The 256095-nt window shown below is 41.6% G+C and overlaps 6 protein-coding genes and 2 long non-coding RNA genes across 15 annotated transcripts; 4 read left to right on the plus strand and 4 right to left on the minus strand.

Moving 5' to 3' along the window:
• Window positions 1–578: 578 nt before the first annotated feature.
• On the minus strand, window positions 579–17698 carry LOC106834652 (uncharacterized). Its single transcript, XR_011505820.1, has 5 exons — window positions 17564–17698; window positions 13858–13970; window positions 11361–11406; window positions 1491–1645; window positions 579–1369 (listed from the first exon to the last, which is right to left on the minus strand). It is a non-coding gene; the product is annotated as an uncharacterized lncRNA (long non-coding RNA).
• CDKN2AIPNL (CDKN2A interacting protein N-terminal like) lies at window positions 17341–27086 on the plus strand. The gene is made up of 3 exons (XM_014846416.3): window positions 17341–18046; window positions 19596–19695; window positions 26693–27086. The coding sequence occupies exons 1-3, from the start codon at window positions 17808–17810 to the stop codon at window positions 26702–26704; spliced, it is 351 nt and encodes a 116-aa protein (XP_014701902.1). The 5' UTR covers window positions 17341–17807; the 3' UTR covers window positions 26705–27086.
• Window positions 20522–24847, minus strand: LOC139046178 (uncharacterized). Its single transcript, XR_011505821.1, has 3 exons — window positions 24721–24847; window positions 22823–22974; window positions 20522–22346 (listed from the first exon to the last, which is right to left on the minus strand). It is a non-coding gene; the product is annotated as an uncharacterized lncRNA (long non-coding RNA).
• A 4559-nt stretch (window positions 27087–31645) lies between the features above and the next one.
• Window positions 31646–47066, minus strand: UBE2B (ubiquitin conjugating enzyme E2 B). Its single transcript, XM_014846414.3, has 6 exons — window positions 45860–47066; window positions 43660–43740; window positions 42106–42131; window positions 38254–38343; window positions 34354–34442; window positions 31646–32969 (listed from the first exon to the last, which is right to left on the minus strand). The coding sequence occupies exons 1-6, from the start codon at window positions 45901–45903 to the stop codon at window positions 32841–32843; spliced, it is 459 nt and encodes a 152-aa protein (XP_014701900.1). The 5' UTR covers window positions 45904–47066; the 3' UTR covers window positions 31646–32840.
• A 2124-nt stretch (window positions 47067–49190) lies between these two features.
• Window positions 49191–149982, plus strand: CDKL3 (cyclin dependent kinase like 3). Of its 4 annotated transcripts, none has more exons than XM_070517367.1 (12): window positions 49191–49409; window positions 49811–49993; window positions 62633–62811; window positions 77314–77426; window positions 78792–78931; window positions 84050–84138; window positions 86053–86206; window positions 86314–86642; window positions 87774–87867; window positions 89153–89315; window positions 90097–90194; window positions 149287–149982. In XM_070517367.1, the coding sequence occupies exons 2-12, from the start codon at window positions 49829–49831 to the stop codon at window positions 149317–149319; spliced, it is 1557 nt and encodes a 518-aa protein (XP_070373468.1). In that variant the 5' UTR covers window positions 49191–49409; window positions 49811–49828; the 3' UTR covers window positions 149320–149982. The 4 variants fall into 4 exon arrangements, with proteins under 4 accessions (XP_070373468.1, XP_014701904.3, XP_044636402.2 ...); XM_014846418.3 differs by lacking the exon at window positions 49191–49409 and adding an exon at window positions 53678–53872 and having other exon boundaries at window positions 49673–49993; XM_044780467.2 differs by lacking the exons at window positions 49191–49409; window positions 149287–149982 and adding exons at window positions 53678–53872; window positions 142827–143564 and having other exon boundaries at window positions 49673–49993.
• Window positions 149983–156116: 6134 nt separating this feature from the next.
• Window positions 156117–178700, plus strand: PPP2CA (protein phosphatase 2 catalytic subunit alpha). The gene is made up of 7 exons (XM_014846422.3): window positions 156117–157009; window positions 170814–171023; window positions 173914–174087; window positions 174865–174954; window positions 175484–175645; window positions 177252–177370; window positions 177953–178700. The coding sequence occupies exons 1-7, from the start codon at window positions 156908–156910 to the stop codon at window positions 178023–178025; spliced, it is 930 nt and encodes a 309-aa protein (XP_014701908.1). The 5' UTR covers window positions 156117–156907; the 3' UTR covers window positions 178026–178700.
• Window positions 178701–194116: 15416 nt separating this feature from the next.
• On the plus strand, window positions 194117–210714 carry SKP1 (S-phase kinase associated protein 1). Of its 2 annotated transcripts, none has more exons than XM_014846423.3 (6): window positions 194117–194692; window positions 197729–197825; window positions 203321–203394; window positions 207512–207655; window positions 209456–209596; window positions 210284–210714. In XM_014846423.3, the coding sequence occupies exons 2-6, from the start codon at window positions 197729–197731 to the stop codon at window positions 210317–210319; spliced, it is 492 nt and encodes a 163-aa protein (XP_014701909.1). In that variant the 5' UTR covers window positions 194117–194692; the 3' UTR covers window positions 210320–210714. The 2 variants fall into 2 exon arrangements, with proteins under 2 accessions (XP_014701909.1, XP_044636518.1); XM_044780583.2 differs by having other exon boundaries at window positions 194569–194743.
• Window positions 210715–217321: 6607 nt separating this feature from the next.
• Window positions 217322–251703, minus strand: TCF7 (transcription factor 7). Of its 4 annotated transcripts, none has more exons than XM_044780457.2 (11): window positions 251222–251703; window positions 251011–251077; window positions 250379–250503; window positions 228056–228167; window positions 227123–227213; window positions 225545–225637; window positions 224176–224295; window positions 223545–223707; window positions 223326–223433; window positions 222745–222793; window positions 217322–220181 (listed from the first exon to the last, which is right to left on the minus strand). In XM_044780457.2, the coding sequence occupies exons 1-11, from the start codon at window positions 251471–251473 to the stop codon at window positions 220102–220104; spliced, it is 1260 nt and encodes a 419-aa protein (XP_044636392.1). In that variant the 5' UTR covers window positions 251474–251703; the 3' UTR covers window positions 217322–220101. The 4 variants fall into 4 exon arrangements, with proteins under 4 accessions (XP_044636392.1, XP_044636395.1, XP_044636394.1 ...); XM_044780459.2 differs by having other exon boundaries at window positions 217582–220204; window positions 251222–251686; XM_044780460.2 differs by lacking the exon at window positions 225545–225637 and having other exon boundaries at window positions 251222–251608.
• Between the last annotated feature and the right edge of the window lie 4392 nt (window positions 251704–256095).

Genomic DNA, 256095 nt, shown 5'->3' on the forward strand with positions numbered 1-256095 from the left:
CAGATGCTCACCAATTCACTTTCCCCCATGTCCCAGGCCCACCTGGCACCCTGAGTGTCCCCTGCCACTATCTTCTCTCAAATCTGATCTTCTAGTTTCTCCTGCAGGGAGGGTACCAGCCTCCACTTGGTTCTCCAGGCCCCGCTCAACGGTTTTCCTCATGCCTCCTTCCTCTAGGTCTTGAAACAGGCAGAGATCTGGTGGGACTACCCCCTACCCCTGGCAGCGTCTCTCCAATCTGTTTCTTCCTCTAACCTCCCAGAATGACAGCCCCATCTTTGAGGTCTAGTTCCCTTTGTTGGCTTGTCATGATAGCCTCCTGGCTCAGTGCTGTACCTGGGGAATGTCTTAAGAACACATTCATGGTCCCCTCCCCAGACCACTTGAAACAAAATCTCACAGGATAGAGGCCAGGGTCTGGATTTTTAAAAAGCTCCCCCAGTGATCTATGTAGCCAGAGTTAAGAACCACTTTACCTAACTGGCCTCCTAGACTCCAGCCTCTCCCTGCCCTGAACCCTCCCACCCAAGCTATCAGCTTAATTTTCTTTTTCTTTTCTTTTCTTTTCTTTTTTTTTTGGTGAGGAAGATTGGCCCTGAGCTAACATCTGTGCCAATCTACCTCTATTTTGTACGTGGGTTGCCACCACAGCATGGCTTGATGAGTGGTGTGTAGGTCTGCGCCTGGGATCCAAATCCATGAACCTTGGGCTGTTGAAGCGGAGTCCACGAACTTAACCACCATGCCACTGGGCCAGCCCCAGATTAATTTTCTTAAAGCATAGTTTACCTCATGTCACTCTCCTGCTCAAGATCTTTGGGTGGTTCCCCACTGCCTGCAGGAAAGTGCAAAGTCCTTAGTGTGGCATTCAAGGCCCTCTCTATCCTGGTCCACTCACTCTCCAGCTAACCCCTTGCCCCACCCCACAGAGCTACCTTTCCCTGTGACAGCCTCCTGGCCTTGCTCTCTCTCCTTAGCTTGTCTGGACTTTAGATGTCAGCTGGGCACAGTGGAGCACACTGAAACAGCAGCGAGCCTTCCCTAAGACTTTGAGCCCTTCAATAAGAGGAATGAGGAACTATTGCTAAAATGCCCCCTCTTAACTCAGGAGCCACATGTGCAGCTTTAAATGAAGAGGGTTTTGTGTGGCCTGTAGATGAAAGGAGATCCGCCAGCAGATAGAACACAATAGCAGCAATGTGTAAACACAGGATAGCAGGAGAGGTGGGGCTCATGATTAATTCAAAGGCGATGGTATTTCAGCATTCTCCTGGCTTTTTTTCAAGCCCAGAAGACAGAGCAGGTCTGGGAAGAATTGGGGCCGGGGCCACATTTCAAAGCAACTTTCATGATTTTCTGTCCCCCGTTCCTAGACAAAAGCAGAGAAACACATTTGGATCTTGCTCCAAAGGTCAAAGACTGTTTTGCTAATATGATTAAACAATGTGTGTGTTTGGACTTTGGTCCATTTCTGATCAAGAAACACCTACCCCATAATAAAAAAAAAAGTGACTGTTGGGGCCGGCTGGTGACGCAGTGGTTAAGTTCGCACGTTCCGCTTCTCGGCGGCCCCGGGTTCGAGAGTTCGGATCCCGCGTGTGCACATGGCACTGCTTGGCACACCATGCTGTGGTAGGCATCCCACCTATAAAGTAGAGGAAGATGGGCACGATGTTAGCTCAGGGCCAGGCTTCTTCAGCAAAAAGAGGACGATTGGCAATAGTTAGCTCAGGGCTAATCTTCCTCAAAAAAAAAAAAAAGTGACTGTGTTGACTGACAGCAGGAGTTATTTCAGAATGGGGCCTGGAAATTGTTCCCCTCAAGTGTTTCAGAGTGAAAATGGACCCTAAAGAACTCCTAGTTAAATGTGGTAGAAGAGCCTCTCATGAGTCTCCATCTGCTTCCTCCCAAAACCCTACTAAAAACAACTACAAAAGAGTAAAAAGAATTACAAATCCACCAGGTCTATGAGGATAGGGGAGGAGATGGCAGCAGACGAAGGATGTCTGTACATTTTTGGAAGGTGGGAAGCAGAGGAAGGAACGGCGAGTCACACGGCAGTGCGGGGGAGGCTGAAGGCCTGATGCCTGCAGAGGGTGCCGGGGAGAGGCAGGCCAAGCTGCCGGGACAGGGAGGGCAGCGCTGCAACTGGGACAACTGGTGGAATCTGGGAGAGAGCACAGTCCCAGCTGGGCAGTGGGGTTGCCACACCTCTCCCACCCTGCAGGAGACGTGAAGTGGGAATTTGGATCAGCACATCAGGCACTGTGGGGGGTAAGTATGAAGTGCAGCACTGAAAGTATGGAGAATAAATGGAAATCTAGACACTAAAAGGTTAACTCCCAGCCCCTCTTCCTCACCCTGCTTCTAGACAACCTGGCAGCCAGGCACACCCCTTACCCCCAGGATGGAGACTAAACAACCCTTTTCTGTAGCAACTGAGCAGGTTCAAGGGAAAGACCTACTGATACAGACATTTGGGATCCCCACTGGGAGAATCAGCTCATGACCAACCTCCCCCTACAGGGAAGGCCACCCACCGTTAGACAAGCTCCACCCCAGCATGCTGACCATGCAATCATCTCTTCAGCACATAATTCTTAAATATGATCAGAGAGCCGAGATTCCCCAGACTTTTAAGGCAAGCCTCAGACATGAGAGACAGGTGTGGGGGAGAGAGGAGGAGTGACAAGGGAGGAAGAATGCATAAGCTCAGGGAGGAGAAGAAAAGAAAGCTTTAAAAATGCTATAAAATCCTCAGGAAGGGAAAATAAGATTTATATCTCAAGGTTCATTATCATGAAATGTCAGAACACCAGGGATAAAGAAAAGACCCTAAAAAGACCCAGAAAGCAAAAACAGGTCCATTGAAAGGATCAGGGATCAGAATGGCACCAGACTTCCCAACAGCAACACTGGAAGCTGGAAGATAAAGGAGTGAGGCCCTCAGTGAGAGTGATTTATAGCTTAGAAATCTAAACTCAAACCATTAGTTAAGAGAAATGGTACAATAAAAGATTCTTTCAGACACAAGAGATCACAAATAATTTGCCTCTCATGCTCCCTTCCTCAGGAAGCTCTTCGCCTGAACAAGAAAATAATCCAAGAATGAGGACCACATGTCCAGGAAAGGGCAAAGGGATGCCCAGGATGCTGGCAAAGGAGACCTTGGCTGACAGTGGGGCAGTGGGCCTAGGTATGGAGCCCACCTCTGAGTCAGAGAATAGAGGACTTCAAGACAGAGACAGGCCATATGGGTTACCTGACAGAGTGACTAGGTGGAAAATTATGTTGAGGGGTTATTAGAAGGTTTTGAGAATTAGTAATAAGTTTATGAAAAACTTAGTAAACAAAAAATACGTGGCAATTGCTACCTACAAATCCCACAACACATAAACTGTAAAAGAAAACAGACGCAACACAAAAAAAATGTAAATAGCCATAATAATGTAAACACAGATTACTGATTTAACCAAAGACTGTAATGAACAGTGTTGGGAAGCTGGGAGAAAGGGAAGGAGGAGGCAGGTGGCGGTGGGTAAAAGAATCAAATCTTCATCTTCTCATCATTTGCAAGAAAGTGGGTAATGTCTAAAACTGACAAATCAACAAAACAACACTATAAACATACTATTTAGAAAAATGGGAGAGGAGGTTAAAACTGGGAGAAATAGCTGAAAGAGTCCCACTGGGTGCCTCTGGGCATCAGATTGGGGGTGGGGTTGGGTATAGGGGACTGCTATTTTTCACCATATGCCTTAATACTATTTGACTTTTTAATTTTTATGTGTGTATACATTATTTTCATAAAAATAAAAAATAATTTTTAAAAGGAAAATTAATAGAAAATATTTTAAATTAACAAAATTTAAAAAGCATTATATATTCACTAATTGCATCTCTGTGACCTGTTTCTGTTCTGTTGATCTTCCTCTCCATTCATTCATTCATTCATTCATTCATTTTCTTTTAAAGTATCAAATATTGATCAGAAAATGTGGTAGGGTTGCCAGAGAAAACACATTTGGAATATGCTTACAGTAAAAAAAGTATTCCTTGTTTATCTGAAATTCAAATTTAACCAGGCGCTCAGTATTTTTATTTGCAAAATCTGGCACCTTAAAACGTGGGCTCTCCTTTCACTAGCCCCCTATGCTAGGCCTGTGGCTAAAGTGAGAGTGGGACCAGAAAGTGCATCTGCAATTCCATTCACGGCGTGGGAAACATGTATGGAAACTGAGAACTTCCTGGTCAGATGCTGCACAGTGATTTGGGGTCTGCGGAGACGTGCATGGCGCGGTGCCCGCCAGTCCGCGGCCAGTCTCTGTGAGCCCAGAGCATTAACAGAGTGCACTCCTTTTCTGTGACTGGCAGCAGGGTCCCTCAGGGCTCAGGAGCTGGCCCAGGGCTCCTGCGGGTCATCACCGTCCCTTTGCTGCATTTTCTTTCCTGAGAGGGGGCAGGGCAGGATGAGACGTGACCTCAGTTTAGCTAAATTCAGAAGTGGGACCACACCTATGTCACCCCTTCTTGCTTTTTATTGAAAAACGATCTCTTTAAGCAAATTTCTTACACAGACGCCTAATCTTGTCTACAGCTGCTTTCTTAAGAGTTTCACTCTCAAAAGAGGACTTTGTTCTTGGACTGTAGGGAGATCCTCTTCCACCACTGACTATCGCTGTCTCCCTTTTGTGCTGGGGACGCTGTTCTTTGGGGTTAACAGAATTAATACTAAGGACATGTGGGTCCTCCCGAAAGCTAAAATCATCTCTGGAATATATAAATATATAATTTGGAAATACACAAACATAAAAGTATATAGAGAAAGAGAAACAGCTGAAATCTGGATATTTAAAAAGGAGGAAGAACACGAATATAAAGCATTTTTGTTGTTTTGCTATTAATTATTCCTTATGTGAGTAGATGTCAACAGCAGCCAGGCAGGCAACAGGATTCCGGAACCCAAGTGGGATGAAGATGATTAGCCCCAGGGTCCTATTCTACAAAACTAGTGGTCATAATAACAAAAGTGTTTGCTTTGCTTAAACAATTTCAAGGCTTTCTAAAAACAAATAGCTGTGGCCATATTTTTTTTAATTATAAAATATTTATTTATGTATCTAGTGCAATCATGCATTCATTATAGATGTGAGATGACTGGGAGGTCAGTTCAACCGAAGGAAGTATTTTGTATTTTTCAGAAAGCTCTAATTGTTTAAAGTTCTTCTATTTAAAGATGAAATCTAACTTTCTGTAGCTCTCTCTTTGGCCTTATGCCTGCCTTGAAAAGCGACGACAAATGAGCCATCTTCTACCAAGCAGCCCTTCAATGATCTGAAGTCAGTTATAGGGCCTCTCCAACTATGTCCTCTGCTCCCATGCAAACTGGTCTCCGGCTCCTCTCCTCCATCTGCTTCCTGGTGAGCACTTTAGTTCATCAATGCTGTGCTTAAAATAAGGCACTCAGACTGAACTCCTGGTATGGCCCGAGGCGTACAGGACAGCAAAGGACTATAACTTCCTGTGATCTGAACACTGAACATCCATGCAGTTAGGTAAAAGCCACTCGACTGCTGTTATAAGAACTTCAATTTTAAGGTTTCTGGCAGAGAGAAGACTTGTCTGATACAATAGAAAAAAACTTTTTCATTTACAACAGGTTAAAATTCATGCATTTTGATACAGAAATGCCTTTTTATAGGAATATAAATAATGGATTAACAGACAAACTTTTGCAAGACAGAAGCTAACCTGATTTTAATCGTTACTACCTTTGCAGTAAGGAGCAGGATAACTTCCTGCAGTAGGAAGCCTTTGGGGAATGTAATTTCCACTGCCTTGTGATGTTAATTTGAGGCAATTATCATAAGCAGACTGAAAAAAGTTTTGCATATCATTTGCCCCTGTGAGAGCTGTGTGCTGTTGGTGAGTCCCAATCTTGGAAAAGCCCTAGAAGAGGAATATTCAGAATTCAGATGCTTCTTTAATAGCTGTGGGTCCCAAGGTTTCATAGCTTTTAACGTCTCCCAGCCTTTGGCTGGGAAAACTTTCCTCTGCAAATGCTAGAAAGCCAGCTGGAAGAGCTCTCTCCACTTGATACTTTTAATGCATCTGCATTTTCAGCTTTTCCAAGGCAGGATGGGCAAGAATAAAACCGCTTCTCCAGTCCATTTGGCTATTTTAGAACAGTTTTGTAGTGTATGAAGGGAAAATAGGTATTTTTTCCCCTTGGTACTTCCATGACCACTATGAATTTAGGTTACTTGCTGAGCTTGTTTGTGGTGGGAAGAAAAGAAACCCTACAGTCTACGTTCAGTGCTCTCACCTGACTGCCCACCAGGAGGCCTCCTTGAGCCATTTCCAGGGACGTGTTCACCTGTCAGATTGGCCCCCCTTTTCAAGACCAAAATCAGAACAGAAGAGCTGAAAGTGCTGAGGAGTGATAAGGACTAGCTGCTTTTCCAGCTTGATGTCTCTGTACCAGGCCCTCTGGGCCCGGAGCTTCTACAGAGCATCAGGCACAAAGTGGGAGGCTGCACAAAGAGAAGGAAGGTTTTGCTCAAGAGATTCCAGAAATTCAAGAATATGAGAGCAGTGATTGCAGTAACTATTCACTATCTTTAAGAGGAAGCCTGGGGGGCCAGCCTGGGCAGCTCACTGGTTAAGTTCACATGATCCTGTAGGGGACTGGTCTTGGCCACGCCAAGATATGTCTCTTTGGCATGAGAATTACTGGGCTGGTTGCTTTTGATAAACTGGGACAGGGAAGGAGGCTCTGAGGAGTGGAACTTGCTTGCCCTTTGTTAGGAGACATTTACATTGTAAAGGAAATCTCCATCTGTAAAGTTATCTCCCTCTCTGTACCAGGAAGAATGGGGATGACTTTATCTCTAGAAACTCTTAATCAATACCAAAGGCAAGGACTTAAATCTGCATAATGATCTCATTCCTGTTTCTGGTAACCTCCTGTAACTGACTCCCCCACCCCCAACATCCTCCTTTGTCGTTAGCTGGATATGATATTTAAGGTGGTGGCTTCAGCCATTTTGGCGAGTTGCTGAGCTTGCCTGACCTCTCCCATGTATACGTGTTATAAAGCTTTGTTTAATTTTTTCCTGCTATTCTGTCTCATGTGAATTTAATTTGTTCTCTGGCCAGACGAACCCAGAGAGGGTAGAGGAAATGTCTTCCTTCCCTACAATCCACCTTGGCAGGCTGGGTTCATATGTTCAGATCCCAGGTGCAGACCTACACTACTCATCAAGCCATGCTGTGGTGGCAACCCACACACACAAAATAGAGGAAGATGGGCACAGATGTTAGCTCAGGGCCACTCTTCCTCACAAATAAATAAATAAAAAATAAAGAGGAAGCCTGCAGTTAGTAGGTATGGAAACTTAGGTACAAACTTTCCAGGGGGTACTTTGGCAAAACACAGTAAAAGCTTTAAAAGTGGCCATGCTCTTTTGAACCAGGAATTCTACTTCTAGGAGTTTATCAGAAGGGAAAAAAACCTGGATGTTCATGGAAATTTAGTTGAAAGGATAAGTCATAGTGGCATTGATTAAAATTTTTTATTATAATTTAAAAGTAGGAGAATGTTCCTTTTCAGAAGGAACACATGGCAGCGGTTTAATTCTGAATTGTCTCACACTCAACAAAGACAACAACAAACCTGCCAACTGCATATTTGGTGAAACAGGAGAAAAATGTACCCTCCAAAGTGTTGTTAAGAGCTGCCAAAGGTGAAAGAGAGCAGGAAACCTGGTGAAAAACTTTGAGTCAGGTGGGAATAGATTCAGAAATCTCTAGCAAGTGTTCCCTTCCAGAGGGGATCCTACTCTGAAAGGCGACTATGAGAACAAAGCAAGATTGCTGAGGACAATGGAAAGTCTTGGAAAGCACTGAAAAAAATAAAACTTCCAAAAGTGAGTACATTTTCTTAGTAAAAGGCTGTAAAGAGATCTGGGAAACAGAGATGGACAGAGAAGCTCTCCTCAAGCAAGCTCTGAAATCCAGAGAAGAGATGACTTCTCAGAAGGGTCATGTTTGAGGTCCGTCTCTGTGGCCACAGAGAACGCTCCCCTGGTCCCACCTCTCCACCGCTTCCCCAGGGCAGCAATCTCTACCCAAACAGGGGAGCAACACCTACAAGACACTCAAAGGAAGAAAAGTATGGGCCAAGAATTCCATCCAGCCAAACTAACTGTCAAGACCTATAGACCGTGAAAACTGACTTAAGTGGAGCCATTTTTTTCATCTTTTTTTCTTTTTTTTTGAGGAAGATTAGCCCTGAGCTAACTGCTGCCAATCCTCCAATTTTTGCTGAGGAAGACTGGCCCTGAGCTAACATCCATGCCCATCTTTCTCTACTTTATATGTGGGGCGCCTCCACAGCATGGCATGCCAAGTGGTGCCATGTCCGCACCTGGAATCCAAACCAGCGAACCCCGGGCCACTGAGAAGCAGAATGTGCGCACTTAACCACTGCACCACCGGGCCGGCCCCAAGGAACCATTTTAAAAGAGAGCTGGAGCAGCCATTCCAGGGGAACTGGCTTGCTTGTTTTGTGCCTTAAACCTTGGACTGGACCAAACCTTTGGACTGGGCCAAAATGGCAATTGTTTTACAAGCAATTGTTTGAGAAGTCAGCAGGAAAACAGACCTCCTCATCACAAAGACTGATGATTGTAGACTTTCTGAAGATAGAATCAATAGCTGATCAATGTATAACCAAGAGTAGCCTAGCTTGTTAACACCAATAGAAAAACTCTTTTTTCTTCCTCTTCCAACTCATGTAATTATCCCTTTCCTTTTCTTATAAAAACTCTTTGCTTTCACCCTGTAATCAGGACACTATTTGGGTTTCTACCTGAATCTGTACTTTCTCGAATTGCAACTCTTTGATCTCAGATAAACGCTTTGCCTCTTAAACTAGTCTCTGTTTTTTAAGGTTGACAAAACAAACATTTAAAAATCTGTAAGAAATCAAGGAATGTTATTGTCATGAACCCTTTCTGAGGAATTTATAAGAACCATGGAACAGTACCAACTGTCTCAGCACCACTGAGCAAACCTGAGGAAATCAGGGTAAAAGGGCCTTCCCTGAGCACTGAATGCATTTAACTGTAGAAATAAGAGTAAAACGAATATAGACATTAGAGTGACAGATTGGAATGCAGATGTTACATCCCTTATACTGTAGAATTTTCTCACTAGTAAAAAACTGAAGAAGAGAGAGAGAAGATAGAAATAAAAAAAGCTCACTGAGTGCCTCAAAGTAATTGAGTCAAAGGATAGTATTTAAAGTTTCCAAATCAAGTAGAAGCTTAGGCACATTTAACACAAACACTGAGATTGATATTCTTTTGACTGGATAATGGAGGAGGGGTGAGGGAGAGAGGATGAGATTACGAGATAATTTTATTGCTGCTCATAGTAGGAACCAAAAGACACAGTCCTCAAAGAGAATGGATCAAAGGTATTTTACAAAGGTAACTTATAGAGTGAAAATATAAACCTCCTAAATATCAAAAGTACATTAAGAAAAAGGACAAATACAAAAATACATATTGAAAACACAACACAAAAAATGAGAGAAAATTGTGACCAAATATATCTGTAATCTCAATAAATATAAATGGGTTTAACTCATTTATTTTTAAAATGACTTTTAAAATAGATCACAAAGTCCAATCCAAACCTAAGCTGTATAGATCTAAAACAAAATGATTCAGAAAGGTTGACGAAAGGATGGGCAAAGAAACACATACCAGAAAATACAAACACTAAAAATCTGAATATCTGACAACATAGAAATCAGGACAAAAAGCTTTAAACAGATAAAGAGAAGTACTTTTCAATGCTAAAAGCTACAATTCACCATGAAAATTTAAGTTATGAATATCTATGAACCAAATAATACAGTAGGGATTTTCATATAATAGAAAATATAAAGATGTAAGGAGATTTAGACAAAGACAAATAATAGGAGACTTTGATTCTCCTTTCCCAATCCAAAACAGATCAAGTGGTCAAAATTAAAACAGTATCTAGAAGCTCAAACAACATAATCAAAAAGGTAGATGTTATTGATATGCATCAAATATTGCTCCCTGAGAACAGAGAATATATTTTCTTTGCAAGTGATCTGGAATATTTGTACACAAATGTGCATGTGCACACACACACACATAAGGTTATATGTCAGGCCACTAACCAAACCTCATTAAATTCCCACAGTAAAAATAAATAGATAGCATTGTACAATAACAACACAATTACCATTGACCTTTATAACATATTCAGAATACAGAAAAAGTGCCCTTCTATTTGGGTGTGTATTTGGGGTCTATATTAAATAACTCCATAATCAAAGCGAAAACACAAATTCAGAACTGCAGAATTTCTAGAAAACAATACTAATGAACATACTATATAGAAGGATCTCCAAGTACAGCTAAAGTAGTACTTAATGGAAAATTCATAGCCTTAAAAAATTATGGCCACATAAATGAAAGAAAAATAAATGAACTAAACAGCTGGCTCAAAAAGCGAGAAAGAGAATTTAAAAATAAACCAAACGAAAGCAAAAGGAAAAATTAATAAAGATAAATACAGAAATTAACCAGTTAATAAAAATAGAGAACTTATAAATAAATCAGCTTGTTCTTAGAAAAAAATTCAATAAATTAGGTAATCCACAAACAAAGTTAATCACAAAGGAGAAGAAATGTGCAAATACTGAAAATAAGAAATTACAAGTGGCAAATAGTCACACAAACATTAGAGGTAAAAAATATAACAAAGCAAAACAAAAAAACCATAAGAGAATATCTTATATAATTTTATGCAAATAAAATTGAAAACCCATATGAAATGTACAATTTTACCAAGAAACAAAAATAGATGAATTTGCATAAAACAATTTTTCAAAATAATTTTAATTAAATAATATTATACATAAATAGAATATATACAGATATGACATATAAATTATAACAAATAATATTTTTTAATACTTTTTATTTTTTTAATTTTTCTTTTTTTCTCCCCAAAGCCCCCCAGTACATACTTGTGTATTTTTAGTTGTGGGTCCTTCCTTCTAGTCACGGCATGTGGGACACATGGCCTGACAAGTGGTGCCATGTCCGTGCCCAGGATCCGAACCAGTGAAACCCTGGGCCACCGAAGCAGAGCATGTGAACTTAACCACTTGACCACAGGACCGGCCCCATGAATAATAATTTTAATAAATAATTTTGTCAAAAAAATTTGCCAAATTCTTATCCCTTCCTCCCCCAAAAAACAAGAAACACCAGGCCCATTGTTTTACAGGGGACTTCTATAAATCTACTAACCTTTAAAGAACAGATGATTCCAGTGATTTTTAAAATGTTTCATAGCCTAGAAAAAGAAGAAAAACTTACAAATTCTTTTCATAAAGCAAATAGCAGGACACTGATGCAAAAAAAAAAATGACTGCAAGAATAAAGAAAAAAATAGGTCAATATCATGTATAACCATCTATGCAAAAATCCTAAATAAAATTTTAGCAAACAGAATCCAAAAGCACACTGAAAGAATAACATATTGTGACCAAATGGAGTTTATTCTAGGAATAGAAATAAGGTTCAATATTAGAAAATCTGCTAATATAAATCATCATAATAATAGTTCTAAATAGAAAATCATATGATTATCTTTATAAATGTTGAAAATTCATTTGATAAAATTAAATACTTATTCTTGATGAAAAACAAGACATTGAGTAAAATGGGAATCAATGGATACTCCCCCAAATTGGAAAAATGATTTTTTTTCAGCAGAAAAGCAACAGTTTACTTAAAAGGGAAATACTAGAGACACTAATATTTAGGATATGTTAGACTTAGTAACCAATTCAACGTAGACATGAGAAATAAATTAGCGGTAAAAGAATTGAAAGGAAATATTCTAGATTCTAGAGTATCTTCTGGAATTTCTCTTAAGGTTTTCAGGCCCATGATCAAAAGAATTTGTGAGGAATGTTCTAGAAGATAATCTTAGGAGGAGGAGGAAGAGGAAAAAAGGAGAAGAAAAGGAAAAAAGAAGAGAAGAGAAAAGAAAAAAAAAAAGAAAATAAAGTGTGGTGGTTTAAAATAACATTCACAAATTCTTTGACAGTCCATTCAAAAGGTGGAGCCTAATTCTCTTGCCCTTGAATGTGTACTGGTCTTAGAGACTTCTAACGAACAGAGTACGTCGGAAGTGATGGCATGTGACTTATGAGTCCATATCATAAAAGACATTGTGGCTTCTGCCTTGCTCTTTCTTGGTTCACTTACTCTGAAGGACGGCTGCTGTCATGTGAGGACACTGAAGCAGCCCCGTGGAGCGGTCCATGTGGTGAGAAACTGAGACCTGCGGCAGACAGCCATGCGAATGAGCCATCTTGGAGGCGGCTCCTCTAGCCCTACGCAGCCTTCACGTAATGAAGCACCAGCCAACAGAGGAGCCGACAGCTCATGAGAGACCCTGAGCCAGAACCACCCAGCCAAGTCATCCCTGAATTCCTAATTCACAGAAACTGTAAGATAATAAATGTTTATTGTTTAAGTCACCAAGTTTTGCAGTAATTTTTTACGCAGCCATGCAACGAATACGGAAGGCAAAATAAAGTCTTTTCAAAGTGACAAAAAGTGAGCTTGCCACCAGCAGACCAGTACCAAAGGAAACGCTAACAAATTTTTCAGGTAGAAGAAAAATAAAACAGATGGAAGGTAAGAAACAGAGAAGGAATGAAGAACAAATAAAGCGGTAAATACGTGTATCAATTGTTTCCCTGGATTTTAAAATATACCACAACAATAAGACCTAAACAAACGGAGAGATATACCACGTTTATGGATTGGAAGATTGGATATTGTTAACATATTAATTCTCTTCCAATTGATCTAAAGATTCAAAACAATCTCAATTAAAATCTAAGCAGCCTGTTTTTCTATAAATTGACACACTAATGCTAAAATTTGCATTGAAAAGCAATAGACTACAAGTAGCCAAAACAATTTTGTGAAAGAATAGTTGGAGGACTCAAATGATCTGATCTTAAGACTTACTCTAATGCTACAGCAGGGGCTGGTAAACTATGGCCCCAGGGGCAAATCAAGCCTGTAGCCTGTTTTTGTAAGGCCCACAAGCTAAAAATGCTTTTTACATTTTTAAAAAGTTGAGAAAAGAAACAAAGAAAAGGATGCAACAGGAATTATAGGTAGCCCACCCTTTACAGAAAAAGTTTGCTAACTCCTGAGCTACAGTGATCAAGACAGTAGGGCATTGGTAAAAAGATGACATAGATCAATGGACCAGAATAGAGAGTCCAGAAATAGACTCACACGAATATGGTCAATTGATTTTTGACAAAGGTATCAAGGTGACTCAATGGAAAAAGGATAGTCTTTTCAACAAATTGTACTGGACCAATTAGACAACCATATGCAAAAAGGAATCTCATCCTATGTTGGGAGACAGTTCTCCACTGGTCCCTCATGTATCTTACGAGTTCAACACTAACAGCCCTTTTGTTCCAGACTGTCTTTTCAAGGATGTTTGCCCAAGTAATAGCCTAGAGATCACGTCTACCTTCAGCGCAAAAGACAAATTTGTTTACTGTCCAGATAAAAAAGATAATGTATTGCTCTGGGGCAAAGGTTGGGCAGGTTTGCTTGCAGTCCTTTATAAAAGATTAATGTTCCCTAAGCTTGGGGCTCCTCAGCTGTGATACAAACCCACTGTGTGGACCTGTTTATGCTTCATCCTCCTGGGCCCTTTGGCATAGCTCCTGTGGGACTCAGGACAAGGGAAACCAATGCAAACCTGAGGCTCCTGCTGCTTGCTGTGCTGTGAGTCATGAGGTTCTCTGTTTCGTCTCAGGAGTCTTCTGTCTTTTGCCAGCATGCATTGAAACTGTGGCAGGGTAACTTGTTAGCCTGCAAGTACAGTAAAATCTTATATCCTTTATCACTCTTGACAATCCATACTTTGCATCATATACAAAAATTAACTTGACATGAATCATAGACCTAAACGTAAAACCTAAAACTATAAAACTTCCAGAAGAAAACAGAAAATCTTTATGTCATTGGGTTAGACAAAGATTTCTAAGATAGGACCAAAAAGCATCACTCACAAAAGAAAAAATTAATTGGATTTCATCAAAATTACAAACTGTTGCTCTTCAAAACACACTATTATGATTTTTAGGGCAGTAAAACTATACTGTATGTTACTCTAATGGTGAGTATACGTCTTACATTTGTCAAAAATCCATAGACTGTGCAACACCAAGAGTGAACTATAAGGTAAACTATGAACTTTGGATGATAATGATGTGTCAGTGTAACAAATGTACCACTCTAGTGCGAGATATTGATAGTGCAGGAGGCTGTGTATGTGTGTGGGGGGTGGTAAATGGAAACTCTGTACTTTCTGCTCAATTTTGCTGTCAACCTAAAACTGCTCTAAAAAATGAAGCTTATTTTTTTTAAAAAGGGTAAAGAATCTGAATAGACATTTCTTCAAAGAAGATATACAAATGGCCACTAAGCACATGAAAGATGCTCAGCATCATTAGGCCTTACGAAAATACAAAACAAAACCACAGTGAGATACAACTTTATGCCTACTAAGATGGCTATAATGAAGAAAAGGGAAAATAATAAGTGTTGGCAAGGATGTGGAGAAATTGGAACACTCATACATTGCTGATGGGAATGCAGAATGCAGACACTGTGGAAAATAATCGTCAGTTCTTCAAAAAGTTAAACATAGACCCAGCAATCCACTATATACCCAAGAAAACTGAAAATGTATGTCCACACAAAAACTTGTACGTGAATGTTCAGAGCAGCATTATTCATAATAGCCAAAAGGTAGAGACAACCCAAATGTCCAGCAACTGATGAATGGGTAACAAAATGAGGTATATCCATACAATGGCATGCTATTCAAGGTAAAAAGGAGTGAAGTACTGACACATGCTACTATAGGGATGAACCCTGAAAACTTTATATAAGTGAGTTAGTCACAAAAGACCACATATTGTACAATTCCATTTATGTTAAATGTCCAAAAGAGGAAATTCATAGAGATAAAAAGTAGATTAGTTGTTGCTAGGGGTTGGAGGGGATGGGGAACAATTGCTAATGGGTACGGGGTTTCTTTTTCTGGCGACAAAAATGTTCTATATTTAATTTGTGTTGATGGTTGCACAAATCTGTGAATATACCAAAACCATTGAATTATATACTTTATGGGTTTTTTGTTGTGTTTTTTTTTTTTTTTTTGAGTAAGATTAGCCCTGAGCTAACATCTGCCACCAATCCTCCTCTTTTTGCTGAGGAAGACTGGCCTTGAGCTAACATCCATGCCCAGCTTCCTCTACTTTGCAAGTGGGATGCTACCACGCATAGTGTGCCAAGTGGTGCCAAGTCCATACCCAGGATCTGAACCGGCGAACCCTGGGCCGCCAAAGTGGGATGTGCGCACTTAACTGCTGCACCACTGGGCCAGCCCCGAATTATATACTTTAAATGGGTGAATTTTATGGTATGTGAATTATATCTCAATAAAGATGTTTAAAAAAAAAGATGAGGTAGGAGAAATGATCCTTGTCTATATAAGTAAGTACTCTACTCTAAGAAGACCTGAATTATAAAAACAAGTTAGAAACAATAAACTGGGCAGTAACTGGACTTACCTCAAGATCCTGTAAAATGTTAATACTAACATTTTTAGACTACTTCTGTACTTTTGAAAGTATAATGTTAGCAACATCATATTGTAAAACAGGAATACTTGTTTGTGCACTTTCAGGTTTTTATAACCTGCTTGTAAGTCTGAAGACCTTTGTATGTAGGTACATATATGCATATGTCCCACATTATCAAAGATGACTAAATAGGCTAGTTGCTGCATGACCCTTAGCTTTTTCACACCCCAGTGGCAGAGTTAGCTGTGTAGCTGCAGCTGCTGGTCACAAAGTCCAGGTTCCTACTTCTGGGCCAGACTCTCCACCATATAATCAGGTGACCAAGAATTTGGTTCAGAGAACCTTCATCAATATTTTTCAATGTTTGGTCAGCCGCAGGTAGAATCAATTACCTGGAGCCCTGACTCTAAGCATCCACTGATGGGCCTGGGAATCTGCTCTGTTAACAAGCCCCTCAGGAGATATGATCTGCACTCAGTTTTGGGAGCCCCAGCTCTGGGCACCTAATCCTGATTGCTGTGGAGAAGCTGAATCTGTCTTTGGTCTCACAGCCCTGTTCACATTCTCCTTGCTCACCAGGGTGACAGAAGTATGCCTCCCTATTGTTAACCATAATTGGATGTCACTGAGCCTGGTGCTGGGTCTGCAGGCACAGTTTACTCAAAAGTCTGCCTGGTATTTCCATTCTGTATGGGGTTTCTGCCTACTGGCAGCCCTGACCTCCCATCAGAAGCTGTAGAAGCAGCAGACAGCACATACTTGGCTCTCCCCATGGATCCCACTCACAGTACAGGACCTACACTGGAGCCCTGGATTTGGATTCTAGGCCCAGCTCTGTACTCCACCCCACATCTGATGGAGGACGAATGGGAAACCTATTGGGTCAGTAATCTCTCAAGGCTGATGGAAGCTCAAGTGACTTTCCAGTTACTGTACTTGAATGCTTCCAGGGATAGGAAATTCACCACTTATAGAGAAGCTCTTCTGCCTCTCAGTGGGTCTGCTACCCAACCCTAGAACAGACAGCAGAGTCATGCCAGCTCACCTGCTCAACTCCTCTGGACACATCTACTCTGGCTCCTTCCAGTATCTTTTGGAAACACAAGTGTCACTGCTCTGGTTACAATCCTTCAGTGGCTCCCCATTCCTCTTACGATCTAGACCACAATCCCTACCATGGCCTACTCTCCTTGCTGATCTTTGCAGCCTCATCTCCTCCACTGTCCTCCACTCTAGGACTCTCGTCACACACATCTTTCAGCTCTCTTTCCAAGCCAAGCTCTCTCCTGCCCATGGCCTACGCCTCTTTAGGTAGTTAACTCTTGTTCATCCCTCAGCTCTCCAGCGTCATTTTCCTGACCCCAAGTCTGGATCAGGTCTCTTGGTTATTCATGCTCCTAGCACTCCAGACCTCTTTATTAAAATTCGTCAACGTTGAAATTTTTCATTTGAGCAATTATTTCACTAACTTCTGTCTCCCCCAGTAGACGGTAAAGTTCATTAGAGCAGGGCTCTGAGTTTGCTCTCATTGCATCCCCAGCACCTAGCAAAGGGCCTGGCAAGTATTCAATTGGATAGATGACTCGCTCGAGGAGGGCGGGCCACAACCTGAGCCGGGTGTCGAGACCTCTGGGAATCAAAGATGCACTCGGAGCAGCTACACGTGTAAGGTGCTCAGAACTGAGGGCATCCGTTTGCAGGCTGGGGGTCCGGGGGGTCTAGGCAAGGACACAGCACAGCTCTGGCTGGCATCCAGCTGCCGAATGGAGAGGGACGCCCCGACTCGGTGCTTGCGGGCCTCAGTTTCCCTACCGGTTTCCCGCGGGGTCAACCGAGAACCGCCCCTGCCGCCCCTGGGTAGACCCAAGCCAGACGCCGTCCGCTGCGGAGGTTCGTGAGGGCGGGTTGGGCCGGGCCGCCGCTCCAGGCGAGGGCGCTCCGGGCCGGTCTTCCGGAGCAGTCGCGCGCCGCCCGCGCCCCTCTAGCCGCCGGGAGATGGCGCAGTGCGAGTCGGGAAGGCGGCGGGCAGGTGCGGCCCTCGGCGGCTGAGGGCGCTATGGTAGGTGGCGAGGCGGCCGCTGCGGTGGAGGAGCTGGTTTCGGGAGTGCGGCGGGCGACCGACTTTGCGGAGCAGTTCCGCTCCTACTCGGAGAGCGAGAAGCAATGGAAGGCCCGCATGGAATTCATTCTGCGCCACCTGCCTGACTACCGCGACCCGCCAGATGGCGGCGGCCGCCTGGACCAGCTGCTGTCCCTCTCCATGGTCTGGGCCAACCACCTCTTCCTGGGTTGCAGGTGCGGACCCCTGCCGGCTGGCTGACCCTGTCCCCTGCCTTACGATCCGCAGCTCCTGCCCAGGGCTGACCCCGCCCCCAACCGCGCTGGCCAGGCCCACGGCCGATTCCCGCCCTAGCCAGCCTCTTGGAAAGATATTTAATCTCTCAGAGCCTCAGTTTCCTCATTTGGAAAATGAGTTGTTGTGATGACTACAGTATTAAAGGGTGAAAAGCACTTAGCACAGGCAGCCATGTAGCAAGAGCTCAGTACACCGTGGGCACTATAGTTGCCACTGTTATTTGTAGTATTATTATTAGCTCAGACCATCACCTTTCAGTCCGATAGCTCCTTTCGCCCACGTGGTAACAACGTGCAGAGACAGAAACTGAGATTCCCTAGTTTACACGTGAAGAACTGAGAGAGGGGAAGTGATTCATGTAGGGCCATGCAGCTTCTGGCAGGATTGGTAGATTTTACCATCTACCACAGGATGTAATCTGTGCCCTTGGCTTTTTCTTCCCACGCCCCAGTCTGTGGACCCTGAGCAAGAGCCAGCCTTTGCTTTTCTGCCTTTCTTTTTATGAAATAAGGGATGCCTTCAAGGGACTGTATTTGAAGTGCTTGATAAGGCATCCCCATACGCCACCATGAAGAAGGTGGCAAATCTTGAGGCTTCCACATCCTTTTATTTTAGCATTTCCTGAAATTTTGTTAGGATAATGAGATGACTGAGCTTGAGTCCTGGTTTCTGTGCCCCTTATGGCTGTCTGACTTTGGTCATATGGCCCCTCCAGCCCTAAGGCACCTGGTTTTGCTTCCAGGTGTTGGGGGTTATTAGAACAGGATTTGGGGAAACAGTGCCAGAAGTATCCATCTCTTTTCTCTGCCTTCCAGGTGCCCCTGGCAAATCCTGGTTAACAGGATCCAAGATTAGGCAAATGTCAGAAAATTGGACAAGTGAACAAATAACGTTATTTTAATTAGACTAACATTCCATGTGTTTAAAAAATAAATTTTTTTTGGTGAGGAAGATTGTCCCTGAGCTGACATCTGTTGCCAATCTTCCTCTTTTTTTTTTTTTCCTCCTCAAAGCCCCTCAGTACATAGGTGTATATCCTAGTTGTAGATTCTTCTAGTTCTATGTGGGATGCCACTTCAGTATGGCCTGATGAGCGGTGCATAGGTCCACGCCTGGGATCCGAACCAGGGAACCCCAGGCCATAGAAGTGGAGCGTGTGAACTTAACCACTTGGCCCCATAAAAAAAGTAAAAATGTTTTGATCCATGAATATATACTGCCAGATGTACAGTGCCTCTATTTTTGTCAATCTATTTTTTTTGTTTTGTAAATCTTGAAACACCTGCTCTATTGGCATTCCTAGAACCACCTGTGCATCCACAAGCAGGAAGAACTGTTTCCTGACCTGCTAGTGCACATGGACCGGTTTCCCCTGTAGTATCAAATCAGTCCTCTGAGAGTTGAGTTTACAGTCTGGCTACGTGCAGTTTATTAGCCCGCAGTGACAATTCTTCCCAGGTTTTTATCTTACTACTTTTTGTTATGCAGTTACAACAAAGACCTTTTAGACAAGGTGATGGAAATGGCTGATGGAATTGAAGTGGAAGACCTGCCACAGTTTACTACCAGAAGTGAATTAATGAAAAAGGTAAATAAGATTTCCAAATGCATGTGAAATGTTATAGAGTTAATGGCCCATGCCTTTATGATGAGGTATTAGAGTACACGTATATTGTTTTCTGAATGCTCTTGTTTACTACCCCAAAGATCTAAGCCCTTTCACTTTTATTTCTGTAATTGGTATAAGCCTTTTCATGACTAGATAACAACTCAGTATGATAAATTATGCGTTGTTGGAGTAACACATAAACTCAACCTCTTCAGTTGCTCTAGGAACATTCTGTTTTGAGCCTTTTGCTTGATTTTTAAGAAAATGTTGGCTACAGTGCTACAGTTTCTCACTTATTAAAAAATCTTGTTGGTAACTTTAACTCATCCTTACCAGACTTGTTTGGCCCTTCCAACTTGTTGATGGAAATGTAGATGGAGTAATGTCCACATATCATAGCTGTTCTCTATTCTGCAGGGCTTAGTCTGATCTGAGGCTGTGGACTTTTTACACAGTGAGCTATTGCCAGTAGAGTCTTGTATCTGGATCTTGGGGCTGGTGCCATGGAGAGTGTGGCAGAAAGAGACTCAGAAGGTGGGGCTGGGCATTCCAGCTGCTTTTCAGAATTGCCCAAGACATGCTTTTTCTCATTTGCCCGGGTCTCTTCAGGCAGTGCAATTAATTGCTCCCTTATCTCCCAAAGTTTATTTCTTCGGCACTTTACTCAGGCCTCTTTTAGAGCAGATTGTAAACTTCTTGAGGGAAGAGATGGTGCCTAAAGTTTTAGTCCCTCTAACTCAAAACCTAGTATAGGCATACCCCAGAGAAGCTGCTCGGAAAATACGTACAAAATTGACCAAAGCAATCTAGGCACACCTTGTTTTATTGCACTTCCCTTTATTGCGCTTGGCAGATAGTGTTTTCTACAAATTGAAGGTTTGTGGTAACCTGCATTGAGCAAATCTATTGGCGCCATTTTTCCAACAGCATTTGCTTACATCATCTCTGGGTGTCACATTTTGGTAATTCTCGCAACATTTCAAACTTTTTCATTATTATATTTGTTATGGTGGTCTGTGATCAGTGATCTTTGATGTTACTATTGTAATTGTTTTGGAGCGCCACAAACTGTACCTATATAGGATGGTGAACTTAAGTGATAAATGCTGTTTATGTTCTGACTGCTCCACTGACCAGCCGTTCCGCATTTCTCTCCCTCTCCTGGAGCCTCCCTATTCCCTGAGACACAATAATATTGAAATTAGGCCAGTTAATAACCCTACAATGACCTCTAGGTGATGAAGTGAAAGGAAGAGTTGCTCTTTAAATCAGAAGCTAGAAATGATTAAGCTTAGTGAGGAAGGCAGGTCAAAAGCTGAGACAGGCTGAAAGCTAGGTCTCTTACAAAAGCTAGCCAAGTTGTGAATGCAAAGGAAAAGTTCTGGAAGCAATTTAAAAGTGCTATTCCAGTGAACACACAAATGATGAGAAAGCAAAACAGCCTTATTGCTGGTGTGGAGAAAGTTTTAGTGGTCTGGACGGAAGATCAGACCACCTACAACATTCCCTTAGGCCAAAGCTTAATCCGGAGCAAGGCCCTCACTCTCCTCAATTCTGTGAAGGCTGAGAGAGGTGAGGAATCTGCAGAAGAAAAGTTTGAAGCTAGCAGAGGTTGGTTCATGAGGTTTAAGGAAAGCAGCCATCTCCATAACATAAAGGTGCAGTGGGAAGCAGCAAGTGCTCGTGTAGAAGCTGCAGCAGGTTATCCAGAAGGTCTAGCTAAGATCATTCATGCAGGCAGCTACACTGAACAGCACATTTTCAGTGTAGATGAAACAGCCTTATATTGGAAGAAGATGCCATCTAGGACTTTAATAGCTAAAGAAGAGAAGTCACTGCCTGGCTTCCAAGCTTCAAAAGACAGACTCTCTTGTTAGGGGCTAATGCAGCTGGTGACTTTAAGTTGAAGCCAATGCTCATTTACCATTCTGAAATCCTAGAGCCCTTAAGAATTAGTTAAATCTACTCTGCCTGTGCTCTATATATGGAACAACAAAGCCTGGATGACAGCACATCTGTTTACAACATGGCTTACTGAATATTTTAAGCCCACTGTTGAGACCTACAGTTCAGAAAAAAAGATCTCTTTCAAAATATTACTGCTTATTGACAGTGCACCTGGTAACCCGAGAGCTCTCATGGAGATGTACAACGAGATCAATGTTGTTTTCATGTCTGCTAACACAGCGTCCATTCAGCAGCCCATGGATTGAGAATTTTGACTTTCAAGTCTTATTATTTAAGAAATACATTTCATAAGGCTATAGCTGCCATAGATTCCTCTGATGGATCTGGGCAAAGTCAATTGAAAACCTTCTGGAAAGGATTCACTATGCTAGATGCCATTAAGAACATTCATGATTCATGGAAAGAGGTAAAAAAAATCAACATTAACAGGAGTTTGGAAGAAGTTGATTCCAGTCCTTATGGATGACTTTGAGAGGTTCAAGCCTTCAGTGGAGGAAGTAAATGCAGATGTGGTGGAAATAGAAAGAGAACTAGAAGTCTGGAGCCCGAAGGTGTGACTGAATTACTGCAATCTCATAAAACTTTAATGGATGAGGAGTTGCTTCTTAGGGATGAGCAAAGAAAGTGGTTTCTTGAGATGGCATCTGCTCCTGGTGAAGATGCTGTGAAGATTGTTGAAATGACAACAAAGAATTTAGAATATGACATAAACTTAGTTGATAAAGCAGCGGCAGGGTTTTGAGAGGACTGACTCCAATTATGAAAGAAGTTCTACTGTGGGTAAAATGAACTATTGCATGCTACAGAGAAATCATTTGTGAAAGGAAGAGTCAATTGACATGGCAAACTTCACTGTTGTCTTATTTTAAGAAGTTGCCGCAGCCACCCCAGCCTTTAGCAACCACCACGCTGATCAGTCAGCAGCCATCAACACTGAGGCAAGACCCTCCACCAGCAAAAAGATGACTCACTGAAGGCTCAGATAATGGTTAGCATTTTTAGCAATAAAGTATTTTTCAATTAAGGTGTGTACATTGCTATTATTTTTAGAGATGCTGTTGCATGCTTAATAGACTTCAGTGTAGTGTAAACATAACTTTTATATGCACTGAGAAACCAAAACATGAGTGTGACTTGCCTCACTTTATTGCGATGCTTGCTTTCTTGTGATGGTCTGGAATGGAACCCGCAGTATCTCCGAGGTATGCCTGTAGAGTAGAAGGCTGCTGGCCTCTTTCATTTCTATCTTCAGACACATAGGTAAAGCCCGTGCCTTACCCCAGTTGGGTCCTGTTTTGGGAGGCATGGCATATAAATAGGTTCCCTTCTGTGTGGGTATCAAGGAACTAATCAAATGTTCAGCTGCCCAGAAAGTACTTCAGTCCTAAATAGCACATCCCACTTGGTTTTAGTTAGTTTTCCTAAAAAAAAGTATTTTTTTTTAAAGATTTTATTTTTCCTTTTTCTCCCAAAGCCCCTTAGTACAAAGTTGTGTATTTTTTTTTTTTTTTAAGTTGTGGGTCCTTCTAGTTGTGGCATGTGGGACGCCACCTCAGCATGGCTTGATGAGAGTGCCATGTCTGTGCCCAGGATTTGAACCGGTGAAGCCCTGGGCCGCTGAAGCAGAGCGTGTGAACTTAACCACTCGGCCACAGGGCCAAAAAAAGTATTCTTTATTTTTATAATCTGAACATTGAATCAGAAGCTTCAGGTTGCTGGTCAAGGGGCGATTTTGTTTTTAAAATCAGCTGTTAATGGAGCTATTGTTTTTAGCCAGGGAGCCGTGTGAATTGGGAGTTTGTGACTTTCTGGATCCCCTCATGTAATACTTAAAAAAAGATCTCTGGGCAGACCTTCAGTGTCCCAGAGTGGTGAGGTTCCTGGGGCCCAGGCAGGGATGGCTAGATAGTTGCCAGCTGCCTGACACCTCATGGGGCAGGGGCCAGGAAGGGAATAGGGTAAGCCTTTGCTCCCTCTTTCTGGCAGATTGTTTCCTTGCTTTTTGCTCCTGAGAGGTATTCTGTCCCCCCTAAGATCGGTTTTTCACATCAATTTTCTACTATACTTCTCTGTCACATATGTAGCTGTACTCTTTCCAGTCATGCTGAGCTATTAGAGATCAGAACACTTCATGATATTTGAGCTACAGACCCCAGGAGAGACTGAGGTTTTGTAATTGATAGACATCCCTAACATCATTCATAGACCAGTGTGAAGAAGTGTATGTGTGTGTGTTGAGGGAGAAGGGTCTCTCTGTTAAACATTGCAAAGGGATCTTGAACCTCGAAAATGTAGGGAGTCCCTGCCCTGGGGTGTTTATTTTTGACACACATTGCAGTGTCAGCCTCCAGAGAAGAGTCCTCAGGTACGACCCTGGCATCCTTGAAAACAGCCCTGTCGTCAGACTAGTCATTAGCACCTGGCTACCTGGAAGAAGACTGCAGGGAGCCTTTCCTTCTGTAGCACTTTTGTATTACCTATATTTCATCTTCCTTCAAATACAACATGTTTTCTTAGTAACCCAGTTTAATTTTAGACTCTTGATGCCACTGAAAATGAATCTCAGGTGATCCTGAAAAGTGAGATACTTAGAGTTTTGCCAGTTGTTAAGACTCTTCTAGATAAGCCCATCCTGAGAACAAGTCATCTGATCTGTGTGCCATGACAGACTTGTGTGGTGTTGCAGGCTGTCCCCTCTCCATTGGAAGCCACTCTGAGAGCCCACTGGAAAGAGAGCCATGGGGACTTTGCAGCAGTTCTTCTCTCTCTTGCCTGAGGTTTTCACATTAACAGAGGCAGGAAACTTTAAGCAATATTGCCAGCCCAGAGACAAAAAGAAACCTTGATGTTGAGCCATGCACCTGAAAACGTCTGTTGTAGTTCTGCCCAGAACTGACCATTAGCTCTAAAATTAGAGTCTAGTTGGCTTTTAAAGCAGTTAGCAAGTGGAAATGAATTGCCTGGCATTGTTTGGTATCTCGAGACTGGACAGTGAACATGACTTAGGAACGTTCACTCGTAAGATTTTAAAAATACCTTACGGCTCTTCTGCAGTTTTGAGGCAAGTACATCTCTGCAGTCTGTCCAACTCATTTTTTTGGTCTGAGGAAAGAAATGAGCATTGGTCTCACAGGTGGTATTTGTCAAACAGTTGCGGTGTATAATTTTTCTTTTGAAAGAGGGGGATTCAAATACAAATATATTAGCAAACAATCTCAACTTTCTAAGTCATCTCTAGGCACCTACTGGCAGCCTTTGTGGTTGAGCAGCTTACCCATTAATGAACAATAATTAACAAGGAGCAGCAGCTCACTCAGGAAGGGCGTCATTACTGTGACTGTCGAAGTTAATATTTTCAAGGCACTGTCTTAAGGAGAAAGTGGAGTGATTGACCAGGAAGCTATCATTATTGGCTCAAAGAAAGAACTTGTCAACTTAATTACTTGGTCCTTTTTTCCCAAGAACATTTTTATCCACGAAGTATGGAGTGACTATATCTAAATTCTGACACAGAAGTTAGAAAAACAAGTGTGCCTGCATTTCAAGAGGTTCTTTTTTGTGCATCGTGTCCAGTCTTGGCAAGCTCTAAGGTAATGAAGCAGCCACTCCCTTGCTGGAAGGAGATGTGATCCTAAGGTGGCAAGTATTTAAAACAAAACAAAAACCAACCTGTCAGATTAGTTAAATTAGGTTTTGTCTTGTAACCCAAGATAAATGCTCAGTGGAGCTAACTTTCTTTTCCCGTTTATCACTAGAAATGGAAGCGGCCAGAAAAGCTCTCTAACCCCACAGGCCAGTCTGTTGCCTGGTCCCCAGAATGTGTGAATTGCCTGCCAACACCTTGTGTCAAAGACCATAGTTGCAGCAGCCAAAGCCAGTGGCAGCCATTGTGCTGCTGTAGTCTTGGTTTATCCTATTGGAAATTTGAGAGATGGCTTAGAGGAGTCTCTTCCCCTTTGGACTAAAGATGGTTTCTTCAGGTGATACTGCACTCTTCTGAAAGGAGAAAGACTTTTTTTTAAGACTGGCACCCGAGGTGACAACTCTTGCCAGTCCCCCCCCCCACTTTTTCTCCCCAAGTCCCCCCAGTACATACTTGTATATTTTAGTTGTGGGTCCTTCTAATTGTGGTATGTGAGACGCCATCTCATCATGGCCTAATGAGCAGTGCCATGTCCATGTCCAGGATCTGAACTGGCAAAACCCTGGGCCACCAAAGCGGAGCGTGCAAACTTACCCACTCAGCCATGGAGCCGGCCCGGAGAAAGACTTCTTATATTCTGCTTTTGCTTAGGAATTTTGCTTTTTCATTTCTCAAAAAGACTGGAGTGACAGGCTTAGCTAGAAAATAGGTCATACCTTGAAAACTCTGATTACTAAAAAGATTTCAGATTAATTCACTTCTACTGCTAAATGTTAAGGAAATCCATTCACGTATAAGGTGACAGCCAAAATGATCTCTTTACACCCTATTTAAAAATTGTCTAAAGCCAAATTTAAATTTACCAAAGGTGCTAGAGAGTACCCAGAAAGAATATATCTGCTTCAGTTTGCCACTATTTGAAGCCATGCATTTGCAGTTTCTAATACTGTGAAATCCAGAAATACATAACCTTCACATCTCCTAAATCTCCTGACTCAATGTGAAATGTTTTGAGTTACTACCTGGATTCAGCTGATTTTAATTTAGAACAGTAAGTGTGTGATTCTGCTTTTAGAACCCTTCATTGCACAGCATGCCAGGAAAAAGTTATATTTTAAGTATTTGTTATCACTTTAAATTGTGAACATTTATAGATCACAGGTGACAAGACAAAAAAATTAGGTCTGGCTTCCAAATGGGTGGTATGGTTAGTGTTTTGCTGAATTTTCTGTATGTAGTAAAATATTAATAATTTCTGAGTCTACTTACCATCTGGGTGGTATATAAATATTGTATCACTGCTGTATTTTATGAATTTGATTCACTAGACTACGTGGCTACATAACCTTTTCTTTTTTTCCCCAGCATCAAAGCTAAAAGAGAAGATTCATCACATTTTCATCATCAGCTACAGGCTTAGAAAGGAGGCTGGGATGAATGTGACACTGACCACAGCAGCTTTCTTTAAGACTCCTGATATTAACGTGTAGGAAAAGAGGAATCTTTTTGGAATCAAAAGGAATCTTGTCTAGATTGGCATTTTAAAAGGTCTCATTCTTCCAGTAGGTATCATTGTAAAAGTAAGCATGGATATTTATGTATTTATAAATCATGGCTTTTTAAAATTATTTTCAGTTTTTGAATGTCATTCAAACTTTCTGTTAAAAATGCCTATGCCTGTTTTTTTTATGTTGATGTAATAATGGCAGGTAATGAATTTTACAACTTGGATTTTTCAACAATGTACGCTTATGTGTAATTCTGTTTTATGGTCTTTTTTTCCCCCCCTCCACTGAGGCAAACCAGATTTCTTTATTCCTTCCTGAAGTTTATGCTATCCATACATACCTCACTGCCACACACACTCTTCTTTTTTTAAGAGATGAGTGAGAATCAAATCATAGGCAGCAGGTACCCTCCAGCTCATGGGAAGAGGCAGCCTTCCCCCAAAAAATCTGGCCTTATTTTAAAACTGACACCAGATACCACAGCTTGGTCCAGGCAGCCAGTTGATTTGTAGATTCTGTCTTCCAGGCTGCTAAGCGCACATTCTGTTTTTCTGGAGGGAGCATGAGGATTCGGTGTTCTAGACTTGAGGAACTGCCTTGCATATACCCCTCGAGAAATCTCATTAAATGATCAGGGATCCAGGTGAATCCCTGAACCACCTGGATCTATGAATCTCGGGTGTGCACAGGCCGTGGGTATGCTCCTTTCTCCATGAACATAGCCTTTGCACTAGCACTGGCTGTGTGGCAGAAGGCTTGCCCTGGAGTCTCACCCTGTAAGCTGACTAGATTCCTTATTACTCTGAGTGTGAATTGTGGGCCCCTGCTGACTGGGAACAGTAGGCTTTGGCCTATCACCTACAGTCCTCACTTCCCCTTAAACCAGCTGTTTTCAGCTTCTCAGGTGGTTAGACAATGACTCATGCTTTCTTCTACTTTTGTGTTTACCAAATTATGACTATGTTCTACTTTTATAACAGAAAAACAGAAAACTGCTAATTAAAAAGTGTCCCCAGAGGACTGAGAGCTGGGACCCTGGAGGTCCTCTGCTGTCCTACTGGCCTCCTGCCCAGGTCTGTGCGTGTACTGCCAGAGGCTGTCTAGAGAGCAGTTCCCAGTGTTTAAGTTCTAATCTTTGGTACTTATATTATTGCTCTTAACAGCCTGATCCCTCAGACCTGGTCTTCAGCGGGTGCTATGGTGACTGTGGTCTGTTCTCAAGCTGCTCTGTGCAAAAGAATACCCAGCCCCGGTCAAGGAACCAACACTTAAGGGTTAACAAAAGCCAGGGAGAGGAACTTTCTCCCTAACAGATGGGTTCATCAGCCTCACCAGCACCAGGCCCCAGTAGTGCCCTTGCTGATCTTTCTGGCTTGCAAAAGATCCCTTGTACCCACCCCTGTGACTGACACTGTCTTCACTCTAAGGGCAACCTTCCAGCTGATGTTCCAGGGTGTCATCATCTGAAACCACAGCCTCATGTGCTCATGCAGGTACAGTCCTATAAGCAAAGCTCACTACCACACAGCAAGATTACTAATCTGTTTCTTCCTTGGAGGTGATATTCCAGGCTTTTAGCTGTAGGTGATGACATGGACTGCAGTCTCTGGAATTTTTCCTGTTCTCTGCCCAGGATAGTTATCAGGCCAAGAAGCTTCCTGTCCCTTGTAGTCTTTGAACTAACACCAACCCAAAAACATCAGTCTCCCAACTCAGTTTTGTAAAAACGACTTTATCCAGAGGCTAGCCAAAGAACTGCAAGCCTCTCTGCATTGACACTTTCCTGTTCAGCAGTGCTACTAGACCAATTCAGCTGGTGGGCTGCAGTGTTCTTGGCAAAAAAGCCTTGTTTGGAAAGGGGGAAGGGAAGAGGGTAACTGTATCCTTTGGGCTTCAGAAAGGAAGCAGTATTAAGAGGTCTGCCTTAAGTGCTCTTACGCTTGCATTTTGGCTGCCTTCAAGTCACCACAGAACTTCTTCCACATTTCAGAAAGAATGACAACTAAATGGTTCAGGTTGATGGAGCCTCAGAAGATTCTTTCAGAGACAGGCTCTGGTCCCCTCTAGACAAGCTCCCAACCCACTGGCACGTTAAGTTCCAGGTAAGACTTTAGATCAGCTAACTTCCCCCCAAAAGACTACAGAAACATCATACTTGTAACCAAGACCATCACCAATGCAAGGACCTCTCTAACCAGCTAAAAGATTAGTTGCTTTCTCTCAGCAGAGTACATTCTCTATATATTATTCTTCCCAAACATATTCCAAAAGTCATTGATGAATAAAAGCACCATGTGACCAAGCTTTAGTGCTCAGTCAATGGCAGAGTTCCTGAAAGCCGGTCCACACAGGCTTCTCCCCCAAGTCTGAATCCTCCATATGCCAGAGAGGAAGCTTGGAGCACTTCCTTCCAAGGTTCTTTATTTCAACCAGCAAGGAGCGAACACTGCTGAGCTGAGAGAGTCATGTACCCAACAAGGTTTGTAATGACACATCTTGTGCATCTTTTTGGCCCAACTGAAGAAAAGCCCTAGCCCATGCTATGAACAAGAAATTTACAAACCTCAAGACATTACTGACAAAACTGTAGTGATGTGGGGAGACATTACTGAAAGAAGAATGGCACACACATTTAACTATGTATTCTTTTTCAAAGGATAGAGAAAAAAATTTGTCATATGCTAGAATAACTGAAGATGATTAGTCTGATCTTTCCCCTTATCTGACAACAGCTCAGTTTTTTCCTAACTAGGTGGGAACTGAAGTGACAAGGAATACCATCTTGGCACAAGGCCCCTGTCCTGAGGACAATTTCATTGTCCTTTAATAGCTTTCCAAATATTGACTTTCTATTTACATATGTAATCCCCACACAACTGAGATTCCTTTGAGACTTTGCATTGCTGAATGCATTAGAAAGGTATTGTAATAAATACCAAGACCTAAAACTTTGATCCCTATCTTTTAAAACTTGAGAGAATTGACAGATCAAAATACCTTATACATAACTCCAAACTGTGCTATGAGCCCCATAGTTCTCTCTTGAGAGTATTAAATGAGTAAGTAGACAAGTACCTTATTTACTGAGCACAAAACAGACTGTTACTAAATAAGGCACTTTTTAATAGATTGCTTTTCCACTACCTTCCACCTACATGAACAAGAATTTTTATATCAGTTCCAGAAGTTATTCATATTCATGGAACTTTTAACTTTTTTCCTGGGGGTATGTGTACAGACTGAAAGTTATTTCCAGGAAGGGAAAAAAATGTGGTAAGTAATAATCCTTTATATCAGAGACCAGAAAGTATTCCTACATCCAGACTTTACTTATTTACATAAAAAAAAAAGGTGGAAAGTGGTGGTCAAGAAAACCTCTTCATTGGATAGATAAGTCTATATATAACTCTAAAGCAACTAAAGTATTTTCACAAATTGGATGAATACTTAAATTCAGTGGAATTTCTAAAACTGAACTCAATCCATTAATCTCTCTTAAGGGTTAGTAAAGTTACTGGCTGAAAGACCAGACTGCCTAGGTTCAAATCCCAGGTCTATCACTTACTAGCTGGTCAACCTTGAGCAAGTCACTTAATCTCTCTATACCTAGTTTCTTTATCTGTAATAGAATAGTACCTACCCTCATAGCATTACTGTGAGTTTGAAATGTGATAATATATGTTAAAGTGCTTAGAATAGTGCCTTGTACAGTGTTGCATGTTAGAAGTAGTGTTACAGAGGAAGTGCATCACAAATGTATTTAAACTTTAACATGAATCCAAAATAAATAAATAATTAACTTAGTTCTATAGCCTCTTGCCATACCATACATTTATAAATTTACCCAGAGTTTGAAAGTAAACATTTTTTTGGTATGACATAACCTTGTAAATCGAGGGTTTACAGCTGCTACTCAACCAAAAAATAGGAATCTGTTCCAAGGCTGAAAAAAAACTGTCCAGAGTGAGAGATGGAATGTTCCTAAGAATTTTCTCCAATGGGAATGTGGACTAGGTATGAGTTTTATACATGTGTTGAATTTAGGAGTTAGAACTCACTGACTCCCTGCCCTTATAACTATCTATCAATACTTGAAATGTTTCAGTTTTAAATAGGGAAAGGAAAAGAGATTAAGGATAAAAATAGATTTTGAAGCAGTATCTAAACAGCATTTAATGAAATATAAGAGAAGACTCTCATAGCTACTGTGTTTTTAAGAGTCAGTCACTGGAGTAAATAAACGTCTATAGAAACTAATTTGTTTTAGAGCTAAATATAAAAGCATCACACATTTAATATGACCAAAAAGTACCTTTAAATAAAGTATCTTTTTTGGGGGCCATAATTCCAGTGAGTGAACTCTTATTTGTCTCACCCCAAAATCTGCCAAGTAATTTTTTGTTTTTTGCTTTGAGGAAGATTAACCCTGGGCTAACATCTGTGCCAATCCTCCTCTATTTCATATGTGGGCTGCTGCCACAGCATGGCTGACGGGTAGTGTAGGTCTGCACCAGGGATCTGAACCCGTGAATCTGGGCCGCCCAAGTGGAGCATGCAAACTTAACCACCAGGCCACTGGGCCGGCCCCCAAGTAATAACTTTTAAAGGGAAATATCAGCACTTATCTTTCCAGTGTTAAACTTTGCTTATTAATAAATAGAAACTGTAGATATGGCTATCCTACAGTCTTCCAACAGAGAAGAAATCAGTCTTCCAATGGAGAAGCTTATTAAACTAGTATGAAAATGACAAGAAACTCCTAGAGTTACTGAAATAACTGTTTTAACTATTAGAAAGACTACACAGGTGGTTCAACAGAATTTACTTGTATATTTTCCATTTTCTATACTATTTGAAGGCATAGGATAGCTTTGTATTAGCTTTCTACAATACTGTATTTTAAATTTATCCAGTAAACTAAGATGCAATACAACTTTTATACAACTTAGGAGATAAAAAAAAATCTCCACAAGAGAAAGCAACTCAGCAGGCCCTAGTATTAAAACATTTTTCCAGAATAAACAGATAGGCAATTGCATTAAAAGGCAGTTTTCAAATATTTAAATTACACCAAGACCCCTTTCAAGTATCTGCCTTGCTCAAAACAATGCAATCATTTCTTATTCATTGTTAATAGTGGGGCATGGATTTTTGGTAAATGTTTATGGTTTTACTTTCTTCATTATAATGAAAGTCTTTTAAGGTGCTATCAAGCAGCAAAGTAAGTTGCATCAGCTCTCTGCTCAAGGTAGAGGTGCCAATTCCTCATGATAGAGGTGCAAATTGTGAATCGCAAAAGGTACAGTTTAACAGTAAGTAGTGCATGAAGAAACAGTAACAAGTAGCCTAAATACAGAGTTGGACAGACTCAAACCAGTTATGTCTATAATTGCTCAACTGTAACTGATAGAGGTACATTCAAATTAAAGTTTGAGATTATAACTGGTGTTTAGAATCAAATTTGAAGAATTTCTTGATAAAATATAAATCTGTTCTTTTGATATTGAAAATGAAGCTATCAATTGATGGAGAGCTAGAGACTTATTAACCCCTCCTACACAGATATGGAAATAAGTGACAAAGTCTCTTGCACTGAAGTTATGTATTTTAACAGCTTTACATGTAATATTCATATATAAAAAACTTTAAGTGCTTTTCTCCAATTTAAAAATCTAAAGAATTCAAAAATAAGGCATTCAATATTTGAAAAAAGTACAGATTTACAAAATGTGTATATTCTGTCATGAAAACTTCACACCAACATTATACACTTGGAAAAAAATACAAACAGGATATATTACAAATTTATGTAAGCAATAACTTAGTTCACACCATGCAATAAAAAGTACATTAATCAAGATACACAAGCTGTTGTAGGTTCTAAACTGAAGGACTTTTTTCTGCAGAATCCTTAAAACCTGTGGCACTTAAAATTTGTTAGCCTTTCTACTGAGAGGTAAATTATACACAACAATGATGAAAAAGATTAACAGACCAGTTGTCTATTATGAATCATTCCAGCTTTGTTCAACAATGGCTGAAACTCTTTTCTCATATTCTCGTTTGTTTTCCTGATAAAGCTGTGCTGCCTGGCTATTGGCTGGACTGTTTGGATTTGGTTCATCCAGCAGAGACTAGAAGGAAAGAGGGGAAAAAAACAGATTTGGAGTTATTTTTTTATATCAACATGGCTCAGATATGGAGCACAGAAATTATACAGAACAACAGAAATTATTCAATGAAGAAATGGCAGAAATTAGTATGTTACATATATTTTGATCTAAATATTTTCAGAAATGGCTTGATAAATACAGTAAGAAGTTTCCTGCTGCTAGAGAACTTAAGCTTCCAAAACAGCTCTCAATTGCCTTAAGACTTCTTTGTTTTTCAAAGAAATTGGAAAAGAACAACATTCTTCAGCATATTGACACATTAACGAGGAAATAAACAGCTTGATTTAGTTAATAAACAATACCTATACATAGATTAGCAACTAACATTTTACGCTTTAAATTCTTTAAACCAAAATTAAACTCTTTATTACTGTGGTTACTTTGCAAATGTCTGACAGTAAGTTGGGTAGTAAATCTCGTTTCCTTTAATCAACAAAACATATACATCTGGCAGGAAGGGAATGGAATAGAAAGGTTGAAAACAATGTTTAAAAGATGACCTGAATAAAAGTGGAAGTGTAATGGAAGAAAGCTTTAAAAAGGTCACAAACCAAAATGTTTCTTCTGCTTCTCTCAAATCCACAAAACTAAAACATGCCTCATTCTACCCCTCCCCAAACTGTCATTCAAGGTCAATTCTGAAAATTCTGCCAGAGTGCTTTAGCACATAGTAACACTACTTTCTTCTTAAAAAATTTTTCCTTCTTCTCCCAAAGCTCCCCCCAGTACATACTTGTGCATTTTAGTTGTGGGTCCTTCTAGTTGTGGCATGTGGGATGCTGCCTGAGCATGGCTTGATGAGCTGTGCTAGGTCCATGCCCAGGATCCAAACTGGCAAAACCCTGGGCTGCCAAAGCACAGCGTGCAAACAAAGCAGAGCACCACTCAGCCACGGGGCTGGCCCCACCACATTCTTTTTTAAAACAGCATTTCCTGGATGGGGCAGCACACTCAATGCTTCTCCACACTCGGCAGTTTCTTGAGGTCCCTATGGTTTTCTAAGCAATTATCTTTCTCTCCCTATAAGAAAATTTTTCATTCTTCTCTACAACCTCTGGCTATGCCTCCTGGGCATGACTAATACTTGACCTTGTGAGAACACTTAACTTACACATGATCAGAAAAATGACTGTGGATTTGATCCAATGTGGTCAGTAACAAAAAGGCAAACTAGCTGTCTGAAAATCATGGGTTTTTTCAGACAAAGCTCTGTCTGAGCTCTGGCATTTGTTAACTGGGTGCTAGGAAGGTTAGTTTGCTGACTTGGTCCTTCAGATTGCTCCTAAAGGAGCTGACTATCCCACAGAATCTTGAAAAATTATGATGCATCCTAACACACACTTACCTGAATTGATGTTAAAATAGAAGATACATCATATGTTGGACTCCATCGATTCTGAAGGATATCTAAACATATGCTACCATCAGCATACACTGCAAAGACAACACTAAAATTGGTTACATATTAACTTTGTCATATCTAACAGTTACAAGAAATCTTTACCACAAAAAGAATGCTTGGCCCAGTCAGAAGTTTTGAACATTAGTCACTAAACCCTTCTATCCCACAGGAAAACCAGTCTTAAAAACTTAGGTCTCTTATTTTGCAACTTTTCATCAGGAAGCTGAGAGTTAAAGTTTTTCAACACATGCCATATGGCAAATCTATTTAAATTCCATATTTCTAAATATTTTTACATAAAACTTAAAAAAAAAGCTTATTTTTAAAGTTTTTTTGCTGAGGAAGATTAGCCCTGAGCTAACATCTGTGCCAATCCTCCCCTGCCTTATATGTGGGTCGCTGCCACAGAATAGCTGACAAGTGCTGTAGGTCCATGCCCAGGATCCAAACCCATGAACCTGGGCCGCTGAAGCAGAGCATGCCAAACTTAACCACTAGACCACTGGGCCCTCCCAAAAAAGCTTATGTTTTGACATAGCAATTCCACACCCAGAAATTACTCTAAAAGAAATAATTATGGATATGCACTTTTATTTACAGGATGTTCACTATAGTACTATTTATAAGAGAGAAAAATTAGAAACTACCTTGTGGTCCATAAAGAGGGGACTGACTAAATAACGGTACATTCATGTAACCATGAGAAATGATACACATCTACCTTATGTTGATTAATGTAGCAAGACATCCACAATGTCTTGCCTTAATAAGTTTCAAACTATTTATATAGGATAATTCTATTTTTGTAAAGAATTACATATAAATATTTTCATTGAAAGTATATGCAGTCACAAAAACATCTGTAAGACTAAATGCCAAAATTTAAGTAGTGGATATCTGTAGGTAGTGGAATTATAAAGGATCTTATTTGCTTTATCTTTTCTTATACTTTATATTTGCTCTTGCAATAAGTATGCATTCTTTTCACAGTCAAAAATAAAAATCAAGTGATTAATATGTTTTACAAGTTTTTAACATTTGGGAGGCTTTTTTTCTCTTTTGAACTGATTATGTGAAAACATAAACAACAAACATAAATTTTTATCCACTTGCAAGACTATGTATCTGTACAATAAATTTCCAAAGGTAGAACTGCTGTGTTGACAAAGGGCAAATGCATTTAAATGTTACAGATACTGCCCAATTGTGGAAAGCTTCATGGATCAAGCCAGATCACTCTACATAAAATCAGGAATAAGTGAGGCTTTTGGGGGGAGAACAAGCAAACCACACTTAAACGCCGTCATTCCTCAGGGTTCTATCCTTGGTCCTCTTCCTTCTTACTTTTTAGACACCCTCTGGGCAATGTTATTCACTCCCATGGCCTCTGTTACTATCCCTGTGCTAGGTACTTCCAATTGTTAGCTTTAGACCAGATTTAACCCTCAGTTTTAAAGCAGCATGGTCAACCGCTTACCATCTATCCCACAGGAACATCAAACTTAGCAAGCCCAAAGCAAAAATCATCACCTCTATAAAACTCATAAAAGTATAAAATGATTTTAAAGCTGTGACCTAGTAACTATTATTGAGAAATAATTCAAAAGTAAAGTAGAAACTAAACATCCATCAACTGATAAATGGATAAACAAAATACAGTATATCCATACAATGGAATATCATTTAGCAATAAAAGGAAATGAGGTACAGATATGTATTAAAACATGGATGAACCCTGAAAACTATGCTAGTTGAAAGAAGTTAGTTACAGGGGCTGGTCCCTTGGCCAAGTGGTTAGAGTTCTAGCGTTCTGCTTCGGTGGGCCAGGGTTTGTGGGCTCGGATCGTGGGTGCGGACCTATTCCACTCATCAGCCATGCTGTGGAGGCATCCCACGTACAGAGTGGGGGAGGACTGGCACAGATGTTGGCTCAAGGCTAATCTTCCTCAAGCAAAAAAAAGGAGGAGGATTGGCAATGGATGTTAGCTCAGGGCAAATCTTCCTCACAAAAAAAAAAAAAGTTAGTTACAAAGGACCACATATATTATTGATTTCATTTATATGAAATGTCCAACAGGCAAATCTATAGAGACAGAAAATAAGTCAGTGGTTGTCTAGGTTGGGGGGTGGGAGGTGGGCTGGGAAAATGAGCAGAGCTGCTGATAGACATGGGACTTTTTGGGAACGGTGATAAAAGGTTCTAAAATTGGGGCTGGCCCCGTGGCCAAGTGGTTAAGTTCTTGCACTCTGCTTCGGCGGCCCAGGGTTTCGTCGGTTCGGATGGCACTGCTCATCGCCATGCTGAGGGGGCATCCCACATGCCACAACTAGAAGGACCCACAACTAAAAATATACAACTATGTACCTGGAGGGCTTTGGGGAGAAAAAGGAAAAAATCTCCAAAACAAAAAAAAGGGTTCTAAAATCGACTATGGTGATGGCTGCACAACTCAGTGAATATACTAAAAGCCACTGAATTATACAATTTAAATGAGTGTATAGTATGGTATGTGAATTGTATTTCAATAAAGATGTTTTAAAAAAAGTAAACCAGAAAGTTCCCTATGAATTCATTAAAGTTGAAAATCCTACACCTGTACAACACATATATCCTCCTGCACATTCTACAGTCCTTCTCACCTTTACACCTTTACAGAGTCCCCTTAGTACAATCTGGGTTGATTCAATTCCAAGTCTAAGCCAGACAAAGCTACAGTGGAATAAATGGTAAGTGACTTGGAAATTTCCTCAAAACAGAAACAGAAAATAAGATTGAACCTGTCTTGGTTTAGAAAAAAAAGAAAAAGGCAGCTAAAAGGAAAAAGCAACTTCACAACAATAAGGCACCACAGGTTAAATCTATTATTGGGAAGTCACCTTGATTCCACATACACAAACACACCTCCCCTCTGAGTAGGGAGCTCTATCTGCCTGTAGCCCACTTCTGTAGTCTGCAGTGCTAGTCAATAGGACCTCTGAAAACGCGCCTCCTGAAAGTGAGTTAACTGACAGGGAAGACCACATTTAAATGAGCAAAGGTTACACAAAGGAGAGCGAGCTTAAATATTTCGGAAAATAAGTCCTTCATATAGTAATTTATATCCAGGCATGTAAATGTAGTAGAAGTAAAGAGCAAGAAGTCAGGGAAGAGCAAATTTAATTACAAAAGAGTCACTCAGCAATCATTTATGGAAAATAGTAATGAAAAACTTCTAAAAGTGAAAATAGGAACAAGAGAGGAAAAAACGGAAAAATGTATTAAAAAAAGCCTTCAAAATATACAAACCTTTGACCCAGATCCTACTTCTAAAAACTTATTCTAAAGAAATATTCATGAGTATTTGAGATCTATTTTCAAGAATCTTCAAAGTGCTGCTTAAAATTGTAAACAACTGAAAATCACTAACAATTGGACACTGATTAAATTAGGTTAATCTCATACAACAGAACATTTTGCAGCCACTGAGAATGAGGCAAAAGAATATTAAATAAGGGAAAAAGGTTCATAGTAAATAAAAAAATTACTTTAGATACAACACCATCTCAATTTTGTATGAGCATTTATTTGTATTTTTTAAAAGCTAAATTTTAAGTGACAAATTCTTTTTGGCATCTTTCACATTTCTACAAATAGACATTAAAATCAGAACTTACTACAACAACTTTACCTCCAATTTGGAACCTTGATAAGATTTCAGACTACAAAAATGTGGCAAATACTGATGTGGAAGCAACAAGTAGAAGTGGGCCCTAATAGTTAGAAGTATAGAGCAAGACCTAAAAGGAAGGAAACAACTCTTTTCTCCCCCTATCATTTGCAAAGTCTAATAAATTGCTACTTACCATTTGGATGAAACATTTTGGATAAAAACCTAACAGTTGGTGGTTTATTTGGATATTCTTCAGAAAATTCTATTACTAGTTTAAAAGTACCTAGATAGAAAACAAACCAAAATAACTGTAAAGACAAGCGTAACTTTTAAATCTCTTCATCAATAAATTCCCAACCCCATACTGGTTTTTTGTGTAACCACACAAAAACTAATGTCAATTTTGGTTTAGCACATAAAACATAGTGAATATACTTCTATTTATGTTAGACTGACAACACACAGCATCGGCAAGCACTTAGGGAACAAACACTTTCATATGCTATTGGTGGGAATGTTGACTGTCATATTTTTGGAAGAGAATTTGGCCCTAGCTATCAAAATTTAAAATGCACATTTGGGGAACTACAGATAGTTTATTACCGCTTAGAAGGGGTGCCAAAGGATTCTGAGAGAGAATGACTACCATATGACAAAGGACTCAGATTAGTGCATGGGCACTGATGTGAAAGGTCTGTTCTGTGCCCATACCAATCCCTTCAATATGCCAAGAATCAGTAAATATTAGTGAAATTGCCTACTGTTGGTTATAGACCAACATACTACATTTTGGTCAGTCTAAATCAGTATTTTATGGTCAACCGAGACACAGGCATTTTTAAAAATTATGCATTTGTACCAAAGTCAATCTGTTTATAGTGTACAAAGAAGTTAAGAACTCTCAACTCCCATTCCAAACCTATTACGCAGAAATAACCACTATTAATGGTTTTGTGTTTGTGTTTCTAGACAACTTCTGTGTTCACTCACTATCCAGAGTCCTTTTATTTTGAGGAAACCCACCTAAAGGTTGGAGAGGTTCTCTAACTACAACCCCTTGGACATACTCAAAAAATTGAGACATTCCTAATCAAGTCAGTAGAAGTTTAAATCATTGCAGATGTCTCTACAAGGTTCTGTCCTTATTTCATCAAAGCAGTTAAAAACACAAAGCAAAATCCTTTCTCAGTCTAAATTCTAAGCTCCCGGCTTCAGTCTACCAAGATTAGAGGTATGTATCTAGTAAAATATTTTATCTTCACTAATCATACAATCTGGTACACAAACTCTACCTCTTTATATTTTTTTTGTTGTTTGGAAATTTGAGATTAGGGAGGCCAAGGATACAAGCAAAATCAAAGATGATATCTATTTCACATTTTTATATATTAACAGATACTACGAAAAGTACAATTAGTGAAGATAGCCTTATACCTAATTATGTATTTTTAAAGTCTACCTTTTAATGTTCTTTAATTACAAAAATATGCAAAGTAAAAATTTTTGCAAATGCAAATATGAACCAGCTATTTTTAAGGCTTTTTTTTTTCCTATTATGGGGTCTCAGGACCCTTTTACACTCTTACTTCCAACGACAGCCAAGTTTCCAATTCTGAATGTGAAGCTGGGAAGAGATGCATGCAATAGCGTACCATTTTATGGTATTTCCACCAAAACTGAAAAAGAATTTCATTTTAAAATATTGGGTCTTTAATGACCAGCTTGCAAAAATTCCCCAAATTTTTAACAATCTGTTCTCATGAATCAGTACAAGCTGCCTCTAGCACACCATTGACTAGAACTATCGCTATCTGTTGTATTAGAAATTATAACTCAGAAAACCTTAAAATATTTATTCATTAATAACTATATACTCATTACCTATTAACCTAAGTAACGTTTAATGAAAAATAACTATACTCCTCCCTAAAGTTAGTGACAAGTATAGCACTGTTTTACATTTTTACAAATCTCTTTAATGACTGGCTTAATAGAAGAGACAGGTGGATTCTCTTAGCTGCTTCTGCAATCAATCTGTTACAATATGCTGTTCTGACTGAGGTACATCAAGAAAACCAGGCCTCATGCAAATATGTAAATGAAAAAGGATGGATTATTTTCATAGCCTTTTCAGATAATCATAGATATTCTTTTTTGATATTACACCAAAGAAATGGCAGGTTTTTAAAGGTTAGCTTCAATGTAGAATCTGAAACTATATAAATAAACTTTTTGCATCAGTTACATTAAAATCTGTTGCACACTGCATATATTTTTTATCTATCCATAATTTTCTAATATTATACATTGGTCATTTGGAAAATATTGGTTCACTGAGCTACGTAAATCTTCTCAATTTCCCATAGTTCATTATATACCACCAAAAAAAGAAATCACAATAGGAAATACCACCTACTGATCTCATCAGAGAAGTCTTACAGTATTGGGAAGCCATCATTTTATCAGTACGTGATAAACATTGTCACTTTCCTTGACCTAATAGCTCACTTAGGTCACTTTTGAGAATATGGCTGCCAAATACTCAAATCTAAATAACCACAGTTTGTCTGTCAGTCATTCTTTCAAGTAAAAATGTCCCATGAAAAAAGCAATAATTCAAGTTGCAACTCAAACAACTGCAGAAGTGCTTTTCCCTCCAGACAATCATCATACTTTAGTATGCAAGAGAAGTGCTTTATTCATATTTCCCAATTCATCACATACAATATTAAAAAGACATATACTCAAAGGTCAGAATTTAATAATATTAATAATTTCTACCTTTTCATCAAGACATTTTTAAAGGAAACTGGCCTCTTTTAAAATGCAAATAATACGGTGAATATTAGTACAGTTTGGTGCCACTGTCTAGGCTTGTGCCAAGATGCTAAACTGTTTAGATCCAGCTTTAGCCACTAGTGCTTTTGTACCATCAGCGTAAATGTTAATACAGTCAAAAAGGCAAATAATGTCTTACTATTAGTATGAAGACAGTTTTGATCACCTGGAACCCTTGAAAGGGTCTCAGGGATCTTAAAGGGTTTAAGACCCCCTTAAAAACCCTCTCGTATATGGTGAAAAAGCTGAAGCCCTTAAGTACTCCTCCCTTCAATTCCTCACCCCCACCTAGATATGTGGTACATAACCCTTTAACACACAAATACACATACTTGCATGTATGTATTTAGTAAAAGTGAAATACTACAACATACATTATTCTGCAACTTTTTTGTATCCTCAGACATGTCCACAACTACCTTATTCTTTAACAGGTACATAATATTCCAGAGTCTAGATATATCATAATTTGCTCAACCATTTATTTCCCTTACTGGACATTCACGTTACCTCTTTAAAAATAGTGCTGCAATCAATATCTCTGTACAAATATCCTTGATGGGTTAATTCTGGAGCCATTTTGATAATTAAAACAAACTTATTTAATAATTTTTAAAAAATCCATGCCGTGGTTAGGGAAAATCTCGGTACCTGGTTAAAATCAACCTGAGAAGCTCAATTATAAATACATATTAGAACTAGCTTCCCATTTTCCTGGCTTTTGGTGAAAATACTTAATTTAAGATGCAAAAGATTATGCAGAATGCTGACTATTTATGGCTGTTAAATGCTAGCTATATATGAAGCTACTGGCAGCTTAGTATGTTTAAGAACAATTTCAGCTCAATACTCTATCAATATAGATAAAGTTAAAAACGCATGATTACCATGCTAGTGTTTACCTCAGGGACATCTTTAGCATGCTACAAGGCCTTCTAAATTTAAACTATTCTCAACACAGACTCTAGCCTCTAAGCTTACAGTTCTACAGCCAAATATCAAAGTAACAGAGGGCACTGGCAAGGGAAGTGATTAAGCTGATGTGGGAAGAAAGTCCTCTGTAAACTACAAATTCTCAGTGGCATTATTTAGTTTTAATTTGACTTATTCACAATAGAAAACAGCTTTAAGTAGATACATTGGTGTTACAATTTCCTACTTAAAAGCAGTCTCTTAATACTGTAAAAACAAAATGAAAATCACTTACCATCTTCAAAGGGTGTCCCTTCTGGTCTGAAAACAAGAAGATTTCTGATTAAAAGAAGTTTTTCATTCTGCTTTTCCCTGATTTTCAAGAGTGGAAAGGATAAACTCAAACAGAGAAAGAGGGGCTCATTCTAATGATGTGTGGAGTTTTTAAGATATTGTTAGTTTAATATCATCTTAGCCCTGGATTTTATAGATGTAGGCAATAAAGGGAACTTTCATTTTCTAAGTTTTCCTTTTAGGGTGGTTTCACAAAAAAACCTGTCATAATTTTAGCACAAAAAGAATTCAATTCAGTTCATAATTACCAACCAGTCATTTTGTAAATATGTTTACTCTTAAAAACTCATATTTTCAATTTATATCAATAAGATGGAAATCAATATCCTTTAGTTTAAGATAATCATGACATCAAACTGAAGTGTCCTGCTTTTCAACAGAGCAGTATCTCTTGTTCAAATTGGCTGGACTTAACTAATGTCACCAAGAAAGCCAGTTTCTTTTGCGCGAATCTTTTCCTTGCCTCCATATTCCAATTTCATCTTTCCTAAGCAGCAGCTTGAAGTTTAATTACTTGCAAGGCACATTCAAGATCTCAAAGAAGCACTCTAACAGTTTGAATCTAACATGATTGCTTTACTTTTAGAAGGGTGAAAACAATGCTCGTTTTTCTGAGTCTTTAATATAGATGTTTATTAACCGATTCAGTGGCAACTCAAAATTCTATTAAGGAAAATATTCCTTTAAAGTTTTAGTGCAAAAACTAGTTTTAAAAGAGTGAAAGAGGGGCTGGCCCCGTGGCCGAGTGGTTAAGTTCTCGTGCTCTGCTGCAGGCAGCCCAGTGTTTCGTTGGTTCGAATCCTGGGCGCGGACATGGCACTGCTCGTCAGACCACGCTGAGGCAGCATCCCACATGCCACAACTAGAAGAACCCACAACGAAGAATACACAACTATGTACCGGGGGGCTTTGGGGAGAAAAAGGAAAAAATAAAATCTTTAAAAAAAAAAAAGAGTGAAAGAAAAAAAGATCAAGTCCAGGGAAACCAAAGAAAAGACATAAGGAAATTTTGAATTAACAAGTATACATACAATATATTTAACATGTAAAACACAGCTGCTTCTCAAAAGGCTTCATTCAGTTATTTCATGCTGGGCTGTGAAACATTTTTATTTAAATTCTTGCCACAGTGCAAGTTTTCAGTATTTCTGGTTCCTAGCCTTTTTACAGCTCCAACAGAATGCAAGCAAAAACATCTGCTTGGTACATTTTGTACAAAATAATCTATCGTTTCTCCTTTAGTTTCAAATGGTATTTTTATCAAGTAAAACCCAAAGTGATTATAAAATCATACACAATTACATCAAAACGCAAATAAATTAAAAAAAAATTTTTTTGTAACTGCCAAAACACTTACCAGAATGTTTTTTTCTAACTTATCCTTGACGTTTCTGTAAGATCCCTAATTCCACCTCAGCCTCTTTTCCTAATTGTTATACATCCACTTTTCTTGAAGAATCACCACACCTATCACTTGTTTTATCTTTCAACTCACCCAAATATAACTGCATTCCACTGCATGATGTTGTTTTCAGACGGTGCGCCACTGACACCGACAGGTGGGTCCTCTTGCAATCTAGAAATCCAGAGTAGTAATTTTAAAAGTTGAACATTAAGGCCACAAAGGCAGCCAAAAAGAACACCTACGGACTCTATACTATCTACTTTGAGAGAGAAACTAAATCCACTTTCTTGTTCTTGTGCTGAGCTGGAACAAACCAAATGCCTTATTTAGAAAAAAAATCGACCAGGTATATACTTATTAAATACCTCTCCAAATTATCTAAAATTGCAACAGGCTTGAGAATCATCCCTCTTCAAATAGCACTGAGTTTAAGATATGTCTTCAAGAACTGATGTATATAGACTGCCCTCAACAAAAAAAAACCCCTCAAGGTGCAAAAATATTTTTACAGAACAATCAACTGTACTGCTGTAATCAGCAAAGATTGTGAGAGTCCTGACCACAGCTACTTGTACAACATGGCCACCAGAAACAACACCCCAGAACAAAAAAACTCTCAGTATAAATACTAAACGACTGAAAACACTTATATTCAATTTAATTAAGGAAACTAGTTTTAGGCAGGAGAGTGACTTTACCCCACCAGCCTCAATTAGCAATGGCTTTTCAAGTAATCAAAGCTTCAGTTAGGTTTTCCATTAGCCCCTATTGTAAAGGCTCTACACTAACACTAAATTTACCTTTGCGATCAGAAGACAATACAAAGCTACCTTCAGACATTTGCCACAGTCAAATTCTTGTAACCCGAAGACCCTTGGAAAACTACCAGAGGTGCCATGTGTCCAACTCAGAATTAAACAGAGAAACCAAGTAAGAAACCAGGGTAAAAACAGACACAAACTGGATGTTTTAGTAGTTGAATTTCACTCATGGAAGCTGATCTGAAGTCTACTGATTTTAAGCTTTAGAACACGAGGTTTGCACCAAAAACCCATCTCCTTTAAAAGACTGTCATCTCAGGGAAAAATAAACACTACATTTTACATAGGGATATACACGTAGTGACTATCATGAAATCAGTCCACATAAAAATTGTTCTTGTAGTCAACCTCAACCAGATTAGGCCACGACGAACAGAGCCTTAAAGGAATCATGCTGCCTGATGCCCACCAAAGGCAAACGGCTAAGAGAAGTTACAAATATATTTAACGATAAATCGGCCAAAGCCCAAAACAGTGGCTTCCAAACGCCTCACCTTCGGCTTTATAATGGCGAAGTTGAGAGGTTACTTCCTGAGCGGCTGATAGTAAGTTTTTACACCAGACATTTTGTCTCAATCAGGGCAGATCTCCCCAGAAACACACTTAAAATGTGCAAAGGATAGCACTGCTAAGTTTTCTCACTTTCTTCCGTACTTCCAAGTATTCAATCAAGGGTAAACAACCTAAAAAAACTCACTTCCTCCTCACTAACCCCACCACCTCCTAACAAAACCCTGTTTTACAAAAGCAGGCCCAGGGAGTATCAGTTAGCGCCGGTCTCAAGGAAGGCATTTTTCCAGACCGTGGAGGCTATAGTTAGGGCTTTATACAGCAGGCCACCGAGCTAAATTCCAGAAGGTACTGGCAGCCGGGTTGCCAGCCTGAGGCCCAGGTCTCCAAGCCAGTTCTCAAGGTCCTTTCCGGCGGGCGGGGGAGAGTCGGGTTTCGGAGGATGGGTTAACCACCTCCGGACCTAGCGCTGCAGACCCCACCCTCACTGCAGCGGGGGGCGGGGGGGTCGTCCCAATCCTGCCCCTCAGAAGAGACCGCAAAGCCATCGAACAAAGCTGACTGGTGCGGCAAGCGGGCAAAACGCTTCTGCAAGAACTCGCTCCTACGGGACCGGGAGGGGGCACCGCAGGCGCACAGGCGGGGGATGAGGTTTGCGCTCTAGGGCGAGACGTCGAGCAGCTGGTCCAAATGAGCAGCAGGGAATCCTAGGACAGCCCAAAACCACCTTTGTACTTTCGGGGGGGCGGGGGAAATGGGGTCTCGAAATTTTTTACGTCGAAAGAGTGACCAAGTAAGGATGAGGGAGTGCGGCCAGGGGCCAGGACTGGGCTTCCGTCCATCCCGCTGGGCCCACAGCCGGCGCTCTTAGGGTCAAGGGACGGTGTCCCGGATCCCCGCCCTGCTGTCCCGCAGCTTTGGGGAGGAGCCGTCATCCAGGCGAAGAAGAGGGCCCTTACCGCTTGAAATCCCGCATGAGCCTCCTCCGGGCCGGGGTCGACATGCTCCGTAGCTGCCCCGCGGTCAGTCTGAAAGAAAAGAGTCCCGCGCAGCCCCCCCACCCCCCGGCGCGGCGGCCGAATCACTGTGGGTCACCGCCGCCGCCGAGGTTGCACAAACAACCCTGCAATGACGTCTCCCTCCGCCGCCTCCAGATCCCTCCGCCCTCCGCCGGTACCACAGAGTGAGGGGTGGAGGAAGAGGGGGTGGGCCGTATGAGAGCTCGTTATGGGAGCCTTTCAGCAGGACCCTATTCATATTGTCTTCCTGAACTAATCAACAAATTAGTGTTCTCCGTGATCAGACTGGAGATTGTGGATTAAGAGACAGCGAAACCGAAATACCACTCTGTCTCTCCCCCTTTCAGTAGTTTAGGCTCGACCGGGTGGAGAGAGAGGGACACATCCGGGGCCAGAGATTTCAGCGAAAGGAGGTGGGATGACGTAAGATCACGTGACCGACGGCGACGTTGTCAACAATCCACCCCTGAGGGGGAGGGGACGAAGTATCTAGAACCACGTGTCCCTATGACGCCATTAGAACGGATCACGTGAGAGCGTCGCTTGGGTCTGAGTCTCAGCCAGGTCTATGAAATGGGCAGTTAATTTTACTGGGCTGAGGGTGGGGATAAATCTTTATTAGTTTTCCCTCCAGTTTGTCCCATGAACATGGACGGCAATTGAAGAGGTGTGGCGGAAGCAAAAGCTTGTTTTGCTTGTCTTTAAAAGGAGCCCCAAATAATTTGGATTTAAAATCCTCTGATTGGTTCAATGGCTTATCAACCCTGGTACGTGGGAAAGGTAGCAGGAAGGGACCTCAACTTTTTCTAAGTGCAGTATTGAATGCTGAGGCCCACACAAAGTAAAATCTGAAATTCTTCCTTAGGGCCACCAAATAACCTGTATGTGCATTACCCTGGGGTTTCCAGGGTTGGAAATTCTGGGCAAAGATAGAACAACAGTGTACAAATTGTCCAAGGTTTGTTCACAATCCCTACTGATTCACGGAATTTTGTTTTTCCTTTATGGGTCTGCTCTCATTTGACGGTTTGTGGAACAGGTCATGGATTTGGCTAGGATGATGTATCGCTGTATTTATCAAGAAATGTCGGGATGAGATCTCAAGAGAGCAAGTGGATGGGTGGGTGGTTGTCAAAGAAACCTAAAAATGCGATTCAAATCTGTGGGGGAGATCAGGCAGACGGGTAGAGTTTATTTATCTAGCCTGGATAACTCATTTCAGGATTTCTACACTAGTAAGTAAGGTGCAAATGGGCATGAAATGCTCCCCACCAGGGGTCTCAGAGGTATTGACCCCTGGGGATTCTGACATTTCCTTCCCTCTGTTGCCTCCAATTCCTGGCTTCAGGTCTTGGTTGGTCAGTAGGACTCTGAGCTCTTTCATATCCCTTTGGGTAATTCTTCAGCCCAAGGTCGAATAGGAGGATGAAATAAGGACCTTAGCATTGCCCCAAGTTGCCCATAGTCCCATGGAACCAGAAAGGGCTAACTTTCCTCACACCTCCATTTCTTCAAACCCTGAGTTCTGTCTCTTGCTTTTAGTAGCTGCCTTGGTGATCAAGTTAGGCCTAACTCTTGATAAGTCTTGCTCTGCATTCACAAATGTGATTCTCTAAGGCAAAAGCTGAATGTTATTTTTTTGCCTTCCCGCCGTAGAAATCCTAATCCTCCCCATAGCTAAGGATGAAGACACACCAGTAGGGGTTACATGCAGTGAAATCCTAAAGAGAAACTTTTTTTCTTTAAATCTCTGTTATGTCATTTGACTAGCAATTTATACTTGTTTTGGAAACCCACAGTTTATGGTTTTCCAAAATGAAGTAACACTTTCAACAAAATCAGTGAAGGTGTTTCATTAAAGTCTTAGAGCAGTGTATAAGCAGAAATCATTGACTGTCCAGGTTAGCAGCCCTGCCGTAACCTATTTGTAGAAAGAATAGTTTTAAAGCTATAATTTTATACTCTAGTGATGCTGTAGCTCTGGATTGTGAGCTCACTGATGGCAGAGGCTGATTCATGCTTTGTCTCTTGCAAACATTTAGCCCACAAAAAATAATTAGTATGCTTATAGCAAGTCTGGGCCCACTATAAGATTTACCACGACATTCTTATTCACAGAAAGTATTTTGTAAGATGGTTGAATAACTTTTCAAAAGAAATGGCAATTTGGAATATTTTAGTGGTGATAAAAACCATGACCACCTCTCCTTTCTCTCCCAGTTCTTTCTCAGTATAAACCTTAGCAGCATAGAAACACTTGGGAAGCTTTTAAAATACCAATTCCTTTACCCTACCTCATTTAAATTAGGATCTTTGAAGGTGGGGCCTTTTTAAAAGTTCTCCAGGTGTGATCTTAATGTGAATGGTGGGGTGTGACCAACTGGACTAGAATTTATTGGATAATAATGATGCTTTCTCTTATTTAGGGGAATGAGAGTGAGATTTGGCCTTTTACATTTAACTTATTTTATAGGAAAGAGAAATGAAACCCCTAAGAAAGACAGCACTCTTGGGCACTTGCTCCATTGATATCCTTGTTATTCATTAGAGGCTGTCAGCCAGCAGAACCCCATGTCTAGTTCTTATGCAATTAGGTAACGGCCTTTTTTCTTTTTTTGGCCTTCTATGCCCTTGTATGTCAATCCGTGTGGTAGAACCCTTTGAATTATTTGCTTTCCCAAAGAGGGAGTTTTAGAGTTTTGACAGGTAATAAGGGAGTTTTTAAAAAGAAGGATTACCATAAATTTGAAAAAATTTAAAAGGACATAGCTCGTATTCAAGGAATGTTCTTGATTTAAGAACCATCTTCTCCCCGTTTTAAGGATGAATGTCGAAAGCTGAGGTCGAACTCTATGGTCTATGGAATATTAACATAACTAGGTAGCTTAGAAAACTATAATTACACAAGACTTCCTCGGAAATCTCTTTTTTACAACTCTGCTTAATGACACCAGCCGTCCTTTTGGGATTTCCCCCTCCCCCCTCCCCAAGCGGCAGGTGTTCTCTGGCCTGGAAGCGTCCGCGACGCAGCTGGGACAAGCCGCTGCTCGGTTCCCCTACCCTAGAGAATAAGCAGTCACTCACGTTGCCGTCAAAACGCGGATCCTCCCCTATCTCGGCTCAAGGCCAACCTTGTGAGGAGGCCTTAAGTTGATCGACAGCGCCCCGTACTCCTCCCCCCCCCCCCCATGCCAGTTTCCCCCTAGCGCCCGCCGGGAACTCATTGTCGCAGCTTCTCATTTTCCCTTCCGGGTCGCCCGGCCGCGTCCATGTTCCGGTCTTGCGCTCTAGGCCCCAAGCGCAAGGCCCGCGGCCCCGTTGCCATGGTAGCGGGCTGCCGGCCGATAGCCGGGACCACGGGCTAAATAGGATCTGCGTCCTGTTACCGGACTGGGACTGCGCGGAGCCGGGCCGCAGTGACTACAGCATGGGCTGAGGCGGCGGCGTCTGCCTAGACGAGGCCGACTGCGGGGCAAGGGGCGCGCCACTGGTCCGGGACACTAAGACGTCTGGTTTGAGGAGGGGGGGACCGAGGTTTTCTTTGGTCCTGGGGCGTGGTCTGTGGGCAACCGCAGCATTGCGGGAACAGCATATTTGATGGGGACGTGACGGGAAGTGTGGGGACCCCACCCGTGAAGGATTGGTGACATGTAGTGAGGGAATCGTAAATCTTAGTGGTGATGGAATGACCGAGACAGCAGGGGGCTCCCCAAGTTTTGGTGCGGGCTGGACTCCACAAGAATTCCCAAAGACAATCAGGGTCTGTGAAAAGATTCCTATTTTTTCTATGTGTCTATATTTTAAAGAAGGAATTTATTGTGGAAATGCATTATCCAGCTTGAATAAATAAGAGTATAAAATTTAACATTTTCTTTCTTTATTTCTATGAAGAAGAAGCCGGGCTTGAAAATGGAGATGTATGAAAGCCTTGGAAAAGTGGGAGAGGGAAGTTATGGAACAGTTATGAAGTGTAAACATAAGGAAACTGGGCAGATAGTGGCCATTAAGATATTTTATGAGAAACCGGAAAAATCTGTCAACAAAATTGCAACAAGAGAAATAAAGTTTCTGAAGGTTTGCTTCTTTTGCCTTAATTGCTCTCTGTAAGTCAAAAGAGAAATTGTTATGGAATAAAAGAATTACATAGGGAATATTTCAGTTAACACATGTATTAAGGCGTGTAATTGAAAAACAAATGTGATATTCTACCTTACTGTCTACGTTTTGTAATTTTATAGTGAATAGAAGATATATGTGCTTATGGATAATGTAACAAGAGCTATGCTAAATACTGCAAAATAATTATTCAGAAATACCCACCTACGTATAATACTTAATATAAATGTCTGCTTTCTGCAAGGCATTATGCCCAATGCTGAGACTGTAATGGGGTAAAACACAGTACTTGCTCTTCATGACATTTATTATTTAATCAGAAAGACAGGAGGGCATATAAAAATAATAATGAAAAGTGGCTCATAATCAATGCCAAGTGATTAACACAAAGTCCTGTTGGGTAGGGAAGGTTTCTTGGAGGAAATGGGACATGAATTTGGCCTTAAAGGATGTGTAGAATTTAGATAAGAGGGAAAAACTGTTGTGTTCTAGGTTAGGGGAACAGCATAAGCTCAGAGAGGCTAAAGCAGGACAAAGGACAGAGCAGAGACATTTGCCTGTAGAGTTTCTTTTCTTTTCTTTTTTTTTTGAGGAAGATTAGCCCTGAGCTAACATCTGCCACCAACGTTCCTCTTTTTGCTGAGGAAGACTGGCCCTGAGCTAACATCTATGCCTATCTTCCTCTATTTTATGTGGGACGCCTGCCACAGCATGGCTTGACCAGTGGTGCGTAGGTCCACACCCAGGATCCAAACCAGTAAACCCCGGGCTGCCAAAGTGAAACGTGCAAACTTAACCGCTGCACCACTGCCAGCCCTGCCTGTAGAGTTTCCTATACAGAAATAGAAAGAAGTCTGATTAGAGGAGTAAATTGTAGCTAGGTTTTAAAGTCTTGTCTTTTAGGCTAAGGAGTCAAAACTTGATTTTGTAAAGGGTGGAAGGTTTTGAATTCAGAGTGCAGAAACTCTATAAATATTAATCTGGCTCTATTTTTTAGAATAGATTGGAGGACTGAGAGAATAAAAAGATGTCTGTTATGAGTTTAATTCAAGAATCCTGGTAAATGTCATGAGGGCCCTTGCTGGAATGCAGCAATTTGAATGGAAAATAAGGTTAGAACATAATGTATTGCAAAACAAGACATGAAAGAGTGTAGAAAGAAATAGAAAGGGAGGAATCAAAGGGATCTTTGAGGTTCAGAGACTGCTCTCATTGATGGAAACATGAGAGACCCAAAAGAGACGTGGTTTGGGAACCAGTTCAGTTTTAGAAATGTTGAACTTGAGGTGACAGGAGTACAGTTAAGTAAAGATGACCAGTAGGCTTTTAGAGATGGGGAACAATATCAGGAGAGATAGAATTTTGAGAAGGTATGACAGGTCAACCCAGGGGAAAGAACTCACAAGTGTGAAGAAAAGAGTGTTAACATTCCTTGAGGATTGGGTACAAAACAAGTGATTTAAAAAATACTTAAGTACCTATATGTCTTTTATTGGAATTTATCTAGATGCGTTAAGGTTTATGACTTTGACAGGGTAGTCTAGATGTTTTATGTGGTGAAGAAAGATACTCTTCTTGTTCATTTTTATCTGATACAAAAGTAATATTCTTTCTTTATAAGTCTATATTAGACATGATGGATCAATCTGCTTTCTAAATAGAGGAAGTAGTAGGCATCTGTGGATTGTTGGAAATACTCTGTATCTACACAAAAGGAAAGTTGAAGGCAGTAAAGATGTTATGATTTTGTGAGAGATACCAGTCCTTATTCTGATCACCTAAAACATAATAATACTGTAAGGCAACTGTTGTGCACCGTAAGTGAAAATCTGATTAGAAGGAGACCTTTTCCCAGGCACTATCTTTTGCATTTTCTTCAACTATGTTGTGTTTAAGCTGATTATTTTTTTCTACATAATCATTTTGTAAAAATAAGCAATATGTGGCAAGAACACAGAAATGAATTTGAAAATGTACTTTACTATTACAACTATTATGCAGACTATTTTGAGACACCTTAACTATTTATTCTCATTGATTTATTTCTTATAGTATTTTTAGTTTGATCTAATCTGATTTCACAAGAGGCATTTCTTGGATTAGTTGATTCTTAGTCTAAAAAGATTGCCATAATGACTTGATTTGAACTAAATTTTTATCTGGTAGAATTTCATTAAATAAATTACAGTTAGAGTAATTAGTGAGAATATCTGTATAAAAATTGTCTAGTAATGAAGGAAAACAAAAGTAAACAACTTGAAAAGGAGTAATGAAGCATTTCTAGGGATTTCATGGTTTATCTGAGGAAGTACCTGGTTCCTTGCCCCTGCGTGGATCTTCCCTAATGCTTAGTAACTAATATAACTCTTCTCTGCTTTTGCCTTTAAAATAAAGATTGAACAGGAAACCAGTAATTTTCCTTAGTTGAAGGATTAATCTTGTAGTTTCCAAAAGCAATCAGTTCTTTGTACTACTGCCAGCATGTTGTCACTGCAGCACTCTGGCATCTTGCCAACCAGGGAAATTGGGAGCAAAAATAGGAAAGGAATCTGGCATTGTATTTTGGCATGTTTTTCTATTAGTCGTGTTTTAAGGATTTTGGTCTATGTATTAGTACAGATAAGTAGAAAAATTGATATTGTACCGTTGGAATAAAGGCAAATGTTTTTTCATAAAAGTATAGTTTTCTAATGAATCCAACATTGAAAATATACTCCTTAATTTTTAGCCAAATGAATAAGTATTTTTGATAATTTGAAAAAGTTAAATATTTGAGACTCAGTTGTAATTAAGTCACTGCGTTCAAAAATAGAATAAACAGCATAAAATTTTCAACCTCATTTATTTTCTAAGCTGATACATGCCATTTGTGACATTTTGAAAGTATTTTAACAGTGATTGTTACCACTCTAAAAATGTGTTTTGCTGCTTAATACAATATTACAGACAATGAAGAAAAAAGTACCCACAAATAATTGTATATTTATGTAAAGTTCCTATAGCTATAAACTGATATTTCACATATCTGAAAAGTTTCTAGATATTTTTATACTCTTTTGTTACAATGTAATGAATTTATAATGTCTGCCTGGAACTTATGTTTTACTCTCTAGAGTTTAGGACCAAACTCAGAGAATAAGTAATTTCTATAAATTCAGATCACATACTCAGTGGCGTTGAAATCCAGGCTCATTTGAAAATATAAGGACCTTTCAAATTTAGCCACAAACCAAGTTAAAGGATAGGAAGATATCTCTTAGCGGCATACCAAATTGTGTTATAGTACATTAATTCTAAATTATTTTAATAAGCAAACACATGCCAATTTGAAGTAAAGCAGTACATCTCCCTTTGTTCTATAAATATTAATTGTGAAAGAGATTAATATTTTATTAAAATAGAAATGTAAGCAAATTAGTTGAGAAATAATCTCCCTTTGTTCTATAAATATTAATTATGAAAGAGAGTAACATTTTATTAAAATAGGAATGTAAGCAAATTAGTTGAGAAATTTCTTTTGAAATGTATGGAGGAAAAGAAGCTGAGAATATTTCTGCTTTTTAAAAAAAATTATGTAGGTGTTACATGTACAAATATTGTGCATGAAATAATTTGTTAAAAATCCATTTCTTTTGTCAATAGCAATTTCGTCATGAAAATCTGGTCAATCTGATTGAAGTTTTTAGACAGAAAAAGAAAATTCATTTGGTGTTTGAATTTATTGACCACACAGTATTAGATGAGTTACAACATTATTGTCATGGACTAGAGAGTAAACGACTTAGAAAATACCTCTTCCAGATCCTCCGAGCGATTGAATATCTTCACGATAATAATGTAAGTGCTTCAGAGTAAGCCAAACTATAGGATGTATGTGATTTGTAAGTGCTACTTAAACAGTATTCTAAAATTATTTTTCTGTACAGTATTAATTGACATCCTGAAAATAGTGTCACTACCTTACAATTTAGTTGCAGAACCAAAAAACATATTGAGCACACAATAATTATAACTATAGGGCAGACCAAGTATGGGATGCTAAAGAAGAGATCAGAGATGTCAGTAATTTGGTATGTAGGAATCAACAGTCAACTGGGGCAGCTTTTATTAGAGACAGTACATTAAAATATTGACAGTCAGGCTAGCTGAAACGAAAGGAGATTTGGAGGTAGGAACTGGAAACTAGGCCAGGGGAATGGCAAGAGAATGTGGATGCCTTTAGGGAAAGAAAGGAGAAATAAAATGGCTGAGAGGTGTAGCGTCTTGTCATTTAACTTATGAAAAATCAAGAAAAGAAAGAAGATCAACTGTTCTGACACTAAACACTAAAAAGTGTTGCCTTCAGCATTGCTTAGGAAGTGTTTAGCTCAGCAGGTTTTTATGGAGATATTTTGTTCCCAGCATGAGCTCTACTTTCTAGAAAGTTAGGTATATATTCAGGAAATAACAGTAAAAGCCTCGAAAATAGTTTTATTAGTAATTTATATAGGCATAACGTCTATATATCCCAGGCTTTATCAGATATCTTAATTTCTAATCTTCTGTCTTGCTAATGGTGCATCTTATTTTGCAGCTTTGAAAAATGTGGTTGTAATAGCAACTGGAATTCAGATTGTGATTTCCTTGCCAGCTGGACCCATGGGGAGGCAGCATAATGTAACAGTTGAGAGCACACAGTCTTTGAAATCAGACTATCCTGGGTTTTCACCCACCAGCTTATTTATGTATAACCACACAATTTGTGTAGTTTATAACTTGCACAATGAGAGATGGTAGCCCCATTACTCTGTGGCCCCAGGAAAGTTATCTAACCTCTCTGAGCCTTGTTTTTCTCATCTGTAAAGTGATACTATAGTACCTCACAGGTATTTTGTAAAGATCAAATTAGGAGTAGGTATAAAATGTTTAGCACTGTGTCACACACATTTTAAGTGCTCAATAAATAGTCCTGGTAGGGAGTCAGGAATAGTTGTGTTAACTGTATCCTTATTGTGCCTTGTCTATAGTAGACTTTAAAAATGTTTTTGGAATAAAGAGAGACACTAGTATGGGCTAGACTGAGAGTAGAAGACTTCAAAGAGGAGGTGAAACTAAAGTAGAATTTTGAACTGTAGCTGGGATTTCATGGGAAGAGGAAATACATCCAGATGGGGTACCACTGTGAGAATAGAGGGAGCCCTGAGTAGGGGAGTTGAGAGTGGTGATAGTCATTTTACAGAGACCAGGCAAAGGGAGATCAGACTGCACAGGTGCCCCTGGGGAGAGGTTTTCCAGAGCCTTGAAATTCATCCTGAGGAGGTTGGACTTTTTCCTGAGGATGCTGGGAAACCATGGGAGGTTTTTGAGCTTTGCTATAACAGGATAAAAACAAAACCTAAGCTTAATTTTGGCAAGAGTAGCGAACAAGTATGGATAGAGACAGAGACATCAGGTGAGAGGCTGCTGTGACAGTCCAGATATGAAGTGGTAAGGGCTTGCACTAGGATAGTGGCAATGGTGAGGAGGGAAGGATGGCAAGGGGAGAGGATGGAAAGACTGCAAAAGAGAAATGACAGGATTTGAGAAACAAGTAGATATGTGATGGATGCAAACAAGGAGAAATCAAAGATAATTACAAGATTTTAAATTTGAGAGCAGGATAATTATGGTGTCAGCAGTAACTTGAGTTTAGAAGAGGGAATTGCTTTTAGATATATTGATATATTTTAAGGGACAGTGGAAATTTTTAAGTAAAAATAGTGGTTAACCAATTACCTAACATGGTCTTAGGCAGTTGTCAGAACTGGATATACGGATTTTGAAACCTTCCTGGTAGAGACCATGGTTGAAGAGGTAAGGATGGATCACTCTCCAGGGGACAGAGAGAAAAGTAAAAGGTAGTTTGCAGCACCAAGTCTGGAAGAATATCCGTGGGGCTGTCGGGGCAGCAGAGAAAGAGGCCTAGACAGGAGCACCTGCATTCTTTTATTCTCTTGGTCTTATCTGGGACCTGGAGTAAAATTATCCCCATCCCTCACCCCAAAGAGTGTTTTAAAGTTAGTTACCTTGGAGAATTAAAGCAACTGTGAATGAAGTGGCTCATTAGAATCTTATTATACTTATTATCTGGGTATCTGGGTTCTGGCCTTGATGATTTAAGGTTATCTTCATGTTGCCAAAAATCAAGAAAGGAGAACTTTATTTTCCTAATATCTCCAAATTTCAGATGACTGGGTTTTTATACAACTGAAATGTCTGCGATACGGTCTACCGTGATATCCCATGTTCCTTTTAATAAGAATTCATGAAGTCAAATACAGTTCAGTACCATAAAAAGCTTTTTATCTCCAGAAGTATTTGTTTACCTTCTTTTGTTTAATAATGAAAATATATTTACTTTTTTATATTGGCTTCTAGGCAGCTCAGATAAAAATTTAATGTTCACTAGCAGTAACTAATTATAGGAATCTAGTTTATCTTTTCTTTCTGTTTTTTTTTTTTAATTTTAAAATTTTGATCTGGTTAATATTATAAGCCTCTTCAAAACCATTTTGGAAGCAGTCAGAGTCTAAATGCAAATATTTGGCCACTTATGGGGGAGAAATGGTTATTCCCTCATTCATTTATTCAACAAATGTTTATTGAGCATCCTCCAGTAGCAAATATTGATTCTAGTAGGTGCTGAGGGTGCAGCCTTGAATAAAAGACTTGGTTCCTACCGTTATGGAGCTTGTTAAATTTTATCCAGTTTTTGGTAAACTTTATGAATTCTGAGTAATTCTGATTAATACCTAAGGACTGTCAATCTTCCTAGGCCCCAACCCCACCTCCTACTCCACAAAGCCTTGCTTCCCTAAATTTAGGCCACTTCTGCGTATTTTTTGCATATTTTGCATAACTCTACTTTTGGCTTTTAAATTCATAGTTTTCCAAACAAGGAATTATTTGAAATTCCTTGAATAATATTATTGTTAACATTTTAATGTTACTTAATATATTGTTAATTTTTTGCTATATGTGCTTCATCTGTTTTGTTTTCTGAAGTATTTTAAAGTAAATTATAAACCTGACATTTTATCTCTAAATACTATGTATGTCTTTAAGAAAGCACATTTTCCTATTTAACTTCAGAATCATTTCTACATCTGCACGATTAACAATTCCTTAATAACATCCAATACCAAATTTATATTAAAATTTACCCAGTTGTTCCTAATGTGTCTTTTCCAGTGATTTATTAAAATCAGAAAACAGTCAAGGACTGCACTTTCCATTTGGCTTCTAGGGCATATAGGAAATTCCCAATCTTGCAGTCTACCTCAGACATTCTTATTCAGTCTCCTTCTGGAAGCTTTTGGCTCATTTTTTATATGCATTAGCAATTAATTGTATAAAATTTGACTGGAAAATTAATTAAACTGAAGCTCTGGTTGATTTAGAACTAAGCTCCCTGAGGCTGTTATAGAGGGTATGGAAATCGAACTGTCTTAGATGGGTGTTTAAATTCAAGCAAATAGGGCTATATAGAGCAGAGGTATTGTAAATCAGATTGTAATATGGAGTTTTACGTAGTTCTGAAGCATTCCACTATAAAGTAAAGGAGAATCAAACTCATTGTTTGAATCCAAAGTCTGATAGTTTACACTATATATAAAAATTATCTCAAAATGGATCAAAGACCTATATGTAAGAGCGAAAACTGTAAAACTCTTAGAAAAAAGCATAGGTGAAAATCTGTGTGACCATGTATTAGGCAATAGTTCTTTAGGTATGGCACTACAAGCAAAACCAATCAAAGAAAATATAGACAAATTGGACTTCATCAAAATTAAAAAACTTTTGTGCATCAAAGGACACTAAAAGTAAAAAGACAATTCACAGAATGGGAGAAAATATTTGCAAATCATATCTGATAAGCATCAAGTATCTGGGATCTATAAAATACAAGCCAACAATAAAAAGACAATCCCATTTAAAAATGGGCAAAGGGCTTGAGTAGACATTTCTCCAAAGAAGATATACAATGGCTGATAGTACATGAAATGATGCTCAATATCATCAGTCATTATGGAAATGTAAATCAAAATCACGATGAGATGCTGCTTCACACCCACTAGGCTGGCTGTAATTTTAAAAACAGACAATAATGAATGTTGGCGAGAAAATAGAGAAATGGAAAACCTCTCTGCTGGTGGTAATGTAAAATGGTGCAGCTGCTATGGAAAGCAGTTTGGCAGTTCCTCAAAAAGTTAAACATAGAATTACCATATGACCCAGCAATTCTACTCCTACATATCTATCCAAGAGAATTGGAAGTGTATGTTCACTTAAAAACCTGCACAGGAATGTTCATAGCAGCATTATTCATGATAGCCAAAAAGTGGAAACAACTCAAATGGTATATCAGCTGATGAATGGATAAACAAAATGAGGTATATCCATATAATGGCATTTATTTAGCCACAAAATGAAGTCCTGATACATGCTACAACATGGATGAACCTTGAAAACGTTAAGTGAAAAAAGACGCAAAAGACCACTTAGTATAAGTTTCATTTAAATGAAATGTCCAGAACAGGCAAATTCATGTTTGTATATCTTATTAATATTTGTGTATCTTATTAAATATTTGCAAAAAAGTGTTTCTTTAGTTCTTTAGACATGGTTTCTATGGCTTTGAACATATTTAAAATAGCTGATTATAGTCTTTGTCTAGCAAGTTCAATGTTTCTCGTTGACTGCTTTTCTTTCCTGTGTATGAGCCATACTTGTTTGTTCACATATCTTTTTGTTTTGGAAATTTTTTGGAATTTGTAATTTTTTTGTTGAAAACTGCACATTTAAAATAACATAATTGGGCGACTCTGGAAATCAGAGTTTCCCATCTCTCAGGGTTTGTTGTTGTTGCTGTTTGTTGTTGTGCCCGTTTGTTTAGTTACTTTTCTCAACTAATTCTGTGAAGTCTGTATTCTTCATCATGTGTGACCACTGAAATCTCTGCTCAGTTAGTTTAGGGGTTCGCTAATGACTGGACAGAGATTTCCTTAAATGCCTGAAACTAATAAATCTCTCAGCCGTATTTACCGAGGAGCTCTCTCTGTGTGTTGGGACATGCCTTTGACGCTCAAGCAGGCAGTTTACAACTCTGCCTTAGCCTTACCTTCCTGCTTGTGCAGAGCCTCAAAGTCAGCCAGAAGTGAGAGCTTAGGATCATCTCAGGTCTTTCCTGGGCGTGTGCACAGCTCTGCATGTGGCCTTCTTGATTCTTAGGAATATGTTGGAGCTTTTCACACCCTTCATGGACATCTCACTCCCAGCCTTTCTTTTTAAGTATTTTGGTCAGCTTGTTGTTTGTGCAGTTATAGCTGCCTCAGGTGGCTATAATGTTATCCAGTAGCTGCTAATTATTTCTGACAAAGGCCCCAGGAGAAGGGCTGTTTGCATTAGGCCAGCTCTGAGTTAGGTCAAATAAAGACAAGCCTTCTAGTAGGATTTTCCAGTGACCTGCTGGACAGGTCAAATGATGACAGTTGTCTGGGAATGAGGCTTTGGAGAAGAAACAGCCCTGTTCTACTCCCTGCCTAGGCTGCTAGGCCACTGGTTTTCACCAAGATTTGGGGGGCTCTTGGTTTACAAAGCTACCAGGAGTGTGCCAAACTGTTTTACAAAGTGGCTATATCATTTTATTTACATTCCCACCAACAGTGTATTCCAGTTTTTCCACATCCTCCCCTGTTATTGTCTTTTTGATTATAGCTATTCTAGTGAGTGTGAAGTGGATTTTTTTTTCGGTGAGGAGGATTGGCCCTGAGCTAACATCTGTTGCCAATCTTCCCCTTTGTTGCTTGAGGAAGATTGTCCCTGAGCTAACAACTGTGCCAGTCCTCCTCCATTTTGTATATATGGGATGCCACCACAGCCTGGTTTGATGAGCAGTATATAAGTCCATGCCAGGGATCGAACCTGCGAACCCTGGGCAGCCAAAGCAGAGCGCACAAACTCAACCACTATGCCACCGGGACAGCCCCAGATTTTTTTTTTTCGGAGAAGTAAAACTGTTTTTATTGACAAATGGCAGGTCATCTATGTAGAAAATCTATGGAATCTATCACAAAGTGTGCAGAACTAATTTGCAAGTTTATCAGAGTTGCAGGATACAAGATCAACATACCAAAATTAACTGTATTTCTATATATTAGCAACAGGTAATCAGAAATTAAAATTAACAATAGCATTACAACAGCATCAAAAATTCTTAGGGAAAATCTGACAAAACATGTACAAGACCTATACACCAAAAACTACTAAACATTGATGAGAGATATTAAAGAAGGCCTAAACAAATAGAAATACTGTGTTTTTGGAGGTCTCAGTGTTATAGTAGAAGACCAAGGAGGGTGTTGTCAAAACAGAATTTTAAAAGGTGGGATTCAGAGAGTACTTTGTTCTCAAGGATAACAAAATTCCACATGTAGTCATGGGGTTATTCGTTGAAAAGAGTGAGAATATTAAGGTATCAACTGGGTGATCTTTCTGCCACGTGTTTAGAACACTGAGGAGGAGGGCAATAGATGTGTGGTGGGCAGAATGTGTGAAGTGGTACCTTAATGTGCTTTTCCATGTCTATTTTTGCTCATGTTAAATCCTCAGATCTAGGCATAATGTCTGGCATATACTAGTCACTCAATAAAAGTTGTGGAAGTAAAAAAAGAACTAATACAGCTTTCTAGATGGTATCTTCAAGGTGGCTCATTACCCTAGGTTAATTTTTTGGCGATTTATGGAGAGAGACTGAGGCAAGAGCCAATCCCAAAGACTTATAACAGTAAGTTGTATAAACAAGGAAAGATCCCAGGTTTCTGTCACTGAGATATTTTCGCTGTACTATGATAATTTGCTGGGGATGAGAATATGCTTCATTCATTTGATAAAGTTTTTATATGCCTTCTTTGTTTTAGGCACTGTAGTGGGCACTGGGGGATGTAGCTTGAACAGGACAGACATACATCTTGCCCTCATGGAGCTTACAGTCTGGTGGGAGTTACAGACTGTAACAGGCAATTAATAATATAGCATGACAAAAACTGAGGGGGGAAGTGCAGAATGATGTGAGAACATATAGAAGGAACATCTAATGCAAACATCTAAGCTGAGGACTGAGGAAATAGTTGGCCAGGCAAAGTGTTCTAAGCAGTTGGAACAGCATCAGCAAATGCAGAGATGAGAAAAATCCCGAAAAATTGAAAGGAAGGGAGGTTGAGAAGGTGAGCAGGGGCCAAATCTTTCAAGGCCTTACAAGCCATTTTAAGGAGTTTCAAATTTGTCCTATGGGATGGGGAATCCTTGAAGGATATTAAGCAGAGAAGTGACATGATCACACATGTAATTTTAAAATAGTACTGTGACTTCATTGCGGACAGTGGATTGGAGGGGATCAGAGTGAATTTAGGGAGACCAGTTGGTAGTATAGTAATTTAGTGGTGAACTGAGGGGACTTAAAGTAGAGAGAGAAGTAGATACGTTAAGAGAGTAGGGGACTAACGGAGAAAAATGCCTTGGTTTCTGGCTTAAGCCATGGGGTCAATGTTAGTTCCACTCACTGAGCTAAAAGACTGTTGACAACAAATACGTTTGGGGGAGAAGATGATGCATTTAATTTTGGATATACTGGGTTTGAAGGGTGTGTGGGTCAGCCTTGTGGGAATTCTTCTGGGCTTCCACTCCTTCTGGAAACCAGGAGAGATATCTTGGTTAGATACAGAAATTTGGAAATCATCAGAATATGGATAGTTACTAAAGCTATTAGGATAGATGAGGTTGAGATGGAGCAGCCAATAGGTGGGAAGAAGCCCAAGAGAGTATGGTGTCCCCATAACTAAGTGAAGAACGTGGTCAAAAGGAAAAAAAAAGAGTAGATGAGATTGCCCAGGAAACATGATGTAGGAGAAGAGAAAGCATAAAACCAGAACCCTACATTTAAGGGACAGATAAAGAAGAACTGCCACAGAGATAGAAGGAGACTGGGAGAATTTTAGGTCCCAGAAGTCAGGAACGGGGCAGTGGTTGGCAACATTTTTATGCTAAGATATCAAGTAAGATATGTATTGAGGAGTGTCTATTGGATACAGCAACAACAAAGTTGTTGATGACCTTGGCTAGAGCAGTTTAATGGAACATGGAAAGAGAGGACAGATTACATTACCTTGATGGATGGTTGAGTGACCAGAACCTAAAGACTGCAAAAAGATAATGTCGTCAAGAGGTTTACCTGTGAAGGAAAGAGAGAAAAGGCAGAACCTGGCACGTGACAGGGAATTAGAGGAACGTTAAACGTTTTTCATTAAGTTCTTTTGATTACTTTTCCTTTTAGGAATGTGATCTACCTTTTTAGTTTTAAGTCTGTTTTCTTGACTTCATTTCATTTTGAGATGACGGATGGCGTAAGAATTGAACATATATAACTATTTAGCTTTTGCACTGTGTAGTTAATCCTTTGCATGTAGTCAGAAAATAGCTTTATTGTCTTAATTAGCTAGATTTTCTCTGTATAATTTTTGAGACATTCTCTAGATAACAAAACCTTATTTTAATGTATTGCATCTTCTGTTTGTTTTTTAGATCATTCATCGAGATATAAAACCTGAGAATATTTTAGTATCCCAGTCAGGAATTACTAAACTCTGTGATTTTGGTTTTGCACGAACGCTAGCAGCTCCTGGAGACATTTATACAGACTATGTAGCCACACGCTGGTATAGAGCTCCAGAATTAGTATTAAAAGATACCTCTTACGGAAAGTATGTATATTTTGGGATCCTGCCTGGCCTTTCCTAGCTATTTCTTTTTCTCTTGGTGTGTCTGTTACCCGTACTACTGACACCCTCTGTCTTTTGTATCTGGGTTGGGGCTAAGAAAGGGACACCTCTAAATAGAACTGAGAGACCCTATAGGCACCTGCCCTGCTGGCTATTGATGTTGCCCTAGCCCCAGGAGACCTGTGCAGACATCCCTCAGGCTGTATCCATGCTCACTTTAAGCTGTGCCCCACCCTTGGTAGAGTTGCCTCCTCTGCTTATCTTTAGCCTCTACATTTTGCAAAGATTTTAAAATCATTTACCTCACTGTGCCAGTCTTATCATAGGAACTGCCAAGTTTCCTAATTCCTGGAATATGGCACCCTCTTTGCAAAGATGGGCAATAATAATTTTTAAACTGTACTGTTCTAGATGCCTCAAAACATAGCATGATCTCGTTCTATTGTGGAATAGTAGAAACACTGTATGAAACAGCAATCTAATATATAAATAACAAACCCTGAAGAACACAAAGGGACCAAGTTGTACAACTTAATACAAGAAATGAGAGTTATTATCATCCCCATTTTAAATAAGTGGACACTCAGACACAGAAAGGTAAACTAGTTTGCCCAGAGTCAATCCAGACTACCTTTTCCACTGTGCTTCCCACTGATGCCCTACGCAGACTGTCTGTGCCTCAGTTACTTTATCTGTATGATGGAAATAATAATAGGACCAGCTTTATAGGTTTGTTGTGAGGGTTAAATGATTTAATGAATGAAAAAGACGAAAATATATTAAGTGCTCAATGAATATAGCCTGCATAAGCTCTCTCTATGTCCCAGTTTTACTCTTTTCAGAGTGTAGCTTAAATTCCTTTTCTGATGCACCACCTAATCCCTGTCCTTTGCCCCCAAATCCCATATCCCCTTCTAAACCCTCTTGTACACTGTCTGTAAATTTTGTGCCAGTAAATATTTAATATGGCCTAGTCTACTCTAGCTCTTTTTTTATCCTTCTTGCTGAAAGATGAGTTCCTTGAGGACAGGTATAATCTCTTGTACTCCACAGAGCCAAAGTTGGTACTTTGTACATGCTAAGTTTGGATTCTATGAGGCTTTACATTGTGTTTGAAATATATTTGCTGGTGAGTCTTTTAGAAAAATCTTTTGATTATAAAACAGATACAAGAAAAGCTCACACAACAAATGTACAGCTCCACCACCAGATCAAAAAATAGAAGTTTGCCGGCCACTCTAGAAGACTGTCTGTGTGTCCTATTCCAATACAACACCTCCTTTCCCCCCAAAGTAACCATGATATTCATTTTTATTATACTAACCAGTTCCTTGCGTTTCTTTATAGTTTTATCACCCAAAAATACATCTACTTAATCTTGCCTTTTTTCATGACAGATTTTTTTGAGAGATGATTCACGTACCGTACAATTCACTCAAAGTATACAATTCAGTGGTTTTTAGTATATTCACAGAGTTGTGCAGCCATCACGATAATCAACTTTAGAACATTTTTATCATCCCAAAAAGAAACCCTAATGCCCATTTGCCGTCACTCCCCATTTCCTCCCAACCCCTCTAGGCCTAGGTAACTACCAGTTTACTTTCATTCTCTATGAGTTTGCCTATTCTGGACTTTTCATATAATAGACTTATGAAATATCTTGTCCTTTGGGACTGACTTCTCTCACTTAACATGTTATTTTCAAGGTTCATCCATGTTGTAGCATATGTCAGTACTTCCTTTCTTTTTATGGCTTAGTAATTCCCATTTTATGCACATACCACATTTTCTTTACCCATTCAGTAGTTGATGGACATTTTGATTGTTTCCACATTTTGGCTATTGTGAATAATACTGCTGGGAACATTTGTGTGCACGTTTTAGCGTGGACATGTGTCTTCATTTGTTTGGGGTGTATACCTAGGAATTGGAATTGTAGGCCATATGGCAACTCTATGTTTAATCTTATGAGGAACTGCCAGACCATTTTCCAAGGTGTCTGCATCATTTTACATTCCCACTAGCAGAATATGAGGGATACAATTTCTCCACGTCCTTGCCAACAATCATTATTACCATTTTTTATAGCATTCCTAGCCTTTCTTTTTTAAATAAATTTTTTATTTTAAAGTAATTTTAGAATTATAGAAAATTTGCAAAGATAGTACAGGATTCCCATATAGCCCTCACCCAATTTCTGCTTTCTTTAATGTTATAATCTTACGCTACTGGTATAGTTGTCAAAACTAGTCTTGCCTTTTTTGTTTAAATAAGGTTTGATATGTTTTTAAATTCTCTTTTAAACTACAGGAATTTCCTCTGTTCCTTTCTTTTTCTCACAACTTGCCTGTTGAAGAACTCAGACCCTTGCTAACAGCCTGAATTTTGTTGATTGCATACTCACAGTGGAGTTCAACATGTTTCTCTGTCCTTTATATTTTGTACAAATTGGCAGCTGGATCCAGAGGCTGGATTAGTCTGAGGTTCAATCCCTTTGGCAAAACTATAGGCAGTATTGTCTTCTTTCATCAGAAGACACATAAGTCTGAATGTCTCTCTTTTTGTGACGTTAGTAGCCATTGATGATTAATGACTAGATCTATCACTTCATTGGGGTTTGCAAAATGGTGGTATTTTAATTTTATCATCTCTGTTTTATTTATTACTTATAATACATTTATAAAAGGACATTTCCCCTTATCTACTATTTGGTTACCTGGGGATATAGTTCATATAGAGAACGTAGGATAAATGCTTGATTTATCAATTTTCAAGATGAATTGTCTCCCAAAGGTGACCCTCAAATGTGATCAATTAATTTTATTAAAATATCATTAGGAACGCATGGACTTAAACATATTTAGTGGGTTTCAATGCACTGCAATTATTATTTAAGTTCAGATTTTTCCATCTATGGCTATTGGGAGCCTTTTAAGTTGGCTCTTGAGTCCTTTTAACATGACCTAGTATATACACTTTGATAGTTTCCTTGTTACCTAACTGACAGGATGTTCCAGGCTCATCTTTCACATTTTTTTGCCCCAGACCTGGAGTCAGCCATTTAACCAAGAAGCCCTGGTATCTTTATGTGGAAAATGGTATTTTAAGACCACAATATGTGATGGATGGCTATGGCTGTGCATATGAATATGTGTGTATATATATCATGGGACTATACTGATACTTCCAATTCAAATTTAGGGCTATAGGACTTTTACTTAACTTATGCATTACTTGTGTACAGTAGTCTCCCCTTATCTGTGGAGGATGTGTTCCAAGATCCCTAGTGGAAGCCTGAAACCTTGGAGTGTAGTGAACCTTATGCAGTTGTTTCTAGATATCGAAAGGGGATTGGTTCCAGGACTCCTCTCCTCCTTGGTTCTAAGACACCAAAATCTGTGGATGCTCAGGTCCCTTAGTCGGACTTCTGTATGTCACAGAGTATGACGGTTACAATCTCTCTGCATCCTCACCGACACTTATTATCTGAATTTTGGATTCTAGTCATCCTAATGGATGTGAAGTGTCATCTCGTTGTGGACTTGGTTTGCATTTCCTAGATGACTAATGATTTTGAGCATCTTTTCATGTGTTTATTGGCCATTCATATATCTTCCTTGCAGAAATGTCTGTTCAGATCCTTTGCTCATTTTTAAATTGGATTGGGTTTTTATTATTGAGTTGGAAGAATTCTCTGTATACTCAGATACAAATTCCTTATCAGATATACGTTTGCAAATATTTTCTCTCATTCTGTAGGTTGTCTCTTCATTTTCTTGATGGTGTGCTTTGAGACACAAAAGTTTTAAATTTTGATGAAGTCCAATTTATTTTTTTTCATTTGTTGCTTATGCTTTTGGTGTTATATTTAAGAATCCTTTGCCAAATCTAAGGTGATGAGGATTTATCCCTATGTTTTCTTCTAAGAGTTTTATAGGTTTAGTTCTTACATTTAAGTCTTTGATACATTTTGAGTTAATTTTTGTATGTGATGTGAGGTAAGGGTCTAACTTCATTTTTTTGCATGTAGTTATCCAGTTGTCCGAGTACCATTTGTTAAAGAGAATATTTTTCCCCACTGAATGATCTTGGCACCCTTGTTGAAAATCAGTTGACCGTAGTGTAAGGATTTATTTCTGGACTTTAGGTCTGCTCCATTGATCTATGTGTTTATCCTTGTTCCAGGACCACAGTCTTGATTACCATTGCTTTGTAGTAAGTTTGAAATCCGGAAGTGTGAGTCCTCCAACTTTGTTCTTTTTCAAGATTGTTTTGGCTATTCTGGGTCCCTTGCAATTCCATATGAATTTTAGGATCAGCTTGAAAATTTTTTTGCAAAATAGAGAGCTAGGATTCTGATAGGGATTGCATTGAATCTGTAGATCAGTTTGGAGAGTATTGGCATCTTAACAATGTTAAATCTGCTAATCTATGAACATAGGATGTTTTTCCATTTATTTACATCTTTAATTTCTTTCCACAATGTTTTGTAGTTTTCAGAGCATACATTTTGCACCTCTTTTGTTACATTTATTCCTAGGTATTTTATTCTTTTTGATCTTATTGTGAATGGAATTTTTTTAAATATCATTTTCATATTGTTTCAATATTTCATATTGAATTCTGCAACCTTTCAGAACTTATTAGTTCTAATAATTGTTTAGTGGATTCCTTAGGACTTATATACAAGATCATGTCATCTGTGAATAGGGATAATTTTACTTTTTCTTTTCTGGTCTGGATGCCTTCTATTTCCTTTATACCTCATTTCTCTGGCCAGAACCTACAGCATAATGTTGAACAGAGGTGGTGAGAGCAGATATCCTTGCCGTGTTCCTAATCTTAGGGGAAAAGCATCCAATCTTTTACCATTAAGTATATGTTAGCTGTGGGTTTTTCATAGATGCTCTTTATCAGGTTGACAAAGTTTCCTTTTATTCCTAGTTTGTTGAGAGTTTTTATCATGAAGGGTTGTTGATCAAAGGCTTTTCCTGCAACTATTTAAATGATCATGTGAAGTTTGTTTTTTAATCTATTGATGTAATTTTTACATTAATTGATTTTTGCATGTTGAAGCAACCTGTGTTCCTGGGACAAGTCCCACTTTTGATGTTGGTGTATGTGTCTTTTTATATGTCCCTGGATTCAGTTTGCTAGTATTTTGTTGAGAATTTGTGTGTCCATTTTCGTAAGAGATCTTAGGAAGAGATATTGGTCTTTAGTTTTCTTTTCTAGTGATATTTTTGTCTGATTTTGGTATCAGGGTCATACTTGTCTCTAAAAGTGAGTTACAAAGGATTCCTTTCTCTTCTGTTTTTTGAAAGAGTTTATGAAGAATTGGTATTCTTTAAATGTTTGGTAGAATTCAGCAGTGATGCCGTCTGGGCCTGGGCTTTCTTATGTGTCTAGTTTTTTGATTACTAATTCAATTTTTTCACTTGATATAGGTTTATTTAGATCGTCTATTTCCTCTTTTTCCTTCTTCTTTTTTTTTTTTTTTGAGGAAGATTAGCCCTTGGCTAACATCTGCTGCCAATCCTCCTCTTTTTTCTCAGGAAGACTGGCCCTGAGCTAACATCCGTGTCCATCTTCCTCTGCTTTATATGTGGGACGCCTGCTACAGCATGGTTTGACAAGTGGCACGTAGGTCCACACCCGGCATCCGAACTGGTGAACCCTGGGCCACCGATGTGAAATGTGCGAACTTAACCGCTGTGCCACCCGGCCAGATCCCTATTTCCTCTTGAGCCAATTTCAGCAGTTTGTATTTTTCTAGGAAACTGTCCATTTAATCTAAGTTATCAGATTTGTTGGTGTACAATTGTTCATTGTATTCCTTTATAATTCTTTTTATTTTTGTAAGGTTGGTAGTGATGCTACCTCTTTCATTTCTGATTCTAATAATTTGAGTCTTCTCTCCTTTTTTCTTAATAATTCTAGCTAAATGTCAAATTTATTGATCTTTACAAAGAACCAGCTTTTGTTTTCATTGATTTTCTCTATTTTAAAAAATTCTCTATTTTGTTAATTTTCACTCTAATCTTTATTATTTTCTTTTTTCTGCTTGCTGTGGTTTTAGTGTCTTCTTTCTTTTTTCCATTGTCTTAAGGTAGAAGGTTAGGTTATAGGCTTGATATCTTTCTTCTTTTTAAGTCTTCTTTCTTAATATAGGCATTTACAGTTATAAATTTTGCTCTAAGCACTGCTTTAGCTGTGTCCCATAAATTTTGTTATGTGTCTTTATTTTCATTTACCTCAAAGGATTTTCTATTTTCTCTTATGATTTCTTCTTTGTCACAGTAGTTATTTAGTAGTGTGCTGTTTAATGTCCAGATATTTGTGAATTTCCCACAATTTTCCTGTTATTTATGTCTAATTTTATTCCATTGTGATAGGAGAATACATCTTGTAGCATTTCTATTCTTTTAAATTTATTGAGGTTTGTTTGTGGCCTAACATATGGTCTATCCTGGAGAACGTTCTATGTGACTTGACGGAATGTATATTCTGTTATTGGATGGAATATTCTATAGATGTCTATTAGGTCTAATTGGCTTATAGTGTTGTTTATGTCTTCTATTTCCTTGTTGATCTTCTGTCTAGTTGTTCTAGAATGTTTATAATTGTTACCGCTTTCTGATGAATTGTTCTTTTATCATTATAAAATGACCCTCTTCATGTCTATAACATTTTTTGCTTGAAGTCTATTTTGTCTGATATTGTTGTAGCCACTCCAGCTTTCTTTTAATTGTTGTTTGCATGATATATCTTTTTCATTCCTTCTACTTTCAATCTGTTTGTATCTTTGAATATAAAGTGTGTCTCCTGTAAACAGCATATAGTTGAATCATGTTTTATTTTTTTTTTTTAAATTCCGGCTGACAATCTCTGCTTTTTGATTGGATTTTCAATCTATTCACATTTAATGTTATTATTGACGTAGCTGGATTTATGTCTACCATTTTACTTTATTTGTGTTTTCATGTATTTTTCCCCTCTGTTCCTACTTTACTGCTTTCTTTTTTCATTTCATGAATATTTTGTAATGTATCAATTTAATTTCTTTAATGACTTTTTTACTATAGTTTTTCAGGGGTTTTTTTAGTGGTTGCTCTCATGTTTAGTGTCTACACCTTAAATTATCAGAATCAGCTTCAGATTTATGCTAGCTTAATTCCAGTGATATATACATAGAAAAGTTATTCCTATATAGCTATATTCCCTTTTCTCTCTTTTTGTGGTATTTTTGCTGTACATATTACATCTATTAATTTTATAAACCCAACAATACAATGTTATAATTATTACTTTACAATCTGTAGTCATTTCCATAACCAAATACAATTTTGCTCCCTCCTACCTTCTTTTGCTGTTATTGGCAAATATGTTACACGTGTATTACATTTCTATATGTTATAGGCCTGACAATATATTATATGCACTTATTTTATCCAATTGCTTTTAAAATCAGTCAAAAAAAAAAAGAAGAAAGATATGAATTTATACTGTCTTTTATAATAACAAAAGTACCTTTACCTGTGCTCGTTTTTCATGTGGATTTTAATTACTGTATGGCGTCACTTGTTTTCAGCCTGAAAAATTTCCTTTAGTATTTCCTGTTAGGTGGGAGTGCTAGCAACAAATTCTCTCAGTTTTTGTTTATCTGGGGAAGTCTTTATTTCTCCTTCATTTTTGAAAGATAACTGCTGGATATAGGATTTTGGGTTAATTTTTTCTTTGAGCATATTGATTATCACTGTCATTGTATCACTGTCTTCTGGCCTACATTGTTTCTATTGAGAAGTCAGCTGTTAATCTTATGGAGGTTTCTCTGTAACTGATGAGTTATTTTTCCTTTGTTTTTTTTTTTTAAGATTTTCTCCTTGTCTTTGACTTTTGGCATTTTCTCTATGATGTGTCTGTGGATCTCTTTGCATTTATCTTACTTGAAGTTTGTTGAGCTTTTTGGTTATTGTCTTTCAATAAATTTGGGCCATTTTCATCCATTATTTCTTCTAATATTTTTTCTTCTCCTTTCTGTCTCTCCTTTACTTTTGGTAGTCCCATTTATGTGTGTTGGTGTGCTTAATGGTGTCCTTTGTTTCTCTGAGGCTCTGTTAAGATTTTTTTCATTCTTTTTTTCTCTTTATTCTTCGAGTTGAATAAATCTCTACTGATCTATCTTTAAGTTCACAAATTCTTTCTTCTTCCTGTTCAAATATTTTGAGCCTCTCTAATGAATTTTTAAATTTCAGTTACTGTACTTTTCAACTCCAGAATTTCCACTTGGGTCTTTTTAAAAAATAACTTCTACTTCTTTGTTGATGTTCTCTATTCCATGTGACATTGTCATCCTACCTTCCTTTATTATTTTAATCATGCTTTCCTTTAGTTCTGTGAATATATTTATAATGGTTATTTTGAAGTATTTTTCTGCTAAATCCAACATCTGTTTAGTCTCACAGGTGGTTTGTGCTGCCTACTTTTTTTCTGGTGCATGGGTCATACCTCATAGGTTTCTTGATGTGTCTCATAATTTTCTGTTGGAACCTGAACATTTTAGATAAAATATTTTAGCAACTCCTGATACAGGACCCCCTTCTCCCCAGACTTATTATTGTTATTTGTTTATATTATAGTGACTTGGATGGATTATTTTATGAAGTCTGTCATCCCCACCCCCCCCTCCCCTGCCACACACAGAGTTAAGCCTCTGTAGTTGCTCTTCAGAGAGGCACAGCTATGAGTAGGCCCATAGTTACTCTGGGATGACAGTATTATTAGTAGGTGTATCTTTCTGTCTTTCTCTGACCATGATGGCTGATTGCTCTATTGTTTTCAACATTGCCTTAGGGCTTAAATCAAATTAAAGTTCTTTGAAGGAATAGTTTCTGTGGTCAGTATTTAATATTTGTTCTGACCCCAGAAGGGCTCCTCCCAATTGTTTTGTTCTCTGGTTCTTGCCTGCAAACTAGCTGGCCTATAGTCTAGGCTGTGTCCATGACTCTCTTCCCAATTGTCTTTTACCACATCCTCCACTGTTCTGGAGAGCACCCTTAAGTTTGAACTTCTCCACAGCCTATTGCAAATGAAGTCAATTGCTTTGGAAGAGATTAGGAGCTATCTGTTTTATGGTTTGCTTCTTCTCCCAGGCAAAATCTCTGAGCCAGGGTTCTGGACTTGGGGTGGAGTTAATGGCAATCTTCTCTCTAAGTGACATTCCTGCTCTAGGAGCTGAGTGCTTAGTTGGCTGTGAGGAGGCAGAAGCCTGAAGTCTTCTCAGCTAAACTTTCCTGGTGTGGAACTACCACCGGGACAGGGCAGGGGTAGTTAGGGCCCCAGTATTCTCACTGTGATACTCCCAAGGTAGAGCCATTGTTCTGTGAGTAGGGGCTGGTCAGAAGAAAGGACCTCACCTCTTGACTATGCTCATCCAGTACTTAGCCTCAGCAAAATGTAGCTGGGGCAGTATGAGAAATGCTGGAGTTCTGCTCCTCCTGGGAATAAAGCCCTTTGACTGGGAGCTAGGGGAAAAGGAAGCCCTGTTTTCTTGGCTGGAACTGTGTAAGGTAGAGTCTTTGCCTTACTGAGATGGAATGAAGGAGGGGGAGTAGTCTTGATTCATATACCACAGACTCACCTTTCTTAAAAAATTTTTATAGATTTTCTTGAATAGATATTTCTTTGCTTGCTGTTTGCCCTTAGGACTATTTCCAGAGGCTTTAATTGTTGTGGATTTTCTTTTCATAATTTTCACCTGTTTCACTGGAGAGTGGGTCAGCAGATCTCATTGCTCTATTGTGATAAAAGTTCATTCCCCTGTGCTTGTTTTTTTTGGGGGGGCATTTTTTTTTGCTGAGGAAGATTCTCCCTGAGCTACTCCCTGAGCTAACATCTGTTGCCTATCTTCTTCTTTTTGCTTGAGGAAGATTAACCCTGAGCTAACATTGGTGTCAATCTTCCTCTGTTTTGTACGTGGATGGCTGCTACAGCACGGCTGCTGACAAGCGGTGTAGGTTCACGCCTGAGGACTGAACCCATAAACCCAGGCTGCCAAAGCAGACCATGCCAAACTTAACAACTAGGCCATGGGGCTGGCCCCTAGGTTTCACCTTTTTTTGTAGATGAGTAGTATTCCATTGTGTGTATATACCACATCTTTGTCCATTCGTCCGTTGATGGGCACTTAAGTTGTTTCCAAGTCTTGGATATTGTGACTAATGCCACAGTAAATATAGGGGTGCATATATCTTTACACATTCGTGTTTTCATGTTCTTTGAATCAATACCCAGCAGTGGAATACCTGGATCATATGGTAATTCTATTTTTAATTTTTTGAGGAATCTCCATACTGTCTTCCATAGTGGCAGCACCAGTCTGCATTCCTACCAGCAGTGTGTAAGAGTTCCCTTTTCTCCACGTCCTCTCCAATGTTTATTTCTTGTCTTGTTAATTATAGCCATTCTGACAGGCATGAGGTGATATCTCATTGTAGTTTTGGTTTGTATTTCCCTAATAATGAGTGATGTTGAACATCTTTTCATGTGTCTGTTGGCCATCTGTATATCTTCTTTGGAAAAACATTTGTTCAGATCCTTTGCCCATTTTTTAATTGGGTTGTTTGTTTTTTGTTGTTGAGTTGTCTGAATTCTTTATATATTTTGGATATTAATCTCTTATCAGATATATGATTTGCAAATATCTTTTCCCAATTATTAGGCTGTCTTTTTGTTTTGTTGGTGGTTTCCTTTGCTGTGCAGAAGGTTTTTAGTTTAGTGTAGTCCTGTTTGTTTATTTTTTCTTTTGTTTCTCTTGCCTGGGGAGACGTGGTAGTCAAAAAGATACTGCTAAGACTATTGTCAAAGAGCTCACTGCCTATGTTTTCTTCTAGGAGTTTTATGGTTTTAAGTCTTACGTACAAGTCTTTGATCCATTTTGAGTTAATTTTTGTGTATGGTGTAAGATAGTGTTCTACTTTCATTCTTTTGCTCGTGGCTGTCCAATTTTCCCAACCACCATTTATTGAAGTGACTTTCCTTTCTCCATTGTATGTTCTTGGCTCCCTTGTTGAAAATTAGCTGTCCATAGATGTGTGGGTTTGTTTCTAGGCTCTCGATTCTGTTCCATTGATCTATGTGTCTGTTTTTGTGCCAGTACCATGCTGTTTTGATTACTATAGCTTAGTAGTATATTTTGAAATCAGAGAGTGTGATACCTCCAGCTTTGTTCTTTTTTCTCAGGATTCCTTTGGCTATTTGGGGTCTTTTGTTGTGTCACATAAGTTTTAGTATTCTTTGTTCTATTTCTGTGAGAAATGTCATTGGAACTTTGCTAGGGATTGCATTGAATCTGTAGATTGCTTTAGGAAATATGGATGTTTCCATTTATTTGCTTTGTCTTTGATTTCTTTCAACAATGTTTTATAGTTTTCAGTATACAGGTCTTTCACCTCTTTAGTTAAATTTTTTTTGTTTTTTTGTTTGTTTGTTTGTTTTAGGAAGATTAGCCCTGAGCTAACTACTGCCAATCCTCCTCTTTTTGCTGAGGAAGACTGGCCCTGAGCTCACATCCATGCCCATCTTCTTCTATTTATATGTGGGACGTCTACCACAGCATGGCGTGCCAAGCAGTGCCATGTCCGTACCCGGGATCCGAACCAGCGAACCCCAGGCTGCCGAGAAGCAGAAAGTGCAAACTTAACCTCTGCGCCACCAGGCTGGCCCCTCTTTAGTTAAATTTATTAGTTAAATTTAGTTAAATTTATTCCTAGCTATTTTATTCTTTTTGTTGCAATTGTAAATGGGATTATATTTTTGATTTCTCTTTCTTCTATTTTGTTGTTAGTGTATAGAAATGCAACTGATTTTCGTATGTTGATTTTGTGCCCTGCAACTTTACCATATTCGTTTATTATTTCTAAGTTTTTTGTTGGGTTCTTTAGGGTTTTCTGTATATAAATCATGTCATCTGCAAATAGTGACAGTTTTACTTCTTCCTGTCCAATTTTTACCCCTTTAACTTCTTTTTCTTGCCTAATTACTCTGGCTAGGACTTCCAATACTGTGTTAAATAAGAGTGACAAAAGTGGGCATGCTTGTCTGGTTCCTGTTCTTAGAGGGATAGCTTTCAGGTTTTCACTGTTGAGTATCACATTGATTGAGTTGTGGATGTTGAACCATCCCTGCATCTTTGGAATAAACTCCACTTGATCATAGTGTATGATCTTTTTAGTGTATTGTTGTATTCAATTTGCTAATATTTTTTTGAGGCTTTTTCCATCTCTGTTCAGTAGTGATATTGGCCTATAATGTTCTTTTTCTGTGTTCTCCTCGTCTGGTTTTGATATCAGGGTAATATTGGCCTCATATAATGATTTAGGAAGCATCCCCTTCTCTTCAGTTTTTTGGAAGAGTTTGAGAAGGATAGGTGTTAATTCTTCTTTGAATGTTTGGTAGAATTCACCAGGGAAGCTGTCTGATCCTGGACTTTTAGTTTTTTGGGAGGTTTTTGATGATTGTTTTGATCTCTTTACTAATGATTGGATTATTGAGTTTCTCTGTTTCTTCTTGATTCAGTTTTGGGAGATTGTATGAGTCTAAGAATTTATCCATTTCTTCTAGATTATCCAATTTGTTGGCATATAGCTTCTCATAGTATTCTCTTAAAATCCTTTGTATTTCTTTTTTAAGATTGGCCCTGAGCTAACATATGTTGCCAATCTTCCTCTTTTTTTTTTCCTTCTTCCCAAAGACCCTCAGTACATAGTTGTATATTCTAGTTGTAGGTCCTTCTAGTTCTGCTATGTGGGATGCTGCCTCAGCATGGCTTGATGAGTGGTGATAGGTCCTGTGCTGAGAATCCAAACTGATGAAACCCTGGGCCGCTGAAGTAGAGTGCACAAACTTAACCACTCAGCCATGGGCCTGACCCCTATCCTTTGTATTTCTGTGGTGTCTGTTGTAATTTCTCCTCCTTCATTTCTGATTTTATCTATTTCTCTCTACTTCTTGTGCCACCCAAACCCCAGGTGAACTCAAGCCTTCTCTCTTATTTTCTTGATCAGTCTGGCTAAGGGTTTGTCAATTTTTTTTGTCTTTTGAAAGAACCAGTTCTTAGTGTCATTGATCTTTTCTAGTGTCTTTTTCATCTCTATTTCATTTCTTTCTGCTCTGAGTTTTCTTCTTTTTTTTCATTGGAGTAACATTGGTTTATAACATTATATAAATTTCGGTGTACATCATTACATATTGATTTCTCTATAGATCACATCATGTTACCCAAAGGAGTGAAAGACCTGTACACTGAAAACTATAAAACATTGTTGAAAGAAATAGAAGAAGACACAAAATGGAAAGATATTCCATGCTCTTGGATTGGAAGAATTAACATAGTTAAAATGTCCATACTTCCTAAAGTAATCTACAGATTCAATGCAATCCCTAGCAAAGTTCCAAGGACATTTCTCACAGAAATAGAACAAAGAATCTTAAAATTTATGTGGAACAACAAAAGACCCCAAATAGCCAAAGGAATCCTGAGAAAAAAGAACAAGCTGGAAGTATCATACTCCCTGATTTCAAAATATACTACTAAGCTATAGTAATCAAAACAGCATGGTACTGGCACAAAAACAGACACATAGATCAATGGAACAGAATCGAGAGCCTAGAAACAAACCCACACATCTATGGACAGCTAATTTTCAACAAGGGAGCCAAGAACATACAATGGAGAAAGGAAAGTCTCTTCAATAAACGGTGTTGGGAAAATTGGACAGCCACGAGCAAAAGAATGAAAGTAGAACACTATCTTACACCATACACAAAATTTAACTCAAAATGGATTAACAACTTGAATGTAAGACCTGAAACCATGAAACTTCTAGAAGGAAACATAGGCAGTATGCTCTTCAACGTTCTTCTTAGCAGCATATTTTCAATTACCATGTCTGACAGGGCAAGGGAAACAATCAAAAAAATAAACAAATGGGACTACATCTGCTCTGATTTTTATTATTTCCTTCCTTCTGCTAATTTTGGGCTTCATTTGTTCTTCTTTTTATAGTTCCTTTGGGTGTATTGTTTGATTGTTTATTTGAGATTTTTCTTGTTTTTTGAGGTTGGCCTGTATCGCTATAAACTTCCCTCTTAGTACTGCCTATGCTGTATTCCATAAATTTTGGTATGTCATATTTTCATTTTCATTTGTCTCCAGGTATTTTTTGATTTCTCCTTTTATTTATTCATTGACCCAATAGTTCTCATATAATTTAAGTATAAACTATTTAATGTTATTAATAAAATGTGGTAATATTTAATATATATCCTAAAGTTGGTATATGATATTATAGTGAAAATTTGTAAGTAATACCACTTAACCATTCTTTTTTCTTTGCCGTTAACTTTATTTTGAAAGTTTTTTTAGAAAAGGTATTTTATGTATTTCCCCATGAAAAAGTGATTTATTCCTGTCTGTTTCAGACCTGTGGATATCTGGGCTTTGGGCTGTATGATCATTGAGATGGCCACTGGAAATCCCTATCTTCCTAGCAGCTCTGATTTGGATTTACTTCATAAAATTGTTTTAAAAGTAGGTAGGTATTACTGAAATATATTGTTAAATGCCTAAAATAAATATTGCCAGATCGATTCTGCTTGATTTTCAAATTTAGTTTTTTCTTTATAAGAACAAGGAAGCATATTGTTTTGGTAGATGGCAGCAGATGGATGCCTTGGGCTGATAAAGAAGGTAGAAAATTCTCCTCTGTTTTTGCAAATAATATTTTCTCTGCCAGGATGCAAATAGCTAAGCCATATGTTGGTGGTTGATAGTAAGAAAAATAATACAATAGGAACGTACTTCAATTTGTTTGAAAGTTATCTTAAAATTTTGGTTTCTACAAATATTTGCATGTCTCAAAGAGGACTTTTAAACAGTAGAGTTGATTTAAATGCTTTTTTAAAGCACTTGGAGATAGAAAATCAATTACCTACTGAGAAGACTTTTTTTTTAAAACCACAGTAGATAATCAGATAGCTAAATAACATATTCAGAAACTATGTGATGAGAGCTGAATTATTTGATATCTGCTTTGACTAAAACATTTTTATGGCTAGCCTTGTTCATGGAGTTTTAATGATTTGTTTTTTTAAAAAATGTATTTCTGAATGTGGAGCTTGAGGAGCCCGTTTTATGGTGGGGAAGCTATACATAAACATGTAATTACAGGATCATGAGGAAGGTACTGTGAATAGCTATAAAAACCGTGAAATCTGGATAAGTATTCATTATAGATGCAGTTCAGAACCTTAAAGCATCACATTTTTTTGTGTGTCATCTTTAAAGTTCTGGTTATAAGATTAATGTTAGAAGGAACCTTAGAGATGACGGCATCAATTCTGTCATTTTACAGATGAAGGAACAAAGGCATAGAAAAGGAAGAGATTTGCTCAAGGTCACGGAACTAGTTATAGCAAAACTGGCACTAGAACTTAGCTCTCTCCTCTCCTATTTATAGTTCTTTCCATTCTGCTAATACTCTAGAGCCTTTTTCTTCTTTGCAAATTTCTACTTCTAAAGTAATTTAATATTTTCGCTGTTTTGAGTAAGGCTTTGCTGATGAACGCTTGATAGTTAAACCATTTAGTTACCCATATGGAAATATGTAAAAGTTTGAATGTGCTTTTCCTGGTAGCATTAAATATGATGTCTTATATTTGGAGAAAAGAAAATGAATCTGATGGTTTTATATTCTCTACTGACTATGTGCTATCATTACTGGGGAAACTTCAATTTTTTATGCTATATTCGGAAAGTTTCTTGTTCAATTTAAAAAAATTAAAAGAAAATAATTATTTTCTCTTTTTACTAATTTAAGGCAGACCACATAGCAATTTGACTAGTTTGATTTTAGACTAATTTCCCTGCTTTCTTATATACACATTTTTTCTCTTTTCAGGCAATTTGACACCTCATTTGCAGAATATCTTTTCCAATAATCCCATTTTTGCTGGAGTGGTCCTTCCTCAAGTTCAACACCCCAAAAATGCAAGGAAAAAATATCCAAAGCTAAATGGATTGTTGGCAGATATAGTTCATGTATGTTAAGAGATTAAGGACTTATTTATGGGAAATTCACATAAATTACAATACAATTTTAGGATATTACTTGAATGAAATTCCAGAAGGATTTGTAAAGTAAAGTTATCAGTTGATAGTTACTATATTTCTCTGTCTTTATGTCTTTAGTTCAGAAAAATTAAAATTCATAGACTGTAAGAACTGAAAATCCCCCAGGATAATCTTGTTCATTATTTTTAGTTTGTCCCAATTTTAATGATAATTAGGGTTAAACTGGAAAAATTTTAAGGACTTACCATGTTTATCACCACCTTTTAATAGCCAGTCTACCCAAGTCAGGGATCTGTTCCTTGCACAGTGGATCCTAAGGTATCTACAGGGCATTGGCAGCTGCAGTTTTATTGTTGTTTGAAGATACACCAGTGCCACAATTCACCTTGAATTGGAGAAAATAAAAACATTATATGGTGCTTTTTAATTATTTTAAAATTTAAATTTCATTTCAAACTAGGTAATAAATATACCAACATACTTAGTACAAAATTCAAAACTTAAGAGAGTTTACTGTGAAAAGTAAATCTGCTTCTATTTATTTTCTCTATTCAGCCAATTTCCTTTCCCAGGGTTAACTAAGTTATCTAATTTCTAATGAGCAGCCCTTAAAGAAAAAAAAATGCCTACCTAAATTTCAAAGCAAGTATAGTGTTTATAAGAATGGGCTCTGGAATCACATAGGCTATGTTTAAAACCCAGCTCTGTCACTAATTACCTCTGTAACCTTGAGCAAGTCACATATTCTCTGTGCCTCAGTTTACTGGGCTAAGACGACATTAACAGTCTTTATTTTCTGGGGCTGCAGAATTAAATGAGGCAGTGGTAGAAATGTTCTTAGCACAGGGCCTTGAGTAAGCTGTCAGCAAATGTTGTTAATGTTAATTATTGTTGCTGTTATTTAGATAAACCTAATCATATGATATTTAACATCTATAGACTATTCTTGAAGGAAAAAAATTATTTCATTGGTACCTGGAGAGAACTAGAATTTATTAAGAATCAGATTTGTTTACTACATTTTCAGTTTAATTTCTTTTTTTATTTCATAGTTTTAATTATACAAAGAATACATAATGATTATAGAAAAAGTAGAAAATACATGATAAACAAAAAGGAGAAGTTAAGATTTTCCCAACTCCCACAATCCAGAAAAAAATTACTATTAACATTTTGGTTTATCCTTCTAGACTTTTCCTAACCAAATATGTGCATAAAAATTTATGTTGTTTAAAAAGTGTCATACTTTACACACTGTTGTGTAACCTGTTTATTTTCACTTAGTGCTATATTATACACATACTACCGTGTCAATAAATATGAAACTACATCACTATTTTCAGTAGTTGCATAGTATTTCACTGTATGATTATACTATAGTTTATTTAACTAATTTTGCAATTTTAGACATTTGCTTTCAGGTTTTTTCCCTCACTATTGTTAATGATGCTACAGTGAAGATCTTTTATATATGTCTTTATGAACTTGTTTTAGTATTTGCTTAGGATAAATTCATAGAAGTGTGATTAGTGGGCCAAAATGTTTACACTTTTTACAAATTTCAATGTATTCTGCAATTTTTCCTCCAGAAAATTTTCACAGATTTATACTCAAGAACTCTCAAGTAGCATAGCATTTAAATTCTCAATCTCAATCTAGCATTGAATATTATAATTTTAAAAATATTTGCCAATGTAATAAGCTAGAAATAGTATCTCTTTTTCTTTTTTCTTTTTTTTTAGTGCGGAAGATTGGCCTTGAGCTAACACCCATTGCCAATCTTCCTCTTTTTGCTTGAGGAAGAATGGCCCTGAGCTAACATCTGTACCAATCCTCCTCTATTTTGTATGAGGGACACCTCCACAGCATGGCTTGATGAGTAGGAGTAGGTCCGCACCCAACATCTGAACCTGTGAACCTGTGAACCCTGGGCCACCAAAGCAGAGTATGCAAACTTAACCACTACGCCACTGGGTTGGCCCCAATAGTATCTTTTTTAAAATTACACTTACATCATTACAGGAAAGGTTGTAAATTTTACTAATATTAATTGGTCATTTGTATTTTTTGAGTCCTTAACCTATTTGTCAGTTAAGTATTTTTTCATGTTGATTTGTAAAATAATAAGCATATTAGCCTTTTGTCTTATATGTTATAAATACTTTTTTTCAACTTGAATAATCCAATGGTTTGTAAAGCCACATTAATCATAAACAAAATCCTTTACTTGCTTGAGTCTGTTTATATTTCGTTGATTTCTCTCTTTATTCTAGTATAAGTACCATTTTGATTGATTATTGTAACTTTAAAATACATCTTAATATCTAGGGTAGAGCATGTATTTTTTCCCTAGATTTAAATTTTCTAGGGGCTGGCCCCATGGCATAGTGGTTGAGTTCAGCACATTCCACTTTGGCATCCTGGGATGGCGGGTTAGGATTCCAGATGGGGACCTCCAGCATTGTCAGCCATGCTGTGGTGGCAACCCATGTACAAAATAGAGGAAGATTGGTGCAGATGTTAGCTCAGGGTGAATCTTCCTCAGTAAAAAAAAAAAGTTCTTAGCAACTTTATCATGATTTATGTATAATAAACTACACATACTTAAAATGTACAATTTGATGAGTTTTGATAGATGTATTCACCTGTGAAACCACCACCACAATCAGGATACCTAACATTTCCATCACTCCCCTGAATGTTCTCATGTCCTTTTGCAATCCCTCTTTCCTTCAGTCCTGTCCCCAAACAACCACTGATTTGCTTTCTGTCACTGTAGATTAGTCTACATTTTCTAGAATTGTGTATAAGTGGAATCACACAGTATGTACTCTTTTATGTCTGGCTTCTTTAACTCAGCTTTATGGTTTAGAAATTGATTCATGTTTTTGCTGGTATCAGTAGTTTGTTCCTTTTTATTGCTGAGTATCCATTATATGGATATATCACAATTTTTTAAATCTATTCCCCTGTTTTGAGTTGTTTCCCTTTTATGGCTATTACATATAAATTGCTATGAACATTCATGTGCAAGTCTTTATATAGATGTATATTTTCATTTCTCTTGAGTAAAAATCTAAGAGTGGAATGGCGGGTTTAAGATGTGTGTATGTTTAATTTTTAAAGAAACTACCAGTCTCTTTCTCAAATATCATATTTTACATTTTCCAAACCAGGGCATGTATTTAAAGTTTCTGAATTATATTATTCACAGAAGGACTAATTTGTCTGCTTTGAATAGGCTATGACTTGTGCGGAACTTTTATCACTTTTCTTATTAAGTTTTATTGATGGATTACTATTATGTTCTAAGATAAGCACATATTTTTGGCTAGTTGCAGTTTTAAGGATCTGGGTATTCTTACATCATAAAGTAGATAATGGACTCAATTTCACTTTGTGAGTCATTTTATTTTTATTGTGGTAAAAAACGCATAACATGAAATCTATCCTCTTACCAAATTTTAAAATGTATAGTACAGTATTGTTAACTATATTCATATTGCTGTAAAGCAGAGCTCTACATCTTTTTCTGTGAATCAGTTTAAACATCTACATTTTGAAATAAACAAAAGTGTAATATTATATGCAATTACCTTGGATTTTCTGGACTTAAATTTTAGCTCTTCTATTTATGAGATCTTAGACAAATTATTTGACCTCTCTGGGCCTCAGTCTTCTCATCTGTACAATGGGGATAATAATAATACCTACCTTATAGGGTTGTTCTTGGGATCCAATAATAGGAAAAGGCTAGGGGCTGGCCCCATGGCTGAGTCGTTAAGTTCATGCGCTCCGCTTTGGCAGCCCAGGGTTTCCCCAATTCAGATCCTGGGCACGGACATGGCACCACTCATCAGGCCAGGCTGATGCAGCATCCCACATGCCACAACCAGAAGGACCTACAACTAGAATGTACGTCTGTGTACTTGGGGGGGTTTGCGGAGAGGAAGAAGATTGGCAACAGATGTAGCTCAGGTGCCAATCTTTAAAAAAAAATAAATAAATAAATAGGAAAAGGCTAGAATAGAGTGTTGTGTGGCACACAGTAAGCGTCAATAAAAGTTACCTTTTATTACTATGTTTTGCCTTCTTTTTAGAGAAAGAAAGAGAGTTATATAGTAAATGGCTTTTATTCAGATTCTATCTTTCATATTTTGATTAAAGAAATGTTTTCTATTTATAATTGTAGTTATTTAATTACATATAGATTCATTATGTGCAACTTATTATCCAAAACTCTTTCTTCCATTGACTGTTTTTATTTTGTGGGTTTTTTTGTGTTGCTTCTCTACTCAGTTGAAGTACTCCTAAGGTAGGGAAACAGAAAAGAGGCATTCTTTTTTTTTTTTTTGAGGAAAATTAGCCCTGAGCTAACATCTTCTGCCAATCCTCCTCTTTTTGCTGGGGAAGACTGGCCCTGAGCTAACATCCATGCCCATCTTTCTCCACTTTATATGTGGGACGCCTACCACAGCATTACTTGACAAGCCCTACCAGTCTGCACCCGGGATCCGAACCAGCAAACCCTGGGCTGCCAAAGGGGAACGTGCAAACTTAACCACTGCGCTACCAGGCCAGCCCTGAAAGAGGCATTCTAATAATGGATTATTGAAAGATTTGGGGGCTTGAATATTTGTGAAATTGTATTATGCCATAGAAAGAGTGTTAGATTAGGAATCAGAAGATGAGTTAAAATTCTATTTTGGCAAATCACTAATCATGCTTCTAGCTCTGTAAAATGGAAATGATAATCTATGAACTTTCTGCCCTACAGTGCTGATAAGAGGATCAAAATGAGCTAATTAATTTTTGCTAATTCCATCAGAAACAAATTGACTTCTGTTTTGGCTAGAATCATAGGACATTTAACCTGTCATAATGCTTTACAAGTACAAATTTCTTAGGGAAATAATTGCTCAGAATTCATTGTCAGAAATGCCTGAGGTCTAATTTAATCTTTTCAAGAAGTTTTTTAGTTCTGGGTACTTAATTACTTCTACATTTGTCGGATTGCTTTAATTTTTACTTTATGGAGCCCTGTTAAGAGCTTACTTAACATTAGAATCTTTTTTCATTGTCTAGGCTTGTTTACAAATTGATCCTGCTGAGAGGATATCGTCTACTGAACTTTTGCATCATGAGTATTTTACAAGAGATGGATTTGTTGAAAAGTAAGCATTTTTAGTGAGTGTGGAATTTCTAGTGTTTTGTATTAGGAAATTTTACTAGCATGAGAATTGCTACATAGGTTAATGTTACACAATAGAAAAATTCAATTTAACAAAAACATACTGATTTCCTGTATTGAGTAAGTATATGGTAGACTTACAGGTGTCATGATGAAAATTCTAATAATAAAAATAATTACTGTTAACATTTAGTACACAGTTACTATGTCCTAGGCAGTGTGCCAAGTTCTTTACACACATTTTCAATGGTCATTCTAGGTCAGAGATAACATTAAATAAATAATCATTACTTTTTAGCTTTATTCCTATTTGGACCTCTAACTAATAATAGTCTGGTTTTTCCTTTTCTGATGGTATCTCAGATTTATATATTAAAATTAGCATTCATTTCCCAAATGATTTTTTCTCCGCTTTACTTATTCTCTGTTGCAATGCCTATTGTCTTGTTCTCCCCACAAAATTGGAAGTTCCCTGAAGACAGGGACCATGCCTCTTAAAGCCTTTCTATGTTCCATATTGTATATATAATAAATAATGACAGTGTAGATTCATAAATCAGCCATACTTCTAAAAAAGCTACCATTTTCTATTTGGGCTTTGAAAGAAACAGGAAAAGTTTCTTATTAATGACAAAACCATTCACTTGGCCTTTGGATGTGAGGTCAGAAAGATGCACGTCAATTAAAAATGTGATGGAGTAAACTCAGTCATGGAAAAGTCCAGGAATACCATTGAAGATAGATAGACTAAAACAGAAAAAGGCAAAGAAAAGAGAATCCTTGTGAGTAACTAGAACTTCAGGCATTTGAGGAATTCTAATCTATAACAAAGAATGAGGAGAAGATGTATTGAGAGTGCCAATGATGAAAAGTGCCAGTTGTTGAATAAAAAAAGTTGCTTCCTATCATTTCTACATAGACCAAGTTGATTTCTATTGGGTATTTAGATATTAGAATTTTACTATTGTGGGGTGAAAGTTCTTGAGTTCCAATTATCATACCTTCAGAAAATGTTTGGGCAAGACCTTTTCCTTTGATAAGAGGCCTCTTCCTTGCATGGACCTTCTGCAATGCAAGGGAGTTTTAGCACAAGTGTGACATGTTCTCATTCAGCCAAACTAACAGTTTGCCTGTATCTAAACAGCACTGGTTATTTTCTTCATCTCGTTGCACTACCCTTTACTAGACATGTACCCTACACAGCACTGGCAAGACTGGGCTGAACTAGGGAAGAATTTGTTCATGGACTGATACTTTAAAACTTCCCCAAACTGATAGCAGCGGTTGCTTCAAGAAGGGGAGCTGTGCAACTCAGGATCAGGGGTGGGAAGTAGACTTTTAAGTATAGCCTTTTGAATTTTGAGCCATGTGAATGGCTTTTCTATTCAAAAATAATTAGCGTTAAAAAAAAGTCAAACTAAAATCAGAACAATCTCCCTTTAATATTTGTGTTTTCCATTACATTTTGTACTGAAAATATTTCTCTAGAGAAAGATTAGAGAAACTAGTTAGTTCATCTTTTAAGTATCGTTACTTTAAAGAACCACAAAAAGGACAAAGTAGCCCGAGTCTTCCTTGGAAAGAATAGTATAGTCATCAAAATTAAAAGCAATTACTTTTATTGAGTAAAGTTTGCATCACACAAGGAAACTAATTCATGTTTGTCTGTTTTGTAAAAGTTTTATGTAGTAAATTCCCTTGGCAAAATTTTTGAAAGATGTATCTTTACCAGGAAGCAATCGATATTAGGTAAATATTGTGCTGTCTCTTGGTGTGCATCATTGATGACTTATTTATGGTGTAGCTGAAATGTAAAATAATTGATTAAATGGTCAGTTAGAGATAAAATACTCTACATAAATAAAAGATCATTGGTTGATATTGCTTGTTTTATCAGATTCATACCGGAACTGAGAGCTAAATTACTACAAGAAGCAAAAGTCAATTCATTCATAAAGCCAAAAGAGAATTCTAAAGCAAATGAACTTATGAAAAATGAACGAAAAACAATTTATACCAATACATTGCTAAGTACTTCAGTTTTGGGAAAGGTAAAAACTGGTTTTCTTTTCAACCAGTATAACTATGTTGTAGTTAGCACTCTAATGATAAAAAATAACTGTTCTCCTGACTCAGATTTTGGGTATATCTATTCCAGGAAATGGAAAAAGAGAAAAAGCCCAAGGAGATCAAAGTCAGAGTTATTAAAGTCAAAGGAGGAAAAGGAGATATCTTAGAATCGAAAAAGATGGAGTGTGAAGGTAGACATTGTCAGCAGGAGGCAACTGAAAATGCTCATACCATGTCTCAAGATGCAAACCCTATAATCAATGAATCACCAAACCCTGTCAATCCCAGCACTAACTCTAACGGCATGAAAGACAGTCCACATGCTGGAGGTAGTATGATGATGCCACCCATCAATTTAACTAGCAGTAATTTGATGGCTTTAAATACCAATTCAAAACTTTCCCACTCCAATTCAAGGTGAGTTCTAGCAGAAAAGAGACTTAAGGAAATGGACCTAAGTAATACAAGGTTACTATATAATGGTGTTTCAAAGAATCAAGTTCATAGTGTCTGTATATAAACTGAATTTGAAGATATATTAAAATTATAACATATAATGGGCCATTACTGAGCGCTTCTTATGAATGCTACAGAAGAAATGAACTTTTCTTAGCTATATATATATGCTTAATTTTTCACTAATACCTTTTGGAAAAACCTCATTAAAAAAAAAAGATCCTCAGAAAAATTTCTTCCCATTTGAAGAGAAGAAAGGTGATATGACTTAAGTTCTGGTAATGATGTGCCTTGGTATAACAAAATAAGCTTTATTTCTGTATTGTAGCGAATTTTCTACGTGGAGAAAGGATAGTTGAAAATAATCTTTTATAATCAAATAGCCTTTCAAGGTCAAATATTTGGGGAGAAAAACAGTATATTGGGTCACTTTTAGATTTAGCTACTGATACAGATTGAGAGATTGGTACTATGAGTCTTGTTAATCAAGGGCAGTGTGATGGATGCCAAGGGTCTGTCTAGCAAGGCATCAGGACCAGTTCTAAATTTAGGGAAACCAGGAATGTAGATGAGGAGGGAGACTAGTTTCAATATCCCAAATTGATCCTAGCAGACTGGCTTGGGCTATAAGTTGTAAAGCTTGTGGTCTGCAGAGCTGGGCACATGGACATGTCTGTGTCAGTCCAAAGGTACAACAGGCTACAGACAGAAAGAGCCCAATAGTTCTTGAGGTGGCCCCAAAACCATAGTTACAATAACTGTGATTGTAAACCAGCCTTGGACAGCAAACTCAGAAATTCAGAAACCCAGTAGTTAAGAGATCCAGGATCAGAACAGAGAAAAGGGACCAAGTAGGTCAGCTGGAGTAATCCCAAACATGGTTGTCACCACTGATGTTAGCCATAAGTGTGTTGTTCTCTGCTCTGTTTTTACCTTTCTTCTTAGAGCAGTTGGCACGTAAGGACTGACAATTGCATTTTGGCACTCAGTGTTGGAACAGTAGGCTCCCCTGGTATAATGTAGTCATTACTAAAGCTAAAAGAAGCACTTCTGGGGAGTTCTAATAACTTCTCATTCATTTTTAAATAATAGGTCAACTGAAAGAGCGAAAAAGAGACGCACGTCTTTACAGTCTATTGGACAAGTTGTGTCTAATAGCAGGCAAGAGGATACAGGTTCCACTCAAGTAAGGCAAGAAGCTAGTCATTAAAATATGCCCTCCTTCAACCTTATCCCCCCAAACCCTGGTCCTTTTCTCCATCTTTGGGCCTTGAACATTTTAAAAAGATGTGCTTTGGGGCCAGCCCGGTGGCACAGCCGTTAAGTGCGCACGTTCCACTTCCGTGGCCTGGGATTCGCTGGTTCGGATCCCGGGTGTGGACATGGCACTGCTTGGCAAGCCATGCTGTGGTAAGCATCCCACACATATAATAGAGGAAGATGGTCACAGACTTTAGCTCAGGGCCAGTCTTTCTCAGCAAAAAGAGGAGGATTGGCAGCAGATGTTAGCTCAGGGCTAGTCTTCCTAAAAAAAAAAAACGAATGCTTTTAGTTTCCTTTTTTTTTGCTGAGATGAAAACAGGCCATCATTTCCTTAGTGCTTTCACAATTTTAGTTAACTTCTTGTGACTGGATTTGAATATTTAATAAGTTTGACTTAGGGGGGAAAAAGTCAAGATTTTCACCTTTAAAAGTTACATGACTTTTTGGTTTTTCACTTCCAAAAAATGTTTTTAGTATCTTACTTTATAGATTAAAAGCAGTTGCCAAATAGATACATCTTCCTTTTCACTAGAAAAAATGATCAGTATAGTTCATTCTCTCATTTTTTACATAGGAAAGTAGCTTATTCAAAATTGAAGCACAGTGTTATTTATAATGAAAAATGAAAAACAACACAAATCCATCCAAGAGCAAGTGGCTGATTAAGTACATTAGAGTACATCCACACAGTGGGATCCCACACTGTGGGATTACACTGTGGAAAAGTGTTCATTAACCTAGGAAAGTTTTTATCATCTGTTATCAAATGAGCAAACAGGTACCACAAAAGGTTTTCCAGAATGCTGGACTCACAAATAATTTTTTTCCTTTAGGTTTTCCCAGTGTCCAGACCACATCATTTTGTAAATAAGAAAGTAAATTATTATTAAGATGAACTGAAGCAATTTGCCCAAAGCCAGAGCACAAGGAATAGGATTAAAATGAAAAGTTAAGGTTGTGGTTCTCATGATCAAGACGGTTATTCTCAGAATATTCAATATGCTAAAAAAAGTTTGCTTAATGAAACTTTTATCGGAGTTTGATCTGTTTACATGTTTAATGGTATTGTATTCTGCTTAATTATTAAAGTAATCTTGCAAAGATATGCATTGTGATACCATCCAAATGGCTAGCAGTTCTAGGCTTGTCATTTAATAAATAGATATACTTCTTTCTTTAAATTAACTCTTGTTTATTTGTTTGCTTAGAGCCAAATGGAGAAGGGCGTATTTAATGAGCAAATGGGTCAAAGTGACCAAATGGCAAATAGAAACAAAAGGAAGCTTAATTTTTCCAGATCTGACAGGAAAGAGTTCCATTTCCCAGAACTGCCTTTCACAATACATTCAAAGGAGATGAAAAGAATGGAAGGTACACATTTGTTGCATAGCTTCACAATCTCCAGATGTATGCTTTACAAGACCTTTTTTGGTAATTTAACATTTTATAATGTAATTTAGGTAGAAATAGTAAATTGCTGCAAAAAATATTTTCAGCTGATGAGAATTTTTTCCATAGCCAAATAAGGGTTGAAACTTGAAGGAGATAATTTTAAAGAAGGGTTAAGAAAACTTTAAAAGGTAAATTTTCATTAACTCAATATTGTTGAAATGTTAGAGCAGTATTTGGGAAATTTGGTTTGAGTTCAGTATATGACCTGGAGTAAATCAATTTCCTATGATTTCTCCATGATTCTTTGCCTGTATAGTACTTCAGGCATCCACGGAGTTAGTAGATTAAGATTTAGAACATGTATTGAGCTCTTAAAATGACTTTTCTTTTTTTTAACAGAGTAAATGTTATGTTACTTTGAAGAACAGCGACACCTTGTGAAAAGTTAATATAATAGCAAGATTATAGTACTTGCACAGCTCAAGAGGAATTATCTGATCCACTTAACAGTTATACTCAGAATTAAAAAAATAAATGTCTTCTTTTAATACCTGGTAGACTATTTATAAATTTATAAAACAAATCATTTATGATTGGCACATTTTACCGTTACAACTCAGGATTTGTTCAGTTCCGTTATGATAAACTGAGGAACTGACTTTAATGCATTTCAGAATTTCCATTTGAAACTCTTGAAAAGGAAAGTAAAGCTTCAAGGCAGGAATAACAAGTTGTCATTATTGTATATATTTTTGAAAAGTTAAACAGATAAAAGTGCTGAAGAGGGAATCGAAGAAAACAGATTCATCTAAAATACCAACTTTACTTAATGTGGATCAAAATCAAGAGAAACAAGAGGTAAAACTTTTTTTGTTTATAGCTGTTACTAAGGAATGCTGTTTAGAACTCTTGACTTGGTATGTAAATTTAGTTATTACTATTAGAAAGTTATATAAAAATTCTGTAGTGTTCAAACTTGAGAAACAGATCTATATTTTCCTAGGATAATCAATTACTGAAAGTTTTTAAATGTTATTTTTTTGGGGTGGTGAATACCAGCCCTCATTTGAATGTTGAGTGATTAGAATATACGGTGCCCAAGGAAAATAGTATGTATGTTATGTGTATTGTCTGCTATCATGCAGGTAAACTATGCCAGAGGAAATGAACGATGGTATAAACATACGGTTATACTGGCCACAAGAACATATGTGTTTGTCTTTAGACTCTTCCTTCCTGTTTTTTCTCCAATTCTGCCATCTCTACTGTCCACCTATACTGTCCTATTTTCACGAGGATTTGCTCTCAACTAGCTATCAGATGATCTTGTTGAAATGTCCCAGTCCCTACCCACCAGGGAGTCTTGAATTTTCTTTGGAAATCTTGAAGCCCTCAATACCCGAATGAAGGTTCTCTAAAGGTACTCTTTTAAGGGAAGGGGATTGTGCTGAGCACCCCCTGAGTTAAATCACATAGATGGCCTTCTATTCTGCACTCTTGTGAGGTCATCGACTTTATCATCTGTTTCTTGTTTTTAAAATAAAATTGATTACATTTTAATTCATGATAAAATTAGCACATGTGAAGAAATTAGAAAAATAGAGAAATTTTTATCTGAAACTGTGTAAGAAGACGTTTTAACTAATTCTATTCAATCTCTGCAACATTCAGATAAAAGAGTTATCAGACACTGTTAGATATATTTCACAGTGACATTTATGCTTTATTCTCGGTCTAGAACTTGTTAAGAACTCCACAATCCACTTGGCAGAAAAGAGATATTTTCTAGATAGAAAAAGAAAGCCATTATTAGTCATCTTCTAGTTCATTATAAAAACTAATAAGGTGGCTTTAAACTTTTAAACTTGGGTAACTTACTGATGTCACAATATGTTGCACAGCATACCATTTGCACATTTTTTGAGTGATTGGGTGAGTTAGGGCTCGAGTTTGGGAGACTGGTGATGTGCTATATGTGTTTATCCTAGTGTCCTATGAAAGCCCCCAGAACTAAAATTACATCCAATGCAGGAAGAAAGGAACTCTTGGACTGTCTGTCTTAAGGAAAAGAGGAACTCTTTAAGGAAATTTTACTTTCTGTCATTTTTAAAATACATAAGTAAATAGGAAGGGAAAAATCACTTCTTGCTCATATGGTGTAGAACTCCTGAAAAGATGACCTTTTCAAGAGTGACCTTGAAACATTTGTAGTTATTAGAAATAACAAGTGGTCATCAATAATGGTTATAGTTTATTTGTACTGCCCATTCAAATGCAGTTCTGACAAGTGACTGAAATTGCATATAAGGCTAGTCTAAACACTTTTAATAAATTCATGTCAGAAGTAAGAAAATTTCCTAAATTTTGAGTTGGTAGTTTATTTTAGAACACAAGAGAATATGACATGTTTTTAAAAACATAAGAGAGAGACTACAAACTTATTTGGCTCTGCCATTGACTTGTTTTTGAATTGCCTAATCAGATCCAGGTGTTTCCCAGTTGCACATTAAAATTTCAGGCATCTTAAATGCATAGTGAAATAGTGTGCATTTAGTGTTCATGATAAGCATGAAACATGGGTTGGGTTCCACACTGAACAATGTGGAACACCATTTAAACATATCATGAAGATCGTTTATAAAAGGATGGAAATAGTGTGTACGTGCATTGAATAGACTCTGTAACCTAGAAACTCTAAATTACTCTAATGAATGAGTTAGGAAAGAGAGAAGAGAATCTATACAGAAGCCACCTTCAATTCTACTTCATGATGATAATGAGGAAAACCTTGCTAAATACTATCCCTGTACCTTATAAACAACCCCCAGGTACAGAGTGCAAGGACTTGCCTGTGGGTCTGTGTCCTTACCAAAGACTCATTATTTCCTCAGTGAAGGTCCTGTTTCTATTTACTTTTTAGAATATAGGAAATGTACAAACTGAAAGGAAGAAGAACCTGACAGATGTAGGGTAGAAAATGCAGCAACTGAAAATTCAGGGAATCCCAGAATTACTGGATGGTTAAGAAAAATATCCTTTTTATTAGTATTACGTATGCAAAAATGCTGACTAAAGAATTCTACAGATATATTGTAAATTCTGTGTAGTTATGTGTATATTCACCTAAGTTTATTTTTAAATTTACTATTCTTTAAGTTATTCATTTTTTCTTAATTTGAACATTTAATTTATAAAAACTGCCTGACTGGTACATCCTAATAAAATTGCAGCTTACGTTAAGTCATATAATTTTATTTGATGATCTGTTGTCTCAGTTATGTTTGATTAGTGGTTATTTGTAGCTTTGGTTCAGAACTTTATAATTGTAGAAGGAAAAGTTTCTAAATGTGTAATAAAGTGAGATCCCAGTGTCTGGGAGCACCAAACATTTCTGAACAAATATATTTGATAAGCATGAAACATGGGTTTGGTTCCACACTGAACATTCTGGAACAGCATTTAAACATATCATGAAGGTTGTTTATAAAAGGATGGAAACTGAGCAAAGCATTGAAGCAGAACTTTTGGCTTGACCAGCATGTTTATCATTTAGTAGTTTACACAGAATGTATTGTTGCATGTAATTTAACGTTAGTGACAGTCAAGGTTTTGGCAGCATGTATTTACAGTCTTATCCCTGGTTCTTACTGGCTTGGTTTCTAACTTAAGGGTGGAGATGGCTACTGTGAGGGGAAAAGTTTGAAGAGGAACAGATTTTTGACTTGTGGTGTCTTTTCTTTTAAATATTAAAAATACAAATCGGCATGTCTTCCCTTTTTATTTTATATACAGTAGAAATGTACTATGAACTGTTAAGACAGCCATTTGTCTGCATTAGCATCATCCAACTTTTTTTGTTAGCAAGCCATTCACTGTTTTCTTCTTTCTTTCTTCTAAAAATTCTGTTGACGTGATGCTTTGATTTGGAATTATAAAGTGATTTCCTTTCTGCCTGCTTCTTTACTTTCCATGATTACTGAGTAGGTAGCCCATCCTGTCATAGGACGCCCATTGTACTTATACTGATCTCTGCCCTCTGCTAGTGACGTAATCTTAAGTGTCAATTATTTCCTAGAATGCTCAGGCTTCCTGCAGTGAGTTCTTAATGAAACATCTGACCCATTGTTTTAAAAGCTGTTCGTTACATGGGGCTGGCCCCGTGGCCGAGCGGTTAACTTCGTGCGCTCCGCGGCAGGAGGCCCAGTGTTTCGTTGGTTCGAATCCTGGGTGTGGACATGGCACTGCTCATCAAACCACGCTGAGGCAGCATCCCACACGCCACAACTAGAAGGACCCACAACGAAGAATATACAACTATGTACTGGGGGGCTTTGGGGAGAAAAAGGAAAAAAATAAAATCTTAAAAAAAATAATCTGTTCATTACCGTTACATGATTAAAAACATGTTCTGTTAGTCAGCTGTAAAAGCATTTATAATATTTATAAAATATCTTAAAATTATATGGTATTCAAATGTTAATTCTTTTATCCTTTTAAACAACTATCAGCATTTTTCCAGTTCCTAGTTCCATCTAATAGTGCCTTTTATGTGGTACAGACTTTGCGATTTCATAAAATAAATTATGTACAACCCAGAAGAGATTATACTACCAAAATTCCTCATTGTCCTATTCTTCAAAAAACAGTAAAATGGGATTATCTGGTGTTTTACCAGGATTCTACCTGATTTTGTGTTTTCTAAATAGACATAGAAAGCAAAGGAAAACATAGTTTCTTTATTACAATGTTATAGTCTCTTTTCATCTCATTAAAAAGTTGATTAGAATTAATAGCTGAGGTTATTATATATGATGTACCTTTCTAACAGACTCCTTGTTAGCTTTAGCAACTAATCTCCTGCAAGGAAGTCAAGAGTTGTTCCCTCTGGTGGGTTTCACAGGTATAAGTCTGCCCACTGCTTGTTGCATTTATATATTTGTTGATCCTTACATCAATATCAAAGGATTGTCAATTCCTTTTCAATTTCTATAAAAATACCTACTGGGATTTTGATTGGGGTTGTGTTAAATTTATACATCAATTGGAGGAGAATGGATATCCTAATATTTTTATTTATTTTTATTTTTTATTTTTCCTTTTTCTCCCCAAAGCCCCCCAGTACATAGTTGTGTATTTCAGTTGTGGGTCCTTCTAGTGGTGGCGTGTGGGATGCCGCTTCAGCATGGCCTGATGAGTGGTGCCATGTCCACGCCCAGGATCCGAACCAGCAAAACCCTGGGCCACTGAAACAAAGCTGGAGAGCTTAACCACTCGGCCATGGGGCAGGCCCCCTGGCTATCCTAATACTGAGTGTTGCGATCTACAAGCGTGGATAAACTCTCCATTTATTTAGATCTTCTTTAATTTCTTTCTGTAATATTTTATAGGAATCATATATCTTTTATTAAAATTATTCCTATGTGTTTTGTTTTATGATGCTGTTATAAATGGTATTGTTTTTCAGTATTATCTTCTAGTTGGTTGTTGCTAGTATACATAGGTACAATTTGGTTTTCTATATTGATCTTGTATTCTGAGACCTTGCTAAATTCACTTGTTAGTTCCAATAGGTTTCCTTCCTTCATTCCTTCGTTTATTCGTTCATTCATTTGTTCCTTACTCCCTTCTTCTTTTTTTGTATATTCCTTGGGATTTCATATTAGGCAATCATAACATCTACACATAAAGGTAGTTTTACTACTTCTTTTCCAATGTTTATGTCTTTTATTACTTTTTCTTGCCTTTTTGTACTGACTGGGGTATGTGATAATGTTGAACAGAAGCAGTGAGAGGACATCCTCAACTTTTTTCCTATACCAGAGGGAAAACATTCAGCCTTTTCCCATTAAGTATGATGTTAGTTGTAGGATTTATGTAGATAACCTTTATTAAATTGAAGAAAATTCCTTCTGTTTTTCTTCCTGAGTGTCCTTACCATGAACAGGTGTTAAATTTTATTAAATGCTTTTCCTGCATCTACTGAGATGTTCTTATTATTTTCCTCCTTTATTCTGTTAATGTGAATTAGATGAAGTGATATTTGATTGTTAAATCAACCCTGTATTCCTAGAATTAAACTCCACTTGATCTTTTTTACATATTGTATTATGTTTGATTGATTAATATTTTATTAAGGATTTTGGCCTCTATGTTAATGAGGGATTTTAGTCCCTTTTTTTTCTTATATTGTCCTTGTCTGGTTTTGGTATGTTATGTGTTATTTGCTTCACAAAATGAATTGAGAAGTGTTTCTCCTCCTCTGTTTTTTGAAAGAATTTGTGTAGGATTGATTTTATTTCTTCCTTAGATGTTTGTTAGAAACCACTAGTGAAGCCACCAGGGCCTGGTGTTTTCTTTGTGGAAAGTTTTTTGTTTTTGTTTTTGCTGAGGAAGATTCGCCCGGAGCTAACATCTGTGCCAGTCTTCCTTTACTTTGTATGTGGGTCACCGCCATAGTGTGGCCGTTGACCAGAAGTGTAGTTCTGTGCCCGGGGAACTGTACCAGGCCAACAAAGCAGATGCATGCTGAACTTAACCACTAGGCCAGGGGGCCAGCCCCCTCTTTGTGGAAAGATTTTTATAAGCAAATTCAATTTTCTTAAATTTTTAAAATAAATATAGAGATATCTAGATTTGCTCCTTCTTCTTGTATCAGTTTTGGTAATTTGCCTCTTTCGAGGAATTTTTTATCCATTCCATTAAAAGTTCCTGATTTTATTGGCTTAACATTGTTTATCATTTTCCCTTTTATCATTTAAAATTTGGTAAGATCTATGGTCATGTTCCCTTTGTCATTTCTTGTATTGGGAATTTATGTTTTCTCTCTTTTTTTTCTTGGAAAGTCTAGCTAGACGTTTATCAATTTTACTAATTTTTTCAGAAAAACATTTTTTGGTTTTATTCATTATTTCTGTTGTTTATTTCCTATTTTATTGATTTATGCTCTTATCTTTATTGTTTCTTTCATCTATTTATTTTGAGTTTAATTTGTGTTATAATAAGAAATATATATATTTGGTCTTCATTCCCCTCTTCCTGGCAGAGAGCTCCAAAAACCCTTATAATTTCCCAATTGATAGGGATGAGAGGAGCATCTTTTGTTATTCATAGTAAGTCCCTTTCAATCATACCTGAGTTTATGCTAATAAAATGACTCTTAGAGGAAGGGGGCTGGTAACCAGAGGAACCAATCATGTGATTAGAGGGTTGGAATTTTCAGCCCTATGCTCTGACCTCTGGGGAGACAAGAAGGGCTGGAGATGGAGTCCATCAACAGCCAATGATTTAGTCAATCACGCCTATGTAATGGAACCTCCATAAAAACCCTAAACGAACGGATTTGGAGAGCTTCCGAGTCAGCGAACACCTCGAGGTCCTGGAGAGTGGTGCACCCAGAGAAGACATGGAAGCTCTGCACCCCTTCCCACACACCTTGGCCTATGCAGCTCTTCCTTCCATTTGGCTGTTCCTGAGTTTTATCCTTTATAATGAACTGATGATAGTAAGTACAGCACTTTCCTGAGTTCTGTGAGCCATTCCAGCAAATTATCAAACCTGACAAGGGGGTGTCGGAACATTCAGTTGATAGCCAGTTGGTTAGAAGGACAAGAGGCCCAGACTTGCTATTGGAGTCTGAAGTGGGGGGCAGTCTTGTGGGACTGAGCCCTTAACCTGTGGGGTCTGTACTAACTCCAGGTAGTTAGTGTCAGACATGTTATGAATAAAGGAATCGGTTTTTCCATTTACTCTTCTTTTTCTACCTTCTGAAGGTAGAGCTGAGGTCATTGACTTGAGACTTTTCTTCTTTTCTAATATAAACATTCAATTTTCCTTTTAGCTGCATCCACAAATTTCAGTGGTATTATATCATTTAAAAACATTTCCCAATTTTCCTTTGGATTTCTTATTTAATCCATTTATTTAGAAATGTGTTGTTCAATTATTGACTGTTTAGAGTTATCCCCAATATCTTACTGTTATAGATTTTTAATTTCATTTCATTGTGGTCAGACAATATACTCTGTGTTAGTTCAGTCCTTCTAAATCCTTTGAGACTTGTCTTGTGTCCCAGCATATGGTCTCTTCATGAATGTTGTATTTACACTTGAAAGAATGTGTATTTTGCTGAAGTTGAGTGTAGTGTTCTGTAAATGGCAGTTAGGTCAAGTTGGTTGATAATGTATTTAGGTCTCATATCTTTGCTGATTTTCATGATCAATTGCTGAGGGAGGAATATTGAAATCTTCAACTGTAACTGTGGATTTGTCTCTTTCTCTTTTCAGTTCTATTAGTAGTTGCTTTATGCATTTTGAAGCTTTGTTGTTAGGTGCACGTATATTTAGGGCTATTATATTTCTTTTTTTTTTATTGAGTTAATGATAGGTTACAATCTTGTGAAATTTCAGTTGTACATTAATGTTTGTCATTCATGTTGTAGGTGCACCACTTCACCCTTTGTGCCCACCCCCCACCCCACCTTTCCCCTGGTATCCACTAAACTGTTCTTAGTCCACATTTTTAAATTCCTCATATGAGTGGAGTCATACACAGATTATCCTTCTCCAGCTGGCATATTTCACTTAACATAATTCCCTCAAGGTCCATCCATGTTATTGCAAATGGAATGATTTTGTTCTGTTTTGCAGCTGAGTAGTATTCCATTGTATATATGTACCACATCTTGTTTACGCATTCATCTGTTGATGGGCACTTAGGTTGCTTCCATGTCTTGGCTATTGTAAATAATGCTGCAATGAACATTGGGGTACACAGGACTTTTGGGATTGCTGACTTCAAGCTCTTTGGATAAATACCCAGTAGTGGGATGGCTGGATTGTATGGTAGTTCTATTTTTAATTTTTTGAGGAATCTCCATACTGTTTTCCATAGTGGCTGCACCAGTTTGCATTCCCACCGGCAGTGTATGAGGGTTCCTTTTTCTCCACAACCTCTCCAACATTTGTTACTATTAGTTTTAGATATTTTTGTCATTCTAACGGGTGTAAGGTGATATTTTAGTGTAGTTTTGATTTGCGTTTCCCTGATGATCAGCGATGATGAGCATCTTTTCATGTGCCTATTGGCCATCCGTATATCTTCTTTGGAGAAATGTCTGTTCATGTCTCCAGCCCATTTTTTGATTGGGTTGTTTGATTTTTTGTTATTGAGTTGTGAGAGTTCTTTATATATTATGGATATTAAGCCTTTGTCAGATATATGACTTGAAAATATTTTTTCCCAGTTAGTGGGTTGTTTTTTTGTTTCAATCCTGTTTTCATTTGCCTTGAAGAAGCTCTTTAGTCTGATGAAGTCCCATTTGTTTATTCTTTCTATTGTTTCCCTTCTCTGAGAAGGCATGGTGTCAGAAAAGATCCTTTTAATACTGATGTCAAAGAGTGTACTGCCTACGTTTTCTTCTAGAAGCCTTATGGTTTCAGGTCTCACCTTTAGGTCTTTGATCCATTTTGAGTTTATTTTGGTGAATGGTGAAAAAGAATGGTCAATTTTCATTCTTTTACATGTGGCTTTCCAGTGTTCCCAGCACCATTTGTTGAAAAGACTTTCTTTTCTCCATTGTATGCCCTCAGCTCCTTTGTCGAAGATAAGCTGTCCATAGATGTGTGGTTTTATTTCTGGGCTTTCAATTCTGTTCCATTAATCTGTGCACCTGGTTTTGTACCAGTACCATGCTGTTTTGATTACTGTAGCTTTGTAGTATGTTTTGAAGTCAGGGGTTGTGATGCCTCCCATTTTGTTCTTTTTTCTCAGGATTGCTTTAGCAATTCGGGGTCTTTTGTTGCCCCATATGAATTTTAGGATTCTTTGTTCTAATTCTGTGAAGAATGTCATTGGGATTCTGATTGGGATGGCACTGAATCTGTAGATTGCTTTAGGTAGAACGGACATTTTAACTATGTTTATTCTTTCAATCCATGTACATGGAATGTCTTTCCATCTCCTTATGTCATCATCCAATTCTCTCAGAAAGGCCTTGTAATTTTCATTATATAGGTCCTTCACTTCCTTAGTTAAATTTACCCCAAGGTATTTTATTCTTTTTGTTGCGATTGTGAATGGTATTGTGTTCTTGAGTTCTTTTTCTGTTAGTTCGTTATTGGAGTATAGAAATGCTACTGATTTATGCAAATTGATTTTGTACCCTGCAACTTTGCTGTAGTTGTTGATTACTTCTAAGAGTTTTCCAATGGATTCTTTGGGGTTTTCTATATATAAGATCATGTCGTCTGCAAACAGCGAGAGTTTCACTTCTTCCCTCCCTGTTTGGATTCCTTTTATTCCTTTTTCTTGCCTGATTGCTCTGGCCAGGACCTCCAGTACTATGTTGAATAAGAGTGGTGATAGAGGGCATCCTTGTCTCGTTCCTGTTTTCAGGGGGATGGCATTCAGTTTTTGCCCATTGAGTATGATGTTGGTTATGGGTTTGTCATATATGGCCTTTAGTATGTTGAGGTAGTTTCCTTCTATGCCCATTTTGTTCAGAGTTTTTATCATAAATGGCTGTTGGATTTTGTCAAATGCCTTCTCTGCATCTATTGAGATGATCATGTGGTTTTTATTCCTCAGTTTGTTGATGTGGTGTATCACATTGATTGATTTGTATCACGTTGATTGATTTGCGGATGTTGAACCATCCCTGTGTCCCTGGTATGAATCCCACCTTATCATGATGTATGATCCTTTTGACGAATTGCTGAATTCTGGTTGCCAAAATTTTGTTTAGAATTTTTGAATCTATGTTCATCAGTGATATTGGCCTGTAGTTCTCTTTTTTCGTGGTGTCCTTGTCAGGTTTTGGTATCAGTGTGATGTTGGCCTCATAGAATGTGTTAGGAAGTGTTCCATCTTTCTGAACTTTTTGGAATAGCTTGAAAAGGATAGGTATTAAATCCTCTCTGAAAGTTTGTTAGAATTCCCCAGGAAAGCCATCTGCTCCTGAGGTTTTATTCTTTGGGATGTTTTTGATTGGTGTTTCAATCTCTTTCCTTGTGATTGGTCTGTTCAAATTGTCTGCCTCTTCTTGAGTCAGCTTTGGGAGGTTGTATGAGTCCAAGAATTTATCCATTTCCTCTAGGTTATCCATTCTGGTGGCATATAGTTTTTCGTAGTATTCTCTTATAATCCGGTGTATTTCTGCAGAGTCTGTTGTTATTTCTCCTCTTTCATTTCTGATTTTGTTATTTGAGCTTTCTCCCTTTTTGTCTTTGTAAGTCTGGCTAGGGATCTGTCAATTTTATTTATCTTCTCAAAAAACCAGCTCTTTGTTTCATTGATCCTTTCTACTGCCTTTTTCGTTTCAATAGTATTTATTTCTGCTCTGATTTTTATTATGTCTCTCCTTCTGCTGACTTTGGGCTTTATTTGTTCTTTTTTCTCTAGTTCAGTTAGGTGTAGTTTAAGATTGCTTATTTGGGATTTTTCTTGTTTGTTAAGATGTGCCTGTATTGCGATGAATTTTCCTCTTAATACAGCTTTTGCTGTATCCCATATGAGTTGGTATGGCATGCTATCATTTTCATTTGTTTCCAGGTATTTTTTGATTTCTTCTTTAATTTCTTCAATGATCCATTGCTTGTTCAGTAGTGTGTTGTTTAGTCTCCACATCTTTGTGCCTTTCTCAGCTTTTTTCTTGTAATTACTTTCTAGCCTTATAGCATTATGATTGGAGAAGATGCTTGTTATTATTTCAATTTTTTAGAATTTGTTTCCCAATTTGCTTGCCTTGTTTCTCAACATATGGTCTATCCTTGAGAATGTTCCATGTGCACTTGAGAAGAATGTGTATTCAGCTCTTTTAGGGTGAAGTGATCTATATATGTCTATTAAGTCCAATTGTTTTAGTTTTTCATTTAGCTCCACTATTTCCTTGTTGATTTTCTGTCTGGATGATCTGTCAATTGATGTGAGTGGGGTGTTGAGGTCCCCTACTATTATTGTGTTGTTTTTAACATCTTCCTTTAGGTCTGTTAATAGTTGCTTTATGAATCTTGGTGCTCCTGTGTTGGATGCATAGATATTTATAAGCGTTATTTCTTCTTGATGAAGTGTCCCTTTGATCATTATATATTGTCCCTCTGTGTCTCTCTTTACCTTTCTTATTTTGAAATCCACTTTGTCTGATATAAGAATTGCAGCACATGCCTTTTTTTTCTTGCTGTTAGCTTGAAGTATTGTCCTCCACCCCTTCACCCTGAGCCTGTGTTTGTCCTTGGGGCCGAGGTGTGTTTCTTGGAGGCAACAAATTGTTGGATCTTGTTCTTTAATCCATTTTGCCACTCTGTGTCTTTTTATTGGAGCGTTCAATCCGTTTATATTGAGAGTGATTATTGATGCATGTGGACTTAATGCTGTCAATCTGTCGCTCATTATCTTGTTTTCCTGCGTTTCTTTTCCTGTGTGCTTTAGACTACCCATTTAATACTGCAATTTCTTATGCTGGGTTTCTTAGATTTTTCCTTATTTATGATTTGTGACTCTGTTCTGTATTTTATTTTAGTGTCTACCCTGAAGTTTGTATTTAGAATCTCGTGTATAATATAGTCTAATCTCTGGTCGTCTGTTACTTACTTGGCCAATACTGATTTAGACCCTTTGCTCTTCCCCTCCTAAATAATTATTTTCATTTCTTATTCCAACTCATGTTATGAATTTGTAGTTAGAGTGATAAGATCGTCCTTGCTTTGGTAGTTTCCTTACCTTTACCCTAATGCTATAGTTGAATATTTGCTATCCTGTTCTGGTTCTATCCATCGGTCTCCCTAGTCTGTGGATTGTGACCCCTTTCTCCCTTTTTTTCTTTTTGCAGGTATGAGAGTCTTCTTGAGGATTTCTTGTAGTGGAGGGCTTTTAGTTACAAATTCCCTTAACTTTTGTTTGTCTGGAAAAGATTTAATTTCTCCCTCATATCTGAAGGAAATTCTTGCTGTATAGAGTTTTCTTGGCTGAAGATTTTTATCTTTTAAAGCTTTGAATATGTCACTCCATTCTCTCCTAGCTTGTAAGGTTTCTGTAGAGAAATCCGCTGGAAGTCTGATAGGGGCTCCTTTATAGGTTATTCTCTTCTTTTTTCTTACTTCTCTGAGTATTCTTTCTTTATCTTTCCTTCTTGCCAATTGTACTACTATGTGCCTTGCAGTAGGTCTTTTTACATTGACAAATCTAGGAGATCTGAAAACTTCCTCTACACACATTTCTCCATCAATCCCTAGATTTGGGAATTTCTCTTCAATAATTTCGTTAAGCACACTTTCTGCTCCATTTTCCTTTTCCACGTTCTCGGGAATTCCTATGATCCTTAATTCCTCATTGAATCCACTATCTCTTGGAGATTTTCCTCGTTTTTTAAAATTCTTAGTTCTCTTTCTTCCTGTCTGGAGCCATTAAGCCTGTCTATCTTCAATTATGTTAATTTGCTCTTCTATAGTGTCTACATGGGCATTCAGGGAATCCGTATTCTGTTTCATCTGGTCCATTGTATTTTTCATCTCTAGTAATTCTGTTTGATTCTTCTTTATGGTTGCAATCTCTTTTGTGAAGTAACTCCAGAACTCATTGGCTTGTTTCTCTATCTTTCTCTCTACCTCATTGAGTTTTTTGGTTATAGCTGCTCTGAACTCATTATCAGTTAGTTTACCTAATTCCAAGTCCTCAGGAGTTAATTCTATGTTTTTATTGTTTTCCTTCTGATCTGGGGCTTTTATAAATTACTGGATGGTAGAGGAGCGGTTTTTTCGCATCGTGGTAGAATTCGGTTGCAGTTACAGCCTGTCGCCACTAGATGGGGGTCGAGAGCCACGTGTTCTGAGCTCTCCGCCTTCTGGCAAGATGGCAGCACCCAGTGGCTTTGCTGGGAGGGAGGGGCTGCTATTCTGGCGTACCCGATCTGGATTCAGATCAGTTCTGTTCTCTGGTCTCCCGAGGCCCTGGGTTTATGGGTTCCCCAAACATGGAAGCTTTCCCCCATCAGCGGGTTCCCATTGAACCAGCGACAGGAGTCCTGGATGATCCCCCGTGCGGCCCCTCCCCCGCTCCTTCCTGACCCACGCAGCAGCGATTGCAGACTCTAGGGGAGGGAGCAACCTTCTCTCCTACCCGTTCCAGTGCCTCCGAGGCCGTCAGCAAGGTTTATGATCACCGCCTTCTTGGTATTGTAGGTCTCTAACGTGTTGGCATTAGATTTATTCTCTGAAATTCAGTTTTTCCAATCCTTTGTTGTATTTTGGAGGGGAGAGAATCCTGGGTCAGCTCACCCCGCCATTTTGCTCTGCCCGTTAGGGCTATCATATTTCTGATGAAATTGATCCTTATCTGCTATTCAGTATCTGAAAACAGTTGTGTTATATGTTTTGTCCTGTTTAAGCTAAAACCAAGACCAATACTTGTTACTCCATCATTGTTGGAACTAGAAGTTCAGTTAAAGAGTTCTGGAAATGGAGACTTAGTCACTATTTTGAATAAGGAAAATCTACTGAATAACATACTGACATTTGTCTTAAGAATTTTAAAGAACTGTTGGAGTCACTACTAAAAGTTACAGCTCTTTCTCATATAAAATGTCCCTGAGTGATTGTCTGCTGTTTTAGTTTAAGACCACCCCCAAGGATATGGATATGTGAACAGGAATTTGTCTCCTTATTTTATAAGTAGGGACTTGCCCATACTTTTGCTGTTATTGTTTTTATTCTGGTTATTGTAATGATCATTACATTCTGTGAATTCTTTGCCAACAGTATGAAAGTTTGGATTACGAAAGTATGAAGTTTGCCAATGAAACTTCAGCAATGGACATAGTTGGTAGGAAGGATAGTTTATTGGCAGATAATACTTCTCAAAAGGTATTAGTCAGGCAAGTGTGTTTGAGTTGTATTTCTGGTCTGTTTTCATTTTCTGCATATGACTCTGTCTTGTTAGTATTTGTTACAAAGCACTTTATTTCTTTGAGCAAGTAGTTGAAGTAATGAGTTACATCAAGACTGAAAATGTCCCATGGTGGCTAGAACATGATGACATTAGAAGGATAAAGTTCAGAGAATCTTTGAAAGAAGCTATAGTACTGGTATCTGTGTTTAAATTTTTTTCATTCCCTTCCTGGAGCACTTTCATCATGCCCAAGGAGGTGGATTTCCAGGGCCTAAGTTACAGTAGTGTACAGTGTAGTTTCAGTGCCTACTAAGGCCACAAATGTGATAGACTCCTGCTGCAGAGTCAACATTTTCATCAAATTCAAGGTTAAGAAAGTCAGACTTTTGAAACACATAGTTCTATAAACAGGAACAAACTATATCAGTACATAGGAATGCCAAGAAGAGGACAAATTAGCTAAATACAGAATCATATAGCTGTCCAAAGTGTAAATTAAAGGGCCCTAAATAGAAATTGGGCCAGGTTGCTAAAACAGGTAGCGGAATTGCATAGGGAAATGATCAAGAAATCTTAGGTGATGTGGAAGCCATAAGTTACAAGATGATACAAGACAACAAGAAAGTGTTCTTTTCTCTTTAATAAGAGGCAAAAATATAGAAACAAATAAAATATTTTACTAACTTCCTATCTGCCTACCATCTCCTCCCACAGGGCTGGGGAAAGCTGATAACTGATGACCCTGTAAAGGCAGAGAATTATAATGATTTTTCTTCTTTTCTGAAAAAGTGATCCTGAGGTCAGACACCCAAAAGTGGCACTTATGATGGGTGGGATGGAAGTCAAACTGAAGGAGAAGGGGACAAAACTAGTTAAAGAGTTCTTAAAGCTGCGGTCTAGTCAAAGTTGTCTAATATATTGTCACTCATTCTCAGATTGCTAAGAAATAGTTGTTCTTGATTAGTTATGAGTTGTTGTTTGGGAAACCTCTCAGGGGGCAGACAAACATAGCACTTTTCTTTAAAACATCATTGGCAAAAAAGAACAGATTTGTTCGCCTCGATTTTGAAACCTGAAGACCAGAAAGAATCACCAGACAGGTGATTTACAATCGTCTGGAGGAACAGTAGATAGTAATCATTATGAATTTATTTTATCTGGTTAGTTTCGCTTAGTAATAGCTTAATGAGCTCTGTAAACAAAGGGAAAGCAAGAGATATAATGGTTTTGTAGTTCAAGTAATCAGCAATATTTGGGCTGGGTTCTTAGACTCTTCTCTTTTCCATTTACACTTCCTTGGCGAGCTCATCCAGATTCATAGCCTTAACTACCATTTATGTACTAATGACTCTCAGTTCTCTCTCTCCAGCCTAGACTTGACCCCTAAACTCAAGAATCAGATTTCCAGTTGCCCATTCAAGAGCTCTGCTGAAACATATAATAGGTATCTCAAACTTAACATATCCAAAATTAAGGTCCTGATCTTTTCCACCCTTCCTCCTGCTCCTCCATCTTTTCCTCATCTTGGTTAAGGGCAACTGCATTCTTCCACTTGCCCAGGAGAAAGATCTGGGAGTAATCCTTTACTTCTCTTTTTCTCTCATACCCTACATCCTTTCAACTCTACCTTCAAAATATTTCCAGGATTGGACTATTTTTTACCCCTCTACTGCTGTTCACAGCACTCGTTGCTGGATTTTGTAGTCTCTTAGCTGATCTCCCTGCTTGCACCCTTGTTCACCCTTCAGTCTCTTATCCACTCACTGCCTGGGTGTTCTTAATAAAAGTGAAATCAGATGATGTCACTGCTCTCCTCAAAACCCCTGATGCTTCTCACTTCACGCAGAGTAAAAGCCACAGATATCATGGTAACCTACACAGCCCTACACAGGTATGCCTCAGCCCCCTCTTTGACCCTATTTGCTACTTTTCTCCCTATTGCTCATTCTGTCTGGGCCCACTGACCTTCTTGCTGTACCTTGCTGTGCTTCTGCCTCAGCACCTTTGTTTTTGCTGTTTTCTCTGCTTAGAAATATCTTTGCCCAGGTGACTGCATGATTCCCTCCTTTACCTCATTCCTATTGTTCAGGACAGCCTACTTACTGGTTTTTACTCATATATGAAGCTTACTCTACCACTTTACTTAAAATTACAACTTTTTCCATACCTATTCCCCTTTTCTGTTTTACTCTTTCATATAGCACTTCCCTATCTGACAAGCTATATATTTTACTTATTTATTTTGTTTATTAATGGTCTTCTTCCACTAAAATATGAACTAAATGAGGACAGGAATTTAGAGTTTTGTTCGTTGCTGTATTCTCAATACCTAGAACAGTGCCTAGTATATCTTGGCACTCAATAATATTTGCTTTGTGAGTGAATAAATGAATTTATTAGACACCCTACATAGTAATAACTTGAAAAAAAGGAGAATAAAATATGGGGCAATTTTATTAGTGGGGTAGAATGTTCTCTCTATAGCATTCCGACAATTGTTCAAGTGGCTGAACAAGGAGTGAGTGGCAGTGATTCATTAGGGAGTTTAAAGGTGAAGGAGATCAGGTGAACTTAGTATTTTTATGAAGGAATTGAAACTTAATTACTTATAGAGATAACACGGAAGGATGCATGTTAGGAACAGAATTCGGAGGAACCTCAGATAAGTTATAAAAATTGTTTCTCAAAAATTAGAAAGAGAAAAGAGACAAGGAAATTCAGATAAGGCAAGTGAAAGGGTAAAACAAAATAACGCTCTGCAAAGTGAGCTACAGTATATAGGTCAGATTTTCAGATTCTCCACCTCAAGTCACCACATTTCTGTTTCTTTCACCACTGTGTGTCAGGAGACCAGGGAAGTCATAAATTAGTAGAAATTGTAGAGTGAGAAATTGTGTGAGTACTGTCTCAATGTTATACAGGTCTCTTTCTCAATAGGCTCTCTTGGCTTAGAATAAGTGAAATGATTTCTTTGCTTAATTGGATGGATATGTATGGTATTGAAAGAATAAACGATCCTGTGAAATGTGTAGCTCAAATAAGCAAACAAAATGAAGTTTGCCTCAGATTGACTTTCAAACGGAGTGTGGGTTAAGATTCTTGCTCTTCACAATTAGCTTTCATTTAATGGATAGTGGTATATAGATTGCGGGTATCCAGTGGCTATTACATAGTCTATCTGCCCCTCTTTCCAAAGAGTGAAGATGACCCTGAAGTTCTTTGAAGTCAGGTAGTCCTAACCTCCTCCAGAGGGAGCTCAGCCTCCAGCATTTTCAGGGCCTGGAGCCAGTCTCTGCCCTGGTCTAACAGAGGACAAGACATTTTGTCCCCTGTTGGACTGAACTAGTATGAAGATGAGGTACTAATACAGCAATGCTTTTTGCTCTAAATCAATAGTTTTTGCTCCCCTAGATGAGAGATGCAATAAAAGTGCATGCTAGGAACTGAGTTTCCTCAGAAGAATGATTCCAAAGTCTTAGGATATTTCAAACCAAGTCCTAGGTTATTTATATACATTTCAGGCAGCATATCTTGGGCATCACTAAGTAATTTCTTTGTGGCTACTAATTATTACATGGAACAGTATTATTACAGTGTTTAAAGCATCTGATGCCTCATGAGAAACTTTAAAAACAAGATTTATTATGGAATAATTCTGCCATCAGTAGTCTTCCTTGGATTGTAGTTTGATAGATTTGAGTTTGGAAAATTGGTTCTTTAGTTTCTATCCTCCAGACAGAATATCTGGTAATATCAGAATATTTATTGAAACTATACCAGAAACTCCTGGGGCTTCTTTCTTTTTAAAAATATTTATTGAATGAACATTCAATTTTTATTAAAAGCCTTATAGTGTAGTAGAGTCCAGATTAGTGTCAGCTTTCCTGAATTAGATTCATGGCCTTTACCACTTCTTCACTGGGGAGTATGTGTGTGGTATTTTGTTGCCTCAGTTCTCCCAGCTTGAAAATGTGGACAAGAAGAGCTTATCTCTTAGAGATAGTGTGAGGACTTATTGAGGTAAGGTTTAATACACACAGGGCATAGTGGGTTTACAGTGATGAAATTTAGTTGTTTACGGGGCTTTTGGAATCTCCTTCAAAGGTGCAGAATTATGGCTTTTAATTTTAGTTCTGTTGTCCACGTTGTGCGAGTTTATTCTGACTTCATTCCCTTCGGCAATAAATTAGGTCTAGAAGGGCCCTCTACTCTTGTTGCATACTGCCTGTGAAATTGAGGGTATCTGTGCCTTGGTCTCCCTTTGTTTGGATATGAAGTTGGCTTGGGTGACAAATACCTCAAATGTCTGCTATACGTGTATAAAATTGTCCATTAGATACAAGAATAAATATGGCAGAGTTTTCAAAGAGAACTGTACAACATGTATCTCCTTTTGTGGTTGGGAAGAAAATTAATCTCTGCAGACTCAGTAGCACTTTTTGGACTTGTGCCATGTCAAAGGAAGATACTAGTACTGTAGTTCTCTTCCATCCTGGGAAAACCAACTCTAGACTAGCAGTTCCCAGCTCTTTTCCTTTGAGGCTACATTAGATTTTCTCAGAGTCTTTGTGCATTAGTGGAGCAGGTAAGGTGATGTTACAAACATGGCTGTGTTAGGGTGTTGAGAGGGTGAGTTACTGGGAGATCCAGGTTTTATGGAGCCTGAACCTTTTATATGTCAGGGCCTTTTTTGAGAAAAAGAATACAAAATTGCAATTACAAAATTGCTAGGGCTGTTCTCATGGCCTTGGAAGGAACCTATACAAGGGAGGGATCTACACTGGCTTCTTGGCAAATATGCCCCTGGTGATTAGATTGCCGTTACTTGGTTCTTGGTGACCACCAGAAGTCTTGCAGAGAAGTGGGTTATGGCGGAGGCAGTGGCAGCTGAATTGGCTATCAAACAGGTCAACTTTTGAAATCTATTGGGTAGACATTCAGGAGATAATTGGGAGTCCTGTCTCCACTCCTTTGACCAGGTGGAGTTGTTGTTATAAGTGGAAGGAGTTACAACTGGTAGGTCAGTGGGTTGCTGCTGTGGCACTCATTTCCTTTTATTTGGAAGAAGGAACATAGAATATAGTCATAGTGATAGGAAGCACTCTGCTGCATTTAACACCTTGAAGAATAAAATTCAAATTTGATCCATTAAATATTGAGTCTAGCTTCTGTTTTCACCACAGTAATAAAACCTTGCTTTTTATGGGCACCAGTTATCTCCTAATTGTCAAATTCAGTGACTTTCTTTAATTCCTTACGTTCCCTGATTTTCCGTTACACTTGACGCCATGAATCATCTTTTCCTTCTTGAAACACTCTCATCTTTTTTGTCACGTCATCATTTTCTTCTCACCTCCAAACAGTTTTCCACTCTACTGATAATTTATCTTCCCATCTGTTTCCCTGTCAGCATTCTGTGAAGTTTCATTCTTAAGCCCTGCACTCTACCCTGCCTCCTTGAAAGAAGTGCTGCTCTTACAGCTTGACTGCCACCTCTGAGGGTGTTTGGGGGTATTACTCCAAGATCTATAGTTCTGACACTGACATTTATCTGAAGCCCCAGTCTCCACATGTTTGCTAATAGTTCGACTTTATCATTTTGCTGTTTCTTCAAACTTACCATATCTAAACTGGGTTAATTTCTCCCCAAACTATCTTTCCCTTCCCTCCTAGATTTTCTTTTTAAAAGTGTTACCACAGTTTTCCCTGGCTTGAAACTTGGCATCAGCTTGATTTCTCAGTTTATATATCTGATAGCCCATTCAGGCATCAGGTCTACTTGATTCATTCTTTCTAACACATTTTGATCCTCCCATTTTGTAGTAATTCTTCATGCTTAAGCTTATGTAGCCTCTCTTGTGTAGTTGGGACTCTTCCCATGCAAGGTGATCTATTTTTCCTCTAGACTCCCATTTTTTATTGTTCATATTATATTTATTATGTATAAACAAATATTATATGTTTCACATCCTGCTTTGTGATGCTGGTTACCTTTTAATTTATGTCTTTGTACCTTTACCACCCCACTCCAAGTGGCTTTATATAGTTATGTACCTTAATATGTGTGGAACAAATAATTTAAATTCAGAATGACCTTGGTAGTCTGGAGACTTGCTGAAGAATCAATGAATGGTGTTAGAAGTGACCAGTAAGAATCTGAGGCATGGATGTCACTGAGCAAGCTTGTCAGAAGAAATCTTGGGATGGGAGTTAGTGGTGCCATGCTGCACTTCCTATTTAAAACTTCAGAGCACTCACAATTCTGTTTGCCTTTAGGAAGGTGTAGTTGAAGTTGTTTTTTTTTTTTTAAGTTTCAGCCTTCTTAGATCAAAAGCAAATCTACTTTTTCATTTCTGGCAGTATATGTACTAGAGATCTTCAGTTATATATCTGGTAGCCATTCAGGCATCAGTTCTACTTGATTCATTCTTTCTAACACATTTTGATCCTCTCACTTTGTATTAATTTTTCATGCTTAAGCTTATGTAGCCTCTCTTGTGTGATTGGGACTCACAATATATGTGCTAGATACCCTGAAAAATTCTAATTATAAAACTTCTCATCAAAGGCCGAACTTTACTGGTGCTTTAAAGAATTGAGTTTAGGAGGTCACTCAGGTGAAAGGAGATAAAGTCTCAGGCCTAAGCAAAGTGGGAAGCTGTATTGGAAACTACATGTAAAGTTGCGTCCTTCAAAATTGTTACCCTTAGTTAAGAGTGAATTCATTGAAATCTAGTCCTCAAAGAGAGATTGCAGAGAAAATTGTCTGTCTTGTCCTTGGCTCTGGATGGAAAAAAACCCACAACAACCTTTCTCCTGAGAATTCATAACCATCCTTCATGTAAGCTTGGTGTCAGAATTCACACTACATGTGTGAACCCCCAGACCCAAGATTAGATTGTAGTTTAAAGTGTTATTGGATAAGTAATGAAACCACATGTCTGGCAGAAGCAAACATAGATCCTCTTTGGAGGAATGCACTTTAAACTGGAGTCTTAAAGAATTTCCACAGATAAATTTCCTGTGAACATGAGCTCACTACTAAAAGTTACAAAAACACAAAGAAATAAGCCAGCATAAATGAGAGTTCACAGAAACAGCAAACACAATCAAACCTGCAAAGACTTTATAAATTAAAGTTGCTGGATACATAATATACCAAGCTTTATTTACTATATATAAAGAAATAAATAGAATATTTACTGTATAATTAAAAAATAAGAGACTATCAAAAATAATCAGGTAGGTTTGGAGAAAGAACTAAATAGAACATCTAGAAAATGAAAATATAACAATTAAATTAGAATCCTAGTGGATTGGCCAAATAGTAAATTAGACAGAGCTGAAGAGAAAATTAGTGAACTGAAAAATAGAGGTGAAGAAACTACCCAGATTATAGCCTAGGGAGACAAAGAGGTGGAAAAGGTAAAATAGAAATTGAGACTTGGATGAAGTTTGAGAAAGTCTAACATATGACTAATTAGGATTCCAAAAGAAAGAAATAGAAAGAATGAGGAAGGGCAATATTCAAAGAAATAATAGCTGATAATTTTCTAGAATTGATAAAAAACAGGATTCCTCAGCTTTAGGAATCCCTGTGAATCCTAAGAAAAACTAAAATGAAACCTACTCTCAGATACGTTATCATGAAAGAACAGAACACCAAAGAAGTAAAAAAATTAAGAACAGTTAGAGAAAAAGCCGATCACTATAAATGAATGACAGGTAGAATAATAGCTGACTTCTGAACAGCACAATGAAAGTCAGAAGACAGTTGGGAAATCTCTTCCAAAGACAAAGAGAAAATAGCTGCAAATCTGTAATACCGAGGCAGATTAGTAGTCATCTCCTAATGTCTGTTCTCTCTTGCTTCTTTTGTAATAAAGTCCCTGATTTTTAACTGAGCACATGAATACCTGGAATAAAAACTACTTTTCCTAGTCTTCCTTACAGCCAGCATTATCAGAGAGATAGTGAAAGTAGTAATTTGTATTAAACTCTAACATGTCAAACGTTTTGCTTTATTGTAGTCAATTGCTAAGATAATAAAAAACAATATATGAAACAACTGTCTTAGACATTGGGCAGCCCAGGACTGTAATCCCTGATAGAAGGAAAATGAGCAAAGAAATCACTATGATCACACAGGCTTTCTACAATTTCTGGATCACAACACAGGGTCGTGATGACCCAAGGGGAGCCTGGCAGTTTGGGTGAGTTGGTGAGGTATGGATATAAGCTTGGGGAGGCCAAGCTGGCTAGAATTTGCAAGGCACAGTACTAGAGAAGAGAAAGCTGTGTGGAAAAGGGGCTTAGAAATGTGCTTGGGTTCCCCTCCAACCTTTGGCTGAATACTTATCTGTGCATGTGTGGCAGCCATGAAAATGCACCTCCTAGAGCTCCAACTGCAGGGTGTGTAATTGACCTCACACCAAAAGAATTGCATGAATTAGCTGGCTTGCCAGCAGGAGCCAAGCAGATACCCCTGGAAATATATGTTTAGGGTGTTAGATCAGAGGGACTGGAATGTAAGCCTAAATAAGCAAGAATTCATTGATTTGAGGACACCTTCTCAGGACATGAGATTTAACACACTAGCAAGGACCTTAGGGGATGTGGCATATTCATTGCTGAGGTGGTTCTTAGAAGCCTGGAAAAAGCTATGGCCAACACTCAGGGAAACAGAAATACCTGAGTTCCCCTTAAAGATGGCAGAGGAAGGAATAAAGAGTCTGAGGGGAGTGGGCATGCTAGAATAAATGTATTATATGAGACCAGAAGACCAACCGGAGAATAATGTTCCATGGGAGGAGCTAGGGGACATATCATTCACCAAGGCCATTAAGAATGCCCTGGTGAAAAGAAGCGCAAAACTTGTAGACCGAGAACTACAGCAACAGAGATTAATGCTAAGCCCCTGACATGACATTATTCCTTGAGAAGATCAACCAGATACTTGGTGGCAAGTCAAGTATATCAAGCTCTTTCCATCCTTGAAGGGCTAGGGTTTCATCCTCACAGAGATATATACCTATTCTGAATATGGCTAATCTTTCCTACCTGCAAATTCTCAGTAGCCTGGGGCTTACAGAATACCTGATCCACAAGCATGAAAATACACACAGCATAACATCCACCCCCTTCACATTGAAGGAGGTGTGGGAATGGTCCCATAACCACGGGATTCACTGGTAGCATCAAATGCAGTACCGTCCTAAAGCAGCCAGCCTCATAGAACACTGGACCAACCTTTATAAGGTGCAGCTGAAGTGACAACTCAGAGGCAATCTTATAAAAGGATGACGTGCTGTTCTTTAGGATACAGAATACGCATTAAATCAGAGACATTTATAGAGTGCTATATCCACAAAAGGGATAACAGGGTGCTATATCCCCATAGATCTGGGAATCAAGGCATGGAAAGAAGAGTAGCTCCATTTATCATCACTTCCCATGACCTACTTTGAAATTTTGTACTTCCCATCCTTGCAACCTTGGGCTTTGGCAGAACTGAAGTTCCTGGTCTCCACACGGGGCACACTGTTGCTAGAGGCCACAACAAGAGTCCCAAGGAACTAAAAATTACAATTTCCACCATAGAACTTTGGCTTCCTTGTACCCAGGGACTAGTGGGCAAGCAGAGGAGTCACCATATTGATAGGGGTAATTGATCAGCAGGAGGAGGTAGGACTGCTGTTAAATGAAGGGGGCAGGGTGGGATATGTGTTAAACCCAGGTTATCCATTTGAGTGCTCTTGGTACTCCCTTACACTACTGTAACTGTGAATGGACATGTAGCAACTTCTGACTGAGAAGGTATGATTACCAAGGGTTCAGACTGCCCAGGAATATAGGTTTGGGTCACACTACTTGGTAAGCCACCAAGACGTGCCAAAATGATAGCTGTGGGTGACGAAAATTCAGAATAAATCACAGAGGAGGATGAGTGCCAGTTGCAGCCCTGAGATCAACTGCAGGGATGAGGGCTGTAGTTCATGTCATTGTTTTCATTCTGAGTTTCCTCTCTGGAAGAAAGGATAACAAGAATCATGGAGTAGCCTCTCTCCAAATTGTGAGGAGAACTAGATCTATGTGGTACAATGGGTGAATCTCTGTGGCCTCAGAAATGTACCTCTTAGATCTCTGACTGTGAAGAGCATAATTGGCTAGTGGCCCCAGCTGCTGCACTCTGAAATCCAGCACCATATTTGCACTAAAGCCACACTTCCCACGTGTTAATTGTAGCTAGTGACTGAGTTCATCGGGGATATGAGGCAGGCCCAATCCTGAGAAATGCAGGACTTTGCTCATGGGAAACTCAGGGTCGAGAATTCCTTGTTAGCTCCCCAAACTTCCTTAGAGCTGCAGTGCAGTCTGATTGTCTTCCACTCAATCTTATTTTCATTCCTCTCTCCTTTGTAAGGGTCAGACCTGTATTGCAATCTTATGACTCTCTTAGCTACCCCTGGCTCCCTTCCCATTTTTCCTTACAGGCACTTACTTCAATTCAGTAAATCTCTTATGTGTCAAATCCCCTTCTTCCTTGGCATTTGTTCCTTGGAGTACCCAGACGACAAGGCACGCATAGGGTGAAGTTTACAAGGCCATTCAAAGAATATCTGCCAGGGAGCTATGAGCTGGATAATTTTTAGAGATCACACAAGCCTAGGAGAGACTCAAGTTTCTGACAGCCAATGTGGAAAGATCTTGCTGAACAGCCAGCACATTCAGTAGATATCCAAGAAGGATCATACCTTAGTAGAAGGGCTAAACTAGCCTTAGAATAAAGGCTGATTTAGATTTACTTTTACAAGCTTACAAACAGGCTCTACCAGACCAAGCTGCAAGTAACTCAATTGCCTGTCAAAACAAACTTCAACCTCTTTAAAGTAAAATTAAAAAAAAAAAAATCCTGACAACCACGTAATGGTCATAATGCCTGCTGTTCAAACTAAAATTACTAGACTTGAAAACAACCCAGAAAAATGTGACCATAAAGAAAATAAAAAATAAGTCAGTAGAAAGAGATAAAAAAATGATGATGGTGGGCCGGCCCGGTGGTGCAGCGGTTAAGTCCACACGTTCCGCTTCTTGGCAGCCGGGGGTTCACCGGTTTGGATCCTGGGTGCGGACATGGCACCGTTTGGCAAAGGCCATGCTGTGGCAGGCGTCCCACGTATAACGTAGAGGAAGATGGGCATGGATGTTAGCTCAGGGCCAGTATTCCTCAGCAAAAAGAGGAGGATTAGCAGTAGTTAGCTCAGGGCTAATCTTCCTCCAAAAAAAAAAGAAGAAGAAATGATGATGGATTAACATACATGGACTTTTGAACAGCTATTATAAAATGCTCAAGTTTTTAAAGGAAAACATGAACATAATGAGGAAAGAAATGGAATATAAAAAAAGATCCAAATGGAACTTCTAGAGCTAAAAAATACGATATCTAAAGTGAAACGGAAATTCACTGAATTGAGTCCAGAGCAGATTAGATACTGTAGAATATATCAGTGTCCTTAAGACATAGCAATAGAAACCATCCAAACCGAAGCATAGAGGAAGATTGAAATAAGATGAAACAATACTGAAATAAAAACAAAATCACTGTGGGACAGTATTAATCAGTCTAACATACATGTAACTGTATTCCCAGAAATAGAGGAGAGAGAATAAGGGGCAGAAACAATATTTGAAAAAATAATGGCTGAAATGTTTCAAATGCGATGAAAACTATCAGTCCTCAGACCCAGAAAGGTCAATGAACCCCAAGCAGGATAAGTACAAAGGAAATTCCACCAAGGCACGTAATAATCAAATTGCTAAAAACCAGGGTGTATTATTCAGGAATGGTCAGGCCAACAGATCAGGAGACAATTGTCATTGAAAATATAGTTTGTTATACTCGCAGATCTCAAGAGAAGGGGGTACTCCATGCTCCAGGAGGCCACATGGGGAAGCACCAGGATTGGTCAGGAGGCAGAGGCAGTGAGGGGTAAACCTGGGAGAGATCCTTTTTGTGATTTCCACAGGAAGAAGTGTGTGCAGCCAAGTAAGCAGTCTTAGGATTGACTAGTTTGAATAATTTCAGCAGGCCCTGGGGTCTAGGGGCTGTTCTTAGTTGTCTCATACCTGACCTTGGAGTGATTAGGGCAGGGGAATAGTGGCCTAGAGTGTAAGACCCTGATAAAGGAGATAGTTGAGGCATGGACTCAGGATTTATTGTTTAGGTATGAAAAGCATGTTTACAGGTGAGTTCTTTACTATATCTAGGAACTAGCTAGCCCTAGGAGGGGCAGTCCCTCCAGGGTCAGCAAGACCTGAAGATGCCAGAGCATCAAAAATACAGAATAAAAAGATATGATTAATATGTAGGGCTATGGAGGAAGTTTAAAAGTAGAGGAAAACAAGCCACAGAATGGGAAAAAATATTTGCAAATCGTATATGTTGTAAGGTACTAGTATCTGGAATATATAAAGAACTCTTACAACTCAATAATATAAAGACAAATAACCAAATTTTTTTAGTGGGCAAAGGATCTGCTATAGAATGACTTATGTCACCCCTAGAATTCGTATGTTGAAGTCTTAACCCCCAATGTGACTATATTGGAGATAAGGCCTTAATGGAAGTAATTAAGGTTAAATGAGCTAGTAAAGTTAGGACCATGATCCATGATCCAATAAGATTAGTGTCCTTTTTCTTTTTTTTTTTTGCTGAGGAAGATTAGCCCTGAGCTAACATCCATTGCCAGTCTTCCTCCACTTTGTCAGTGGGTTGCCGCCACAGCATGGCTGATGAGTGGTATAGGTCCACGCCCAGGATCCAAACCTGCGAACCTGGGCTGCCAAAGTGGAGCATGCCCAAACTTATCCACTACACCATGGGGCCAGCCCTGGATTAGTGTCCTTTTAAGAAGAGACACCAGAGGGATACCAGAAAAGAGATACCAGAAAAGAGAGATCTTTCTCTCTCCTCCCATGTACGTGAACTGAAGAAAGGCCATGTAAGGGCACGGTGAGAAGGTGGCTGTCTGTGGGCTAGGAAGAGAGTCCTCATCACAACACAACCATGCTGAATTCCTCTTCTTGGACTTCCAGCCTCCAGAACTTTACGAAAATAAATTTCTGTCATTTAAGCCACCTAGTCTTTGGTATTTTGTTACAGCAGTCCAGGCTGACTAAGACAGGATCTGAACAGATATTTCTCCAAGGAAGATATAAAATGGCCAATAGGCACTTTAAAATATGCTCAACATCATTAGTCATCAGGGAAATGCAAGTCAAACCCCCAATGAGATACCATTCCACACCCATTAAGATGACTAGAATCCAAAAGTCAGATAATAACAAGTGTTGGTGAGGATTTGGAGAAATTTAACGGTCATACTCTGCTGGTGGGAATGTAAAATGTTGCAAGTACTTTGGAAAACAGTCTGGCAGTTCCTCAAATGAATAAACATAGTGTTGCCACTTGACCCAGCACTTCTACTTGTAGGTATATACACAAGAGAAGTGAAAACATATTTATACACACAGAAGTTTGTACAAAATGTTTATAGCAGCATTATTAATAGTAGTCAAAAAGTGGAAACAACCCAAATGTCTGTCAAGTGATGCATGGATAAACAAAATTTGGCATATCCATACAATGGAATATTACATGGCCATAAAAAGGAATAAAGTACGGATGCATGCTACAATATGAATGAATCTTGAAAATACTTTTATAAGTGAAATAAGCTGGCCATGAAAGACCAGATATTATATGATTCTATTCATATGAAATGTCTAGAACAGGGAAACCTATAGAGACAGAAAGTAGATTAATTGTTGCTTAGGGCTGGGCATGGGTATGGAGTAGAGGGTTGATAGCCAAGTGTACAGGGTTTCTTTGTGAAGTGATGAAAATGTTTTAAAATGGAGTGTGGTGATAGTTGAACATGTCTGTGAATATCCTAAACCATTGAATTTTACATTTTAAATGAGTGAATTGTATGGCATGTGAATTATATCTTAAGAGTGTTAAAAAAAAGATTTACAAGTTTATATTGGAAAAAAAAAAGCAGGGGGAAAAGGACCCATTCCATAAAGGGGAACAGAGATAAATTCAACAGCCTTCTTGTCAGAAACCATTCAAGCCAGAAAACAATGGAACTACATCTTTAAAGTTTTAGGAAAAAAAAAATAACTGTCAATCCAGAAGTCTATATCTAGGGAAAATATCTTTAAAAAACAAAAGTGAAATAAATACATTTCAAACAGAAAAAGCTGAAAGAATTCATTACCTGTATATCTGTACTAGAAAAAAATGGGAAAGAAAATTCTTCATGTGGAAGAAACATGATACCGGATGGTAACTTGGATCTACACAAAGGAATGAAGAACACTGGAATTTGTAAATACGTGGGTTAAGATAAAAGAAATTTTTCTCATTTTAAAATATTCTAAGAAGTTTAAGTAAAAACTAATTATATAATTTGGGTTATATAACATATGTAGAGGTAAAAGATGTAACAAGAATGACACACAAAAAAAACAGGGAAAATTGATCTACATTGTTGTCAGACCTTTATATTATACATTTAGTGGTTAATGCTATCTGAAGGTAGACTGTGATAAATTAAAGATGCATATTGGAAACCCTAGAGCAAGCACTTAAAAAACATAAAGAAGTATAGCTAATAAGCCAACAGTAGAGATAAAATGGTAAATATTTATTCCATAGGGAGGCAACATATGAAGAAAAAAGCAAGAACTGATAGGATAAATAGAAAAAACATAAGATGGTAGGCTTAATCCCAACCACACAGAAATAATTACATTAAATGTAAATGGTTCAAATACTCCAATTAGAAGGATAAAGATTGTCCAGTTGGGGGGAAAATGCAATATCTCACTCTATGCTAAAAGAAACACTCTCTTTTTTTTTTTTAAAGATTGGCACCTGAGCTAACATCTGTTGCCAATCTTCTTTTCTTCTCTCCTCCTCTTCCTTCTCCTCCTCCTCTTCCCCTTCCCCCAAAGCCCCCCAGTACATAGTTGTATATTCTAGTTGTGAGTGCCTCTGGTTGTGCTATGTGGGATGCCACCTCAGCATGGCCTGATGAGTGGTGCCACGTCCACACCCAGGATCCAAACTGGCAATACCCTGGGCCACTGAAGCAGAGCACGTGAACTTAACCACTCAGTCATGGGGCTGGCCCCAAGAAACACTCTTTAAATATGAAGACACAGATAGGTTAAAAATAAAAGGATAACCCTGGGGAAGGGGGAAATTTATGATTTCCAGAGTTACCACATTATTAGGGAAATACAAGACTACAATGAAATATCACTTCATACCCATTAGGGTAGCTATTACCAAAAACCCAGAAAACAGCAAATATTGGTGAAGATGTGGAGAAACTAGAACCCTTGTGTACTGTTGTCTAGAATGTAAAATGGTACAGCTGCTGTGGAAACAGTATGGCAGTCCCTGAAAAAGTTAAAAATAGAATTACTATATGATCCAGCAATTCTACTTCTGGATATATTCCCACAAAAATTGAAAGCAGGGTGTTGAAGAGATATTTGTACACCCATGTTCATAGCAGCATTACTCACAATAGCTAAAATGTGGAAGCAATCCAAGTGTCCATCTTCAGATAATCGGATAAGCAAAATGTGGTATATACCTACAATGGAATATCATTCAGCCTTAAAAAGGAAGGAAATTCTGCAATATGCTACAACATGGATGAATCTTGAGGACATTATGCTAAGTGAAATAAGCCAGTCACAAAAAGACAAATACTGTATGATTCCACTTAGATAAAATACTTAGAGCAATCAAAATCATAAAAACAAAAGTATAATGATGGTTATCAGGGGCTAGGAGGAGGGGAGAATGGGGAGTTATTCTTTAATGAGTATAGAGTTTGAGTTTTACAAGATGAAAAGAGTTATGGGGATGAATGGGAGTGATGGTTGCACAACCATGTGAATGTATTTAATACCACTGAACCATGCACTTAAAAATGGTTAAGATGGTAAATTTTATGTTATATGTGTTTTATCACAATAGAAAAAAAGTAAAAAGATAGAAAAAGTTATACCATGCTGACAATAATCATAAGAAAGCTGGAGTGGCTGTATTATTAGATAAAGTTGATTTTTGGACAAGGAATATCAGGGATAAACAGGGATTTTATAATAATAAGAAGGGCAGCTCATCAAGAAAATATAACAATTTTAAACATGTATGTATGTAATAACAGAGGTTTAAAATACATAAAGCAAAACTGATGGACAAATCCAAAACCATAGTTGGAGATTTCAATGCTTTTCTCAATAATTGATAGAACAAGTAAACAGAAAATTAGTGAAGACAGGTGATCTGAACAACACTATCAACCAACTTAACTGACATTTATAGAAGACTATTACCTACAGTGGCAGGGTACACACTCTTTTCAAGTGCAAATGTAACGCTCACTAAGATAGACCATATGCTGAGCCATTAAACAAGTCTCAGTAAATTTACAAGGATTGAAATCACATAGAATATGCTCTCTGACCACAGTGGAATCAAATCAGAATTTAATATCAATAAGATGTTTATAAAATTCCCAAATTTTGGAAATTAAACAGCCAACTCCAGACAATCCATGTATTAAAGAAAAAAAAATCACAAGGGAAATTAGAAAATATTTTTAACTTGAATGATAATGAAAACACAAAATACTAAAATTTGTAGAATGCAGCCAAAACAGTGGTTACAGGAAAATTTATAGCTTTAAATGCTTATATTGGAAAAGAAGGGTCCAAAATAAATGATCTAAGCTTTACTCCTTAAGGAGCTAAAAAAGAACAAATGAAACCCACAGTAAGTAGAAGGAAGGAAATAATAAAGAACAGAATTCAGTGAAATAGAAAACACTAACTAGAGAAAAATCAATAGAACCAAAAGCTGGTTCTTTGAAAAGAATGAAAATATTCATAAACCTGCTACACTAGTCAAGAAATAAAGAAACACAAATTACCAATATCAGGATTGAGAAACATAACCACATAGCCTACAGATGTTGAAGGGAGAATATGAACAACTTTATGATAATAAACTTGTCAACTTAGATGAAATGGATAAATTCCTTGAAAGACACAAATTACCAAGACATATATATGAACAACTGGAAAAACAGAATAACCATACATCTGTATTAAAGGTATTGAATTCTTAATTTAAAACCTTGCCACAAAGAAAACTTCAAGCCAAGATGATTTCACTAATGAATTCTATCAAACAAACTCTCAGAAAATATAAGAGGAGTGAAGACTTCCCAACTTATATCATGAGGCCAACTTTACACTATACCAAAACCAGACAAAGATATTACAAGAAACTACAGACCAATATCCTTCATGATTATACACACAAAACCCTTAAGAAAATATTATCAGCAAGGTACAATTGAGAAAATCAACAAAGCCAAAAGCTTTTTTTCTAAGATTAATAAAATCGTTTAATTCCTGATAAGAGTGATCAAGAAAAAGAAAACTCAATTACCAGTATCACGTATGAAAAATTAAAGACTTTCTCATGCTTTTACATATTGCCAAAATCAATTTGCTAGTATTTTGTTTAGAATTTTTACATCTATATCATGAGTGAGACTGAACTGTAATTTTCCTTTCTTATAATGTCCTTGGCCAGATTTTCGATCAAAGTCAACCTTAGTAAAACTGGTAGGGAAGTGTATTTATTGATATTCAAATATTCATTCCCTTTTTCTCTAAAAAGATTATGTATCATTGCCTATTACCATGTGATTTGCAGTGCTGCCTGTGAAAGAAGTGTATTATCCCTGACCCATTGAGTTGAGATTAAAAATGTGACTTGCTCTGGCCAATGACATATGAATGGACAGACCTTACACCATGTCTGAACAGAAAGCATTAAGAGCCATATGTCTTTCTGCCAGCTCTCTTGTTCTTTGTCTTCCAACATTAGAGCATGAGAACAGTAAGTCCCAAATGGGGATTGTTCCTTCAGCTTGGATCCTGAATGAAAAAGACACAGGGATGAGAGACACAGCATACGTACAACCTGGAGAAGAGCTGAAGCTAATTTACATCTGACATATAACATGGGAAAGAAATCTCTGTTGTTTTGAGTCACTGACACTTGGGGATTGTTTGTTTCCACAGCATAATATAGCAAAATGTGACTATTCTCTGAAAGATTTTGTGTAACATTGGATTTATTTATTTTTATTTACATGATAAAATTTACCGGTGAAACCATCTGGGCCTGGAGTTTTCTTTGTGGGAATTTCTTCTTTCCCTTTTCTTTCTTTCTTTTAGTTTTCATGGTTTGGTTTTATAGTGAAGAATTCATACATCTGAACAAATTAGTACTGGGCTGTGAATTATCTACTTCACCTCTTTTGGTTATTAAAGAAACTTCTCAGTAGATTTTTTAAAAGTCCATTGTGTGTTCTTTCTGAAGCTTATGCTGGTACCACACAAACTTCTGTCAGATAAAAAGTAGAATCCAGATATAATGTATGACTCCTCAGTGGCAACAGCATCACTGTTACAACAACCCTACTTACACATGCATGATTTTTGGAGTATCTAGGGGACTGTGACTTGTATCAGGAAGAGGAAGGAGGAGGATATAGTATGGTCATGTGGATGGGAGAAGATCAGCTGAAATCGTAGAGGACAAACCGGAATGTGTGACTGGTGCAAAGCTAAGAATCAGTAATACATTTAAATAAAAAGATGGGGTTTACATTGGCCCTAAGCTGAGAATGCAACTATTTGATATGCGGTAGTTGTCCTGTGCTATGGTGCCATACTATATTTTCTGAAATGAAAATCTGGAAAACCTCCATGAGATCAGGATTCCCCTGGAACTGCTGTCCTACTCAGAATGGCAAAATGCATCAAGATATTTTGCATCTAGATGGGGTTGTTGTTACCAAATACCTGGTAGTGAGTCTAGAAGAGGCTGGATCCAAACTTCCCTCAAATTGGCTTGTCACTCATTCTAGAGCATTACCTGACTCCATTAGACTCCAAGGGGCTGGTATGACGTTGGCAGCAGTGGCAGTGTGTGGGCAAATTTTAAATTATCACTCATTTTTTTTGAAAGTTAATATCTATTAAGACTTTTTTTTGCTGCTTATGTCAATTTTGTAAGTTATATTTTCTAGGAATTTGTCCATTTCGGCTAAGTTTTCAAATTTGTCAGTATAAAGTTGTTCATGATATCCTCTTATTATCTTACAAAAGTCTGTAGGATTTGTAGTGAAGTCCCCTTCTTTATTATTGACATGAGTAATTTGTGTTTTCTCTCATTTTTTCTTAAGTTTTGACAGCAATTTATCAGTTTCAAAGCCTTTCCAGTGAAGTTGATCCTCTCTATTGTGTGTTTGTCTTCTATGTCATTAATGTCTGCTTCTATCTTTATTATTTTTTTCTTCTAATTTCCTTAGGTTAAATTTTGTGTTCATTTTCTAACTTAAATCATTGATTATCAGCCACTGTTCTTTTTTATAATAAACATTTTAAGCTATAAATTTACCTCTAAGCTTTAACTGTATCACACAAGTTTCTGTATGCAGCATTTTCATTATTATTCAGTAAAAGATATTTTTTAATTTCCCTTGTGATATCTGCTTTGACCCATGAGTTATCCAGATAGATTTCTCAATTTCCAAACACACGAGAATCTTTGAAATCTAAGCTTAGTATTTAGCTTAATTAGAGTGTGGTTGGAGAATACACTCTGTATTACTTCAGTCCTTTGAAATTTATTGACTTGTTTTATGTACCAGCATTTGGTAAATTTTTGAACTTGAAAATCATGCATATTCTAGTTGTTGGGTACAGTGTTCTATAAGTGTCACTTAGGTCAAGAGTGTTAATTGTCTTGTTCAAATCTTTATACCATTTCTGATTTTTCAGCCTATTCTAACAGCTATTGAGGGGTGTATGTTAAAGTCTCCAACTATGATTGTGGATTTGTCTAATTCTTTTAATTCTATCAATTTTTTCTTTGTATACATTTAAGGCTGTGTTTTTAGGTGTATAAAATTTAGGTTTGTTACATTTTCCTGGTGAATTGTACCTTTGGCACTGTGAAATATCTCCCATCTCTAGTAATGCTTCATCTGTTATCAATACGGCTACACTAGTTTTTTTGTTCAGAGTTTGTAGAGCCAGGCCTGATGGCCTAGTGGTTAAAATTCGGTGCTCTCACTGCTTCGGCAGCCCTAGTTTCGTTCCTGGTCGCAGAACCACGCCACTCATCTGTCAGTTGCCATGCTGTGGGGGTGGCTCACGTAGAAGAACTAGAATGACTTACGACTAGAATATACAACTATGTACTGGGACTTTAAGGAGGGAAAAACAAAAGAGGAAGATCGGCAACAGATGTTAGCTCAGGGTGAATCTTTCCTAGCAAAAAAAAAAAGTTTGTATGGCACATATTTTTATTTTCTTTTACTTTCCATATTCCTATATATTTATATTTCATATAAATAGTTCTTTCATAAGCAGCATATGGTTGGGTTTAAGTTATTTTAATCTAGTCTGACAATTTATATCTTTTATTTGGAGCATTTTATTTGGAGCCATTTATATTTAATGTAGTTATTGATATGTTTGATTTTAAATCTGCCAGCTTACTATTTACTTTACATTTGTTCTATTTATTCTATTTTCCTTTTTCTCTCCTTTATTTCTTTCTTTTGGATTTGAGTATTTTTCTTACTCAATATTTCCCTTTTCTTAGTTTGTTAATTACATATTCTTTTGCAGTTCTCTCCAGATTATCACATGCATCTTTGACTTACCAGAGTTTAATAAAATTAGTTCTTTTAGTTTATTTTTGACAATGAAAGGATCTTAGAATACTTTAACTTCTTTTACTTTTCTCCCAACTTATATGCTATTTTTGTCATATATTTTAATTATATAATGTTAACTCTACAATACATTGTTATTGTTTTAGACAGTTAATACTTACCTTTTTTGTTGCTATTTATTCCTTCCTGAATCTCCAAGCTTACATCTGGGATCATTTTTCTTTGCCTGAAAAATAACCATTAGTATTTTCCTTAGTGTAGACTGGCTGGTGACAAATCCACACATTTATGTTTTTCTGAAAATATCTTTATTTCATCTTCATTTTGAGGGCTTTTTGAATTTATCCTAAGTCTTCAGCTGAATGAATTTTCACAATTGTATTCACCCAGGTAACACCACCTGAAACAAGGTATAGAACATTTCCATTATCCCAGTCCCTTTTCCAATCAATTTTTTACTCACCCTCTGTGCAAAAGCTTTCTGATTTCTCACATGATAGATTAGTTTTCCTGGTTTTAAACTGCATGAAATTTGAATCATACAAATAGAATACAGTATGTATATTTTAGTGTAGTGTTTTGAGATTGATCTATGGTTTGCATTTATCAGTCATTTTTTACTTTTTATGGCTATATAGTGTTCCATTGTATGAATAGAAAACAACTTCTTTATTCATTCCTCAGTTGATGCACATTTGGGTTGTTTTAATTATTATGATTAAGGATGGTATGAACTTTCTTGTACAACTCTTTTTGTGAATATATGCCTTCATTTTTCTTGGGAAAATACTTAGAAGTGGAATTACTAGCTTATAGGGTCGATGTATGTTTAAATTTATAAGAAACTGCCAAACAATTCTCTAAAATGAGAGAACTGTTTACACTCCCACCACAATGGTTGGGAGTTCCAGTTGCTCCACATATTTACAAATATTTGATATTATCTTTTTCATTTTACCCATCTTAATGGATGTATAATAGTGTCTCATTGATGTTTTAATTTGCATTTTTTTGATGAGTAATAATGTGGAGCATCTTTTCACATGCTTATTGTCCATCCTTATATCTTTTTTGTTAAGCATTTGTTCAAATATTTTGCACATTTTGAGTTGGAATATTTGCTTTTTTATTGATAGTTTTTAGAGGCTCTTGATATATTCTGGACATAAGTCTTATGTCACACATATGCATTGTAAATATTATCTCCCAATGTGGGTTTGTCTATTCATTTAATGATATCTTCCTTTTAAGGTGTGGTTTACATAACATAAAATGCACAGGTCCTAACTGTTTAGCTTCATGAGTTGTGACAAATATACTCATATAATCAACCATGCAAAGCAAAATATAGAACAATTACATCATCCCTTACCTTCTTTCATTCAATGCCTCCTACCAGAAGCAACCACAATCTGACTTCTGTTATCACAGATTAGTTTTATTTGTGTTTGAACACTATGTAATGGAATCATATAGTCTATATGTAAATGAACCATATAGTATATATTCTTTTGTACCTGGCTTCTTTCGTTTGACAATGTTTTTGAGATTTATCAGTGTATTTACATGTATTTTCAATTCATTCCTTTCTTTATAGCCTTATTGAGATATATCTAACCTACCATGAAATCCATCCATTTAAAGTAGCTCATGAATTGCTACTAGTCCATGGTATGAGTATGCCACAATTTCTTTATCTGTTCTCCAGTTGATACAGTTTGGGCTGTTGACAGATTTCAATACTTCTGTGAACATTTCTGTACAAATATTTTTGTGGACATATGTTTTCATTTTTCTCAGGTAAATACCTGCAAGTGGTATTGCTGGGTCACAGAATTGATGTTTGTTTACCTTTATAGAAAAAGCTGTCAGTTTTCCAAAGTAATAGTTGAAAGTTTCAGTTGTTACATGTTCTCACCAACGTTGCGTTTGTCATCTCTTTTATTTTAGCCATTCTGGAGGGTGTATGGTAGTTTTTAGCTTTCATTTCCCTGATGAATAATGACTGGGCACCTTTTTTGACCATTTGTATATCTTCTTTAGTTGCCTGTTCAAAACTTCTGTTCACTTTTAATGGTTTATCTTTTTATTGTTGATTTATAGTGGTTCTTTTTGTCTTCTGAATACAAGTCCTTTATTGATAGATGTACTGAGAATATTTTTCCAGTACATAAGTCTGTAGCTTACCTATTCATTTTCTTAATGGTATCTTTTGATGAGCAGAAATATTTAATTTAGATGAAGTTCAACTTATCAATGTTTTCTTATATGGCTAGTGCTTTCTATGAGCTAAGAAATTTTTGCCTACCCCAAGGTTGAAAAGATGTTCTTCTATGTATTTTTCTAGAAGTTTTACAGTAGTAGTGTTTGGTTAGATCTAATCTCAAATAAATGTTTTACATATGGAGTGGAATATAGATTGAGGCTCATTGTTTCTCCAATCAGTTATCTTGTTATTCTATCACCATTCATTAAAAATACTTTCCTTTCCCCATCGAACTGATTTGACAAGGGGCATGTGTGTGTGTTTGTGTATGTGTGTGTGTGTGTGTGTGTGTGTGTGTGTGTGTGTGTGTGGTGGGGGTAGAACCCAAAATTGAATACCAATAATAACAAATGAACCTAATTATATTACAAATAAATAAAATAACCACTCTGGAGAGGGTAGGAAAGAATAGAACGAACCTAGATAACTTTGGAAAAGAAGACTTTGCCTATTTACTGTGGGGCTAAAAACAAAAAGAACAGTACACAAATATTGTCCTCTAGTTAGTAAATTTATGTTTCACAGGAGCATGTGTTAATAATTCTGAAACTTTGTGTATTTTATGTGTATTATAGGGCTGAGTAAATAAGTATATTGTGGAATGAACTCATGGGTTTTATTAGATGTAGATGTATATATGTCTGTATTTCCTAGTTCTGTCTGCTGAGACACCCCAGTAGCAATGAGTGCAGCTAGTGCTCAGATCTTGACTTATAAATACTACAATAAAAGATGACAGAGCTCCTTGGAGGAATGGCTGATTCCAGGGCTGGGGCAGGGAAAGTAGATGATGAGCCTGGAACATCGTCTTGTGCCAGAAATTAAGGAAGTCCTTTAAAAAAATGTTGAAAGGACACAGACGCCAGCTAGAAGGAGCTCCTAATGGTCAAATCCCAGAAAATAGGAGCAACAAAACAAATAATGATAGTAGTGGAGGATAATGTATAAATAAAAATGAGTCTCAGGCCGGTCCTGTGGCCAAGTAGTTAAGTTTGCACGCTCCACTTTGGCAGCCAGGGATTTCGCTGGTTCAGATCCTGGGCGTGGACATGGCACCGCTCATCAGGCAACACTGAGGCGGCATCCTACATTAGCCCAACCAGAGACACTCACAACTAGAATATACAACTATGTACTGGGGAGCTTTGGGAAGAAGAAGAAGGAAAGAAAAAGAAAAAGATTGGCAACAGATGTTAGCTCAGGTGCCAATCAAAAAAAAGTCTCTATGAGTCTATATACATATAAATAAATAATTGAAAAAAATAAGTAAATGGGGGAGAAGACACAGCTCTTCCTTAAAGTAGTATTCCATTTGATGAATATAGAAGGAATGATGGAGGGGAAAATCATCATTTGCCATCACACTAATAATTGATGCAGATAGGAATCAGTGATGAATGCTAAAACTAAATAGGACTTTTGCATAGTGTGAAAGTATCTCCCCACAAGATACTTATTACTTACAATGGGAAAAAAGTAACTTTACAGAGGAGAAACCTGTTAGAAAATACCTTGGTAAATTGGTCAAAGTGAATATTCTCAGTAATAGGACAAATTGACATAATTTACCACCTGACACAATGCAATGAGGAAAACAACATTATTTCTCTGATATTACTGCCAAAAATACATGCCCTCAATCTAAACATGAGGAAATATCATAAAAACTAAAATATGGGGCACTATACAAAACAACTGGCCTGTAATATTCAGAAAGGTCAAGGTCAAGGCTGTAGAAAGTTACAAGGCTGTAACGAAAGTTAAATAAAACATGTGATCCTGGACTGGAGTGTTTTGCTGTGAAAGAAATACTGGGACAATTGGAAGAACTTGAACGAGGTCTGTGGGTTAGATGGTTGTAATATACTAATATTAATTTCCTGCTTTTTATTATTTTATTGGGGTTAAGTAAGAAAATACCATTATTTGTAGGAATTATGTATAAATTCTAAGTTATTTGGGGCATCATACCAGCAACTTAGTCTCAAATGGTTCAGGGAAAAAAGTGTTCTTTGTACTATTCTTGTAATTTTTCTACAAGTTTGAAATTATTTCAAAATAAAGGAAGACAATATTCACATCAGCATTATTTGCAATAGCCCCAGACTGGAAACCATACAAATGTTTATCAACAGTAAAATGGATAAATGAATTCTGGACTATTTGTGTAATGAAATGTTATATAGCAATAAAAATGAACAAACTATAGCCACATGCAACAACTTAGATGTGTCTCACAAATAAAGTATTGAATACATGAAGCCAAAAACAAAAGAATACATACTACATTATTGTATTTTCATAAAGTTCAAAAACAGGTAAAACTCATCTGTGGTGATAGAGGTCATGATAGTGGTTACCTGTGGGGAAAACAGTGATGGTGACTGGGAGAGGCATGAGGAGGGCCTCAGGTGTGCTAGCGATGTTCTGTTTCTTGACCTGCCTAGGAGTTAACACGTGTTATGTTCACTTTGTAATAATTCATTGAACTCTTATGATTTGCACATTTTTGTATATTTGTGTTATAATTTTTAGAAAAGTTTTAGACAGACTTGTGATAAATAGAAGGAAATGTGTAACTTTGAATGTTTCTATCAAAAGAGAATAACTGAAAATTAATGAACTAAACACCAACTGAAAACATTTTAAAAAGAACAGAATAAAACCAAAATAGAAGGAAATAATAACTATAAGAACAGAAATTAATGAAATGAAAAATTGAGTTATAATAGAGAATATAATACAATAGAGAGCAAAGCCACATGTTGATTTTTCTATAAGACTAGTAAAATTGACAAGCCTATGGTGAAATTGACCAAGACAAAAAAGGGAGGAGCTGGCCCCATGGCCTAGTGGTTAAGTTCCGTGTACTTCACTTTGGCGGCTGGGTTCAGTTCCCTGGCGCAGACCTATACCACTTGTCAGCAGCCATGCTGTGGTGGCAACCCACATACAAAATAGAGGAAGATTTGCACAGCTGTTAGCTCAGGGCAGATCTTCCTCAGAGAAATAAAAAAAAGAAGAAGAAATGAAAAGGGAAAGGACAAATAAACAAGGTAACGAATGAGAATGGGGCCATAAGTACAGATGCAGTGGAAATAAAAACAAAAACAAAACAGTAAGAGAACATTGCCAGCAACTTTAGGCCAAGAAATTTGAAAATTTAGGTGAAATGGAAAAATTCCTATGAAATATTAGTTAAAACTGACTCAAAAATAGAAAACCTGAATGATCCTATAACCAATAAAGAAAAAGAATCAATCGTTAAAACCCCAGGGCCAGGGGCTGGGCCAGTGGCATAGTGATTAAGTTCACACACTCCACTTCAGCGGCCCAGGGTTTGCAAGTTTGGATCCTGGGAGTGCACCTAGTACCACTCATCAAGCCATACTGTGGCAGCATCCCACATAAAATAGAGGAAGATTGGTACAGATGTTAGCTCAGTGACAGTCTTCCTCACAAAAAAATAAAAATAAAAACCACCAAAAAACAACACACCCAGGGTCAGAGAGTTTAACAAATATGTTCTTCAAACATTTAAGGAAGAGATAATTCCTGAGTCATACAGCTCTTCCAGAGAACAGAAAAAGGGGAACATACCTCAACTCATTTTATGAGGCTAGAATGTAATCTCCATCAGGATAGGGGTATTTTTCTTTTGTTCATAATATTTCCAAGTGCCTAGAATACTGCCTTGTGCAGAGTGGGCACTCAAAAAAATTTTTGTCCAATGAATAAGTAACACATGGAATAGTCTTGAAACCAAAACCAGGTAAGGTCAGTAAAACAAGGAAAGTAACAGCCCAATCTCACTTATAAACGGCTACAAAAATCCTAAACACGGTATTAGCAAGCAAAATCTGGAATATATAAAAATTATAATATGTAACAACTAAATTGGGTTTATCCCAGAATATAAGGTTGATTAAGAAATCTGTTATTATGGTCTACCGCTCTAACAGATTAAGGGGGGGTAGTAAATGTTTATTTTAGTTTCTGCAGAAAAAAAGTATTTGATATAATTTGAGTATAGAGATATTTCTTGACATAAAAATCAAAAGAAAACAAAGAAAATTAGGATCGTATTTAACTATATTAAAATTTAGGGCTACTCTTCATCACAGAACACCTTTTAAAAAGTGAAAAGGCAAGGCACAACTGGGAACTTACATAATTTCATTATTATATCTAGAATGTATAGAAAATTTCTAAAAAAAAAAATCAATAAGGAAAAAGAAAACATATCCCCCCAAAATGAGTAAAGGACAGAATCAGATATTTCAGAAAAGCAGGAAGATGAATGGCCAATAAGATAAGAGCCTCAGCTTCATTAGTAAGCAGAGAAATGGAAATAAAAACCACAGATTCCAGTTCTCATTCTCACCTAATTGGCAAAAACTAATTGTCAACAGAGTGTTGGTGGGGATATGGAGCATTGGATCTCTTATACACTGCTGATGGGAGTGCACAATAGGACAACTAGTTTGGAAAATCTGGCATTATCTAGTAAAGTTATAGATGGGCACACCCTGTGCCCAACTGTTCCACTCCTTGCTGGTTGCCCTAGAGAAAGTCTTGCTCGTGGACTTGTTGACCTTAAAAAATAGACAGCGAGTTATGCCTCCAACAAAAATAGGTTTATTTGGGATCAACAAAGAATTGTAATTTGAGGTCTGCAACCAGGGTGAGCCACATGCAAGTCTCAGCAGCAAAGGGGAGGAACTCTTTTATAGAGGGGAAGAGGAAGTTGGGAGGGCTATTGTAAACCAAGAGTTGAGATGTAGTGGCTTTTCATTGGCTAAGTTAGGACAGTCTCTCGTTGGCTGAGCTTCTTGCAGGTCAAGAAGAGGAAGTTTTTCTCTTCCTGTTGGGCTCTGCTATTGACATAGGGCATGAGAGCTTTCCCTTCTGGCCTTCTGACTCCAGTTTAAAGAGGTTTCTACTTATTTCCACAGTTTTCCCCTTTTGGTTGGGATCTTTCCCTGAAAGCATGGCTGATCAAGAGTCAGGTTTTTCAGGTTTTAGCAGCTTTTGTCCCTCAATGCCAGGAAAGATCTTTCCTGGGTGACCATGTCCCACATGGAAGGGAAAATGCACCAATTAGAAACCTGTTGTGGCCAGATTTGAGTGACAAGGAGGGGTAGAAGGGAGAACTCTCAGGCACTTTTTATCTAAAGTCTATATGTTATCAAGATCATAGACATTGGAGATCATCTAAAGCATTATGTCATCATAAAGGTTTGGCAGACAAATTTCCAACAGGCCTGGTCCAGATGTCTTGGAAAAGCTGTCTCATCAGATGTTGTCTGCTTCAATTCTGGGAAATCTTTACTTTTAAGTCACCAGCTGATGTGCAGGTCCAGTCAGGGTTTGGTGCTTTCTTTTGCTGTGTCATGTGAACCCAAGAGTCTATTCCCTGGAGTTTTGTGGCACGAGGGTTAGTAAACAGTACCTGATAGGGGCCTTTCCAGTGAGGTTGAAGAGAATCCTTCTAGAGGTATCTTTTCTGAGATGAAATCTCTAGGTTGCAAGGAGTGATGCTTAAGGTCTTTGTCTTCCTAGAGCACAATGTGAAAAGACTGCTCTACCAAAAGCTGGTTTTTTAAATAGAAGCAATTAAGTCTTTGCAATATTGCAATTTGCACTCCTTTTATCAGCTGTGGGTCAAAAGAGGCAAGAACCAAATGCATTGGGTGTCCTGTGACTATCTCAAAGGGTGATGGTTTATGAGTTACAAAGGGGGTGGATCTGAGATTTAGAAGGACCAATGGCAATTCTTTTGGCCAAGGTATTTGGAGAGTCTCTACAAATTTTGCCAATTGAGTCTTAATGTCATTAGCATGTTTGATTGAACCTGAGGATTGAGGGTGGTAAGCACAGTGAAAGTGTTGTAAAACCAGACAAAGAGCATAGACTTGAAGTGGGTGCCTTGATCACTATGAAGTTTGAGAGGAGTTCCCCAGGGAGGGATAATCTTTTCCAAAAGGACTTTAGCCACAGAAGAGGCAGTAGCCTCTCTGTAAGAGAAGGCTTTAGTCTGGTGAGAAAACATACAGACCATGACTGAAGCATATTTACATCCACGAGATGGGAGCAACTGTATGAAATCCACTTGCCAAACCTCAAATGGTCCATTAGGCAGTTAAAAATGTCCAGGAGCAGTACAAACAGGCTTCCCTGGGTTGTGTTTTGGACAAGAGGGACAAGTGAGGTAGGCAGTTTTTGTGGCCTTGTTAATTTCCCCCACCAATATTGATACGTGAATGCTATCATTTTGTCAGTAGACCAATGGTTTAAAGCATGTGTAATGGTTAGAAGTGGGAATTTTAGAGTCTCTGGTAGGACTGTGTTGTTATTCAGTCCTAACCAGAGCTTTCTCTTTTTATCAAACCAACAATTGTTGAATTTTTTAATCTTCTTTTTCCTTTTCTGAGGCCAATTGTTGGGCTTCTCTAGTCTTTTTTCCTAAGTTATCATTTGAGGAATTATCCCTTTGAACCATGACAGAGGTTTGGCTCTTGTTGGTTCCTTTAGGTGCTGAATTTCTTGCAGAAATATCAGCCCTCATTTCCTCCCCTCTTCTATTATTTTGGAGCAAATCCCAGACATCATATAATTCTTCCCTAAATATTTCAATATGTATCTCTAAAAGCTAAGGCTGCTTTTTACAAAGGTATAATTATATATCTTTATAATAGTTACCAATATTTTCTTAGTATCTTCAAATATGTAATCAGTATTCAAACTTCCATACAGTCTCATATTTTTAAATTCTGTTTCAATCAAGCCTCCGTTTCAATTTTTTTTTTTTTTTAATTGCTGATGGGCTACCCTGTGCAAGGCATTGAGTGAAGCTCTGTTGAACATGTTGGGGCTGAAGATCTCACTCTGAGTGAAGGGTAACTTGCTCACTCCATTGATGGGCTGAGAATCTAAACTTCTGTAGGTGGCTTGTGGAAACCAGCAGCCATTTCCACAGATGCCTGGTTTGTAAATCACTGATAACCATTTAACTCTGTAATAATGTTGTTTTTTGTCCTTTTTATAGACCTTGTGTAAAGAACTCCTGTAACATATCTTTCTTCTTAATACCCCACTCGATGGTTATATGCAGTTACTCAATATTTAGGCTTTGGCAGCCTAGAGTAATTATTTCATGAGGAGCCACCTTGATGACATGTGCCCAGTTCACATGGTCAAAATATGCTGTCCAGCTGCATTGTTTCCTGTGGTAGTAGGCATTGTAGGTGTCCTCTTCTGGTATTTGGGTGAGGCAGGAACCTGAGTAGTCTCACTTGAAGTCTTGTTGACACTGAGAACATGGCACTGCCTTAAATTATCATTTAGTACAAGACAGAGGACTCCTTCACCAGGTAGGACTGCTGGCTTCCTGCAGCTGAAACCCGGTGGTAGTCACTGACCTCATTGTCTTGACTATCCATAGGCAGGGTTAAAGGATGCAGCATGGACATGCAGCTTTCACCATCTGTTCTGCCCTTGAATTACAAATACATAAAGAATATGCATCACAACTGTATCATCAGGAAAAGGAGGTTAGAACTGCTTCTAGACCTGTACCATATTTTAGGTCCAACACTGTGTATGTTTATTTTGGCAAAAGTTTTGGGAGCAGAGGAAGTCATTGTTTGATCATTTCATTTGAATCTGACAATGTCACTGATATTACATATTTTTCCCTCGATGGTGCATAAGCTCAGCTATGTTCAATTATATTTCACTGTATTTGCTCTCAAGATGTAAATTCTGTTTAGTAGTATGGGAAATGGTCCCTGGGTTAAAATCTAGCTCATACTTTCAGTAACATCCTAATGCTATGGTGGGCGTTATGGGTTGAATTTTGTCCCCTAAAAATGTATGTGTTGAAGTTCTAACTCCCAGTACCTCAGAATGTGACCTCATGTGGAAATAGGGTCTTTACAGAAGTAATCAACTTAAGATGAGGTCATGAGGGTGGGCCCTAGTCCAATATGAATGGTGTCCTTGTAAAAAGGGGAAATTTGGCCTCAGACAGACATGCATGGAGGGAAGATGATGTAAAGAAACAGGGAGAACAACTTTTGAAGATGGAGGCAGAGCTTGGAATCATGCTGCCGCAATCCAGGGGACTTATGGGGCTACCAGTGCTGGAAGAGGCAAGGATGATCCTTCCCCTGCAGGTTTCAGAGGGAGCTTGGCCCCACGGACACCTTGATTTGGAATCCTAGCCTCCAAAACTGTGAGACAATAAATTTCTGTTGTTCTAAGCCACCCAGCCTGTTGCGCTTTGTTGCAACAGGCACAGGAGACTAATACAGTGGGTAAAGTCCAACCTCTTAGGCATCTCACATAGTAACTTTCACACAGTGGTTGGCTGCCCTCAACATCCTCCTCACTGCCTTCCCTATGAACACCCTACCCTTATCTGCTCATGTGCAAAGGGTCTAGGATGCTTCCTACCTCCATGCTTTTGAACATGCTGGTCCCTCTACCTAAATTCCCTTCTCCCATTTCCCAAGCATTACTAATGCTTAGCTAATCTCTGGGGTCACTTCCTTTATAAGCTGTTTCTGACATCTGCCTTCCCCACCAGTGTCCCTAGGCAAAACTGAGTGTCCTTGTACGTCCCCTCTACGCTGTACCCAGAATGTTTTGACATTATTTTACACTTATTTGTTTATACACATCCATTCTCCTCTTCTGTGCTGTGAGCTCCTTGAGGGTAGAGCCATTCAATGTATACTAGCAAAGTCCCTGTACATAGACTGGCCAAAACGGGATTTTGCACAGCGAACAATGCACAGTTCCATTAACTATAAGCAATTTATCATAGATTTTATTCTTTTAAACATCTCTCATGCAAAGAGGTGGAGTAGAGTAGGTCAGGGCTGACCTCAAATGGTTGATGCATACAATTGATAATGGCTGAAGAGTACTCTTCCACATACTGAATTTGTGGCTGTTTTCAGCTTATTATTTTTGATGAGATTCATTCTTCTAATCAATCACACTTAGAAACTTTAGACTTTTCCATCAGATACTGTAAAGTCTAACAGCTCCAACCATCAAAGATATGTGTTTAGTGTCCACTTGGACCCTGATGTCCACTGACTGCTTCCTTCATTAGAGTGGTTCAGTAGAGACAGAAGGTAGATCAGTGGTTGCCTAGGGCTGGGGGGAGTGTGGGAAATGGGTAAATAGGGGAGGGGAGGTGACAGCTAAAGTGTGAGAGGTTTCCTTTTAGAGTTAGGAGAATGTTCTAAAGTTGATTGTGATGATGGTTGCAAAACTATGAATATACTGAAAGCCTTGAACTGTACACTTTAAAGGAGTGAATTGTATGGTATGTGAATTATAACTCAATAAAATCATTTTTAAAAATCTAGCTCATACTTTGAGATTATTCTGTAGAAGAGAACCTCAGGGAAACAGAATATCATAATAATGATAATGAGTCACAGCTGTATTCAACAAACATTGGTGAATTGTATTTGAGTTGCCGGTCTGTTTCCTAACTAGATTATGAGCACTTGTATGTCAAAGAACCAAGTTTTCTTCATCTTTTATTCCCCAGGGCACTCAGTCCATGGCAGGGACTCAGTAAAGTAGAGCAGAGACAATGTGTATCTAAATAATAATAATAATAATACGAGGCAGAAAGTAGTTAGTGCTGAGAAAGAGGTGTGAGTGATCTGCAGGATACCAGAAGAGGGAAAGATGGCTTTCAGCTAGGGGAACTAAAACAATGTCAAGGGATGGTATCTCTTCACAGATAGATTGACAGATAGATTGAAATAAGAGCTATCACATATTGGATATTTATTATGTGCCAGGCACTGTGCTAAGCACTTTACATGCTTAATCCAACTGAATCTTCCCAGCAACTCTATGAGAAAGGTACTAACATTATCCCCATTTTAGAGTTGAAGAAACTTGTGGCTCAGGCAAATTAAGTGATTTTATCAAAGTCACACAGCTGGTAGGTGACAGAGCCAGGATTCAATCCAGTCTGATGTGAAGGGAATGCTCTTAAACACTGGACTATATTGTCCTTTATTCTAGGAAGTTAATTCAGTGGTTCAATATTTGGAAAAACATAGACCATGTTCTAAAAACATTTGCTAGTTGATGTGGCTGGAGAATATGTGGAGAGTGGAGAGCAGGGGGAAATAAGGTTGTTCCAGTAAGTTAGGGACAAAGCTCAGAGAACTTGGAATGCCATACTGAGGAACTGGGGATTTTTGGAAGGTGAAGGAAGCATTAAGTGCCTGTTAGTGAAGTGGCAGGACTAGATATGTGCTTTAGGAAGACAACTCAGTGTGAAGGTGCAGGATGAGAGGCACAAAAACCAGTTAGGTGGCTATTGCAGTAGTGGTGATGGAGTGAAAAGGCATGCATAGCCCTGAGAATGTGTGATTTCCTCCTGCAAGCCTAGCTGGGATTGTTTCATCTTAAGAAAAGCAAAACATGTTCAAAACTCTAGATTCACAAAGAACGTAAATTAGGGAATAATTATTAGCTTTACAAAATGTGCTATGTTTGAAAGCTTTTAAAATAGAATTTGGTTTAGAGAATTTTTTGCACATAAATCTTTGGGAACTGCATAAACCAGCCTATGTTTATGTAACATTCTTTTTTTTTTTTTGCTTGAGGAAGATTGTCCCTGAGCTAATATCTGTGCCAGTCTTCCTCTATTTTGTATATGGGACACCACCACAGCAAGGCTTGATGAGCGGTGTGTAGGTCTGCACCTAGGATCCAAACCCAGGGACCCCAGGCGGCAGCAGGGGAGCACACAAACTTAACCACTATGCCACCGGGCTGGCCCCTATGTAACATTCTTAAAGGAACATTTGTCAATCAATCATTACAAAGGAATATGTATATATCCCTTAAAACGAAAACCCTTTTTTTACATGACTCTACTTTCTCTTCTTACCCTTATGAATGCCACTAAATGATACTATGTACATGTCCAATAAATTCCTAACATATTTCCAAAGAAACAGAAACCAACAGAATTAAGCACTGGAACTCGCATAGACTATTGCTTCTGGACTGTGCTCTGAATCTATAAGTAATTCCCTCGCCCACGGTGCTCGCTCTCATTCCTGAGCTGTGAGTGTAGCTCTGAGGCAATGAGTGATACCATGGCATTGGCTAATTACATGGAGTCTCCGCTTGTCCAAAGAGAGTCACTCATGAGGAGGCAGGCTCTCTAATTTTCCTTTCAGGGGGATTTCACCCCATGATTCCCCAACCTGAAGTTTCAAATAAACAAATAATAAGAATTAGGTTGACAGTTCTCACCACCTAGTTTCTGAGGTCTTATCAGAAACATGTCCTGTTGAGCCACAGAACCATGGGAATGCCAGGATTTCACATTTCTCCACTGGTCAATATCTTTCATTTGCTGCCTAAAACATGATCACCCAGATACTATGGAGTTATTATTTTCAAGTGCAGGAGTGATTATGTTAAAAATGAGTTCTTATCTTTTAGAGATACATATTGAATATTTATAGATGAAATTATATGATACCTAGGATTTGCTTCAAAATAGCACAGGATGGGGGAGGTAAGTGGGGGTGCAGGTAGAATAATAATGGCCATGAGTTGAAGATTTTTGAAGCTAGATAATGAGTGAGTGCATGGGGGATCATTTACTATTCACTATATAAATTAATTAATAATTATCAGCTTTTTGAAAGGTCTACTTTTGTGTATGTTTGAAATTATATGTAATTTTTAAATGATCTTTTTGTTTTTAAGATTGGCCTTGAGCTAGCATCTATTGCCAATCTTTTTTTTTTCCTTCTCCCCAAAGCCCCCCAGTACATAGTTGTATATTCTAGTTGTAGGTCCTTCTACTTCTTCTATATGGGACACCGCCTCAGTATGGCTTGATGACTGGTGCTAGGTCCGTGCCCAGGATCCGAACCAGTGAAACCCTGGGCTGCCAAAGCGGAGTGTGTGAACTTAACCACTTGGCCATGGGCCCAGCCCCCAAAATGATCATTTTTAAGGTAGAGGGCAGAATTAGCAATGTTTAGATTTTAAGTTGAGTACTGCAGTGAAAAAGGAGAAATACTGATGGATTGTTTCTTGAAAAATGTGCATGTCTGATAATTTCTCTTCTTAATGTGCAGAACACTGTCCAGTCCATCACTGTCTCCAAGCCTACACTAACTTTGTAGAACTGTGGTTAGTTTCCTGTGCATTTGCCTGGGCCTTTTATCTGTTTTCCTAGAGCTTTCTCACCTCTGGCTTGTCTCTTCCATTAGATTAGGAATCTCATCATGGCAGGACTTCCCATGTAACCAGCTCTTCATTCCAGGGCCCTGAGGACTATGGTTTCTCAAGAATGATAAAATGTTAACAATAAGATAGGAGCTCAAACAGTATAAGCCAATATTTTTCAAAAGGCTTGCAAAGGGATGCTGATTATCATCTGAGTTCAATTCAATCACCAACAGTGATTCCCTCTGAAGCTAGGGGGAATACATCATACTTCTTCTTCCTGTAAAACAGAAATGATCTAGTCTCAGTGTGGAGGGAGAAGGGAGAGGAGGAAAAAAGGAGGGAAACAGGGATGAGAATGGTAGCCATGTTCTCCAGTGACCCAGTGGTTGTTCCAAAATTTGTTCCCAAGTAGTAGGGACTGTGGACCTGTCCTCAGGGGGCTATGCCCACAACCCTAGGTCTGAGTCTTAGCAGTGTGGCTCCAACACAGCTCTAATTCTTCTGAGTAGGTGAAATTGCTGCCAGAAGTCTTCTGTGGCAACTGCAGGCCCTTTTCCTCTTTTAGCTTAGAGTTCTAGAAAATGTCATTGCTGAGAAAGGTCATAGCATCATTTTAAAGGTTATCCAAAGGCCCTGAATGTGCAGGGACTCGCTCCAGGTCATACAGTTATGCAGTAGGGCTCATACTAAAAGCCAGGTCTCAGTACTACAGGCCAATTCCCCACCTCCACCAATGTCCTAGAGATGTACTTTGGAGGTTTGTTTTGAAAATTTTAGTCTGATAGGAATCAAGGGATATGCTGAGTGCCCTGTTTAAGAACTGTAATATCTAGTTTTGGCTTTCAAAAGGAAGTTTGGGGGGGGGGGTTTACCTGTTAAGCAACCTGCTAAGATGGCTAAGTGACCTACTGTGGGGAGGAGGTGATGTCGTCAACCCTTTCTGGCCTCCACACTGAAACTGGAACTATGCTCTTGGTTAGGAAATAGAGGAGGAAGTCAAGCAGATTTATCATTGCCTAAGGAGCCTGGTATGCAGAGCTAGGATTCCCTAACTGTTGGTTGAGGGAACAGAAGGAAACTTTCTCATGCATGTGCTGGGCCCCAGCTAAGAAGGGCTGGGGAGCTGCTAGTTGTTGGGATGGACTGTACACTTATGTTCTCTGAGGAGCTCCCCAAGAACCACAGTGATCACCTGTCTTCTCTGTCTGGCATTGTTCAAAACCTTTGGGAAGTTTTCTTTGGGAGAAACCTTTTTCTTTTTTTTCCCAAAGATTGGCACCTGGGCTAACAACTGTTGCCAATCTTTTTTTTTTTTTTTTTTCTGCTTTATCTCCCCAAACCCCCCCGTACACAGTTGTATATCTTAGTTGCACGTCCTTCTAGTTGTGGGATGTGGGATGCCGCCTCAACGTGGCCTGACGAGCGGTGCCATGTCCACGACCAGGATCCGAACCTTGGGCCGCCGCAGCGGAGCGCATGAACTTAACCACTCGGCCACGGAGCTGGCCCCGGGAGAAACCTTTTGTAGCACTTCTGCATAGATAATTAGCCAAAGTGGCTTTGATACAACAGGTAAGATTCGTCTACTTGAAAGGTTCTTCCACTAAATGGATATTAGCATTTAAGATTCCTCTTCCCTTAGCCACTTAAAAGTGGTTAAGAAAATGAGTAGTGAACAGGCTCATGCTCCAGGGGCTCAGGAGGGCAGCCAGGGCAGGTAATCTGAGCTCTTGGAATCCTAGACAGGCTTTCAACCCTCCTTTTCCCTCTAGGAAGAACTTGTTCAGTTGTTAAGAATAAAAATTCAGAGGGCTGGCCCCATGGCCGAGTGGTTAAGTTCGTGCGGGTGGCCCAGTGTTTCGTTGCTTCACATCCTGGGCGCGGACATGGCACTGCTCATCAAACCATGCTGAGGCAGCGTCCCACATGCCACAACTAGAAGGACCCACAACGAAGAATATACAGGGGCTGGCCCCATGGCCGAGTGGTTAAGTTCGTGTGCTCTGCTGCAGGCGGCCCAGTGTTTCGTTGGTTCGAATCCTGGGTGCAGATATGGCACTGCTCATCAAACCACGCTGAGGCAGCGTCCCACATGCCACAACTAGAAGGACCCACAACGAGGAATATGTAACTGTGTACTGGGGGGCTTTGGGAAAAAAAAGGAAACAAATAAATCTTTAAAAAAAAAAAAAGAAGAAGAATATACAACTATGTACTGGGGGGCTTTGGGGAGAAAAAGGAAAAAATAAAAATCTTTAAAAAAAAAGAATAAAAATTCAGGGCCGGCCCCGCAGCCGAGTGGTTAAGATTGCGTGCTCTGCTTCAGCGGTCCAGGGTTTCACCGGTTTGGATCCTGGGTGCGGACATGGTGCCGCTCATCAAGCCATGCTGAGGCGGTATCCCACATGCCACAGCTAGAAGGCCCCACAACTAAAAACATACAACTATGTACCAGGGGCACTTTGGGGAGAAAAAGGAAAAATAAAAAAGTCTTTTAAAAAAAAAAAAGAAGAAAACTTCAGCTTGCTAGAGCATTTAGCTACTCTTCTGAAGTGTTACCAGATCTAAAAGGAACCTTGGCCTTTCCCTCCTTGCAGGCAAGTATGCCCCAAGGTCAGACTCTGCAAGGTCATCTGCTCTGTGCTCCTTGAAGGGCTCTGGACTGAGAAGTTCCCATCCTCCTGCCCATGGCCTAGTCCAGTCTGTTTCCTCTTTTGTCAAATACTTCATTAGGAGCCAACTCAAATCTTCCTTGCCTTAATTTGGGCCCATTTCTTGATTATTCATCTGGTGACACAACAACTTCTTGATCATTATTAAGTAGCTGCCCCTTGAAATTTTTTTATGAGCTTTGATCCTCTCAGAAGAAAGATACTTTTAAATCCAATAAACAAATACATAAATACGCAAACATGGCATACCTTAGACTTGGAATAAAGTAGGGAAGAGAGTAGGAAGAGTAGCCTGAGAATCCAAATCCAACCTGAGACCTTGCAGTGAGCCACAGGAGCCAATTCTGGTCTTTAGCATTCTTTTTTCCCACCCAGCTTTATTGATATACAATTGACATACAACATTGTATAAGTTTAAGGTGTACAATGTGTCAATTTGTTATACTTAAATATTGCAAAAATGATGACCACCATAGAGTTAGCTAACCACCTGCATCATGTCACATAATTACCATTTCTTTTTCGTGGTGAGAACATTTAAAATCTTCTCTTGGTCTCTATCATCTTAATGATAAATGAACAGGAGCCTGAGCTGCCACAGCAGGGAGAGCTGCTGACTCCGGATTCACATGGAGTAGAAGCCACCTCAGACCTTTTTAAAGGGAACATCAACAAGCCAATGATGTGAGTTAGTGATGTCTAGGATATAGGAATGAGGATCTAACAAGAGACACTGTGGGAACAGGCAGGCTTGAGGACCCTGAAGGGACGATGAATTTCTGGTGCAAGGGATGGAAGGAGGTGAAGCCATGATGGAGCCAACTGAGAAGAATAAGTCAGGCCCCACTGGATGGTGGATTCCTCGTTCTGGGTGAACAAGCCAGGCTGTTTGTGAATCTCTGGATCCTTCTTATCATCTCCAGGTTTTAACTTGTAATCCTCTTTCTGAATGCTAAGCTTATGTTATGGTTTTTATGTCACAGGCCCACTAATGGTCAATATTCTCCAGACCCTGATGTTTGTTAATGCACACGACTGATTTGTACTTTTGTTCCTCTGCATTGTTTCAAAGCCCACCTCCTTGCTTACTGACAATTGCACACAATAATGATAACAACTATGGTATTCAGTGTGGCTCGCATTGTTGCATGATTGGCTATTATCCACCCTTATTATAAGTACTGAAGCTTAGTTCTAACTTCACGAGTACAATCCAGAAACATAGTAATAGTTTGACTTCTGGGATCATCTTTCTTCCAGAAATCTCGTGAAAATGCCATTGATTTTTTTCCTAAAAAATAAAATTGTCTTCTGTCTCCTTATAGAAGTTCTTGTGATTATCCTCATTTGACAGCTGAGAAAACAGCATGAAAATAGCGCTTTCTTTATACCTTAGGTGTTTCACTTAGCTCCACATTCAGTTATTTTAGGAGGGTTTAGATGTATCTGAATGGTCACTAAGAATTTCTGATGGATTTTAAACCTGACCTGTTTAAAGGAGTTGTCCTAGATGGTTGAATCCAAGCCTGTCCAGGTGACCTTGAATGAGGATTGTCAGTTCTTCTATTTGTCTATCACAGGATGCTCACCAAGGGGCAAAGGGAGGATGGTTCAGTGCCAGATGTCCACCATTTGTGGCAAAGCCGCTCAGAGCTGCTGCCTTGTGGATATGAGGCCAGTCACTTTACCTGTGTCCTGTGACAGCAACATAAAGGGAAAATATGTTTCTCTGTCATCTCCACAACGATGTGAGCGAGTGAAATGCCTAGGCCCTTTGCCTTGCTGAAGAGGTGCCTTTTCTAATGTGCATAAAGACACCATATGGGCGAGAAGTTGTCTAAAGAGATTGCCACGCAAGTCCAAAATAGGTCACGCATGAGGCTGCTCATGGCAGCATTGTTTTGGGTAGTAGAAAGTTGGAAGCACAAGGGGTGCCCATTACTGGGGAACAGAGAGGCCAAATGTGTTGGGTGCACATAGTGGGGTACTCTGCAGCAGTCAGCAATGACGGACTGGATGAGCACGTAGCAACATGGATAGGTCTTAAAAACAAAGTATGGAGTGGAAAAGTAAGACAGAATGAGATCTATAACACAATGCTGTTGATGCAAACCAGACTACAACATACACTCCACATGAATATATACAAGCCAAAAAATATAATTAAACACATTAGAATGGTTGCTTGTGGTGGCGGAAGGACAGGAGTGAGGAGTGGGAATAGGAGGAAATACATGCACCCATGCATAAAACAAAGGAGCAGCCTTGTATGGACCAACTATAGTATAATGTGCCAGGAACTGAAAAGTGTGATTAATTTAACACTCCACACCTGAGGCCTAATAAGAACTATATGTATATATTAAGTGCCCTGAGCCTTGCCAATTGAGGCTTTCCTCAGTCCAGCTGTTGACCACCAGTATGGCTTGATCAGCATGATCACAGCTTTTTAATAATCTCATTGACAGAGATTTATATCTAGACTTGAGTGAACTGCCCTGTAATATGCCTGCCTTTATCAAACTCAAGGATGTCTGATGCTATCCTGGTCCTTAAAATCCTTGGAAATTATCTTGCTTTATCTATATTATTTTCTTGATAGCCATAAACAGACACAAAAGCATTTACTTCCCTGGGGATTTGATCAAAGTATAAAAGCTATGTTAATGAAAAGTAGGGACTGCAAAGAAGGAAAGAAAACCCTCGATTCATCCCATCCCACATGCTCTTCTGAGACTTTGTCCCTGCCCCTGTAAAGGTGGAGTCGGATTCCACTCTCCTTGAGTCTGAGTGAGCTTGTGAATTGCTTGCAACCAACAGAACACAGCAAAAGCGATAATGTAATTTCTGAAGTTAGGACATAAAACGTGATACAGCATCCACCTTGTAAGCTGGAACACTTGCACTTGGAGCCCTAAGCTGCCATGTAAGAAGTCTGACTATCCTGAGCCCACCATGCTGTGAGGAAGCCATGGAGAGGCCATGTGTAGTGCTCTGTTCTGCTGTCCTAGTTTTTGAGTGCTCCAGACACCAGACATCAGATATGTGATTAAACAAGTCTTAGTTGCGTGTAGCTCCCAGTCGTGAACTTATCACGAGACTTTGAATCTTCCCAGCTGAGGCCCCAGACAGGTTGGAGCAGAGAGAAGCCAGCCCCACTGTGTACTTTTTGAATTCCTGCCACATAGAATCCATGAGCACAATAAACTGGAGCTTGTTTTATGCCACTAAGTCTGGGATGGTTTGTTATACAGCAATGGTAACTAAAAGACCCATTATCCACACCACCACCAAAAAGGGGAGCTATAAAAAAGGGAGAAACTGTTATAAATAAAATTTTTTTTAAATTATAAACTAAAAGAGATAGAAAAGATATATCAACAAATACAAATGACATTGTTTGGCTCCTGATTAGAATAAACCATTACAGAAAGACACTTAAGAAAATCAGGGCAATTTGACTTCTGACTGGATACTAGATGATATTAAGGAATTGTTAATTTTTAAGATGTGATACAGTGGTTATTGATAAAAGAGTCCTTAATTATTACAGATACATAGAGAATATTTAAATATGAAAGTATCTGTGATTTGTTCTAAATTGGCTGTAAAATGGAGATGAGGGAAGGGTGGAGTACAGATAAAACAAGATTGCCATGTGTTGATAATTGTTGAAACCAGGTGATAGGTACGTGGAGGTTTATTATATTATTATCTCTACTTTTGTGCATATTTGAAACTCTCTATAAGAAAAAAATTGACAGAAGAGAGAGTAGAGTGACTTACTTGTCCTCCGTCCCATTCTTTCAAGTCATAGGTATGTGCTAACAGGTGCCAATGGTTTAAATAGATTGCTCCTTTTATAAACATGACCTCTATGTACTCTTGCAGGCTTCTTGAGACCCAGGACCCTGCACCAATGTGGGGATTTCAGGCAAAGAAACGGACTAGCAGAGGAAAGCATACTCTTAGGCAAATGTTTTAGGCACTCCTCAAATCAGTATAATTCTTAGTGGCTAGAATTCCCCTTCAAGGTAGAATTCTGCTCCCTGACAATACCTAGTCCAGCACTAGGTACACACAGGGGCATCCATAAATTTCTGGAGAATTGATTTGAATTAAGAAACCTGATTGTTCAGGATTAATTCTTCAGCTTCCTCTGAAGCTCAGGTAGTGTTCAGTTTTGAACCTTGAACTATATTTGTCAGCAGAAAGATAGGCAAATAGGCTGCATGTTGCTATGCAGACAGTGTATTTTGGAAGGTCCTCTGTTTGGTTGTGGGTTCTCTCCCTTGAAGAAAGACTGTTAACTCATGCTGCAGCCTGCTGCTCTCTTCTCGGTTTTGTCTATGTCACTAAGCCCAAAATAGAAAGTTCTTTTACTGCAGAGCAGGGAAAGAGGTTTAAATTTATCAAGTCAAATAACAAAGGGTAGCCTTATACTGGCTTTTCCCGGGTAGGGGAGAAATAATGCCTGCTTCATCAAGGAGAAGGAGTGATCTGACACTGGCAGGGGCTGGGACCAGGAGACAAGCTTACACTGTGATGAGTTGGGCTTGTTTCCCATCCTGCATCCCCCAACACCCCCCCCCCCCGCCTCCTTCCAAACATATCACCTCTTTTAGGACATGGGAAAGCAGCTCAGCCCCTAGGGAATCAACCAGAAATGTCACTGAAGTTAGACTGAGAACAATTCTCTGAGCCAAACTCCTTCTCTCTCAGCTTTTAGAGAAGTCAGTACCTTGCCACAAAGTTAAACAGCAGGGAGACATTATCTTTTCCTATCAAATGGTCAAAAATTTTAAATGATCCCTAGGGTTGGAAAGAGTTTGGAGAAATTGGCATTCTCATACATTGCTGGAGGGAAATAGACTGATCCAGTCAGATGGAGAGCAGCCTACAATGTGGATCCATGGTTTACTAGAGGATGTGGATCCGGAGGATCTCTCATCTACAGCTGGTGGGAGTGTAAAGTGGTTCCTTAGACAAACTCTAGCACGTGTACAACAGGGGAAGTAATGTGCATAGCAGCAGTGTGAGCAAGAGCTAAATCCTAGAAACAATGCACTTGCCCATCAGTGGGAGAGTGCATAATAAACCACGGTGTATTTATATTGGGGTATTTTACACCAGTTAAAATGACTACAGTGAAATGCAATGATATTGATGAATTTTAGGAAAGTAATATTAAGTAAAAAAGACAAGTCCTGCAAGATATCCTTTTTACAAAGCTAAGAACAGATTTTAAACATTAGTCCTTAGGAAAATATACAGATACATATAAAAAGAAAAGCACGGAAATGATGTACGATTCAGGATGCTTCCCTTGGGTGGGGAGCACAGGGAGCTGGGGTGGAAGGCTTTATGGTTAAATACCGGTTATTGTTGAGGTCCTAGCTTTTGTTTCAGGTTGTGGATTCACAGGTACTGATTATGTTATTAAAACTACTGAATTACCACCTAAATTAACAAAATCTGGTCATCCAGTACCAATTATGAGAGTGACTCATGAACCAAGGATTATGGTTAATCCAATTCTGTGTACCTGACATTAAAACAAAACAAAACAAAAAACAAAAACAGAAGTGGTGTTCTTCACCACCAACAGTGGTGAAGTCTTTCCACTTCTAAGCGTTTATCTTAAGGGATAAACAGAGTTCCATAAAAAAACTGTGAACAAGGACATTTATCATGGTATTTATACACATAAAAATAGGAAATAATCTAAGTACCAAACTAAGGGGTGTGTTACATAAATTGAGTTACATCAATATGCTTGAAAACTAGGTAGTCTTTTAAAAATATTATTTTCTAAGAGTATTTAAGTTTATGGGAAAATACTCATATCAGTTGAATAAAACAGGCTATAGAATAGACATACACAATATAAACCCAGTTTTTATTTCCCGTAAGTATATATATGCACACACACAAAAAGCTGGGAAGACTGTACATCAAAATGATGATAGCACTCATCCCTGGATGTTATGATTGTTTCTCCCGTAAACTTGTCAGTAGCTTGCAAATTTTCTATAGTGATCATTAATTCTTTTATAATCAGAAATAATTTTATTATAAAAATATGTTAATAATAATAGCTAATGTAGATGGAATACTTGTTATGTGCTAAGAGCTTTGTATGGATTAATTTATTTAAAGTCTAAAATAACCCTATGAGGATGGTACTATTATGATTCCCATCTTACAGATGAAGATACTGAGGTTTAGGGGGTTAAATAACTTACATGAGGACACAGGTCATGAGAAGTAGCGCCTTGAATCGAGCTTCCAGAGGGCTCTTCAAAGGGTGGGCCCGATAGTAGGGTCTTGTTCTCCCTAATGTAGGGATGGCTGCCCCAGAGAGAAGGATCTCCCTGAGAACAGTACTGGGAACTGAACAGCAGCCTGATGTGGAACCTCCAATCCACACAGAGAAAAGAGCCACCAAGGGGGGTCAGAGCCAGAGCCCACACAAGGTGGTTCAATGGTTCAAGCCAACCATTGAACATGGGGAGGGCAGACATGGGCGGGCCAGTGCGCCCAGCCTCTGAGGGTTCCTGATGAGTCCTTATGGAAAAGGAGATCCTGGTGATTAGAGAACTGATTGGAGAGCAGAGATGTTTTACTTATGGCTCTGGCCAGCTCTGACTCCACCACCACTGTAGGATTGGCATCCAGAGCTTCAGTGGAGAGGAGGAGGATGCCCTAGGGATGGGACAGAGCCAGGGACTTAGCTGCGGTTTCTTCTCATCACTCATGCTTTAAATATAAGCTCTGATGTGATCAAGGTGCCAGAGATAAAATGCCTTTCTCAAGCTAAACAGGCAGGATCTGGTATCCAATTTGGACCAGACAGTGGAAAGTAGACTCAGGAGGAAAAAATCCCTTGGCCTAAACACCAACACACGGGAGTTGGAGAATTCGACACCTTAACATTGTAGAATAAACAAATGTAGGCAGGGTTTGCCATGTTTTCTTCAAAACATCTAGAATAGATATAATTTAAGAAGGAATGACTTAACAGTTACTTGTTCTCTTCTCAGCTGAAGAATTCTGGATTATCCTTCAAGATGTAGCTCAAGCATCAGCTTCTGTGGAAATACTTCCCGAGCTGTCCCAAGCAACAAGGCCACCCCTCTTCTGTACATGTTTAATAAATGATGTGTTTACCTGTCGGACTGTCTGTCTTCCCCTGCTGGAGCATAAGCTCACTGGACTGTGTTTTATATACCTTTAGGTTTTTGCTGCTTTGCCTGCATTTCTTCTCATCACCTCTCTCCCACATGCATCCCTATGCCTGCCTTATGGTAAGTGCTAATTAAATGTTGCTATTGGAACAGAGAGCTATAGAGGTTTGGTGTGTGGTCTTCTAGAATTCCCAGAGCTGGTGATCAAACCCCTTTTTGCTTCTCTGATACTTGAGAGAATCTGATGAAAGCTAAGAACCTTTCCCCAGAAAAAAAGCACATTCAAAATAAAATTCCCATCTGTACAGCCGTAAATACACCCCCCCCACACACACAACACTTACGAATGAGTGCATGTAAAACTGGAGAAATCTGAATAAGATAGGTGGACGGTATCAATATCAATATCCTAGTTGTGATATTGTACTATAGTTTTGCAAGATGTTACCATTGGGAAACTGGAATCTCTCTGTATTATTTCTTACAACTGCATGTGAATCTAAAATTATCTCAATAAAAATTTCAATAAAAAAAAGAAAATTCCTATACATTATCCTTTGGGTGTTGATGGATCCCCCTGAATCTACCCATGAATCCTAATTTGAGAACTCCCCAATATAGTCCAATCTCTACATTGCTGGATGGGGAAACTGATGGGAAAGGATGTGCTCAAAATCATACAGATTGTTGGTGGCAGAAGTGGGGATGAGCCCAGCTCTTTTTTCTTTACACTAAAACTGGTTGCTGGGAGGAAGAGCGTGCTATCCACATTGTGTTGTTTACTTGATTTAAAGGCAAGACAAACCAATCAGAGAAACTGATATTCCCTGATGTGGGGGGAGGGCAGGGCAATTCATTTTCAGAATTGTTTGGTCTTTTTTTCTTCTCACTGCTTCCTAGGCTGCATGTGCTCAGCCTATGGATTGGGAAAGATCTCATTTCCAAGGAAGGTGGATTGGGAAGGTGTAGCTCAGGGACCAGCAACCTTTTTGATTCTGAGTGCCAAAAGAGGAGCCAAACCATGCCTATGGGTTATCCCAGCAGGCTGGACAAATGGAGGATTAGGAGAGAAAGAAAGAGAAGAAAAAGAAAGAGGTTACATCCAGAGAAAGAGAGCAGAGGGGCATGGTACAAGGTGAAGACAGTGGAGGGGATGGGATGGATGCATTTAGGGAGTAGGATGATGAGTTGGGCTGGACCACAGGCTGCTTACTAAGCTGCAAACTTTAAGGACACCAGTTATTGCTCTATCCTTGGAGACTGCTGGCATTGAAAGCATCAGATGGTCCAATGGTCAAGATCTTCCTTTCATGAAAATCACTTGTCATCTGATGCTAAATGCTTTCCAGTAGTTAACAGTTTGGGCCTGAAGCCAGACTGTCTAAGTTTGAATCCCAGCTCCTCTACTTACTAGTTATTTTACCTTAGACAAGTTGCTTAATCCCTTTGTGCCTCAGTTTCATCATCTGTAAAATGAGGATAATAATAGTACCTGCCTCATAAGTTGTGAGGAATGATGTAATATATGTAAGGCACTTAGAAGAGTACCTGACACATAGTAAGTGCTTAATAAATGCAGGCCTTGGGGCTGGCCCAGTGGCACAGCAGTTAAGTACGCATGTTCCGCTTCGGTGGCCCAGGGCTCGCCGGTTCAGATCCCGGGTGCGGACATGGCAGCATTTGGCACGCCATGCTGTGGTAGGCGTCCCACATATAAAGTAGAGGAAGATGGGCATGGATGTTAGCTCAGGGCCAGCCTTCCTCAGCAAAAAGAGCAGGATTGGCAGCAGTTAGCTCAGGGCAAATCTTCCTCAAAAAAAAAAAGAAATGCAGGCCTTATAATCGTTACTACTTGACAGAACCTCATTTCCTCTTGCTTGTTCTTCCAAAGATGGAGAAAACTGATTAGCATCCTTCCTCTAAGAACCAACCACCAAGCTGTAGGCACTAAATTACCCATCAGTTTTCTCTTTTCTGCACACACTCTTTGTTCCTTCTTTTGTTTGTGGACTCAACTCCATTACCATCCACAACAATCAGAATTTAAAGATGAGCACATAAGTACCTGGTATTCGAGGGGTCTCCCTGCCTGGTATTCCCTCTAACTGCTTAGGGAACAAACACTCCTGTGGGAGAGAGTCTGTTTCTTTCCATAAGACAGGAGAGCAGAATGGCCCTATCTTTCTATGTTTGCAAATGAATTTCAAAGCACTAAACTTAGATCCCTCTGTGCTTACAAATTCACTTGCTTTGGGGAATCTGATTTCTAAATCTTGCCTGGAGTCACAAGCTAGAAGGTTGGTGAACTGGTTGCTCTGGAAAATAAAGAACAAAACATAAACAGATTTTCCGTCTGGCTCCCTGCAAAATGTCCCCCTCCTCCGCAGCGTTTCTGGGAGTCTCTAGGGAACACCTCACATGAGCTCACCAACAAGTCCTCCAATTCACACCCCTCTGCTCTGACAGGTGCGAGTTCTCTGTGCTGATCCATCAGACTCTGGGGGGGCTCCTGCTAGTCTTCTGGGCACTCCCAATCAAGAGAGACCTAGAGTCATCAGAGAAGACTCTTCAGAGGGTGTGGGGCTTGAACTGGTCTTGCATGACAAGTAGGGTTCACATAAATACAAGGGGCTATCTGGGGAGCAGTGACAGGCTGAGCAAGGAAGTGAAAGTAGGAATGGAATGGATGAGCATGGCATTGGTCTGCGAGAGTGAGAGGGCCTGCTGAGCTGAGGGGAGGAGCTTTTACCGAGATGGAAGGCAGGAGAACAGGCCATATTGAAATGCTGGGTGAGGAGGCCAGATGAGAAGGCCACAGGAGAGGTGAGACTTCTTTTCACAGGAAAGTGGGGGCCCTTGAGTAATATTCCAGGGCATAGTGGAATATTAAGCAGAAGTATTGGCTACATGTTCTTTGAGCCTGTGATTCCTCTAAGAAGTGCCTTGTCATGTTTACTCAGATATTATAAAGATTTTCTTTTCACAATTATAAAAGCAATATGTTTTCATTACAGAAAAATCAATAAGTAAAAAGAAGAAAATAAAAAACAATCTCACTCACCAGGTGCAATTGCTGTTAAGACCTCACTGTGAATCTTTCTGAAGTCTCTTATAAGCATGTATTTATAGTGTATATTGAATAAAATTAGGGTTATATCATACTTGCTGTTTTATAAGGTACTTTTTTCACTTAATAATATATTGAGAATAGTGTCCTATGTCAATAAACGTACTTCTATGATAAGATTTTTAACAGCTGCAAAGTTGGTGACAGTATTCTTAAGGTTTACCTGGTGTTCTGGAGTGATGAACTTTGCCTTCCATTTCAGAGATTTTTTTTTTTTTTCTGTAACAGAGAAAAACATTTCTACTGTAACTGAGAATGGTATCTGGATGGCACTGACATTACCAAGGGATGTGGCCATCTCTCTCTTTTTTTCTTTAGCCAAACTGCAATAGCTGGGTGAAGAAGCTGTATTATATCTGTGGCAAAGTTCCTAGCCACAAAATCTTGGCCACATCTATAAAATTCTAATTCCAGGTGAAAGGGCAATGTAAGTTTAATTTTTCTGACAGCCACAAAGGAGAGGAACAGGGATAGATACCAATGAGTTGAAAGCATCATTGCATTTCCTGGGTGCAGAAATCTTCTGGTGTTGGGCAGGCCCAGTTGGCCAGAGCCTGGCAGGCTTCTCATGGGTAGAACCACTAAGATGTTGACTAATCAGCTCTTTGTTTGGGGGCTTCAAGGGCTTAAAAGGCCTTGGTGCAAAGAGCATGTTATCAGATAAGGCATCCTTTTCAGATATAAGGTCCTGAGCCAATAGGAGCATAAGACTGACCAACTGTATAAATTCTTGGACTTATTCCTAAGTGACTTTCTCTCTACACAAGCCTTCTGAATATTTGCTTGATGGCAAGGGAAGAGGACAGGTGTCTTTTTGTTCCATCTTTCCCTCTCCTTGAATTTCCTCCTCCATCCCCACTTCATCAAATGGCTTTGTGTCTATATGATGTTTTAGATACCGTTATATTCTGTTTCCAAAGACTATTATGTTATTGAGAGGCTCCAAATGGCATTAGAGACCACTTAGGATCAGAGACCACTTAGAAATAATAATAATTGTAATATCTATTACTTACTGGAAGTTTATTATATACTGTTTGATGTTTTATATTCATAATTTCATTTAATTCTCAGAAGAACCTTATTATTTGGCTATTAAAATTATCCCCATTTTATAGATGTGAAAACTGAGACTCAGAAGTTAGGTAATTTGCCAAACTTCATACAACTAGGCAGTTGCAGAACCAGAATTCAAACCAGGTCCATCTGACTCTAGAGTCATTTCTTACCTGCATGGCTCTGCTTCCCATCTCCGTAAGTTTAGAAGTCAGGGAACTAGAAGGAACAACAACAACAAAATAAACCCAACACAAGGCCAAGAGAATTGTTGACAAGACACATCTCATTCCTTCTCCATGTTTAATGTCAATTTTTATACCTTGGCCGAGAGTGCCTATTATAAAGCTATTTGCCCAAGGTTGCCTTCCTCCTACCCCGCCCCCATCATCAGATGATTTTTATTTATAGCTATGTTTGAACATCATAGGCAACACTCAGACTCACTGTATACTGAATTTGCCATCTGAGCAAAGATTCTTCCTCAAAGCCTACTTGCTGTATTCACTCTCTGGTATTTGCCAAGAAATTAAAAGGACAATTCTTTTGGTTTGCTTTTAACTTTTTATTCCAAGTATTAGAATTGAGACAGTTAGGTCCAATTAGTTTAGACCAGATTAATCAAACCGATTTTTCAGATCCATTGGCTATTTTGAGTTCTAGAGAGTAAGGAAACATTTTAGATTTCATCTAAAGGAAAAGACATTCTGATTTAGTTCTGTATTATTTATAATCATGTATGCTTTACTTCACTGCTTGAATGCTAATAAGCACTTCCTAGAACTCATTCCTTAAGAAGTCATGGCATCTAATTATTTAGCAGGATGGCTTAAGTATATATAATTATATCTTCCCTCCATTTTGTAGTGGTGGTGAGCCAAGTAATCTGCATCAAGAGAAAATAAATAATACCTACATTAATGCCACCAACAAGGAGCTCACAGCACTTTGGAAAAACCCGCTCATTATAATCTTAGCATTATATTATATAATGCGATATATACGTGGTGCATATATATATATGGCATTATATATAGTGCTCAATATTTTTAATATACCAAACTAACATCATCCCCACCTTTCTAGATAAGAGAATTGAGGCAAAGGGAAATTATATTGACCATCTTCCATATTTGAGTCCTTGGAGGTCAGTTGTGTGAATGTGACTGACACCTTGCACTGGGAAGTTTGAAGTTTTAAATCCTGACCACTACCTTGGGCAAGTCGCTCTCTCTTCTAAGTGTCTGAGTGCTTCTTGCCCTGTGAGACAGGACCAGTTCTCACACAGGTACAGGGCAACAGTGAAGAACAAGACAAGAAAGCACACTGGACATGGCTTTATAGTCACCGCACTGAGTGATGATTTTTTTCCTCATTCATTCTACATGATCTCAACTCTTACTCCTTTATTACTTGGGGATGTCAACCACAAAACATGGCCAGAATTTGGGCTAAAAGAACTTTTTCCCAGCCCGGTAAATTAGGTATAATCCTTTTGGGGATTAGATCTGAGGTGCTTTCTTGTGGGCACGCCACTGATAAGGACGAAGGGAAGGCAAAATTGCAACTTCCAGCTGGGGAAGGCCAAGCCAGTCGGCCTCGCCAAGCTAGTTGTCTTGAATAAGACAATTTTCAGTTCCGCCACTGGCTGATCTGGACCTGCAGGGCCTTCTTCAGCCTGTTGGTCGGGATAACGCCCTGAGAGCTGCAGCGAGCACTCTTCTCCTGTACATCGCTGAGTGCTTGCGTGTGGAAGGGTCGCCTGCTTTCCGGGTAGGGAGTCTAGAAGACAGGGGACCAGGTTCGGCTCTCGCCTTGCTCTTTAAGGTTAAATGTCATTTGGAAAGCTTCTATCTCTCAGGTCCTGCAGACATCATAATCTCTCTTCTGCCTATCTATCCCCAGACCGTTTTTAAGCAATACTGTTGGCAGAATACAAGCTCCACCAGGGCAGGGAACCTTGGCTGGATGATCTCTCTCCCGGGCATGGGCTTTAGCACATAGTCGGCGCTCAAAGGAGCCAAATATTTCTGTGAATGCAGAGACAGTGGAATGTGAAAACATTTCGCAAACTCCAAACAGATTCATAGCCAGACCGAGGGCCGATCCTAGGGTATCCGAGCGTTCTTTAAAGCGCTGATCGTAGCCGATTCGAACACCACCTGGTCGCGGTCAGGACGGGTGCGACCATCTCCTTGCGGCCTTTCCTCCAGGAAGTAGGCCAGGGAGGGCAGGGGTTGGGGGTCGGGGTCTCTCATTCCCAGGAGGAACCGGAGTGGGAGGAAGGCGCACACCTTAGTCGGAAGGCAACAACGGGCGAGGCTGCGCGGGGCGTGTAGAAGCCAGGCGAGGTCCGAGGCCCAGAGAAAAGCCCAAGGTTCAGCCATCGCGCCCGACCAGACACCTAGGCCCGGGGACAGGTGTGTGCCGGGGGAGTCAGGTGCACTGCGCGGCACTCCCGGGGCAGGTACACCCTCCTCCGCCTACGAGTGACCTAATTACAAGGCGCGGGCCGCGCCCAGAGGCGGAGGTGGCCGCTCCAACCACTCGGCGCCGGTTCCTGCCCCCAAAGATGCGGGAATCCCACGCAATTCCAGCGCTGTTGCATCACGGAGGGTTCATGGGGTCGCAATCCCCGCTTCCGTGACCTGGCTGCAATCGCCGGATGAAGAACCGACGCCCACAACCTTAGGGGAAAAGTCTCCGGCTGCGAGGAGATCCCTCCCACCCGGGCCGCGCCTGCGCCAGGCCCGCGCCCTCGCCCGCGCCAAGCAGGACGTAGCGCCCTGGAATCAGCCGGCTTCCTGGGTGCGAGCACCGCGCTTGCTCGGGCTCGGTCTTCCCTTCCCCCTCGACCCCTCCCTTCTGGGGGACCACGCCCTAAAAGCGACCGTGCCTGTTACCAGCCGGCTCCGTTGCGCCTGCGCCTTGGCCCCTAGTTCCCGCCCCCTCTCGGGTCTGGCGGACGACCAGGGTTGGCTCCGCAGTTGCGCAGCCGGTGTCTCGGCCCTTCTGCCGCTCCGCGCCCCGCCGCCTCCTGACGCCGGGCGTGACGTCACCACGCCGGCGGCCGCCATTACAGAGATCGAGTTCTGGGGCTAGAGCGAGCCGAGGAGGGCAGCGGCCGGTGGCCGAGCACTGCGGGGGGAGCCAGTGGGCCAGCGCTAGCGCCGAGCAGCCGCCAGCAACCACTCAAGTACCCCGGGACCCGGCGGCGGCGTGTGCGTGTGGCCCGTGTGCGGGCGGCGGCGCGGGAATAGCGCGGAGCGGCAGCCGGTTCGGGTGGGTGGCATCATGGACGAGAAGGTGTTCACCAAGGAGCTGGACCAGTGGATCGAGCAGCTGAACGAGTGCAAGCAGCTGTCCGAGTCCCAGGTCAAGAGCCTCTGCGAGAAGGTGAGCTGCGCTCCGGCTGCGGGCGCCCCGCGGCCGAGCCCGCCGAGGAGGAGGAGGAGGAGGCGGCGGCGGCCGTGGGGCGGTGCAACATGGCGGAGGCGCCGGCCCGGGCCCCCCAGCCGCCCAGACCGGCGCCCGGCGCGGCTCCCGGGCCACCCGGCGCCCCCTGCCTCCCGCGCAGGGATTGGTTGTCGCCGCCATCGCCGCCTAAAATGGCGCCGCTCCCCCGATTCCGGGGCTTCGGAGCCTCCCGGCCTTGGCGCCGGGTGAGGTGGCGGGGGAGCGGGGACCCTGCGTGTCAGGGTCGGGGACGGTTATGAGGTCCGGTAAGGGTGCTTGGGTTCCACGGCCTGGGAATCGGGCCTGGGACTCTCCTGTGAGATGGATGAGAGGCTTTCTACTTGTGCTCAGGCCTGATTTTTAGGTCCGAAGCTGTCCAGTGGGTCCCCCAAAGGCGGGCTTGTAGGCCGGATCCCAGGACCTAGCTAAAGGTCACACAGCTTTAGCACTGTCCTGGGTGGTTTGTGTTAAGTTCACCGACCAGTCTTTTCGAGAGACTTATTTAAAACGTGTTTTTTAAAGAATTTAAAAATAAATCTCTAACCTGATTTCTACGAGGGTCATGGTGGTAGTTATAGAGGAAGAGTATAACTTATTTTTCGTAGTTGGAAGAAATGGAGAATTTGGTGAGTCATACTTCATAAGGAGCTTTGGGATTGGAAATCAAGTGCCGGTTTAATCTATGCTGACTCAAATTGGGTAGTGTGAAACCCTTCTCTAAGCTTAACGTATTTGGCATTTTGCCATTTATTTGTAAATGAGCAACATAAACTAAGAGCAGTAAATTTTGTATCCTGGCTCTGTGTTGGAAAAGTTACTTGTTTGTATTTTTGTGGCTCGCAGTAGTAGTAGTAATAATAGCTGTCTGTTGACCTTTACTGTATTCCAGACGTTGTGCTTAGTGTTTAAATAACTTTAACTCACAGATATTGAAAATGGAATGTTGTCCATTTAATAAGTCCATTTTAAGTTATCTTAATTCCGTTCTGTTTTTCCCTAGGAGTGGGGCAAACAGGTAGTGTATTTAGCTATTAGCTATGAAATCATAACTCAGTTTTCTAAAGTATAGAATGTGCCATCTCCACTATGAATATTTTGACTTCCCTTTTCAAAAATTAACTTTGCAACATTTCTTCCTAGTACAGAATTGTGGGATATCAGCATTTCGTATTAGTGAAGAGAGTTATTAGCGATTCTGCTGACTCGTTTGTGGTTTGATGTGAAAATTACGTTCACGAGTTTGATGTATATGCTCCTGAAACAGGCTTTTTCAGAAACTATGCTGTGAATAATTGCAACTTAAGTGAGTCAAATTCAGATTTATTTATCCCAAGCCTGAATAAAACTCTCCTACTAGTGGATGAGGTGGCACATCATCTCCTGAGCTGAATTTTAGTGGTAGCATGTACTGTGTCTGTTGCTTCTTGACCCTTAATTCTTTTGCATCAAATGAGGATGGTATTTGTTTTAAAGGTTTAGAAATAGGCTTTTAAAAATTGTTTAATGTATATTGTCGGGTCTTAATTTCTAGGTATTGTAAGTGAGTTTAGCACTTTATATAAAGACACTGAGCCAGCAGTTGGCTGGATGACGAGTCATTTGTGTAGGAAAAAGAAGAGAGGTAATGATGTAATTGGAAGACCACTGAACTTCACGTTAGACCTGGACACTAGTTCTTTTTCTGCTGTAGAGTGAGTAATTGTGACTGACCTTCAGGCAACCACTTCACTTGCTCCACACTTTCCTGTCTGTAAAATAGTTAAAACGGATGATGTTCTAGGGTCTTTTCTAATCTTCTGAGATTATGCAGTTCCATTTTAAATTAGTACTTTGTGTATAAATATTGAACATCTATTGACTATCCAAGATTGCTTAGTCTTAGGAATGAAAAGCAATGAAGAATAATCATACTTAGTCTCAAGATGACCGAATCTAGTTGGAAATCAATAGTAGATGGACCACAGAAGTAGAGGGTTTGTGTTGGAGACTATAGAAGATAATTTTGGATGTTAAGGTGGGGTGGCTGAAGCTTGATGCTTCTGGTAAATGTTCACTCTTTTCCACGTCTTTGTAAAATTAAGGTGTAGTGAGATTAATCAGTTTATGCTTAGATCTCCGTTGCTCATCCAATGTGTCCAGATTTTAGTTTTTAGAGCCAAAAAGATGGAAATAGTATTTGAAGTTAGGTTTCCAAGAAGTGGCTCCTTTGGGGAGGATATCACACTGTTTTCATACTGTTTTTAACTTGTAAGTATTTCAACTTTTGGAACTATATTAAACCTGCTCAACTAAATTACTGTGAAGGCAGCTTTTTAGGTATGTGGGATGAATTTAGGATGCATGACTTGAAATGATCTTTTGTCCAAGTTTTTCTAGTAAAATAAAACTTCTCTTTTCCCTGTTAATGTTTGTGTGGTCAATAGCACATCTGGTGAAAGCTACTACATATTCTGAAAATCTTGAGGGAAAACTTTTTTTCATTAGTGTAATAGTAGTTTTTTCTTTCTTCTTTTTAAAGAAAAGATACTTGTTAGGGATAGCTATTTGGTAAAAGTTGGCCATTTCTTTGATTATAAGAAGGAATAATATAAAAACCTTCCCTCTATCCACCTGAAGATGCCGAATCTGAATGAAATATTTAAAGTTAAATAGTAAAGATAGAAATATACCATAAGAGGTCATTGTGATTAAAAAATTCAGAGGTCATTAATTTGGGATCCCATCAACAATTAACAGTGGTAGGGGTTCAAAATGCAGAGAATCCAAGTGTGTATTTATAGACAGGGGTGAATATGGTTTTTATGTTATTAACTACTTAAGCTTTTTTTCCCCCCAAGATGTAATTAAGGTTTATATCCAAACCGAGGTTATTGTGTGTGCAGTATACCTTATCATTTTGGGGATCATAATTTCTTGATTGTTGAAAAATTTGCTATGAGCGAATGCAGTTTTTGTCTCAGGCACAGTTCTATAGTCAGTAGCGTTGCCACATCTATGTTTCCATCTACAGATTGAAAGAAGTAAATAGTATCAATTTGGTTTTGCATTAACTACAGTAAACAGTCTTTTATTATGTGATTTCAGCAGTGGTTTGATTTAGGTATGGTTTTTGGCTTTGTGCTTTCAGGTCTTACCAAACTTGTGGAGAATGTTGTTTGATAGCCAGGTTTTTTTTCAAAGCAGTTCTTTACGTAGGTATGCTGCTGTTTTCCATTGCTCTACAAGCACTATAAATAAAATGCAGTCATTAAGGCTTCACTTAGTTTGAACATTTGTTACATGACTATGGAAAAAACAAACCTTTTTTCTAATTGGATGAGCTGCAAGATATTTGACCAAGGTTAACTTCCTATATGAAGTGGATAATACATTTTGTGAGTCTGTCTGTGTGTTTGATTTAAAAGATTGTTTGGCTCTTTTCCATAAAACTAGTTTGAATATTGAGAATAAACAGTTGGAGGGAAATCATGATGCAGAATATTATTTTCATCATACTTTCGCATACACAGTTGCCTTAACAAGTTTATGAGACAGTTACTGTTCTCAGTTATAGATATAAACCAGAGACTCAGAAAGGTAAAATGACGTGACTACAGGGGCTAAACTGAGATTACCTAGGTTTATGGATTCTAAACCCAATGTTCTAGTCTTGCTTCAGAGCCCCCCCTTTCTCTTTTCTGAGGTAGTGTTAATAATGAAGGATGTAGGTGAGTTGGGGCCAAACTTAATTGTAGAATCAACAATTCTGTAAAATAAAGCTTTATTTTTATTCTGATTGCTTGAAAGTTTTCTATTCATGTCACATATGGTTGTCTCATTTTGTCCTAGAGGGGGAAACAATAATTATTCCATAATTTTGGATATGGCTAACTGCATTTGCCACTCAGATCGGTGAGATGAAAACTTTGAGAATACATAGAAAATGAACTAGATAGTGTAAATCATGATCCAGAGACTGAGCTCTAAAATATTCTAGTAAAGAATAACTGGCATTTATATTGTTTATTACAGCTTGTAAAATGCCTTTCTTTTTATCCTCATAGCTTTCACAGTTAAACCTATTTGTGCCTATGTGTGTTTCATGATCTCCCAAGTATGAAGCAGTAATGCGTTTGGTTTTGGGTTGACTTAATGAGGAAATACTGAGAAGGTGCACAGTCCTACTATTCAGACACACAGGTCCCCGACTCTCCCTTTATTTTCTCCGTCAGAGCCTAGAGTTCTGTGTCTGCAAAGATTGGCAATAAGGCTAAGGTGAAACTCATGCTGTAGAAAGAATGATGGGCCATGGAGGAGTGCATGGGAACACATTAATATCACCAGTATGGTGTTCCCCCTTTTAACTTCCTGTATCTCATTGTGAGTCAAGTTTTTCAGTTACCTGTGAAGTATTCTTTGTTTAGTTTGGAGGAGATAAGCTAGGAAAACCAGGAGACATTCGGTTAGGGTTGAGGTAGTGGTGGGGAGGGGGTCTTTACTGAGGGTGCTGAGAACATGTGTGGCAGATAAACCTCCTTCTTTTTTTTTTTTTTTTTTGAGGAAGATTAGCCCTGAGCTAACATCCACCACCAGTCCTCCTCTTTTTGCTGAGGAAGCCTGGCCCTGAGCTCACATCTGTGCCCAACTTCCTCTACTTTATATGTGGGGCGCCTACCACAGCATGGCTTGCCAAGCAGTGTGTAGGTCTGCACCCGGGATCTGAACTGGCAAACCCTAGGCCACCAAAGTGGAGTGTACTAACTTAACCACTGCGCCGCCAGGCTGGCCCCTAAACCTTTTTTCCACTCTCTTCTGCTTTGACTCTTTTATTTCCACTTTTCTTCTTTACTCATTTCTCATTGCCATCTTTGTCTAAAAAAACCCTCAACCTACATTCTCCTATACATGTGAGGTCTGAATTGGACTAGAACTAGGAAGGGGAAAGATTTTATTTTTTGTTGTTTTAAATAGCTTTTTCCCCCATTTTTTCCAGAGCAAAAGTGATAGAAGAGGCTGAAGTAGAGGTCTGGCTGCCAATAAATGGCTGGGGGATTGGGCCTAAAAGAAGTGTAAAGAACAATCTGGGATTAACTGCGTAAATTCTTCACAATGCCAAGTTGTTATTGCCTGTTTGTTTATTGGTATTGTGGTTTGGAATGGGTGAACAAAGCAGTAACAGAGACTTGTGTATGTGAATCTGAGTATTTTCTAATCTGTACATGACCGGCTGGCCAGTCGTTCTGGCACTCTGTCCTCACCTCTGCCTTAGTCATTTAGTTACTACTACAGATGAGAATTTTTAACCCTTCTGTCGTTGAGGGGGCTGGAAGAAGGTTGAGAACCTTTCTTTTAGAATGCCGCTGGGAGACAGTTTGTTTACCTAGCTGGAGTCGTATGCAAAGTGTAGTTCACAAAGGTCAGAGTGTCCGTGATGGTATTAAGTATGTGGCAGTGTACATTTGTTTTTGGAATTCATTCAACCAAAATTTATTAAGCTCCCATTATATGCATTATTAGTTTTCACTGTTTAGTTTTGTCTAAATAACATTATCATAGGGACTTGTTTGTTTTCTGCTCTAATAACAGGGCTTCAGATTAGTCAGGAGGTTGGCCTTGTAGTAGACTCTAGATAGGAAAGGTTTTAGAATGTTTTATGCTAGTGGTGATCAAGTGAATTTTATTTCTCTGCAACCCATCATCTGTAAAATAGCAGTAAGGCGCACTATCTGTTTCTCTTGGGTGGCTCTGACTTTTAATAAGAAGGCTTAAAAAGTGCTTTAGGATGGAGTAGAATTTTAGTGATGGAAGGAACCTTAAAGACCATTTAGGCTAAGTCGCTCTTTACAGATGAGAGAGGAAACTGTGACCCAGAGTGGTTGAATCTCATTCATGGTGGATTGTTGTGAGATTTTTTAAACTATGTATATAGCAACATTTCTCAGTTTAGTAGATTAACATTTTTTTTCCTATTCAGGAATCATTGGAAATGTTTAATTCATGCACATGTGTAGGTTGATTGGTAAAGATTGAGGCCAGTCTGTTGCATGAGAGACATATGGCTTTAAAGAAAATGGGCATTCGTTTTGGTCGGAGGTGAGGATGATGATTTGACAGAAACAGTTGGAAAGACATCAAATTATGTATTTTACTTTAATATATTTTAGAATTGTCCTTCATCACTGACCTTTTTCTTTCAGTTAGACCCTAAAGTATAATCATACAGGTTTTAAAGAAGACTAAAATGTTTTCTAAAATATTAGAGGCATCTATTAATTATAATTAATGAAAGACAAGTAGAATGAAGAAAGGTTTGATACTTGAAGATAATTAGCTCGAGATTCATTTGCTTTTGGGGCTAGTAATACGCCAGATGCATATGTGTACATATGTCCTATGATACATATGTCCTACCTTATCTATCACCAAAATAAAAATCTAGCCATATAGACTAATATATCATGAACCTTAATTTTTTTTTGCAGTTATGAAAGTCAAAGGAAACCTACCTTTTATCTTTCATAAAAGCAGTATGAATTCAGTGTCTCTTAGGATATTGAAGAAAAATTATCCTTGCTTGCAAATTTATTATGCTTTTGAAAAAACTTCAGATGTCTTCAGTTCTGCTTAAAATGAAAAGTAAAATTCAAAAATTAATTATTGCATTTTTCAGCCTTCTTTTATGTCTTTTTTGGCTATATTAGTAGAAAATGTATTCAACTATGGTTAGAGTATGAAATGTTAAATTTACTTGAACTAGAGTTCCTGTGAACATTAGAATTAATAATCACCTGATTTTTAGGATTGGCACCTGAGCTAACAACTGTTGCCAATCCTTTTTTTTCCCCCCCTGCTTTTTCTCCCCAAATCCCCCCAGTACATAGTTGTATATTTTAGTTGTGGGTCCTTCTAGTTGTGGCATGTGGGACACCGCTCCAGCATGGCTTGATGAGCAGTGCCACGTCCACGCCCAGGATCCGAACCAGCAAAACCCTGGGCCGCCTAAGTGGAGCCCGCGAACTTAACCACTCGGCCATGGGGCCAGCCCTTCACCTGATTTTTAATAGAAAACATTTAAGAACATCAGCTGTCTATGAATAGATGTTCAAAGAACATGTGTGGACAATTTGTATAAGAGGAGAAATAACTGATAGCAAAGAAGCATAGAATAAAAAGAACTTCAAAATAAAAAGTGCGAGTTAAATCAGGACATAACATTTTATATCTGAAATAGCTGAGAATGGGTACCTTCTTCCACTTATTATTGCATAACAAGTTGGCATAATCCAGTTTAATAGTGTGTAGGAAACCAAAAAAAATGTTCATACTGTTTTTGCTCTGTAATCCCACAATTGAAAATTTCTTGAAAGGGGATAATTCAAATAAACGATAATATGTGTATAGATCTGTTCAAGAGGATACTATACAGCAGTTTAAAATGATTACTATAATGCTCTAGGAAATTGGGTTAGTGAATATGAAATGTTAGGACATAAAATGGGACGTTGACCAATTTTAAACATGAGGGGTCTGTACGTATGTAGATAAAAACTGAAAGGGAATACAAACAAATGTGAGAGTAGTTTTTGTTGGGTGGTAGGATTAAGACAGCCATATTCCTACAGTTTCACTGCTGAAATAAACCATCTTTTAACATTTTAATGCTTTCCAGTCTTTTTATACAAAGAATTTTTACATGGTTGTAATCATTTGGTGTTTTAGGTGTTGCTTGATTTAATAATAAAAATGTATGAATGTGTTGCATGGCTTTTTCTACAGCACAGGTTACGTAGAAATGATACTGCTGTTGTGTGCCCTTAAGGAAATTAATAGATAAGTAGTTGGGGAATCTGTTGTTGGTTCATGTTTTTTTGTCTTCCTTGAAAACTATTGGCTTGGATGCTGTATGAGGTCTAATGTAAGTCTGCCCTGTTTGTAATTTCATGTTATTATGGTGGTTAGGGATGGCCCATATCTATCAAACAAATCATTCACTTTATATCTGATTGTTTTATAGTAGGTTGAAAAATAAAATTGTGAGATTTCTGAGTTAGAACTCAGAATGCTGTGATCACATTGATAATAAATTAATGTCCCTAAAGGTTGCTTTCCTTCAAGTAGGATCACCAAATTGTTTAGATTTTAGGATGGTATGAAATTTTAACTTTCCATTGTTACTTGTGATAAGCTCTTATTAATGGAATAGCCTATTTCAGTTTTAACCTTGTTCTCTGAAGTTTTATATCAAATCTTTTTTCCTTGAATTCATTCATGTCAGTTTGTACGATTTGACTGAATTTCAGTAGGGTCCTAATAAATAAAAAATAAATGTACTAATTACACTGTTTTTAAAAACTTGATCTTAATTTTTTTTCAAATGTTAAATATATTAGCTGAGACATCTGAAGGTGTGGAAAAATGTTTTAGGGTAAGCTGAAAAAATTTGGGGTTTGTGTGTTTTGCTTTTGTGCATAATTCAGGTAACATAAGGCCTTAAATTATAGGAGTAGAATACCATAGAAGAAAAGGTAGTTATTAAAATTTTTAAAATCTCTAGGGGCTGGCCCCGTGGCACAGTGGTTAAGTTTGCACATTCCGCTTGGTGGCCCGGGGTTCGCCGGTTCGGATCCCAGGTGTGGACATGGCACCGCTTGGCAAAAAGCCGTGCTGTGGTAGGCATCCCACATATAAAGTAGAGGAAGATGGGCATGGATGTTAGCTCAGGACCAGTCTTCCTCAGCAAAAAGAGGAGGATTGGCAGTAGTTAGCTCAGGGCTAATCTCCCCTCCCCCCCCCCCCAAAAATTTAAAATCTCTGTCAATTAAATTACTTTGAAAGTCAGGTTTTACCATTTATTTTTAAACTAGAGAGTTGAGGTTGTATAGCTCTCCTTGAGACTGGTGGTTGATGAAGCTCTAGAGGTTCTTGGGTGACCCATTAGGTGACCCATAGAGGTGTTCTGTTAGGTGCTTTGGGAACTTAGAAGGCCTGACTTCTTGTGACAGTACAGCTTCTCTCAGACTTCTCTTTTTCTATGATTAGTTTTCCTGATGGTAAAAGAATCTTTAGTAAGGACATCTACTGGCTTATTATTCTGGTGTTCTGGGGTAGTGTATTTTCGTATAGTGATCACCTGAGAGCTACTAAGTTGAGACAAAGAAACAAAAATTATGTTTAAAATATCGATCCTTTGTAAGCTTGAATTTTTGTTGTTGAAATATACTTAATAGTTGGGTTGATTGCATCTGATACATATTACTGTTTTCTCTAGGATTTAACTACAGTTGTTCTGATCTGAAATTTGGCAGGAAGGGAAGAAAGAGCTTTGTCTTTCCCAGGTTTCGAAGTTAAAAATGTTCTGTTTATATATACAGTGTCCTTTCCCTTTTGGAGGACAGTTTGATAGTGTTGACATAAAAAAATGCAAACTACTGCTTATACCAATAGGTCCACTTCAAAGTATCTTCTTTCAGGAAATGTGCCTATGAGGGAGCAAATACTAGGATATGCATTGCAGTGTTTTTACCCCCTAAAGTATTGTCAGCCCTCAAGGAATACTGTACATCCACTATGAGAAATTAACCGCAGGTCTATATGTATGTTTTGAACTCCAAGATATATTGTTAGAAAAGCAGACTGCTGAACAATATTGTTTCTAGTTTAAAAATGCAAAGGAAAACTGTTATGTTTCTGTGGGCATATTATAATGTATGTAAAATTTGTAAACAAGGTTCTGAAAGGATATGCATCAGAACGCTATTGGCAGTTACTTTGCCCAGGGGGAGTGGGATTGTGGAGAATGGTCAAAAGAGATATTTAGTTTTATCTGCTGCTAAAATTCTTTTTACAAGAATGTATTACTTTCACTAATATAGTTTTTTTTTTTTTAAGATTTTTTTTTTTCCTTTTTCTCCCCGAAGCCCCCCAGTACATAGTTGTATATTTTTCGTTGTGGGTCCTTTTAGTTGTGGCATGTGGGACGCTGCCTCAGCGTGGTTTGATGAGCAGTGCCATGTCCGCGCCCAGGATTCGAACCAACGAAACACTGGGCCGCCTGCAGCAGAGCGCGCGAACTTAACCACTCGGCCACGGGGCCAGCCCCTAACTAGTATAGTTTTAAAAATAAAACTAAAGATAGATACTGTGTTTATCATTATGATTTGTGTAAATCAAAATAAAGGGAACAAATAGCATTTAGCCTTAATTTTCCCTTCCATGATGTTAATAGAAATTGTGTGCAGATTGTAATAAGGAACTTCAGGCAGTCATGAATGGCAACCTTTTATCACTTACAGAGAATAGCCTTGCAGGTAAGGAAATTTAGCTTCTGATAGAATTAGATGTGGTAATAACATCATGGCAAGATTTACATGGTATGTGACCATCTGTTTTCTTATATCGTTGTCCTTTGAAAACTTCTGAATAACTTTTGCAAATTTCTTTGAAGTAGGACCTATATTTCATTTACAGCTATTTTCATTAGTATGTACTAGGTGCTAAAAACACTAGACATGGTATTAATGCCAAAAAGACTGAGTAGTGGAATATGCCTAATGAACTTGTGCTTTTTAGTAATAATAAATCAGAAGAGATTGGAATTACTCTGCAGAGATGGCTTATATTTCTTAAGAAATTGCTCTTTTTGAGACACGGTGGAAATTTTTTCGTAACTTAAAAATGTTAGGTCAAATTAATAATTAATTTTGGGATGTCAGTGATTGATGAGTGTCCTGAAATAGGCTGCCCAAAATGTTGGCCAACTTGAAATAGTGGTTCTTAAACTTGGCTGTACCCAAGAAAGCACCAGTGTGAGGTGGGGAAGGGAAACTTTAAATAAATTGTTGATGCTTGGATCCCACCCCTGAAGATTCTGACTTAATTGGGAGAGGAGTAGCCTAGGCATCTGGATTTTTTCTTAAAGGGCGTCCCAAGTGATTTTTTTTTTTTTTTTTTTTGAGGAAGATTAACCCTGATCTAACATCTCCTGCCAGTCCTCCTCTTTTTGTTGAGGAAGACTGGTCCTGAACTAACATCCGTGCCCATCTTCTTCTACTTTATATCTGGGACACCTGCCACAGCATGGCCTGCCAAGCCGGTGCCATGTCGGCACCCAGGATCCGAACCAGCAAACCCCGGGCTGCCAAAGCGGAACGTGTGAACCCAACCGCTGTGCCACTGGGCCAGCCCCCCAAGTGATTTTTAACGTGCAGCTAAGATTGCATTCCACTGCCTTAAAACTAGTGCTTGACATCTTGGTTGTCGCTCAAAATGTAATGAACAATGGCTCATTAGCAATAATTCTCTATGATAGTTTCACCCTCATGTTGCAATGTGTTGCCTTCTCCTGACCCAGCCTTTCACTGTACATTCTGGAACACCATTCTGGTCGCACATTGGAGATGCTCAATAAAGTTGATAGAGTATGTGAAGTAAATACCTTTAACGCATTCTCGGAAGTTTCTTTTACCTCGGCTTAACTGAAATCTGGCTATCCTAAGGATGTCATGTACCTTCTCTAATAGTCCTCCCAGCTGCTTCCCTCTACTGAAGGATAAAATTCCCTGTGTTTTTCAGGCTTCTGTCCTTTACCTAGATTCCTAGGCATCTTTCTTTACCGCTGTTACCTATTGTTTCTTCATTCTCCAGAGAACTCGGTACCAGTTTCTAGGCCTGTACTTCTGCTGTTGTCCTGGGTGATATCCATGGCTTTCTCTGAAGATGACCTAGTCAGTATTTCAGTTTAAGTTCTTGACTCACTCAACAAATCTGTGTTAAGTGCCTTCTGCGTCTCAGGCATTATTCTGGTGAGATGCTGTATATGCAGTGCTAAATAAAATGAATCTGGTGAATCTTTTATAAAGTGTCACTTTGTTGCATGAAGATTGAAGGCAGGAAGCATGGAAATGGAGTTCAATGTGGAGGCTAGCACAGAAATCCAGGTGAAATGATCATGGTGGTCCAGGGTAGTGGCAAAAAAGATAGAAGCAGATGGATTTGAGCTATGTTTTAGAAGGAGACTAGGCAAGACTTGTTGATGGATTGGTCACTGAATACTAGTAGCCTTTAAGCTCTGCTCCATCTCAGAAATCCACATCCATAGTCCTACCTCTGAAATCCTAAATTCACTTATATTTTCTGCCAGTGGATCTCTATTCTAATACTACTTTGATTGGACTTGTTCTTCAGTTCATAACCATGCCCCTTTCTCCCCCTGCATTTCCTGCCTGGGGTGACCAACTATCATGGTTTGTCTGGGCACACCTGAGGCCTTTCCTAGCATGTGGGATTTTCAGTGCTAAAATCAGAGTAGTCAGTCACCCTATTCCCACCCCAGTCTACCCTCTTCTCTACTCTTTTTGGGGCTTTGTTTATTTTTTGTTTGTTTGTTTGTTTTTGCTGAGGAAGATTAGCCCTGAGCTAACATCTGTGCTAGTCTTCCTCCACTTTGTTTGTGGGTCGCTGCCACAGCATGGCTGATGAGTGGTGTAGGTCTGTGCCTGGGATCCAAACCCGTGAACCTGGGCTGTTGAAGCAGAGCATGCCAAACTTAACCACTACACCACTGGGCAGGTCCCCCCCTATTCTCCACTCTTGTATGCTGTGCTTCAGCCATGTTAGCCTTTTCCTCTTAACTACTGGGACTTTTTACATATAATTGCATCTGTCTGTATTAGACCTCCTCCCATTTCCCGTCTTGCCCATTCTTTGGATCTCAAGCAGTTTTCCTAGCCGTTCCACTGTTTGTGATCCTGGAACACTGCTGCTTACTCTAGCGTGTCTTAGCAGTTGGCCCTTCTTTTGTAATGATCGTTTTATTGTCTGGCTCTCCTGCTCCACTGTGCTTTTATGAACTGTCTTTGTTGTGATATCTTATTTAAAGTGGTCTCCACCAGTTACTCTCTCCCTTTCTCTCGTGGCACTTAACACAGTCTGTATTTGGTTACTTGTAAATCTCCCCACCTGCATGGGAATTACCTATCCTGTTCTCTCTACCTCCAGTGCCTAACACAGGGCCTGGCACACACACCACTTGGATGGTTGAGCACATGAATGATTATCTCCCAGTGCACTTTACAGTATCTGGCACACAGTGAATGATCAATAAGTGTATATTGAATGAATGATATGGTTTCTACTGAGTGAACTGTTATATTACCCTTAAAAGTATCTTTGGATTTGTGATTACATGGGGGAATGCATATGCTGCCAAGCAATTTTCTAAAAGCAACATAAAACCCAACCATATAGCCACAATTGTAAAACAAGAAATTTGCATTTAGGGATAGAGTGTAAAAAATACATCAAAATACAGATAAAATTTTAATGTTTTCCAAAAATTAAAAGTCAAGCAAAACTAAGAAAGCTTTCCTCATAGCCTGGAATCCTGGAGTACCTGCATTATAGAACTCTAAAGCTAAGAAACTAGGTACCTGAATGTCTTGTTCTATTTTCATTGATCTTATATGGCTGCTAATAATAATCTCTTTAGCATTTAGTTATTAGATGGCAGCTGATAGGCCTAAAACCTCCTGATACTGAAGAGAGAAATGGGATTATGCATTTTGATACACTTTTTTCTAGGTATCAGGGGTTAAGATAGCCAGTGGCTAGAACCCAGCCATATCTTGCCCTCTTGTTTAGTAGGATCATAATTTCCTGCAATTTCATCTTATACTGAGTCTGCTCCTTAAGCTACATTAAGTGTGAGTCAACATATCTTTGTCAATGTTGTTTAACGCCAAATGTATTGGTTTTTCTCCATCCGTAGGCTAAAGAAATCCTGACAAAGGAATCCAACGTGCAAGAAGTTCGATGTCCAGTCACCGTCTGTGGAGATGTGCATGGGCAATTTCATGATCTCATGGAACTGTTTAGAATTGGTGGCAAATCACCAGATACAAATTACTTGTTTATGGGAGATTATGTTGACAGAGGATATTATTCAGTTGAAACAGTTACACTGCTTGTAGCTCTTAAGGTAATTTTAATTTTATGTTTGGGCATTTTGAACTGGGTAAGACAGACCTCTTGAATGTTCTTTCTTCCCGCTGATTTGTGATTTTCTCCATCTGAGTGTTAGGTTTTTAGAATAAAACTCCACGTTTAGGAATGCAGATATTCAGGGCTGGGACTTATAAATGTCTGCCTTCATTCTCAGTGAGAGGATGGAATAGAATAAAAACAAAAAGGTTATTTTCTAAGGAAGAGAATGCCTCAGTCAGATTATTTGAAAAACGTTAGAGGCTGGTCAAATAGAAGTTTTAGTTCAATAAATGGGGTGTGGAGAGGTAATATAATTACCTTTCTAGATACTTTTGAGTATTATAAAGGAACAAAACATAGCAAATGTCAGAATATTTATATCCTTTGACATAGTAATCATATACTTAAAATTTTACTGAGGAAGAAAGTCAAGAGGAAAAGGACTTTATATAAAAACATGAATTGCAGCATTATCTTTAATATCAGAAAAAGAATTGGTCTAAATATTGAACAGTAAGTGAATATCAAATTATGATTTATCTTGATGGACTAGTTTGCAGCCATTAAACATTACATGATAATGTAAAACAATAGAAATGATAAAGAAAGCAAGTTGTTTTTTATACCAGTTGTAGCTTTGGGAAGTATAGAAAGATCTGAAGGTGAAACAAAAAAAGGTAAACAGCTTTTAGGATGGCAGGCTTCTGCCTTTCCCTTAAAAGAAATTGCTTGACTTTACATTTGGGGAGAAGATTTTACTAAAGAATATGCAGAATGATAAAATGGCTGCCAGAGACTTCTAAGATTGGAGAAGCAGTGAGATGTGGTTTTGGCAAGAGCTAAATTTTAGGCAGTTAATGTTTTAGGCAATATAATGTATGTGCTCATGAAGCTACTAGTCTGAATCATGCAAAGTGCTACAAAATACTTTTGCAGGTTATTATGTTCTGCATCTGTAAAATGAAGGAGTTGGATTAAATGATGGAATGTTTCTGCTGTGACTCTAGATACAGTGAAAGCAGCTTTGCAGGCTAACCTGTACTTAAAGTCCAGTAAGCATCCCAGTGCTCAGAGGAGGAATGAATATGCTACCTTTAAGAATTCATGTTTGAAGGTGTTAATAGGCTGAATTGTGCGGCCCCCCCCCCCAATAAGTTGAAGTCCTAATCCCCAATACCTCAGAATGTGACTGTATTTGGAGATAGGGCCTTTAAAGGGTAATTAAGGTAAAATGAGATCATAGAGGTGAGCCCTAACACAGTATGACTGGTGTCCTTATAAGAGACTAGGACACAGATGAAGAGGGAAGATGATGAGAAGACTCATGAAGAAGATGGCCATTTACTAGCCAAGGAGAGAGGCCTTGAGAAGAAACCAACCCTACTGACACCTTGATCTTGGACTTCTAGCCTCTAGAACTGTGAGGAAATAAATTTCTGTTGTTTAAGCCACCCAGTTGGTGGTACTTTGTTCTGGCAGCCTCAGCAGACTAATACAGTCGGGGGAGGAAACTTCAGCAGATAGTACTGAAACAGTTAGATATCTACATGTAAAAAATGAGCTTAGATCCTTCATACCGTACAAATGGTCAAAATGGATCATAGACCTAAATGTAAGAGCTAAAGCTATGAAACTTCTAGAATAAAGCATAGGAGAAAATCTTTGTAACCTTGGGTTAGGCAAAGATTTCTTAGATACCCTAGCTACCACAAGCATGATCCATTAAAAAATTGATAAGTTGAACTTCATCAAAATTAAGATTTTTTTTGTTCTTCAAAAGACATCACTAAGAAAAAAGTATTCATATATTTTTTAAAACCTATTATAACTCAGTAAGACAATAAATAATTTTAAAAGCGACAAAATATTTGATTAGATATTTCACCCAAGAAGATATATGAATGGTTAGTGAGCACACGAAAAGATGCTCAAAATCATTAATCATCAAGGGAATGCAAATTAAAGTCACACACCCATTAGAATGGCTATCATCAATAAGGCTGATAATACCAAGTGTTAGTGAGTTTATGGAGAGATTAGAACCTTCATACATTGTTGGTGGGAATGTAAAATGGTCCAGCCACTTTGAAGAAGTTTGGCAGTTTCTCAAAAAGTTAAACCTGTTCCTACCATATGACCAGCAATTATCCTTGACTAGGACTCTACCCAAGAGAAATGAAAACATATATCCATATAAAAACTTAACATGCAAATGATATAGCAACATTATGCTTAATAGCCAGAAACTGCAAACAATCCAAATGTTCATACTACTGGTGAGTAAAGAATCAAAATGTGGTATAGCCTTACAGTGGAGTACTGTGCAGCAAGAAAAGGAACAGACTGCTCATCTATACATGAATGAGTCTCAAAAGTGTTCTGCTAAGTGAAAGAAGCCATACACAAAAGACTACATATTGTATGATTCCATTTATATGAAATTTCTAGAAAAAGCAAATTTCAAGAGACAGAAACAATTCATCAGTTGCTGGGAGTGGGAGTCAGGGGTGACTGCAGACAGGCATGAGAGGTCTTTTTTGGGGTAATGGAAAGGTTCTAAAACTGGATTGTGATGGTTGTTGCATAACTAAGAATCTACCAAAAATCATTGAAATCTAAAAAAAAAAGTCATAGATGGAGTTTTACATTTGATGATTATGCTTATAAAGGTGGTAGCAAGAGTTTGATTTTAGTTGAGATGGGGTTGGCAGATACTCCATGGACAAATGTTTGTAGATGCATGGTTTCAGTTTGGTATGATGTGGGAGTGTAGGATGTTTTTTCCAACAAAATTGGAACTGTGGATTTCCCTATAGAATGTTTGCTGGATTGTCATTTGGTTTTTGAAGGAGCCAGCTGTTCATGTTGTTTTCTGTTTTTTTCAGGTTCGTTACCGTGAACGCATCACCATTCTTCGAGGAAATCATGAGAGCAGACAGATCACACAAGTGTATGGTTTCTATGATGAGTGTTTAAGGAAATATGGAAATGCAAATGTTTGGAAATATTTTACAGATCTTTTTGACTATCTTCCTCTCACTGCCTTGGTGGATGGGCAGGTATGTAGGTCTTCTTAAAACTTATATTACTAATTATTTTCAAGAATCTGCTTTCTTTTTCTTTCTTTTTTTTTTGGTGAGGAAATTCACTCTGAGCTAACATCCGTTGCTAGTCTTCCTCTGTTTTTAGTATGTGGGTCACTGCCATAGCATGGCTTGATGAGTGATGTAGGTCTGCCCCTGGGATCCAAACCCACAAACCCAGGCTGCCGAAGCAGAGTGCGCCAGACTTGGCGACTGTGCCACGGGGCTGACCCTCAAGAATCTGCTTTCTTAATGTTTAGGTGCCAGTAACTTATTTTTCCACCCTCACATCCCATTTGGGCCTTTTTGAAGTGCCTTCTTTTTATTAGGCACTGAACTAACTGTGTGTTGGGCCCACCGCCCATCCAATCTCTCAGGCTGTTTCTGGACAAGTCTGAGAGATGTAATTAGTTATCCACTGGTCCAGGTAGAGGAGTGCACAGAAGAAATTGCAGGAAGATTCTATGAGAAGGAAGATAATAGTCTGTGGTGAGGGTAATGTCAGAGAAACATTTTCCTGGAGGAGCTGTTTGAAGTGGAATCTGGATGCAGTAGTGATGGTTTATCAGGAAGAAAGGGAGTGAGTTAGATAGTTTAGAGTGGGCTGGAAGAAAGAAAGACCTTGCAGAGGCAACATTGGTTCTGGCTAAAACACCACTGGGGCCACGTGATTTGGGCTACTGCCTGCAGCTTGTTCCTGAATGTTTAAAGTTTGTTTTAGGTGAGGTTAACATTATAAACCATTCTTTTCAGATCTTCTGTCTACATGGTGGCCTCTCACCATCCATAGATACACTGGATCACATCAGAGCACTTGATCGCCTACAAGAAGTTCCCCATGAGGTATTGACTTTTATTTGGTAATAAAATCTTTTCAGGAAACATTTTAGAGAGAGGGAAAATGTGATCGTAACTTAACTTCGTTGTATTTATCCTTCTGTTTAGTTCTCAAAAATGGTATGAGCCCTCTTGTCGACTCTATTCTTTAGAAAAAGCTAACATTAAGAAACCTGCCAAGATCACAGCAGCTGTGGGATTCGGCTTGTAGGACCTAGGTCGTAGTTTTCTTCAGAGCCTCTGCCTTAATTACTAGGCTATACTGTCTGACGTGAAGTATGCATACTATAGGCAGATTAATTAGAGCTTGTTGCTGTTGGGGCTCATTGATGTAGGCTGTACCTCTTAAAGACATCTGGAAATAGTTTCCTATTTATTTGATACAGAAAAATGACTTTAACTGCAAAATGTTTCACTATTTTTAGCAACCACCACTCAAAGTGTGGCTTAGTAGGGTACTGCTTCTGGAGAATTACTAAAATCATGTATTAATTATTTTTACAAGAGGCAGTTCAAAACTTAACTTGCTTTTTAGGGTCCAATGTGTGACTTGCTGTGGTCAGATCCAGATGACCGTGGCGGATGGGGTATATCTCCTCGAGGAGCTGGTTACACCTTTGGGCAAGATATTTCTGAGACATTTAATCATGCCAATGGCCTCACGTTGGTGTCTAGAGCTCACCAGCTGGTGATGGAGGTACGTTCTGTTCTTTCAAAACTGATTTGCTTTCTAAGTAAACTTAATGAAGGAAGATATTAGGGAGTTTTAAATTAAATGATATTAATGAGAACATTCCATATATTCCTTTTGATGAATTTGCCGTACGGCCTGAGCATTTTTAGTAGGTGCATTCTAGAATTAAAATCTCAAGCTTTTGATCACAATGAAATGCATAGTTAACATGTTTTCAGAGAATTCTTTTTGGTGGGGGGGGTGGAGATTAGCCCTGAGCTAACTACTGCCAATCCTCCTCTTTTTGCTGAGGAAGCCTGGCCCTGAGCTAACATCCATGCCTATCTTCCTCTACTTTATATGTGGGATGCCTACCACAGCATGGCGTGCCAAGCGGTGCCATGTCTGCACCCGGGATCCAAACCGGCGAACCCTGGGCCACCAAGAAGCGGAACGTGCGAACTTAACCGCTGCGCCACTGGGCCGGCCCCAAGAGAATTCTTAATGACTAGATAGTGCTTGGGATTTAAGGGTGGGGAAAGTAACGTGCAGGGAAGAGGAGAATGTAACATTTTATGATCTCAGTTTTGTTTGTTTCGTATATTTAATGTGTGTATGTATGGAGGAGAGATTGGGAAGAAATACACCAAAATATTTAAGTGGTCCTTTGGATTGTAGGATTACAGGTGATTTGAAAGAAGAAACTAAAGCGGAAATAGAGTAAATACTTAGTAGAGAACATTGATTAGCATACTTGTAAAATTAGGGTCCTCTTTAGATTAGTACTAATACAACTCTGATTGTTATCAATAAAGTCTGACTTTGCTAAAGATACAGGGAAAGAAATTTGTGAACAGTACTTAAAAAGTAACTCATGCATTCAGATGGAGTTTGAGGCAATGAGGCTGGAGATCCTAGAGGCATCTCTCCTTTGTACCTGGGCATTGACCAACTTGAGGACCTTGACCCACAGGTCACTCCCACTCCCACTGAGAGAATTAATAAGGTTCTGGTCTTCTAGGAGTAAGTACCTGTCTTGTCTACAAGGAATGGCCATATGCTCATTCTTGAATCATGTTTAGGGCCACTGCAATAAGAGAGGCTAATGATACACTGCTATTTTCAGAAGGCCAGATACATAAGAAGCAGTTTATTCTTTGGTGATTGGTGCTATTTTTTAGGGCTTTTCTTTTTAGAGTACACTAGTTTTGTAATTTGGGGAAAAATAAGTACATGTTTGTTTTGGGTTTTTTTTTTTTTTTTTGAGGAAGATTGACTCTGAGCTAATGTCTGTGCCCATCTTCCTCTGTTTTATATGTGGGATGCCACCACAGCATGGCTTGATAAACGGTGCGTAGGTCTGTGCCTGGGATCTGAACCTGTTAACCCTGGGCTGCTGAAGTGGAGTGTACGAACTTAACCACTGTACCACTGGGCCAGCCCTATACATATGTATTTTTAAAGTTGTGCAGAGTACAGAAAATTATTAAATCTTCCAGAAACAAAGCATTACTATTTTTTAAGCCTTTTGAGGGGAAGAGGAGATCTTTTGTTCTTTCTTGAGTGGAGTTGCATTTAGTTGTGTAAATAGAGAAGTAAAATAGATTTTTATCTCTGGTTTTCCTTGTAGGGATATAACTGGTGCCATGACCGGAATGTAGTAACAATTTTCAGTGCTCCAAACTATTGTTATCGCTGTGGTAACCAAGCTGCAATCATGGAACTTGATGATACTCTAAAATACTCTTTGTAAGTATTTACACCTGAGTCGTTGGTTGCCATTACTTGAATGTATAGTTTTAATGGGAGGTTTAAGAGTTCAAGAGCTCATGCTAAATCCAGATTCCGTTTTGATTTTTAAGTTTCCTTTGGAACAGTTCTATGATACATTGAGACACATCAACAGAAACTCATCGTGTATGGACCCTAATGTCAATTATTAGGGTTTTAACTTTTAAACCCATGTTTTTATTGTGGAATTAATAATAAATCCTGAAGATGAGATTAGAGATACAGTACATTAGGCCCTTTAAATTTTTAAAATATATTTAGTGGAACCCTTCTTTCAGATGATCTTAGAAGGAATCCCCAATGTATAAAAGGATATCCTCTCTAGCAGAAGTTGTCTTGGCTGTTTGAGGAGGCATGCATTTAGAAGACCCTTGTCATTAAATGTGTAGTTAGGTTGCAGTTAGAGTTCTATTACATTAAGGCAAGCTGAGATTTGATAGGAATAAAATGTGGAAAGTTTGAAAGACTAATGTTCTTGATTTCGATGGTCAGTACATTGATGTCTTAGAGTATAAACAAGAAATATGTCTTGTTTTTCAGCTTGCAGTTTGACCCAGCACCTCGCAGAGGCGAGCCACATGTTACTCGTCGTACCCCAGACTACTTCCTGTAATGAAATTTTAAACTTGTACAGTATTGCCATGAACCATATATTGACCTAATGGAAATGGGAAGAGCAACAGTAACTCCAGAGTGTCAGAGAATAGTTAACATTCAAAAAACTTGTTTTCACACGGACCAAAAGATGTGCCATATAAAAATACAAAGCCTCTTGTCATCAACAGCCGTGACCACTTTAGAATGAACCAGTTCATTGCATGCTGAAGCGACATTGTTGGTCAAGAAACCAGTTTCTGGCATAGCGCTATTTGTAGTTACTTTTGCTTTCTCTGAGAGACTGCAGATAATAAGATGTAAACATTAACACCTCGTGAATACAATTTAACTTCCATTTAGCTATAGCTTTACTCAGCATGACTGTAGATAAGGATAGCAGCAAACAATCATTGGAGCTTAATGAACATTTTTAAAAATAAGTACCAAGGCCTCCCCTCTACTTGTGAGTTTGAAATCGTTTTGTTTATTTTCAGGGATACCGTTTAATTTAATTGTATGATTTGTCTGCACTCAGTTTATTTCCCTTCTCAATCTCAGCCTCATGTTGTTCTTTGTTGTCAGAACCTGGTGAGTTGTTTTGAACAGAACTGTTTTTTTTTCCCTCCTGTAAGACGATGTTACTGCACAAGAGCATTGCAGTGTTTTTCATAATAAACTTGTGAACTAAGAACTGAGAAAGTCACATTTTAATTGTATCAATGGGCAAGACTGGTGCTGTTTATTTAAAAGATATATCAATTGATAAATTTTAGAATTTGTAGAATTCTAGGTAAAGAAAAATAAAAATCAAGGCCACTACATAATCTCTCTGTTAACTCCTTGACATTTTTCAAATGAATTTCAGGACTTATTTGTAGTCTAGATAGTCCAATTTGTGCGATTGTCAGTGTGCTCTTTGTGGGTTCTTCCTGCCTGTTAACTTGTCTGCAAGAAAGGTAGTCGGTGTGCTACTTCATAAGACCTGACTGTAAAACCATGTAACTTGAGATTTAATCTAAGATTTTTGGTTTTTGATTTAATAAAACAGCATGTTTTCAGATGGAGCTTAACAAACTAATGTGTCTATCAGTCAGTGCAGTTTCTGGTTATAAATAATATATTGCTATGTATGTTACATGGACTCTTTAAAATGATTGACAGATTGGTAATTTCTTAACATATTTGTGTATTACTTGTCATGTGATCTTAAATTTGTCTCAGATGAGAAAGCTGTTAAAGCGTTATTCTGTATTAAGCTGTTTAAGTGATACTAGTTAAACCAAATAGAAGACTATTGCTGAGTCATGGTTTAGTGTTATATACATTCACCCAAGGACAAAAATGGCATTTGAAATGAAGTGACAGTGCTAAGCACTTAATTATTAGTCCTTATCTGTCTGTCCTTACCTCCCGCCCCCCCATCCTTTGAATAGGATTAGGAAGTTAAAACAGCTCTACTGTGGAAACTAATATTTGATCATTTTAAGCTACCAGGGTAAACGTCAGGACACTTAACCATTACTTGTGTGAGTGTAGTAATAAAAGTTTCTTTGCTTTGTACTGTGTTGAATTTGGAACTGACAAGGCAGTTTGCACATTTCTCTTTTCCAAGATTCTCAAAGAAAGTACACACATAGACACTATTTTTTAAATGGTCCACTTTTTATCTCTTCTCTGATCTAATTGACAGTATTTTTGGTAGCTTGTGAAGTTGCCAAAGCGAAAAGCCTAGTTTTTCTACCTGTCTCCATTTCATTTTATCCTTTTATGCTTTCACAAGAAATCTCTCCCTCTCTCTTTTTCCCTTTATCACTTCATTCCCTTTCTCTCTGACTGAACCAATAGTTTATCAATGTGTGGTAGTTTTAATCCAGTTTCTAATTTTAAGTGATCTAGATATCAGGCAGCTGTTTTTCAGATCCTGTGATACCAGAATTGACTCTAAAGGGATGTGTATCTTGTAGCTGACGTGGTACGGTCATCCAGGTACAGATTCTCTAAAGTAAATCTTGTTGGCAGTAAAGGGCTTTTGGACAGAATGGCTTGGGTTTGGAATGATTACCAGGGTTTAAACTTACTAATTGTGGAGAGTGACTGGGCTTTGGCCATCTAAAATAGAAGATGTTAGTAACCTACCTGAGTATGAAGTGGGTAGAGAAAATGCACTGGTAAGTATAGTAATTTCCTTTAAAAATATGTAATTGTTGTTGCTGATTTCTCAATTAGTAACAGATTAAAATAGAATTTTCATAATAAGCTTTTAAAAAGCTTCTTGTTCAAAAAAAAAGATCAAAGCCGTGTCAACTAAAAATGAATATTTTGAGTATTCTATACTGAGGACTTGGAGAAGTTTGCTTTGGAACTTACTTTGTAAGGGTAAAATAAATTAGTAAAATGATGTGCTCTTTCTAGGGTTGAATATCCTAAGGAAACATAGGTGACTTTTTCTTGGTTGTAGTAGGTGTGTTTTTAATGGAAGTATAGCATGTCAGTAGTAGCTTATTTTTCAGAAAGACTTAGCTTTAGCTTAGTAGAAAAAGGATGGTTATTTCTGTGGTTCTCAACCTTGATGCCCACAGAGATTCTGATTTAAATTGTTTGGAGGAGAGCCCTGGCATAGGTATTTTTGTTTCCCAAGTAATCTTAATTTACATCTAGATTTAAGAACCATTGCTCAGTTTGCCAACTACAAATGTAAGAAAATTGGGTTTTGTGATGGTTGATGGTGATTGTGGGTTTTTGGTAAGTAATTAAAATATACCATGTGACTCTTTATTTTGTTTCAGTAGTGACTTTTACCTGTTCTGTATAATAAGCAGTCCCTTACTTTTGTCCATAATTATGTTCCTAGAAATGGGCCTTAAAATTTAGTAATAGGCTTGTTTATTTTGAGGTGGATTTTATTCCCGTGAGCTAAAACTTTTTTTCATTAAAGCCTTAATCTATTCTCACACATTGTTTGGCATATTTCTAGCTTTTATAAACTTTTTAAATTTAGTTTTTTTCCCTTCACAGTTGTACATTTATTCTATTGAGTAACCTTATGAAGGTTGTGGATGTGTTATTTTGGGCATACCTGATCCCCTATTTGTTTCAGTTATAGTTTAAGCCTTATGTCTTAGGACTATAAGTACATTGTATTTCTGCTTTTTATTATATATGTATTTAATTAATTGCACAGGTACTGCCATGTGGACAAAAATGGGGTGTTGCTGAAATGGCAGTGTTGGCTTGCAGTCCTGGTACTGTCCTGTAAATAGGTCACAGTGTTCATTTATCAGCTGGTGTATAAATTTGAGGGAAGGAAAATGTGGATTACGGATATTTATAATGTACAAATTTGTTTAAAAACTGAACATATGAAGATCAGTGATAACTAAGAGTAAATGGACTGGGCGACAAACCTCAGAGTTGTGTCTCATGCTATGCCTGGCCCAGAATTCCTCTCCCAAGAGGTGAAAGAGGAGATAATTATAGCTAGTGATTGAATGCTGGAAAAAAGCCATCTCTTTTGTTTTTAAAGGCAAAACACAGATTCTCAATGCTGAAGTTTAATTGTAAGTAGTTTGTATCCTCAGCAGGTTTGAGATAAGTAGCCGGGCTATTAATTTTTTTCTACCTAAAATGCTCTAATGCAACAAACCACTTCATGTGGCTCATTTTGCTACTTAGGCTCCTTGGGAATCTCTCTTGAGATAGCCTCAGCCGTCCAGAGTAGGTCATTGGGAAAGTCCATTTAGGCTTTAATAGGCAGTACCAGATGTGTTTGTCCAAGAGAAGATTTAGCCGACCTTTCTTAGTGCAGTGGTAGGCTACAGCCACCATCAAGTCAGTGCCCATTGGTGGAAGTCAAAGACCAGAATTGAGATAGAAAAGGAAGTTACAAGTGCTTTCTCTGCAGACACTAGGAAGCCCAAAGTGAAAGGTCTGATTAAAGCTATTGAAAATGCCAAAGGCTGTTGAGTGCCTCTACCTCAAGGCTTAGCATACTTTCTGAGCTGTAAGGAGACTCAGTTGTCTTACTTGGTTTAGGCTTCAGTGTGGCAGTGGTACCTAGGGGGCTGGGGCAAGGGCTAGTAGTTAGGTTTTGTAAACCTGGTCAGGGTGGGCCTCCTGACTTCAAGGTCACATATCTCCAAGCGTGTCTCAAGAAAAAGCTGGATTATAAGGTATGGTGAAATACTCCAAATGTAAAATGTGTAAAATATGCCCTTGCTCTTGGGTCCAGCTTTCCTCTTAAGCTAAGTCCCTTGCCAGCAGCAGTGTGTGTGTCTGGTGTGTGTTGAATGCAACAGGCAGAGGAGTGAGAGGAGAAGCCATATAATGTATTTGGTCTTGAGCGTTCTTTGTTTCTCAGAACTACATGCAAAAGAAGGGTAACTAATCTGCCTTGGTCCAACTATAAAACTACCATTCTTATTTTAACCCTTTCAGTGATCTGTGACTAAATGTAGACCACAAAGACAGATCTAAGCCCTGGCTCACTGCCACCCCCACCCCCCAGCTGCACGAACTGGTTGTATAGTAAAGGGCTGAGGAGATAGGATGTTCAAATACACATCGAAATCTTTGGAATGGCAGCGCAGTAGCTCTCCTGACCTCTGAAAGCATCAAGGTGATAGGAGATCTGATTATGGCCTCTTTGGTGCCACTGCAGCATATTTTGTCCTTGGCTCTGGAGTTTTTAATAACAGAATCTTAGTGATTGTCTTGTAGGCCTTTGGGTTTTTCCAACTTCATCTCAGATCCTAGGAAAAATAACCCTATTCTAGAAATCAGAAGCCAGGATTTTTAAAGTAGGACTAAGAATGTGGATAGATGACTTTTGAGTTTTCATAATGACAGTATTTGTTTAAGCCACCTCTTGGAAACAGACATTTCTGCTATCAGCCTGAGTGGCAGGTGGCCTATATTGTTAGGTGTGTTAAAAGTGCAGAGTGATTTGTGACTTGTGAAATACATAATTTTGATGTTGCAATCCTAAAAGCACTGGCTGACATTCTTTCCCAGGTTCGGGTTCTGGTGCTCTCAGCATTTGTGAATGAGGAGAGTAGAGTGCTGAAATGACTATTACTGTAAAGGGTTTAGTTGAATTCAGAGTGACCAGGAGAGCAGTAGATATTGGACATTGAGTCCTTGAAATGGCAGAAATAGCTAATAGTGAATAATTTCTAACATTGAGCATTTCTTATGTGCCAGGAATTTTACATTGATTATTTTATCGAGTTGTCTGAACAGTTTACAAGGACAAGCAAGGTAAAGCTATTCAGGCAGTCTGACCCCTAGAGTCCCTGATTTTCAGAGCATTAGAGCTCTCTTTCCTTTGCTGAAATTTGTAGTCAGTGGCCTTTGAAGAGTGGGTGAAAACCTGCACAGCTTTGGGGTCTACAGAAAGTGACTTTGTGTGCCTGACCCCTGCTTCAGGAAGCCAAGGATGTGGTAGGCCCTTTGGGAAGCATGGTGAGAGAGGTTTGCACACTGGCCTTCTTGAGCGTTGTCCCCAGTCAGGTGTCCTGGTTACTGCATTCCGGAGCTCATGGAATGGCTTGACGCTGTCTCAAGGACATTTATATGAACCAGATTTTGAAAGAGAGTTGAGGCCAATCAAGAAAATGATGTTCAACGAAGCACCTGCCACCACAGCCTATTGTTCCTGAGGATAAAGGAGCTTTCACAGTGGACTTGGATTAACAAATATATGGAAAAGGAAAAGCCATGGTTTCTTTTAAGGAGGTATATATGGAGTGGGATACCCTATCCGCAGCTTTTTTTTTTTTTTTTTTTAACACTTGAGAATTTTGAGTTCACAACAAAATTGAGAAGAAGGTGCAGAGATTTCCCATGAGCCTCATACCCCCACATATGTATAACCCTCCCCCATCATCAATATCCCCTACCAGAATGGTACATTTGTTAAAATTAATGAACCTACCTTCACATAATCACCCAGCGTCCATGGTTTATATTAATTAGCGGTCACTTTTGGTGTACGTTCTATGGATTTGGACACACACATACATGTATCCACCACTATAGTATACGGAGTGTCTTCACTGCCCTGAAAATCCTCTCTGCTCGTGCCTATTCCCCCCTCACTGTCCTCGTCTGTTACATCTAAGTGAAATAATTCCTCCTTTACTCCCTGAAAGCCCACTTCATTTTGGAGTAGTAGTATAGCTGAGGACCAGCCTCACTTTTTTAGACTCTTTAATAAGCTGGTATTCTGTACAAGACTGTTGGAAACTAGTCAGCTGTTTAGGCTTTAACAAGGATAGTAGATGGAATCTTGCTGGCCCTTCATCACCCGACCATTTCCCCTCCTTGCTGAGGGCCCTTACCTTGTCATCTTTGAGAGGAGCCAGGAGCCAAGACCAAATTACTTTCTTGTCTGGTCTCCTGGTACCCAGTTAAACATCCACAAATTCTGGTAGGGAGGACTTGACCCCACAAACAGTGCCCACCCTTGATCTGTATGGGTGCCCAGTCTTCTTTTTTTAAATTGATCTTTTCTAACTTTTATTATAAGTACTTGTAGTAATTTCAAGCAATAGAGATGTATAGAAGAAAAAGTCTCTCCAACCTTACTGCTTTGAGGTTATTGCTGTTAGTGGTTCGTGGATACCTTCACAGTCGTACATACTGGCACATATAAACATGCTTGTGCGTGGTCATGCTCTGTCATACTTAACCTCATGATCATCGTGTAAAGTAAATTGCTGCCCTGGAAACAGCTTAATTTTGCATGTGTCAGTGCATATGTTGTGTGTGTGTTAACTCCTTGCCCTTTTAAGCAAATGGTAGCAGAAACTGTTCTGTACGCTGCTTTTTTAAGTTTTAACATCTTGGGTATTGTGCCAACCAGCATGAGCTTTTAATTATTGTACAAGTAGTAGTGAGTTGGTGAAAGTATACTGGGTCCCTGAAGTAGTTAAATGTTGAACAGAGAGGCAAAACTAAGTTAACTTACCAGGTTGGTCATATGTAGTCATGGTTGGGCACAGCTCCAATGTAGGGTGACCAGTCACCTGGGACTTAAGGGTTTCCCAAGAAGCAGAGCTTTCATTTCTCAAACTGAGACAGTTGGTCACCCCAATATGGGGAGCTGTGCCTACATCTTGTCACAGAAAGCCGTTCCCACCCTCACCAACTTGTCAGAATCCAGACTGCGCTTTGGCTCTCATCTGGGTTCCTGGTGGGGAAGTGTGGGAGGTGGTAGCAGGATGAATTGACTCAGACCTGAGTCCTAAGTCCATCTGTTGCTTGGCCTGGTGTCTTAGGTCAGCAGGAACCAGTCTTTGCATTTAAAAGCCTGTGACTTGGACCTGCTGACTCCCAACTTTCCAAGCCTTGTGCTATATTGATGATCTTGCTTTTGAGAGAATTTCAAGGCTTTCCATGTCTTGAGGCAAAGGACAGAGATACTTGTCTAAGGGGGAGATCAGAGGCAAAAATAGGAGGAAAGGGGGAAAGCAAGTGTTGGGGGTGGGGCGGGGTACGTGATTCTAGCAAGAAGGCTTAACTCTCTACCATAGTGTATTAAGGGGCTGCTGCCATCTAGGGGGGCATAGCAAATGAGTCGAGCAAGAAGAGGTGTTGCCATGGTGTTTGAGTAATGTCCATGGGGTAAGTGAGCCACTGCCAGGCGCCAGCTGAGCTGAGTGGTTTGGTAGAGTGTGGGTGGTGGCTGGTTCAGGTGATGTATCACAGGTACCTTGAGTCAGACAAGTGAGTGGGTGGCCTGGGTGGCTTGGGAGCCATTTTGACTTCATCACAGCACAAGACTGTGTCCTGTCCTCATAAGACAGCACTGTATGGTGTGTACAAAAGAAGCAGAAGGGTATAGTGAGGCCCCAGAGGTGTGTTGTCCTGGTAATTGCAGCTTTGAAGTTTGAAAGGGCAAACAAGGAAATGGATTTAAACACTCATTCAACACCTACTTACTAAGCGCCTGTTATGTGTCAGGTGTTGTTAGCCGTTGGGAGTAAATACAGTAGTGTACACCACCAGGTGTCTGCCCTTGTGGAGCTTATACTTCTGAGAGACAAATATGAAAGATAGGAATAATGTGCTATGAAGAGAAATAGAGCGGGCAGGAGGCAAGAGGGTGAAGAGAGAGAGCCTTTTAGCCAGAGCCTGCACATACTGTTTTACAGGTTGTCCACTGCACAACTCAACAAGTTTGTGAATTATGACAGTTTTCTGCCTAGTGGCAAGAATACATTTTGATATAGTGACTTTTTAATTTAGGTTAATTTAAATTTAACAGTGCACTGATTGGGCTAGTAATGAAGCTGGTGGTTTCTGAGGAGGTGACATTGAGCTGAGACCTAAAGGATGAAAAGGAGCTATCCCTTCTCACCAGTCTGTATTAGACACTATTTATCACAAGATGACACTTATTTTAAAAGAGAAAACTGTAGTTTGTAGAGCAGCCCTGACCATGACCTGACAACATCCCCAGAGATTTCTGCCTTCAGCTGCTGGGGGCAGCAGGAGGGAAGTGGCTGGATGGGAACCTGTTGTAGTCCAGGCTGAGATTTTCTGACCAGAGCCTCATGCCTCCACCCGAGCAGCAGGACATGGCTAGAGAAATTGACACAACTGTACTAATAGGGACTCGTTCATGCAAACGTCAAATCGACCATAGTTACTGCCAGACACTCCCTTCTGCTTCTTGAGGTTCTTTCTCTGGCTTCAAAAGGACTGATTCACATGGTCTCTTCTCACATTGCCAGCACCTCCCCTCCAGAACTCTAGCATTCTGATAACCTTGCCTAGTAATACTTCCGAGTGCAATCAGACAAGATCAGATCTTTCTTCCTGCCACCACGTCCACTAACCTTTCTGCAGCTGTATCTATGTCAACCTCTGCAGTTAGATTATTCCCAGTAGCATAGAAACATGGCTCCAGTATCTTCAATCCTAAAAACAAACTCCTTTGAGCTCACAGCCCCCTTAAGTGTCTGCCTCTTTTCTGTGCTCCTCTTAGCAAAACTCCTTCAAAAAACTGTTATCTGTTCTCCGTCCATCTTCTCATATTACACTCTTCTCACACCATTCTACTGAAATAATTGGCTTTATCAAAGTTTTTATGTTGCCAAACATAGTAGATCTTTTTTACTTTATTAAATTCCAGTTTTTAGCATTTGAAGCAATTGGCCAAAACAATTTTCTGGAAATAATTTCTTTCCTTTTGTACCATTACACTAGATTTGCTTGTTTTCTTCCTCTCCTTTTGACTGCTACTTCCTAAATCCCTTTGCTAATTCTTCCTGTCCTTTAAATGTTAGAGTGGCTCAGTGCTTAGGTCTCTCTCTACCTAGGTGATCTCATCTAGTCTCATCTACATGCCGAAGAGTCCCCAGTTTATATCCTTAGCCCAACTTCTCCCCTAAGCTCCAAAATTATTTATCCAACTGCCTCCTTGACGTGACTCACGTGTCTAACATGCATCTCAAACTGAATTCCTGATCTCCTCCCACCCGAACTGGTGTTCTCTATTTCGGTAAATAGTACCACCGTTCACACGGTTAGCCTCCACATGTAGCCCATTAGCTAGACCTCCAAATACATCTTTCCCCTCATTTCCACTGCCCTTGCCCTAGTTCGAGCCTCCTAAAAGATTTTACTACTTCCCTCCCCCTCCAATCCATTCTCCACAGAGTGATCTTTCTAAACCGTACATCAGATAATGCCACTTGCTGCTTACCCTCCGTCCCCTGAGGTTGCTTAATGCAAATAGAATAAAATCCAGCGTTCTTAAGATGCCCCCCAAAAAGCTCTTCATGATTTGGTCCTTACCTTCATCTCTTTTCACTCTCCCCCCATTCGTTAAGCTCTAACGATGCTGGCCTTGCTCTTCCTGGAAGATTCCAAGTTCATTCTTACCTTAGAGCCTTTGCATGTGCTCTACTCGAACACTTCTCCCACTTTCCATGGCGGGTACTTCTTCAGCAGGTTTCTGCTTAAATGTATGGCTGCCCCTCGCCCCCGCTCCCTCCTTCACTTTCTAGATCAACTCTTATTTTCTTCACAGTACCTATCTACCTAAAATTCTCTCATTTGTGCTTATCACATTTAACCCACTAGAAGACAAACTCCCTGAGGGCAGAAGTCCTTTTTCTGTCTTGTTTACCACTTCCTACAACTAAGGAGGGCAGAGAGGGTACCAGATACATATTCATTGACTGCCTGGCACTGTCCACACTGGCAGCTTTCTGGGCCTGTTAGTGAGTCATTGGCTGGGCCTGGATTCTCCTGGGGAAATCCTTGCCACTCAGTGGCCCCTTGGCAGACAGGCCTTCCTGACTGGGCATTAAGCAGTCACAAACTGGCACTTGGCTTGTAGGACATACTCAAGTCATATTTGCACTCAACTCACTCAGGTCTCCCTGAGTCTGGCTCCTGTAATGCTCAGCATCTCAGGGCCTATCCTGGAGCTCCATAGGCAGCCAGCTGGCAGGCCCAGCTGCGCTCTTTCAGACAGATTGCCCTCTCTGGTGATCTTTAACCCAGTGTGCTGGCTCCAGATGCCACATTGGTACTGGGGTCCTCTGGAATCGCACAGGGGCAGATGGGTGGGAGGACATACCGGGAGATGGTAGGTCATGCCTGTCATGGCTTTGTTATCTGCAAAAGAGCCCTTGATGCACTGCACTGTCCTGCTCCTGACTGAGTCTACCCAGCCCCTGTTGCCAGGGCTTGCTGTGTGTGAACTCAATTTCACAGAAGGACATTGTGGCCCACGGGGCTGGAGGCTACTTCCAGGGTCACACTGTGGGTGTGTGATCAAGCTGCACTGGCATTCAGCCTTTGATGGCTAGACCAGGGATCTGGACAGGAGAGAGGGCAGCTTCTGGAGGCATCTCAGTGAGGGGGCAGGCCCACTGAAGATGCTCTCTTTGGATGGCCGTCTGGCTGTTTGGCACCATCTGCTGGCTGGAGCCGATCAGTGCTGGTAGTTCTTGGGGATTGGCCAGGACCAGACTGTAGCGCAACCCCATTCCTGTGCCTTCCTTTGCTGGGCCCACTGTGGCCACTCTGAGACCACAGAGGGCACCCACATATCCCCACAGACTTTCCCTCTGGGGAAGAGGGTGGAACAAAAGCTTTGACTCATCTGTGGTGAGTCAGCCAGACCTAGGTTCAAATTCCACCTCCCCATTTCCCTGCTGTGTGGCCCGGGGTAGGTTACATAACCTATCTCAGCCTCATGGCCAGGCCCTCTCTGACAACTCTCCACTCCAGCCTGGCGTCCTGGTTCTCTGATGGTGCTGGGTGCAGAATGGGTCAGGAAGTTTTCTCCTCTACCATTTGGGTGGGGATGCCACTTCTGCCTAAAGCTTCCATGGCAGCTTCCTGGGGAGGCACTGCACTGGCTGGCTGAGGTAGAAGCAAGGAAGCTGACAAGTGGCCCTTTCTGCAGCTTTGTCCAAGGCCTCATTTGGACTCTTGGGCCCCAGGCAGATAAGTCCTCCCTGGGCACAGGGGCCTTGCAACAATCCCCCACGTTTCCTCCCAACATCTTCCATTACTCCTCCAGGCTTGGCTGTGAAGGGTTGGGCAGCCATGTGAAGGAGAGGTACAGGGGCTCAAAGTTCCTTCAGGAATTGACACTGGCACCATGCTAAACATGCAACATACATTATCAAATTTTTCACCCCCCCCTTTTTAAAATTGAATTATAACTTGCATGCAGTACACATATATAATTATAGCTCAGTGAATTTTTATATATGCATACACCGATGAAACTACCACCTGGATCAAGATAGAGAATTTCTGGCACCCTAGAAGCTTCTCTCATCAATACCTGCCTCCCTGCCAAAGGTAACTATTATTCTATCTTCTCTAATCGAGGTTAGTTTTTGCCTGTTTTTGGTCTTCATTTCAATAGACTTGTACAATTAAGTACTCTTGTTTTTCTTCTTCTTCTTCTCCCCAAAGCCTCCCCACCCCCCTGGTACAGAGTTGTATATTCTAGTTGTGAGTGCCTCGGTTGTGCTATGTGGGACGCTGCCTCAGCATGGCCTGACGAGCAGTACCACGTCGACACCCGCAATCCGAACCAGCGAAACCCTGGGCCGCTGAAGCGGAGCATGCAAACTTAACCACTCAGCCATGGGGCTGGCCCCACAATAAGTACTCTTGTGTCTAGCTTCTTTTGTTCAACATTATGCCTGTGAGATTCATCCATGTTATCCTTATGTCAGTAGTTTCTTTTTCATTGCTGTTTAGTATTCTACTGTATGAATACTATACGACAGTTTTATTTTGTTCACTTTACAGTTGATGGCTTTGTTATTTCTAGTTTAGTCTCATGAATAAAGTTGCTGTGAACATCCTTAAACATATCTTTTGGTGGACATAAGGATTTATTCCTGTTGGGTGTTTGTCCAGAATTGGAATTACTGAGCCATTGGGTATAGGTATGTTTAGGTTTAGTAGATTTTAGCCAATTTTCTGAAGTGTGCCAGTTTGAACTCCCACCAGCAATGTGCGAGAGTTCCAATTGTTCCACAGTCTTGTCAACACTTGATATTGTCATTCTCTTTTTTTTGTTTGTTTTTGGGTGGGGGGTGGTTTGAGGAAGATTAGCCCTGAGCTAACTACTGCCAATCCTCCTCTTTTTGCTGAGGAAGACTGGTCCTGAGCTCACATCCATGCCCATCTTCCTCTACTTTATATGTGGTACGCCTGCTACAGCATGGCTTGCCAAGCAGTGTCATGTCTGCACCCGGGATCCAAACTGGCGAACCCTGGGCCGCCGAAGCGGAACGTGCGCACTTAACTGCTGCACCACCGGGCGGGCCCCTCTCATTCTCTTAAGTTTAGCCTTTCTGGTGACTAAAAAACTGATTTTCAGAAAAATCCTGTGAGGTCACAACTAGAAGGACCTGCAACTAAGATATGCAACTATGTACAGGGGGAATTTGGGGAGTAAAGCAGAAAAAAATAAAATCCTGTGAGGTAGGTACTGCTATAAGCACCATTCTAAAGACAAGGAGACTGAGGCTAGACAGAGGAAGTCATATATCCCACCCAGATCACACAGGATGTGAGGAGCAGCAAGTGGGCAGTTCTGCATGATTCCCATGCACCTGTGGCCATATGAAACTTTAAAGTTAGAAAACTTAGCCCAAAATGATAGCTCACTTATTTTCTTAATTACTTTGTATAGTACCTATTTCCATTTGATAGCAGAAATATAATCTGGTCACTTCCTGGCAAATTCAGTCAAGTGACTGTATGATCACTCAGTCATTCCAGTCAAGTTGAGGGTTCTGTCCCTCTTCTGATATCCAGGGTCACAGCTACATTCTGCAGAGTTTATGTGGTCATGGCCTGGAGCGGGAGGTGAAGGGGCTCGAGGTTGTCTGGTCCTTAGTCATCATCCATCTTCCTCTACTGCTCAGGGAGGCAGGCAGACCTCACCCCTACCAGTTGTGAGCTGCCATCCTTGGTTTCTGCTGTGCCAAAAGATGTCTGCATTTGTGCCATGGTCTCTGGTTTGGACTGTCTAGGTTTATCTGCTTTAGTTCTCCCTTTATTACATCCCAGAAGCCTCTTTCTGGTCATCTGCCTCCCCTTTGAGCAAGATCCATTCTGTTTTAGGGCCTCAGAACATATTTTGATGCTCCTTGGGATCCTCACACATTAGGCACAAGCCCGAGATGCTCCCAGACCCACTACCCTAGGCCCCCTCAGCTGCTATTTCTACTACCACTGCTATAACTTCTCACCACGAGACTTTAGACCTTACTCTCAGACCAAGGCAGATTCTCTCCACTCTCAGAGACCCCATATCTTTCTGGGGGTCCTAATCTTTTCATATCCCTGGGTTGAGGGGATAGGAGGAGGGAGTGGGAGAGAGTTCCCTTCAGAGACCCGCCCCAGTAGCTAACTACAATGCTGTCTTCTCTGCCTCGATTTCATCCCCACTCCCAGCCTTTTGTAAAAGTGGCTCTGGCATCATCATACCTCTTCTTCCCAACTCTGCTGTTGCTGCTATAGATTTGAGTCCTTCAGCCTCTTGAGCTCTCAGTGCTTCACAAAACCTTCTTGTCTAAAAAGCTGTGGGTTTTAAGGGTCCATTTTGCAAGTCAAGATCCAAGAATTTGACTCTTTTTCCTTTGCATTCAGCACCCTCTCCTCTGGAGTAATATGGTGGTCTGATGTTAGGTGGAAGGCTTAGAGTTTGGCAAAAAGGAAGGAGGAGAGGCTAAGCAGAGGAAGGTGAGGTTCAGAGAGGTGAAATAACTTGCCCAAGATCACATAACAGAGCCGCTGTGCTTACCACTCTATCAGGGGAGCAAGAGAGCAGCGGAGTGCAGCCAGATCTCTGGCCACGGGACTGGATTACTTCTTAGCTTACATGCTGTCCTATGGGTTGGAACACACATTCAGAGTCCAGAGTCTGTCCCATGGGTAGGGTCCTGAGAAAGCTAGTGTGAACTGAATTCTGGGCTCCCAACTCTGTGGGAGCCAGTCCTTTCTGACCTGGGCTGGTGACTATGGATAAATAAGTGGAGATGAGTGACCCCAGCGTGCACCCCACCGTCCTGCAACTGCCTCGTCCCTCCTGAGTGGAGGGTTTGAGGAGGGTAGGGTTGATTCAGAAAGTGTAGAGCTAAACCAGTCACCTTTGACAGACACTGCCGGTCCCTTCTTAGCAGTGCTTCCTCACCGAGTCCCCACGACAGAGGTTTCTCAACTTTCCCTGGGCTTAAGCAGCTCTTGGAGAACTTGCTTAAAAGGCAGATTCCCCAGGAAATCTGATTCATTAGATCAAGAGTGGACCCTGGAATCTTCATTTTTCTTGACCTGAGGCCAAATTTATTTTTGAAGTAAAAAAATTTTGAATATGTAATACATTTATATGGACCGAAATCCAAAAGGTAGAAAAGGATATAAAGTGAAAAATCACCCAAACCTCTGTCCCCTAGTCATCTAATTTCCCCTCCCCTGAGGCAAATACAATACACAATTTCTTGTGTATCTTTCCTGAGATAACATGCATATAATAGCACATATGAGTAAATGAAATACACATTTTAAAAACAAGCATCTCTAGGTGATTCCAATATTGTGGGTCCCCAGACATACTTGGAAAAACATACCCCTCCTTTATGACAGGCCCTGTGCTGGGTCCCCAGGCAAGATGTGCAACCTGGCACTGCCCAGTTCTGCTTAGGATGCTCAACAAGAGTTTACTGAGGTGCCACGCTGTATGCCGCAGGCAGGGGAGCAAAGGGGCTCCAGGGGGCCTTGCCTGGGAGACCTGAAGCTCGAGCTGCTGAGGGCAGGGCTGTGTTGTGGAGGAAAAGTATGAGACCTGTAGGTCCTTTCATCTTCCCGTCGTCGGCTGTGGCACCGGGCAGACACTGGATACCACAGCTTGTAGACAAAGCCCTGGTAACCCAAGGAGCTGCTTGGCCTCCCTGCCCAGTCTCATCCCAGAAGAGCTGTAGGCCTCTGATTTCTTTCGGTGGCCCTTTGTGGACGGGTCTTTTGTCTCCCTGGCGTCAAGAATACCATCCCGTGCCTGCTGGTTAGGTGAGCCTGGCGCCTTAGCCTCCTAGGGAGGGGTGGCAACGTTCCCCACTCAGAGCAGGGGAGGGCGGGCAAAGTCCCTGCCTGGGGGGTGGGGACGGGGGTTTCAGACTAGCCCTTTCCCTTTAGAGCTGACTTCTTCCAGGGGCACCTATCCCAGCCTTCAGGGAGCATCCCCTACAGGAGTTTGGTCCAGGCCGGCCCCTGGCTGCCTGGGTCACTGCCGAACCCCCAGCACTGTGACACACGCACACACACGGGCTCAATACACCTGCTGAACGAGTGGATATTCACTGCCAGAGAGAGGCCTCCTCTCAAGTCTTGGGGTTTCCCTGCAACAGCGGTTACTACTGGCCTGGAGGCCTCTTCAGAAATAACCGGTAGGAAATAAGGGTTAAGAGCACCAAACTGCGGCATAAGGTTCAAATCCCGGCTCTGCCACTCAACCGTTCTGAATCTGGTCCCTCACATACAAAGGAGAAAAAGGGGGGCAATATTTCACCTCCCGGGTTATGGTGGAGGGTGAGCTAACTCTTGCTGGCTTCAGGGGACACTGAGGCCCTGAGCAGAACCTCAGAACAGTGACGGTAAAGCCCATCCGCCCTCCTCCGAGCCCCCATTTTCCCAACATGAAGCGGGGAGCCGCCGCCCTGCTCAAACACCACCCTCCCAGCTCCACACACGCTGACAGCTTCTAGGCTTTTCAGGACTGGGGTCTTTAGCTCGGCTCAGCACAGCCGCTGCCTGAAGGACCCTTGCAGGCCGCGGAGCGCTCCATCCAGCCCCTCGTTCCCGCTTTGAGGCGGCGAGTCGCGCCTTCGAGGGTGGGGGTGAGAATGAAGCCCCGCCCCGTCCCGCCGCGCCCGCTCGCCGCCGCAGCCGCCGCCGCCACCTCTCCGCCCGGCCCGGCCCCGCCGTCCTCCGCCTGCCTTCAGGCGATCTCGGCGGCCAGCCCCGTTGGCTCTGTGACGCCGCGGACCGCGGGGTCCTCGGCGCCTGCGCCCGCCGTATAAAGGCCGACGCCGCGCCGCGCCGCTGTAGTGGCCTTGTTGTCCGCCTTTCTGTGGTGTGTGCTGACGCCGCCCAGCCCCCGTCAGCCTCCGGCCCGCTGTCTCCTTGAGACCTGACACCGTGAGTAGCCGCCGACCGATCTGGAAGGGGCGGTGGCGCCGCGGATTGCAGGTTGGGCGGCCGCACCGAGGCGGGAGGCAGCTGGGCCTGGCCTTCCCTTAGGCCCGGTGGGACCCGTTGTCGACCCCGTTCTCCCGGAGGTGCCGGCGAGCCCCTTCTCCCGCCCCGCCCCTCCGCTCGGCGAGGCCTTGTCTGCTCGCGCGTCCTCACGACCCCGGGTGGGCGCCCGGGCGAGCGGGCGGGAGGCAGGAGGTGCGAGCCGAGCCCGGGATTGGGCCTTTTCTGCACCGAGCGAGCGTCCGCCGGCGCTGAGCTCGGCTGCAAGGCCCAGGCTGCGGCCTGGGGCCTCCCTTTTGCGTTGAGCCTACCGGCCCCGGTGACCCTGGGCCGAGCTGGCAGCGAGGCTTTTAGTGGAGGTCCCTTGGCTGCCGTGAGTGTGGGCCCGTGTGTGGTTTTGGTGTCCAGGGGGAGCGTGGCGGCGGTAGTCCGGGAGCGGTGGATTCTCGGCTCTCATCCTTTCTGCCCCCTGGGTCTGGCGTCACTAGTCGCCGGTCCTGGCTACCTGTGCTGGGGCCGAATCTTTGCAGATAACCGCCTGCTTCTCCTGAATAGTTCTCTCCATTATTTTGCCAAAGCTTGGAGTTGCTGAAACGACTGTGGTAGAAGCAGATACTATCGTCATAGTGGTGTGACTTTTAGGAGCCCTAACTCTGTAAAACTTAAGGTGTCTGGCTTTTAAAGGGATGGGACGTTCGCCTGCTTTGGTTCACTTTTTAGTGGAGACTTCAGGTTTGGGTTTTTGGGTCATGAAGTTTTCACTAGAGCGTCACAATATAAAGTCATAGAGTGTCGTAGAGTAATGCAGACTTTTCCACCCTTCCCTCTAAAAAGCGGTGTCAGGATTTCGGGTCACTTGAAACACAAGTTTTTTTCTTTATGATATTGATAGAACCCACTTCATGCCAGCCATGGAGGATGATTTAATTTCCAAGTACAGGAGCCTGAGGAATTGAAGAAATGGTCTTGAAAGCGTGTCACGTCAGAATTTCATCCGTTATGATCTGAAATTTTTGCACTGAATTCCAGCTGGATAACACTCAAAAAAGTTCTCTTTGAGTATTAAGTCTAGGATTGCAAAGTGCGTTGAATTACAGATTAACCGATTGCCTCCGTGCTATTTAATAAGATCTCACCTCCTTTAAGAGTAACCTAATACACGAATTTGACTATGACTAAGCATATCTTGCTATTTATTGAGAGTTATTTGAAACAAATATGAAATGGTCGTCTTGCTTAAAAGTAATTTTATCAGCTGCATTGCTAGACTCATGTTCCTGTAATGTTTATTCTGATGCTGTGGACTATAAAAAGAACATAGAATGTTTTGTAATTAGAAATTGGGCTCTATTGGGGATACCTTTTGTTGTTCCTTGTCACAGGGAAGGTCCTCTGCTCTGGGCCCTTCTCTATTGAGCAGGACAACTGCATTATTGGCAAGCACTAAACAACATGGAGAAGCAGACATATTAGTGAACTGAAAAGTGAAATCTGACTCTTTCCAACCATAGTGTAGTGAGAGCAGGATATTTCAATGGCTGGTTTGAAAACATAGCTTTACCGTTTTGCTTCCTTTCCTTACCAGCTTGTCTGTTGGGGGATGAAAACAATTGTCTGGGAAAAACTGAATGATTTTTTTGTCAGGTTTAATGGGTCTTAAGCCTTTGAACCTAAAATGGGTGCAATGAATATTTTAAATGCCACATTCTACCCTCTCAAGTTAATAGTGACATCACAGGATTATGAATACCTCAAAAGCATGGGTCTTCAAATGCTATGCTTAAAATTTGAAGAGGTCTTGAATGAATCTTTACGGTCAGATATTGCTGCCATTTCTCCCCTACCAAAGAATCTGAAGATGGTAAGAAGTTGCTGGCTTAGAATTCTTAATTTTAAAGAGATTTTGTTGTTTTTCTGGAACTGAAATTCTTTGAAGGTAGTTGCTTAGTTAACTTTTATGTAAGAAGTGTCTTTTTCCTAATGACTCATAATTAATTCGAGTTAATAAATACATTTTAGGAGCAAGTAATAGGTTATTACTATGAGGATTTTGGCAGAAGATCTCAAACTTGAATACCTTGGTCAGTAATGAAAGATAAGGACTCTGAAATTTTTGTTTGTTTTTTAAAGATTGGCTCTGAGCTAACATGTGTTGCCAATCTTTTTTTTTTTCTTCTTCCCTCCAAAGCCCCCCAGTACACAGTTGTATATTCTAGTTGTAGGTCCTTCTAATTCTACGATGTGGGACACTGTCTCAGCATGGCTTGATGAGTGTTGCTAGGTCCACGCCCAGGATCCAAACAGGTGAAACCCTGGGCCACTGAAGAGGAGCATGCAAGCTTGACTACTGGGCCACAGGATGGCCCAGGACTCTGAAATTTAAGTTTCTTATTTGATTTAGGGAATCAGATCAACATATGCTTATCCTTAAATCTTTTATTCTCTTATATATGGCCTTGCATTGATCCAAACATAAATAAGTATATCCTGATCTACTCTTTGGATCTGAATGCATTTTTCACTGGAAGGTCTCACAATGGGAAATTACTATCTTTTTTGGTGGCTTTGTTTATTTTGGACTGACCTTCCTCAGGTTTGCAGGTGGTTAATTCTGATAGTTAACTATTCAAATGGGAGTAGTCAGTATTCAGTGAGAGCAGAAAGTAAACAAGTCCATTTTAGATCTATTTTGCATCAAAAGTGTAGAACTTAACCCTTAAATTGATACCAGTAATGAGTTTGGTAGGGCAGGCCTTAAGCTTCTGTTCCTAGCAGTTATTCTTTGAAAAAATTTTATAGAAACACTTGCATGCTAGCCTATGAATTACCACTTACAGTGTTTTACAGGATTCTGTACTACAAATCCTTAGGATTTTATACTTAATAAGTTAGAGGCCTTCTAACAGACTAAAGTTGATGAAATGTTGTATAGAACTAATATCTCTTAACTTTCAAATTCAATATAATACCTTTTTTTAGATGCCTTCAATTAAGTTGCAGAGTTCTGATGGAGAGATATTTGAAGTTGATGTAGAAATTGCCAAACAATCTGTGACTATCAAGACCATGTTGGAAGGTAAGTTTATTAGAACACCTGGGTCAGGGGAAAGGGGAAGAAATATGTAGTTTGAGATAACCTGTGAACATCAAATTTACATGAGTAACAATCTGTCGTAACGTGCCAAAGAGTATGAAGTGGTGAAGTTTCCCTTTTTTTCTTTAAAGTATTAACTGCATTTTTCTGATATAGGTCATCCTTTCTGCATTGTCTGAACTAATGAGATTATTTTTTAAGTAGGTAAGACCATAAGGTAATATCGAAATGATTTCCAACCTCAGACAATGGCCCATTTCTATTTTAGGTAAATTTGGATTCACAATTTCTAATGACAAAAATTAAAGCCTTTGGAAAAGGGATACTTTCCTATATGGTAGTTAAATAGAGCACCTTGTTTCAACAGAGGGAGTAAGCTGAGTAGATTGTAAACTGAGTAGATGTCTCTTGGCTTTTTTTAACCAAGTTTTCCCTTTTGTCTATTTTGGTCATTCTTCTGAAACTGCTACAAAGCATATATGCAGCATAGCCAAGTAGTAAGGCAGGAAGATGGGTCCTGAAACATTTTGAAACTTTTGCTAGTTAATGTAGGATCTCTTAGCATTACCTAAAATGGACTGGTGGACATTAATAGTATATGGAGACATACAAATCAGCATCTAGAATTGGTGAAAAAAACAACTTAGTAGTAATAAGAATGTTCTTAGTACTCAAATATAAAAGGTTTTTTATGTAGGGAAGATCTGTAGCTTATAGATACTTAAGAGTATGGGCCAAGCACTAGCTATCTGCTGATGAAAAGGAGGTGAGAAATGGTCTTTGTTTTTGGAAGAATTTATAAACTAGGAAGGGAGACAGACATCAAAAAAAGGCAAACTGTCATGTGGTATAATTAGTGGATTAATAAAGTTGTGTGCCAAGTGTTGCCTTGGGAACATCTTGGCTAATCTTATTCTTCAGGCTCGTGGAGAGACTTCAATGTGTAGTACTAGTGAGGTGATGTTTCAAGTCTAGTAGAATTAGCATGTTTTGGGAGATCATTCTGAGTTTAGACAGAATTAGAGAAAAGTAAAATTGAGGTTTTTGGTTGGGGTTTATTGGAGTGGGATGAGATTGTGATACTTAGTTGGTAGAGCTGAAGAACGAGTTTGAGAGGAGTGGACAAGAAAATGGCTTAGAGTTTGAGCATGTTATGGATGTTTGTGATTCCTTCAAAAGGTCTTTGTAACAATCTAGTAGGCAGTTCTATGTGTAGATTTTGGTCTCTGAGTTGTAGATTGCTGAAGATAAATAGACTTACTTTGTGTAGTGGGTTATGGGAGTATCTGTCTATGGGAGTAAATAAGATAGGCAGGCAGGCAGCCATGTTGGGGCTGTTGGGGCGGCAGGGTGGGTGTTAAGATTTTAGAAGTCAGAAGTGGAGAATCAGTGGAGTAGGATTTGTGGAAGCCAAGGGAAAAAGGGGGGCGTTTTGACCAGAATGATTATTAAATTGGTGTACTGTAGACTGGTCAGTTAGGATTTCACTGTTACTGAGTTCTAACTTCTAGTAGCAGATATTAGGTGTGGTAGAGGCAGAAACTGAATTGCAGAGGATGTCTCTTCTGTTTTCTAAGCAGGACTTCTGTTTGCTGATAAAAGCTGAACATACAGGATTTTTTGGTAATTGATACCAATCATGTGGCACTTACAGTCCTGTATCCTGGTAACTTACATACAAAGATCACTTCTATTAAGTTGTGAACCCCTTGGTACATCCCACAGTCACTGTTCATCAAGTACCTATTGAATGAAGAACTTTGGTATGGTCACTAATAAAGAGTGAAAGCAATCCAAGGGTCCCTAAAGGCAGGTGAGTAAGGCTTTATCTAGAAGATTTAGAAAATGATACCAAAATTGCTGCCTGAATACTTGCTTTGGCAATGAAAGTGTTCTTTATTTCATCTCATTTGGTGCCTGGCACACTAATCTGACCTGTGTTGCTTCAAAGAAGCATTTGCTGCTGTAAGAACATAGGCCTCCTTGAAGGTTTTCTGTGCCAACTTTGGTCACTGAAGCAAGTGGACTGAAAGCCAGCAACAGTTAAATGATTCTTTCCCTCTCTAGCCTTTGGGCATCAGAGGTGAATGGCTTTATCTCAGTATCAGTGGTTTATGTAGAATTCTAGCCTCTTGAGGACTAGAGTCCATTGAATTCAGCAACTTAACTGCTTTCCTTATTTTGCATCTGCGTTATCTCTGGTTATGGGTTTTTGTGACTTGGAAAACAAAAATAAAACCTAATCATAGGACAATCAAAGTGAAAATCTTGGCATGTGTACATGTGGATTGACTGATTTGTTCAGGTCCGGAGTGTGGTATCAGAATGCAGGTTTCTTTCAGAAGTCCTTGAAACTAAATAGCTTAAAGGAATGACTGTTGCTACTTGTGCATTCAGTTTAAAAAGCAAAAGCATTTCAAATCCTTAGTTTAAATGCTAGAGAAGTAATCCTTTACAACCATAAGGCCCTTATTTTTTATTTTTATTTTTCTTGAGGAAGATTAGCCCTGAGCTAACATCTGCTGCCAATCCTCCTCTTTTTGCTGAGAAAGACTGGCCCTGAGCTAGCATCTGTGCCCATCTTCCTCTACTTTACATATGGGGTGCCTGCCACAGCATGGCTTGCCAAGCAGTGGCATGTCTGCACCTGGGATCCGAACCGGTGAACCCCAAGCCGCCAGAGCGGAACATGCGCACTTCACTGCTGCACCACCGGCCTGGTCCCAAGGCTCTTATTTTTAATGTGACTTAAGTCTTCTTCCAAATAATGTTTGGATCTAAACAAGCTGTTCTTCTGTATTATGTTTCCTCTAATATCTTAATTCCCCAAATACAAATATGTTACATAGTGTAATTTCTTTCTCTCCCCTCTGATTAATAATATTTCACATTAATTTAGGAAAAGCATAAGTGACTTGATCCAAATGAGACCTGATCACTTTATAGTTTTACTCTATGCTGAGATGGAATCAGGGAAAGGCATTGGTGGGAAGGAGGAGAGGGGAGATAAGCAAATCCATCCATATAGGATAAGATACTATTCTTTTTGAATCTACTCTCATCTTTACCACCCCACTGGAACTGCTTGTTAAGCTCAGTGACCTGCATGTCGTCAGGTGCCTTGTCTGTTTCATTTCTCATCTAGACCTATTAACAGCATTTGACAGTTGATCATTCCCTTTTACATTTGGCTTCCAGGCTGCTTGACTTACTAGTTACCTCACTCACAGCCTTCTGTCTCCCTATCTTTAAAGCCTGCAGTTCCCCAGGGCTTAATCATTAAATCTCTTCACTATATTTATACTCATTCATTCCCTCGGTCATCTCATCTAGTCTCATACACCAATTCCCAAATTTACCTACAGTTCTGATCTCTTCTCTTGATATTTAGACTTGCATATTCAACTGCTTGGTCTACCCTTGCATATCTTTTTGACAGCCTTCCCCATATCAATTAACGGCAACTCCATCCCTCTGGTTCCTCATGTGTCATAACCTTAGTCTTCCCTGACTCCTTTCACATCCTCCTTCCCATCTATTGGCAAATCCTATTGGCTTTACCTTCAAAATGCGTCCAGAATTGGAGCATTTCTTACTTCTTCATAGCTATAAACCTTGTACAAGCCACCATCTTGTGCCTAGATTATTGCCAGCTCCATAATTGGTTTCCCTCTTACCCACCTGCTCTCCACCATCTCTTCCAACACAGTATCCAAAATACACAAGGCCCTATTAATATCAGGCCCCTTCTTATTGATATCCTCTACTCCTTTCACCCTTGCTAATCCTGCACTAGTAACACTAGATTCCTTAGTGTTTTTATTTTTTTTATTTTTATTTTTTATTTTCTTCTGAGGAAGACTGGCCCTGAGCTAACATCTGTGCCCATCTTCCTCTACTTTATATGCGAGACACCTGCCACAGCATGGCTTGCGAAGCGGTGCCATGTCCACATCTGGGATCTGAACCGGCGAACCCTGGGCCACTGAAGTGGAACGTGTGAACTTAACTGCTGCACCACCGGGCCGGCACCTCCTTAGTGTTTTTAGAACATGCCAGACACTCCTATCAGAAGGCATTTGCATTTGCCATTTCCTTTGCTTAGGTGTTCTCTCCTCCCTTAGGATTTTACTAAAATGTCAGCTTCTCAGTGAGGCATCCTGAGCAACTCTATCTAAAATTACAACAATTCCTCCCTCCTCCTGTTTTCATTGCTGACTCTCCACTGCCTCGGACAGCACCTGGTATATATCAGGGACTGAAATGTTTGACTCACCACTGGCCATGTCAATACTGCTGATCCTCTGCTACAATCAATGTAGTACTGTAGTAACTTTTGGTCTCTAATCTTGGTACTTGCTAACTGTTAAGTAACTTTCTTTGGCAGCTCTTTTTTAGTCATGTAGAAACTGAAGGACAGACCCATTTGGTTTGAAAAATATTCTTAGTTAAAATCTTTAAGTAACATGGATTTTAATTTTAAGTTTTTTCTTTGGAGTTCACCAACCACTTTGAGAATCTTGAAAGTTAGACCTTTTTTATCAGGGAAACATGTAGATTCAAAATTATAGGTATTATGTATGTGATAAAGAACACTAAAGGGTGTACACTGGAATTAAGTCTTTCAACCCAGATACTTGTTAACTTCCCTAGACATAATATTGTTAACAGTTCCTTATGTATCTTTCTGGAGGAGATATTTTAAATATAAGTACACAAGTATATTCCCACTTTTATTCAGATAACATTTATCTTTTTTCTGGTGAGGAAGATTGGCCCTGAGCTAACATCTATGCCAGTCTTCCTCTATTTTGTTTGTGGGATGCCACCACAGTGTGGCTTGACGAGTGATGTGTAGGTCTGCTCCTGGGATCCAAACCTACCAACCCTGGGCCACCAAAGCAGAGCGTGCACACTTAACCACTGGGCCAGCCCAACATTTATCTTTTTATACCTAGCTTTTAAAAACTTTAATCTTGAATTCATACCACCATGTATGGAGCTGCCTGCCTTATTTTTGTCAGTGGCTGCCTGACCTGTTGTGTGTGTGTTTATACATCTTTGGGCTTCAGATTTTTATAGATTGAGATTGTTGTTTGCAGTACTTTTCATTGTTTTATTTTTCTAAATGCAGTCTGAGAGTTTGGTATAAAGACTAAGGATAAGAGTCTGGCTTTAATTTTTTTCCAAATGAGTGCCCAGTCATCTCAACCCTACTTATTAAATCACTTTTCTTCCTAATTAAGAAATCTATAATATTCCTGTATTTGTCTACTCATACAACTTTATGCATTTTCGGGTGGTTCATGGGCTTCTTGTTAGGAATTGACAATTTTAAATGCTCTTAAGAGAACTATTCTTAGTAAGTCTTTTCAGACAATGTGTCTTGCAAGTTACTTGTTTTAGACATAGCTTGATTGGTGTAAATGTTATAATGGAATTAGGAAATACTGGCAACTCTCTTCTGGTTTTCTTAGATTTGGGAATGGATGATGAAGGAGATGATGACCCAGTTCCTCTACCAAATGTTAATGCAGCAATATTAAAAAAGGTAAGGTAGCAAATGGTACACTTTGTTACGTACTTTTCTTTTTTCATTTAACAGTATCCTGGTGATCTTTCAATAATGATAAATAGATAGCTTCCCTTTTTTAAAAAAAAACAAAACTCTACATAGTGTGATTATGACTGTAAATATTTGTTGCAGTTTATTTAACCAGGCCCTGTGAATATTTGAGTTGTCTAGTCTTTTTCACTAACACATTTAAATTACTGAACTACAACAGTATGTGCTTAGCAGAAAGGAAAATTTTTGTATTGTTTGTCCACTGAATGGGTATACCTCAAAGGAAGCTTGAGAACAAGAGATATGCTTTTGTTTTTGTTTTTTTGTTTTCAGTTGATCACCTTACCTTGTGTCTAAGCATAAGCAGCTCTTCACGTTGACTAGGATTTTAGTGTTTCAGGCAACATGGCTCTTTAGAAGAGCCAGCCATTTACTTGGATCCTTATCTAAAGAAACAGCAACCAGTTTCCACATTGCAGGGAAAACTGGCTAGGCTTAGAGATGGGAATAGTCCACACCGGTTGGCCCCATCCTAAGGGATTTTCAGAGGTTGTTGATCATATGCAATTTCATCTTATGCTTTCTCTTGACCCAGGCATGAGATGTAGCTGGACTGCATATTTTTCCATATTCTTACCATGATTGGCTATTACCTGTCTTTTTTTGTTGTTTTTTAAATTAATTAATTTTTTTTTTTGAGGAAGATTAGCCCTGAGCTAACATCTGCTGCCAATCCTCCTCTTTTTGCTGAGGAAGACTAGCCCTGAGCTAACATCTGTGTCTGTCTTCCTCTACTTTATGTGGGACACCTGCCACAGCATGGCTTGACAAGTGGTGCGCAGGTCTGCACGTGGGATCCAAACTGGCAAACCCCAGGCTGCCGAAGCGGAATGTGCAAACTTAACTGCTGTGCCACCAGGCTGGCCCCTACCAGTCTTTTTTTTTTTTTTTTTGCTCTAGCATGTCATTTAATTTTAAGTTTCAAAAGGATTAGTTTGGAGGCTGGCCCCATGGCCAAGTGATTTGGTTCGCGCACTCTGCTTTTGTGGCCTGGGGTTTTGCCAGGTCAGGTCCTAGGCACGGACCTAGCACCACTCATCAAGCCATGCTGAGGCGGCGTCCCACATGCCACAACTAGAAGGACCCACAACTAAAATACACAACTATGTACTGGGGGGCTTTGGGGAGAAGAAGGAAAAATAAAGTAAATAAAATCTTACAAAACCTACCAGTCTTTTTAATTGCCCTAGACTAGGTAAAAAGTGATTCTCTAAAGCTGAACATTTTTTACAGATGTTATTGGCCATTTGTGTTTTCTGCATTGTCTGTTTTCCTTTGCCCATCTTCTTAGTGGGCTTTTTTAAAAAATTGTGGTAAAATATACATAATGTAAACTTTACCATTTTAGCTTTTTTAAGTGTATAATTCAGTGGCATTAAGTATGTTTACATTGTTGTGCAATCATCACTACTAACCATCTCCAAAACCTTTTCATCGTCCCAAACTGAAACTGTACCCATTAAACAATAACTCCCCATTACCCTCTCTCTCCAGCCCCTTGTAACCACTATTCTGTTTTCTGTTTCTATGAATTTGACTCTTCCAGGTACCTCATATAAATAGGATCTTACAATATTTGTCCTTTTGTGTCTGGCTTATTTCACTTAGCATAGTATTTTCAAGGTTCATCCATTTTTAGTCTAATGGACTTTTTATAGGTGTTCTTTATGTAAAGTTTCTACTGGTTTGCTTGTCTTATGTCAATTCATAGTGTTTTATGATTTTAGTAGTTTTATATTTTGTCTGGTTAGATCTCCAGTTTCTGACTTCTGGGTTTTGTCCTTCAGTTAACATTCTATTTTATACTAATGTAAAATGCTTCTAAAAAGGCTTTTGATTGCATTAATACAAATGCCAGGCATTTTTTAGATGTTGGAGGTACAGCAGTGAACCAAAGAGACAAAATCTCTGCCCTCTTGGAGTTTACATTCTAAAGGTGTGGGGAGAAACGTACAACATAGGAAATATGTCAGATGGAAAAGCTGTGGAGTATAAACAGGTTGGTAGGTGGAGAGTTAGCTATTTTTAAAATAAAGACGGTCAGGAAATGCCTTATTGAGAAGGTGATCTTCGAACAAAGAGCTGAATGTGTGGAGGAAGAGAATTTTGGGCAATGGGAACAAGTACGGTGACCCTAAGACAAGAGCATGCCCTACCTTTTGAGGAAAGGCAAGGAGTCTTAGTGTGGTGACTAGAGCATAATGAACAAGCAAGGTGGTAGCAGAGAAGGTCAGAGTTGATGGGCTGGGTGATAAAGGGCCACTTCTGAGAAAAAGTTTTTTTTAAACCTATTTGCATTATTGCTTAGGAATATTTAAACTTAACTATATTGAGTAATAATCACATAATCCAAAAACTGTAAAAGTAGACAATAAAATCTCCCATCTTTGTCTGTCATCTGACCAGGAATCCACATAAGTAACAATCAGCATTAATTTCTTACATATCCTTTTAAGACTTTTAAAATAATTAATTAATTCATTTTTTGTGGAAGATTAACCCTGAGCTAACATCTGCCACCAACATCTGCCATCTTCCTCCTCTTTGCTGAGGAAGACTGACCCTGAGCTAACATCCATGCCTACCTTCTACTTGATATGTGGGACACCTGCCACAGCATGGCTTGAGCAGTGGTGCATAGGTCCGCACCTGGGATCTGAACCAGCAAACCCTGGGCTGCTGAAGTGGAACGTGCAAACTTAACTGCTGTGCCACTGGGCCAGCCCCTAAGACTTTTAAAAAATACCTTTATAAGTTAATACAAATCGATTTTTTCTTGTACAACTGGAATACTGTTAAGCTTTTCTTTATTTCTGTAAAGCCCCTTATGCTTAGTATGGTTGGCTTTTCTTTCTAGAAATAGTTCTTTCCTTTTTTTGTATCCTGGCAGTATAATTTCTCAGCTTTGCAGTTTTCTCTCAGTGTTGTTCATTTCCCCAGCGTTATACTATGAAAAAATTTTAATCATATAGAAAAATTGAAATATACGGCAAAAACCCATTTACCCACCACCTAGATTCTACAGCTTAACACTTTCAGTGTTGATTTTGGTCTTGATGATGGTGTGCATGGTCTAGCTAATCACCTTCCTGCAACTCTAACTATAATGTGTTCATTCCCCTACTAAGGGAACATTTGGGCTTTCCCTACTTTGTTCTTAGACTGAGTAGTCTTGTGCACATGTCTTGCGTATTTAGAATTGCTTGGTGGTGATATGTGCACATATTCAGCTTCACTAGGTAGTACTAGGTTACTTTTCAAAGGGGTTATACCAGTTTACACTCTCAGAAGAAGAGCTCGTGTTTCCCTCACACTGTTGCCAATGATTAGTATCAAAATCTTGAGTGTTTTTTTTTTGGTCGGAGGGCAGTCTAACGTAGTATCTGACTGTAGTGTTAATTTTGCCTCTAACGAGGCTGAGTGTTTCCTTCTGTTTGACTATTCAGATTTCTTTTGTAAATTGCCTGTTCATATCTTTAGCCCATTTCTTAGTGGCGATTTTTAAGATTTTATATTCTGTAGGGTAATCCATTGCTGGTTGTACATGTTGCAGGTTGTTTTCTCGTCATTGTCTTATCTGACTTTATGCATCTTTTTGCATAGGAGCTTTTTATTTTTATTCTTATTTTTTTTTTGAGGAAGATTGGCCCTGAGCTAACATCCGTGCCCATCTTCCTGTATTTTATCTGTGGGACGCCTGCCACAGTATGGCGTGATAAGCAGTGCATAGGTCTGCACCCAGGATTTGAACCGGTGAACCCCAGGCCGCCAAAGCGGAACATGTGAACTTAGCCACTGAGCCTCTGGGCTGGCCCCTACAGGAGCTTGTTAATGTGGTCAAGTATAGTAACCTCTCTGTGTTGTTCATGGTTATCTAACATCTTCCACTGTCTAAGGTTGTGAAGATTTCTCAAGCTTCATTTTTGCTTCCAAGTCAGCTTCTAGTTAGTTCTTGACCTAGTATAGGAATAACTTTTGCCCCAGAGTGAAATGAGTACCATGTGACAAAATGCCACAGAAGAATGAACTTTTGTTGTTGTAGGTCATTCAGTGGTGTACCCACCACAAGGATGACCCTCCTCCTCCTGAGGATGATGAGAACAAGGAAAAGCGGACAGATGATATCCCTGTTTGGGACCAAGAATTCCTGAAAGTTGACCAAGGAACACTTTTTGAACTTATTCTGGTATGTTTTTAAATACATACTGTAAGATATCTCTAGTTCAGAATCTTTAGCACTTATTATAGAGTTAAATTTGTTAAATTCATTGATACTAAGTTTTAACACTCTGAACTTAAATGCAATGCTATATTTAAATCCACATATCAATAATCACATTAAATGTAAATGGTCTAAACACCACAAGTAAAGGGTAGAGGTTGTCACATTGGATAAATAAAGCAAGACGTAGCTATGCTGTCTACAAAATATCACTTTAAATATAAAGACATAATTAAAGGATGGAAAAGGATATATTATGCTAACATTAATAAAAAAAAAAACTGAATTGACTATATTAAAGTAGATTTCAGAGGAAAGAATATTACCAGGATTAAAGAGGGTCATTGCATAATGATGATAGGATCAGTTCATTATTAAGAGGACATAACAATCCAAAATGTTTATCTACCTAAAAGCAGAATTTCCAAAAAGTGAAAGAAAAACCAATAGAACTCAAAGGATAAATAGACAAATCCATTTTCATAGTTATAGATGTCAACACCTGTCTCTAAATACTTGAAAAAACAAGCAGACAGAAAGTAAGGATGTATAAGACTTGAATAACACACCATCAACCAGCTTGTCTTTTTTTGTGTGTGTGAGGAAGATTTGCTGACCTAACATCCATTGCCAATCCTCCTCTTTGTTTTTGCTTGAGGAAGGTTAGCCCTGAGCTAACATCTGTGCCAGTCTTCCTCCGCTTTGTATGTGGGATGCCTATACAGCATGGCTGAAGAATGGAGTAGGTCTACGCCTGGGATCCGAAGCTGTGAACCTGGGCCACCAAAGTGGAGCACGCGGAACTTCAGCCACTTGGCAACGGCGCCAGCCCCACCAACTTGTCTTAATTGACATTTATAGAACATTACATCTAATGACAGCAAAATACGTATTCTTTTTAAGGTGTATACTACCAAGACAGACATGTTCTGGACCATAAATCAAGTCTCAAATTTAAAAGGATTCAAGTCATACAAAGTGTATTTGTTTTCTGATCACAGTAGAGTGAAATTAGAAATGAGTAACAGAAAACTATTGAAAAATTCACAAATACTTGAAAACTAACACACTTCTCAGTCACCCATGATTCAAAGAAAAAAATCAAAAATTGCAAAGTATTTTGAACTGAATGGAAATAAAAGACGACACATGAAAATCTGTGACATGCAGCTAAAGTAGTATTTAGGGGGAAATTGATAGCACTAAACACCTATATTGGAAAAGAAGAAAAGTCTCAAATCAGTTGTCTAAGCTTTTACCTTAAAAAACTAGTGAAAGATGAAATTAAACCCAAAGAAAAGGAGCAATCAAAAAAATAGAAAACAGGAAAACAGTAGAGAAAAATCAAAGAAAGCGAAAGCTGATTCTTTCAGAAGATTGATAATATGTAGTGCTATAACTGCTTACATTTGAATTCTTTAAGTATTTCTGTCAAGATTTGACATGTGCTTGTGCACATGCACAATTCCCCCCCCCCCGACACACACACACACACACACACGTGTGTGCCACTAGTGGCTATTCTTTCATATTTGAGGTAGTATAGTTTACTGAAGGCAGCACAAGGACTCACTATTTTAGAGGTATAACAAAGAAGGGGACCTACAAACATCTTTGACAGAAGAATTTGATTTCTTCTTCTCCCTCGAATTTCTTAAAATCACTAGCATTTTAAGGTTAATTAAATATGGGTTGTCAGCCACTAACTTTGGGTTTAGTTTAACCATCAAGTATACTTTAATGAAAACAACAATCACTTTACAGGCTGCAAACTACTTAGACATCAAAGGTTTGCTTGATGTTACATGCAAGACTGTTGCCAATATGATCAAGGGGAAAACTCCTGAGGAAATTCGCAAGACCTTCAATATAAAAAATGACTTCACTGAAGAAGAGGAAGCCCAGGTAGGTAGCTCACAGCTTGTTCTTGATCACATGCTTTTTGAAAGAGACTAAAACTCATAATATGCCAGGAAAAGAGTTGCCTGTATCAAGGAATTTGACTTTACTTGAAGGATTATAGATACCTTCTGTGTCCTAAAAATATTCTTGTTTAGAGATTGATCTGTCTCTGTGAATCTAAACACTTAGATGATACAGCTCTTTTATAAACAGAACAGTTTTCAGCCAAAAGTGCTCTTTGATATTTATTCCTTAACAGTTACTAGTTTTGGTAACTGGAACCTTACCTGTTACCAATATTTGACTTCAGAAAAGCAGGCCCTTATGGATGGTTGTATGCTAGGGTACTCCAGAGAAACTTAGTGAATGGGGAAGAAATGAATGAATAGATCAGAGTGATTTCGTTGACACAGCTACAAACTGAAATGATTTGAATTATCCAAATTTGCTTTGTCAACTCTGGTGTAGTTGCCCATTGCCTTTGCTTTTTTGAAATTTCAGCAGGGCAGAATAAAAACCTGGGGAGGCAAAGAAGGGTAACCAGGAAGTGTACTCTTAACCTGGTGTTTTTCCAGTTTTCCATCTGTCCCTTTCTGACCTACTTCACAGGCTACTGATGAATCAATAGGTAGTGGTCTTAGGAAAGACTGCCTAAGTTAAGGTACTTCTTTTATCTATCTCTTTTTCTAGGTACGCAAAGAGAACCAGTGGTGTGAAGAGAAGTGAAATGTTGTGCCTGACACTGTAACACTGTAAGGATTGTTCCAAATACTAGTTGCACTGCTCTGTTTATAATTGTTAATATTAGACAAACAGTAGACAAATGCAGCAGCAGATCAATTGTATTAGCAGAATATTGTCCTCATTGCATGTGTAGTTTGAGTACAGATTCCAAACTTATGGCTGAGTTTCTTCTAGTATGTTCAGAAGTTTCTTTTTTCTTTGCTCTGAATAAAACTAAACTGTGGGTTCTCTATGGAACATGGCATTTTGGGCTTTCCTCTTTTTGTAAAGTGATTTCTGCCTAGTTTATTGTCCAGTTAACTTTAGTGATCTTTTAAATACAAGTTGGCATTGTAAATAAAACAGCTTGCAAAAAGTTTTCTGAAATAGAATAACAACGTATTATCTTTATTCATGAGTTGGAAACTGGAAAAAGGCTACTTGAGGTAAATGTTCTGAGTGGGGTTATTAGGATGTCTTCCAGCTTCCTGGAGTCGAGGAGTGCTACTGGTATTGATCAGCCTTTATGGAGCAGAGCTCCCTTAATTGGATCTGAGGACTTGTTTTTGCATTTTTAATCCTCTCAGCTTTGAATATTTTGGCTAGAGACTCAGTTACTACTCACTTTGTGGTTTTGGGGGGAATATAAATAGACATTTGTTAGCTTTGCAATTAAAAAAGACAACCCATATGGTACGTCATCTTTTTATAATCAGTGATCCCATGTGGGGAAAACTATTCACACTACTTGCATGTAAAAAATAATTTAACCTTTAGTATTAAAATGTGTGGCAAAACCTAGAAAACATCAGTCAAATGCAAGCTATTTTCAATAAAAAGTAAGTTACATGGTAGGTGGTAGATGGTTTGCTTTTGTGTATTTAAATGTGTCCCTTCACTTAATATTAAATGTTTATGTGCGGTTGTTTAGCTGGAGAAGACCTGTAGGTAGTTCACGTTCTAGCTCACTGGAGGCTACAACATAACAATAGGGTTTTGCTAGACTTCTGTCTCTTCTAATTGTCATTGATATATTTCGCTAGAGCCAGTGCCTCAGTTCTTAACTGGTGTACTTAGGCACACAAAACTGCACTGCTGTTGCTTCTCGCCTCCCCCTACAGTAGAATGAAGTTTTCTTGATGGTTTGAGATGGCTCAAAAATTTTTTTTTTTTTCTTTCCTCCTTAGGCTCCCTTTTCTTTCTTTCCCAGCTAGCGTCATCTGTATTCATATGCTTACTGTGTTCTCTTCATGTTTATTGTGAGCTATTGTGGCTCAGATTGTTACTTGACAGTAGTTTGCCTTTACTCCTTCATCTCTTATTTGTCCTAAATCTACCTTATTTAATGAAGTCCCATATGCTATCTTATATGAATTCCTATTTGTTGTCTGTACCAGAGATAGCAAACTACAACCTGTGCGGGGTGAAGTCCAGCCCACAGCCTGTTTTTGCAGTCTGTGAGTTAAAAATTGTTTTTACATAATTTTAAAGGATTGCTGAAAAATATACACACAGAGACTATTTGAACAAAAAGCCCCAAATATTTATTCTCTGGCCCTTTACAGAAAAAGTTTGCCAACCCCTGACTACTGCTGGATCCCTGATGCCCTTTACTTTCAGAAAGTGAACTTGTTTTCTATTTGTCCTGGTTTTAGTGGAGAAGGTAGCAGAGTTCAGTCCTACCTGGAGTGTCTCATCTGCTAATTCCAGCTATAATGGTCAACTCTTGGAAAAACTTATCCACCCCAAGTATATCCCTAGCAATATCATGACGAACACAAATCTTTACTGAAAGTCCAGGATTATTAGCATATGCTGTGTTTAGTTTGGATAAGAAATAGCACCTTCTAGGAAACAGGACCCTATTACTATTAGCTCTCAATCTGTATAACGCCCAAGAATTGTTAGAATTACAGGACTAAATAACGTCGCCACTGATACTTAAAGGATACTGGGATCTTTCTTGATAGGTAAGATTGCGTGGACAGACAATATAGTAGTTTAAATTTTTGTTTCCTTCCTGACTTTCTGTAGACTATGGCTCTAGTCTTTAAACAAACAAAACGTCCTGATAATCTTAAACTCTCATCTTTAATAGAGATCTGACAGCTTATCCAAGAGAAAATAGGACATTTCTGGACATTATATACCCAAATAAATCATAGGCATGGTGTTAAGAGGCCCTTCAAGCTGGCTACAGCACTTTTTTCTCTCTTCTTTGCTATATGCTCACTATTTCTTTAATATGTCTACAGAGAATTTCCCAGGTTCTCATCTTATCCAGGGAAAGTGAGTGGCCCTTTCCCATTTTCATAGTAGCCAACCTGTCTTCAAAGATACACTCACCCCTGCCTACTCTCTCCCTTCCCAATTATTCTAAATTTATACTGTGGCATGAGGTCATACTGTAAGGCTGGAGTCTTGCCTCTGCCCCTCAGTGCCTACATGGCCTTGGGCAAGATGGAAATAGTAGCTACTGTGGTTCACAGGTCTGGTACAGTCTGCTTTGTATTAAGTGTTCCAGTACTTAGAGGGCACTTGATGGCAGCACTTAACCTGTATTTAGCAGCACTGCTATATGAACTCTTGTATCAAGAACATAAGATCCTTGTAAAATGCATAGGGCATAATGAAAACAATAGCTATTTTAATGCATAGGAGGGGGAAACTGGTGATAACCTTGTTTTGGAAAGTGGTTACCGATGATGAATGATGAAGGCTCTCTCTAAGTACTGGCATAACTTAGGAGAGGGAAGGAAATCTTTGCTGATTAACCTCAGGGCTCAATTAGGAAAAGCCCTTTATATCTCTAGGAAAGAGAAGAGGAGGAAGGTGTTTCACAGGTTTGGGTGATTGCTGGCTAAGACTGAAGAATGTTTGTCACTTTCCTCTCTATACACAGAAAATGCATACCTGGTACCTGCAGTGTGATGCTGTTGGTGACGAAGATTCCTCTCTGACAGTTCTTTGGCTTCTCAGCTTTTCATTGACTATATCACTTGTGATTGAAAAGTAAACCAAACTTCATTTGAATGTTAGCTTATTACTTTCCCTCACATTATCATAGACTAAGGATGTGCCCCCTCAAACAAATTCTGATAATTCTTACATTGTAGAAGCAAGTTACCTCTTTTGAAGTGCTGTTGCATTTTATTTGCTCGCCTTTATAAGTCTACTTTAAGACACAAAGTAGGTTTTGCTTTACAATTTTTATATTTTTCCAAAGATTGACAAGGGCATCCCTTTAAGTTACAGATCTCTGAGTGGCATAATAGCTGTGATTTGTTTGTTCTACAACTGTTGGAACATACCAGCTGTTGGAATGAAGCAAGATCTATATTGTAATTTGGTGGGCTGCTAGGATTTCAGCCCTCTAACATGATATCATGGTTATGCTGAGCTTAGCCTGGAACTAGCTCAAGAGGGAGGAGAGTAACAGTGAGTCACTATGGGCATGTGACTCAGGGCAGGCAGATACTCCAAACCACATGATCTCTTAATTTACCTAAAAATTGGCTAATCCTCTGGTCTGTTTTCTGATCCAAGGTAAATTAAGAAGAAATTAGATAGGTTGCCCAGGCTCTTAATAGGGCATTTTGAACAGGGATAGGAAGTGGCTTCCACCAGGAAAGAGAGAGCAGCAGACCTCTTGCTCTGAGCATTATTTACCTTATCCACAGCCATCAGAATCCAGTTACCTTTTGAAGCTTAACTTTTGCTTGCCACCACTTCCATTTGAAGATCTTTTTGATTTTCTTTTTCTAAAGCTCAGTATACATTCAGGTGGGAAGGAATCAAACAAATAAACGTTCTCCCTACAAAGTTGCTTGAGCTTTAAAAAGATGATAATCTGTATCTGGATTTGTGTGAAAACTGATTTCCAGCTTGGAAAGCAGTAGAGAACAAGGGAGAAGATTGCAAGTAAAAGGAAAGCATATGAATGGTTGAATTCCCTAAAGTGTAGCTCCTGACTTCTTTGTAGGAAATGTAAGACATGGTGGCCCTCTTGGCACCTTTTTGTGTAGTTAAGGAGGCAAGGCATAACGCTGCTGGGAGGGGATGAATAACTCTAATAAAAATGCTCCTGAACAGAACAAGATTAATGAGCAGATGGGGGCTACAGGGCTGGAAGGGTCTAGGAAAGGTTCCATGAGAAGAAGCTAATGTGGTTTCAAAAGTCAAGTTGATTTGGTTGGGGGTGGAGGGATGCCCAAGGTGAGGGGGAAAGCAGTGCCCAGTCTGGAACTAGCAGCAGGAGCTTGGGTGTCAGTAGGTCTGCTTGGGACTATAGGCTGGCAAGAGACATTAGAGCCAGATTGGTTACAAAATTTTTGTGACACTCTAGGAAGAGTATTCATCAGACCCATGTTAGGCAGTGCAGTTTTTGAGTATTTGAACTAAAATTTTTTTTAATATTGAACTAAAGTATTCTGAAAATGGGGGGTTTTACAGCTAGAGTCCGGATAACTTTTTCTTGTTACTGTTATTTAAAATGACTACCTTGAAAAAGCAGAATGAGTAAGACAACTGGATGTGCATATTAAGACAAAGAATGGTGTTAGAAGTAGTTTAGAACATGTCCCTTGCCCCAAGATTGAGCCATTTGGGTACCTAAGCAAGGTAGACTGAATGTCCATCCTGTTGAGCCGTCAGTGGAACCGAGCATTGTTGGTGGCATAAAGATGTTGGTGAAGGTGCCCTTGTTTGACAGATTTCCAATGTGGAACACTGTTTGAGTGATAGTCTCTTAACTTGTGGATGACATACTTGCTGCCTTGCAGTATTGTGCACTGTTGGCTACATCTGGTCTTTGTGCCAATACCAAGAGGCATTTTGTGGGAGGAATATAGTTGCTCACAACAACATCTGCTTCCACATCTCTAGTTCTCATTACCTTCCGACACTACTCAACTTAAAATTTTCAGCAAGTATTTACTGAGCACCTAACCTGCTATATGCCAACCTCTTCTTGCACACTCAGGATCGGCCTACTTCATAAAAGTGCTCACTTTCAGTACTTCTCACCTGTATGGTACAAGTTCATATTTGTCCTTTCTGTGCTGAATGTGCCATTTCACAGTCTTTGACTCTTATCTGCTTTAGATGTTTTGCAGATATTTCTGTCCCAGGACGCTTATAATAAGGAGGGGTGAGAATACAGAGGGCTACACTCAGAAAACTATATTGAAAGGAGTTTCCAGAGTGGCTTTTTGTGTGTGTGTGTGACTTAATTCCTCCTCTTCCATATCCCCCCAACACTGACTGCACATGCCTGAAAATACAAGACTTCAGATAAAGGAATGAGAGAACACCTGGAATGACAGAGGAAGACCTGGTCCAGAGCCCCTGGTGAATGTGAAAGAAATGTCAGCCTGAACTAGTAGCTATCTCCCATATAATTCATAGCAGCTAAAATATACCTTTCTTTGTATTGCTAGTGACCTAACTCATGAGGACTGCTAGAGATAGGATAGTTCCTACCCCTGGGCAGAATTTGCCCTTTCCAGTTAACTCTATGCCCAGTCCCATGCTGTCCTTAACAATTTTAAAATCTCTCCTGACCTGAACTAGGCTTTTATTCTAGGGAACTGACTTAGGGAACATCCCCATCAGTCTTCACTGTTTTAAAACTCCCTGCTGGGGGCCGGCCTGGTGGCACAGTGGTTCACATGTTCTGCTTCAGCGGCCCAGAGTTCACCGGTTTGGATCCTGGGTGTGGACCTATGCACCGCTTGTCAAGCCATGCTGTGTCAGGTGTTCCACATATAAAATAGAGGAAGATGGGCACAGATGTTAGCTCAGGGCTAATCTTCCACCAAAAAAACCCAAAAAACTCCCTGCTGTGTGACTACATGAAGTTAGGGCTCCTCTCTGACCCCCACTGCCCACTGTGGACAGATAGACCAGTGGAAGTCTTAGCTGCTCCAGACCAGTAGAAAGCCCAGGAGCCTAAGGTAAAAAGAGGCCCGTGGTGATTTGAGATCTGAAACAGGTGGTGATTGGAATAGTTGGGATTGGGGAAGTTGACACAATCTAGGAACCAGGGTCTGCTTGGATGGCCAGCTCTGTTTCAAAGGACCCTTGGTGAACTCTTAAGGCTCTGAAGAGATCTGAAAAACAGTCATGCTAGGGCAGCCTTTCTAACCTCAAAGAAAAGCCAGTTTAGCCTTTTTTTTTTTTTTTTGAGGAAGATTAGCCCTGAGCTAACTACTGCCAGTCCTCCTCTTTTTGCTGAGGAAGCCTGGCCCTGAGCTAAGATCTGTGCCCATCTTCCTCTACTTTGTACGTGGGACGCCTACCATAGCATGGCGTGCCAAGCGGTGCCATGTCCACACCCAGGATCTGAACCGGCGAACCCTGGGCCGCCGAGAAGCGGAATGTGCACACTTAACTGCTGCGCCACCGGGCTGGCCCCCAATTTAGCTTTTTTATGTAATGAATTAGTTTTGGGTCTCAAATCTTCTACTTTGATACATAGGCCTGGAAAGTCCTTGTTACCGTTGACCCTTCTGCACTTTTTTCTGCTTCTCTGCACTTGTGGCCTTCATAGCCAGGCTTCTTGTACACTGAATAGAGCTGGGCAGCAGTGCTTTTGAGCCATTCAAAAGATATTTACAGCTCAGAAGAGTCTAGCTGTGGGCTTCCTGTAAAAGGGGGGAAACACCTTCAAATTGGGAGACTTGGGAAGGCCCTGCTAGCGTGCTGTGCTGAGCCCTCACCAGTATCCTCTGAGCACAGGAGGGCAGGGGGAACAGCTGCAACAAAGGGTCAAGGTCTATATTTCAAGCACATCTGCCAGTTGTCTAAGAATGTGTAAGGGAGGTTGGGGTATCTTGTCTCAGAAAACAGGGCTGGTTCTTGGCTGCACTGAGGTAGTACTGGTGTGGTATTTGAAGTTGAATTTGGGGCTGCACCCCTAAGTCACCCTGTGGCCTCACAGGAATGTGCTGGTATAATCTGGGAGGATTTGAGTTTCTTCTTTGAAGTCATTTTTTTTTCAAAAGGCTGGTTTGATTTTAACGAAGTTGCCAAAGCCCCCCCTCTGCCCTCACATACACAAAGAGTACATTGTTCCTGTACCCAGTGTACTCTAAATAAGACACCAAATCAGATGCAGCAACCCAGTCTTGCATAAGCCTTGGTTAGAATGTAGTTTTTTGAAACAACTAGGCCAGCAGCCAGAGAAGGATTCTTTCTTTAAAATGGGACAGATGTCCAGAGAATAGCTGTTCTCCTCTAGCACCCTTCCAGAAAAAAGCAAGTCTAGGATTACAGCTTCCAGTGGCCTACTTTAAATAGACACTACTCTGGAAGATGACTTTATTTATAAATATTTTTAAACATAAAATCCAAAAAATATAACTCAGTGAAGTGAAAATTACAATGCATGATGGTGGCCCAGTGGCTGGCTGTTGAGATACACTTCTCGCCCGACATTTGTATCTAATGGTTGATTCACCTATTGAGGTGGCTTTATGACACCTTTTACATTCATGATGGCTTTCAGGAAGTTAACAGTATATTTTAACATGATGGAAACTGCTATGTAAAAAGGAGGTTGCAGATTTATCAAACTTCAGAGATTTTGTATAAAAATATGAAGACACTTTAAGCACCTTAAAAGACAGACAGTCTTTGGGAGGGAAGGGTGGTATTCAAATACCTTCTTGTGGGTTTTATGATGATACCAGGTTATAAAAGACCCTTGTTTGCTCTTGTTTTCCTCAAAACAGGATATGTACTTGTGGGTGTTTTCTCTCTCTGCCCTCAGAGGAAAATGGAGCCTGGTGGTCATGTGCACCTGTTCCTGGTTGGATTGTTCTAGGGTCTGTGGGTGGCAGTTTCCAACCCATTCTCATATGAGTACTAGGGGGCAGACTGGCCAGCACCTGCACCAGTTGTGAGGTCAGGATTGAGGGGTTAAGGGCAAGGCTTGGAATGGGAGTTTATACCCAACATGAGCCCAGCTCTCAGGGTTGGGGCAGGGCTCAAGCCCCTTAAGGGGAGATGACAAGAATAATCTCTGGCTTCTATAGGTTGAAAATCTTGAGAACATGTGTACCATAATAGAGAATAAACCCCAAGTTTCATGGCTTTGGAGAAGAAAAGGAAAGGGTGTCATGCTGTTACTAAAACAGCTTATTCCTCAGGGTGAAGCTTTTGAAAAAGAAACCCAGTAAAAAGTATCTTTATTCTCATGTTAAAAAAGTTTCTATGATGATGCATTAACAATACAAAAATATTTTGAACACTACAATGGTCCTTTTTTCTCTCTTGACTTCCTGCAACACTATACTAGAATATGTGATCTTTGGATTCTGAGAAACCAGTGGCTGAAGTAGCAACTTAAAGGCTTTTGTTGAGGGGTGTGTGTGGGTACAGGGACGGCCCTTTTTCTTTGGATTCAGGCTATGTACAGTGAGGAGGAGGCAAAAAACAAAGTTAAATTAAAAAAAGATTTGTTTTTTAAGGCTCAGGATTGAAGCTTGGCTCAGAAATGGGTTAAAGTAGGCTGTGGTGGAAACTCACTCTTCACCACTAGAGGTTTTCTGGGCTCCTTGCTTTGGTTGTAATGGTCCTCCTTCCTGCAGCCCCATAGGGAAACTGAGTTGGCCTGGTTTCATGCTGGAAGATAGGCACTGGCTGTCATGAGGTTTGGTTTGCCCTCTCTTACAACTGCCCAAGAGCTGGCTAGACTGACGTGAGTAAGCTGGAAGTGGAGCTGTGAAAAAGGCTCTCAGAATGGGCAAGGATATACACTGGATTTTGGGCCATGACTTTGAACTGTTGACCGCAGCCACTAGTGACTGGCCTGGGACTTTGGTATCAAGGCTTCTTAGGTGGTTGAATTTCTCAGGAAACATTTCCAAGTAATTTGAACTAAAGCCAGATACCCCACCACCACCCACACTTGCCTGATCAGGTAGTGTCAGGTTATTCATGTTGCCTAGGGTGATAGGCCTAAACTTAATCTACTCCATTCCCGCCTCTTCTTGCAAGCTGAGAATGTGGCAAGAGGCTTTCTCTTGTCCAGCTTATGAATAGCAGCTGGTTTTCTGTAAACAGGGCTTCTCCAGGCCCTTAAGAGAGAAGCACTGTCATCTTGAGTTTTGTGGTTGTGACCATGCTCGCATGTTGTTTGATAAACCAGCTCATTCTTGGTCCATGAAGTGTCTGGTGTGGGGAGGGCACGGCAGTGGTGGGGAAGCAGAGTAGGGAAAGCAGGTGGGCTCAGTCCAGCCCATCTCTGCCCTAAAACGGAAAAGCAAGAGAGGCAGGGGCATGTGGCTAGCAAGACAGATGGTGAAAAGAATGGACACAGCTGCCAGGGGCACAAAAGGTGCCCTTAATCAGATGGCACAACACAGATCTCATTCCCACCACTCAGAGCAGTTTGAATTGATGGCCCCAGGTTCAGGCAGAAGTTGTGCAGCCTCTGAAATCTCCAGGGCCTGGACCCTCAGAAGAAGTTAGCAGGGCCCCTGATCGGTTTCCTCTCGCTTTGGGGCTCTGTCGCCTCCTTTCAGAGGGTGGGTCCCTGGAGGAGCTCGGGTGTCCTGTGCATGCTAGGCTGCCTGTCTCTGAGATTCCTGTTGTTGTACCTGTGTACTCTGCGGGGTGCTGTGGGGGGCCTGTGGGGGCCCAGGGAGTTGGGAGGCTGAGAGTGGCTGAGAGACCTGGTGATGTAGGTGCTGGCTCTGCGGGACTAGCAAGCAGTTCTGTGGGGAAGCCGGGCAGCAGGAGGTATGAGGGCGAGTCCTGGGGGGCTGGGGACTCGGGGCAGCCTAGAGCACTGTCATCGGAAGGAACGGGGCTGGGGCAGCGGCCTTCTCCGGGTAAGTACCGAATGCATTTCTTTTTCCTCCTAGGAATAGTGAAGAGAGTTATCTGTAAATAGAGGGTGAATTCATAGTCATACACCACAACCAAAAAATACCGTCCTTGCACAGGCCTAGTTGCCCTTCTTGTCCCCTCTCCCCATGACTTGCATTATTTGGCCATACCTTCAGACCTGAATTTCAGCACTGCAACTCTGCAGGGCCTGGCCCAGACCTGGACCAGGTGCAGTTCCCAGCACAGCCACAAGGTGGCACAGAGACCTTTTGTAGCTAGGTCTGTGGGCTGCCTCCTGTTTTCCAGGGGAGCCATCTCCTAATCTGGGCCTTTGAGCCTCTGCTTCGTGTTAGTGGGGCTCACCTATTCCTACCATCTTAGAGTTCTCTGAACCACAATTTGTCTCTGAGGAGTGTAGAATGGATGGAAGAGGACCTCCTCCGAGGACAGGGTTGCCTCCCATCATGTGTATATACACATACATACTCCCTGAATTCCTCTTTGCCCTTGGACTGGGAGCATGGTAGGCATTCTGAGGGGCTGGAAGAGTATTCATTAGAGTCAGTGAACTTAAACTGGAGTAGCCTCAGCCTTAGCCCTACCAGGTCTGGCCTGAACTAAGCTAGGCAACTTTAGCTACCTGGTAGGTATACCACCTTTTTTTCACATACACAGGTATTTCTCTGTTGTATGGTAAAACACACAGGTTTAGTGCCACAGGGCCTTATGATAGCCCAGGAGTATTCCTGCTCCTCTCTCCCTACCTCTTCAGCCCTGGAGTCTCAGTAGGCAGAAGATAATGAGTCACATGGCCACCTGGCATCCACATTATTCAGGTTGATCTCTAATCACCTTGTTTTTCTTAGATTTAAGGGTTCAGGATGAAATAGGCAGGGATCCCAACTTGAAGAGGTGAGTGGGAGCTGGTGGGCCATGATCACGTTTAGGCCTTGGAACAGGGGTTCAGGCCACCTGAATGGTGTGTGTGAGATTTGTCTGCTGAGGACCTGTTAGCCCTAAATAGCACCCAACCATCATTACCAGAAGACCCTAGGCACCAGAACTATCTTCTTGAGACTGCCTTTCCCTTCCCTTCTAAAACATTCTGTCTTTCCCCTTCCTTCCACCTAGACCCAACTGATCTTCCCCAAAAGCTGTGTTCAGTGTTCACTCCCATTTTTAGGAGGCATGGCCTCCCCAATCTGTGGGTATGCCTGGGGGCTGAGGGGCCAAAGGAGGGCTGCAGGCCCAGCAGAACTTGTACAGGGAAGTCAGGGAAGCAGCTTGAAGCAGAGAGGATAGTGGTGGGGACAAACCCACCTGCACGGACCACACCAATCCGTCTGCTGGTTGAGGCCAAAGCGAGCACGGCATTTCTTAGGCGAGCCAGGGTCTACTCACAGCCATGCCAGAGGAGCAGAGCAGGGCAGAGGGTGAGCAGGCAGGCAGCAGGGCAGAGCAGGGCCCAGAAAGAAGAGGTAACATCAGTGTTAGCCAGTCACAGATACCCCGCAGCCCCCACAGGCAGAGTGAGCCTCTCCGTGGCACAGCCAGCCCCCGTGGGAGCCCTAGGGCCCAGAGCCAAGGTATCCGGAAAGGTGGGCACCCAGCTGGGCAGGAGAGGCAGTGGGAAGAATGGTGGGGTTGGGAAGGGAGGGGACCCTATCAGGCTGCTCTTCTCTGTGGCTTATGGGGCCGCTTGCAGCATGAGAACTGCAGGAGAGGAGCCCAGGGAGGCCCATGGGGATCCAGCGTCTTCTGCCTTAGGGCTACCCAACCCCCTGCCCATTTTATCCAGTTTTTAAAAATTATTGCCAGTGCCCAATCTGCCTGACCCATATCTTCTCATGCTGTAGTTTAAGCCTGTTCTACACATTTTTCCAGATGGAAGATAAAGGCCATTCTTCAACCTCAGAAAAAATGGCTGAGGACTCTGCCTTGCCCTAGTCCTAGCCTCTAGCTTCTCTGTGTGGTGGCAGCACACCTGAGAAAGTGCTTCATGGATGTGAAGTCTGAATTACCAGAGTTGGAGCAGGAATTCACCCACAGGAAGGAGACCTGTGACAGGGTGTGGGCTCTCTGGATTCTTATGCAGAGCACTTTGCATTGAAAAACGGTTGGGGTGGTGGGGCAGTGACAGAGAAATTGCCAGGCATTAGCCATCAGGCTGTGAGACTACTGGGCCTAGGCATGGAGCCTGGCTCAGCCTTCAACTGGACAGCCTGCTGCCCACCTCAGCAGAACTAACCAGGATGCGGTGTTTGAGTTTAGTATTAAATCATATGCTCAGTTCCTCACTAGTTTCTCTGGCAAAGGCTAGCTATGAGCAGGGCTAGCAAAGGTGGCGGGGGTGCTGTGGGTCAACATACCACTGCTACATGAATTGGCTTCTGCTGGTCTTCCCTGGGACCTAGTATAGCTGTTCCTCACATGGGGGTTTGACTTGTGAGATGCAGGCCTTGTTTCTAGAGGGCCCAGGCCCTCAAGGTTTGTGGCTGAGTACTCTGCCCCTCCTCCCTCTTGGTCAGAGCAGGGCTGCTTGTCAAGTGGAGGCCTGGAAAGGAGTCTCCATCACTGCTGAGGGAAGGCCTCACCTGTGTTGGATTCTTGGTGCTTTTCCCTTGACCGCCTCTTCTTCTTCCCCTGCGGGGAACAAAAGGAGGGATGATCAGATCTGGGAGGCAGATGCCATAAACCTAGTAAGCGAGTGGCTAGGACACCTGCAGGCTTATCCCTAGCTTGGCTGCCACTGGGATTCCAAGCACGCAGTCCCCCACTACCTGGGGGCCTGGTGTTTCTTGATTGCAATTCTTGCTAGGTTACCATGGGGCAGTTAGGGGCTCCTCTCCTCCCTTTGCCATGCTGGTCTCCATTTTGAATGGAGATGGTGACTTCCAGGCCCCTTTCTCCCCTTCTGCTCATGTGGCCCAAATACTGGGTAACAGCCCTGAGTAGGGTTAGAAAACTGGACGTTGGCCTACTTTTAGGAGCAGCTCCCCTTGCTTGGCTCTCTTCTCCCAGCCATGGGAGGCCTTGGACTCTCCACTCCACCACCTTCGCTCCTTAACTGTGCCTTCAGAACAGTAGTCCTGCCTTCCCTGCTGAAACTGTGGCCTGGGGCATGACATCTTGAAGGTTCCCCTACTGGCCCCTACTGTATGTTGTGGTCACTTACGTAGTTGTCCCGCGCTGACCAGCCTGGGTAAAGCTGCATGTGCAGCTGCCTCTCCTTGCGGGCCAGCTCATAATACTTGGCCTGCTCTTCCCGCGACAGCGCGTGCCACTGCAACGGGGAAGTGGGGGGCAGGTGTGGTGCATCAGGGAGTCAACAGGCTGCACCAGGGTCAAGATGGTCAGGAGCTGCCCCTGCCAGCCCACCTGCCCGTGGCCTTACCCTGCGGCCCAGAATCTGGTTGATAGCAGCGCTCTCCTTGAGTGTGCACTCTGCAATGACCTTGGCTCTCATCTCCTTCATGTACAGCATGAAGGCATTGAGTGGCTTCTTGATGGTTGGCTTCTTAGCCTCCTTCTCTGCCTTGGATTCGGCCTGTGTCTTCCTGAGAAACACATGTTCAGGTCACTCGGGAGCCCCCACAGTGTCCACCTAATGCTACCACCCTCCTCTAGTGTATGTGTAAGTGCATGGATACTAGGGTTTTGTAAATGGAATCCTTTTTTCTGAGCTGCCCCAAAATGGATGAGCAGAGCTAAGTAACTTCATTACAGAAATACTGCAGCTAAGTAAGAAAAGTACATGTGAAGATTTCTCTGCCCTTCCCTTGCCTCGAACTAAATCCTTGTTCCCCACCTTACCCACTCCCTCTTGCTTCTGAGAATCAAAAAACAGTGGTCATTGGCAAGAGCCATGGACAACCTGACCAGAGGCCGCCTCTGGCAGTCCCTGGAGCTTCTAGGCAGCAGGCTTTGGGCCTGGTGGGAGGAATCCCAGCTGATGAATGAAGAGGAACCTGAGATCTGCACACCTATTCCCCGCCCTCCTCCCCACTGTGTGCCTTTTCACTCACAGGGTTCGGTCATAGGGCTGCAGCTCCTGCTTCCCTGAGGGGGGCACAATGGCTGGGTGGGGAATGGCTGCGGGGTGACCAGGTACGCCGGAGCCTAGCATCAGGGATGGGTGGGTGAACCTAGAAGCAGGAGGGGAGTTAACACTGAGCCAAGGTAGGTACAGGCCAGATGTTTGGACACAAGGAGGCCCCTCCACAGTACACGAAGACAGGTGAACAGATACCCCACCCCCATTAACCTGCACACAAGTACACAGAGATACGTACAAATACCTGCTCCCAACACGTTACACAGACACATTGTGAAATCTACACATACGTCATTCAGGTGGTTACTAAGTCCTAAATACCTTTTGAATCTGTCTCCTCACCTCTTGCCCTAACCAGTTCAGCTTCATGAGCCTGTGGCTGCCCTGGGGGCTTCCTCACTCTTCTGCTTGACCCCTCCAGGACTCCCTCCACACAACAGCCAGAGTGACCTTTTAAAAACACCTGAGTACTCCTGCTGAAATTCCTCCATTGACCACAGAATAAAACCCAGCCTCCTCCCTGGGGCCTGCACAGCCTTGCATTACCATCCGTGCTGACATTTCTAGCCCCATCTCTTCCCCTCTGTTTCCCATCACTCCCACCCCCAGCCATCCCCAACTACTGCTGTTCCCTTTGTCCCCCTCGCTCAGAAAATGTTACCCTTTTCACGAAGCTCTTCCTGACCCATCAAACCTGGCTGGGGTCTCCCTGGAGATTCCCCATCACCCAGATAGCTTATTCAACTGCTGGTGCTGTGTCACTACCTCCTGTCCTGGGCTGTGAGCTCTGGTACAGCTGGAAATGTCAGCTGAATTCTTTGTTCCATACTTGGCATGGGTGTGTCACTGAGAGAGTGACCTAAGTGAAGGGATACACATACACACACACCTCCCACTTCACTTTCTTGCTGTTCTCTAAATACCATTCTGCCCCTTGCTGCTTGCAAGGTGTGGTGTCCCTGAGCAGGCAGCCCCTAAGGGCCAGAGGTTGGAGACACATGTAAAAGGTGCTCCCTCAGCAGGGATGCAAAAGAGAGGTGAGTGCACATACATCTGCACACAGGCTGACTCACATACGCACAGAGGCAGGAGCACAAGCACATGTGTGCACGCACTGGCTGCTCTGTGGTGCTCTGCTGCACAGTATGGACTGGGTATAGGCCTCTTGCACTCCCACTGGCTTTATTCTCAGGCACAGGGCAGCAGGGGGCTGCAGAATGACAGACAAACGGATGGACAAGCAACTAGCACAGGGCAAGCAATGGCCTGGGCATGGCCTCGTGGGCACTGAAGCCTGGGCAACAGGAAGCAGGAGCCCGGCTGCAGGATAGGGGACTCACCTGGGGTAGGGGGTGCCAGGGGCTGCAGTGGGGGCAGGGAAGTGCTGTCTATATCCGCAGGAAGGGGACAGGGGGTAGAGAGGAGGGCTGGGCCTGTGGTTGGGAAAGACAGCTGTTAGCAGTGTGGCTACTGGCCAGATGTGGGGAAGGACTTCCCCACCTTTCTTGGGCCTGACCCATAGTGTGAAGACCACTCCACCTTTGGGTTTTAAGCATCTGCCACCAGAGGGCACTGTGCTGCACCAGTTTCCTTCTACAGGCTTGTACTGGTGCTTAAGGTGTAAATGGCAGCATTTTCCTGGGACCCAGCTTGGCAGGACCCCAGGTCCCCTCCAGCCTTGCCTCCTGCAATTTCCTTGTCAATACAGGGTTGATACCTACACTAGGGCCTTTGCATCTACTGTTGACACTGCCAGGATTGTTCTTCTACCCCACTTTGCCTGCTTCAACTCCTGATCATCCTTCAGGTCTTGCTTGGCTAAATGACGCTTTCTCCTGAAAGCCCTTGAGATCCCAAGCTGAATGAGGCACACTTCTGGGCTCCTACAGTTTCCAGTCAAAGTACTGCTAACATTGCCATGTAATTGGCCTCTTGCCTGGGTTGCGCACTAGGTGGACTGAGTTCTGAGAGGACAGGGACCTGAGGATCAGCCAACTTCAGCAGTGCTTCTCTGGTGCCCAGAAGCCTGCCTGGCACACCTGAATCCTGTAGCTACTGGTGGGGGTAGTCCTGATTTGTATTCAGAGTGGAGCTTTGTTCAAGGAGAATCTGGAAATGCAGGAGTGATCTGAACATGGATAAAGGGCAAGTGGAAAGGGGCACGCAGGCCCCAAGCTGGGCCTCTGGCCTGCCCTGCCTTCCTGGGAAGCCAGGCTTTCCTGCTGTTTGGTGACTGCCCCAGCCCAAAGGCTAAAGACCTGCTCAGGTCAAACTGCAGTTGATGAGCAGAGAGCCAAGTAGCCTGCTGAGGCCCAGCTCCAGTTGAAGACAGGCCCTTTGACCCACATTGGGCCCAGTGACTTGAGATCCAGGCTGGCTTTTCTTGGCCCAGCCGTAATAGACTCTCCAAGCAGGCTGGCCAGGGGCTTGGGCTCAGATGGTCACCAGAGGGGCAAGGAGGGACCCTGCCCCTCAAGCAGCTCAGCCAAGAAAGGGACCAGCCAGCAGCAGGCATTAGGGCAAGTGGAAAGTATCCCCCTGCCCACCAGGAGGCTGAGAAGCAACAACCTCTCCTGTGGCCAAATCACGCTGTCACCTCCTTGCTCAGGCCTACCTTTTCTTCCTCATATACTCATATAGCCCTGAGCAGCCCAGGGTTCCCCCATTCAAGTCTCTTAGACACTGAGGCAGAGTTCAAGTGTGACAGGGCTGGGACCAGGAGCCAGGTCTCCTGAGGCTTCCCAAAGGGAGTATGTCAGGCTACCTGGGGAATGAATAGAGCTGCCGGCCAGCCCCTCGGTACCTATATAGAGCTGGCAGCAGGGTGCTCAGCACAGAAGGATGGAGGAGGAAAATGGAAGGTTAGGTATGGGTCCAACCAGCACAAGATACCCCTTTCCCATTGGGCCCACACTCACCAGCTCACAGTGTGGGGGAGCTGTCCCATGCTGCCTGAGGTCAGGGAGTAGAAGCCAGAGAGGTCAGGAGTCTGTAGAGGTCTGTGAACTCCTACAGTGGAGAGAGGCTGAGTAAGTAAGCCAGCCTGACCCGGAGGTCCACTTCAGCTAGTTACTGCCTTCTAGAGCCTCCAGTGGGGCTTCTAAGAACCTACTCCCCTTTGCTAGAGGACCAGACACACTGGTTTGTTCAGGACTATCCCAATGTGATAATAGCACCCCTTTACAGGCTAGGGAACCAAGGGCAGAGGGGTTGGGTGACTTGCCTAAGGGCACTGGCTGGGCCATCGGCAAAGTTGAAGTCATTCAGGATTGGGAGGCCAAGCCTTGCCACGCCCTGGTCCACTGTTGGTCTGCAATTGGAGCCTTTCTGCTGGTGGCTCTGGCCTGGCTTTCTGAGCAGGAGGCAGGCCCCCTGGGCTGGAGGAACCTGGCCTCTGGGGAACCAGGACCTACCCCTCCCCCCAAGGTTGAGTCAGCAGGTTTCCCATAGCCCACAATGGCTGATTTCAGAATGACTTTGCCTGAGGCTGAAGTGAATCAGCCATCACAACCACCACTTTCCATTTTCTCACTGTGGGGAGGGAAAGGCTACAAATTTTATAGTTATCAACTTTACACAAATGCCTGCTTCCATAATGGCGGTGGGGGGGTGGTCACTCAGGATTTAGGCTCCTACTTCAACTGGAAGCCTTCAAATTTTGACCTGACACCACCTCCCCCAGCCCTCTGGCGCCCTCAATCCATCTTCCTGGCAGTTTCTTTGGGCCCTGAGTTTACACAGCCCCAGGTACTCCAGGTGTAAAAAGGGGCCAGCCACCCGGTTTCAGAAGCTGGGGACTTGGCCCCCAGTCTCTGCATCTTGTTAGGCCCCTCCCCATCCCAGGCTCATACCTTGCTTCTGGCTGATGTCGGCTGGTGCAGGTGTGGGGTGTGGGCTGCTGAAATGTTCATAGAGAGGAGAGAGTTGGGGGACACCGTGGGCGGGCTGACTGGCCTTGTTGTGCTGAAAAATGAGAAGGAGGATGGGTGAAAGTGGGGAGACCTGAGGGATGGAGGCACAGGGCTGGAGGCAAACATATAGGCAGAGCCTCATTTAGCTGTGTACACGCAGCCCAAGTGTCCAAGGAAAGTGTGGTGGTCAAAACCACAGGCCTCATGGGAGGGGGCTAGCCCTCAATCAACCCTGTGTCCCGTGGCCCTGCCCTCCTGCCCACTACCCCCTAGACTTTGCCCAAGCAGTCTCATCTCCTAGAGAGCTTCTCAGTCTTTCTGTGCATTTTCTGAGGTACATCTCCCCTGTCCAGGAAATTCTTCCTTCCTCCTGGTCTCATAGATACCACAGTTTCTCTGAGGCAGTATGGCTTGTCTGGGGGGCTGCTCACAGCCTCTGGCCCCAGACATCAGGGCATGGTCTGAGGACCTGGTGTACCTCAGGACAGCCTGAAGCTTTCTTTCCTTCTCCTCCAGCCCCCAGACTGGGGGTCCTAAGTCTGACCCTTTGTCCCATCTCAAGCTTAACAGGATTTGCTGACACAGGGAAGCGCCCCCCCCTCAGCCCTCTAACTCAGGGGAGGTGGGGCCAGGTGGGGCCTGGCTCTCTCCAGGGCCAACTTACCCAGCCCCCACACTTCCTGTTTCCTCAACACCGCAGGACTCTTACTTTTCACACTAGTCACATGGATCTGTCATGAGATGACTCAGTCAGGCTGGGAAGGGGGCTCCCCATGCAACCAAGCCACAGGGAGTTGCTGCTCAGGGCCAAGGCCCAGCTCTGCATATCCTCAGTGTTCACCTGCTCAGACAACTGGAGACATCACCTACAACTGAGGCTCAGCTTCCACTCAGAAAAGTCCATCTGTGGGGATGCTACAGGTTGGGAGCACAGATGAGTGACTTCTGACACATGACAGAAGAAACAGAGGACATCTTTGGAGTAAGACAGTAATGAGAGGCTGTGGCCTGGGCTCCTTCTCACCCTGTGGGTGAAATTTCCCACTGGGTGAATTTAGTTAGACTCTTTAATATCTCTGCACTTCAGTTTCCTCTCCTGTGTAATGGATGGGGTTCGTGATCCCTTCATTGCCAGGTCTGGGGAAAGTTAGGGTAGCTCAAGGTGAGGAGGCCTGGCACAGTTCCCTTGGCACTGGCTGTGGGGGATCCAGGGTGAAGCCAGAAGGAAGGCCCAGTATGAGCCACATCGTAGCCAAGGCATGAGGCTCCCAGGTGGGCACAGGCTCCCACAGCTCCCAGCACCAGACAGCCCTGGCCACCATCTTCCCCCATTGCTGCCTCCAGAGGAGCTTGAGGCAGGTGCTCACACTGCCAACTGTCAGTCCCCTGCCGTCTGCCTTCCATGAGGAGCCTTACACTCCAGGGCTAATCAGCCTTCCTTTTGTCCTCAGGCAGACAGGGGTTGATGTCCCAGTAGTGGTAGCTCCTTTGCAGCTGCATGGATTTGGCACCACAGCCCCTTCCTCAGCCTGATGCCTCACCTCTAACCAGAGCCCACCACGACCACCACCCGCCACCGCCCCGACCCTGCCCGGCCTCCTCGGGCGGGGCAGGAGAGCCTCCTCCTGTCAGCCCCAGGGAGGGCGCTCCACTGTGAGCTTGAGGAAGAGTCGGCTGAACACGTTCAGATCCTGGCTCTAATGTGTAGCCTTCAAGAACTTAACTACGATATCTGAGCATCCGTTTCCTTGTCAAATGGAGATGGAGATGATCATAGGGTTATTGTGAGGATAAAGCCAGACAATACCTAAGAGCTCAATTACTCAGGTGTCAGGTAATGAGGAAGGGACATGTAGGAAACCCCTCATTCACCTTGAAGAGCCTTCACAGGTGCAAAGGAAATGCTACTCACAGTGCTTCCCTAGCCCTCTGGTGCTGGACCTCACATGGGCCAGATGCTTGGCTCTGATTATGCTAAAGGGGGTTTGCCTGGAGATGGCAAGCATGACTGGAAGCCCACTAGTAGCATCACCTGGGCAGGGCGCTGATGGGGCCATGCTGTCCCCAGGCCTTGAACACTGTGACTTTCCTGTGCTGTTCTAAGCCAGGCTTCCTGAGTAAGCTGGGGGAGGCTCATGCCACTCTCAGGCTTTCTTTTATCCCCAGCACTTACTCTAGACACACCTGAGACAGGTTGAGGGGTGTGTGAGAATGGAAGTTGGAATGTAGGATCCTCAGGCCTGCAGGTGGCTGGCAAGAAAAAGAGGAATGAGCCAGGACAGCTGCTAGGTGTGTGGATCCATGTGAAATCCTTCATGTACTGAGTATGTGCTACATGCCAGGTACTGTGCCAAGCACTTTGCAAGCCCAGTCTCATTCCCACCAGGGTACCAACAGACTTCCATTTCTCCCATCTGTAAATCCTCCCCCAGCTACCACCTCATGTCTCCCTCTCCTTTCCTACAAACCTCATCAGAGCCATTCGTTGCCTCTAGTTCTCAGCTCTTGTTCTCTCTTCAACCTAGCCATTGTGTTGCCTCATCACTTCACCAGATGACTCTTGTCAAAGTCACCATTGACTTCCATGCTGCGGAACTCAGTGGTCAATTCAAAGTCTTCATTTTACCTAACCTCCCGGCAGCACTGGACACAACTGATTTCTCCCCCCGACTTGAAATAGTTTCTTCACTTGGCTTCTAGAATGCCACACTCGCTTGATTTTCCTCCAGCCTCACAGGCCACTCTTTCTCAGCCTTGTTTCTGGCTCCTCATTCTCCTCCTGACTTGACCTGAGATTGGTCCTCAGCTCTCTATCTACCTTCACTCCCAGGGTGCTCTCATTCAGTCTCACAGCTTTAAAGGTCTTCATCTGATGACTCCACAATTCTATCTCTAGCCCCCACTTCTCCTAGGAACTCCACCTCCAAATGCCTACTCATTAGTTCTACTCAGAGGTCTAAAATGCTACCCAAACTCAACATGTCCAATTCAGAACCTTTGACTTCCTGCCCCAAACACTCCTCCCCATCTTAATGGCAATCCATTCTTCTAGGTATTCACATCGAAACACCTTGGAGTCATCCTTGACTCTTCTTGTTCTCTCACATCCCACATCCAATTTGTCAGCAAATCATAATGGCTCTACTTTCAAAATATATCTAGAATCCAACCACTCCTTCCTTCCTCCCTGTCTCCACCCAGTCCAAGCCACAGTCACTTCTCACCTGGATGACTGCAGCAGCCTCATGCCCCCTCAGCCAGTCCTGCGTCCAACAGCCACATGGATAACATCACTCTTCTGCCTAGAGCCTCCAATAGCCTTACCCAGGCCTACAAAACTGTACATGATCAGGCCCCTACTCTCTCTCTGACCTCACCATTACCTTCCTCTCTCCTCCTTGCTCACTATGCCCAGGACTTCCCATGGGTGCTTCAGCCTCTGGCCTCCTTCTCTAGTTATTCCAGTGATAATTTTTAAGTGTGCCATGATGCGAAGTAGGTTAGGAAGCCCAGCTCTAGGCTCACTGACCTTTTCACAAGGCCAGTTTGCCCCTTGTAAAATGAGGATGGAATATCAGCCCTGCCTACCTCGTTGGTCAGATATGAAAATCTTGCTTTATTCCAGAATTTTTTGGAGCAGAAGCCAAGGGCCTATGAAGTTGGGAAGCGTCCTGGAAACCTCTGGGGCCTTTTTATCCTGATGCGTTGCCAGGATAGTGGTAGCTAGACAACATCAGCCCTCATGGCAGGCAGGGAGACCGAGCCTCAGGGCCCATTCCCTCAGGAACCTGGGGCCTTGGTGAAGGCATCCCACCATTCACTGCCTAAGGGCACAAATGCCTGGAGTGCTGGCCCAGCAGGTAGAGGGACCCACAAGTCCCTCCAAACCAGGGGGCTTTCGAGTCTAAGCTTCTCTTTCAGAGAAGGCCCTGCCATCCAGCCCTGGCTCTGGCTCTTTGGCCCTCAGGTTTGTAAGCCTGGCTGGTGGAGTGGGCAGCTCCGACCCTGGGAAGTCTTAGGAACAGAGCCTGGGGTCCAAGGTGCCACTCTAGGAAGACAGTCCTGGAGTCCCACCCTGCCAGGGGTGGGGTGGGGTGGGTCTCTGCTTCAAGGCAGGAGGGAGAAGGTGGTTCCACAGCAGGTTTCTCAGCAAACCACCCTCCCTGGGGAGGGCTAGCTTTGGCCAGGAAACCCTGGAGAGCCCTCTCGCCTGAGGGAGAGCTAGAGCTGACAATCCTTGGCCAGGCTGGTTAAGTCCCAGATTGCACCACAGCTCAGGCTAGGCCTGGGAAACCTCAGAATTCAGCTCAGCCTACAGCCTCTGGCCTGGTACGTATGTGCGTGACAAGGGTAGTTGGGGGGCAGGGGGCGGGGGTTGCCTGGTGGGCAGAGGGCTCATCTTGTCAGCCAGCCTTCCCTTGGAATGGGGAAAAGCTTCATTAAACAGGAGTCTGAAGCCAACCACAGAAGAGGTGCCAGGTGGGCAGGGGTGGGGCAGAGAACCTGTTGGCAGCTAGAGGCCCTCAGGTGGCCAGGGCTCCAGGGCAGGGCATTGAGGGCCTGGCCAGTCCTTCCCACGTTCATGCAGGCTGCCTCTGAGCCTCACTTCCCAGCCGCCCTCCATGTGTGGTATTGGTAGGCAGGGGGAACCGTCTGGCACAAGGCCCTGGTGCCCCATGCCCCCTCAGCTGGTGGAACGTCCCGCTCCAGAGCCTCAGCACAAGGCTGTCCCAGGGCCAGGCTGCCCAGACAACAGGGTGGGATCGCCTGGGGCCTGGTGTTTGTATGGGGAGCCTAGTGACTGGAGTTCCCCTCCTCTCCTCCCGCTGATGGTGACTGTACCCAGCCTCTAGTGAAGGGAGACAGGCCTGGGTTGATTGTCCCTACCAGGCCCTGAGCATCTCCATGGCACAACCTCATCTCTCTTACCTCTGAGGGCAGTGCCAAGCACAGAGCTGGGCACTCAGTAAGTGCTCACAGCATGGTGGAATGTATAAGTGAGGGATAGACTCAACAGCAGTCCACACTCCTTGATCAGGACCGCTGTTCTTTGCCTTTGCTGCAGCCCCCTCCCCCGTCCTCTCTCCAGACCACAGCACTCCAGGATGAGTCCAGGATTTTTGTGTGTGTGTGAGAGGAAGATTGGCCCTGAGCTAACATCTGTTGCCAATCTTCCTCTTTTCTGCTTGAAGAAGATTGTCGCTGAGCTAACATCTATGGCATCTTCTTCCATTTTATGTGGGATGCCACCACAGCTGGCTTGATGAGCAGTGCTGGGTCTGTGCCTGGGATCCAAACCTGCAAAGCCCAGGCCACCAAAGCAGAGTGCATGAACTTAACCGTGCCACCGAGCTGGCCCCAAGTCCAGGATTCTGAGACCTTTGGGCTGGGAGGCCATGCCTGCTATAGTTTAGGCAGAGGTGCTCCCTTCTGCTACTGCATTGCCCTGACTGCTCTTCCCCACGCCAAAGTGTGTTGGCCCAAAGGTCGTCCTCATCCTTCTGAGATGTTTTTGTTAGCCCACGGCTGGAAACCCTCACTCTGGTACCCCAGTGTGCCCTCCTCTTGTTGAGCAGACTGGAGCCAGGAAGGGGCCCAAGGGCAGGGCCAGGCAGAAGGAGGTGGAAATGGGGGACTCCTGAGGTAGGTCTCCTCTGCTCTGAAGTCGAGCTTGGGCCTGGCTGGGCTGCCCCCGCCTCCCCTCCCCCTTCCCCCCCTCCCACTTCCTGCAGGCTCAGGTGAAAAATAAACACAGTCGGCATTTTCCCTGCAGACCGCAGCAGCGGTCCGCTCACAGGCTGTGTGCACCTTGAGAGCTCTTGCCACCGCCAGCAGAGAAACTCCCTCGCCTCTGACGGTTGACTCTGAAAACCCCCAAACGCTTGAGCCCCACAACACTTTCCCAGCGAAGAAAGTTGCCGCTTCCTCTGGCCTCAAACCTGGGGGTGGGGGAGCCTGTGAGGCCTGACCAGGCCCTCCCAAAAAGGCCTCCCCATGGCAGGGGACTGTGCCAGGAGAAGGAACTCCCCCACCCCAAGTATCCCACCTCCAAATACACCAGGATTCTCAGTTGATCACTATCAGCAGACACATTCAATCAGGATGTATTTACTGATCTCCTACCAGGCAAAGGAGTGTTTCAGGCTGAGAGAACAGCATCTGCTAATGACAGCTGAGTGTTTACCATGTGGTAGGCATAGTTCTGAGCGCCTTACAGAGATTAACTCATATACTCCTAAAATAAACCTATGATATAGGTATGATTATTATCCCCATTTGATAGATGAGGAAACTGAGGCACAGAGAGGTTATATAGCTTGCCCAAGGTCACACAGCTAGTAAGCAGCAGAGCTGGGACTCTACCCACTGTACTGCAAAGGGCTTATGGTTATCATGTACAGAACAAGGTAAGCAGGGGAGGGAGTCCCAGACCTAAATCCAGTCTGTCCCTTCTCCAACGTAGTTGTTTAGAGTTACCCAAGCCTGTGCTTCCCTGACTCTAACAATGCTCCAGCAGGTTCTGGGACTCTGGGGATTGGGGTTCTGGCCACACTCCTTGCCTGCCTACCTGCCAGGGCTGCTGGCGCCAGGAGCCTGCCTGATGGCGATAGTTGGACATGGCCCCAGGGCCCTAGCCCACATCTCCCCTGCTCACCATCGCACAGCCACACCCCAGCCATGCCCAGCGACGCAGGCCTGCTCCTCTCCTGCCCGGGCAACCAGCTCTTCTCTGCTTCACTGCCTTTACCTACCCCTTCCTCCCTTTCCATACATCCTCCTGCTTCCTCCATACTTTCACGACTTTCCATACTTCCTCCTGCTCTTTGCCAGCCTGGTTCCTTCTCATCCTGACCTCAGTCCAAGGGTCACTTCCTTGAAAAGGACTATGACCAGGGTGGGGTTCCACGAGCCCAGTATGCAGAGATGCCCACTTGGTGCAGAGGTCAGCCTGGGGGTCCTGGAGGGCAGAACTGGCTTCTTAGCCATCTCTGCCTCTCCAGGTTCTGTACTTGGCATGCTCACTAAGCCTTGTTGAATGAAGGCCTCTAGAATCTCCAGTGCCTCAGAACTTCTGCCTGCCCTACCCACTCATCTGCTATGAGCTGACTTCAGTCTTTCAGCTCCTGGCTCCTGAGGGGTTGTTCCTGATACCTGCTCTAGAGCTGGGGAGAGGCCCTAGGGCAGAGGCTGACTAGATAGAAAGGTGGGTTATTGATACAGTTACTGTTCTCTCTGCCAAGTGCACAGAGGTGAAATTGAGTATTATAAGTGGCACATGTGACAGCCCATTCAAGGCAGGCATTATCCTTCCCATTTTACACATGAGGGAAGTGAGGTTCACAGAGGTTGAGAAAGTTGCCTATAGTTAAACAGCCCTCTATCAAGTCAGTGCCAAGGCCCCCTTTATGGGCTCTCAGGGTCTTCAGTGATGCCAGACAGCCACACTCTCATTTCTCCCCTCCTCTCTGTGCTCCAGCCACTGAGGGCTGCTCGTCCCCAGGACCATGCTGTTCCCTCTGCCTGGAGAACTCTTCCCCCAGCTTGGTTTGGCCAATTCCCATCCATTTTTCAGGCCTCATCATAAATGAAACTTCCTCCTGGAAGCCTTTCCTACCCTCCCCGTCTGGGTAAGGGTCCCCGGCTATGGCCTGCCAATTGCAGCACTGACCCCAGTACACCATAAGTGTCTGCTCACTTGTCCATCTTCATGCCCTCCCTGAGGTCTGAGATTGGGCCCTGCACTGTTTCCATTACATGAATTAAAGCTGGATCTCAAAGCTGGGTCTCTAGCAGTACAGGTGGGTGGGGCCCAGTGTGAACCAGTGTTTAGGGACAATTTGGGAGCACTGGACAAAGTATCCTGGCTGGGGCTAAGCACAAAGTCGCAGCAGCATATAAGAGGCTGGGAGGAGCTGGGGCCACTGCTTAGAGTCAGGGTCATCCTGCCAGTCCCAATACCCTGCACCTCCTCCTACCCCCGTTTCCTCCTGCCTGTGAAACTTTGGGAGTAGAATGACCAGACAGTCAAAGCCAAGGCCGCCACTAGTTCATATGGAGCCTTTGTGCTAATTAGAAAAGGTACCCCTTCCTCTGCACAGATACTCAGGCCCACACCAGGGCACATGGCTTGGGGAGTGTAGTGCAGGCTGGGCTGCAGGTTTCAGCTCCTTGGCCCAGTTCCCTGGCACAAGCCTACACAGTGGCCCTGCTCAAAAGGCCTTCTCCACTTCTCACTTCTCTTCCCCATATTGCCAGGAGCCAGGCTTGGCAGCGTCCAGCTAGGCTCCATCCAGCACCTGGCCCTGAGGAACTCTGGTCAGGCTCCTCTCCCAGATCCAGGGCCTATCAAACAGCCCCACAGCTCTCCAGACCTCTTTGTCTAGAGCTGGGGATCCACTGTTTAGTACCAATGGTGCTTAAGTGCCAAGGAGTCTGACCAGTTGCTGTGTGGTAACCATAAGAATGAACTTGCCAGAAGGAAGCAAGGCCCCCAGACCTTCCAAAGAGGACTTGACTGCATTATCAACCAGACCTCAATTTGTGGGCTCCTGCAGACCCCACCTCTGCAGATATACCCCAGCTAGGCTCATGCCCTTTTATGCCCAGCCCCCGCTCTAGGCCCTGCTGCCCAGGACATGGTGCTCTCCGCCTACAGCGTGCTGGACGCCTTGTGCCAGACACCCACCGCAGAGCATGGAGCCGTGGCCATGTGGCCAGCTGAGCTGGAGGACAGGGGGATGGCTGGGCCACACCCTTGTGGACCAAGAGCCTTCAATCCTGCCTTCCAGCACAGGGCTATTGCCATGGTTGCACAGAGCCCTGCCAGGTACGTTTGCCCAGTCCACCAGCTGCCTGGCCTCGACATCAGATAACAGGGCTCTGCCACAGCAGAAGTGAGGACTGAAGTCCCTGTATGCAGCCTTGGCAAACCACAGGCCTGCTCTAGACCCAGCCCAGCCCTGGGCACCCTTGGAGCTAGCTGAACCTCCCTGAGCTGAGTGGCCTCACCCACCACCTCCAGTGGTTTCTATGCATTCGTTTACTTGTGTTTTCCTTCTTCCTCTTTGAGGTAAACGCCCCTCAGGACAGGATGTTTTTAGAGGAAAAAAAAGCTTCCGGGAGCTGCTGCAGCTGAGCTGCTAGTTGATGCTACTGACACACTGTTTGAGGACTATGCAGCGGCCCTGGGGCTGGGCATCCCCCCAGCCCAGGAAGTCACTCACCCAGCTCGTCCTCATTGCCCAGCTATCCAGGAGCCTACCGTGGGCTGAAGCAGGCCAGGGCACAAGCTGCAAACTCAGCCTGTCTTTGATAGTAGGTAAAGCAAGGTTCTGGGGAAGGAGGCATTTGAGGAGTTCAGAGTTTTGTTCCCATAGGAGCAAAGCCAAAAGGCTTTGCAGAAAAGGCAGGAAGAAAATGGCAGAGGTGCAGATTCAGAGATGGAAGTCCCCTCGAGTAACAGCCTTTTGTGTGCTCAATATCCTGCAGAGTTCTGCCCTTCATCAGAATCCCTACCAGTCTTCCCAACTACTCTGTGATGTGTGCACAGATAAGGAAAGGGAAGTCTGGGGAGGTTAAACAACTTGCCCAAGGTCTCACAGCAAGTAGTGGCAGATCTGGATTTGAATCCAGCCCCTTGGGATTCCTGGCCAGAGATCTTTATCACTCAGCTACAGGCCTCACAGGCCAGCTGGTAGTGTGCCTGTGGAGACCACACATGGAGGCCCAGGAGCCAGGTGGTTCCCAGATTCCCCCCTCCCCGATGCTAGGTCTCCCCACCTTCAGCCGACTGAGGACCTGGGATCACTGATTTTGCCAGCAACACCCTGCCAAGAACCGTTCTTGGAACAAACTGACTGGCATTGTAGCTCTGATCTCCACCTAGGCCTATGTGAAGGGTGCCTCATAGGAGGTGATTTCAGTTCTCAGTCGTAAATGACTAAAGGAAACAGGAGAGGTCATCCCTACCCCAGGGTCTGGCTTGTGCTCTCCCCCCACCCCTCCACGTTCGAAAAGGACAGATGAGATAGCCACTGGCAGTGGGGGTGGCTCTCCCCAAGGCTTGTCTAGAAGAATAAGCATGCTGCCTAAGAGAGAGAGCTGGGAGAGCTCCGGGAGGGCCCAGAAAGGCGGAAGCTGATGGTCAGCAATGGCTCAAGAGTGGGAGGAAGAAGAGACTTGGAGATCTCAGCCTTAGCACTGCATTCCTGCCCCGATTAATTCCAGCAGATTCTGAGAAGCAAAGACCAGACAGGGGTCTCTGAGTTCTGGTCTGTTCAGCTGCCTGCACCACCCTCAGGACAGTTCTGCCCTGGGAACAGTCAGGAAGCTCACTCTGACTGTGAGGGTCTAACCCTTACAGCTCCTGCCAGCTAAGGCCCTTGGGGCTCTGCCAGGACTCAGTCCGGTAGTTCATCCAAAGGGAAACAAGGCAAGGAGTGGAAAGGAGCTGCTGGAGGCTTCAGGCCCCTTCACGCTCCCACCCAGGCCCCTCATACTCAGTGTAAGCAGAGGGAGGAGGTCAGGGCTGCTCCAACTGCCACGGGGGCCCTCTTGAGGCAGAGTTCCCAAATGAGGTTGAGGTAGGGGGTTTCAAAAACCACACCAAACAGCTCTTACAGGTACACACCCGGCTCTAACAGTATAAAAATGTAGGGAAGAGGGCAAAATACCAAATTCCTTGGGGTGAGGAGTAGTAGGAAAGGATGGGACAGGGGGAGCCAAGGGGACCCAGCTGAGCTATAAAACCCATTTTTTCAAAAATGAGTGGATAGATATGTTGCCTAAGAGGCAAGGCAGTGTGGTGGTAAGGACAAGAAACAGAGGCAAACGCCTGGGTTCAAATCCCCACTCCAGCACTTGCAAGGTGCAAGTCTCCACGCCTCAGGTTCTCTATCTGTACGATGTTTGTAGCTCATGGGTTAATGTCAGGATTAAATGGGTTAATATTTGTTTCTGCTAGTATTTTTTAAATTAATGAAGAACAAAATAAAAGAAAAAAAATAAGACAAAAACAAGCCTGTCCCTAGACCATGGCTTTTCAGGAAAGCCGGCCTTTGTGCCAGGCTGGGGCTGCTGGCCCTCAATTTCCTTTGGACTGCTGCCTGATTGCTGCCTGATTGCTCACTGCTGGGCTCCCGACTGGCCTTCGATGACCAGAACCGGGGGGCAGGAGGCAGAGGAGGGCAGCAATAGAGGAAGAAACTGCGCTCAAAATGCCCTAGCAGGATTAGCAGGCAGCTCTGGTTCCCAAGCAGCTTTCCCATGGCGGGGTGGGTGAGGCACACCCGTGCCCAGGGACACTCTCGGCCTCCGCAGTCCAGCCATTCCCAGAGACTCAGGGCCTAGGAAACCCTCTAGCCCAACCCGCGACCACACAGAGGAGGGCACCTGGCACAGAGAGGTCAAACAGTGAGCACTGAGCTAAGCCAGGACCAAAAGTTAGAAAGAGGAAGGAATTCACTTACAGATCATTCTTAACTGTCCTTGAGTCATGCATCAAACCTGATTCAATCTTAAATGTCATTTATAAACACTTTTCCAGGTAACATTTATTCTGGAAGCCCTAGGCTCTTGCCTCCAACCAAGAAACACAACCCTTTCAGCCCTGGGAGCCCTGACCTTGCCAGGTGTCCAGGGAGGAAAGGGTCCAGCCCTGATCCAAGCCCAGAGCTATGAGGCCACACTCAGGAGGGGCAGTGAGGGCCAAGTCTGTCCTTGGGGAGAGACTAATCCAGCTGGATCCAGCTTGTGAACCCAACAGGAGTAGGGGTAATGCTCAGCTTCAAGACCTGCAATGCCCCCATCTCCTCACATCTGAGAGCAAAGGAGCACAGCAGCAAGGAGCAAGGAGGTAAAAGAGACTGAGTTCAGTCCTGTCTCTGCCAGGTACTAGCACGTTCTTAACCTCTGAGCCTTAGTTTCCCCATCTGTAAAATGAGAGCAATAATAATATCTACTTTCTCGGCTTCTTGTAAGGATCTTGATATTGGGATTAAAAGTCCATGGCACGGGCCTCGCACTGGAGGAGTTCTCGACACACAGTATTGTTGTGGTGGCTGTTATTCTCTCCACAGCTGTTTACTGAGCACTCACTGTGTTTCATGCCCTGTGCTGGGCACTAAGATTCCAGCAGGGAAGAGGACAGATGTGGCCCAGGCCCAGCCCTTTTTGATCCAAACCATCATTCCTGAAACCCCCACCTCAACATGGTCATCAAGCCTTGTGGCCTTGGCAGTCCCAGCTCCATCTGTCCCCACACCCTACGGACTGTGGTCACCCCCCCTGCCCCACCCATGGGGTTGCCCACCACAGCTGGGCGGCTCCCCAGCTGCACCCTGCTTCAAAGCCTGCCAGCAAGCTCTGGGGTGGCTGCCGCAGCCCGGCATACACTTGGGGCCGCCCCGCCTGGACTCCGGCTGTACCCAGCAGAGACCTCACTGCTGCTGCCGCAGAGCTCTCCACAGGCTGCCTCTCAGCGTCCCCGAGGGCCCACCCACCCTCTGCCTGCCTGGCCACCAGGCCAGCCACAGAGCCATCTGATTTGAATGAAACTTCAAACTTAATGACTTTCATGCTGGTTATTTAAAACGCAATGTAATTTTCTTAAACACCCTATTATTTCCTTTGATAGCTACAAAGCTTCCCCCAATCCTATAAGCATGTTTATTTTTAGGGAAAAGAGTGGTTTGCAGTTGGTCATAGAGACCATAGGGAGAGGGAACCCACAGAAAGCAGGGCAAAGAGTCAACCCTAGCAGCCTGGAGCCCCACAGCCACCCTGCCTTCTGCTGGGGCAGGCTCTCCACCAACACCAAGGAGTCCTAGGCAGGCCCCTGCCCTGCTCACACAGCACATCAACCAGTGGCCCTCCTGTCCACCATCTGACAGTGGCCAGGTCCCCCTTCCTGTGCTCCCTCTCCACAGGGCCCCAGTGTCCTCATCTGTAAGATGGCTCCCCATGGACATTCCAGGCATGTAAGGGGCTGGGGAAAGTGTCGTGGGGCCATCGACCCCTAGCTGCCTCCTCTTGGCTCTTCCAGACCTTCTGCCCTGGGTAAGGCCTTGGGGTCCAAAGCTCTGACCAGCTGGATGAGATCTATGCCCAGATAAAGTGGCCCCAGGCAGTGGCTGCCCACACTGGGAGGGTGGGAAGGTGTGGCCCTGCCAGTTGGGCCTCCCTAGCAAGGGAGGTGGCCTGGTGGTGGGTGTGTGTGCAGAGGTCAGCTGAGCCCCGCCAATGCGGGGCGTCCTCTAGGAGTCGCTATTTTTAGATTCCAGGCTTTCATGTGGCCAAATGATGTGGAGTTTACAAAGCATTGGTAATGCGTTTCAAATGGAGGCCCAGCAGACTGGGAGGCTGGGCCTGCTGCCACCAGAGCCAGGTCAGAGTTAGTCAGAATACCCTCAGCCTGGACTCCCATCACCTGTCCCTCCCTCCCCACGATCTCTTCTTGCCTGATGGGGAGGCTGGCCCTGGAGCAGTCCTTGCATTGCCCAGTAAGCCCCACCTGAGGCCCACTGGAGCCACAGGCCTCTCCAACCAATACCTATGTGAATCTCAGAAATCCTCTATGGCCAGAGATCCCCATTCCCATTTTAGAAGAGGAAACAGATCTAGAAAGGTTAATATATTTACTTGAGGTCACACAGCCAGGGGAGGAGTGGCTCTGGTCCCCTGGTTTCCTTCCCCATCACAGCCCCTGCCCTCATGGGCAAACTGGGCTTTCTGAGAAGGGGCAATTTGCCAGCCTAGACGTTGTGGGGTGGGGGAGCCCTAACCACGCAAACCCCTAAAGCCCACTGTTCCCTAGGAACATCCCACATCCTGCCCACCCATGCCTGCAGCCTCAGTCGCATGCTTGTCATTTGGAAGCAGATAGTGTGTTCCCATCCCTGGAGAGAAAAGAAGTTGGTTGTTTTAATGGGAGGGGTGAGAGGGGTAGTGGGAGCTTATTTGGCAGAGCGTCTGCTTCCTCTGATCTCCAGAGAGCTCTGGCTGTGGAGTTAGCTCAAGTATGAAGGCTATGTGTCACCAGTCTCCCTCTGGGCTCTAAAGCTGTGTCTGCTGGCACAGCCCAGGCAGGCAGACTCCATGGGTGGGACAGACTACATGGGCAGGCACCCACAGGAGACAGCCAGACTCATGCCCATCTTGGCCCCACCCCAGGCCAGGGCCCCTATCCAGCAAGGGACAGTGCCTCCACCCACCAGGGGACTGAGCCAAGGGGAGTCCCATGTTCCAACAGGACCAGAAGAGGCCAAACCCTCTGACCAGGACAAACCCACCTGGGTTGCAGCTCGGAGACTACACATGCCAAGGCTGATGCGGGCCACACCTTTTTAAGGGAGGGAGGTGACACCCAGGTCCAAACTCCAAGCATCACAGGTCTGCGAGCTGAGGCAGCAAACTGCCTGAAGGAAAGAGCTAACAGTGTCCTGGGTTCTGAGAGACCTTCCCCAGACTCCTGGGGCCCTGGAGTCCTGCTAGAGACAGTGCTGGGGAGAGGCGCTCTCCAAACCCCAGCTGAATCACCAATGGGCCTCTGGGGTTCAGTTCCCCTCAGTAAACAAGGAGCCAAGACCCTGACTCATGACCCTGGTGAGAGACTGAGAGTCAATGAAACAACATGACTATGGAACTCTCCACCTCTGAGGCACTCCTGTCTCGCATGTGCCAGCACGCTTGGGTCACCCCTGCCCAAAGCCCACCCTCTCCCTTGACCCTGCTCACACTCCTCTAATCACCCCTGTGCCTCCCAGTGTCCACCCTGCCCCAGCTGCCAGCTCTGCCTCCTTCGCCCTCCATGTCCAACTCAAACCACCTGCCGGTGGACACCCCCCTGCCCTTCTTGCTGCCAACGTGCTGCATGTGCCCACCAGCCACTCCTAGGCTCAGGAACCAGTGCTGCCTGGACATCAAGGTCACACACCAGGGCCTCAGTGCCAGCCCTCCTCCAGCTTCCCCTCATGCCCCTCGCAGACCTTGGGCTTCGGGTCACCCTTCCAGTGACTAAGAACATACTAACTTCTGCCTCTCCTCCTCTGCTCATGCTGTCCCCGTGCCCTAGAACGTTCTCCCACTCTCACTTGCACAGGTTCTGGACCAGCTGGAACCCTCCTCTTTCAGGAAGCATTCTTGGCTGCCCCCACTGGCCTCTCTCTCTCCTCAGTACCCTTTATCCAACTCGGGCAGAACCTCAAAGCCGACTTGGAGCCCCTTTGTCTTGCCAGGACTGAGCTCTGGGAGGGCAGGGGCAGCCGCCTTCTCTGGGCTGAGCCAAGGCCAAGTATACGCGGGTGTGGGGGAGGCTCAGTAAATGCCAGGAGGGGTCTGGACCCAGGATTCTAGATAGAGCAGGCACTATGTCACCCACCAGCTGAGGGCCAGGTGGGCTGACTATCCTCTTTGTACTGCCCCAGCGGAGCTGGCTGCTGAGCTGAGGAAGGGAGAGCGTCACAGACTCCAGTCCAGCCTCAGCTTCAGGAGTACTCCACCTGCTTGGCCCAGCATCCTTTATAAGGGCCATTCACACACAGTGTGAACAGTCCCTCCTACAGTGGCTTCCACTCGTAAAGCACTTACTATGTGCCGGGGACTTCACATACACCATCTCATTCCATCCTACAGTAACCCAAGGAGGTAGTAATCCTCATTATCCTTGTTTTTAGATGAGGAAACTAAGGCCCAGAGATTAAGTAACTTATGCAGGGCCACTCAACCAAGGAGTGGCAGACATGGTATTTGAGAGTGGATCTTCCAGACTCAATGCCTTCCCTTTCCACTCCTCTAAGGGGCCTTGGACAAGTCCCTTCCTTGACCTGGCCTTCCTGTCCCCACCTGCAGAAGGAGGGTTGTTACCCGAGGATCTGTGCACGGTACCGTTGGGGGAGGGGGAGCCCCTGTGACCTGATAAAACACCTGTTTCCTCCAACGGAGTCTTGTTTGTACACAGTGGCAGGAAGCAGCCAGTCACAAGGTAGGAGGGAGTGTGACTGCAGGGCTTCGGGACCGCAGCTGCCCAAGGGGCTCGGGGGGGAGGCTGTGGCTCCGCTTGCCCTTCCATGCGGCTCTGTGCCCACCCTGATCCAACCTGACCTCAGCAGTTATGCGACTTGAAAGCAGTGCCCCTGGAGCCCATTCTTACAGCTCAGCTAAACCTCCCTTCCTACAGGTGGGGTGTGGTCTCAGGAGACCATGGGCTGCTGGCAGCCTCAGGAGGGGATCACAAGCCCTCTCCACCTTCACCCTTACTCACACCTGAGTCTCAGGGTACCTGGGGAGGTAGGCAGTGCTGGTATGAATATCCCCATTTGCTGGCTGTGGAAACTGGCTCTGTGACACCCCGGTAGGGCCAGGGGAAGAATATCGGGGTCCTGGCGACCAACCCAGGGCTCCCTGTCAGCCCCTCCACCCTGCTGAGCTAGAGGAGTGGGCAGACAGCCCTAAAACTGCAGCCTTAGGGGACAGGGTGGGGCTTGGGTCTGCAGAATAGGCCTCCTTCATGGTGCTTTCCTGAAAGCCGTCCAAGGGGCACCTCGAAAGCAAAGTTCCACCCTGGGGGCAGCAGAGGAGGGCTGCAGACTTCCCAAATACTGCAGCCAGGACCACACAGCCCTCCAAGTCGGGAAAGAACGCAGGTCCAAATAACCTTTAAGTCCTACTGCCCACCACGAACCTATTACATGAACAACAAAAAGAGAAAACTCTGTGTTAGCTGTGCTTGGGCCCTGCAAGGAACCGTAGGGAACTGGGGCCGCAGGGAAGCAGAACACCGGGATTCTCCCCACTTCTTCCCCCAACAATTCCCTTTGGATATATGTTCCATGGAAATAATCAAAATGGAAACTAGGAGTGATTTGTATAGAACATCGTTCCCGCTGGCAAAGAAGGCAACCTGTGAACAAACTAGAAGCCACCTAGGGATAAACAAACAAGAAACATACAAAGATCTGACATGGGCACTGTCTGGGGGCCTGCGGACGCACCCCCACACCAGGGGAAGCATCAGGGCAAGAACGAGGGGGTGCATGCCGGGGGTGACCATGTGAGAAAAGGTCTGAGAGTGGTTCAGGGGCTAATACCCATGTGAGTCTTTTCCCTTTTTTTCTTACAAAATAGCATAAGCCCCTAACATCTTGTGTAAAGGGCTTCTATATGGCTGGGGAAGGGGGGGTCCCTTTCAGACAAATCTTTGGGGTGGTGAGAGAGGATTCTCAGGATGGAGTGAATGGCTATGGCCCCCATCCTGGCCCCAGGAATAGCACTTCCCCTCCCAAAAGTCCCTAGGTGAGGTAGGCCATCGAGGAGGGGTCTGTACACCTGAGTCCTGCCCCCAGGGTTCAGACCCCCAGACCCCTGTGGCCCAAAGTGGAGATATAGCCTTCCAGTTGGGAGTTCATGTGGGGCCGGCCTACCACTGAGCCACCACTGGCCCCAGAGGAGCCAGGACAACAAGGGAGGACAACAGAGGGCTAACCCACAACCCCCTGAGCCCAGGCACCCAGCACCTGGCACCTCCATTGCACTGCAGCCTCCAGTCCCCACTCCAAATCTGGGAGGAGGGCTCCCCACTCTCTTTGTGCAGATGAGGAAACTAAGGCTCAGAGATACTTCTGACAGGTGGGCTGTCTTTGGTCTAAGCATGGCAAGTCCCTCATAAACCAGCCAACCACCTTGGCCTGCAGAGCTGCCAGGGCGGACAAGGCAGCAGAGGCCCAGGGGGATGATGAAGGGTCCCACTTGGATGGCTAGAGGTCTCTCGAGGAGGTGACATTTGACTGATGACCAGAATGAGGAATAAGAAGGCGGCAGCTATGTGAAGAGCTGGGGAAGAGAATTCCAAGCTGAGGGAACAAGTGCAAATGTCCTGGGGTGGGAAAGAACCTGATGGTTGTAAAACATATCAAGACACTGAGGCGGCTGCTATTTGGAGAGAGAGAAAAAGTATGGTGCAGACGAGGAGGGGCAGGCAGCAGGGGCCAGCCACCCAGGCACTCAGGCTGTGGTAAGGTGTTCCGAGTTTACTCCAAGAGCAATGGGAAGCCACTGCAGGGTTAATCAGCCAAGAGATGGGATTGACTTATGTTTGGCTGCTTTGTGGAGCCTGGATTGGGGGTTAGGTTGGGAGCCGGGGTCGGGGCAGAAGGATCCTGGAGGAGGTAGTTATTGCCATCTGAGTGCTGGATGGCGAGGGCTTGGGCTTGGGGGTGGTGACTGAGATGGAGACGTGGAAGATGTTTGGAGGGGAGCCCAGGTGCCTGCCAGTCCCCTCTTTGTCTTCATCTGTCAGACAACTCTGCACCTTCAGGAAGCTGCTCAGCAGACCCTCCTCCACAGCCTAGGCAGGGCCAGCTCTGCCCATGATGCCCCCAGGAGGGCCTTTTGTGATGGTACTCCTCCAGCCAGGGCCTGGTTCGGGTCTATTCATCTGTCTCCTCTGCTCAGCTAGGCACTCCCAGAGGCAGAGGCTGGTTCTGATCCATCTGGCGCACAAAACCTGGTGCCCAGCCTGGTGCCAGACTCCCTCCTAACAGGCTTCCCTCCAACCAGAGCTGGTGATCGATCATCACTAACCTCCCCAGCAAGGCCTTGCTGCTCGCTCTCTGATGGGTGTGGAGGGCTGGGTGGGTGCATCTCCGCAGAGCTCCCCCAGACAGGCTGGCCATGTGTTAGCAGCACTTCCTTCCTTTGCTCAGGTCTTGTTCATACCCTCACCTCCCGCTCCTCCAAGGCTCATTCGCACAGCCCTCACCTGGACCTCAGACCTTGGAGTCAGGGAAGAGAAGCCCAATGGCCAGGAGCCCACGCATGAGTCCACTGCCTCAACTGGGCTGCTCCACACTGGAGCTGATGCCTGGCCTCCTGGCTTAGGGCACACCCAGGCACCAGGGTGGCTGTGGAGGTCAGGCACAGGGAAAGAGCCCCAAATCCCTTCAAGAGCTGAAAGACTCAGCTTTCTTTTGGATTGAGATGTGATTCACATACCATAAAATTCACCATTTTAAAATGTACAATTTAATGGCTTTTATACATTCACAAAGTTCTGCAACCACTCCCACTATCTAATTCCAGAATATATTCATCACCCCAAAAAGAAACCCCATACCCGTTAGCAGTCACCCCGCGTTCCCCTCTTCCTTCTGCCCCTGGCAACCACTCTACTTTCTGTCTCTATGGATTTGCCTATTCTGGACGTTTTATCTACACAGCAAAAGGCTAAGCAGCCTTCCAGGCTATAGGCTCCAAGTGGAGCCCATAGAAAGGGCCATGTGAGCGACACGGCCTCACATCCTTTTTGAGATGAGGATTTGCACCAGACTGTCGGTCCCCCGCACATCCAAGAGTCTAAGTTTCCCTAAGGAGTGATGCCTTACTCATCCCAGAATCTCCTCAAAGTCTGGCCCAGGACCAGCTCACTGGCCCTCCACTCCCCTCTGAATCTCAGAGCAGAGCAAAGAAAACAAAGCAAAAACAAGCAGTGGCTACTAGCCTAGGCTGCTAAGTGTCTGCAAGCCTACATGAGACGCCTGACAAACATCAGCCATGAAGTAAGCTTGACCTAATTCCCCCTTCCCCAAACTGTTTACAAGAATACCAAATACCAAATACCAAAAAGAAGCAAACTTTTTGGAAAAAAACCTCCCTGTCCCCTTGCAGTTGGCTGTGAGATGGTCATTCGGCCCATTGCTCCTGGCAAAGTTTGAGCTCCCTGCTCTAAGGTGTCCAACATGGTGGCCACATGGGCATTCCATCCACACATGGGCAGAGGGGGTCCCTGGCATGGGTTTTCCCTGTCTGCGGAGGACAAGTGATTGGCCTTGAGCTCCTCAGCACAACTGCTAACCACCTGCATTCTCTCAGAGAGGGCTGGGCAAAGGGTGAGGGGGCCTAGTTCTAAGGCCCATGGGCAGGGCTGGCCAGCGTGTCATCTGTCCCCTGCATGGGTTCAAGAAAGCATGGCTTTGGAAAAAGTCTCCAAAGGCAGTTTCTCCTCAGGGTCCCTAGAAGGGGCTCCTGACCCACTTTAAGAGCATCTTTTCTGATTCCAGACACATGAACCTTCAATGATGTGATAAATACGCTCCCAAACCAGGGCTCAGTCAATTTTGCTTTTTAAAACCCAACCATATTTTAAATGTCTACACAACTCTTCGCGTAACACAAGCTAACTACTTGTACTTGCTATTTGTTTGTTAAATATCAAGTTTGCTTAAAAGAGGCTCTCCTACATTCACCGACATCTTCCTTACCAAGTGTCACCCCAACGTAGGCCCTCGCCTCTGTCCTTGTCCCCAGCCCCATGGAGCAGCTGGTGCCAGGGCAGAGAAAGTCAGTGCCTGAGCCATCCTCCTCCTCCTGTGTTCCCAGAAGCCAGGCAGTGGGAGGCTGCAGCTGAGTAGGGAGGAGGATAAGGGAATTTGCCTCTCCTATAGGAGAGGGTGTGACACACAGAAATGCATCTTCTGTAGCTTGAGAAAGATCCTGAAGTTGAAAAAAATAAATGATCCAGGCTGGGGAAGTGGTGGTGTGCCTGCCCCCACCCCTGCTCCTCCCTATCCTGACTGCTGGAGTCGGCCGCCTGCCCGCCTACTCTTTGACCAGTGTAAGCTAAAGGACACCAAATGGTCCCACCACCACACCCTCACAGAGAACGAGGCCCTCCCACTCCAGGCACTCTCCCACCACTTGCCCACTCTGTGAAAGGAACTCAGAAACACTGCCTTTTCCCTGCTCCGCTGTGGAATCACAAGAAGCTGGAGGGGAGCCTGCCCTGCTAGGACCATCTTGGGGGCTAGGCCTTTGTCCAGTCATGGTTATCACAGTGACCCCTGCCCTCATCCAAGCAACTCACCTGCTGGTGGTTTGGCAGCGGTGGGTTATGTCAACTTGGCCCAAAATGTAAGGGTGTACACCTTATAGGAGGCCCAAAAAGCATCCTTATTAAGCATCTGCTTGTGCAGGGCTATATCAGGTAGCAAGGTCAGAGGGCGAGCCCCTCCCCAACAGACTTGGGAGGAAGCAAACACCTCATGGACTGAGCCACTCCAGAACAGAGAGTCAGACAGACAGACCACTCAACCAACATGCTCATTTTACAGATGAGGAAATGGGGGTCCAAAAGGCAAGGAGCTCATTTCTCGAGTCAACCATCTACCAGGTTTTCCATCCTGGGTTTCTGGAGTGAAGCCTCAATCTGCCTTCTCATCTCCCACCAGCTTCAGCATGAAACAGCTCTCAGAACCAACCCTCCTCACTCTTGATTTTAAACAGCCCAGCAATCACCCTCCTCCCTCTGGGTGACCTCCACCACTAGCCACATGAGCCTCCCACCGGCACTGGGCCCTATGTGCACCCAACACCTGCCCATCAGAGTCCCCCAAACCTTGCACGTACTCTAGGAGCTCTGACCTCACCCCTGACTCGAGCCAACTGAGGACAACCTGAAACACTAATCTGATTTTTTTTCTAAGTGTAGCTTTACTGCTCCAAAGCATTCAGAACGGGTTCTTCACACTTTAGGCCATCTGCACCAATGGGCAGAAAAGCATGGTTTGTAAAGATCATGAAATCTTTGCAAAGCACTGGGTACTTAAACCCAGTACTCCTGTGTATTTGCAAATTCATTAAACAGGCCCTTTACCAACACTACTGATTTGAAACACCCTTGCAAACCCTTCCTGGTGCGTTTGAGACCAAGCCAGCTTCATAAAAACCCACTTTCCACACATCGTTTTCAGGGTCTTTCTCTGGCAAGGGTGCACTCGTACCAATAAGGAAAGAGCGAGGAGAGCGTGTTTCTCCTGCACAAACAGGAGATCTGAAGCAGACCAGCTTGTCTACCCATTCCTCCAAGCAGAGAAGCTCGTGGGAGAGCTCCAAACGGCAGAGCTCACAGCTCAGACCACACTGCGAACACCACCCTCAGAAGGAGCGGCGGTGGTCTTGGCTGAAAAGCTCTCAGTAGACTCCACCCCAGCATCACCTAGCACCAGGTCAGGGCCTGCACATGCTTGTGAGCAAGCTAGGAAGACAACAGCCAACAGCTAGAGGGAAGGGGGCTGCTCAGAGCCGTCCCTTCTTCGTTCTGCAAAGTTCTCCTTCTGGTTCAGATCCCGCTGGGTGGATACGGGAAAAGAGACCAGAACAGAGTTCTCATGTATCTACTTTGTTGTAGGCAAAAGTCACTTCTCGCCCATGCCTCACATACGCGGTCAAGGAAGACACAGGCATAAGGCAGGCTGGGCTGCTGGGGCCACTTACCAGCGGGGGCTGCGGCTGGGGGTGCTGCCCTGCTCCGGAGGGGGGTGGGTAGTGCATGAGCAGATTGAAGGCGGAGTAGACGGTGTCTTTGTACATGCCGCTGGCGCACTCCGGGGCCTTCAGGCCTGGAAAAACCACAGCTGGGTCAGCCGCGCCAGCCCGGGCAGCTCGGGCTGAAGGCTGTCTGCTCTCCAGAGAAAAAATAAGAATTTCCAAGGGGTCGCCTTCAAGTTGGTGACTTGAGAAGGAACAGGCTGTGGGTGCCTGAAGTGCCAAGTTTTGACGAAGGACCCCTGGTCCAGGCCTCCCCTAGGCGGCCCCTACTTGACCCCCACCGGCCCTCGGGCCAAGGAACCTTGGCCACGGCTCCCTCCTCCAGACGAGGGGATTAGTCAGTCACCTGGGCAGGAGGGGAGGCGGAGATGGCGGGGGTCTGTTTACTCCTATAAAGGTCAGGGCACCGGAAGTGACTCGAGCCTGGCGGCGCCCGGGAAACCCGCCCCCCACTCCTCCCACCCCCTGGTTTTACCGCCTCCGGGAGCTGCAGCAGGGGGGAGGCACCCCCTCGGCGGCCCCTCTCCCCCGCGGAGGCCTTGGCGGGAGGAGGGGAGCCGGGCCGTGCAGAAACTCACCGTCCTCCAGAGACTCTGCAAGTTTGTCGGGGAAAAGTCTCTGCGAAGTGTGTTGCCGCCCGAGAGCCTGCGGGGAGATCCAGAGGGGCCGTGAGGGGCGCTGGGGCTCGGGGCCTGGGACGGGGGGGCTCTGAGGGATGGGGACCCCGAGGGCCACAGGAAGGAGCGGCGGGTCTGCACCAGCCGAGCCGAGCGCAGGGGCGGCACTCACCTCGGCCCCGACCTCGGCCTCGCCGCCGGCCCCGGCGCCGGCCCCCGGAACCCCCGCGCCGCCCGCCGCGACCTCGGACTCATTGACGAGCGACGACTTGAGCTCGGCCAGGTCGCGCTCGGGGCCCGCGGCGCTGTCGCGGCTCTTGTCGTCCTGCTCCTCGCCCTCGTCCTGGAAGGCCAGCAGCTCGTCCGGCGCGCCGAGGTCGTCGCCGCCGCCCGCGCCGCCCCCGCTCGAGTCCAGCTGCGGCATGATGCGCTCCGCCCGCGGGTGCGCGGGGCGCGGGAGTGCGGGGCGCGGAGCCGGCCCGGGAGGCGGCGAGCCCGGAGTCCGGACCTCGGAGTCCGGACCTCCGAGCCCGGAGCGCGGCGGGCGGAGCGCGGGCTGACTCCGCCTGGGCGGGCTGCGGGCGCGGGGCGCGGGCGCCAGGCTGAGCCGCTCCGGGAGCTGGCGGGTCCGAACATCAAAGGCGCCGCCGGCGGGGACGCCGGGGGCGGGCCCGGCCGAGGGGCGGGGCCAACGCGCCAGCCCCGCCCCTCTCCCGGGAGAGGCAGAGACGAGCCCAGTGGGCACAGTCTTAAAGGGCTCGCTCTCCGGGCGTGACGGGAGTGAGGCGTCAGACGAGCCTGGAAAGCATCACCCTTCTCCTGAAATGCGGGGACTCTAAAAGAGACTCCAGACCCCCGCTTCCTCACCTACAACGGGAGATTCCCACCCCGCGCCCAGGTTTCTCGCCCAGCTGCCAGGCCTTTAGAGAAACTCGAGCCAAGGTGTGAACTGAGTCGTGTGCCCTGGGCCCAGAATGTCCTGGGCTTGGACCTGGGGGTTCCTAGATCTTGGGGGCTGCTCGAGGCTGTGCTTGAACTCCAAGCCGGCAGGGTTAGAAGTCCAATTCTCTGCTGCGTCCTCCAGGCATAGGACAATCTGGGACCTCCTTCCAGGTCGCCCGCACACAGCGCAAACACGAGTATAAACCACGAGTGTATACCCCTTACACATTTATTGAGCTGCTGTTGCATACGGGGCTCATACATCACACATCTGTGATGGACCCCTTGGCCATGTGGCGGCTCCGAGGCACGAACACAGTCAGGAGGACAAGGAGGAAGTATCCCGCCTCCCGCATGCCGCCTCCGCATGCCGATCCTCCAGCAGACCCCCTACCCCCCACGACTCTCCCAACTCTATTCTACGCCTGGAACCTGGGGCCCGAGCATGCGAGGCTTTGGGTAGACACGTGGGCCGCGGGATTCTCACAAGGGCTTGGTTGTCCGAAGCAACTCAACCCAGGAAGTCGCGTTCCCGCAAAGCCCATTGACTCCGAACCTGGCGCGGGCGGGCCCTGGCAAGATCCAAGCTGCAGGGACAATATAGCCTGCGGAGCCCGGGAACCGGCGCCAGCTCCCACCACATCTACAAAGCACCCGGGGGCATGTCCACGCGGGCCTGCCCAGCACGCTTGGCCTCGGTTCAGCCACGGCATCGAGGAAAGATACCGGTCCTTTTGGATGGCGGTGCAGTAAGCCGTAGCCCTCAGCAGGTTTCTGTGCTGGATGCCGTGTAGACATTCCTACTTTTCCCGAAAGCAACGGAGGCAGAGGATATTTGGGAAGGGAAGGTGTCTTGGATCCCTCTGCGGCCCAGAGCCCCACAGGACCCCTGGCAGCGGCACAAAGCCGGGCAGAAGAGGGCCGCGCCGCCCCTCCGGGGCCAGGCCCAGCCTGGCTGGCTGCGGATCAAAGAGCCAGGGCCGTCCTTCTCCGCGTTCAGATCCTATCTGCGCCCGCCCAGCGGGGCGCCTCGGCCCCCGCCCCTCAGGGCTGGCGTGCCCGCTTTTCCTCCCTGCCAGGGGCTTGGGGGTGGGGTGGGCACTACTGTCAGCTTGGCGATGGAGATGTGGGGAGGACCCTGCCCCCGTTAGGTCTCCCCAGACTCCTTTCCTGAGTGTGAGCTTGCTGCCCAGCTTCGCCTCGTCGCCTCTGGAGATGCGGGGAAGGGCTCCTGCCTGAGGCAACCCGGTCCCGAGCTGGAGCGAGGAGAGGCCCATGGCCTCCCCCACCTCAGCCCCTGAGGTTGTCGGGTCTGTCTCTGGGATGAGCCTCCTCTGGGAGAGCTGAATGGGAATACGGATCTGCCTAACCCAAAGGCTTTGGGGGTCCTCCTGCATTTGGGGGTGACCCTAGCTTAGCAGGAGCCTCCTCCAGGACAAAGGTCCCCAGATCCATCAGGTCCTAGTGCACAGAGGCCAGTGGGGGTTGAAGTTTTCTCCAGGCGGTGGAGAAAGGAGAGAAGTCAGGGCAACGGTGAGGTGGTTGGTTTGTTTTTCTCAAAAAGGTTAAATTTTTTTCAGCTTTGAGTATTAGCCTTTAATCAGAGATTATGAACTTTCTGCTTTAGTGGCATGAAAACAGCCTTTCTTTACTAAAATGATGGTGAGAAATGATTTTTTTTTAATGTCCTTATTTGACAACGAAAAACTTGGCTACTCTCTGTTCACTCTCCCACCTCCAAATTTCTCTGGATATTTTATAGGGCTGTGAATCCCAAAATCTGGGGACCACTGCCCTATGGGGTCATGGCTCCAACCTCTTGCCCTGCTGGCTGGAACGAGGGGCGGGGGCGGGTGAGTAGGGAGAATAAGGGTGTGAGGAGGGGTAAGGAATGGAGAGACCATTGAGTCACAGACATCCAGAGCCATGCTGACATCAGCCTGAAGGCCTCCTGAGGGAGCGCTGCTGTGTACCTTACCCTGGGCTCAGGCCATGGAGAGGAAAGGAACCAGGGCAGGGTGGTGGGCGCTCCTGCTTTCTAGGAGGCGTTGGCTGCTTGAGAAGCTGAGAAATGATTAGAGCTGAGTTTGTTGCTGCGTTAGTCTTTGCAGATCTTGGCCAGAAGGGGCTCAGATATGTTGAGATCAATGTGGCTGTAGTTGTCAGATTGGCTTCCTGGAGGAAGCGGACTTCATCTGGGCCTGGAAGTCTCTATAGGGCTTGAAGAGGTAGAGAGGAAAAGGAGCTCAGGCTTGCCCCCAAAAGGCAGGTGCAGCCCTGCAGCAGGCCCTTGTCTGGTCAGCACTGATTCCACCACCATCATCATCTGTGCAATGACTTCATATTCCTGAGTTATTGCTATGTACCAGACATCATGTCAAGAGCTTCACTCACATTATCTCATTTAATCATCATACCAATCCTATGACCTAGGGACCATTATCCCCATTTATGGATGAGGAAACTGAAGCTCAGAGAGGTTGAATAAGTCACCCAAGTTCTCACAGCTTGGAAATGAGCGTCAGAATTCCAAACCCAGGCAGTCTGACTCCTGAGCCCACACCCTAACTACCACACTCCAGTGTTCCATTATGACCTCTAAAATTCAGAGGGGATCCTTGTCTGCTCTGTGGTCTTTGCAGACAAATGTTAATGAATGAGCTGTCACTAATAGACTTTCTGGGTGGCTCATGTTGCATGGAGAGGCCACCAGGAGGACTGGCGACTCTCCCTGGCTAGTCTATAGGGTGACTCAAGCCCTTTGCTGGGTGAGAGGACCCAGAGGGTCTCTCTTGAGTCAGACAGACCTCAGTCTGTACCATCTCTCCCCTGGGCCCACCCTAGACTGCCGCTCCGGACACTGACTCGGATCCATACAGAGACAATAGGCCCTGGGGTTCTTCCACGGGCTGGTTAGGGGATCTGCTGTCGCTGCCCTCCTTGAGGTGACCAGGGAGTTTTGGAATCAGGGCCAGCTTCAAGGAGGCCCCAGAGTCTTCTGGACTCATGCAGCCCAGCTCAGAGCTGGAGATTTAATGAGCCTTCGTCTTCATGCAAATGAACCAGGTGGACATGTGCTGTCCTTAGATGCTGGATGCAGGACAACGTCAGAGCTCATGAGGGTTGAGGGTCAGAGCAAAAGAGCTCCAGCTTTGGATTTAGGCAGACCTGAGTCTCCGTCCTGGTCCTACCATTTACCAGCTGGGGAACCCCAGACAAATCACTGACCCTCTCTGAGCCTCAGCTTCCTCATGGGTAAAATGGATGTCACACCAAGCCTGCCTCACCCTGCAGGAGCGAGGATAAGATGAATTATGACTCCTAAGAAAGAGCTTAACACAACGCCTGGCACATCCCAAGCACTCTAATAAGTGGGTGCTCTTGAGCTAGATATTTTTCGGAAGTTGTTAGGCTAATTGGCTCTTCATGTAACGTCATGTAAATCATCTAAATGTTCTCATGGCCTGAGCCCACTTAATCACAGCTGAGGCTGAAAACACACATTTCCTTTCCTTTTCTTTCAAGTTCCTTTAAGATGAAAAGCCCGCATGAACTCTCTGACCTTTTCTAACAGGGAGACCCTTGAAATGTGGCATTTGCAGAAGGCGACTCAAAGGAGCCCCAGATGGATTTGGTAAATTACAACGGGGAGAGGTTCAGAGTGGCGTCTCTTCCCGCCCGCCGGCCTGCCTGGCATCCTGTTGGGGCTTGCCCACCGCCGCCAGGAGGCTGGGCTGCCGGCTCCGGGCAGGGACACTTCCCGTGGAGCCTTCTGTCTCAGGGCAAAGCCTGGTCACACGTTCTAGAGTCAGACTGTGGTTTGTTACTAGAAACACAGTTTGCTCTCTGGAAACTCAGTAGTTTCCCTGCATGTTTGTGCTTGTGTGTCCATGTGTGTGCATGTGGGTAGTTGTGGCCTGCAGAATGGCACAGACACACAATTGCTGTGATGTAACTACCCTGGGTCAGGTACCAGGCAGCTGCCTTTAAAATGAGGCAAGAAGGGTTTGAGGTCTTTTCTTCCTTCTTTATAATCTTGTGTGGGTTCTCTCTCCCCACCCCCGGTTTTATGCAATAACCAAAAATTGCTCTTAAAATAAAAAT

Source organism: Equus asinus, chromosome 9 (assembly GCF_041296235.1).
Source record: "Equus asinus isolate D_3611 breed Donkey chromosome 9, EquAss-T2T_v2, whole genome shotgun sequence".
In the NCBI taxonomy this organism is placed as follows: domain Eukaryota; kingdom Metazoa; phylum Chordata; class Mammalia; order Perissodactyla; family Equidae; genus Equus; species Equus asinus.

Coding starts and splice junctions, on each gene's coding strand:
- UBE2B (XM_014846414.3), bottom strand. CDS start 45,903: ATGTCGACCCCGGCCCGGAGGAGGCTCATGCGGGATTTCAAGCG. Junction 34,443..38,253: donor CAAAATGTTTCATCCAAATG/GTAAGTAGCAAT, acceptor TTGTCTTTGCAG/TGTATGCTGATGGTAGCATA. Junction 32,970..34,353: donor CTATTTTAACATCAATTCAG/GTAAGTGTGTGT, acceptor CTTTCCTTCTAG/TCTCTGCTGGATGAACCAAA.
- TCF7 (XM_044780457.2), bottom strand. CDS start 251,473: ATGCCGCAGCTGGACTCGAGCGGGGGCGGCGCGGGCGGCGGCGACGAC. Junction 250,504..251,010: donor TGCAGAGTCTCTGGAGGACG/GTGAGTTTCTGC, acceptor TGGTTTTTCCAG/GCCTGAAGGCCCCGGAGTGC. Junction 223,434..223,544: donor ACCAGATTCTGGGCCGCAGG/GTAAGGCCACGG, acceptor TCCCCGTTGCAG/TGGCACGCGCTGTCGCGGGA.
- CDKL3 (XM_044780467.2), top strand. CDS start 49,805: ATGAAGAAGAAGCCGGGCTTGAAAATGGAGATGTATGAAAGCCTTGGA. Junction 49,994..53,677: donor GAGAAATAAAGTTTCTGAAG/GTTTGCTTCTTT, acceptor TTTTGTCAATAG/CAATTTCGTCATGAAAATCT. Junction 86,207..86,313: donor GTACTTCAGTTTTGGGAAAG/GTAAAAACTGGT, acceptor TATCTATTCCAG/GAAATGGAAAAAGAGAAAAA.
- CDKN2AIPNL (XM_014846416.3), top strand. CDS start 17,808: ATGGTAGGTGGCGAGGCGGCCGCTGCGGTGGAGGAGCTGGTTTCGGGA. Junction 18,047..19,595: donor CACCTCTTCCTGGGTTGCAG/GTGCGGACCCCT, acceptor TTTGTTATGCAG/TTACAACAAAGACCTTTTAG.
- PPP2CA (XM_014846422.3), top strand. CDS start 156,908: ATGGACGAGAAGGTGTTCACCAAGGAGCTGGACCAGTGGATCGAGCAG. Junction 171,024..173,913: donor CACTGCTTGTAGCTCTTAAG/GTAATTTTAATT, acceptor TGTTTTTTTCAG/GTTCGTTACCGTGAACGCAT. Junction 177,371..177,952: donor GATACTCTAAAATACTCTTT/GTAAGTATTTAC, acceptor CTTGTTTTTCAG/CTTGCAGTTTGACCCAGCAC.
- SKP1 (XM_014846423.3), top strand. CDS start 197,729: ATGCCTTCAATTAAGTTGCAGAGTTCTGATGGAGAGATATTTGAAGTT. Junction 203,395..207,511: donor ATGCAGCAATATTAAAAAAG/GTAAGGTAGCAA, acceptor TTGTTGTTGTAG/GTCATTCAGTGGTGTACCCA. Junction 207,656..209,455: donor CACTTTTTGAACTTATTCTG/GTATGTTTTTAA, acceptor ATCACTTTACAG/GCTGCAAACTACTTAGACAT.